At 45.4% G+C, this 259120-nt stretch overlaps 1 protein-coding gene and 3 long non-coding RNA genes across 7 annotated transcripts in view; 2 read left to right on the forward strand and 2 right to left on the reverse strand.

Moving 5' to 3' along the window:
- The window catches only part of LOC141055063 (uncharacterized), a 24754-nt gene extending 19870 nt beyond the window's left edge, over positions 1-4884 (forward strand). Inside the window, exons 2-3 of the long non-coding RNA XR_012221468.1 lie at positions 1114-1179; positions 3376-4884. This is a non-coding gene — a long non-coding RNA (uncharacterized lncRNA). The remainder of the gene's footprint in view (positions 1-1113; positions 1180-3375) is intronic.
- Positions 4885-39635: 34751 nt separating this feature from the next.
- LOC141055014 (uncharacterized) lies at positions 39636-47882 on the reverse strand. The gene is made up of 3 exons (XR_012221459.1): positions 47738-47882; positions 41444-41525; positions 39636-41372 (listed from the first exon to the last, which is right to left on the reverse strand). It is a non-coding gene; the product is annotated as an uncharacterized lncRNA (long non-coding RNA).
- A 24570-nt stretch (positions 47883-72452) lies between these two features.
- AK2 (adenylate kinase 2) lies at positions 72453-111426 on the reverse strand. 4 transcript variants are annotated; one of them, XM_073552017.1, is made up of 7 exons: positions 111226-111425; positions 102978-103103; positions 102749-102859; positions 96165-96259; positions 96003-96075; positions 73444-73639; positions 72453-73071 (listed from the first exon to the last, which is right to left on the reverse strand). In XM_073552017.1, exons 1-7 carry the CDS (start codon positions 111316-111318, stop codon positions 73064-73066), a joined length of 702 nt encoding a protein of 233 aa, XP_073408118.1. In that variant the 5' UTR covers positions 111319-111425; the 3' UTR covers positions 72453-73063. The 4 variants fall into 4 exon arrangements, with proteins under 4 accessions (XP_073408118.1, XP_073408117.1, XP_073408120.1 ...); XM_073552016.1 differs by lacking the exon at positions 72453-73071 and having other exon boundaries at positions 73242-73639; positions 111226-111426; XM_073552019.1 differs by lacking the exons at positions 72453-73071; positions 111226-111425 and adding an exon at positions 110790-110922 and having other exon boundaries at positions 73242-73639.
- On the forward strand, positions 111379-242354 carry LOC141055066 (uncharacterized). The gene is made up of 2 exons (XR_012221469.1): positions 111379-111558; positions 242026-242354. It is a non-coding gene; the product is annotated as an uncharacterized lncRNA (long non-coding RNA).
- Positions 242355-259120: the final 16766 nt, after the last annotated feature.

Raw genomic sequence — 259120 nt, forward strand, 5'->3', positions numbered from 1 at the left:
AATGCGGCACAGAAATTTTGCCAAAACCTTGAAGTGAATTGCACCCCTCGATCTGAAATGACCTCATCCAGTACTCCATGCAAGCGAAACACATTCTGAATCACCAAATCTGATGTCTGTTTTGCAGTGGGTAAGCCAACACAGGGAATAAGATAGGTTAACAAAGGCAACCCATCTACCACCGCTAGAATGGTCTTCTTCCCTTGAGAGGTTGGTAACTCCACAATGAAGTCCATAGAAATGGATCCCCACGGGTGGGACGGGGTTGCAATAGACCCGTTGGCGAGGAGCATGGTGTCTTGCATCTTGCACAGACTTCACATGAAGTGACATAGTTTAAAATGTCCTTTCTGTAAGTGGGCCACCAAAAGAAACGAGAAAGAAATTTTTGTGTTTTTAGAACTCCTCTATGCCCAGCTATCTTAGAATCGTGAATAAGTTGCAATACTCTCAATCTGACTGTTTCGGGTATATACAAGCGTTGTCCCTGTATCCACACACCATTCTTAAAGACAAGACTTACGTCCCTTGGAGGTTGTGCCAACAAAGAATCCCAATGGTATGCTTCCTTGATGTCCTTAAGTAGGTCTTGATTATGAATCCCTCCCAGGAATCTAGAGTCAGGAAGAATAGTCTTAGAAGGAGTAAGTGGACGGGTCTCTGTTGAATGAATCCTAGAGAGTGCATCAGCCTTTCCATTGCGCGATCCTGGCCTATAAGAAATTACAAAATTAAATTGGTTTAGGAAAAGATTCCAACGAGCCTGGCGAGGAGTCAGGCACTTATCCGACCTGATAAATTCAGACAGACAGTCTCCTCCATAACAACCCGGTCAGGAAGTATCAGCAAACGGATTAGGAACCATGATTACATCCCTATAAGAGATACAAGACTCGGTTCCATGAGAATGGCCGTGACACGAACAAGGTAATTAATTTGAGCCAATATGTGCTTTCGGACCTCGATTGTTCATTACTTTATAAGGGTCTATCTTTTTCTCCAGCTTCTGGTCCTAACGTTTTTTCGATAGTGAAAGATCTACACGTTTTTGCACGCTCCCTTTTATTTAAACGATTTTTCTTTAATAATGATGTATATAACTCTTCCCTACAGAAGATGAACAGACAACGTTAAGAATTTTGGAAGAATTATCTGAGGAGCATACCACAGTTGAAGGAGGTAAGATACCTCCTTCCATTAGGCCGCAATCTCGACGGTTTCCTCCATTATCTAATTGTGGTCCTATTGATCTATTCGTTAAGGTTGTGTCTAATGAATTATCAGCTATTCCACGGTTTATCCGTGATGATAATTTGAATAAGGAAGAACGAGCAAGACTGAAATATCTGCGTGATCTTCCTGATGTGGTGATCAAACCGGCGGACAAGGGGGGTAACATAGTCATATGGCCGAAAACGATGTATGAAAAAGAGGCGTTTCGCCAGTTATTGAACAATACCTGTTATAAAAAACTTACGTTTAACCCCTTGTCCGCCTATGATACCCAACTCAGGGGGATCATATCTAGGGCTATTGAAGCAGAAACTATCACCAGGGAGCTGGGGTCCTCCTTGGTTGTTAATGAGCCGACAATATCAACTCTTTACTTGCTCCCAAAAATTCATAAGGATACACAATGTCCACCAGGAAGGCCGATAGTTTCAGGTCGGGGTAATTATTTGGAACATGTGGGCCGCTGGATTGATTCAATATTACAACCTTTGGTGGAAGAATTACCATCTTTCCTTAAAGATACCAATCAGTTATTGCAGAGAGTGGATGGTCTTTCTCTAGTTAAGGATGCGATACTAGTGACGGCTGATGTCGAGTCACTGTATACTAGTATACGGCATACTGATGGTTTGAGAGCTGTTGAATTTTTTCTAAACACCTCCAGGTTGTCTATTGGTCTGAAACGATTTATATTGGAGATATTGGAATTTGCGCTTACGCATAATTTTTTTTGTGTTCAAGGGGTCCTTTTTCCTACAGACCCAGGGGACAGCCATGGGAGCGGCCTATGCGCCCTCTTATGCCAATCTGTTCCTGGGTCTGTGGAAAAGGGACCTCTTCCAGTCAGATCCACACGCATCTATGGACCGCGTCCTTTTATGGATGCGGTACATAGATGACGTGTTCTTGATCTGGCAGGGCTCCAGTGGTTTGCTGGGACAATTTTTTCAGCAGTTAAATGATAACACACTTAATATCAGGCTGACCTTTGTCCACAATAAGAATAAAATTGAATTTTTGGACGTCATGTTGAGGAGGGATGGCCAAGATATGATTCAGACCAATATCTTTAGGAAACCAACTTCCACGAACTCGTTGTTGCATGCCACCTCTTCTCATCCCAAACATATGATTAGATCAGTACCGATAGAACAATTTTTACGCTTAAGGCGCATTTGTTCGACAGATCTTGATTATGAACAACAGGCCGATGACTTGAAACAGCGTTTTAGAGAAAGGGGCTATAGTCATAGATCAATTAAAAAAGCGTACAATCGTGCAAAACATAGTATGCGTAATCCTTTATTGTATAAGACCGGGGACCCTCCACCCAAACTGGATCAATTAAGATTTGTAACAACCTTCCATTCCCATTCAGATAGGGTTAGGAAGATATTGGAAAAGTCCTGGCCTATTTTGTTGGTAGATCCAATAATGGCCAAAATATTACCAAGTAAGCCTAGAATTGCGTATCGAAGAGCAAAGAACTTACGGGGACACTTAATTAAGAGCCACTATGAGACTAATCCACCGTTGACATTCCTGAGTGGTGGTAATCCACGACAGGGGTGCTTTTCTTGTGGACAATGTGTGGCCTGTATCAACATCGATCGAAGTGATACGTTTACGGATTCATCAGGCATCAAAGTATTTAAAATCAAAAAGAGGATTACTTGCTTATCAAAATGTGTGATATACTACGCCACCTGTCCGTGCTCCCTGATCTATGTGGGATTGACCACACGTCAGTTGAAGGTTAGGGTCAGGGAGCACGTGCTGGATATACAAGCTGCGGCAAGTGAAAATGACATTTCTGTACTTAAAACCATACCAAAGCACTTTAAGTTATATCACCAATGCGATAGCAAGACATTTAGAGTTAAAGGGATCGACATTTTGGATTCTGGCATCCGGGGAGGCAGAGTATCACAACGCTTGGCCCAATATGAGGCAAGATGGATATGGACCTTAAATACGGTCCATCCTAATGGGTTAAACGAATGTTTAAATTTTGCATCATTTCTGTGATCACCCGCCGGCTGTATTGCGTAGTCCATTTGGTCATCCACGTTTGCGTGGTTGTTTTTAATCGGCTGTTTTTATATTCTTTTTTATTTTTTTGCTATGTATTTTATATTTTAGGCCATGTGTATATTATACTGAAGTACAGCATTGAGCCATACTTGGTGAACATCTTTATCTGAACCACGAGATCTATATATCTGCAGAATGAAGTTATAATATATTGTATACCATTATACCAGGATCGCACATCATGAAGCCATATCCGGAGAACATCTTCATTTGGAATCATGAGAGCCATATACCTGCATGATACAGTCATAATTTATTGCATATTATATATTTTTTGATAATTGTGAAACTTAAAGTCCCATATGAATCAATGGGCCCCTAGATGTTACTTATAGGGTAAATTATTCAGAGACCTATAGTGATATATATGTAGCATGGTATTATTTTTCTATGTAAGGTAAATAGGTACGGTATTATCACCATGTCATTTATATGTTTGCTGCAATGCTATATACATGGTGTATCTAATACCTTTAATTGAATATATAATAATGTTTCCTTAGGTTTTATATTTCTAACTTAATGTGCAATAATGTTGTCTTTATGCTCCATGCGATTAATAAGGATTATATGTTACGATCATTATATCCTATATTGTTCATCTTAAGAGTATTGTGCGGCCGTTTGAGAAGCTTTCTTGACCAAGCACGCATACGTGTCATGGTCTGGGGCTGTGACGCGGTTTCTGGCGTCTCTAGTCGGTGTGTTGCCGTGGTATCTATGACGCCGTGGCGCACGCTGATTGACGCCGGCGCCGCTTCGCATCCCTGGTCGTCATGACTACGAATGCGTCATTTCCGGTCTGCGCTCTCTCATTTCCCGTTCACGGCCTTCTTAAACTTCCTGGCTCTGTTGTAGTTCACGCCCCCTGACGAAGGACGAGCATCTGAGACGCACGTCGGGGCAGACGTGCAGACCCCCCTGTGACTCCTCTATTACCGCCCTTTTGGTAAGATTTACCGCCATGATTTTTATCATTGTGCCTTAAGGCCAGACAGGGTTCTCCATATTGAAACAGTGGCCATATGATGAGGGACTCCTTGGGACTTTTCTATTCAATGTCCTCTTTTTGGTGAGATGTTACCGCCATGATGTTTTGTCATTTTATTACTCCTCTGGGCCAGATAGGGTTTCCCATATAGAAACAGCGGTTATAATGAGGCAAGATTTAGACCGGCAATGGCCAGATTTAATAGTGTAGCCATTTTGGTGAGGTACGGTGACGGTGACACCTCCTGTGTATTATTAGAATTGTCCTTTGATGGTAATTGCTAGATATATAATATAAGGCCGTACAATGTTCTAAATGTAGTGCCCTATGTGTATTTATTCATTCACACATATTTATTGGTGATGTATATCTGTGTGATTTACTATCAGGGTTGGTTTATTAATAGAGTGATATACAAGATTCGTCATATAAGAAATTGATATGGTGATAATACTGTGCATTTATTAATTTAGGAGACATTGGTGTCTACTTGGATTATATCATTTGAGTTTTTCAGGGAGGTCTGCTATGTTTCCCATGTTGCGTGGGTTGTTCCATAATGTATTACTGAGCACTGTCTTTGTCTAGTTCTGTATACCTGTCCTAATAAAGATATATATATTTTTTTACATCAGATCTGTAGTCGCACACTAGTGGTTTTTCCACCCCTATTTCATCTGTTCTCTGAGACAGTATAGCTCCGATGGCACAGTCTGAAGCATCCACCTCTATTATGAAGGCAAGTTCGGGGTTGGGATGCACTAGGATAGGTGCGGTGGTAAATTTATCCTTTAGACGGGAAAATGCTTCTTGGGCTTGAGGGGTCCAGGAGAACCTAGACTCCTTCCGGGTAAGTTGTGTGATAGGTGACACTACCTCAGAGAAATTTCTAATAAATAGTCTATAGAAATTGGCAAACCTGATGAAGCGCTGCACCTCCTTGACATAGGAACTGGCCAATTTTTGATGGCTTGGGTCTTGCTTCCATCCATACTAATTCCTTGTGTATGTCATGCCCGCCATGTCTATTATGTCGCATGACTCCTGGAGCAGTGTGCACATGCACTGAATTCTCATGCCCGTTATGTCTCGAGCTGCAAGATGCCTGGAGCAGTGTGCACATGCGCCTTACCTCATGGCTGCACGCCGTTGCTAGGTAACCATCCGTCTCTGCTCTGATTCTGCAATCCTCTGTATTCCTGGAACCCCTGATCATGTGACCTTTCCTATGTTCTAGCACTGTCTGATTCTGCAATCCTCTATGTATTTCTGGAAACCCTGATCATGTGACCTTCTCTATGGTTCAGCCCAGTCTGATCTAGCAATGCTCTCTATGATCCTGGAGGATCTGAACCGGAAGGCTTTCCCTGATCCTCACCCGGAAGTGCAGGTGCTATGGTGCTATATCAGACCGCCCCTTCCTATGGTCGGGGGCCTGAGTATTGTGTTGCTTCCCTGCATGGCTGCTTGGTCTGCTCGGTCACTCCCTGTATTCTGTGTCCCTGCACTCTGCTCTGTGCTTGTACTCTGTCTCTTGTCTCGTGCCATGTCCTGTGTTGTCTCTCATGCCATGTTTGTCCTTTCCTTGCTTTGCCTTGTGGTACTTCCGCTGTTCTCTGCCTTAGCCTGTTTTGCTATGTCTCGCCTTAGCTATTCTTTGACTTGTAGTCCTTCCTCTGTTCTCTACCTTGCCTGTTTCGCCATGTCTGGCCTTTGCTATTCTGAGCCTTGTAGTACTTCCGCTGTTCTCTGCCTTAGCCTGTTTTGCTATGTCTTGCCTAAGTTCTTCCTTGCTCTTACCTATGGTGCTCTGTAGTGCCTCCTGGCACACGCACCATTCCTCCTCTCTTACCTTTTGTGCTCTCTTGCACATTTCTACGCTAGTCTCAAGGTTCTCCCTTGACCCGGCTCTGGGCTTCGGCCTACGCTCCAGTGCTAGCTCTGTTCTCGCTCTGACCTGGCTCTGTGTTTCTGCCTACGTTCCGCTCATTGTTCCGTACCCTGCCTAGCTTTGCCTTGTTTCTTGCTTTGCCTTGCCTTGTTTCTTCATGTGCCCTTTGCATGTGCCTGGCCTTCCTAGCCTCCTGCTTGTGCCTCAGCCGTGCCCGCCCTAGCCGTGCCCGCCTGTTTGTGCCTCAGCCGTGCTCATCGGTCAGTGGCAGCTGTGTCGCCTGCAATGCCCTGGAGTCTTGCCCGCCTGTTTGTGCTGCAGCCCGTCCAGCTAGCCAGTGCCCCAGCCGTGCTCTCTGTGCTTCCTTGCACCTACGATGTCTCTGCACTGTGCTCTCCGTGCATCTCTTAGCACGCGCAGGCCCTCGCCTGCCCCGTGGCATACCTCCCCGTGCTTCTGTAAAAGTACGCGCAGGTCTAGCCATGTACCCTGTTGTGCCCTCTCGCATGCACAGGTCCTACACTGAACTCTGTCCCTGGCGTGCCCTCTGCACGCGCAGGACTCTGCTTTTAACCCTGACCCTGGCGTGCCCTCTGCATGCGCAGGACTCTGCCTTGAACCCTGAGCCTGGCGTGCCCCTCTGCACGCACAGGACTCTGCCTTGAACCCTGACCCTGGCGTGCCCCTCTGCACGCACAGGACTCTGCCTTGAACCCTGACCCTGGCGTGCCCCTCTGCACGCACAGGACTCTGCCTTGAACTATGACCCTGGCGTGCCCTCTGCACGCGCAGGACTCTGCCTTGTCCCTTGTGCCTTGGCGTGTCTCTATACACGCATCCAGTCTTGTATGTTGAACTTTGAACCCTGGCGCGTCCCCTACACACGCACCGTGTTTCACACTGTGAACCTGGCGTGTCCCCTACACACGCACCTTGCCCTTTGCCCTGGACCCTGGTGTGCCTCTAGCATGCACCCTGCCTGGAATCTTGCCTTGGACCTCGGTGTATTCCCTAACACGCACCATGCCTGGAGATCCGTCGTGCCTCCTTGCTTGTACCCTGGTTTGCCTGCTGGATTCCCGGAGCCTGCCATCCCTGCCAGAGATCGTAAGCATGAAGTCTACAGCCTGATCCCTGCAGCTGTCCGGAGTCCGATGTCATCGTGTCCTTGCCGGTAACCAGGCTTGCCTTCTAGCACGTACTATTCCATGGACCATGGCGTGCCATGCATGCACCTTGCCGTGTTTGCTTGTTATCATGTTTTGCACTGAATGTTATCCTGAATTTGTCTTAATGAAGATACCTTGAACTTATGTCTTGTCCTGTCTTGTTTCCTGCACGTCCTTGTCGTCTGACACTCGTACCTAGTGTCTGTGAGCCGGCCGTCTGGTGCCAGCAGTCGTGGTGGCTCACCCCCTTGGTCTTGTCCCTGACACTCCCTGTATAGGGGGTGGTTCCTCACAAAGTCAGCTCGCCCTAGGTCGGTGGGTGCCACGACTCAGAGGGTCCACTCTAAAGAAAGTCGACTCAGCGTAAGCTGACCTCGTCACAGTTTAGACATTACGTACCCCAGAAATTGAATTTCGGTCTTATGGAATTCACACTTTTCAAGTTTGATGTAAAGATGGTTCTGTCTTAGGCATTCTAGAACCATTCTCACATATCCATGATGTTCCTCTCTGGAGTTAGAAAAAATTAAAATATCATCCAGATAAATCACCACGAATGTATCTAGGAGATCCCTGAAGATGTCATTCACCAAGTGTTGGAAAGTGGCTGGGGCGTTACACAGTCCAGAAGGCATGACTAGATATTCAAAGTGTCCGTAGCGTGACCTGAATGCAGTCTTCCAATCATCTCCAGGTCTAATACGGACAACGTTATAGGCCCCACCGAGATCCAGTTTAGAGAAAATTTTGGCATGCCGCACTCTCTCCAATAACTCCGGCATCAAAGGCAATGGATAACGGTTTCTAACAGTAACCTTATTGAGCTCCCTATAGTCTATGCAGGGTTTCAGCGATCCATCCTTCTTCTTTACAAAGAAGATGGGTGCACCTGCAGGAGATGAAGAGTGGCGTATGAAGCCCTTGGCTAGATTTTTGTCTATATAGTCCTTCAAGGCCTTTAGCTCAGGCCCCGCCAGGGGGTAGATCATACCAAAAGGTATCTCTGCTCCAGGCAATAATTCAATTGGAAAATCATATGGACGGTGAGGGGGAAGCTGGTCAGCATTCTTCTTGTCACACACATCCGCTTAGTCCTGGTGTACAGCTGTAAAAAACAAATCTGAACTGAGAAAAGTAAGTTAATGTGTATGCACAATGTAAGTGCATATTAACACATGACCATTAACCAGAGAAAACAAAAAGCAAAAAACACAAATATCCTGAACTAAAAGTAAAAAATACTGTAAATAATGCATAAAGGTAATAATAATAATAAGGGTATTTAGTAAACATAATTTTGATCAAAATAATGTACAAGCCATCCCGCCACGTCACGGCAACCCTTGTGGGACAGTCCCTACTCTAGTATTTAAAACCTTTTCACTTGCCAAGTGGCGTGAATGTGAATAAGGGTCGAGCGGCTGAACCACTAGTAACAGCTTAGGCCAGACTGGATGGCTTTCCCAGCTCAGAAAGAGGGCGGTCACACCCATATATGCACTGAATGCACAATGAAATGAATAAAAAACAAATCTGAACTGAGAAAAGTAAGTTAATGTGTATGCACAATGTAAGTGCATATTAACACATGACCATTAACCAGAGAAAACAAAAAGCAAAAAACACAAATATCCTGAACTAAAAGTAAAAAATATACTGCAAATAATGCATAAAGGTAATAATAATAATAAGGGTATTTAGTAAACATAATTTTGATCAAAATAATGTACAAGCCATCCCGCCACGTCACGGCAACCCTTGTGGGACAGTCCCTACTTTATTCATTTCATTGTGCATTCAGTGCATATATGGGTGTGACCGCCCTCTTTCTGAGCTGGGAAAGCCATCCAGTCTGGCCTAAGCTGTTATTAGTGGTTCAGCCGCTCGACCCTTATTCACATTCACGCCACTTGGCAAGTGAAAAGGTTTTAAATACTAGAGTAGGGACTGTCCCACAAGGGTTGCCGTGACGTGGCGGGATGGCTTGTACATTATTTTGATCAAAATTATGTTTACTAAATACCCTTATTATTATTATTACCTTTATGCATTATTTGCAGTATATTTTTTACTTTTAGTTCAAGATATTTGTGTTTTTTGCTTTTTGTTTTCTCTGGTTAATGGTCATGTGTTAATATGCACTTACATTGTGCATACACATTAACTTACTTTTCTCAGTTCAGATTTGTTTTTTATTCATTTCATTGTGCATTCAGTGCATATATGGGTGTGACCGCCCTCTTTCTGAGCTGGGAAAGCCATCCAGTCTGGCCTAAGCTGTTACTAGTGGTTCAGCCGCTCGACCCTTATTCACATTCACGCCACTTGGCAAGTGAAAAGGTTTTAAATACTAGAGTAGGGACTGTCCCACAAGGGTTGCCGTGACGTGGCGGGATGGCTTGTACATTATTTTGATCAAAATTATGTTTACTAAATACCCTTATTATTATTATTACCTTTATGCATTATTTGCAGTATATTTTTTACTTTTAGTTCAGGATATTTGTGTTTTTTGCTTTTTGTTTTCTCTGGTTAATGGTCATGTGTTAATATGCACTTACATTGTGCATACACATTAACTTACTTTTCTCAGTTCAGATTTGTTTTTTATTCATTTCATTGTGCATTCAGTGCATATATGGGTGTGACCGCCTTCTTTCTGAGCTGGGAAAGCCATCCAGTCTGGCCTAAGCTGTTACTAGTGGTTCAGCCGCTCGACCCTTATTCACATTCACGCCACTTGGCAAGTGAAAAGGTTTTAAATACTAGAGTAGGGACTGTCTCACAAGGGTTGCCGTGACGTGGCGGGATGGCTTGTACATTATTTTGATCAAAATTATGTTTACTAAATACCCTTATTATTATTATTACCTTTATGCATTATTTGCAGTATATTTTTTACTTTTAGTTCAGGATATTTGTGTTTTTTGCTTTTTGTTTTCTCTGGTTAATGGTCATGTGTTAATATGCACTTACATTGTGCATACACATTAACTTACTTTTCTCAGTTCAGATTTGTTTTTTATTCATTTCATTGTGCATTCAGTGCATATATGTGTGTGACCGCCCTCTTTCTGAGCTGGGAAAGCCATCCAGTCTGGCCTAAGCTGTTACTAGTGGTTCAGCCGCTCGACCCTTATTCACATTCACGCCACTTGGCAAGTGAAAAGGTTATAAATACTAGAGTAGGGACTGTCCCATAAGGGTTGCCGTGACGTGGCGGGATGGCTTGTACATTATTTTGATCAAAATTATGTTTACTAAATACCCTTATTATTATTATTACCTTTATGCATTATTTGCAGTATATTTTTTACTTTTAGTTCAGGATATTTGTGTTTTTTGCTTTTTGTTTTCTCTGGTGTACAGCTGGTAGTTCCAGGACTGACATGGTTCCTTTAGGAACAGAGCAAACTTCTGGACTCATCTGTTTCTCCGGAAAGTGTAGTTCCTTGGTCTCCCAGTTAATTGTAGGGTTCTGAGCCTGCAACCATGGCAGCCCTAGAATAATGGGAAAGTGGGGAGAAGAGATAAGCATAAAAGACGGTTTCTCCTGATGATCTTTACCCATAAGGACCTTCAAAGGCTCCGTTTCCTGATCCACTGGTCCAGAGGTCAGCAGGGAGCCATCCACAGTCTCCATCTGTACTGGAGTAGCCTTCTTCACTGAACGTATCCCATGTTTCAAAGCAAAGGAAATATCCATAAAATTGCCACTCGCCCCTGAGTCGATCATAGCAGAGCTAGACACCCAGACAGAGTCAACCCAGAGTTTAAATGGAAAGGAAGCAATGAGAATTGTTCTTCTTACAGCTCAGCTGGGACACTGCTGAGGAAACTTGAAAAATTGCTGCGTTTACACAGTCATCGGCCTCAGAACTAACAGAGTTTAAGTCCGAGAAATCAATAGCTATGGCTGCAGATCTCTCTGGAGCCTGAGGCTCAGACATGACAGACCTCCTTTCGCAACACTCACAGTGAATGACTGCTGCAGTCGTCTTACGAGAATGGCTGGGGCAGTTTATAATGAAGTGCCCTGACTTACCGCAGTAGAAACATAGATTTTCCTTTAGGCGATGTTCCTTGCGTGCATCACTAACCCGTCTCTGTACTAAGTCCACCTGCATGGGTTCAGGTTCTGGTTCCCTTGTGATTCTACTCAAAGTTTCCTTAGCTGGGGAGGAAGGTAGGAAAAAGTTAGTGCAATTACTTTCGAACCATCTCTCCTGTCTGCGTTCAGTTAGACAAGCATCGATACGGATGCAGTAGTTAATAAATTCACCTATCGCAGTGGGAGGGTCTGCTCGAGCAAGTTCATCTTTAATCAGAGGAGACAACCCCTTCCGAAAAATAGATTTTTTTAGCGGAACTGTCCCAGGTGGTATCAAGAGCCCATCTTCTGAAATCCAAGGCATATTCGGCTACTGAGCGCTTACCTTGGCACAAAGCTAACGTGGCTGCTTCAGCTGTTGCACCTCGGTTGGGGTCATCAAACACCTGCCCCATGGCTTCGGTTGGGGTCATCAAACACCTGCCCCATGGCTGAAATGAAAGCATCCAGATGATTCAAACATTCATCCTCAGTCTCAATCAGGGGGATTTGCCCAAATCAGAGCCTTGTTGGTAAGCAGCATGATTATAGTAAGTAGTTTGGACCGTTAAGTGGGAAATTGTGAAACGTGCAAAGAAAAATAGGTTGCCTTGGTTAATAAATCCCCTGAATTTTTCACGTTCACAGCCAAAACGAAAAGGGGGTAATATATGTTCGGGGGCTATCTATTCCTTTGGGGTTCTACTCCAGGGCAGTTTAGCTTTCCCATTTCTCTCTTTAGGCTTAGTTAATTCTGTGGCTGTGTTGAGGCGTCTAGGACATCGTAGGTACGTCCCACAGCTAATTCTAGTTGTGTTGTCAGTTTAGGGGTCTGCAATCCGCTAAGCTACCAACCTCTCTGGTTATCTGGTTGCCTTTTCTATTCCCCTGTTATCCTCCTCGGTTACCTAATGATAACACTCTCCTGTGTGACACAGTCTGCTGAGCCATGTATATAATCCTATCCTGTTAGATACTGCCTGCTGAGCCGTGTATCTAATCCTCTCCTGTGTGATACTGTCTGCTGAGCCATGTATCTAATCCTATCCTGTGTGATACTGTGTGCTGAGCCATGTATCTAATCCTATCCTGTGTGATACTGGCTGCTGATCTGTGTATCTAATCCTATCCTGTGTGATACTGTCTGCTGAGCCGTGTATCTAATTCTCTCCTGTGTGATACAGTATGCTGAGCCGTGTATCCAATCCTATCCTGTGTGATACTGTCTGCTAACCTGTGTATCTAATCCTATCCTGTGTGATACTGACTGCTGAGCTGTGTATCTAATCCTCCCCTGACCAAGTCACGTGCTTCCATTTAACCAATAGCAGCTTGTAAAAGTGGCGCATGCGCCGAGGAGACGGCAGGTCCTGCATACATCCTGGCGTCACCTCCTCAACGCACATCACCAACGGGGCGGGGTGTGAATCCCGGACCATGGGCGAGTGCGAGTTGCAGACGCCGTTCAGATGCGGGGGAATCGGCGTCTAACTCTCCCACATGCGCACCGCTGCTGTAACAGACACACAGTCTGTGTGTCACTAAGGGGAGGAAAAGGGGCGGCGTACAATTCAGGTAGTCCAACATATATAACATGTCATTTTAATCCCTGCATAGAATCAGACAGTAAAAGCAATAGCTATCTGACGCTGGGCGAAACGCACGTCGGGGGTCCTCTACAGATCCACATTAGGTGTCCCATCTGGCCTTTACTGGTAAGCGCTGTCCTGGTATATTGTTTTTTGATCCCACATGGGTAGCATGTAACTTTTTCTGAGCGGCTCACTGCTGAGACTGTCTTTCACTTACTATCAGTATGGCTCATCGTAGTGATGGGGATTTTTCTGTATGGTTTTCATCCTGGGCACAGTGTTGACGTTTTTATAAAGGCTATTCTGGCCCCCAATTTTGAGAGATTGTACACACGCTCTGTTTGTTTCAGGGCAACTAGCATACTAATATATATATATATATATATATATATATATATATATATATATATATATATATTTATTTATTGTACGGGGTTCATATACGCCTGAATATTCATTATATCATGTATACTGTGACCAACCTTCATTTTTCCTTCCCCCCCCCCCCTTTGTGTATCTTATATTGTGTCAATTTTTCTACGGAATCTTTTCACCATTTATATATGCTGTAATACGTATGATAATAAATTTTTGCTATTTCATATGCTCCTTTGTCCTCCTACTTTTCATTCGTTCATGGAGCTTGAGCTTTTCTTTTTTCTAAATAATTCTTCTGTGCCACTGTGCACTTTGTGCCTCTGATAATATCATGCTACCTGGTATTGTTCTCAGAAATAGAATGATGTCTGTACAGGTTAGAGCGAACTTAGGCTTTTACGCCTGCAGGAGATCTTGAGGTAAAAACCTCCTCCACGTGGGTTCTGCTCTCCCTGAAGGCATCCCTCAGACTAAAGAACATTCTAGACTTGCATGGAAAAACAGCTCCTCCATTTGACCATGTGACTAGGAGCTGGCCAATAGAAGACCGAATTCACATCTCAGATGCTTACAAAACAATAATTAAGTTATTGTACACTTTCACCATTAGATGGCAACAGAACACAGCAAACAAGAAATGCATTGCATCTAAAATGAAGGTGACTAGAAATGGAGAATTACAGCTCACAAATAATGTAAAGGGCCAGTTAGAGAGTGAGCAGTAGTGTACAGAAACTACTCACAATTCAGTATTTCTTAAAGGGACAGACACACTCTGGACTGGGTCACTACATACTTCCCCTCTGAAGATAAGCCGTCCTCGGCGACTGTGCGAGTGGTGGACTACTAAAGAAAGAAATATACAGGTAATGTAAAGCAACACCAAGGCAAGCATGCTCAGATATATGGGAGAACAATATGCAATAAACATCTGCAAAACAAGAAGGTGGAAGTGCCAGTGTGAAATAGAGTCTCTTTCCGCAATATACTATCGTCCATATGAAAGGCTCTGGAAAGGCAATTTAGTGGCAACCACCAGTCCATAATAAGTCCACGGCTGCATAGAAAATAATGCAAACAATAAGCAAAGTGCATGGTATTATCTAGGTGCAGAGGTGTAAACATTACTAAACTGACTAGCTAACTAAATGTACATATGAAACAGGATATTATTTTTTTTTAGCCTCTGTAGCGGACTGAAAGTGTTCCCTTTGTGCTTCGCTCTGAACGCCTCAACCTTTCATCTTCCTCTTGAGCAAGAATGAAAGTCTGCTGGTTCAGGAGGGATTGGCAAAGGAGCAACAACTGGAGCAGGAATCGAGACGGGGACATATTGATAACACGTGAGGATAAATTGATAGTGGAAAGGAGACTCTTCCACCATTGGTTGTCTGGGTGGTGGCTCCGAGGTAGGATTTGTGGAGGAGGTGAGGACATCACCAGTGGATTCTCTTTTGTACATAACTTCATGTGGTTTCTGTTCAGCGTCTATGGGGCCATTCCGGTTTCTTCACTTCATATACATCGGACTCCGGATATATGATAGCTGTAATTGTGTAGGGCTCTGTTTCCCAGAGTGAATAGAGTTTCCCTGTATGGTGGCACTTCTTTAGGCAGACTTTGTCTCCAAGGTGAAGTGGGGAAGCATTAGCTCTTTGATTGTAGCTCTCTTCCTGTTGACGGTGAGCTTCGTCCATGCGGTGATCAACGATCTGCTGGGCTTCATGTATTCTTCGCTGATGCTCTGAGACCCATTCAGTTTTAGGCAGGGGATTGATCACATCAGGAACCTGGATTCACAAAGCACGATCTTTTGGGAGTTGACCTTGTCTTCCAAACATCAAGTAATATGGCGAGTAGCCGGTAGAACAATGGACAGTATTGTAGGTTTCCACTAACTCATCAAGTAGTTGAGGCCATTCAGCTTGTTTGGTAACAGATGCTGTTCGAAGTATATTGATAAAGGTCTGGTTGACTTTCTCACAAAGGCCATTCCCTTGTGGATGATAGGCAGTGGTTTTTAGCTTCTTGCATCCATGGAATTGGCAGAGTTCTTGAAATAGTTGGGACTCAAAGGCAGGTCCACGGTCTGTGAGGACTGCTTCAGGGCAACAGTAATGTCTCACATATTCGTGGTAGGTGATAGCTGTAGTCCAAGCTGTAAGGTCTTTCACCGGTATAACAGCAACCCACTTAGTATAGTGGTCCACCATGGTAAGCGCATACGTGTAGCCCGAACGAGTTGGAGCTAGCTTCACGTGATCAAAAGCAACTAGTTCGTTCGTTTTCTGAGAATGGATTGGATGAAGAGGAGCTCTGGCATCTTTCTTACCAGCTTTAGTGAGATTGCAAGCTGAACATATGCTACACCAATTCTCCATATCTGAACGCATCCCAATCCAATAGAAGCGTTGGCATATGGTAGCTTCAGTTTTGTGTACGCCGAAGTGCCCAGACTGGTCATGGTAGGCATCGAGAACAATTCTGGCATCTTGCAGTGGGATTAGAATCTGATGTAATCTTTCACCTGAAACAGGGTCCAGGGAATTGCGCAAGATCAAGCACTTTTGAATGAAGTCTTTTGCGCTGTCTCCACAGACGATTAAGCTCAACATCAGGAGATGGTCTGCGTCGTCGGGCAGGTATTCTCCCAGTAGTCAAGTATTCATACATCTCTCCTAAAACACGAGAATCCTTTTGAAGGGTTTGCCATCTCAATATATCTTGGGACAAATCCAGTTTCGGTTGAGAGACTGCATCAGTTTGTGTAGCAGCAGTGGCGTTCTGTGTAGCAAATCTTTGATAGAAAGGAGGCATCTCGACATCTTCCCATAGATCTTCCTCAGGAGGATCTTCTCCTATGGGCAAACGAGATAACACATCTGCATTGATGTTGATCTTGCCACTGCGATACTTAATGTCAAAGCAGAAACTCGCCAATATTGAAGCCCATCTCTGCTCCAGAGCACCTAGCCGTACAGTATTAAGGTGAGCGAGAGGCTTATTTTCTGTGTAAACAGTGAAGGGGGTAGCCGCGAGGTAATCTTTGAACCTCTCGGTGACAGCTCACACAAGAGCTAGCAGCTCTAACTTGAATGAGCTGTAATTGTTATCATTCCTCTCAGCACCTCTCAAGCTTCGGCTGGCATAGGCAATGACTCTCTTTGCCATTCTGGACTTGTGATAATACCGTCCCGAGGCCTTGATAGCTGGCATCTGTGTAGAGATGGAAAGGGTGGCAGTAGTCTAGATACACCAGAATTGGAAGGGAAGTTAGTAAGCTTTTCAGCATCTGAAAGGCAGTTTCTTGTCGTTCAGACCAATCAATTGGAAATCTTCTGTCGTAGTGTTCTCTAGGGCTACCTCGTAGCAGTTCTGTAAGGGATTCTGCTATCTGCGCAAAATGAGGGATGAATCCGCGGTAGTAGCCTGCAAACCCTAGGAAACTCTTGACTTCTTTTACAGTTCTTGGAGTATCCCAGTCATTCACAGCTGATGTTTTGTCAGGATCAGGCTGGATACCTTCGGCACTTACAACATGACCCAGGTATTTGACCTTCGGCTTGAGCAGATGGCACTTTGATGGTTTTAGTTTCAGGCCATGTTCAATGAGTACCTGGAATACTTCTGCAAGATGGCATAAGTGTTCTTCATAAGTACGGGAATACACAATAACATCATCGAGATATAACAGAACACTTTGGAAGCTGAGGTGACCGAGACATCTCTCCATGAGTCGCTGAAATGTAGCAGGGGGAGTGCATAACCCAAATGGCATACCGTCGAACTCGTAGAGTCCCATCGGGGTGGTGAAGGTTGTCTTCTCTCTATCTTCAGGAGCCATGGGTACCTGCCAATAGCCACTGGTCAAGTCAAGAGTGGAGAAATATGCAGCTGAGCCAAGAACCGTGATGGATTCTTCAATCCGTGGAAGAAGACAGGCGTCTTTGTGCGTAACGCTGTTCAGCTTTCTGTAGTCAACACAAAACCTGATGCTACCATCCTTTTTCTTCACCAGGACGATTGGTGCAGCCCATGGGCTTTGACTTTCTCGAATGACTTTAGAATCTTTCATCTCCTTTAACAGCATCTTTACTTCCTGATAGTTAGCAGGAGGAACTGGACGGTGTCTTTCCTTGATAGGAGGATGATCACCTGTTTGGATTCTGTGTTGTATCAGGGATGTCCTGCCAAAGTCAAGTGGGTGCTTGCTGAAAGCTTGGCTGTGTCGTTTAGCAACTTTGGTGACACCCTGGATGTGTTCAATGGGATTGTTTAGTATCCCTGACATTAAGTTCCTTCGACCAGAAGGTAGTGGGTGTGTTAGAGCCTTTGGGAGCGGCTTTCATCGACTTTTAATGAGCGAGTGTCTTGTCATCTAGGATGTCTTCAGGATCAAAGCTGTACAGTTGAGCAACTGAATTAAACTTGTATAACTCGATGGGTGCATCACTCAGGTTGATTAACCGTACTGGTACTCTACCGTTTGAGATAGTGATGATACTTCTGGCAGCTTTTATCAGGGGCTGTCCTTCAATTGGGATGGAGTTGAGAAGTGCTTTATAGTCTTCGTTGTTAATTCCTGGTCGGGCTCTGCACCAGACTACAGTCTCACTGTTGGCCGACAAGGCAACTGGTCGTGTGTCGGTGATACGCACACGGCAGATCTCACCTTTACAGTTGGCAAACTTCTGTTGGGCACAGAGCACTTTGATGATCCGTTGAACAGCTTTCCTGTAAGGGGGAGAAACAGAAGGGAGAGAAGCATGCAAGGCAGCTGTCACGTCGGCGGCGGTAGCCGCCGCCGTTCCAGCAACAGCGGGGCCCGCCGCCGCCTTTACTTACCTGCGCTCGCCGCGCCGCTCTGTGCCCGCCTCCTCTTCCTTCTCCTCCGTCCAGCGTGTGCCGGCTTCCTGCGGGCGCCTTAGGCCGCGGGCGCGCGCTCTGCAGATCCTTTAACCCTGCAGCGCCGCCCAGCGGTCTGAGCGCCCAATCAGCCCACTTCTGCAGGGTATATCAGGCGTCTCCAACATGGTGGAGACGCCCGATTATCGTGTGGACTTCCGTGCGGTATCCTGGCCTGGGTGTTTAGGGGTTTCTCCCTTCTCACTCCTTACATGCCTCCGCTCCGTCCTGTACTCTGTGCCTCTGCCCAGTCCTGTACTCCGTGCCTCTGCTCCGTCCTGTACTCCGTGCCTCTGCTCCGTCCTGTACTCCGTGCCTCTGCTCCGTCCTGTACTCCGTGCCTCTGCTCCGTCCTGTACTCCGTGCCTCTGCTCAGTCCTGTACTCCGTGCCTCTGCCCAGTCCTGTACTCCGTGCCTCTGCCCAGTCCTGTACTCCGTGCCTCTGCCCAGTCCTGTACTCCGTGCCTCTGCCCAGTCCTGTACTCCAGTGCCCAGTCCGATACTCCAGTTCTCAGTCCGGCACCCTCCACTCAGTCCTTCGAGCCGCCCCTCTTGGTTCTAGCAGTCGCGGTATCTGTCTTCTGAGGGTCTGCCCCTAACGGCCCCTGTATAGGGGTCGGCACCACCTGGCGCGCTCACCCCTGGGAGCTCCAGTGCCGCGATCCAGAGGGTCCACTCTCGGACGTAACCTATCTTATCTCAGCATACGTCACAGCATAATCAGGCCATGGACCCTGCTAGCGCCTCAGCGGCCACCCAAAAAGAATTGCTCTTTTTGCGTGAAAATCAGACTAGAATAATGTCTTTTATGAAGTCCATGGACACCCGCCTTTCCGCCTTACAAACCAACGACCCGGGGAACGCCCCGTTGCTAGCAGGACTCCAGCAGGAGCTCGTGCAGCAGCGTGACGCCCAATCCCACATTCTTAGCTACATGGCGTCCGTGGACGACCGACTCCAATCGCTACAGTCCTCTGCTGCCGCTTCTGTCCTACCTCGGGATCCCCTAGCCCATCCTCCACCACCATGCTTGGGGAAACCTCCCAGGTTTAGCGGTGACCCCAAGTTGTGTCGGAGGTTTTTGAACCAGTGCCGTTTGCACTTCGAGCTCCTGCCTCAGCAATACCCCTCGGATCGGGCCAAGGTAGCTTTCATTGTGTCCCATTTAGAGGGAGAGGCCTTAGCCTGGGTAAATCCCCTCTGGGAGAGAGATGACCCGGTGGTATCTAGCATCCACAACTTCCTGGATACTTTCCGCAGGGTATTTGATGAGCCTGGCCGTGTGGCCTCCACCACGGAGGCTCTTTTCAATCTTCGCCAAGGCTCCCTCACCGTCGGTCAATATGCTATCCGCTTCCGGACCCTGGCCTCTGAACTGGGGTGGAATAACGAGGCTTTGGTTGGGGCCTTTTGGAGGGGACTCTCGGGTAAAATAAAGGATGAGCTGGCTGGCCGGGACACCCCTACCATTCTGGAGGATCTCATATCCCTAGCTACCCGTATTGATTTACAGTTCCAGGAACGCTCCCGGGAGTCAGTTAGGGAGAAGAGATCTTTTCGGTTATACCAGGCGCCCATTCCCCGCTCTCCAGCGTCTTCCAGTAATTCCACTCCTGAGCCCATGCAAGTAGACCGTGTGAGGTTGTCAGAGCAGGAACGCAGGGAGAGAAGGACACAGGGCCTTTGCCTTTATTGTGGCGGGGCTAACCATTTTGTGCGCACGTGCCCAGTGCGGCCTGGGAAACGCCTCCGCCTAGGCCAGGTAAGAGAGGCCTCCCTAGGTGACACCGATTCCTCTCTACCCCTTACTATTTCGGCTTTAATTGTTTCAGGTCGGGAGCGCAGATCTGTGGAGGCGTATGTGGACTCGGGTGCGGCTGGTAACTTCATCCGGCTCAAGGAAGTGGACCAGCTGCGAATTCCAGTTGTGACGTTAGAGAGTCCGCGCTCCATCGCTTCCGTGGATGGCAAACCGCTATCTGAACCTATCACCATGGTCACTCTTGAGGTGGAGATACAAGTTGGAGCTCTTCACCGAGAAAAAATCGCCTTTTATGTTTTGCCCAGTTTGTCTCATGCCGTGCTCCTAGGCTTACCCTGGCTTCGTCTACACGAGCCCGTTCTAGACTGGCATTCCGGGGAGATCCTCCGTTGGGGACACTTCTGCCATAAACGCTGTCTGTTGCCGGTATCTCGCCCCAGTCCGCAGCAAGCTCCTATCGACCTTCCTGGGCTCCCTACGGCTTACCACTCGTTTGCAGACGTCTTCAGTAAGAAGGAGGCTGAGATTCTACCGCCGCATCGTGCCTATGACTGCCCTATTGAGCTGTTGCCAGGAGCAATCCCTCCCAGGGGAAGAATTTATCCCCTGTCGCCGGCAGAAACCGCGGCCATGTCTGAATATGTCCAGGAGAACTTGGCTCGGGGTTTTATTCGGAAGTCATCTTCTCCTGCTGGAGCAGGATTCTTTTTCGTCCGGAAGAAAGACGGATCCCTTCGGCCATGTATTGACTACCGAGGCATGAACAGTATCACGGTCAAGAATAGGTATCCCCTGCCGCTGATCCCAGAACTCTTTGACCGCTTGAGAGGGGCCCGGATCTTCACCAAATTGGATCTGCGGGGAGCCTATAACTTGATCCGAATCCACTCCGGGGATGAATGGAAGACGGCCTTCAATACTCGGGACGGCCATTACGAGTATTTGGTTATGCCCTTTGGTCTCTGCAATGCCCCTTCGGTTTTTCAGGAGTTCGTTAATGAGATCTTCCGAGACCAACTCTACTCTTCTGTCGTGGTATACTTAGATGACATACTCATCTTTTCCCCCGACTTATCCACTCACAGAAAAAGTGTTCGGCTGGTTCTGCAACGTCTACGGGAGAACAGACTCTACGCCAAACTAGAAAAGTGTCTGTTCGAGCAGTCCTCGTTGCCTTTCCTAGGGTATATCATCACGGACTCCGGAATAATGATGGATCCCGAAAAATTGGCTGCCGTGCTCAAGTGGCCACGTCCGGTTGGAGTAAAAGCGATCCAGCGGTTCCTGGGTTTTGCGAACTATTACAGACAGTTCGTTCCCTTCTTCTCCTCGGTAACCAAGCCCATCTCTGTCCTGACCAGGAAGGGGACCAAACCAAATGCCTGGACTCCAGAGGCTGAAGAGGCCTTTCTTGCTTTGAAGCAGTCCTTTGCTACCGCCCCGGTTCTACATCGACCGTTGGTCAATAGGCCCTTCATCCTAGAAGTGGATGCCTCTTCTACTGGTGCGGGAGCGGTGCTTTCTCAGCGGACCACTTCTGGTCAAGTGGTACCATGTGGATTCTTCTCTAGGTCGTTCTCTCCCGCAGAATGCAATTATGCCATTGGGGACCGGGAATTACTGGCCATTAAGATGGCCCTGGAGGAGTGGCGGTATCTTTTGGAAGGGGTGGTCCATCCATTCATAATCTTCACTGACCACAAGAACTTGGCATATCTTCAGTCCGCGCAAAGGCTCAACTCCAGGCAAGCCAGGTGGTCGCTATATTTCTCCCGGTTTGACTTCAAACTCCATTTTCGACCGGGGGACAGAAACATCAAGGCAGATGCTCTGTCCAGGTCCCTACAATCACCTGAGGTTGAGGAGGGGTCATCTCACATCATTGAGCCTGCCAAAATTGTCACCGTGGCGCCCGTGACGCTTTCTCCCATCCCGCCAGGCAAGAAACTCGTTCCACAGAATAAGAGATCTGAGGTCCTGGATTGGAGGCATTCTTCCAAGGTTGCGGGTCACGTCGGGGTCAAGAAAACCCTCAGCCTTCTTTCGCGCTACTACTGGTGGCCATCCCTTCGCCAAGATGTGACTGATTTTATATCCTCCTGTACGGCTTGTGCTCTGAACAAGGTACCTAGAAGTCTGCCGTCCGGTCTGCTCCACCCTTTGCCTCCTCCTGAAGCCCCTTGGCGACAAATTGGTATGGATTTCATCACCGATCTTCCACGTTCTTCCGGATGTACTACCATCTTAGTAGTGGTCGATCGGTTCTCCAAAATGGCCCATTTCATCCCTCTGCCCGGATTACCCACGGCATCTGAGCTGGCCAAGGTCTTCATACACCAGATCTTTAGGCTTCACGGACTCCCTCAACGAATTGTCTCTGATCGCGGAGTCCAATTTACCTCCCGTTTCTGGAGGGCACTCAGCAAGCTCATGGGTATATCTCTAGACTTCTCCTCTGCTTATCACCCTCAGTCCAATGGACAAGTTGAGCGAATCAACCAGGTATTAACAGCCTACCTGCGTCACTTCTCGAACGCCCATCAAGACAACTGGGTGTCTCTTCTGCCGTGGGCAGAGTTTGCCCACAACAACCACCCCAGTGAGTCCACCACCAAAACGCCGTTCTTCGTGGTTTCCGGCCAGAACCCTGGTGTTCCACTACCTCTCCCTACGCCTTCTGGTGTTCCTGCAGCAGATGCCCTCGCCACCGAATTTTCTCAAGTCTGGAAGGAGACCAGAGAAGCTCTTGAAAGATCCAGTATCCGGATTAAAAGACATGCAGATAAGAGGCGCAGGGACCTTCCACCTTACCAACCTGGCGACAAAGTTTGGCTGTCAACTAAGTATATCCGTTTGAAGTTGCCTTCTTACAAACTGGGTCCTCGGTACATCGGCCCGTTCCAGGTCTTGGGACGCATTAATAACGTGGCTTATAAATTGAAGTTGCCGGCTTCGCTTCGGGTCCCTAACGCCTTCCATGTCTCGCTCCTTAAACCTGTTGTGCTGAATCGGTACTGCTCAGCTCCTCCTTCTTCTCCTCAGCCAGTAGGGGCTGATGATGTCTTTGAGGTGAAAGAGATTCTTGCCGTGAAAAAAGTTCGGGGGCGTACCCTCTACCTTGTTGATTGGAAGGGTTTTGGTCCCGAGGAGAGGTCCTGGGAGCCTAAAGAGAATATTAATGCTCCTCGTCTTTTAAAGAGGTTTTTGTCTAACCTCAAGAAGGGGAGACGTAAAGGGGGGGGTACTGTCACGTCGGCGGCAGTAGCCGCAGCCGTTCCAGCAACAGCGGGGCCCGCCGCCGCCTTTACTTACCTGCGCTCGCCGCGCCGCTCTGTGCCCGCCTCCTCTTCCTTCTCCTCCGTCCAGCGTGTGCCGGCTTCCTGCGGGCGCCTTAGGCCGCGGGCGCGCGCTCTGCAGATCCTTTAACCCTGCAGCGCCGCCCAGCGGTCTGAGCGCCCAATCAGCCCACTTCTGCAGGGTATATCAGGCGTCTCCAACATGGTGGAGACGCCTGATTATCGTGTGGACTTCCGTGCGGTATCCTGGCCTGGGTGTTTAGGGGTTTCTCCCTTCTCACTCCTTACATGCCTCTGCTCCGTCCTGTACTCCGTGCCTCTGCCCAGTCCTGTACTCCGTGCCTCTGCCCAGTCCTGTACTCCGTGCCTCTGCCCAGTCCTGTACTCCGTGCCTCTGCCCAGTCCTGTACTCCGTGCCTCTGCCCAGTCCTGTACTCCGTGCCTCTGCCCAGTCCTGTACTCCAGTGCCCAGTCCGATACTCCAGTTCTCAGTCCAGCACCCTCCACTCAGTCCTTCGAGCCGCCCCTCTTGGTTCTAGCAGTCGCGGTATCTGTCTTCTGAGGGTCTGCCCCTAACGGCCCCTGTATAGGGGTCGGCACCACCTGGCGCTCTCACCCCTGGGAGCTCCAGTGCCGCGATCCAGAGGGTCCACTCTCGGACGTAACCTATCTTATCTCAGCATACTTCACAGCAGCGAGCAATTCAGGAAACACATGCCGCATAACATTCATGCCTACCACTACTTCTGTTGTATCTCCTTTAGCCATAGTAACAATTACACCTTGACCTGGTAACTTACGATCCCCAATTTGGATGATGGGTTCCCAGTAGCCTAGCTGGGGAACAGATTGACCATTACTTGCAATCACACTTAACCTCGCTTTGCCCACTGGATTCAGAATATCATAGTCCCAATTCTTCTCAAAAGTTTGGCGGTCAATGGTGGTAACTTGTGAACCAGTGTCTAGCAAAGCTTCCAAAGGTACACCATCAATCCATATGGTTATATACTGGCATTTGGAGACAAACCTGGAGACTCATTGTGACTGTCCCTCTGGGCCTTTGGATTCACCTCCCGAGGGGTGGCCCTCAGCCTCAGGGGTTACCAGTTTAACTTATAGCATTGATACATATAGAGCTCAGTACAATAAGTACAGTAGACACAATCTCCAGATGGAAGCCCTCCAGCACCTGGGCGACTAGAACGTGGTTTTGGGGACACTGCCTGACTTATGGATGAGTCGCGTGGTGCAGGGGATTGGCTTTTTAGTTCCTTTAAGGCTTGACATAGAGTCAAGGACTTGGACAAGTGCATCTGTGGTAATAGGAGTATGACCGAGAGTAGGGGCTGGCACGTACTGTGTGGCCTGCATAAATGGAGCAGGTGAAGGTGGAGATACAGTGGATATTCCGGCAGCCAGGTCTAGAGAACAAGGAGCAGAAGCATAACTGGGACAAGGTGAGTCATTACCCACTACCCGCAAGGCTAGAGCTTTAAAGTCTAAGAAAGTCATGCTGGTGTTTTGTGCTGCTAGCATGCGGAGTTGACTTTGTATGAGTCTGGAATCCACACCTTCTATGAATCTGTCAGTGATTATATTTTCTGTAGCAGCAGGATCTAGTTTGTCTATTTGCTGTAAAGCCCTGTATGCAGACTGAAGGGCTAATGTGCAGTCCCGGAGGGTCTCACCTGGTTCCTGACGTCAGCTGTAAAATTTTAGATGAACCTCGGTAGGCTACTGGCGCTCAAATTCTTTTCTCAGGCGCGTGAGGATCTGTTCTACGCTGGTCTTTTCAGTAGATGACCAGGAACGGACTTCTTCAGCTGCTGGACCTTCAAGCTGACCCAGGAGAAGCTGTACCCGCTGATGGGGAGAAAGTGAGAAGAGTTCAAGAGTGTACAATAGTTTTTCTTTGAACCCAGCAAGTGTATGGGGATCTCCTCTGTAGCTTGGGAGACTAGAGGTTCTTATGAAGAATGGCATGCCAGTGGCCATGACAGGGGCTGGAAACGGGTTTTCGGCATTAGCCTGTGAAACTGGAACACTAGCTGATGACGATGATGGTGTAGCGTTAGTGGACCCTGCCTGGTCATTATGAAGAGGGTCAGACATTTTGGTGATAACAGTACTGTCTCTTTAAGAATAAGGACGACACTGTAACTTAAAGAAATGCACAATTATACAGCAACACAGTTTGTGAAATGGAAGGCTCCCCCTCTTGAATATAGCACTGCTGGAAACAAGAATTTGCACTTATCTGTATAACTTGAGAGGCAGGAGAGGAGAGAAGCTGTTGCAGAAGTCGGTCACAGTGTGTGCAAAACAGGCAGGCATCTAAGTGATATTACAATTAATATTAGCCTGATGAAGGGACCTTCTGAGCCCTGAAAGCTTTCAAATATAATTTCTCTGGTTAGCAATATTAGCCTGATGAAGGGGCTTTCTGAACCCAGAAAGCTTGCAAATATAATCTCTATGGTTAGCCAATAAAGGTATCACTCCTTTAATACTTTTCTCATTTTTTGGGACATAAGTAATTACATCGACTCCTACTGAAAGAAACTATGATGTGGGTAATTAGGAATTGCTTGCTGTGAAGTTGGCTTTTGAAGAGTGGTGGCATCTTTTGGAGGGAGCCATTCAGACAGTCACCGTGGTGACAGATCACAAAAATCTAGCTTATACTGAATCTGCCAAGTGGATGACAGCTAGACAGGTCCAATAGTCTTTATTTTTTTCATGATTTAATTTTTCTATTACTTTCAGACCATGGTCTAAGAACGTGAGGGTGGATGCCCTGTCTCATAGTCTTGATTCTGTGTCTCCTCCAGAACATCCTTCCTTCATTCTTCCTCAGTGTATTGTTGTGGTCATGGTTTCCTCGGAGCTGGAAACTGAAATCCGTACTGCTCAGTCCTTGGCTACTCCCAATAACCCTGAATGCAAGATGTTTGTCCCTGGGTATCTTCTGCAAGAATTCCATGATTCTGTGTTGAGTGATCATCCTGGGGTCACTGCCACCCAGAAGGCAGGTGCCAGACTCTTTTGGTGGTCCGCTATGCATAAGGATATTAGAGATTTTGTGTCTGCTTGTGAAACGTGTGCACGCGCAAAAGTTCAGCATTGCCGGCCAGCAGGGGGATTGGCTCCTTTGCCAATTTTGGAATGACCATGGACTCATTTGTCCATGGATTTCATTTTAGACAGAAAAAGAAATTCGGCATTCCAAAATACAGAAAAAATAGTTTTGTTTTATTCACAGCTTAATAATCCACACGGAGTACATTCTATTTGTTCCGTTTTAGTCACTATCATGGACCTTCTTCAGACAATGGCAAAACCTGTTAATATTCCAAAAACATGACACGACACTGTAAGTTCAGAATAGCGTGTAGCAACGTAGGCAAGCTGCTCATGTGGAGCTGTGAGGAGAGCAGGAGGAGGAACAAAGTGCTGACAGAGATATGCTGTATTGCTATGGTGCAGTGCATGTTTTTGGAATATTAACAGGTTTTGCCATTGTCTGAAGAAGGTCCATGATAGTGACCAAAACGTAACAAATAGAATGTACACCGTGTGGATTATTAAGCTGCGAATAAAACTAAACTATTTTTTCTGCATTTGGGAGTGCCGGATTTCTTTTTCTGTATTGAATTGGGACTGGTATCCTTTTCTGCGCACCCCACATCTGAATTCTCGGAGTAACATGTCTTTTTTGTCATATTGGATTTCATTTTAGGCTGTTGACTGGGTGAATGACTGCTATTTGGGTGGTAGTCGATCGCTTCAGCAAACAAGCTCACTTCGTCCCATTATCTGGGTTACCCAATGCTGAAACTCTCTCCAAACTGTTTATTAGTCATGTGGTACATTTGCATGGGATTCCTCTAAATATTATATCGGATAGGGGTGTACAATTTTTCTCTAGATTTTGTATGGCTTTCTGCAAAAGATTGGGGATTGATTTGTCCTTCTCCTCTGCTTATCACCCTGAAACTAATGGTCAGACAGAGAGGACAAATTAGTCTTTGGAGCAAATCTTAAGATGTTTTGCCACTGATCAGCAGGAAAATTGGTCATCATTTCTTCCTCTGACTGAGTTTGCCTTCAACTGTTGGGTTAATCAGTCCATGCGGACCTCGCCGTTTTTCGGTAATTATGGGTTTTATCCTCATTTTGGTTAGTTCTCCAGGATAAGTTCTGGGTGTCCTGGGGTGGATGTCACCATTCAAGAGCTGGGGGATGTCTGGAGGTGGGTTAAAAATAACATTGGGGTGGCTCAGCATCAGCAGAAGGCCGATAGGAGGCACTCATCAGGGGTCGCCTTCAAAGTGAGAGATAAGTTCCAAGACTATTAGATTGAAGTTGCCCTTGCTGAAGTTGGATCCTAGATTCATAGGTTCGTATGAAATTCTGGAAGTGGTCAATCCAGTTGCTTTCCGGTTAAAGATCCCTCAGTCTTTCTGTATTCCTAATGTGTTCCACAAGTCGTTGTTGAAGGAATTTATTCCCTCTGTTCCGTCTTCCTTGCCCCTGCCTCCTCCAGTGTCTATTGAGGGAAGCTTGGAATATGAGGTAAAAAGGATCATTGATTCCCGAATGGTCTGAAATTCCCTTCAATATCTGGTACATTGGAAGGGGTATGGACCTGAGGAAAGGACCTGGGTTCCAGCTCATTCTGTAAGGGCTGATTCGTTGGTCCAGACCTTTCATCAGAGATTCCCTGGGAATCACAATCTCCACTCTGTTTCTGTCTGATATATTACTTTGTGTAGATGTAGGGGGTGCACTGACCTATGGACCTGTCTGATAAAGAGGAAAATGTAAAAAGATGATCTATACAATGCTTTATTCTGACTTGTATGTATATGTGGGGGATGACAGCTAGAATTAGCGAAAGATAGTGTAGTACCGGGTTTTGGCCACAAGATGGGGACATAGAATAGTGAGAAACGGACTCAATAGCAAGCCTTAGACTAGGGAAACTGCATAGTCATGGTGGGCAGAGTTATGGGACTGGGAAGGGGATTTCCAGAAGGAGGAGATATAAAGAAGGAGAGTCCCAGGGGCAGGGCAGACACCCAGGAGGAGGAAAGAAGCAAGAAGAGCTCAGGTGAGGACAGAGAAAGAAAGAGCTCAGGAAAGATAGACGAGAGAGAGAGACGGTCATTCAGAGGGGGGTGGTGACCCTGAGAGGACAGCTGCAGGACAGGATGGCAGTGACTAACGGAGGCCTGGGGTACCGGACGACTGGACACCAAAGAGTGAGTAAGTGTTACAGCCGTTAGACTCAGCCAGGGGGAAGCGTTGTGGCCATGGGCGTTACGGCAGCCACGGTGAAGGAACCCGGAGGGGATTTGCCAATAGGAACAGCAGGAGGTGACGGGTACCCGGACCTAGGGGCAGAAGCTGTCATGTATGCCGTGGATGCCAGGAGGACACCCAATAAAGTTTGGACTTGGTTGAACAAGCTCCTGTGTCTGTCTTCAGTCCGTCTCGTGGTCGAAAGGGTCCACCCCCCACTCGTCATACGTACTACAAAGCGGCATAGTCGGCAGGATCATCACCGCCCAATACACCAACGTCGGTGGTGAGACAGCGCCAAAGACTTAAAGGACCTGAGCTGAACGGGATGAAGATTTGCTAGAGTGGATTACAATCTGTGACTGTGATTGGGATTGCCGGATTTGACTACAAAAAAAAAAAAAAAAGAGGAATCCAGAAAGAGACTTTGTGTTAGGAGTGGCGGAAGACACTAAATAATAAATAAAGTGCCTTTGCCACCCGGGGTCCACCGTGCAGTGGATGGAAAACCCGCTGCTAGAGAGGCAGAGCACAAGGCAGTAATGTGCATAAAGGTTAGACGGCACCCAGTGCACAAAAGCAAGCTCTGTTATACTCATAGAGCTGCAGGCAAATAAGCTCAAATTAAACGCTGAGTCTGTTCAGAGTCACAGACACACAGCAATACAGTCGCAGTATTCGCGGTCACAGGAGTAGCCTTAAACAGCAGGACTACTCCGTCTAGACCTACCATCAAATAAGGTGCGAAGCGTCGCAACCGCGGACGCAGAGAAAGCTGCAACTGCAGCGCGGCAAGAACTGAGCCGCTGGCAAGACGCTGCAATAGCGCTGGCGCAATGCAGACGCTAAGCTGCTGAGCAAGATGGAGCATATGCGCGCTGGCGCTATCGCTGCTACTGGCTGAACCCAAACACTCACACAATCGTATTATCAGAGGGAAGGGGTTTCTTAATAAGTCAGTCACCAGTCCAAGCGTCCATCACCATACTTACAGCAGCCAGTATGAAATGCATGCTTTTTATACCAAACAGGACCTTCCAGAAGTCTCCAAGGCTCCAGGAGGAGCCAATAGGATTAGACACAGGACCTGAGCATGTGACTCCCGAACTCCAATGGGAGCTCGTCCCATGAGCATGCTCAGTGGAGGGAACAGAGGACTTAGCCTCTGGAAAGAGTTGCCGCAAGGCACTCTCCTCTGCAATCTCCTCTACCGCAGATGAAACACAGGAGACTGCAGCATGTAAGGGTCTAGATTTCATCATAGGGAAGGAAGAAATCAGACTCCTAACACTTTGCGCACCACCAGAGATGGCGACTGTCGGGAAGGAGGAGGTTGGCGCTAAATTGGATTACCAGGGACAGCTAAGCTGAGCCCGCCCCTGGGGGGAGAGGTGCACATTGAGTGACAATCACCCCACTGGGAAAGCTGGGTGCTGCTGCAGGAAAGCTGGGCACCCTCCCATGTTAAAAGACTACAGCGAGAGCTGGGAGTCGTTACAAAAGCAGCAAGCTCTCACCCGTCCTGAAGACCTGCCACAGATGGAGTCCTCGACATCTGAGCCTGAAGCCTTGGAGCTGGATCACCTAGCGGAGGTGCGCCCACACTCTCCACCGTTCACGCCGGAGTCGGAGACAGCGCGGGAAGTGGGACTGCTCTTCAGCCATTGGAGCAGCCGTCGCTGACGTGTCCTGTGGAGCCATCGGGTTTGGAGGCCGGTCCTGCCGGATGGCAGGATGAAGAACAGCAGCGGACACCAGGCGACGGGACCAGAAGCAGCAGAGGAACGCCGGGGCCCTTCCCACGGGTGACGGTTGGCGACATCAAGCCCACCCAGCGGGAGGAGGCCGGCGGCATCGTGGAAACTCCTGTCGCTCGGGTGCCCGAGTCCCCAGAGGAGCAGTGGAGTAGCTGGAAGGAAGCCGCGGCGCCAGAGGTGAGCGTCTCCCCGCCCTGGCCGGCAGCACCGCCGGCAGCCCCCGCTTCCCTGCCTCATCCGGACGCTAGGCCCAAAATCCCCGATAGTGATTTCCAGTCTCCCCGCCTGGCCTCCCGTATGCAGCATTACCGTAAGGAGCTGAGGGCTGGACGGAGCGGGGCCGCGACATCAGAGGGGGTGAGTGCATCCTTACACCGGCTGGTAACGGACCACATAGCCTCAACGCTGTCCCACTGCAGGGACACGAGGCCCAAGCTCTGCATCACCGGGCTCCCGCTCGGCGTCCCCTGAAACCGCCATGCCCTCCGGAGAAGATGTCGGTCCCCATGCAGAGGCAGCTGAGGACGCCTCTGCCCTTTTCTTCCCCTCGGTTTGAGGGCTCTATGGTCCTAAGGTCAGGTCCTAGGTGGAAAAGTACCTGGAACGGAAGAAAAGGGAAGGCGGTGGGTGACCTGGTAGGCCAGGGCCCCGGTCATCCAGCCCCTAGAGTGGAACGCAATTCTGGAAAGTGAGAACAGTGGGGGAGATCACCAGTTACGGCCTGTTCCACACTTCAGTTTTTTTAAATCAGTCAAAATCCGCCAAAAAGTAAAAATGGCGGATCCGCTAAAAATGTGTAAAAACGGATGCCAGCTGAAGGTACGGATCGTTTTTTTTACGGATCCGTTATACGGATTTTTGTACGGATCCGTCAAAAAACGGATCCCTTCCATCCGTTTTTCACATCCGTTGGATCCGTTTTTCCACACCTCCAAAATGGGATGCTCCCAAATATGATTGGCTCTTGGAGAATGCTCCCAAATGTGATTGGATACTGGAAACTAGGGAAAACTATTTCTATGGTGTAGCAATTCAATTTCTTTGAAAGGTTTTAGAGCTAGTGGCAGCGATGGAAGGAGTTAGTGCGAGTATGGAAGGAGTTATTGCGAGTATTGAAAGCTTCTGTGTGGAATTTGATCTTCACTGCAATCAGTTGGCAATTATTGCTCTCCAGAGGGAGAACAGAAGACTGTGACTCCTGCGTCTGAGGAGACGGCGCCAGTGGATCATCCCATTAATGCGCAGAGGTTTACCCGTGGCGGTTTTTCCACACTATACCTGGAATTGAAGGATAATCCTGAAAAGTTCTTCAACTATGTGCGCATGAGGCAGGAATTGTTCGAGATATTGGTGGAGCATGTTGGAGAACAAATCCGGAGAAGGGACAAACAAATGCGGTTTTCTATATCACCGGCGGAGCGTTTGATGGTGACCCTTCGGTAAGTTATCTACTTTTTAAAATCTTTCAGATTCTGCAAGCTTTTATTGTTATGTTATGGCTTGTAGTTTGTATTAGGCCGGTTTCACACTAGCGCATTTTCAGCGCGCGCACGGCCGGGGGTAGCTCCGCCCCCGATCCGGCTCTCTGCCCGGCGTGCCCGCCCCTTCCTTGTAGCGCCGCCTCCTAGCGGACAGCGGCGCCTGCGATCGGCGCACCCTATCTTTAGCATAGGGTGCGCCGATCGTGCGCAGGCTGTGCGCTAGTTGCGCTTTGACCTGCGCTGCGCACTTTTGACGGTGCGCCGTGCGCGCCAAAATCCGAAAAGTTTGATTTTGGCGCGCACGGCGCACCGTCAAAAGTGCGCAGCGCAGGTCAAAGCGCAACTAGCGCACGGCCTGCGCACGATCGGCGCACCCTATGCTAAAGATAGGGTGCGCCGATCGCAGGCGCCGCTGTCCGCTAGGAGGCGGCGCTACAAGGAAGGGGCGGGCACGCCGGGCAGAGAGCCGGCTCGGGGGCGGAGCTACCCCCGGCCGTGCGCGCGCTGAAAATGCGCTAGTGTGAAACCGGCCTGAATTTTACTTTTTTCCCTTTTTTTAACAGATTCCTGGCAACTGGAGAATCATTCACCTCCCTCCATTTCCAGTTCCGGATTGGGATTTCAACTATTTCTGGAATTATCCAACAGACCTGCCGGGCATTGTGGGATTGTCTACAGGAGGAATACATCCCACAGCCAACACAGGAGAGGTGGCTGGAGATTGCCGACAAGTTTCAACAAATCTGCCAGTTTCCAAATTGCATTGGTGCCGTGGATGGCAAGCATATTCGGATTGTGAAGCCCATTGGATCTGGTTCACAGTTTTACAACTATAAGAAATACTTTTCTATTGTCCTTATGGCCATTTCGGACGCAAACTGCAAATTCATTGCCGTGGACATTGGTGCATACGGTCGTTCAAAGGACTCTCAGGTCTTCAAGATGTCCACCATGGGCCGTCGTTTGTATGGAGACAACTTTGAGTTCCCACCTCCAAGACCACTCCCTGGAACAACAGGCCCACCAATGCCTTTTGTGTGCGTTGGTGACGACGCTTTTCAACTTTCTAAACACCTACTCAAGCCATATGGTAGTCGTGGACTGACACACCGGAAAAAAATATATAACTATCGATTGACCAGAGCGCGCAGAGTGGTGGAGTGCGCGTTTGGAATTTTAACTGCCAAATGGAGAGTCCTGTTAACGGCCATTAAAATGAAAACAGAGACTGTGGATGAGGTGGTGAAGGCCTGTGTCATCTTGCACAACTTTGTCCTTTCAAAGGAACCTGTTTCCATATAAGAAAATCTGTCTGAAACCACCTTGTGGGATTATCAGCAGCAAACTTTTCGGAGTATGGGGTCAGTGGCAAGAATGAGGGACACCTTTGCAGACTATTTTCTGACACCAGAGGGACAACTGGACTGGCAAGATGACATGGTATTTTTTTTTTTTTTTTTAATATACCAATTGTGGGTTCTAAGTGTTGTGTTACCAAGTGTGTTTTTTTTTTTTTTTTTTAACTTTTACACTTTGAAATGTTACCAAGTGTTGGGTATAGCATTGTGTTACCAAGTGTTGGTTTTTTTTCAAATTTTACACTGTGAAATGATACCAAGTGTTGGGTTTTACCAAGCATTGTGTTACCACGTGTTTTGTTTTACCAAATGTTGTTTTTTTTTTACCTTGTACACCACCGGTGTACTGTGAAATGTTACCAAGTGTTGTGTTGTGTTTTGTTTACCTTTTACACCACCGGTTTACTTTGAACCTTTCCCAAGAAATGAACAAAAAAGAAACTACACAATAAAGTTCTTTGGAAAAAAAAAACATTGTTTATTAGTGATTTTTTCCAAATTTTTTTTTTGAAAGTTTTTTTTGGTATATATTTACCTTTTTTTGGTAAAATTTTGTATAACATTTTTGTTTTCTTGGGAAAAATTTTGTAAAACTTTTTTTTGGTATATATATATATATATATATATATATATATATATATATATATATTTTTTTTTAGAAAACAGCAAAATTAATAACATTACATTACATATGATGATACTGTTGGGTGGAGATAGTATCGGAGGGGTTAACAGGGTTGACCACATCGAGGGGGGTGGAGGACTGGGAAGGGAGTTGGTGAGGATCAGAAGTGGAAGGGGGGTTGAAAACGTGGTTGGGACGGGAGTGGATGGACAGACGAGGTTTGTGGGTACATTGAAGGTGTATGTGGGGGTGGGTATGGTGAGGGCATTGGGGTATAATGAAATGGGGAAGGAAGGTACTGGGAAGAATGGAATGGGGAACTAGGGAAAGGAGAGGGAGTGGTAGGAGGAGGGATGGTTGTATGATGGATGTTGGGGAAAGGATGGACAGAGGGAGGATGGACAGAGGGAGGATGGACAGAGGGAGGTTGGGATGCTTCGGACAATACTTCCACTAGAGCATTGTGACAGGCTTGCATCACACGCATCTGTTGGTGAGTACTTAAACCTTCCATTTGCCGGACAACAGATTGAAAAAAAATATGTCTCGGCGTCTGGTTTGATTCTAAATTCATCTGTTCCATGTATCTTCTGAGTTCCATGATACGTTGATTGATCATGGTCAACCCAGAAGATAACCGTTGTCCATAAGTCTGGAAACCATGCTGGACAGATGAGTTTAGACTCAAACAGTCAGACAAGGTCATCCTTTCCTGACTCCTCAGACGCTGCCGGCCAGAACCAAAACTTGGTCAAGATGTTGCGGCAGTGTCTGAGGGGTGAGGAACAGGGTACAAGTCGTCACCAGCAGCTTCATGTGATGAAGTCTGCCCTGCTTCTCCAGTGCTGGTGGAGGGGATAGAGGGACGAGACAAGAGGGAAGGTAGAGAGGGGTCGGATACCTTGATGTGGTCACCGGGGGCGGTCTCACAAGGGATCACTCCAGAGGGAGGTAACTCTGATGCAGGCTCCCGAGTGCTGCAGATGGTGCTAAAAAAGAGAAAAAAAAAATATATTAAAGATATTGATATTTAATTTAACTGTGCTGAAAAAAAAAATTGGTTAAACGTAAACATTTGTACTACAGAAATGGTTTGTGGAATATTTACCTTCTGGACACCATAGTCGACCGGAGGAACGCCAGGGCTCTGAAGTTTTTATACTGGGTTCCCCGGCGTCCTCCCGATCCACTCAGGGCCTGCATCTCCTTGTTGAAGTCCCTCTTGAAGCGATCCCTGAGCGACCGCCACCGTGTGATAACCCTGTCACCTGTGAAGAAAAAAAAAAAAAAAGTGTTTTAGTATTCAACACTTCACATGCTGGAATATAAGTTACTGAAATTGTAATACTTAAGCACTAAATCCCTGGCCCTCGCATTGAGCTCCTCCCAGTTGTCTACAACCTCTGAACACACCTCCTCCCAGAGACGTCGGGTGGTCGGTCGGTCGGCATGGAAACGGTTTCCCATGTTCCACAGCGGCTCCCGTGTTTCAACCTCATGGATGAGTTTGTCCGTGTCTATTAGGAAATCCTCCTCAACTGGTCTCCGGGGAGCACGCTGTGAAACCTGTGAAGAAAAAAAATACCAAAAAAAAAAAAATTACATTCAATTCAAACACATGATTTTCATTACTCAATTATCCAAATAGGGTTACTTACCGTTTGCCGACCACCAGAGGCATCACCTCGACGACCCTGGGATGTTCTGGGAGTCGCTCTAGTGCGGGCACCAGATTGGGAAGACTGTAAAAAGAAAAAAAAATAATTTTGGTTTGGATGGATGCGTAGTTATAGTGTGTGCGCTGTGATGAATGTTTGTGTTGGGTGTAGCATTATGTATGTGTGTATATGCTAAACTTACACTCTGCGCGCCTCCTCCTTGTGTCTCTCCACCCTGCATGTCTCTTCCTGGAAGCTCCTCTGAATCAGCTTCCTGTCAAAACATAATACATGGATATAGGGTTTAAACCAAAATAAATAAGAGTTAAAAAAAAAAAAAAATTATTTACCTCAGCTCACTGATGATGTGAGGGGGAGCTTTCAGGAGAAGACATCACTGCGGTCTGGATTCCGGGTCTGCTGCGGTCCTTCCTGAAGTAACATAGTTATTAAGGTTGAAGGGAGACTTTAAGTCCATCTAGTTCAACCCATATCCTATCCTAACTTGCCCTAACATGTTAATCCAGAGGAAGGCAAAAAAAACCCATGTGGCAAACAGTAAGCTTCACACTGGGGAAAAAAATTCCTTCCCGACTCCACATACGGCAATCAGACTAGCTCCCTGGATCAACGCAATATTAAGGAAACTAGGGTATATACCCTATGATATTATACTTTTCAAGAAAGACATCCAGTCCCTTCTTAAATTTTAGTAGGGAATCACTCATTACAACATCATATGGCAGAGAGTTCCATAGTCTCACTGCTCTTACAGTAAAGAATCCGCGTCTGTGAGTATGCTTAAACCTTCTTTCCTCCAGACGTAGAGGATGCCCCCTTGTCCCCGTCACAGGTCTAAGAGTAAAAAGATCATTAGAAAGGTCTTGGTATTGTCCCCGCATATATTTATACATTGTAATAAGATCACACCTAAGCCTTCGATTCTCCAAACTAAATAACCCCAAGTGTAATAACCTGTCTTGGTATTGCAGACCCCCTAGTTCCCTAATAACCTTGGTCACTCTTCTCTGCACCCGCTCCAGTTCAGCTGTCTTTCTTATACACCGGAGACCAGAACTGTACACAGTATTCTAAGTGTGGTCGCACTAGTGACTTATATAGAGGTAAAATTATGTTCTCCTCATGAACATCTATGCGTCTTTTAATGCATCCCATTATTTTATTTGCCTTTGCAGCAGCTGCCTGACACTGGCCGCTAAATGTGAGTTTGTCGTCCACCCATACACCCAGGTCTTTTTCAGTGACTGTTTTGCCTAGTGTTTTACAATTAAGCACATAATTATACATCTTGTTCTTTCTACCCAAGTGCATGACCTTACATTTATCCCCATTAAAGCTAATTTGCCATTAATCAGCCCAAGCTTCTAGTTTACATAAATCCTCCTGTAATATAAAATTGTCCTCCTCTGTATTGACTACCCTGCAGAGTTTAGTGTCATCTGCAAATATTGAAATACTACTCTCTATGCCCCCTACAAGGTCATTAATAAATATGTTAAAAAGAAGCAGGCCCAAAACTGACCCCTGTGGTACCCCACTGCTAACCGTGACCCAGTCCGAGTCTGCTCCATTAATAACCACCCTTTGTTTCCTATCCCTGAGCCAGCTCTTAACCCACCTACACATATTTTCCCCTATCTCCATTGTTCTCATTTTATGTATCAACCTTTTGTGTGGCACCGTATCAAAAGCTTTTGAAAAGTCCATGTACACCATGTCCACTGCATTCCCTTGGTCCAGTCCGGAGCTTACCTCTTCATAAAAGCTTATCAGATTAGTCTGACAGGAACGGTCCCTTGTAAACCCATGTTGATATTGGGTCATAAGGTTATTCTTCTCCAGATACTCCAGTATAGTATCTCTTAGAAAACCCTCCAGGATTTTACCCACAGTTGAGGTTAAACTTACTGGCCTATAATTTCCAAGCTCAGTTTTTGTCCCCTTTTTGAATATTGGCACCACATTTGCTATACGCCAGTCCTGTGGTACAGACCCTGCTATTATGGAATCTTTAAAGATTAAAAATAATGGTCTATCTATGACTCTGCTTAATTCCTGCAGTACTCGGGGGTGTATCCCATCCGGGCCCGGGGATTTGTCAATTTTAGTGATTTTTAGACGCCGCCATACTTCCTGCTGGGTTAAGCAGGTGACATTTAACGGAGAATTTTTATCCCTGATCATGTTATCCGTCATGGGATTTTCTTGTGTAAATACTGTTGAAAAAAAGTCATTTAGCATATTGGCTTTTTCCTCATCCACCATTTCACCCAGACTATTTTTAAGGGGACCAACACTATCATTTTTTAGCTTCTTACTATTTATGTAGTTAAAGAATATTTTGGGATTATTTTTACTTTCTCTGGCAATGAGTCTCTCTGTCTCAATCTTTGCTGTCTTGATTTGCTTTTTACAGAATTTATTTAATCTTCTGTATTTAGTTAATGCCTCATCACTACCTACTTGCTTTAATTCTCTAAATGCTTTATTTTTATCTCTTATTGCGCCCCTTACAGCTCTATTTAGCCATAGTGGTTTCCTCCTATTTCTAGCATGTTTATTCACATATGGTATATATTGTGCACAGGTCCTATTCAGGATACTAATAAACGTCTCCCATTTTCTTTGTGTATTTTTATGTCTCAGGATATCGTCCCAGTTAATTGCACCAAGATCATCTCTCATCCGTTGGAAATTTGCCTTCCTGAAGTGTCCTTGTAACCCCTCTACTACACATCTTATTAAAGGATACATGAAAACTTATTAATTTGTGATCACTATTACCCAAGTGACCCTCAACCCTTACATTTGATATGCAGTCTGGCCTGTTGGTTAACATTAGGTCTAGCAGTGCCCCCCCTCTTGGTGGGTCCTGAACCAGTTGTGAAAGGTAATTGTCTCTCATAGTAGTCAAAAACCTATTACCTTTGCTGGAACTGCAGGTTTCGGTTCCCCAAAGTATTTCAGGGTAGTTGAAGTCCCCCATAATAATGACTTCTCCTTGAGTCGCAGCTTCATCTATTTGCTTGATGAGGATATTCTCTGTTGCTTCCATTATTTTTGGAGACTTATAGCAAACCCCTATCAGTAATTTATTATTTTTCCCCCCTCCCCTTATCTCTACCCACAGGGACTCTACATTTTCATTAGATTCATATATATTATCACGAACAGGGGCGTATCTAGGGGGGGGGCAACCGGGGCAGTTGCCCCGGGTGCAGCCGGCAGGGGGCGGGGCGCAGTCCGGGCCGCCTAATGCAGCGGTCCACAGTGTCCTCCCTGGCGGCTGTGTTCTGCCGCCCCCCTGGCCTGAGAGTCAGCTGTCAAGCTGACAGCTGGCGCAGAGAAGGTGCGCGTGCCGGCTCCCAGGGAACAATTGTACTGGCATCTGTATAGACGCCAGTACAATTGCAGCTCTGACCGCCGGGCCAGAGCGACGTCAGCAGCGTGACATGTCACGTGATCACGCTGCTGACATCACTCCCCGGCGCCCAGAGTGAACGCTCAGCGCTGGTGGTAAGTGTGCTCCAATGTGGAGCTGAAGAAACCACCGAAGATGGGGGGGTGTTAATGTGTGGCGATGGGGTTAATGCGTGGAGATGAGGTTAATGTGGGGATGGGGTTAATGGATGGGGGTTAATGAGTGGGGGGTTAAAGAGTGGGGATGGGGGTTACTGTGTGGGGGGTAAAGAGTGGGGATGGGGGTTAATGTGTGGGGGGTTAATGAGTGGGGATGGGGGTTAATGTGTGGGGGGTTAATGAGTGGGGATGGGGGTTATTGAGTGGGGATGGAATTAATTTGTGGAGGGTTAATGAGTGGGGATGGAATTAATGTCTGGGGGTTAATGAGTGGGGATGGGGGTTAATGTGTGGGGGGTTAATGAGTGGGGATGGGGGTTATTGAGTGGGGGATGGAATTAATTTGTGGAGGGTTAATGAGTGGGGACGGAATTAATGTCTGGGGGGTTAATGAGTGGGGATGGGGGTTATTGTTTGGGGGGGTTAATGAGTAGGGATGGGGGTTATTTAATGTGTGGGGGATTTGGAGTGGGGATGGGGTTAATGTGTGGGGGATTTGGAGTGGGGGGTACATAATGTGTGGGGGGGATTTGGGAGTGGGGATGGGGGTTATTTAATGTGTGGGGGATTTGGAGTGGGGATGGGGTTAAAGTGTGGGGGATTTGGAGTGGGGGGTACATAATGTGTGGGGGGATTTGGGAGTGGGGATGGGGGGTTATTTAATGTGTGTGAGGGATTTGGAGTGGGGATGGGGGGATTTAATGTGTGTGTGGAGATTTGAGGACACAGAGTATGTATGAGGAAACAGTATGGGGGTTGGGTGCAGACAGTATGGGGAGCGAACGGGTTAATGTATGTGGACACAGTATAGGGAGTCAGGGGTATGTGTGAGCAGACAGTATAGAGAGTGAGGGGGTAAATATATGATGAGACAGTATGGTGAACAGAGGGATGTTAGGAGGGAGGGGAATAGTGTGAGGCCACAGTATATTGCAGATATTTGTATTTAGGGGCATTATAATGACACTTCTATCTTTAAGGGCATCGTGTGGAGATTTGCTGCAGAAGACCGGAGAATATGGAAGTCTGCAGAGACAAGATGTGGGTGAGAAAACTCATCATGGGGTTTGGACAAGAAGAAGAAAAGGAGAACGACTCCAGAGATGACGTCATCTATAAGGTACTTGGATGTAAATGTTATTTGTGCTACTGACTTATTCTCATGTTTTTATTTGTTAGTAACATTAAAGGGGTTGTCCAGGTTTGTACGGAGTCTGCAGTCATTCTATGTGACTGCAGATGTCTGAATTCTCACAGTGCGCACTGAACGCTGTTAGGATTCTCTCATGCTGGTAATTTACATACATGCGGTCACATGCTGACTAGACATGTGTGGCCTCACTCAATGAAAATGATCGGAGCAAGGCCGGGCACGTCTAGTCGGAGTGTGGCCAGAAGTAAATAAATCACATGCTTGTGCTGACATGACTGTACATCGGCAAGGGAGAATCCTAAAAGTGTGCAGTGCATTTGTTGTGAGAATTCAGAAGCTGCAATGTCAGGATTCAGCTCTGCAGGTTCCAGTAGTCATCACACGGACACTTCACTCATATGCGATTTTCATACTTGACAACGAGCTTCTCTTCCTGCTTACAGTTTTTTACTGAACATTGAGAGCATTAGGGAGAGCAGCTCGTGGGTACATGGCTAAGAGTGCAAATCGCATATGTACTTGGGGGGGGAGGTCGCCGAACCAAATTCTTCCCCGGGTGCCAGGAAGCCTAGATACGCCTCTGATCACGAAGGATGGGTTTTAAGGATGATTTTACATATAACCACACGCCTCCCCCTCGCTTATTTGTTCGGTCATTTCTGAACAGACTATAGCCCTGTAAATTAACCGCCCAGTCGTGGCTCTCATCCAGCCATGTCTCAGATATCCCCACCATGTCATAATTATATTCCAACAACATTAACTCCAATTCCTCCATTTTGTTGGCAAGGCTTCTGGCATTAGTATACATGCACTTTATGTATCTCTCTGTACCTCTATTCTTTCTTAAATTATAAGTGATCTGCGAGCATAAAGACACTTGTTAAGCTACTATACAAAGGATAACAAAAGCTTTCAGGCCTTTATACTTACTGGGAAAACTGAAGTTGTTCCTATGCGGATCTGATGCGGCCTGTAGGGTCTCCTGCGGTGTGTGGCTGCTGCGACTCTGCAGTACTTTCTGAACCGATCTGCAAGTATAAGGACACTTGTTAAGCTACTATACAAAGGATATCACAAGCTTTCAGGCCTTTATACTTACTGGGAAAACTGAAGTTGTTCCTATGCGGATCTGATGCGGCCTGTAGGGTCTCCTGCGGTGTGTGGCTGCTGCTGCGTGCTTCCTGAAATTATATGAAAGTGAAAAAAAAATGTAAATAACATAAAAAAAGAAATCTTTATTGGTATGTAATGTGTGTAATTCCCTGAAACTAAGTATACGCACAGTTTTAAGTGTTTGCATGTGTAAATTCCCTTACAATCTCTCACTGAGAGTGTAACCACAGTGATTGCAGGTGTGTAATTCCTGTGTATACCCACACTGTGTGTTGCATGTGTTTGAATTCCCTGAAAAAGTGTAACCGAGTGTAACCACAGTGATTGAAGGTGTGTAATTGCTATGTATACCCACACTTTGTGTTTGCATGTGTTTGAAATCCCTGAAAAACTCTCACAGAGAGTGTAACCACAGTGATTGCAGGTGTGTAATTGCTATGCATACCCACACTTTGTGTTTGCATGTGTTTGAATTCCCTGAAAAAATCTCAGAGAACAGTGATTGAAGATATGTAATCCCACACTTTGTGTTTGCATGTGTTGGAATTCCCTGAAAAAGTGTAACCGAGTGTAACCACAGTGATTGAAGGTGTGTAATTGCTATGTATACCCACACTTTGTGTTTGCATGTGTTTGAATTCCCTGAAAAAATCTCAGAGAACAGTGATTGAAGATATGTAATCCCACACTTTGTGTTTGCATGTGTTGGAATTCCCTGAAAAAGTGTAACCGAGTGTAACCACAGTGATTGAAGGTGTGTAATTGCTGTGTATACCCACTTTGTGTTTGCATTCCCTGAAAAACTCTCACCGAGAGTGTAACCACAGTGATTGAAGGTGTGTAATTTCTGTGTATACCCACACTTTGTGTTTGCATGTTTTTGAATTCCCTGAAAAACTCTCCGAGAGTTTAACCAGTGATTTAAGGTGTGTAATTGCTGTGTATACCCAGAATTTTTTGTTTGCATGTTGCAATCTCTCACTTGAGAGTATAACCACACTTTTATACCAAAAATTAATGTACCTTTATGGTAACTTAATTTTACCTTGTTTTAAAATGATACTACGGAGATTTTTTCAAAACAGTTTTTTTTTTTTTTTTTACTTTATAATTTTTTTTTTCCCACAAATAGGAGCTACTCCGCTCTTTATTTTAAATACCACAATAAATGAAAAATAAAAAAAAACGGGGGTCTTCTGGGCAGGTGCTGGCTGGCTGATGGCTCTGGCTCCGTGTTTTCACTGTGGCTGGTGCCAGATGTCTGGGCCAAATGATTAATTAGCCCACCTTATATAGTATTGGGACTGTCTGGAAAAGTATCTTTTTTTCTGAGCATGCTCAGTGCGAATTAGCGGATTCTGCCGGCGGATTCCGCAAAATAGCGGATCCCGGCGGATCCGTCGCCCATAGGCGCCCATTCTACCGCATGGCGGATGACGGCGGATCCGCCGTCGTCCGCCATTTTGACAGCAAAAAAGTTGCAAGCTCCGTCCCCCTCAGACAGAATCCGCCAGGAATTTGGCAGATCCGCCGAATAGCGGACGCAACGGACGACCATCCGCCAAAATCCGCCACTAATGTATCCCAATGGGAAAAAATGGTGGTTCCGCCACAAGAAAAGCGGATCCGCCATTTTCAAATTTTGGCGGATTTTGACTGATGGCAAAAACTGAAGTGTGAAACAGGCCTAAGGAGTTCGGGTGATCCTACCCCAATGAACGATAATTGCGCCGGCGAGTAGTCGTCAGCTACTCGGAGTTTAACTACTCCCGGCTCTGCCCAGCACCCCGTGTCGAGCTAGAGGGCTCCAGGCGCTGCTTAGGCAACCGGCCACACGGGCAAAAGAAAGTGGGAATAGAAAAACGAAGGATACGGGATTGTCAGGGACGACAATGGTCACAGGAAGAGGTATGTAGGGGGTGGACTGACCTATGGACTTGTCTGATAAAGAGGGAAATGTAAAAAGATGATGTATACAATGCTTTATTCTGACTTGAATGTATATGTGGGGGACGACAGCTAGAATTAGTGAAAGATGGTGTAGTACCGGGTTTTGGTCACAAGACGGGGACATAGAGTAGTGAGAAATGGACTCAATAGCGAGACAGAGATGGTCATTCGGAGAGGGGGAGGTGGTCCTGAGAGGACAGCTGCAGGAAAGGACGGCAGTGACTACCGGAGGCCTGGGGTACCGGACGGCTGGACATCGAAGAGTGAGTCAGGCTGCGTTCACACTTTGTGTTTTTTTTTCCGCTTTTTCGAGGTGATTTTCCACTGCAAAAACACAGCATGCTCATTCTTTTTGCGGAATTGCGGCGATTCCGCACCCATAGGAATGCATTGATCCGCTTACTTTCTTCATGTGGCTATGCCCACCATGCGCAAAGTAAGCAGATCATGTACGGATGGTACCCACGGTCTGGAGGAGAGGAGAGGCCCTGGGTACCATAATCCTGTAAAAAATAGTGATATACTCACCCTCCGGCAGCCCTGGAGTCCTTCCAGACTCTCACCACGCTCCCGGCATCTTCCGGTCCCAGTAATGCTTTGCGCGAATGACCACGATGGCGTCGCGCTCTCGCGAGCGTGACGTCATCTCAGGTCCTTTGCGCAAAACATTACTGGGACCGGGAGCGCTGCAGAGCAGATCGGGGGCCATCGGAAGTTGAGAATAACAATATTTATTTTTTTATTATTTTAACATCCTACCTATCACATTCCAAGCGATGCTAATCGCTTGGAATGCGCAAGCATTCCGCAAGCTAAAAACACTTGCAAAACACTTGTTTTCCGCGGGAAAAGTCATGCGAATTCGCATGCGTTTTACCCGCGGCGGGAGTGCGTAAGTGTTGCGGAAATTTCTGCAACATTTCTGCAACGTGGGTACATAGCCTAAGTGTTACAGCGGGCAGACTCAGCCAGGGGGAAGCACTGTGGCCGTGGGCCTTACGGAAGTCACGGTGAAGGAACCCGGAGAGGCTTTGCCAATAGGAACAGCAGGAGGTGACGGGTACTCGGACCTAGGGGCAGAAGCTGTCGTGTATGCCGTGGATGTCAGGAGGATACCCAATAAAGTTTGGACCTGGTTGAACAAGCTCCTGTGTCTGTCAGTCCGTTTCGCGGTCGAAAGGGTCCACCCCCCAGTCGGCACATGTACTACATACAGGTTGTGCTGCATCAGCTGTGTTCACTTTCCTTGATTAATCTTCTGCTTAAGAATGCTAGCTCCTTCACTCTGTGTCAATCGTACACTTGATGTTGTCTGTTTAACATTCAGGCTCGGACTGGCCCATAGGGGAACAGGGGAATCCCCTGGTGGGCCCCTGTGCAAATCAGGGCCCCCAACCTTACTGTATGGGCAGTACTTGTAATAATTCACTTGATTCACTCTGTTAAAAAAAAGCAGCATCTCATCATTCATTAACCAAACTACCCAGTTTATTATTATATAGAGATATAGGTAAATTTGGTAACCAGGGTCGTGTAATATCTTTATACAGGTGAAAAGTGGGCCCCCAAAGTCAGTTACTGGTGGGCCCTTGGCATCCCTGTCCGACACTGGTAACATTGATCCCTCTGCGCTCTGTGCCTGACCCTGCTTAACTTGATTCTCTTCCTGGACTCAGACCCGTTGCTTGCGACCTGACTTCTCTTGTGCCTGCTCCCTGTAAACTGTTTTGTCTCTCTGGCTTTCCTGACCTCAGCTCGTGTGTTGGATTTTGTCTCTGACTTGCCTTTGTTGTACTGCACCATTTCCTGGACCTGACCTTGGATTGTTTGACCTCCTTTTACTTTCAGTAAGGCTAGTTTCACACTAATGTAGTGTTTTTTTTAGCTCTGCACTTCATGCGCAATAGAAACGCATGCAAAAACCGCATCATGCATTTTGCATGCATTTGCTTATTTTAGGAGCATGCGTTTTAACCAGTTTCTAGCCATGGTAACTCTTAAAACGCATGCGATTTTAACGCAAGCGTGCGCATATCCATGCGCACGCCTGTGTTCCCATAGACTGTAATGTGATTTTTTTTGTGCATTCTGTGCGCAAGCATGCACATGCGTTTTTTTTTTTTTTTTACACAGGTCGGACGGACCAAAAATGCAACAAGTTGCGTCCGGCGCGTCTAGGCACACACTACAAAAAACCGCATGCACACGAAAACGCATACAAACGCATGCAAACGCTAGACCATGCGCCCCATGTTAAAGATAGTGGCGCAGGACGCATGCGCATGGACGCGCACGATGCGCTGCCCTAAACAACGCTAGTAATATATATTTTTTTATGTGTCATTCTAGTATTTTCTTCTACACTTCTGGGACTATTATTTATTACTCGCATCGCAGTACTGGGTTGCATGGATATAATTTTGACAAATATCTTGTAAAATGGAATCAATTTAATACATCAAAAACCATAGCGTGAACATTGCTCTTGTATGCTGTTGCGCAAAAAAAAGCATGCTTTTTTTCCTATTCTTAACATGGGTGCGCATACACATGCGTTTGTATGCGCATGCGTTTTTTTTGTAGTGTGCGCGCGGGTGCACAAAATGCACTCTGTTGCATTTTTTGAGCGTCCGACTTGCCCCAAAAAAACGCATGCGCATGCAATGCTTTTTTTTTTTCACCCAACCACCCATTATAGTCTGATGCGTTTTTTATCTGTGTTTGCACTGCGCACGGTGCGCAGCGCAAAAAACGCAAGTGTGAAAGTAGCCTTATAGCTTAAATGTGGTATGAATACTGCTCTCCTATGATTCTCTCAGTGCAAATAAATAGTGAAGGATATCATAGCATGAACAGAGCACTACAGGTGGAGGTTCTCCTTCTCCATAGAAATCTCAAGTCTAAACAACCAGATGGGAATATTGTAGTGTGAATACAGCACTACAGGGAGTGATCCTTCCTTCTCTAAAGGGTTAATGGTGCAACGTGATCTTAAATCGATGGTGTTGAACTATAAGCATGTGAAAATTTTGCAAGTGCTGATTTGGAAGTATGTGTAAATCCTATATGTGTTAACCCTTTCTTTTTTTCTCTTTTCTGTGAAATCTAGTAGAAAACCTTTTTGAGATCTTGCTAACTTTGATGTATATAATTGGGATAAATATCCTGTGAGAGGAAAGTAATCTAATACATCTGGAAAATGAGCCATCACACCAACAAAGACAAATTAAATTTAGAAAGAAAAATTATGTTATTTTTTATGTTATGTGAAAAAATCTGTATTGTTCATGGAATAGGGGGGGAAGCCAGCACAGCCCCAAGCTTTATTTAATTGTGCACCTGTGTCTGGGCCACATCGCCCTTCATCTATGTTTGCTGGTTGGGCAATGTGTGGAGGTCAATCCTGATATGTCTGTGTTCAGACCTGGTTGGCCTTCATCTGGCTTCATGGGAGCGATCCAGCAATGTTCAGGTACAGATTGCACTTAATGTGGTCATGCTCTTAGGAGGCCGTAATGGCACAGTATTTATTATAAATGTAGAGTAGGACCCCCCACATGAGATTGCCTTGGCGCGGCGGGGTGGCTCAATTGAATTGATCAATTTTTTTGCCAAATATCTCATTTTTGAATACAGCTGGATATTATGTGCATATGCACTTCAATTTATGCGTTCTAATCTTAAGCAGTGCTGGCTTCCCCCCCTATTTTCTTGTTGTTGGTTTGTGGCTCACCACCACTGCTGCCGTGCACGCTTGGCTATGTCCGCTATAAATTTTTCTGTGTTCATTATGATGGATCTAGGCTGCTGTGCACACACATGGCAGCCCCGCCCTGCCCCAAGCTTTATTTAATTGTGCACCTGTGTCTGGGCCAACATCGCCCTTCATCTATGTTTGCTGGTTGGGCAATGTGTGGAGGTCAATCCTGATATGTCTGTGTTCAGACCTGGTTGGCCTTCATCTGCACTTGCCAAATATCTCATTTTTGAATACAGCTGGATATTATGTGCATATGCACTTCAATTTATGCGTTCTAACCTTAAGCAGTGCTGGCTTCCCCCCCTATTTTCTTATTGTTCATGGAATGTCCAGTATTTAATACTGATTCATTGCGTTGTAAAATATAGAGGCAATGTATATTATTATCATAATGTCTCTGTGTATAATGTTATTCTGTAACACAGAAAGTATCCGATTTACCGTATTTTTTGGATTATAAAACGCTCCGGATTATAAGACGCACCACAAATTTTGAGGAGAAAAATAGTAAAGAAACTTTTTTTAATAACATGGTGGTGCTTCTTATAATCCATGCGTCTCATTGCTTACCGGGGGGTGGTGGCTGCGGTGAAGCGGGGTCCCAGGGTCGCTGTTGGAGGAGGCAAGAGTGGAGTGTTGCTGCAGGCTGGGATGAGATGTTCTGATGTGCGGCAGGTGTCCGGTGCCACTACTGCGCTGTGTCCCGGTGGCTGTGCTGCGCTGTGTCCCGGTGGTGGAGCTGCGGAGGGCTCTTCCAACATTTTGTAAAAGGCCAGAGCCCCCACAGTTCCATGGTTTCCTGTGCGGTGGTCTCCAGGAAAATGGCCACCAGGGGGCGGGGCATGCGCAGATGGAGATCCCGAGATCTTGGTGCCAAGATCTCCATCTGCACATGCGCCGCCCCCGGCAGCCATTTTCCCACAGTCCAACGCATAGGAAACCATGGAACTGAGGGGGCTCTGGCCTTTCACAAAATGATGGCAGAGCCCCTGCAGCACCAGAGACACCCGCCGCAGCAGCGGAGATCCACAGCGGCGCGCCACACATCTGAACATCCTCTCATCCCATCCTGTGGCATGCAGCAACGCTCCACTCTTGCCTCCTCCAGCAGCGACCCTGGGACCCTACTCCACCGCGGCCAGTAAGGTATATCAGCATTATAAGATGCGCCCCCATTTTCCCCCAAAATTTTTTTGGGGAAAAAAGTGTGTCTTATAATCCGAACAATGCGGTAATTATATTCGGCCCTGCACTTCTATCTCGCTTAACTGTGAGCTACGTTACAGTCATCACCTTCAGGGTGATGACTGCGGTGCAGTTTAGATAACCACTTGTGTGGAGGAGACCAGGGGACAGACGCTGGGGCCTGGATCCTCAAGGCAGTGGCCTCAGATAAAGTCTCTGCAAACCAGAGGCAGAGGTGAGGAGAAAGGGAATCCCCCAGCAGGAGCTTCCCAGAGTAGCTGCATTGTAAACACTGCAATCTCAGGGGAGGCTCTGTCTGTGACTGGTGGGCAGAAGCTCAGAAGCTAGCTGTGAGTCCTGAAGATACTTTGGTGCCTCCTGAGCTGAGGGGACTTTACCCTTCCCTGAGAGGACATCATAAAAACTTTGAAAGAAGCCAGTTACATTGCAAATGCTTTGGAGAACATTATCTTGGAGATCTGCTGCAGGGAACTTGTTACTGTCTCCAGCTTAGAACCCACCCTATGTGTTGATATGGCCTCTCCAATGACTCTCAATTTTTCAAACTGTCTGCCATGGGGCGTAAACTGTATGGAAACACCTTCCAGTTCCCATCCCCTAGACCGCTGCCGCAAACATCTGGTCCACCTATGCCTTTTGTCTGTGTAGGGGATGAAGCATTCTAGCTGTCAGAACACCTTTTGAAACCCTACTGTAGCAGAGGATTAACAAGAACAAAACGCATTTTTAATTACCGGCTAACAAGAGCAAGAATGGTGGAATGCTCCTTTGGTATTCTGACAGCCAAATGGCGTGTCCTATTGACTGCGATCAACCTCAAGACAGAAACTGTGGACGAGGTGATCAAAGCTTGCGTGGTACTCCACAATTTTGTTATGTGCAAGGAACCCATTTCCATTGAGGACACCTCTGAAGAAACTACCTTGCAAGATTACCAGAACATTACCAATAGAAGTTCTGTGACGGTGTCACGAATGAGGGACAATTTTGCAGAATACTTTGTCACCTCAAGGCAGAATAGACTGGCAGGATGACAGAGTTTGATAAATTTCTGCCATTAACGAAAGTTGTGTACCTTCTGTACCAACAGTATATACCTTTTCCAAACAAAGTTGGCTATCTTGTCTTCTATCTTGTCGTGGTTTAACTATTTTTACCTTGACCACAGTTGTGTACCTGGTTGTGTTTTAGGCAAAGTCTTTCACTTTTTACCAAAAGTTGTGTACATTGTTAGGAAATCCCCAACAAGATACACAACTATTGGTAAAAGGTGAAATACTTTGTCTAAAACACAACCAGGAACACAACTGTGGCCAAAAGGTAACATTTATTTACCTTTTACCCACAGTTATGTACCTGGTTTTGTATACCTTTTTACCTTTTGTATACCCTGTACTTAACCTTTTTTTATACCATAGTTTGCCGCAGAAATAAAAGACAGACAACCAGTGTAAACCAATACTTTAACTTTTATTGAAAACATTTTTTTTTTAATAAACTGTTAATTGTTAAAAAATTTTCTCTTTTTTATTTGAATACACACATTTATAAATTAGTGTAGTGTGGGGTGGAAATACTGCTGGAGGGGCTGTGGGACACTTTGACACTGGGAGTGTGGAGAGAGGACTGGGATCGTGGTGGGGAAGGAACAGTTAGAGGTGAAGGGGTGGAAAAAGCAAGAGAATGGGTGGCAGAACAGGTGGTGGAGTGGAGGGTTGGGCAGGGAATGGAGTAGCAGATGATGTGGTTGCGAAGTGGTAGGGGGAAGGAGTTTGGTACGGGGAATGAGTTTGGTATGGGGCAGGTTGCTGGAAGTGGGGAGGTTGCTGGTACTGGGGAGTTTGCTGGTACTGAGGAGGTGGCTGGTATTGAATAGGAGGGGGAGGAGGGACAATGGCTGGAGGGGGTGCAGGTGGAGGAACTACTGTGGTGGGAGGTGGAGGTTGGGAGGTAACCTGCTGTAGAGCACCATGGCACGAATGCATTACATGCATCTGCTGGGTAGGAGATAGTGTTGCCATGCGCTAAACAACAGACCTGAAAAAGGTGTGGTTTGGAGAAGATCTTGCTTCTGAATGCATTGTTTGCAGAAGTGTCTTCAACTCCAGAATGCCGGAGTTGAGCTGCTGAAAGCCTGCGGAGATTTGCTCTGACAAGACTTTGAGGCAGTTCTGGAAAGATGCATTCAGATGCAAGAACTCTGGGGCATAGCTCTTTTCCTGACCCCTCTGCCGCTGCCGCCCAGTACCCACAGGTGTACTAGAGGTGGCAGGGGCAGAAGGGTGGGGTAAAGGGAAAGCGATCTCCTCACCAGCAGCTTCATGTAATGTAGGCGGCCACGATGCTCATGCGCTGGTGGATGGGACAGATGGGTCGAATGTGAGGGAAGGTTGGGAAGGTGCAGATGTGCAGGGGTGCTCGAAGTGTCCCTCGGTGCCGTTCTCCTCAGGGATCGCCTCAGAAGGGTCCAACCGTGCAGGCTCCCGAGTGCTGGTCACCGTGCTGTGGAACAAAGAGAAAAAAAACACAATATACTGACATGCCATTGGCCCTGGCTGAAAAAAAAAATTAGACATATAAACATTACTTTTGGACATGGGGTGCGTAATATTTACCTTCTGGTGACCATTGTTGCCCGGAGGAACGACAGGGCTCGTGCGTACTTGTACTTGCTCCTGCGTCCTCCAGATCCACTTGGGGCCCGCATCTCTTTATTGAACTCCTTCTTGAAACGATCCCTCACAGACCGCCACCGCTTCACAATTCTCTTCCCTGAAACGAGAAAGCACAAAGTGGTTAGTATACAACATCAGTGTTTCACAAACTCCAGTCCTCGTGGTTCCCAACGGGTCATGTTTTCAGGATTCCCATAGTGTTGCTCAAAAGGAAATCCTGAAAACTTGAACCGTGGGTACCATGAGGACTGGAGTTCGGGAAACACTGCTTGACATCAAGCAACGGGAACTGTATATACTTACGCTCTTGAATCTGGGCCCGAGCTTCAAGGTCCTCCCAGCGGCCCACAAGGAGCGAACAGATTTCCTCCCAGAGCCGTCGGGTCACAATTAGATCAGCAAGCCGGCGGTCAGCCATATTTCAAAGCGGCTCCCTTTCTCTAACAAGATCGATGAGGTGGTCCACATCAATCCCTCCATCCTCACCGTCAGAGTCGGGAACACGCTGTGAAGGCTGTTAAAGAAAAAGAGAAAATAAAATAATCAGCCACCACACTTAAAGAAATGAAATAAAAAGTTCAAAAAAAAACAAAGCAAAAATATTATACTTACATGCTGGTGACCGCTGCGTCGCTGTCGCCGACGACCCTGGGAGGCACTGTGAGGACCTCTTTGCCGAGCACCAGATTGGGAAGACTAGAAAAGAAAAGCAAAAAAATTATGTGGTTGGATGTAGGCATATGTGTTTGCTGTGTGATATCTGTGCTACATTGTTTTCTATGTGTTGTGTGTAGTGTGATGTTGTGTTTCGGCGTTTGATGCAGGAAACTTACCAATTGCGAGCCCACTCCAGGTATCTGTCCACCCCTTCCTTCTTCTTCTGGGAGCTCCTCTTCAGCTTGTGATTCCTGTTTTGAAATAAAAGCCAATGAACAGACATATATTCCAGAGATGATGGATTTTTGAAATAAAAACTTACCGTCAAACGCTGACGATGTGAGGGAGGGCTCCCAGAAGAAGATGTGGTGTCCTCCTGCTGGCCAGTCTCCACTCCTGATGCTGCTGCTGTTGCTGCTGGTGCTGCTGTTGCTGCTGCCGGTGCTGCTGCATCTATACGGCGTCTTCTGCTGTTGAATAAAGAGAAACAAAGGGCCACTGAATATATTGATATTCCATGGCCCTATTTTTGAGGAATGGGGGATTTGATAATTACCGTATGTCATCTGCTGGTGGACTCCCCTCTGCATGGTCTCCATGGTCCCTTCGCTCCATTTGGGGTGGTGGTGCAGTAGTCTCCTGCCTTCTCCTGCGGCTGTCACCTCTCTTGGGTGGCATGTTGGCTGTGGCTGAGGGTCCCACTGTCATGGTTTTATATATGTTTGCTGTGGGCAGGGCTACTGAGCATGCTCAGACCAAAAAAAACGGATCCGGCACATTGCGGCGCTCATAGACTTTCATTGTGTGAAAAAGCCGGAAGCGCCGGATCCGGGGTGTCCGGCTTTTTCGCCGGAGACAAAAAACGTTACAGTTGCCGTTTTTTCCAGACGCCGGATTGCGTCACATTGCCAGATCCGGCCAAAACCGGACGAAACGCATGACCATCCAGCGCTAATGTAAGTCAATGGGGAAAAACCGGATCCGACATTGCATTTCGCCGGATCCAGTTTTCGTAAAAATAGCCGGATCGCTCCTGACGGCGAAAAACTGATGTGTGAAAGAGGACTAACAAAATATCTTCCCTAAAACATAGCTAGAGAAGCTAAAGAGTCACAGACTCAATATCAGGCCTAAATACTGTATCCTACTGCCATCTAGTGGTTCCTTTAATATAACTATAGTTATCTGTACAGATAGTCTCTGCATTGTAATTGAATGAGTCTTTGAGCAAGAGGCACTCTAGCTCAGTCTGAGTTATCTCTTACTTTGATCGGGGCTGAACCTTATTATAGACACCAGGCATTTCCATTCCCCTACTGGATCTATACATCCTCCCTGAAGCTTGACAATTTAGGGCAAGAGAGGGCGAACTATTTCAGTAAATATCAAGGCTCTGGCAGACACTACACAAAAACAAATTGTTCAATTACGGAGCCTGAGTACACACCCACATCATGGTGGAGTGAGACCCTAAGGCTACTTTCACACTTCAGGTTTTCGGCGTCAGGCGCGATCCGGCGTCGTGCCGGAACGCCGGATCCGGCAAATGTTTAGTAAAACCGGATGTGACGGATCCGGTTTTCTGCCGGATCCGTCTTTTTCTTGACAGACAAAACCGGATCCGTCTCATCCGGTTCATCCGTTTTTCGACGGATTACGCCGGATCCGGTTTTTAAAATTGACCCTTGTGGCCTTCCGAACGGGATTGGCTACTGGAAAACTATATATAGCATGTTCCTACAGCCCTTCTTTGACAGGTTGTAGAGGAGAAAGTGCAGGTTGGAGAGAAGAGCAAGTTACTGGCGAAGATGGATGTTGTCATTGGAAATATTTTGAAGAATTTGGCGGATTTTATAGCGGAGGCGAATCGTTTGAGGGTGATTGTTCTGGAGAAGGAGAGAGCGAGACAGCAGCGCATCAGGCATCGTAGACGACGTTTGTGGATCCACCCCATCACAGCCAAGAGAATGACGCGTGGGGTCTATTCTACACTCTGCATGGACCTTCGACGAAACCCGGATAAATTTTTAGGATATGTTAGGATGAAAATGGAGAATTTTGATTACTTGGTGGAGCGCATTGCACACCTCATAAGAAAAGCGGACACCTATTGCCGCTTCTCTGTTTCACCCACAGAGCGTCTGATGGTGACTTTAAGGTAAGCCACATTTATTGGATGTGATCGCATCAGAGCACACTTTCACTGCAATCTTGTTGGTGGTAGTTTGTATCTCCAAGTGTTATAGCTGAGTTTTGGTATGTAATGCTGTGATTTAAAACTAATTGATTGTTTTTTAATTCCCCACAGATTTCTTGCAACTGGAGAATCCCTTTCGTCACTGCATTTCCAGTACAGACTCGGGATTTCCACCATATCTGGAATAGTGAAGTACACATGCCGTGCACTGTGGGACTCCTTAGCTGAAGAGTTTTTACCAGAGCCCACAACAGAGAGGTGGATTGAAATTGCTGACAAGTTTCAACAGATATGTCAGTTTCCCAACTGCTTGGGCGCTGTGGACGGGAAACATATCCGCATTGTAAAGCCAGCTGGATCGGGATCGGAATATTTCAATTACAAGAAATATTTTTCAATTGTCCTCATGGCCATCGCTGACGCGGAATACAAATTTATTGCGGTTGATATTGGGGCCTATGGCCGCTCCAATGACTCTCAAGTTTTCAAACTGTCTGCCATGGGGCGTAAACTGTATGGAAACACCTTCCAGTTCCCACCACCTAGACCGCTGCCGCAAACATCTGGTCCACCTATGCCATTTGTCTGTGTAGGGGATGAAGCCTTCCAGCTGTCAGAACACCTTTTGAAACCGTACTCTAGCAGAGGATTGACAAGACCAAAACGCATTTTTAATTACCGCCTCACAAGAGCAAGAAGAATGGTTGAATGTACCTTTGGTATTCTGACAGCCAAATGGCGGGTCCTATTGACTGCGATCAACCTCAAGACAGAAACTGTGGACGAGGTGATCAAAGCGTGCGTGGTACTCCACAATTTTGTTATCTGCAAGGAACCCATTTCCATTGAGGACACCTCTGAAGAAACCACCTTGCAAGATTACCATGACATTACCACTAGAAGTTCTGTGACGGTTTCAGTAATGAGGGACAATTTTGCACTATACTTTGTCACCTCAAGGCAGAGTACACTGGCAGGATGACAGAGTGTGAAAGATTTGTGCCCAACCAAACTTGTGTACCTTCTGTACCAACAGTATATACCTTTGCCAACCAAAGTTGGCTATTTTGTCATGGTCTCTATTTTTAGCTTTAGGCCACAGGTGTGTACCTGGTTGTGTTTTATGCAAAGTATTTCAACTTTTAACAAAAGTTGTGTACATTGTTATGAAATCACCAACAATAAACACAACTTTTTAGGTGAAATACTTTGCTTCAAACACAACCAGGAACACAACTGTGGCAAAAAGCTAAAATTTACCCACAGTTATATACCTAGTTTTGAATACCATTTCACCTTTTAAATACCCTGTATTTAACCTTTTTCGCCGCAGAAAGAAATGACAGACAACCAGTGTAAAATAATTTAACTTTTATTGAAAAAAGTTTTTTTTAGTAAACTTTTTTAAAATTTTAATAAACTTGTTTAATAAAGCTTTGAAACCATAAAACTGGTCATTTTTATTTAAATACACACATTATAAATCTGTGTAGTGTGTGGTGGAAATACTGCTGTAGGGGCTGCGGGACACTTCGACACTGGGAGTGTGGAGAGAGGACTGGGATCGTGGTGGGGAAGGAACAGTTAGAGGTGAAGGTGTGGAAAAAACTACAGAATGGGTGGACATGTGGGAAGCAGAAGAGGTGGTGGGTGGTGGAGTGGAGGGTTGGGCAGGGACTGTAGGAGCAGATGATGTTGATGGCAAGTTGTATGGGGAAGGAGTTTGGTACGGGGCAGGTTGCTGGAAGTGGGGAGATGTCTGGTACGGGGCAGGTTGCTGGAAGTGGGGAGATGTCTGGTACGGGGCAGGTTGCTGGAAGTGGGGAGATGTCTGGTACGGGGCAGGTTGCTGGAAATGGGGAGATGTCTGGTACTGGGGAGTTTGCAGGTACTGGGGAGTTTGCAGGTACTGGGGAGGTTGCTGGTACTGGGGAGGTTGCTGGTACTGGGGAGGTTGCTGGTGCTGGGGAGGTTGCTGATGCTGGTGAGGTGGATGGTATGTAATAGGAGGGGGAGGATGGAAAGTGGCTGGAGGGGGTGTAGATGTAATAGGAGGGGGAGGATGGAAAGTGGCTGGAGGGGGTGTAGATGTAATAGGAGGGGGAGGATGGAAAGTGGCTGGAGGGGGTGCAGGTGGAGGAACTACTGTGGTGGGAGGAGGAGGTTGGGAGGTAACTTGCTGGAGAGCAGCGTGGCATGAATGCATTACATGCATCTGCTGGGCAGGAGAGAGCGTTTCCATGCGCTCCACAACAGACCTGAAAAAGGTGTGGTTTGGCGAAGATCTTGCTTCTGAATGCATGGTTTGCAGAAGTGTCTTCACCTCCAGAATGCTGGAGTTGATCTGCTGATAGCCTGCGGAGATTTGCTCTGACAAGACTTTTAGACAGTTCTGGAAAGATGCATTCAGATGCAAGAACTCTGGCGCATAAGTCTTTTCCTGACCCCTCTGCCGCTGCCGCCCAGTACCCGCAGGTGTACTAGAGGTGGCAGGGGCAGAAGGGTGGGGTAAAGGGAAAGCAATCTCCTCACCAGCAGCTTCATGTAATGTAGGCGGCCACGATGCTCCTGTGCTGGTGGATGGGACAGATGGGTCGAATGTGTGGGAAGGTGCAGATGTACTGGGGCGGTCAAAGTGTCCCTCGGTGCCGGTCTCCTCAGGGATCGCCTCAGAAGGGTCCAATCGTGCAGGCTCCCCAGTGCTGCTCACCGTGCTGTGGAATAAAGAGAAAAAAAAACAATTAAAATAGTGACATGGTATGGCCCTGGCTGAAAAAAAAAGTTACATCTAAACATTTTTTTGTCACATGTGGTGTGTAATATTTACCTTCTGGTGAGCATTGTCTCCCGGAGGAACGACAGGGCTCGTGCGTACTTGTACTTGCTTCTGCGTCCTCCAGATCCACTCGGGGCCCGCATCTCTTTATTGAACTCCTTCTTGAAACGATCCCTCACAGACCGCCACCGCTTCACAATTCTCTCCCCTGAAACGAGAAAGGACAAAGTGGTTAGTATACAACATCAGTGTTTCCCAAACTCCAGTCCTCATGGTCCCCAGGGGTCATGTTTTCAGGATTTCCAAAGTAAATAGAAATCCTGAACACATGATCCGTGGGGACCACGAGGACTGGAGTTCTGGAAACACTGGTTTAAATCAAGCAACCGGTACTGTATATACTTACGCTCTTTAATCTGGGCCCGAGCTTCGAGGTCCTCCCAGCGGTCCACAAGGAGCGAACAGATTTCCTCCCAGAGTCGTCGGGTAACGATCAGGTCAGCGTGGCGTCGGTCAGCCATATTCCAGAGCGGCTCCCTTTCTCTGACGAGATCGATGAGGCGGTCCACATCAATCCCTCCATCCTCACCGTCAGAGTCGGGAGCACGCTGTGAAGGCTGTTAAAGAAAAAGACAAAAATAACATAATTAGCCTCCACAAAAGAAATGAAATAAAAAGTGCAAAAAAAACAAAGCAAAAATATTTATACTTACACGCTGGTGACCGCCGCGTTGATGTCGCCGACGACCCTGGGAGGCACTGCGAGGACCTCTTGGCCGAGCACCAGATTGGGAAGACTAGAGAAGAAAACAAAAAATGTTATGTCTTTGGATGTAGGCACTTGTTTGCTGTGTGTGGTCTGCAGAACATTGTTTTCTATGTGTTGTGTGTAGTGTGATGTTGTGTTTCTTCGTTTGATGCAAAAAACTTACCAATTGTGAGCCCACTCCAAGTGTCTGTCCACCCCTTCCTTCTTCTTCTGGGAGCTCCTCTTCATCTTGTGATTCCTGTTTTGAAATAAAAGGCAATGAATACACATATATTACAGAGATGATGGATTTTGGAAATAAAAACTTACCGTCAAACGCTGACGATGCGAGGGAGGGCTCCCAGAAGATGTGCTGTCTTCCTCATGGCCAGACTCCATGGGCGGCTGTTGAATAAAGAGAAACAAAGGGCCAATGAATATCTTGATATTCCATAGCCCTAGTTTGGAGGAATGGGGGATTTGATAATTACCGTCTCTCATCTGCTGCTGGACTCCCCTCCCGTTGTTCAGCATGCTGCTCCATTTGGGGTGGTGCTGATGGTGCTGCTTCTGCAGATGTCTGCTGCCTTCTCCTGCTCCTGGTTCTTGGCTTGGGTGGCATGTTGGGTGTGGCTGAGGGTCCCATTGTCTTGCTTTTATATATGTCCTGTGGGCAGAGCTACTGAGCATGCTCAGACCAAAGAAACCGGATCCGGCTGTCGCCGGATCCGGCGCATTGCGGCGCTCATAGGCTTTTTCGACGGATACAAAAAACGTTACAGTCACCGTTTTTTCCAGACGCCGGATCGCGTCACATTGCCGGATCCGGCGAAAATCGGATGAAACGCATGGCCATCCGGCTCGATCCGACTCTAATGCAAGTCAATGGGGGGGAAACCAGATCCGGCATTGCATTTCGACGGATCCGGTTTTAGTCAAAAGCGCCGGATCGCGCCTGAAGCAGAAAACCTGATGTGTGAAAGAGGCCTAAGACTCCGGACATCTGTCATGGATTTTATCCTTTGCTTGTGGGTATGCCCGGAAAACGCCGAGACCAAGGCATAAAATCGTGATTAGTAACCACACGCTCTGAAGGATCACAGAGCAATACAATTGTAAGTTTTTTGTTAAATAATACTTTAGACGTTGCTAACCCCTCTTTGCCTAAAATGACACCAAAACCTAACTTACGGTAACTGTTGGCTCAAAGCGAATCACAAAACGATCCCAAGATACCCCTCATACAGCTCAGAGTGTCACTCCCATAGCTCTCAACCGTCCCGATTCTTGCAGGACAGTCCCGTTTTTGACCCTCCCCACCCGCGTCCCACCCGAGACTCTATTTTTTCCGCACTGAGCTGCCACACACCCCCATGCACCGACCCCATCCTCGCCGTCCCAGAGAGACCCACCGCAGCCTGCAATGATGTCCTAGGCTGTTCTGTGGCTGTGCGCACAGGACCTGTGATGAGGTCACAGGAGGGGAGAAGTCAGGGGTCACATGATCAGGGGCCTCCGTGTCTGCACTCTGCTGTGCTGGTTGTCATGGTGCTGGATGAGTTGAAGTTTCTGTGTGGGGTCAGGAGGGGTTTAAAGGGTGGATGTAGCAGAGCCGTGTGTACGAGGTGTACGGAGTGGAGCCCTGTGTGTACGAGGTGTATGGAGCAGAGCCATGTGTGTACAAGGTGTACGGAGCGGAGCCGTGCGTGCACGAGGTGTAGGGAGCGAAGCCGCGTGTGTACGAGGTAAATATAGATGACAGCACAAAAAGCTGGAAAGCCATAACACCATATTTCAAAAAATCAAAGGGGTGAACACATCAGCTCATTATAAGGACAGTGCAGGACACACTGCAAATATATATCTAACCCAAAAGAACAAGCAATGAAACAAAGTCCAAAGTCATATGGTAAAATTACCAAATCTTTATTAACAAACCAGGTAAAGAACAATGTGGCTGAAAAGTGACATATGAACAAGCAATAGCGTAATGGTGCACAATGTCTAGAAATGTATACTAAAACAGGTAGAAACCTATTCCAGATCGTTAGAATGGTTAGAATTACATACAGTCACAGAGTTATAGCATAAATTAAGTGACCAGCATTTATAATAAGTATAGGAGAAAGTCCCCAGCCGGCCAGAAAAAGAGTAATGGTATATACCTTATAAAAAACCCCTGAGGAAGGAACTCTTTTCCGAAACGCGAGTCGGGGTCAGTGGTGTTGGTGCACAGTGCCCCCCTATCCTGGTATGTGTTTAACCTGGCTTATCTCGTTCACATGGTTTTTATAAGGTATATACCATTACTCTTTTTCTGGCCGGCTGGGGACTTTCACCTATACTTATTATAAATGCTGGTCACTTAATTTATGCTATAACTCTGTGACTGTAGTTCTAACCATTCTAACGATCTGGAATAGGTTTCTACCTGTTTTAGTATACATTTCTAGGCATTGTGCACCATTACGCTATTGCTTGTTCATATGTCACTTTTTAGCCACATTGTTCTTTACCTGGTTTGTTAATAAAGATTTGGTAATTTTACCATATGACTTTGGACTTTGTTTCATTGCTTGTTCTTTTGGGTTACCTGTGTACGAGGTGTACGGAGCGGAGCCGCGTGTGTACGAGGTGTACGGAGCGGAGCCGCGCGTGTACGAGGTGTACGGAGCGAAGCTGTGTGTGTACTTGGTGTATGGAGCGGAGCCGCGTGTGTACTTGGTGTATGGAGCGGAGCCGCGTGTGTATGAGGTGTACGGAGCGGAGCCGCGTGTGTACGAGGTGTACGGAGCGAAGCTGTGTGTGTACTTGGTGTATGGAGTGGAGCCACGTGTGTATGGGGTATGCGGAGCGGAGCCGTGTGTGTATGGGGTGAATGGAGCGGAGCCAAGTGTGTATGAGGCATACAAAGCGGGCTTTTCCCGCAGACACAGGAGTACAGGGCGGAGCCCTGAGGAGCACTTTAAAACTCACACATGACGTTCCACCGGAAGTGATGTGCTGGAAGCTGACCGGAAATGAGGTAATTTTATGAGGAGATTGTGACGGAGCCATGGAGGCACTTCAGGGAATGCTTCAGATCCATCACCATGTCCTCCTCGGACAGCGGGATCGCCTTGGAATCGGGGATGCTGGCCATGTGAGCGAATCATATGTCCTGCATCGGGAGGCTCAGGTGGGCACTACAATGGGAGCCGTGCTGCTATAGTATCTTTCTTTCTCTCTGTTTCTTTCTCTGTTCTTTCCTTCTCTCTGTTTTTCTTTCTGTTTCTTTCTTTCTCTGTTCTTTCTCTCTCTGTTCTTTCTTTCGCTCTCTAATCTTTTTTTCTTTCTCTCTCTGTACTTTCTTTCTTTTTCTTTCCCCTCCTTCATTCTTTCTTTCTCTCTGTTCTTTCTCTTTACTTCTTTCTTTCTCTCTCTCTGTTCTTTCTCTGTCTTTCTGTGTTCTTTCTTTCCCCTCTTTCTTTCTCTCTCTCTCTATTCTTTTTCTTTCCCCTTTCATTCTCTCTGTTCTTTCTTTTTTTTCTCTTTCTCTCTGTTCTTTCTTTCCCTTCTTTCTCTCAATCGCTGTTCTTTCTTTCCCCTCTTTCTTTCGCTCTGTTCTTTCTTTTTTTTCTTTCTTTCCCTCTCTCTATTCTTTCTTTCCCTTCTTTCTTTTTTCTTTCTTTCTCTCTGTCCTTTCTTATCCCTCTTTCTTTCTATCATTCTGTTCTTGCTTTCCCCTCCTTTCTTTCTTTTTTTCTTTCTTTCTCTCTCTATTCTTTCTTTCCCCTTTCTTTCTCTCTGTTCTTTTTCTTTTTTCTCTTTCTTTCTCTCTGTTTTCTTTCTCTCTATCACTCTGTTCTTCCCCTTCTTTCTCTCCCTGTTCTCTCTTTCGCTCTCCCTCTGTTCTTTTTTCTGTCCCCTCTTCTTTCTTTCCCCTCTTTCTTTCTCTCTCTATTCTTTCTTTCCCCTTTCTTTCTCTCTCTGTTCTTTCTTTCTTTTTTCTCTTTCTTTCTCTCTATCGCTCTGTTCTTTCTTTCCCCTTTCTCTCTCTGTTCTCTCTTTTGCTCTCCCTCTGTTCTTTTTTTCTGTCCCCTCTTTCTTTCTGTTCTGTTCTTTCTCTCTCTCTTCTTTCTATCTGTTCTCTCTCTCTGTTCTTTCTTTCCCCTCTTTCTTTCTCTCTCCTTTTTTTCTGTCTCCTCTTTCTCTCTCTGTTCTTTCTATCCCCTCTTTCTTTCTCTCTGGTCTTTCTTTCTCTCTCTCTGTTCTTTCTTTCCCTCTTTCTTTCTCTTTGTTCTTTCTCTCTCTAATCTTTTTATTCATTCTCTCTCTGTTGTTTCTTTCCCTCTCTGTTCTTTCTTTCCCCCCTTTCTATTTCTTTCCCCTCTTTCTTTCTGTTCTTTCTCTTTCTTTACTACTTTCTTTCTCTCTCTTCTCTTTCCCCTCTTTCTTTCCCCTCTTTCCTTCACTCTCCCTCTGTTTTTTTTCTGACCCCTCTTTCTTTCTTTATCTGTTCTTTCTCTCTGTTTTTTTTCTTTCCCCTCTTTCTCTCTGCTTTCTTTTTCTCTTTGTTCTTTTTTTCTGTCCCAGCTTTCTTTCTGTGTTTTTTTCTTTCTTTGTTTTCTTTCTCTCTCTATCTGCTCTTTCTTTTGCTCTCTGTTCTTTCTTTCCCCTCTTTTTCTCTCTGTTCTTTATTCTTTCTCTCTCTGTTCTTCCTCTCTCTGTTCTTCCTTTTTTTTTTAATTTCTTTCTTTTTTCCCTTTCTTTCTCTCTGTTCTCTTTCTTTCCCCTCTTTCTCTCTGCTTTCTTTTTCTCTTTGTTCTTTTTTTCTGTCCCATCTTTCTTTCTCTCTGTGTTCTCTCTTTCCCCTCTTTTTCTCTCTGTTCTTTCTTTCTTTCTCTGTTTTTTCTTTCTCTCTCTGTTCTTTCTTTCGCCTATTTCTTTCTCTCTCTATTCTTTCTTTCTTTCGTTCTTTCCCCTTTCTTTCTTTTTTCTCTTTCTTTTTCTCTGTTCTTTCTTTCTTTTCTCTTTCTTTATCTCTTTCCCCTTTCTTTTTTTCTTTCGCTCTACCTCTGTTCTTTTTTTATCCCCTTTCTTTCTTTCTCTCTCTCTCTTCTTTCTTTCCCCTCTTTCTTTCTCTCTGTTCTTTTTTGTCTCCTCTTTCTTTCTCTCTTCTTTCTTTCTCTTTCTTTCTTTCTCTCTGTTCTTTCTATTCCCTCTTTCTTTCTCTCTCTAATCTTTCTTTTTATTCATTCTCTCTGTTGTTTCTTTCTCTCTCTGGGCTTTCTTTCCCCTCTTTCTTTATATTTCTTTCCCCTCTTTCGTTCTGCTCTTTCTTTCTCTTTGTTTTTTTTCTGTCCCATCTTTCTTTCTCTCTGTGTTCTTTCTTTCTCTTTCTGTTCTTTCTTTTGCTCTGTGTTCTTTATCCCCTCTCTCTTTCTCTCTCTGTTCTTTCTTTTTTCCCCCTCTTTCTTTCTCTCTGTTCTTTATTCTTTCTCTCTCTGTCCTTTCTTCTCTATCTGTTCTTCCTTTCTTTTTTCTATTTCTTTCTCTTTTTTTCCCTTTCTTTCTCTGTTCTTTCTTTCTCTCTTTTTTTTCTGTCCCATCTTTCTTTCTCTCTGTGTTCTTTCCCCTCTTTCTTTCTCTCTGTTCTTTCTTTCTTTCCCCTTTCTTTCTCTGTTTTTTTCTTTCACTTTGTTCTCTCTTTCCCCTATTTCTTTCTCTCTCTGTTCTTCTTTCTTTCTCTGTCCTTTCTTCTCTCTCTGTTCTTTCTTTTTTTCTCTTTCTTTCTCTCACTCTCTGTTTTTTCTTTCCCCTCTTTCTTTCTGTTCTTTTTCTCTTTCTTTCTCTATTCTTTCTTTCCCATTTCTTTCTCTCTGTTCTTTCTTTCTTTCCCCTCTTTCTTTCTTTCTTTCGCTCTACCTCTGTTCTTTTTTTCTGTCCCCTCTTTCTTTCTCTCTGTTCTTTCTTTCCCCTCTTTCTTTCTCTCTGTTCTTTCTTTCCCCTCTTTCTTTCTCTCTGTCTGTTCTTTCTTTCTCTCTGTTCTTTCTATCTGTTCTCTCTTTTCCCTCTTTCCTTCTCTCTGTTCTCTCTTTCCTTCTCTCTGTTCTTTTTGCTGTCCCCTTTCTTTCTCTCAGTTTGTTCTTTCTTTCCCCTCTTTCTTTCTCTCTGTTTTTTCTTTCCCTATCTCTGTTCTTTATTTCCCCTCTCTTTCTTTTTTTCCCCTTTCTTTCTATTCTCTCTTCTTTCTTTCGCTCTCCCTGTTCTTTTTTTCTGTCCCATGGGTGCGGTTGGGCATGGACACTGGTGTGACTAGTTGTGAAATGGGTGTGGTCGGGGCGTGGCCTAAAATTTGCCACTGTGTGTGCCACAGCCTTTGTCCCTCTTTCCATTCTTCAAAAGTTGGGAGGTATGGTCACTCCTATCAAAAACACTACCATTCACAAGTATCTAGATGCTTCTAAACTACCTATTGAAATGGAGGACACAGACCTGTCACATTCTACATCAGCACACAGTGCAAATTCTCCATCCAAAAGGCTCTCTCAGACCTTCAAATATTACAGGAATTAATACAGGCCTTACCAACAAAGCAGGATATGGACTCTCTGGCTCAGAGGATTGAAGCCTCACATCAACAGGCTATTGATTCTATATGAGAGGACATTAACCAGCTGTCATACAGGATCTCAACGACTGAGGAAACCTCAAAAGACCTTTTCAACCGAATCCACATGGTAGAGAGCAAACACGAGATTCTTGACTCCCAGATACAAAATCTGACCCTTCTCCTTGACGATCAAAAAACAGAGGGTGGAGTAACAATATACGTATTAAGGGGATACCGGAGAATACAGGTCAGGAAGACCTTAAGACGCTAATCACTACCCTTTTCAATGTGGTCACCAAAAGGCCTCTAGATGCATCATAGACGATAGATAGAGTGCACAGAGTTACTAGAATGGACCTGATAGACCCTACCAACCCAAGGGAAGTACTGTACAGACTTCACTTTTTCACAGGTCCAGAACCAAAAAGACTGCATCCTCTGGTCCTGGGGGGAAGCCTGAGTGGGGCAGACCTTCCCCTGCTGTCTGGGGGAAGCCTGAGTGAGACAGAGCTTCCTGCTGTCCCAGGAGGGCGGGGAGAGCTGGAAAAAGTCATGCAGCGTTGGAGGCATAAGAGGAAAAAGCGCGCAAAGCACAGCAGTCTGGCGCCGGCACAGAGCAGTGCAGAGAGCAACACGTGGAGCGGTGCGCTCTGCTTCCCCCACCTGAGAGGACTTACTTGGCGATGGGCCGTATAGAAGGAGCCCCCGATGTCTGCGGAAAGAGCCATGCAGAGCAGAGCTGTGTCAGAGAGAGCCATGCAGATCAGAGCAGTGTCAGCAGAGAGAGCCGTGCGAAGCAGAGCAGAGCCGTGCACCCAGATCAGAGCCGAGCCGGGTGTCGCAGCAGTCATATAGAGGAGTGCTCCAGTCGGGAGTACCAGCGCCAAGCAGACCAGCGTTGCCCGCCAACAGTGGGGACCAGGGAGAGCAGGACGTGCGGTGTGTGTCCAGTGACAGCCAGAGTACCAGGTGCCATACACGACGTGACTGAGTACCGCACATGCGCTGCCCAAGAGAGACCACATATAGGACTGACACTCGCACCCTGACATGGACACACAATAGTTGTCTTGACCTTTTGTGACCTTACTACGTCAATTAAGACAGTTTAGGAGCCACGTTGGGCTCATACAGGTCTGTGGCCCGTACCTTTAATAGCTACATCAGTATATGGACAAGTGGCAGTGGAAGGTACCGGAGACCGACCACTGCTGGCGGAAGACGGACCATCAACTACAGTATCATCCAGGAGGAGGCGCTGCGTGCCCCGATGCCAACGCTATTGAGTGCGCAGCCGGAGCTGCAGTGCTAGGACTTCCATGATACTCTTGCTACCTATTTGTCGCTATTTGTTGGTTTTGTGGCTGACCACCACTGTAGCCGTGCGCGCTGGGTCATGTACGCTATTCTTTCTGTTTTCTTAGTGATTGATCTAGGCTGCTGTTCACATTAACAGCGGCCCTGCCCTGCCCTAGGCTTTATTTGATTACGCACTTGTATCTGGGCCTGGATCGTCCTTTATCTGTGGTGCTGGTCAGGCAGTGTGGAGGTTGGACCTGAAATGTCTGCATGGACCTGGCTAACCTTTATCTGCGCTTGTCCTCTGGTGCCATAGGAACGATTTTGAAATGCTTGAGGTACAGTGTGCATGTAATGAGCTCTTGTTTTTATACATTTAGGAGGCCGCAATGGCACAGCGAACATAAAAAACGTAGAGTAGGACTCCCCATACGAGACTGCCTTGACGTGGCGGGGTAGCTCAAACAATTGATCAATTTTTTGCTAAATGTCTCATTTTTGAATACAGATAGAAACCAATGTGTGTTTTCACACTTTATGTATTACGTTCTGACCACAAGCAGCGCTGGCTTCTCCCCCTCTTTTTTCTTTGGACCATCAACTACAGTATCATCCAGGAGGAGGCGCTGCGTGCCCCGATGCCAACGCTATTGAGTGCGCAGCCGGAGCTGCAGTGCTAGGACTTCCATGATACTCTTGCTACCTATTTGTCGTGATTTGAACCATTGCATTGTACTGTGCCTTTGTACTGTTTAACTCTTTACCTCTCTGCTTGGAGTATTTCCCCTGTAAATAAACCTGTTAACCTTTGCTCTACCTTCTGCGCATTGCTGCATCCCACGTTCCTGCAGTTTCTACACTTGGTCGGCCAACCCCATAACTATGGAAGGTGCAGAGGTCAAACTCTTCCCGGATGTCTCTGGCCATACCCTCTACATGAGAGTCTCCTACAGCCTCTACTTTCAAAGTTACGAGAAATTGGAGTCACCTACAGATGGGGACACCTCATTCATCTCATTGTGAAAAAGGAAAGAACAACCTTTTTTCTCAAGACATGTAGATCAGCCCATGCGCTTCAACTTTTTGGGTCAGGATCTGATTCCCATCTCCAACTGGCCTGTAAGAGACAGATACCCTCCTTTGCAGCAATGTCCCCGTCCAAGACGTCGTGACTGTTCTTCACAAGATCCAACTTGACTAAGTTTAGTATTCTCCCTCGCTTATAATACCAGATGATTTGCCTGACACCAAAAACGCTACCCTACAATTATAGCGTTTCACCAAATTGGTTATTCTCTTATGTCCTTTGTTTCCCTTGCAATAGCCAGAATATATCAAAGGACAGTTTGGTTGGAGTCCGAGGCTTTAACTGAAAACATATGGGCAGATATGTGTGGACACATGGATCTTCAAGTCCGGCGTGTTTGGTCGAAGTTACAAAAAGTTCGGGTAACAGAACAGTACCCAACCTTGAACCCGGACCCCATTCACTTGAATGGGGGGCCAGAACATCCAATGTTTGCAACGCTATCATGTGCATGACAGCGCCGCAAACACCACTTCTGATCGGCGGTGAAATCATCACTGCCGGTCAGAGAGCCGCCGTTCCCACGCTGTCTTTTGAGCGCTGATGGGACTACAGCTCCCATCATCTGACACCTGCTGCCACTAGACTTAGCCGTCACAACATTGAAGGACATGCAATATACCAAATCACATAGCGCAAGCGCGCAACCATTTCTGAATATATGGCTATATAGTCCCAAGTATAGGGCATCAGAAAGGCTGTATTAGGTAATCATGACCAAATGCGCGAAAGCAGAGGCAAAAATTGCCGCAGACGTAATATATATTATATTTGGCCCACAATGTAAGAGCGGTGAGCCCACCTCAAAGCCATGAACAGCTGACATGTGCCCGCAATAGGCGCGAGCGGAATCGCCATCCGCCCGCCCGCGCCTATTAGCTAATTAAATCCCGCTGTCAAAGCTGACAGTGGGCATTTACATTTCCGGCCTCCGGGCCGGAAATGAGCTCATCGCCGACCCCCGTCACATGATCGGGGGTCGGCGTCATGTTGCCTGGACAACCACAGGTCTCTATGAGACCTCTATGGTTGTTCCAGACAGATGGCTTTGAGCGCCGCCCGATGGATGGCGCTCAAAGCACAGCAGTAAATCTGCTACATATGGACGATCTGCTCATCACCCATATGTAGCAGAGCCGATCGGGTTGTGCATGCTTCTAGCCTCCTGTGGAGGCTATTGAAGCATGCTAAAAGTTAAAAAAAAAAAAAAAAAAAAAAAAAAGTTTAAAAATAAAAAAAATAAAAAATAAACCTAAAAGTTCAAATCACCCCCCTTTCGCCCCAATCAAAACAATAAAAAAAAAATCCCACATACACATATTAAGTATCGCCGCATTCAGAATCGCCCGATCAATAAAAGAAAAGCATTAACCCGATCGCTAAACGGCGTAGCGGGAAAATTAAAAACTCCAGAATTACGTTTTTTTGGGTCGTCGCGACATTGAACTAAAATGCAATAACGGGCGATCAAAAGACCGCATCTGCACAAAAGTGGTATCATTAAAAATGTCAGCCCGGCACGCAAAAAATAAGCCCTCACCCGACCCCAGATCACGAAAAATGGAGACGCTACGGGTCTCAGAAAATTGCGCAATTTTTTTTTTTTAGCAAACTTTGGAATTTTTTTTCACCACTTAGATAAAAGAGAACCTAGACATGTTTGGTGTCTATGAACTCATAATGACCTGGAGAATCATAATGGCAGGTCAGTTTTACCGTTTAGTGAACCTGGCGAAAAAGCCAAACTAAAAACAAGTGTGGGATTGCACTTTTTTTGCAATTTCACACTTGGAATTTTTTTCGGGTTTTCGAGTACACAACATGGTAAAACCAATGGTGTCGTTTAAAAGTAAAACTCGTCCCGCAAAAAATAAGCCCTCACATGGCCACATTGACGGAAAAATAAAATAGTTATGGCTCTGGAAAGGGGAGCGAAAAAAGCTCCGGGAGTGAAGGGGTTAAATAGCTCTTTGGTCGTGGAGAGGTTGGAGTATGATTGAGAGTGTGTGGAGAGGTGTCTTTTATACAGGTAACAAGCTCAAACTGGTGCAATTAATACAGGTAATGATTGCAGAGTAGGATGGCTTTTAACCCCTTCCCAACCAGTGACACAGCGTGTCATGAAAGTTAGTGCCAATCTGACCAATGACACATATGCCGTGTCATGACTTGAAAGCCCCCTGCGGGTCGGGTGACAGGGGTCAATGAAAGGTCACCTGACCCGCAGGTACAGGGGCTTTGTACTTTGACCCCCCCTGGGGCTGCGATCGCTCTGATAAACGTGAAACAGCCAAACAGAGCGATAGTAATATTTCATCAATGAAATTTGATGAAATATTACAATCCAGCCATGGCCGATGCTGCAGCTGGAGACACCGATCCGCCCCCCCCCCACACGGCTAACAGGGACGATCTGCCCCCCGCCACCGTCTGACGGCAGCAATCTGCCGCTCCCCCCACCTTCCGATCACCGTCCCCCCCCCCCCCCCGGTACCTCCTGACTCCCTGCGTCGCTCCCAGTGTCCCTCCTCCCTCCTGCATGGGCGCCGTCATCTTCCAAAATGGCGGGCAGATTCCAGATTCCATCCATTCATTTTGATCTCTCTGATAAACTCTCACAGTGATCAAAATAAAAAAAAAATAGTAAATCACTGCCCCCCTTATCACCCCCATAGGTAGGCACAAATAATAAAAGAAAATATTTTTATTTTTCCATTAGGGTTAGAATTAGGGTTGGAATTAGGGTTAGAATTAGGGTTGAGATTAGGGTTAGGGGTGTGTTGGGGTTAGGGTTGGGATTAGGGTCAGGCTTGTGGTTATGGTTGGGATTAGGGTTGTGTTGGAGTTAGGGTTATGGTTAGGGATGTGTTGGGGTTAGGGTTGTGGTAAGGGGTGTGTTGGGGTTAGGGATGGAGTTAGAATTGAGGGGTTTCCACTGTTTAGGCACATCAGGGGGTCTCCAAACGCGACATGGTGCCACCATTGATTCCAGCCAATTTTGCGTTCAAAAAGTCAAATGGTGCTCCCTCCCTTCCAAGCCCATACGTGTGCCCAAACAGTGGTTTACCCCAACATATGGGGTATCAGCGTGCTCAGGAATAATTGCACAACTTTGAGGGTCTAATTTCTCCTTTTACCCTTGGGAAAATAAAAAATTGGGGGCTTAAAAATTATTCTTGTGGAAAAAAAATTATTTTTACGTCTCTGCGTTATGAACTTCTGTGAAGCACTTGGGGGTTCAAAGTGCTCACCACACATCTAGATAAGTTCCTTGGGGGGGTCTAGTTCCAAAATGGGGTCACTTGTGGGGGGGGGGGTTTCCACAGTTTAGTCACATCAGGAGCACTGCAAACGTAACATGATGCCCACAGACCATTCCATCAAGTCGGCATTTCAAAACGTCACTACTTCCCTTCCAAGCCCCGACGTGTGCCCAAACAGTATTCCCCTCCACATATGGGGTACCAGCGTACTCAGGACAAACTGGACAACAACCTTTGAGGTCCAATTTATCCTGTTACCCTTGTGAGAGAAAAAATTGCAGGCTAAAAATCATTTTTTTGAGGAAAAAAAATGGATTTTTTATTTTCACGGCTCTGCGTTATAAACTTCTGTGAAGCACTTGGGGGTTCAAAGTGCTCATCATACATCTAGATAAGTTCCTTGAGGGGTCTAGTTTCCAAAATGGGGTCATTTGTGGGGGAGCTCCAAAGTTTAGGCACACAGGGGCTCTCCAAACACGACATGGTGTCCGCTAACGATTGGAGCTAATTTTCCTTTCAAAAAGTCAAATTGCGCTCCTTCCCTTCTGAGCCCTGCCTTGCGCCCAAACAGTGGTTTCCCCCCACATATGGGGTACCAGCATACTCAGGACAAACTGGACAACAACTTTTGGGGTCCAATTTCTCCTGATACCCTTGGGAAAATAAAAAATCATTTTTGAGGAAAAAAAAATGATTTTTTATTTTCACGGCTCTGTTTATAAACTTCTGTGAAGCACTTAGAGGTACTCACTACACATCTAGATAAGCTCCTTGGGGGGGGTCTAGTTTCCAAAATGGGGTCACTTGGGGGGGGGGGGGGGTGGGGGGGGTTCTCCTGTTTAGGCACATCAGGGTCTCTGCAAATGCAACATGATGCCCACAGAACATTACATCAGTCTGCATTTCAAAATGGCGCTCCTTCCCTTCAGAGCTCTCCCATGCGTCCAAACAGTGGTTCCCCCCCACATATGGGGTATCGGTGTACTTAGGACAAATTGCGCAACAACTTTTGTGGTCCAATTTCTTCTGTTAGCCTTGTGAAAATAAAAAAATAGCAGGCTAAAATATTTTTGAGGAAAAACAATGATTTTTTATTTTTACTGCTCTGCGTTATAAACTTCTGTGAAGCACTTGGGGGGGGATTCAAAGTGCTCACTACACATCTATAAAAGTTCCTTAAAGGGTCTAGTTTCCAAATTGGTGTCACTTGTTGGGGGGTTTTCACTGTTTAGGCTCGCCAAACGCGACATGGTGTCCGCTAATGATTGGAGCTCATTTTCCTTTAAAAAAGTCAAATGGCTCTCCTTCCCTTCCAGGCCCTGCCGTGCGCCCAAAAAGTGGTTTATGACCACATATGAGGTATCGGTGTACTCAAGAGAAATTGCCCAACAAATTTTAGGATCCAATTTATCCTGTTGCCCATGTGAAAATGAAAAAAACTGGGGCTAAAACAAAATTTTTGTGAAAAAAAAAAAAAGCGCTTTTTTTTTTTTTTTTAAGGATCAATTTGTGAAGCACCTTGGGGTTCAAAGTGCTCACTATGCATCTAGATAAGCTCCTTGGGGGGGGGGGTGTCTAGTTTCCAAAATGGGGTCACTTGTGGGGGAGCTCCAATGTTTAGGCACACAGGGGCTCTCCAAACGCGACTTGGCAGCCGCTAAATATTCCAGCATATTTTCCATTCAAAAAGTCAAATGGCGCTCCTTCCCTTCTGAGCCCTGCCGTGCACCCAAACTGTGGTTTATGACCACATATGAGGTATTGGTGTACTCAGGAGAAATTGCCTAACAAATTTTAGGAACTATTTTATCCTGTTGCCCATGTGAAAATGAAAAAAATTGATGCTAAAAGAAAATTTTTGTTGGAAAAATTAACATGTCCATTTTTTCCTTCCACATTGCTCAAGTTCCTGTGAAGCACCTGAAGGGTTAATCTTCTTGAATGTAGTTTTGAATAGCTTGAGGGGTGCAGTTTTTAGAATGGTGTCACTTTTGTGTATTTTCTGCCATATAGGCCCCTCAAAGTGACTGCAAATGTGAGGTGGTCCCTAAAAAAAAAAAAAAAATGGTTTTGCTGTAAAAATGAGAAATCACTGGTCAACTTTTAACCCTTATAACTTCCTAACAAAAAAAAAAAAAAAAAATTTGTCTCCAAAATTGTGCTGATGTAAAGTAGACATGTGGGAAATGTTATTTGGTAACTATTTTGTGTCACATAACTCTCTGGTTTAACAGAATAAAAACTCAAAATTTGTCAAATTTCTGATTTTTTCACAAATAAACGCTAAAACTATCGACCTAAATTTACCACTAACATGAAGCCCAATATGTAACGAAAAAACAATCTCAGAATCGCTAGGATCCGTTGAAGCGTTCCAGAGTTATTACCTCATAAAGGGACACTGGTCAGGGATTGCAGAAACCGGCCTGATCATTAAGGTCAAAATAGGCCTGGGTAAGGAAGGGTTTAAAAAAAAAAAAAAAGCTAACAGGTCTGTGAGAGCCAGAATTCTTGCTCGTTGGTAGGTGATCAAATACTTGTTTCTTGTAATAAAATGCAATTTAATTATTTAAAAATCATTAAGTGTAATTCCGTTATTTTTAGATTCTCTCTCACAGTTGAAGTGTACCTATAATAAAAAAAAAAAAAAAATATATATATAGACCTCTCCATTCTTTGAAGGTGGCACAGCTTGCAACATCAGCAGTGTATCAAATACCCATTTTTCCCACAGATATATCTATACCTACACTTAAAAAAAAATAAATGAATCATAGACAAGTTGACTCCTATACATCCTTTATTGCTATGTTCTTAATTTAAGGCACTGTGTGAAGAGAGGAGTAGAATTATAGCACTGTCTAGTTAGAGAGCAGAAATTTTAGAAAATGGGGGTCGTTCTTGACACAGCGATGGTCCTTTTCAATTTGTTCGTTAAATAGAGAGATTGCTTGTGCAGCTCCGATTGCAATCGGCAGTTTTGATCTATTTTTTGCCAGGCTCAATTAGATTTAAGCGGAAACCAACCCCCCGAAAATGAGTCAAAATTTTGTTTGAAAATAAATTTGTTCAGCATAATTTCTCGACAGCCCCAAATTGTTGCTTTATTTTAAATACCTAATGAGTAAAAAAAAAAAAAAAAAAGTAAATACTGCTTATGCGCAACCACCTCTTCAGTGAGGTTTGATATCTAGCTTCAGCAGTATTAGAAGCTTTATTGACATGATGAATGCAGTAGTCTTTTTTTTTTTTCTAAAATGGATGAGCACCACATAGGGGCAAACAGCAGCAGAGGAATTAGCGAGTGTACTCAGTCCTCAGTTTATAATGCAGTGCCCTACTCTTGTGCACGAAATTTGGGGCCTGTAGACACACTCCGGGGATGGCTGGGGATCAATGCACTGAAATGAATGAAGACAAACAAAAATGAATGGTGATATAAACCAAATTAAAGAAAAATAAGACACCACAGAAGGACAGCCAAACACGGAAAAAGAACAGCAAACATAAGCCAGAATTATACAGAAAGATGAGAACACATGAAATATTTGTGCTCAATAACATCTAAAAATTATTATTTTATAGGAGATTTTATTTAGAAAAGATAGTAAAAGATTACGGACGATGCAGACATAAGCAATGACAGCAGCTCAAGTTCATTCATAATTAATGGTTTCTTTATCAGACTGATTAACAGCATATAAATTATTTGTACTATTACATAAACGCCAGCTATTTCCATAAATATCACAGAAATATAACAAGGTCTTTACTGCGTGCTTTGGAGAAAGCTGCCAGGATGCTTGCAAACACAACGTCTGGAGACTGGGAAGCATCCACCGCTGTGTGGATTCCATGTTTCTGATAGTAGTCCACCAATGGTGAGGTCATGGTGTGATAGGCCTCCAGCCGAGATTTCAGAGTGGCCTCATTGTCATCAGAGCGTCTTATAAGTGGTTCACCAGTCACCTGGGTAGGGGAATGCACATTCAAAAGGTAAGATCTTGACAAATGGGTATTTTAGAATTAATCTAATGCAAAACTAAAAGAACAAACAATAGTGATTGTCAAATTTTTACATTTATAGCCTTATACCAGCTGTAAGTATGGCTTTCACAAGGCTTGTTTCTTCAGTGCTTTTACATCTTGTAGTCAGATCCATCATTAAAGAAGTACAATTAAGCTTGTTCACATGTGGCTTCTTTTTGCCGCTCCCCCCCCACAGTGGGGGAGGGGGAGTTGGGAAGCAGAGTTTTATTATGGCAGCAAAATAATGATTTCTAAAATATTCACAAGCTGTTTTTTATTTTAAAGTTACAGCATACCAATTCTTTCAACTTCTGTGCTGCGATTTTTTTTATTTTGTTTTTTTACTAAAAAAAGTATGAAAAATTTAACCCCTTTATGACTGAGCCTCATTTTTTTAAATTTGACATGTATTACTTTGCGATAATTAGAACGCTTCAACTGACTGAGAATGTTTTTAGTGACATATTGTACTTTGTAAAATTTGTTTGATATGACTTGCGTTTATTTGTGAAAATATTATTTTAGCAAAAACTTCACAATTTTCAAACTTTTAATTTTCCATGCCCTTAAGCCAGAGAGTTGTCATACAAAAAAATAGTTAAGAATTAACACTTACCGCATGTCTACTTTACGTCAGCACTAGTGTTGAGCATTCCACTTGCTGTATCGGAATTCCGATACCGACATCCGATATTTTTTCAATATCGGGCATCGGAATCGGAAGTTCAAAGTTGATTGACAGCCGAAATGACGTCATCATGATGCGCGGTGTGTGCGCATCATGATGCGCCGTCATTTCGGGCCTTCCGGGGGTCTCTGCCGGCCTGCCGGGGGGCTGTGTGGACTGCCCGGGGTCTGTACCGGCCTGCCGGGGGGCTGTGCTGATGTCCGGGGGTCTGTGGAAGCATCGTCCGATGGGACTACAAGTCCCATCTGGCGATGCCTGCTACCATGACAGTGATTGACACATTAGCCAATGATGGGACAGTAGTAGTCCCATCATCCGTCTAATGTGTTAAACTACATACATACCACATATATACTACATGCATGCTACATACCACATGCATGCTACATACCACATACATGCTACATACATACCACATACATGCATGCCACATGCATGCTACATACATACATGCTACATACATGCATGCCACATGCATGCTACATACATACATGCTACATACATACATGCCACATGCATGATACATACATGCCACATGCATGCCACATGCATGCTACATACATACATGCCACATACATGCCACATGCATGCTACATACATACATGCCACATACATGCCACATGCATGCTACATACATACATGCCACATACATGCCACATGCATGCTACATACATACATGCCACATACATGCCACATGCATGCTACATACATACATGCCACATACATGCCACATGCATGCTACATACATACATGCCACATACATGCCACATGCATGCTACATACATACATGCCACATACATACATGCCACATGCATGCTACATACATACATGCCACATACATACATGCCACATACATGCCACATGCATGCTACATACATACATGCCACATACATGCCACATGCATGCTACATACATACATGCCACATACATGCCACATGCATGCTACATACATACATGCCACATACATGCCACATGCATGCTACATACATACATGCCACATACATGCCACATGCATGCTACATACATACATGCCACATACATGCCACATGCATGCTACATACATACATGCCACATACATGCCACATGCATGCTACATACATACATGCCACATACATGCCACATGCATGCTACATACATACATGCCACATACATGCCACATGCATGCTACATACATGCCACATACATGCCACATGCATGCTACATACATACATGCCACATACATGCCACATGCATGCTACATACATACATGCCACATGCATGCTACATACATACATGCCACATACATGCCACATGCATGCTACATACATACATGCTACATACATACATGCCACATACATGCTACATGCATGCTACATACATACATGCCACATACATGCTACATGCATGCTACATACATACATGCCACATACATGCTACATACATGCTACATACATACATGCCACATACATGCTACATACATGCATGCTACATACATACATGCCACATACATGCTACATACATGCATGCTACATACATACATGCCACATACATGCTACATACATGCATGCCACATACATGCCACATGCATGCTACATACATACATGCCACATACATGCCACATGCATGCTACATACATACATGCCACATACATGCCACATGCATGCTACATACATACATGCCACATACATGCCACATGCATGCTACATACATACATGCCACATACATGCCACATGCATGCTACATACATACATGCCACATACATGCCACATGCATGCTACATACATACATGCCACATACATACATGCCACATACATGCCACATGCATGCTACATACATACATGCCACATACATGCCACATGCATGCTACATACATACATGCCACATACATGCCACATGCATGCTACATACATACATGCCACATACATGCCACATGCATGCTACATACATACATGCCACATACATGCCACATGCATGCTACATACATACATGCCACATACATGCCACATGCATGCTACATACATACATGCCACATACATGCCACATGCATGCTACATACATACATGCCACATACATGCCACATGCATGCTACATACATACATGCCACATACATGCCACATGCATGCTACATACATACATGCCACATACATGCCACATGCATGCTACATACATACATGCCACATACATGCCACATGCATGCTACATACATACATGCCACATACATGCCACATGCATGCTACATACATGCCACATACATGCTACATGCATGCTACATACATACATGCCACATACATGCTACATGCATGCTACATACATACATGCCACATACATGCTACATGCATGCTACATACATACATGCCACATACATGCTACATACATGCATGCTACATACATACATGCCACATGCATGCTACATACATACATGCCACATACATGCCACATGCATGCTACATACATACATGCCACATACATGCCACATGCATGCTACATACATACATGCCACATACATGCCACATGCATGCTACATACATACATGCCACATACATGCCACATGCATGCTACATACATACATGCCACATACATGCCACATGCATGCTACATACATACATGCCACATACATGCCACATGCATGCTACATACATACATGCCACATACATGCCACATGCATGCTACATACATACATGCCACATACATGCCACATGCATGCTACATACATACATGCCACATACATGCCACATGCATGCTACATACATACATGCCACATACATGCCACATGCATGCTACATACATACATGCCACATACATGCCACATGCATGCTACATACATACATGCCACATACATGCCACATGCATGCTACATACATACATGCCACATACATGCCACATGCATGCTACATACATACATGCCACATACATGCCACATGCATGCTACATACATACATGCCACATACATGCCACATGCATGCTACATACATACATGCCACATACATGCCACATGCATGCTACATACATACATGCCACATACATGCCACATGCATGCTACATACATACATGCCACATACATGCCACATGCATGCTACATACATACATGCCACATACATGCCACATGCATGCTACATACATACATGCCACATACATGCCACATGCATGCTACATACATACATGCCACATACATGCCACATGCATGCTACATACATACATGCCACATACATGCCACATGCATGCTACATACATACATGCCACATACATGCCACATGCATGCTACATACATACATGCCACATACATGCCACATGCATGCTACATACATACATGCCACATACATGCCACATGCATGCTACATACATACATGCCACATACATGCCACATGCATGCTACATACATACATGCCACATACATGCCACATGCATGCTACATACATACATGCCACATACATGCCACATGCATGCTACATACATACATGCCACATACATGCCACATGCATGCTACATACATACATGCCACATACATGCTACATACATACATGCCACATACATGCTACATACATACATGCCACATACATGCCACATGCATGCATGCCACATACATGCCACATGCATGCTACATACATACATGCCACATACATGCCACATGCATGCTACATACATACATGCCACATACATGCCACATGCATGCTACATACATACATGCCACATGCATGCCACATGCATGCTACATACATACATGCCACATGCATGCCACATGCATGCTACATACATACATGCCACATGCATGCCACATGCATGCTACATACATACATGCCACATGCATGCCACATGCATGCTACATACATACATGCCACATGCATGCCACATGCATGCTACATACATACATGCCACATGCATGCCACATGCATGCTACATACATACATGCCACATGCATGCCACATGCATGCTACATACATACATGCCACATGCATGCCACATGCATGCTACATACATACATGCCACATGCATGCCACATGCATGCTACATACATACATGCCACATGCATGCCACATGCATGCTACATACATACATGCCACATGCATGCCACATGCATGCTACATACATACATGCCACATGCATGCCACATGCATGCTACATACATACATGCCACATGCATGCCACATGCATGCTACATACATACATGCCACATGCATGCCACATGCATGCTACATACATACATGCCACATGCATGCCACATGCATGCTACATACATACATGCCACATGCATGCCACATGCATGCTACATACATACATGCCACATGCATGCCACATGCATGCTACATACATACATGCCACATGCATGCCACATGCATGCTACATACATACATGCCACATGCATGCCACATGCATGCTACATACATACATGCCACATGCATGCCACATGCATGCTACATACATACATGCCACATGCATGCCACATGCATGCTACATACATACATGCCACATGCATGCCACATGCATGCTACATACATACATGCCACATGCATGCCACATGCATGCTACATACATACATGCCACATGCATGCCACATGCATGCTACATACATACATGCCACATGCATGCCACATGCATGCTACATACATACATGCCACATGCATGCCACATGCATGCTACATACATACATGCCACATGCATGCTACATACATGCATGCCACATGCATGCTACATACATACATGCCACATGCATGCCACATGCATGCCACATACATACATGCCACATGCATGCCACATGCATGCCACATGCATGCCACATGCATGCCACATGCATGCCACATGCATGCCACATGCATGCCACATGCATGCCACATACATACATGCCACATGCATGCCACATGCATGCCACATACATACATGCCACATGCATGCCACATGCATGCCACATACATACATGCCACATGCATGCCACATGCATGCCACATGCATGCCACATACATACATGCCACATGCATGCCACATGCATGCCACATACATACATGCCACATGCATGCCACATGCATGCCACATACATACATGCCACATGCATGCCACATGCATGCCACATACATACATGCCACATGCATGCCACATGCATGCCACATACATACATGCCACATGCATGCCACATGCATGCCACATACATACATGCCACATGCATGCCACATGCATGCCACATACATACATGCCACATGCATGCCACATGCATGCCACATACATACATGCCACATGCATGCCACATGCATGCCACATACATACATGCCACATGCATGCCACATACATACATGCCACATGCATGCCACATGCATGCCACATACATACATGCCACATGCATGCCACATGCATGCCACATACATACATGCCACATGCATGCTACATACATACATGCCACATGCATGCCACATGCATGCTACATACATACATGCCACATGCATGCCACATGCATGCTACATACATACATGCCACATGCATGCCACATGCATGCTACATACATACATGCCACATGCATGCCACATGCATGCTACATACATACATGCCACATGCATGCCACATGCATGCTACATACATACATGCCACATGCATGCCACATGCATGCTACATACATACATGCCACATGCATGCCACATGCATGCTACATACATACATGCCACATGCATGCCACATGCATGCTACATACATACATGCCACATGCATGCCACATGCATGCTACATACATACATGCCACATGCATGCTACATACATACATGCCACATGCATGCCACATGCATGCTACATACATACATGCCACATGCATGCCACATGCATGCTACATACATACATGCCACATGCATGCCACATACATACATGCCACATGCATGCCACATACATACATGCCACATGCATGCTACATACATACATGCCACATGCATGCCACATACATACATGCCACATGCATGCTACATACATACATGCCACATACATGCCACATGCATGCTACATACATACATGCCACATACATGCCACATGCATGCTACATACATACATGCCACATACATGCCACATGCATGCTACATACATACATGCCACATACATGCCACATGCATGCTACATACATACATGCCACATACATGCCACATGCATGCTACATACATACATGCCACATACATGCCACATGCATGCTACATACATACATGCCACATACATGCCACATGCATGCTACATACATACATGCCACATACATGCCACATGCATGCTACATACATACATGCCACATACATGCCACATGCATGCTACATACATACATGCCACATACATGCCACATGCATGCTACATACATACATGCCACATACATGCCACATGCATGCTACATACATACATGCCACATACATGCCACATGCATGCTACATACATACATGCCACATACATGCCACATGCATGCTACATACATACATGCCACATACATGCCACATGCATGCTACATACATACATGCCACATACATGCCACATGCATGCTACATACATACATGCCACATGCATGCCACATGCATGCTACATACATACATGCCACATGCATGCCACATGCATGCTACATACATACATGCCACATGCATGCCACATGCATGCTACATACATACATGCCACATGCATGCCACATGCATGCTACATACATACATGCCACATGCATGCCACATGCATGCTACATACATACATGCCACATGCATGCCACATACATACATGCCACATGCATGCCACATGCATGCCACATACATACATGCCACATGCATGCCACATGCATGCCACATACATACATGCCACATGCATGCCACATGCATGCCACATACATACATGCCACATGCATGCCACATGCATGCTACATACATACATGCCACATACATGCCACATGCATGCTACATACATACATGCCACATACATGCCACATGCATGCTACATACATACATGCCACATACATGCCACATGCATGCTACATACATACATGCCACATGCATGCCACATGCATGCTACATACATACATGCCACATGCATGCTACATACATACATGCCACATACATACATGCCACATGCATGCTACATACATACATGCCACATGCATGCTACATACATACATGCCACATGCATGCCACATGCATGCTACATACATACATGCCACATGCATGCCACATACATACATGCCACATGCATGCTACATACATACATGCCACATGCATGCCACATACATACCACATGCATGCCACATACATACATGCCACATGCATGCCACATACATACATGCCACATGCATGCCACATACATACATGCCACATGCATGCCACATGCATGCCACATACATACATGCCACATGCATGCCACATGCATGCCACATACATACATGCCACATGCATGCCACATGCATGCCACATACATACATGCCACATGCATGCCACATGCATGCCACATACATACATGCCACATGCATGCCACATGCATGCCACATACATACATGCCACATGCATGCCACATGCATGCCACATACATACATGCCACATGCATGCCACATGCATGCCACATACATACATGCCACATGCATGCCACATGCATGCCACATACATACATGCCACATGCATGCCACATGCATGCCACATACATACATGCCACATGCATGCCACATGCATGCCACATACATACATGCCACATGCATGCCACATGCATGCCACATACATACATGCCACATGCATGCCACATACATACATGCCACATGCATGCCACATGCATGCTACATACATACATGCCACATGCATGCCACATGCATGCTACATACATACATGCCACATGCATGCCACATGCATGCTACATACATACATGCCACATGCATGCCACATGCATGCTACATACATGCCACATGCATGCCACATGCATGCTACATACATACATGCCACATGCATGCCACATGCATGCTACATACATACATGCCACATGCATGCCACATGCATGCTACATACATACATGCCACATGCATGCCACATGCATGCTACATACATACATGCCACATGCATGCCACATGCATGCTACATACATACATGCCACATGCATGCCACATGCATGCTACATACATACATGCCACATGCATGCTACATACATACATGCCACATACATACATGCCACATGCATGCTACATACATACATGCCACATGCATGCTACATACATACATGCCACATGCATGCTACATACATACATGCCACATGCATGCCACATGCATGCTACATACATACATGCCACATGCATGCCACATGCATGCTACATACATACATGCCACATGCATGCCACATGCATGCTACATACATACATGCCACATGCATGCCACATGCATGCTACATACATACATGCCACATGCATGCCACATGCATGCTACATACATACATGCCACATGCATGCTACATACATGCCACATGCATGCCACATGCATGCTACATACATACATGCCACATGCATGCCACATACATACATGCCACATGCATGCCACATACATACATGCCACATGCATGCCACATACATACATGCCACATGCATGCCACATACATACATGCCACATGCATGCCACATGCATGCTACATACATACATGCCACATGCATGCTACATACATACATGCCACATACATACTACATACATACATGCCACATGCATGCCACATACATACATGCCACATGCATGCCACATACATACATGCCACATACATGCCACATGCATGCCACATACATACATGCCACATGCATGCTACATACATGCATGCCACATACATACATGCCACATACATGCATGCCACATACATACATGCCACATGCATGCTACATACATGCATGCCACATACATACATGCCACATGCATGCTACATACATGCATGCCACATACATACATGCCACATGCATGCTACATACATACATGCTACATACATACATGCCACATACATACATGCCACATACATACATGCCACATGCATGCTACATACATGCCACATGCATGCCACATGCATGCCACATACATACATGCCACATGCATGCCACATGCATGCCACATACATACATGCCACATGCATGCCACATACATACATGCCACATGCATGCCACATGCATGCCACATACATACATGCCACATGCATGCCACATGCATGCCACATACATACATGCCACATGCATGCCACATGCATGCCACATACATACATACCACATGCATGCTACATACATACATACCACATGCATGCTACATACATACCACATACCACATGCATGCTACATACATACCACATACCACATGCATGCTACATACATACCACATGCATGCTACATACATACATACCACATGCATGCTACATACATACATACCACATGCATGCTACATACATACATACCACATGCATGCTACATACATACATACCACATGCATGCTACATACATACATACCACATGCATGCTACATACATACATACCACATGCATGCTACATACATACATACCACATGCATGCTACATACATACATACCACATGCATGCTACATACATACATACCACATGCATGCTACATACATACATACCACATGCATGCTACATACATACATACCACATGCATGCTACATACATACATACCACATGCATGCTACATACATACATACCACATGCATGCTACATACATACATACCACATGCATGCTACATACATACATACCACATGCATGCTACATACATACATACCACATGCATGCTACATACATACATACCACATGCATGCTACATACATACATACCACATGCATGCTACATACATACATACCACATGCATGCTACATACATACATACCACATGCATGCTACATACATACATACCACATGCATGCTACATACATACATACCACATGCATGCTACATACATACATACCACATGCATGCTACATACATACATACCACATGCATGCTACATACATACATACCACATGCATGCTACATACATACATACCACATGCATGCTACATACATACCACATGCATGCTACATACATACCACATGCATGCTACATACATACTACATACATACATACCACATGCATGCTACATACATACATACCACATGCATGCTACATACATACATACCACATGCATGCTACATACATACATACCACATGCATGCTACATACATACTACATACATACATACCACATGCATGCTACATACATACTACATACATACATACCACATGCATGCTACATACATACATACTACATACATACATACCACATGCATGCTACATACATACATACCACATGCATGCTACATACATACATACCACATGCATGCTACATACACTCACTGGCCACTTTATTAGGTACACCTGTCCAACTGTGTGTTAAGACTTAATTTCTAATCAGCCAATCACATGGCGGCAACTCAGTGCATTTAGGCATGTAGACATGGTCAAGACAATCTCCTGCAGTTCAAACCGAGCATCAGTATGGGGAAGAAAGGTGATTTGAGTGCCTTTGAACGTGGCATGATTGTTGGTGCCAGAAGGGCTGGTCTGAGTATTTCAGAAACTGCTGATCTACTGGGATTTTCACGCACAACCATCTCTAGGGTTTACAGAGAATGGTCCGAAAAAGAAAAAAAATCCAGTGAGCGGCAGTTCTGTGGCCGGAAATGCCTTGTTGATGCCAGAGGTCAGAGGAGAATGGGCAGACTGGTTCGAGCTGATAGAAAGGCAACAGTGACTCAAATTGCCACCCGTTACAACCAAGGTAGGCAGAAGAGCATCTCTGAACGCACAGTGCGTCGAACTTTGAGGCAGATGGGCTACAGCAGCAGAAGACCACACCGGGTACCACTCCTCTCAGCTAAGAACAGGAAACTGAGGCTACAATTTGCACAAGCTCATCGAAATTGGACAGTAGAAGATTGGAAAAACGTTGCCTGGTCTGATGAGTCTCGATTTCTGCTGCGACATTCGGATGGTAGGGTCAGAATTTGGCGTAAACAACATGAAAGCATGGATCCATCCTGCCTTGTATCAACGGTTCAGGCTGGTGGTGGTGGTGTCATGGTGTGGGGAATTTTTTCTTGGCACTCTTTGGGCCCCTTGGTACCAATTGAGCATCGTTGCAACGCCACAGCCTACCTGAGTATTGTTGCTGACCATGTCCATCCCTTTATGACCACAATGTACCCAACATCTGATGGCTACTTTCAGCAGGATAATGCGCCATGTCATAAAGCTCGAATCATCTCAGATTGGTTTCTTGAACATGACAATGAGTTCACTGTACTCAAATGGCCTCCTCAGTCACCAGATCTCAATCCAATAGAGCATCTTTGGGATGTGGTGGAACGGGAGATTCGCATCAGGGATGTGCAGCCGACAAATCTGCGCCAACTGTGTGATGCCATCATGTCAATATGGTCCAAAATCTCTGAGGAATGCTTCCAGCACCTTGTTGAATCTCTGCCATGAAGAATTGAGGCAGTTCTGAAGGCAAAAGGGGGTCCAACCCGTTACTAGCATGGTGTACCTAATAAAGTGGCCAGTGAGTGTACATACATACATGCATGCTACATACATACATGCATGCTACATACATACATGCATGCTACATACATACATGCATGCTACATACATACATACATGCTACATACATACCACATGCATGCTACATACCACATGCATGCTACATACCACATGCATGCTACATACCACATGCATGCTACATACCACATGCATGCTACATACCACATGCATGCTACATACCACATGCATGCTACATACCACATGCATGCTACATACCACATGCATGCTACATACATACCACATGCATGCTACATACATACCACATGCATGCTACATACATACCACATGCATGCTACATACATACCACATGCATGCTACATACATACCACATGCATGCTACATACTACATACATACATACCACATGCATGCTACATACATACATACCACATGCATGCTACATACATCATACATACACATACCACATATACTACATGCATGCTACATACATACCACATATATACTACATGCATGCTACATACATACCACATATATACTACATGCATGCTACATACATACCACATATATACTACATGCATGCTACATACATACCACATATATACTACATACATACTACATACATAGACATACAGTACATATAACATAGAGTAACATACTTACCAATACTTGTCACATTGTTCCCCGAAGCCATTGTCGTCTACGGAATAAATATTAACATAAACCACAAAAATTCCCACACAGCTTTTACCATAAAGTGAGACTAGGGACTTTTTTTTTTTTTTTAAGTGGTGGAGGAATACAGTGCGGAAGGATACCTACCTTCCGTCATTGGATTCCTGCAGCCCGTAGAGAGCGGCAGCATCAGCTGATGCTGCAGTTCTCTACCCAAGATCGTCGTGGGACACACTCGTGGACTGCTTCGGATCATGGGTGAGTATTTTTGTGGTTTGTTATGTTAATATTTATTCCGTAGACGACAATGGCTTCGGGGAACAATGTGACAAGTATTGGTAAGTATGTTACTCTATGTTATATGTACTGTATGTCTATGTATGTATTGTATGAATGTATTGTATGTAGCATGCATGCAGCATGTATGTATGTAGCATGCATGTAGCATGCATGCATGTAGCATGCATGCAGCATGCACGTAGCATGCAGGCAGCATGCACGCAGCATGCAGGCAGCATGCACGCAGCATGCAGGCAGCATGCACGCAGCATGCACGCAGCATGCACGCAGCATGCACGCAGCATGCACGCAGTATGCACGTAGCATGCACGCAGTATGCACGTAGCATGCACGCAGTATGTACGTAGCATGCACGCAGTATGTACAGTCATGGCCAAAAGTATTGACACCCCTGCAATTCTGTCAGATAATACTCAGTTTCTTCCTGAAAATGATTGCAAACACAAATTCTTTGGTATTATTATCTTCATTTAATTTGTCTTAAATGAAAAAACACAAAAAGAATTGTCCTAAAGCCAAATTGGATATAATTCCACACCAAACATAACAAAGAGGGTGGACAAAAGTATTGGCACTGTTCGAAAAATCATGTGATGCTTCTCTAATTTGTGTAATTAACAGAACCTGTAACTTACCTGTGGCACCTAACAGGTGTTGGCAATAACTAAATCACACTTGCAGCCAGTTGACATGGATTAAAGTTGACTCAACCTCTGTCCTGTGTCCTTGTGTGTACCACATTGAGCATGGAGAAAAGAAAGAAGACCAAAGAACTGTCTGAGGACTTGAGAAACCAAATTGTGAGGAAGCATGAGCAATCTCAAGGCTACAAGTCCATCTCCAAAGACCTGAATGTTCCTGTGTCTACCGTGCACAGTGTCATCAAGAAGTTTAAAGCCCATGGCACTGTGGCTAACCTCTCTAGATGTGGCCGGAAAAGAAAAATTGACAAGAGATTTCAATGCAAGATTGTGCGGATGTTGGATAAAGAACCTCCACTAACATCCAAACAAGTTCAAGTTGCCCTGCAGTCCGAGGGTACAACAGTGTCAACCCGTACTATCCGTCGGCATCTGAATGAAAAGGGACTGTATGGTAGGAGACCCAGGAAGACTCCACTTCTTACCCCAAGACATAAAAAAGCCAGGCTGGAGTTTGCCAAAACTTACCTGAAAAAGCCTAAAACATTTTGGAAGAATGTTCTCTGGTCAGATGAGACAAAAGTAGAGCTTTTAGGGCAAAAGCATCAACATAGAGTTTACAGGAGAAAAAAGAGGCATTCAAAGAAAAGTACACGGTCCCTACAGTCAAACATGGCGGAGGTTCCCTGATGTTTTGGGGTTGCTTTGCTGCCTCTGGCACTGGACTGCTTGACCGTGTGCTTGGCATTATGAAGTCAGAAGACTACCAACAAATTTTGCAGCATAATATAGGGCCCAGTGTGAGAAAGCTGGGTCTACCTCAGAGGTCATGGGTCTTCCAGCAGGACAATAACCCAAAACACACTTCAAAAAGCACTAGAAAATGGTTTGAGAGAAAGCACTGGAGACTTCTAAGGTGGCCAGCAATGAGTCCAGACCTGAATCCCATAGAACACCTGTGGAGAGATCTAAAAATGGCAGTTTGGAGAAGGCACCCTTCAAATATCAGGGACCTGGAGTAGTTTGCCAAAGAAGAATGGTCTAAAATTCCAGCAGAGCATTGTAAGAAACTCATTGATGGTTACCGGAAGCAGTTGGTCGCAGTTATTTTGGCTAAAGGTTGTGCAACCAAGTATTAGGCTGAGGGTGCCAATACTTTTGTCCGGCCCATTTTTGGAGTTTTGTGTGAAATGATCAATGTTTTGCTTTTTGCTTCATTCTCTTTTGTGTTTTTTCATTTAAGACAAATTAAATGAAGATAATAATACCAAAGAATTTGTGTTTGCAATCATTTTCAGGAAGAAACTGAGTATTATCTGACAGAATTGCAGGGGTGTCAATACTTTTGGCCATGACTGTATGTAGCATGCATGTAGCAAGCAGTATGTATGTAGCATGCATGTAGTATGTATGTAGCATGCAGTATGTAGCATGCAGCATGCATGTAGCATTCAATGTCAGCAAGCAGTTAATCCTGAATGCCATCTATGTGTTTTCAACTCTGCAAGCTTATATCTGGTAACCAGCTTTTCCAATCTCTGCTCTGAATCCACTCGTGTCTCCATTCAATGTCAGCAAGCAGTTAATCCTGAATGCTATCTATGTGTTTTCAACTCTGCAAGCTTATATCTGGTAACCAGCTTTTCCAATCTCTGCTCTGAATCCACTCCTTTGTCTCCATTCAATGTCAGCAAGCAGTTAATCCTGAATGCTATCTATGTGTTTTCAACTCTGCAAGCTTCTATCTGGTAACCAGCTTTTCCAATCTCTGCTCTGAATCCACTCCTGTGTCTCCATTCAATGTCAGCAAGCAGTTAATCCTGAATGCTATGTGTTTTCAACTCTGCAAGCTTATATCTGGTAACCAGCTTTTCCAATCTCTGCTCTGAATCCACTCCTGTGTCTCCATTCAATGTCAGCAAGCAGTTAATCCTGAATGCTATGCGTTTTCAACTCTGCAAGCTTATATCTGGTAACCAGCTTTTCCAATCTCTGCTCTGAATCCACTCCTGTGTCTCCATTCAATGTCAGCAAGCAGTTAATCCTGAATGCTATGTGTTTTCAACTCTGCAAGCTTATAATCTGGTATATAGTTTTTTCAACTTACTCTGCTTGTACCCTTATGTTGTGAGGTCAAGAAACTTTTCAAAGTGCTTTATGATCCATGTAGTGCTGGACATGTGTTTATTTGACCACAACATTTTATTGGGTCCTGGTGTCTCAATTTAGTGTGATTGATTAACGAGCAGAGAGAGCCACAAAAAAAAAACAAAAAAAAAACAAAAAAAAAAAAAAAAAACTTAGCCTTAACCTCCTATATATTCAGACCTAGCTAGGGGGAGCATTTATGCACATGTAATCTAAGTACATGTATCAAAGTACTTCTGGCAGTTATAACATGGCAGTTAGACAGGGCAGGAGACAGGTAAGACATTTATATACATCTATTCTCTGTACATTTGGAGTACAACAAATATATACCATATGCATTTGTGTAATTTTTATCCTGGCCGCTGCATTCACACACATCCACCGCCCTGGCATTAACTCTCTACACTCCATCCATATCGGCCCCTCGCTTCTTTCCTCTCCTATGTATAGCACTCATGCTCTTTTCACATTGTTAAATTGCACAGATCCAGCCAGTCCCACCATTCAACACCAGAGACGCTCTCACAAATCACTTAACCATCTGCTCACTCTTTCTATCCTCCTTCTCCTAGTTGCAGGAGACATTGCTCCCAACCCTGGTCCCCCATGTTATAGAAAGTCAAACCCCCCCACTGCTACACTCAGAAACCCCTCTAATCTTATTAATATTCCCTGCATGCCATCTGTCTCTCTTAATTGTGCACTTTGGAATTCTCGCTCAGTGTGTAACAAACTCTCCTTCATTCATGACTTCTTCCTTTCTAATTCTCTTAACCTCCTGGCTCTTACTGAAACCTGGATGCAGCAGTCAGATACTACCGCTGCTGCTGCTCTTTCATACGGGGGGCTACACTTCTCTCATACCCCAAGATCAGACAATAGAGCTGGTGGAGGCGTTGGTCTGCTCCTATCACCAAAATGTACCTTTCAGGTTATCCCTCAAGTACCCTCACTTGTCTTCCCTTCTTTTGAGGTCCATGCCGTCAGACTCTACACCCCCTTCTCCATGCGAGTGGCGGTGGTGTATCGTCCTCCCGGCCCCTCCCATCAGTTCCTGGATCATTTTGCCACTTGGCTTCCACATTTTCTCTCCTGTGACATCCCTACCCTCATCATGGGAGATTTCAACATCCCCATTGCTCTTCCCCTCTCCCCATCTGCTACTCACCTTTTATCTCTAACCTCCTCATTTGGCCTTTCGCAGCTTACTAATTCTCCAACGCATGAAGACGGAAACTCCCTCGACTTGGTCTTCTCTCGGCTTTGTGCAGTGGATGATTTTGCAAACTCCCCTCTCCCGCTCTCTGACCACAATCTTCTTTCATTCTCTATAAAGAACTGCCAGGCTGCTCAGGTCACCCCCACTGTCCAGACTTATAGAAACATACAGGCCATTAACACCCAGAAACTTCTGAAGAACTTGCAGTCTTCATTGGCCCCTATCGCCTCCCTCTCATGTCCTGATTCTGCATTGAAGCATTACAATGAAACTTCAAACTGCCCTGGATGAATTTGCACCCCCTATAAATAGAACACCACAACGCAGACGGCGACAACCCTGGCACACGTTGCAAACACGTTTCCTGCAGCGGTGCTCCAGGTGCGCCGAACGTCTGTGGAGAAAATCCAATCTACACGAAGATTTCATCCATTTTAAGTTTATGCTTAGAACATACAACACTGCCCTTCACCTCTCCAAACAAACCTATTTCAACACCCTCATCATCTCACTGTCCAATAACCCGAAACGTCTCTTTGACACTTTTCATTCTCTACTCAATCCAAGAGTACAGGCCCCAACCACGGAGCTCCGAGCTGACGATCTGGCCAATTACTTCAAAGAAAAAATTGACCAGATCCGACAGGAAATTATCTCCCAATCCCCTCATACCATGCACTGTCCTCCCTCCCCCACTGCATCTAACTCACTCTCTGATTTTGAACCAGTCACAGAAGAAGAAGTAAGCAGGCTCCTTGCATCTTCTCGCCCAACTACTTGCACCAGTGACCCATTTCCGTCACATCTCCTCCAGTCCCTTTCCCCTGCTGTCACCCCTCACCTAACTAAAATATTTAACCTCTCTCTCTCTCTCTTCTGGTATTTTTCCCTCCTCATTTAAGCATGCCATCATACATCCACTACTTAAAAAACCATCCCTCGACCAAAACTGTGCCGCTAACTATAGACCTGTCTCTAATCTTCCCTTCATCTCTAAACTCCTGGAACGCCTGGTCCACTCCCGTCTTATCCGCTATCTCTCAGAAAACTCTGTTCTCGACCCTCTCCAATCCGGTTTCCGCCCTTTACACTCCACTGAAACTGCCCTCACTAAAGTCTCTAATGATCTGCTAACAGCTAAATAAAATGGTCATTACTCCATGCTAATTCTCTTGGATCTCTCTGCAGCATTCGACACTGTGGATCATCAGCTCCTCCTCACTATGCTCCATTCCATTGGCCTCAAGGACACCGTTCTCTCCTGGTTCTCCTCCTATCTCTCCGACCGCTCCTTTACTGTTTCTTTTGCCGGTTCCTCCTCCTCTCACCTTCCCCTTACTGTTGGGGTTCCTCCAGGATCGGTTCTAGGCCCCCTCCTCTTCTCCTTGTACACTGCCCCTATTGGTCAAACAATCAGTAGATTTGGTTTCGAGTACCATCTCTATGCTGATGACACCCAATTATACGCTTCTTCTCCTGACATCACGCCAGCCTTTCTAGAAAACACTGGCGATTGTCTAAACGCTGTGTCTAATATCATGTCCTCACTATATCGGAAACTGAACCTGTCAAAGACTGAACTCCTTGTGTTTCCTCCCACTACTAATGTACCTACACCCGACATTGCCATTTCCGTGTTTGGTTCCACTATTACTCCCAAGCAACATGCCCGCTGTCTTGGGGTCATACTTGATTCCGAGCTTTCCTTTGCCCCCCACATTCGATCACTGGCTCGCTCTTGTCATCTGCACCTCAAAAACATTTCTAGAATTCAACTTTTTCTTACTTTTGACTCTGCAAAAACTCTTATTGTTTCTCTTATTCATTCTCGTCTCGACTATTGTAACTCTCTTCTAATCGGTCTCCCTCTTACAAAACTCTCCCCTCTCCAATCTGTCTTGAATGCTGCAGCCAGGATCATATTCCTCACCAATCGTTACACCGATGCCTCTACCTTGTGCCAGTCATTACACTGGCTACCCATCCACTCCAGAATTCAGTATAAACTTATTACCCTCACCCACAAAGCCCTCCATGGCTCAGCACCACCCTACATCTCCTCCCTTGTTTCAGTATACCACCCTACCCGCGCCCTCCGTTCTGCTGATGACCTGAGGTTAGTATCCTCAATAGTCAGAACCTCCCACTCCCGTCTCCAAGACTTTACACGTGCCGCGCCAATTCTTTGGAATGCACTTCCCAGGTCAATACGATTAGTCCCCAATCCCCACAATTTTAAGCGTGTCCTGAAAACGCATTTATTCAGACTGGCCTATCGCCTCAACACATTAACCTAACCTATCCCTGTGTGGCAGAGCCAAAAGTTTTACCATAACCAGGTTCCCAGCATCATGTTCCCACATGCTTTATGCATGCATTAGCCCTCTGTGTCTGTACTGTTACACACTTAACATTATGGCTGGTCCATACAATCAGGGCAACTGTTACCACCCACCTTTCGTGCCTACCTCTTTCCTCATAGACTGTAAGCTTGCGAGCAGGGCCCTCACTCCTCTTGGTATTTGTTATAATCTACTGTATGTGATTATTGTTATGCTGTAATGTCTATTGTCTGTACAAATCCCCTCTGAAATGTAAAGTGCTGCGGAATATGTCGGCGCTATAAAAATAAAATTTATTATTATGCATGTAGCATGCATGTAGTATATATGTACTATGTATGTAGCATGCATGTAGTATTTTTTTTTTTTTTTTTACATTTAACACATTAGCCGGATGATGGAACTACTACTGTCCCATCATTGGCTAATGTGTCAATCACTGTCATGGTAGCAGGCATCGCCGATGGGACTTGTAGTCCCATCGGACGATGCCTGCACAGACCCCCGGACATCAGCACAGCCCCCCGGCAGGCCGGCACAGCCCCCCGGCAGGCCGGTACAGACCCCGGGCAGTCCGCACAGCCCACCGGCAGGCCGGCACAGACCCCCGGCAGGCCCGTACAGACCCCCGAGAGGCTGTACAAGGGCAGGGGTTTTTCCCAATTCCGATACCGGAAGTCTCAGACTTGAATGGGACTTCCGGCATCGGCGATACCGATACTTTTTTTAAAGATCGGCCGATCCATTCCGATCCGATATTTTGAAGTATCGGACGGTATCGCTCAACTCTAGTCAGCACAAGTTTAGAATAATATTTTTTTTGTTAGGAAGTTAAGGGTTAAATGTTTATCAGCAATGTCTTACTTTTCCAACAAAATTTACAAAATTTTTTTTTTTCTTTAGGGACCACATCATATTTGAAGTGACTTTAAGGGCCCTATATGACAGACAGGAAATACCCAAAAGGGACTCCATTCTAAATACTGCACTCCTCAAAACCGCTAGGCATGGCAACCTGAACTAGCGGCATGATCATATAAAACCCTGAAAACGCCCCCGACGAGTGGTGACGAAACACGTCGGGAGAAGGGAGACAAGTGAACCGAGTCCACTAGTTAGGGCCCTCTGATATCGGGTGAGACCGTTCCTTGCCTCAATTTTGTGGCATTGTTTGCATGATGTGATATAATGGATCTGTCTAATGGACAGTACTGATGCATTCAATAGTTATGTGATAAATGCTATGAGTTAATGCTGTCCTATGATCCTATTTCTTTGCCATATGCTGCATTAAGACAAAGTGTGACCAGGGTTGTGATTTTATACAGGAACCACTACATACACAACCCAATCACTTGGTCTATATAATTTTGCAATCTTTAGTATGGTTGTTGATCCATTTGATGCCAATCATTGCATAAGATTCTGCAAGGCATCTATGCTTCTTACAATGCCAATGAAGGATAATGATTGAGCATCACAACAGAAAATAGATATACAGTGGCTTTGTACCTTTTTGCATTTGTGGACTATACACACCATAATACATTAAGTTGTCTGGTAGAAGTATACGCACACAAACTGTCAATTTGACTGCAATATTTTGTCAGCATCTAATCATGGTTTCCAGGATGGAATATCATAAGAATCCTTAGGCAACTATTTTTGAGTGGTGTGTAGTACCACTGCATTTTTGTATTCTTTTGTCTTTGCACGTGCACTGTGTCATTTATCGTTATCAGAATAAAGTACATTAGTTTTAATTCATACTACAATATGCTAGCTCCTGGGGCTTTTTGGAGGCTTGTGTTTTTGCAGAACATGATGACGTTTTCAGCTATACCATTTTTATTTTCATTCCTCTTTTTGATTGCGTTTTAGTCCACTTTTTTTTTATAGATTGAGTTGTTCCAGACGCGGCAATACCAAATGTGTACTTTTGTTTAGTTTTTTTTTTTTTTACATAAAAATGTATAATTCACTGGTGTAATATTTTAAAAAAAAAAAAAAAAGTATTTACAGTTTTTGGTTTTTTTTTTTAAACTTCTTTAACTTAGTCTCTCTATGGGACTTTCACTTTTTTCACTTTGACTGCAAGTATAATGCATTGCAATGCATTATACCTGTACAGAAGCTTCTTAGACCGTGCTCTGGTCTGGTTTCCGTAGCTTGATGACCATGACGACCCCAGAACACCATGCCAACGATCGGGCCCCTGTGATGATGTCACAGGGAGGCACCAATCTGAAGGGAGAGGGAGCTTCAGCCCTCTCAATGCCTCCAAAATGTTGCAGTCTCACACCAGGAGCAACAGCGGAGACTCGCTGGTAGACCTGGGGAAGAGTACAGTTTTTTTTTTTTTTTGTAAACAAACTGCAGTCGAATATTTTCTGAAATGGAACAATCCCTTTAACAGAAGTGAACGGGGGTTAACAGCAGCAATCGGAGCTACCGTTGCAGGCAACAGATGGGCTATGAGCTTGCTTCATATACAGGCACTGGAAATGCACCGTACAGCAGATGTTGGGTAAGGGTCAATTTAATAGCAAGTGATGGAACATCAGTAGTAAGATGCTTATACCATTTTAAAAGGGTTAAAAGATCAACCTGAACGTGAAATTTTCCTCATCTCCTTCTGGTGTGCAGCTGGATTTTTAGATATTGTCTTATTACATATAGCTGCTTTTTCAGGCTTGGGAAAGGATAATTGTTCTTCAATGGGATTACTGACAGGAAAGGTCTGCCTCCATCACTACAGGAATGCGCACTATAACAACTCACATCATCTTTCATGTCCTCTATAGGAGGATTGAATTCCTCATGGTACGAGCGTCCACTTGATGGGTGGATCAACCTGCATAATCAGAAATGAAATATGTTCACCTATGTGTAAGGCTTCTTTCTAAGGTAGTAATGCATGATAAAAGGAGAAAATGCCATTACCTCCCACAGATTCTGCGCACGAGCAGAGAGTCATCCACACTAAACTCAATGACAGAATCCAGTTTTTCTTGTCGTTTTTCCAGAAGACCATCAAGCTGTGTTAATACAAAAATGGAAAAAAATATCTAAAGTGTTTAGGAGAAAATATAGAAGAATCTTTGTGTATCCCATGTACAAGTCACATTCTGGTCATTTTAGACTACACAGGAGAGCAGGGCTGCATAACCATTTTTGGTCCAAGGGCCACATTGTCATACTGAAGAAATCGAGGGCCGCCCTAAAAATTAAAGGGGTATGATATAAAAGTCTATAGCATAAATGTCAGGTACAAATTCTACTTTCAGGACTAACCATTAACCCCTTCATGACTGGAGCTTTTTTTGGTTTTGCGCTTTTCGCTCCCCTTCTTTCCAGAGCCATAACTTTATTTTTCAGTCAATAAGGCCATGTGAGGTCTTATTTTTTGCAGGACGAGTTGTACTTTTGAATACCATTGGTTTTACCTTGTCATGTAACAGAAAATGTGAAAAAATTCCAAGTGTGGTGAAAATGCAAAAAAAAGTGCAATCCCACACTGGTTTTGTGTGTTTTTTTTTTGCTAGGTTCACTAAATGCTAAAACTGACCTGCCATTATGATTCTCCAGGTAATAAATAATAATCTTTATTTAGCGCTAACATATTCTGCAGCGCTTTACAGTTTGCACATATTTTCATCACTGTCCCCAATGGGGCTCACAATCTAAATTCCCTATCAGTATGTCTTTGGAGAGTGGGAGGAAACCCACACAAACACGGGGAGAACATACAAACTCCTTGCAGATGTTGTCCTTGGTGGGATTCGAACCCAGGACTCCAGCGCTGCAGTGCTAACCACTGAGCCACCGTGCTGCCCTCATTACGAGTTCATATATAAAGAAGATTTTGGCACTCATCTTTTGCAATAGATGAAGAAATTTATTTGCAGCCAAAGTACACATACCACAGTGTTACATGAACCTATTAAATAAAAGACAACAGGTCATACTCTCTGTTGAGACCCTTTGGCGATAGGGTCGTGAGGTTTTTTTTTTGCTTTATGTTATTTGTAGTGTTGTTTATTAATTTTGCAATTATATGATATCCCGGCTTTGCAGTGTACTGATGAAGGCCAATTGTCCTAGCCGAAACGTTTACTTGCTTACCTGTGAAGTCTGCAAATAAATTTCTTCATCTATTGCAAAAGTTGAGTGCCAAAATCTTCTTTATATTGTCCTGGTGTGGGAACCTATTTTGTGCACTGACACAGCGGTGCCACAATATATTTAAAATTACGAGTTCATAGACACCAAACATGTCTAGGTTATTTTTAATCTAAGTGGTGGGGGAAAAAAAAAAAAAAAAGGGTCATTTTCCGATACCTGTACAGTGTCCGTTCTTCATGGTCTCGGGTTGGATGAGGAATTTTTAGGCACCGAGCAGTCGTTTTTAGTGATACCATTTTTGTGCACATACGATCTTTTGATTGCCCGTTATTGCATTTTAATGTAGTGTCGCTCCAACCAAAAAAATCCTGATTCTGGAGTTTTGTTTTTTTTTTCCTCGCTACCCTGTTTAGCGACCATGTTAATCTTTTTTTCTTTCTCCATTGATAGATCGGGCGATTCTCAACGTGATGATTCCAATATATCCATGCTTGATTTTGTTTTTATTATTTTATTTTGAATGGGGCGAAAGGGGGGTAATTTGAACTTTTTTTTTTTTTTTTTTTTACACTTTTGGCATGCTTCAATAGAAGCTGCCACAACTTGATCAGCTCTGCTACACAGAAACGATGCTCAGGTCGCCTCTATGTAGCTGAATTGCAGACTTGTTATGAGCACCGACCACAGGGTGGCGCTCAGTGCAATCTGGCATCAACAACCACAGAGGTCTCCAGGAGTTCTCTGTCATGCCAACGAACCGATGACCCCCGATCACGTGACTGGGGTCAGCGGTGCGCGTATTTCCGGCCCGATGGCCGGAAGTGCTTGTTAAATGCCACTGTCAGAGTTTCAGCGGCATTTAACTAGTTAATAGCCGCGGGTGGACCGCTACTATTGTGAGCACATGTTCAAAACCACCGGAGCCCACCTCAAAGCGGGGGAGACTGACAACGGACGTACTATCCAGTCCGATGTCAATAAGGGGTTAAAGTGCAAATTTTTGGAGGTATGTTCACACAGTTTTTTTGAGGATTTAGATAGTTTCTGCTCCTAAACCCACATACAAAACACTTTGAATAAGTTTCTTACTGATTATATAGAGGAATAACTCCGTTAAAGCACAAAGTGCTGTTTTTCCTCATGTTATTTACATGTACAACTATTTACTTGTTGCAGGATCTAAGCTCATTTTTGGTTTTCTTGGGTTTTGTCTGAAATGGCCACAGTATGAATGTGCCCCTACTGTGTTTGATGTAATCTCTTGTATTTTTTTTTTAATATCAGGGGGTGTTGCCCCCCCCTTTCTGAGTTAAGTATTTCATTTGCGTGTCTTCCCATGGATGGGTGTCCTTGTTTACATTGACATCATTTGACACGTTAAGGTTTTACTAGAGAAAGGTTAGGCCAGTCCTGATGGGTACACCTTGTTGTGGTGGAATGGCTTTTATGCTTTTTTTGATCAAAATAGAGACTCCTGCAGCTATTCATTTTTGTGTTTTTTCTTGGGTTTTGTCTGTGAAATGACCATGGTATGAATGCAGTCTTACACTTTGCACGTATACCAACTTATAGTCCAAGCACAGTTTTTTTGGCTTTGTTGTTTACATGTACAATGTAAATTTACAGTAAAACTAATAGCAAGCTTAGTGTATTACAAGCATTTTTTGTGGATTTACAGTAAAATCTGCTTCTAATTCCTTGTAAAGAAAAAAAAAAAAAAAAAAGGGAACTATGGTAAATAGGCCCTAAAGAGAAGAGGTGATGCATGCACATGGCTTTCTACAATGGATATTGCTTTTTGCTTATTGCCTAATGTTTCAAAACTCCCAAAAACTACAGTGGTGCGAGTCACAGATCCGTGTCCGATTCACATACTCACACTGCAATGTGAGTAACAGCCAGCCTGAGAAGAGGGGCGTAGCCACATTCCCTGTTCTCTACAGAGAAACTGCTATTATCATGAGACTGGTTGATAGTAACAGCATGGAAATGCACACTGCTGTAAAGTTCCAGACTGGAGGGGTGAGCAATAAGGAGCAGCTGCTTTCACACCAGCCCCCTGATCAGGTCCAGCTCCAGGTTTTCCTGGGCCCCAAGCACAAGCCTCAGTGGGGCCCTTGATCATGATTCATGATGCACAGATATGGCAAAGAAATATAATTATAGTACAATGCTAAAGATTTCACTGACTACTTACAGTGCATGAGTGATATCTGTTGTAAATTCTACAATAGGTCAAAGAGGCAAATCTTCGCAAAGCAGAGTGCCTGCATTGGGCGGATTCAAAATTCTTCAGTCACACAATGTGACAGCGGACTATTCATTTTAGACTGGACAGTATAGTGCTCCATACAGTATTACAGGCCCCACATAGTGCTCCATAAAGTATTACGGGCTCCATACCTAAAAAAAAAAAAAAGAAAACACTCGTCTCTCCCCATTCTCCTGTCTTCTCAGCATCTTTTGATCCTCTGCACAGAAGGCGCGCTGTAGTGACGTCAGCGTGCCCTCTGCGCTGAGATGTCAAAGAGCTCAAACGCAGAGAGGAATTGTTGGGAGAGGGAGCATCAGCAGAGGGCTCGTTCTTCCATTATTATTTTCCACTGCACCGACTCACAGGCCCTTTAGTGTGCTAGTGTTCTCCATCCCACCCTCCCCCATTTGTACGGGGCCCACTGCATGGCTATTAGCAGGGAGCAAAACACACCTCACCGCGGACTGCAGACAGGGAGATATTATCCTGGGGCTGGTGTTCCCGCACCTGCTCACCCCTCGGTCTGGGACATAACCGCATTTAGTTGTACAGTGCTGTAATCAGCTAGTCTCCTGATAATAGCTGTTTCTCTGCATACAACAGAGGCTGTGGCCACACCCACTTTTCTCAGCCTGGCTGTTACTCACAGGGAAGCTGAACACTGGTGTGTAACGTAACATCCCAGACGGGAGAGCGAAGGGGGGGGGGGGGGGGCAGTGAGGAGCAGCTCCGGTCATACAGAATTACAAGTGTTCTAAAGATAATAGAAGTGCACTGGGCATCTTATCTTTATAGTTTGAGGGCAGGGCCAGTAGAAAAATGTTTTATCTTCCCAGAGTACCCCTTTAATTTACCGCAATGTATTAATATAAGTGATAGATACAGAAGAGACAAACACTACTGCCTATGGATTTAGCACAAAGTTGTAAAATGTGAATGCAGCCATTCCCAGTATTCATTCCCTGTCCTAACAATTATTCTCTTCTATTGACAGAAGAGCACTGTACGACAGGCATTTGTTGTTTATTCTCCCCTCTAATCTATTTTGATAATTTCAAATTGAAGATCTCCAGTGCCAATCAACCCCCACTATCCTAGCTTTTATAGCCAACAAGTGCCATATAAAAAAAAAAAAAAAAAATAAAGAGGAAGAGGAAATACAAATACAGGGCTTACCAAATTCACATCTGAATTTTTAGGGTAGGAGTAGAATGAGACGTCACCTTTATCGCTAATCGTTAGAGATGAGCCAATCGATTCGAAGGACCCTGGTCCACAGACCACGTTATTAGTTCCATGTTTGGCAGACAACATAACTGCAAGCCTCCTCTAATCTGCAGACATTCTCCTGATTAGCAAGTCCAGCGTCACATCACGTATGCGTTACGGCCCAACAAAGACATCAAGTCAGAAGAGATGCCAGAAATACTGGGAGGTAGGAGGAGGTTTGCAGGGCTCACGTCCGGCAGCCGCGGAACTACTGACAAGGCTCACTGGACCAGGGTCCTGAAAGGAAAAAGAAAAAAAAAAAAAAAAAACCCACCATACTTTACTAATCTCTACTATGAATATAAAGGGTGTAGTTAAAAGCAGTCTGCCAGTGTCACAATAGGAATATAAAAAGAGCCAGCTGAACTAAATATGGGAACATGCAAGTCTCTAAAATGCCTGAGAAATTAGTGAAATTACCTGACCATTAACCCCTTCATGACCGGAGTTTGTTTTTCTCGTTTTTTGCTCCTGTTCTTCCAAAAGCCATAATTTTTTTTATTTTTCGGTCAATATGGCCATATGAGGGCTTGTTTTTTGCGGGAAGAGTTGTACTTTTGAACGACACCATTGGTTTTAACATATCGTGTACATGAAAACGGGAAAAAAAATTCAAAGTGCTGTGAAGTTGCAAAAAAAGTGCAATCCCACACTTTTTTTTCACCATGTTCACTAAATGCTAAAACTGACCTTCTATTATGATTCTCCAGGTCATTACGAGTTCATAGACACCAAACATGTTTAGGTTCTTTATTTAAGTGGTGAAAAAAAAAAAAAAAAAATATATAAAATGTGCCATTTTCCGATACCCGTACCGTCTCCATTTTTCGTGATCTGGGGGTCGGGTGAGGGCTTATTTTTTGCGTGCCGAGAGGACGTTTTTATTGATACCAATTTGGTGCAGATACAATCTTTTGATCGACCGTTATTGCATTTTAATAGAATGTCGCAGCAACTAAAAAACATAATTCTGGTGTTTTGACTTTCTCGTTACGCCATTTAGTGATCAAGTTAATCTTTTTTTTATTGATAGGGCGATTCTGAATACGGCGATGCCAAATATGTGTAGGTTTGATTTTTTTTTTTTTTTTAAACATTTATTGATTTTGTAATGAAGTTGCATATTACAAGTTATAAACGTTGCATTGAATTGTTACAAAGAAAATATTTAAACATGCTTATCACCTTAGCCTGAACAGAAGCAAAAATAAACTCAACAAATATAAAATTATCAAACCCTCTTAAGTCCACATTTTCATAAATTACATTGACTGAATTCAGACACCTTAATTCTAGCTCCACCTTATCCTCCATATTTATTTTATTTTGAATGGGGCAATTTGAACTGTTTAAAACTTTTTTTTTTTTTTTTTTTTTACTTTTGGCATGCTTCAATAGTCATGGGAAACTAGAAGCTGCCATAACCCGATCGGCTCTGCTACATACAGGCAATGATCAGATCACCTGCATGTAGCAGAATTGCTGACCTGCTATGAGTGCCGACCACCGGGTGGCGCTCATAGCAGTCCAGGAGACCTTTGGTTATCATGCCAACCTGTGACCCACGATCACGTGACAGGGGTCACGGATAGGTGGATTTCCAGCCCGATGGCCGGAAGCGCTAGTTAAATGCCGATGTCAAGCGTTTGACAGTGGCATTTAACAGGTTAATAGCCGTGGGTGGATCACGATTCCACCCACGGCTGTTCCAGGCACAAGTCAGCTGCTCAAAACAGCCGATATGTGCCACAAAAGATGTGGGCTCAGCACCGGAGCCCACATGAAAGGGAGGGAGTCCGACATTGGTGTAAATGTACACCCGATGTCGGAAAGGGGTTAAAGAGAAAATACAAATTATATTTAAATACAAAGAAATTACCATCTCTGCTTGCTTGACAGTGCGAGGAAATCCATCGAGTAGGAATCCCTTTTTACAAGGTGGTGTATCAAGATTCTTTTCAATCAGCTCTACGACCATTTCATCACTAACCTAAAAACAGAAGGAAAAAAAAAAAAAAAAAAATCATTCATGATTCCCCCGCAATACATTGATCACTCCATATATTGCAGGTATATACTGTACATATTGCTAATCTCTACATACTTACCAGTTTCCCAGCATCCATTGTGGCCTTCAGACGTTTACCCAACTCCGAACCAGACGCAACCATGGCTCTCAACATATCACCTGTGGCAAGGTGACATACACAGTACTTTTCAGCCAGTTTGGGAGCCTGGGAAAATAAAAACCATTCTCATAGGAAACACATTACTATAAACGAGGGTAGAGTGGACCAGGCTATATATCTGCGGCAATAAGATGCAACACAAATTTAGCAAGAATGCAAGGAGTAGTAACAGATGTCAAAAGCTGGATATTAAGAATACAAAGAGGGTGGATTATCAATAAAGTAGGTTTTACCAAAACTCATTTTCACACTGTAATGGAAATTGCCATGCAGGACAAGTTTTTAAAAATCCACAACATATCAATTCTTTCTTGGGAAGTGCATTAGCAGATTTTACCGAATTTAATGATTATAATTGAATTCTCTGATTTCAATAGATAAAATTTGCATACTATACGTGCAAATTTTCCAAACTATTTTCCATGACTTTGCAGCTGTGGAATTTGTAGCAGAAATTTGGCCCCACAGTATATGTGTGTATAATCTTATGGCACATTCACACATTTTTTTCGAACTAACAAGTCCAATACAGTTTTCAAGAAAAAGCCACGCCAGAAATTAATGTAGTTTTGACAAGGTTTTCAGATTTGCTGTGGTTTGAAGATTACTTTTGCATCAAGTAGGTGGGAAGGTGTACATAATGACTGGCCCCGAAATAATGCACCGAACGCCTGTACTTGGTTTGCACAGTCATTCTGGGATGACAGAGTCCCTTTAACTGAGCAACTACAGTCACCTGCCATTCTTATTTAGGGGTAGTTGTCAATCATATAAACAGATATTACTGATGTCCAATACAAATGTAACATAGCAAATGTGTATGCACCCATTATGCAGTTAATAGTACACTATACTTGTTATATATTGTTTACCATAAGTACGGTACCTATGGGCAGTGCACGCCACCGCATGTCTTTACAGGAAACCTGCATGTGTACTGCCAACACCAAAGGCAAAAATGTAGCCACCCTAAACGCATACAAGGCATCACTTCTAAAATGAGCTTTTTGTAATCCAATTACGGATTTAGAAAAATAGTATTTTGCTTGCACAGCATGTTCTTGAAGAAACTGTTGTACATGGGGTCACTTACTGTACAGCAGCTGTTTGTGTTTATGCATGTGCCACCATACTGAGGACTGTCACTCACAGTGGAAATCACCCAAAAATGTCTGCACTGCCTTCTAGAAATGTCTCTAGCATTAATGATAATGTATACTGCGTACAATAGCATGATCAGCAGTATGTGCAATAACCCGAGAAGGCGAATGATGGTTCAGATTTAATGTCATGTCCTCTAAAAGGTCAAACATTTGACTAGAGACCAGACTCAAGCACGGCTTACTTGCATCTTTGCCCTGACAAACTTTACACATCATATCTCAAGAGTCAAAACCTAAGTAAAGCAAAGGTAACGAGGAAAGGTGACTATAGCGGCCAAGCAGATAGCAGCTCTCATTCTGAGGCATGCTGGAAAATGAAAGGTGTAGAGACTGATTGGCCATCCCTTTGCTCTACTTTTCATAAGTCTCCAGACATGTCTTATCTTCTATTGCTTTCTGGTAGGCACCTTTCACTTACTATACAGACCCCATTTATGATAATTTTCCGTTGGGTCAAGTCAGTCTGTTCATAGGAGATCCAGGAAAGCTCCACTGCCTTCTGGTAACCCCCAGGTTCCTGGTCCCTTCAATGTAAAGGCCCCATTACACATAACGATGTCCCAGCGATCCCACATGGATGGGATCGCTGGTTCATTGTTAGGCTGATCGCTGGTGAGCTAACAATGGTTCATCATTAGACAGCCCCTCCAGCGATCAGGACCAAGGACCAGCGAGCAAGCTGGTATCCAACGTAAACATCGGGTTTCTAAGAGCCGCGCTGCTCTTAGAAACCCGATGTTTACGTTGGATACCAGCGTGTAGCGTCTGTGATCGCTGGCTTCCGCTGCTATGCGAAGCGATGCGCGCTGGCCAGCGGGAGACCAGCGATGAAAAAACGGCCCAGGACGATCCAGCACGATCAGTGATACCCTTTGGGCGATCACTGCTGGATGTCACACACAGTGATATTGCTGGAGAGATTGCTGATGTGTCACAAAATCAGCGATCTCGCCGTGTGTAACGGGGCCTATACTGACATCGGAGCAGATATCATCACTACAAGTACACGACTGACATAAGAGGCAGAATCAAGGGCTAAAAGGTTCTGGGGGCATCAGAGGCTGAGCCACTGATGAAGCTTATGCTAGCCTTACAACTTTAAATTGGGGAAAAAGATTGGACCACAGCCAAGCTTGGGGGTATGCTGCCACAGAAGCACTGGGATAAGAAACTGCCAACCTGGTGTGCCCAAAGAGGACGTGTCACTTGCCATAAATAAGAAATTTCATAATCTGGTGTAAATGTTGCATTTCTCCTGAATCTGACATTTGTTTTTGTTCCTGTACCTCCATTTCTGAGATATGGCCCCTCGTCCTCTTCTCAGTGTGTAAATCAAGCCTTGTTAGCCAAGCCAGTATGGCCTTCAACTCTTCTCTACAGAAGTCTTCAATTATTTGGCTAAAAAGACTAGATTATAGCAAGAATGGAGAGGTGCAGGAACAGAAAAAAAAATGTAACGGTGTCATTCAGGAGAGTACCGGCATTTACATCAGGTTTAAAAACACAACATTTATGACAAATGACAGGTTTTCTTTAAAGGGAACCTGTCACCAGGTTTTGCCGATATGCAATACGGCCACCGCCTTTCAGGGCAGATATACAGCATTCTATAGATAAGCCCCCAACCCGACCTGTAAGAGCAGAAAAATAACTTATTATACTCGCCTATGGGCCGGTACGGTGTAAGGGGTGTCGCAGGTCTTGGTCCGGCACCTCCCATCTTCTTTCTTCATGTGTGCCCCTGTCGAGGGGAGAGCAAATTACTGCAGTGTGCAGGCGTTGGGTCTCTCTGACCTTTCCCAGCACCTGCACATTGCAGTACTTCGCTCTGCAGTCAACAGGGCAGAGAAGTATGCCTGCGCAGGAGCGCGGTGCCAAGGAGACTCTGTAGATGTAGGGACGTGTCATCCACACGGAGCAAGGAGGACGACGGCATCACAAGATGATGGAAGATGCCGGACCAAGACCAGCGACACCCCTTGGACCGGACCGCCCCACAGGTGAGTAAAGAAAAAAAAATATTTTTCTTCTTTCAGGTCGGGTTGTCGGCTTATCTACAGTATTATAGAATGCTGTATATCAACCCTGAAAGTTGAGGGCCGTATCTCATATCGGCCAAACATGGTGACAGGTTCCCTTTAAAGTGTTATACTAAGTAGCAGTCATCACTGAACCTCTGCTAGGTGATAAAAATTAAATTAGTAGGTGCCAGTTGCTGGGACTCCTACTGATATCACCAAGACAGGGGCGTGGGGAGGACCCAGCAAGGCCACAGCTAGAAAATGTTTAAAGGGGATATCCGCGACAACAAAAATAAAAAAAGGGGGGGGGGCATGTAGTTAACAGAGGCAACTACCTGCCTGTTGTACCTGCCACTGGTCATTGACCGATCCTGCCAGTGATTCAACTACTCCCTGTCAGAGTAGCAGCTTATCTTCCCGTTAACAGAGCAGGACTACTGACATCATGCTGACTGACAGCAGACTTCCCTCAACAGGACACCTAGTAGTCCCACCCTGCCAACAGGAAGAGAAACTGCTGCTCTGTTGATAGGGAGCAGCTGAATCTCTGGCAGGAGCGGTCAATGACTGGCACTGGGTACAACAGGCAGGTAGTTGCCTCCGTTAGCAACTACATGCCTTTTTTTTGTTTTTAAGTCCTGGATTTCCTCTTTAAATGGAGTGGTGATGTGTGCTACTGTTCCATTCAAGCTCCGCTATTTACGGCATGTACATACGTTGACTTCTAGACACCAGTGTACCCACATTGTTTTTAAAGTAGAAGACGCAATCAGTGATTTTCCAGAAGCATCTTTGACAGGTTTTTTTTTATTTTTATTTTTTTTTATTTCAGAGACATGAATTGTCAGGTCACTTAGTTGCTTCATGGCTTTTGAGGTCTGAAACGATTAATAGATATTACAGAAGACTGAACATGTGAACAGCAAGTTGTTTTGACACTGCAGTGCATGTGGTCATTATTTTTGCACCTTTTCAGACAGGTGCCAGGCAGAAGGCACTTGAAAAAGATGTTTGCATATACCCTTAAAAGGATATCTGTCACCCTTGTAAGATTTTGCATTAATAATATGGGCATACAGGTTGTATACAGGTGAAATTAGTAATATCGGTAGCCTGGATGTGACCTTGTTAAGTAAAAATGATCTTTTATATCTTCAATCTTCCAGGCTATGGGGATAGGGTCCAGTCACACCAAACGATGCACCAGCGATCCCGACAATGATATGACCTGGTCAGGATCGCTGGTGCATCGCTACATGATCGCTGGTGAGGTGCCAAACAGGCAGACACACCAGCTATCAGGACCAGCGAGGACACTGGTATCCAAGGTAAATATCGGGTAACTAAGCACGTGCGTCGCTTAGTTACCCGCAGTGTACCTTGGATACCAGTGTGCTTGCGCTGAGAGCTGGTATCCAAGGTAAATATCGGGTAACTAAGTGCACGTGGCATTTAGTTACCCGCTGTTTACCTTGGACACCAGGTCCCAGCGCAAGCACACTGGTATCCAAAGTACACAGCGGGTAACTAAGCGCCGCGCGCTTAGTTACCCGATATTTACCTTGGATACCAGCTCCCAGCATGTGCTTACAGCGCTGGGCGCTCGCTGATCGTTGGTCTCCAGCTGCCACACGCGATGCGTGCTGGCCAGCAGCAGACAGACGATCAAAAAAATGGCCCAGGACATTCCTGCACGATCAGCGATACCCGGCGGGGGGGGGGGGGGGGGGAGGTTGGGTGTGTGGTGGGAGGTCGCTGATGCGTGCCACACACACAGCGATGTCGCTGGCAAGATCGCTGATGCGTCACAAAATCAGCGATCTCGCTATGTGTGAAGGGCCCCACAGTCTGCCCAGAAGATAAGACTGCCTCAGGTCTTCATTACACTAGATTTGTCCTCCCCTTCTCTTCAGACGTCCCTTTGACGTCATGTGGGACGCCAGAAAGCCCATACCTGCGCATTATGCCAGCCCTCTTCCCCCTTTCCTTCAAAGAGCACTGGCTTCAATATTGATGTCCACAGGCCCCAGAGAATCACTGTAACTTTCAGTCCTAATAAGCTCTGGTGCACAGTAAGAAGAATTCCCCACAGTGCAGAAGAGATGGCAGGCAGAATACATGGGATTTCCGACAACGCACATGATGTCAAAGAGACGTCTGAAGAGAAGGGGGAGGAGAAAGCCTGTATAATGAAGACTGAAGGAAGTCTTATCTTCAGACTACACCCCATAGCCTGGAAGACTGAAGCTATAAAAGATGATTTTTACTGAACAAGGCAACATCAAGGAGGTATATGGGCATGACCAATTTCAGCTTTATACAACCTGTATGCCAAAAAGGCAGAAAAATTCCGTTTAAAGCGAATCTGGCAGTAGCTTCACCACTCCTAAGCTGTTGAATAAAATGATGTAAGCTATCAGATTACAGATAAAGTTTGAGAAATCCACATTTTTCTTATATGTAAATGAGCTGTTAAGATCTATAGGCTGGACACGGAACTGAACGAGAATATGTTTCCTAATTTTAAATTAAAGTGAAGGTTAAGCACATGAACCATGTAATGACTGACACCTAGGTCTGATCTCACTGCAGAGCTGTGTGTGATTGAGAGCAAGCACAGTACAACAGAGCTACTAGTACAGTAAAAATGAAATTTGTCTCCTTAAAAAAACCATAAGCATTTGCAGTCCTCAGTGCTTATCTTCCATATAATTGGCAGCTAGTGCAGGGGAAAGGGCAGCGCTCACAGCTCTGTGAGAAAACAACTGCAGATGTGCTTGTTGTGACTGTAATGAGACAAGGTTCATCTCTGCTGTACTGTGTGGGATACAGTCAGGGACAGCTCTGCAACAGAGTTGCCAACACTATGAGAGGACAAGTGCTGCCACAAATGTGAACTTTGTCACATTACAAACTTCTGCTGTCCTTGGTAAGTTCTGATCTTACTTCAGAGCGAAGTGTCATTATAAAAGCAGAGCAGCCATTACATATCACACTGGCAAGTGCTGTAGACAGATTTTCGGGGAGATCTATGTCCCACCCATAGTCCTGAACAGCTCATGGATTTCTCTGGAATAAGACATAGGCATCTTTCTCATAGATAGTGCTCCTGTGTATGGGAGTGTCAGCTGAAGCATCATTTGACTCACAGCAATCTAGTGTGTATTGCCTAGTTTAAAGGGGGCTGGTCACGTAAAAAAACGCCATTAAAGGGGCTGTCCACTACTAGCACAACCCCGTCTCCATCTAAATATTTGGTCCCGATAAAGAGATATATATATATATATATATATATAATTATACTCACCTCCCATGCCAACACTGACAGTCCTGGGTCTCTCATGCGGTTGCACTGTCTCTGTCTTCAGACAAATTGAACCTGAAGAAGTCCGGGCTGCAGCTGATCTGACTTAATGTTCAATTTGACAGTGGGCGTGGACAGTGACGCCAGTGCTGATTGTGCTCCGCTTACCACGTGTCATACAACCGCACAAGAGCCCCGGGAACGCGAGAGCCAACACCGTTGGAACGGCGTCGGCACAGGAGAATAGTATAGGCCTAATTATTTTATCGGGTCAAACATTTACATCGAGAAGGGGTTGGGGGCATGGCCTGGGCTCTGAGCATGTAAGCAGCAAGAGCTCTAAGCTCCCACAGTCACATTCTAAAGCTACAAAATAAGCGTGCATAGGGTTAACTAAAATTACCTTGCTGGACCCTATTTTATTTATGAACTTTGGGTGCCCATTTTGAGACAAAAAGCAGGACTCTGGTCCAAAGAGGACCGAAGAAATAAGCTTTTACAAGTCTGGATGGCTGCAGTGCAGCAGAAGCTGAGGGACATCACCCCACATCATCTGCCCTCCTGTGAAGAGACCGGAGTACCAGAGTGGGCTGTACTGAAGCCAGGATTGATCTGGAGGATCATTATTGGTACTGAGGACTTTATTTGGACCCCCCAGTAAGGTACAACATAAATCCAGCTGTCTGCACGGCTTTCTGTCTGTGGTGTGTGGAGGATAACAGTGTGGCTGTGGCAGAGGGATACAGACTCCTGCATGTTCATCCCTGCTGATTACACCTGAGTGCTGCTGTAACATCGAGAAGGGGTTATCCGTGCAGTGGACAACCCCTAAAACCTGCAGGTATGGCATTAATCTGCAGGTTAATAGCAATCTGAGCCTTAGGCCGCCACTGCCAGGGGGAAATTAACTTTATTCCCCCTGGTAGCTTTCCAGTCACAGCCCTAAGTGCACCGACTGACAGCAGCTCAGCATTAGGGCCGGCTGACAGTGTCGGGGGCACGGTTACAGACGCCGCTCTCTATACACTGAGCAGTGACTAAACCTGCGAAGAATAGATAGAACCCCGCTGACGGGAGGGGATTAAGGGCCGGCACCGGGCAGGCTCAGAATGCTATTAACCTGTGGATTAACCCCATAACTGCAGGTTAATAGCGAGATTTCACAACCGATTCCCTTGAAGGCACAGTGTATTTACACCCACAGGAGCTGTGCGGAGGTTTCTAGACGCCTGTAGTAACATACCCCATCATAGAGGCGGCCACCTCACTGGCTGACACAACCTGCAGTCCCTTCACAGGCAGTGACACAATGGCCACCTAATTAGCAGCCACGTCAGGACACGGTATCTGGGCTGTGGAGTTGTTACGCAGGCTGTTCCCTCTCAGTATGAGAAGCACGCTGCGGCCACCAACTCTAGTGCGAGGAGAACGCTACAAGCCTCCTAATTATTGGGGGAGACACCCGCAGTGTAAGGCGTCACCGCAGGGGGGCGCCCTCCCAGAAGTAGCGCTTCATTGACTACAGTACACGAGTGACACGCGTGGCTTCCTGCCAGCCAATCACAAATGCACACGTCACACACGCAGGCTCTAGTAGTGTCCAGCAGATTAGGTGTGAGGGGTTACTGAGGTAGAGGACAGGGCGGTAAAATGTCCATGCGGCTCCACTGGCTCCTTACCTGCGTGCCCTTACCCGCTCCCGGCGGCCCCAGTAAGATGGCTCTGATCCCGTCCATTACTGAGCTCCGTTCTGTGCTTTCCCTGGGAGCCATATCATGCAACAGAGCCGATAATCCTCTAGCTTACAACTGATACTAAAGTGCAGCACGCCCACTCGCACCTGATTGGTTGCGCCGTGTAGGCGTTCCCTGTACTGATGCGTCTATAGGCTAATGTCGTTGTCCATCATGGGCCATATTTAGCCAATAAGACGGCAATTGGAGGATATTGATGATATCCAGGTGATGGGTTGTCCTGAGAAGGCGGGAAGCGGAAGGTCATGAAGAGTCCTGGTAGGTGCAGAACACGTGGCCAGCAGGGGGCGTAGCCGGTGACTGCACACAGGTCTATTGGCTTTTCCCAATCCTTATTAGTCCGGGCTGGTGATCTCTGTGTGCGGTGTCATCGTGGGAGCGGGGTTAGAGACTGGGGGCCATCCAGTCACCTGACACATGTAGAACCTACGGTCCAGGACTGCAGGACATGTTATCAAAGCCCATATTCTCCATGCTGCTTTGACGAGTCTGAAATTGGTTTCTTATTCATCAGTTTCTTATTCGGCAATTTATTCTTTTCTTTTTTTTTTTTTTTTTTTCCAGATAACAAAAAATGAGAAACACAATAATAAAAACAATGCAGCGAGGTGCCCTGATGTGAATACACTTAAAATCAGCGTCAAAAATTATAAAACTGGCACAAAAAATGGGCATCAAAGTGGGCACCAAAGGGCGTTAATGAAAGGGTTAAACGACTGAGCCACTGAAATCACACTGCAGTATAGAACAAGGAGCCCCACATCAAAACCAGGTCCCTCCAGCCTGGCCCAAATGGTTTATGGGCACCAGAACTGGCATCAAAGTGGGCAAACAGCCAATTTTCACAGATTTGAATAAGTAACTTGTTTTTAAGGAGTTAAATGACTTTGGGCCACTGATGTCACACTATGAATACACAGATAGTGATGCCCCGCATCAAACCCAGGTCCCTCCATCCTAGCCCAAATGGGTTCTGGGCATCAGAATTGGCATCAAAGTGGGCAAACAGCCAATTTTCACAGATTTGAATAAGTAACTGATGTTTTTAAGGGGTTAAATGACTTTGGGCCACTGATGTGACACTATGAATAAACAGATAGTGATGCCCCGCATCAAACCCAGGTCCCTCCAGCCTAGCCCAAATGGGTTCTGGGCATCAGAATTGGCATCAAAGTGGGCAAAAAGCCAATTTTCACAGATTTGAATAAGTAACTGATGTTTTTAAGGGGTTAAATAACTTTGGGCCACTGATGTCACACTAAGAATACACAGATAGTGATTCCCTGTATCAAACCCAGGTTCCTCCAGCCTGGCCCAAATGGTTTATGGGCACCAGAACTGGTATCAAAGTGGGTACACAGTCGAATTTCACAGGATTGAATAAGTAACTGATGTTTTTAAGGGGTTAAATGACTTTGGGCCACTGATGTCATACTAGGAATACACAAAGTCATTTAACCCCTTAAAAACATCAGATACTTATTCAAACCTGTGGAATTCGACTGTGTAACCACTTTGATGCCAGTTCTGGTGCTCATAACCCATTTGGGCCAGGCTGGAGGAACCTGGGTTTGATGCGGGGCATCACTATGTGTATTCCTAGTGTGACATCAGTGGCCCAGATAGCAATGCCCTGCATCAAACCCAGGTTCCTCCAGCCTGCCCCAAATGAGTTATGGGCATCAGAATTGGCATCAAACTGGGCAAACAGCCAATTTTCACAGATTTGAATAAGTAACTTCCCTGAGGAAGTTGTAGACGTAACGCGCGTCGGGGTTTAAGGAACACGGTTCGGACATTGCACATGTAAGTTTTCTATGTGTCTTCCCATTGCAGTTTTTATTATTATAACAGCGCTCTTTTCAGCCATGTGCACTTTTGCATGTATCTATATGAATGATATAGTGCTGTCATGGTATGCTAAATGGAATTCATGCATGAATATTTCAGAGGTGTTTTTTTAGTATAGCTAATTATTTTCACCTGTGGGTAATTTTTTGATGAACTGTCTGTCATTACGGTATCCTTGTTGTAATAGCGCTTTCATGATTATATGCTATTTTTGCATGCATTAAGACAATTCATGTAGTGCTTTTTTGATATGTTTAGGGATAGTCATGCATGAGTAGATTATAGATTTTTTTTCATTATTATTATTTATCACACTGGTGGGATTTTTTTCCGCTAATCAGTATAATTAATTCCTCATGATGTGTACCTTGGTTACCAGCTCCCTGCACCAGCACGCTGGTATCTAAGGTACACAGCGGGTTTCTAAGCACCGCACGGCGCTTAGAAACCCGACGTTTACTTTGGTTACCCGCTCCAGCTCACTGATCGCTGGCCTCCCGCCTGCCACACACAGCGATGCGTGCTGGCCAGCGGGAGACCAACAATCAAAAAAATGTCCAGGGCTTTCCAGAACGATCAACAATAACCGGCGGGGGGGGGGCGGTCGCTGATACCCGTCACACAAAGCTAGATCGCTGGTGAGATCGCTGTTGCGTCACAAAACTTGTGACTCAGCAACGATCTCGCTAGCGATCTCACTGTGTGACGGGGGCTTTAGTATACAGTGTCCTCTCTTATTATGTATAATGCTGTCTCTTATTACATAGCATCTACTCTAATTATGTATAGCAATATCCTATTTTACATAGCATCCCCTCCTGTTATGTATGGTGCTGTCCCTTAATACCAAGTCATCTTTTGTTTTATATAGTGCTATCCCTTATTACATAGTGTCCTCTCTTGTTATGTATAACGCATCCCTTATTATATAGCATCATCTCTTGCTATGTATAGAAATGTTTCATATTATATAGCATCCTCTCTTGATATGTATAGCCTGTCATGTATGACATAGTGTCCTCTCTTGTTATGTATAATGCTGTTCTATATTACACAGCATCCTCTCTTGCTATATATAGAGCCATTCCTTATTACATAGCATCCTCTCATTATGTATAGTTCCATCCCATTTCATGCATGGATAGCCCATCACACAGGCTCTCCATGCATGTGTTGTGACTGTGACACAGCCGCGACACATGCAGCTGTGGCGGCAATCAGCTGTTCAGCCGGCGCGCTCCACGTATCCAGATCCCTCTGCAGCTTATTTGGCAAGCGCTATAGGTTGCTGAATAAGAGGGAACCTGAACATATTCGCTCATCTCTACTAGTGACCATCCATATAAGGTCACCTTGTCTTGGTTGGACAATTTTTACACTTTTTGATTAAAAAAGTAAACTAAATACTTCACGTTTTTTACGTGTATAGCGATAGTGAAGTTCTGGTATTCATTTTTTTCAGTGTGCACAGTGTGTCTACTGTATATATGACCTCTCCAAAACGTCATGTTACATGTCACATGATACATGTTGTGTTGGGGGGACCAGGGACTTTAAATTGCATGGGGTTCTGGCTATCATTAATCTGCCCCTGGATCAAAAAAATCCCAAATTCAGAACCAAGGCATTCAACAGGATAAACAAAGGTAAATCACCAGCACAGTCAATGTATATTAACACCCATATTGGGAATCCATAGCTCTCAGAAGGAAAAGCAAATAAATGAAGAAATATAATCCATGTATGTTAACCGAAGAACAAATTGGTAATGAGATTAGCGAACCTGAACTTAAAAGTTGGGGGTTCGTACTGGACAGTCAGTGTTTGGTGCTAAATGACAAACACGGACTTCTCCCAGAAATCCATTGCAATGTTCAGAGTTCCAACGGACGTACAGAGAGAGAGAGCGAGAGGATCTTATAGATCAAAAGTTTGGTTTCCCATTGCTTTCAATGGGGTTCAGGTTCTTGTTCAGTTACAGTTCTGGTACCTGAACCTAACTTTGAAATAAAGCTCAGGTTGGGTACCAGAACCCGAACTTCCACGGTCCGCTCATCCCTAGTAATGACTCAAATGGAATACCCCTTTATAATAAAAAAAATAGTGAGAAATGGAGTGAAGAAAAGTTCCAACAGTCACTTTGATTATAAGACAAAAGTCTATGTGTCACCTAACCAGATCCTTATTTATTGGCTACAAATCTTGATCTTGAGCCATGATCCTGCAATTTGCATTCTGTTGTAGCAGGATGATTAGTAAAAAGATTGATAATAGCCTGGAAGGACTAAAACGGTAATTGTGTTTCAGGATATCAGGTCTTTGGAAGTTTATAGAAACTTTAGTTTCTATCTAAATCTTAATGTGTTCTTATTTCCAAGTTTTGACCCAATTTTAGATATTTGCTCCATTTCAGATGTGGTAAAGAAGAAATCATAGCTTTAGTTACAAAAGAACTACAACATTTCACATAAACTGTAAATATTCCTCCAGGTGCTTCCTTCAAAGCCCATTCATAACTTTATCCAGAAATGATGTTACATTTCTATTTTCTAACGGGGATATGGCTCAGGTTTTGCATTATTTATTTACCGTATATACTCGTGTATAAGCCGACCCCTCCTAATTTTGCCACAAAAAACTGGGAAAACTTATTGACTCGCGTATAAGCCTAGGGTGGAAAATGCAGCAGCTACTGGTAAATTTAAAAAATAAAATTAGATACCAATAAAAGTAAAATTAATTGAGACATCAGTAGGTTAAATGTTTTTGAATATCCATATTGAATCAGGAGCCCCATATAATGCTCCATACAGTTCATGATGGGCCCCATAAGATGTGCCATACAAAATACACCCCATATAATGCTGCACAAAGGTTAATAATGCCCCCATAAGATGCTCCTTAGAATAATATACCTCATATAATGCTCCATAAAGGTTATGGCCCCATAAGATGCTCCATAGAATATGCCCCATAAGATGCTCCATAGATTATTCCCCCATAAGATGCTTCATAAGATGCTCCATAGATTATGCCGCATAAAATGCTGCATAGATTATGCCCCATAGACTATGCCCCAGATGCTGCCCCATAGAATATGCCCCCATTTGCTGCTCCGTAGAATATGCCCCCATATGCTGCCCCATAGACTACGCCCCCATATGCTGCCCCATAGAATACGCCCCATATGCTGCCCCATAGAATATGCCCCATATGATGCTCCATAGAATATGCCCCATATGCTGCCCCATAGAATATGCCCCCATAAGATGCTCCATATATTATGCCCCCATATGCTGCAAACAAAATGCCATATCTCTTTTGCTCAGGACCCAGCAACTGAGATATTCACCTGTCCGGGGTCCATCGCTGCTCACCGTTGTCTGCAGCTTCCTGTGTCAGTGACTGTTTAGCCAGCAGAGGGCGCAGCGCGCACTAACCACGTCACCGCGCCCCCTGCTGCCTAAATGTCACTGACACAGGACGCAGCAGACAGCGGTGAGCAGCGATGGACCCCGGACAGGTGAATATTGGATATACTTACCCCCTCCTGGCGCGATTTCTTCAGCCCTGCTTCTCCAACTCCCATGGTCTCCCGCAGCTCTTCCTTCCTTCAGCGGTCACGTGCCACCGCTCATTAAATTCATGTAAAGTATGTCAGCTCTTTCAACGTTTTTGCAATTTTTTTTCACCCATACAAATGAAAGGGAAAAAATGCAAGTAAAAAAGCATAAAAAATACACACAAAAGCACATAAAAGCATGCGTGTTTTATAGAGTATTTCTTGCCAACACTGATTTCTGTAGCAAAAAAATCTGCAAATACTAAACTTGTGCACATACACTATAGACTCGCTCTAAGGGCTCTCTCACACTGGCGTATAATATGGAGGCGTGCAATGTGAAAAAACATCGCTTTGCACTCTGACCAATGTCATTAAATGAATCAGTGTCCATCTGCAAGTTTTTCCTCAGCTTGGATGGAACTGAGAAAATAAATCGCAGCACTCTGTGATTGACTGCAAATATCAGATTACACTCGCCAATGCAAATCAATGGGTGCGAGAAAAAAAACGCATGGCAAGCTAACCATGCCTTGTGCCGAATGATTTTTACCCACACATCTCAAAAGGAAACTTGACATTTCATCAGCCAAGTACAGAAAATTCACAGCCCAAACTGTCAGAACAGAGATCTATAGATATATATGTTATGAATGAGTCGCCGAAGGAGGAAAAAACAAAAATACAAGCTAAGTCCAGAAAACCGGAGAGGTTGGTAGCTATCGGATTGCAGACCCCTGATCCTATCCACAACAACTAACAGTAGTCGTGGGGGGTTCCTACGATGACCTAGACCCCTCGATCACAGCCGGAGAACTAAATAGGCCTAAAGAAAGAAAGGGGAAATCTAAACTGCCCCAGAGCAGACCCCAAAGCAATAGGCAGCCCCCAACATATAATGACGGTGAAGCAAGATGAAAACACTAACACAGATAGATAGGTTGAGCAAACGATGGGGCCCAAGCTAACAGAAAAGGACAGGATAGAAAAGCTGCTGTCTGCAATCCGTAAAAACCCTACCAAAAAATGTCCCAACCGTCTGATAGGAAAAACAGGCCCTGAAGTCGCTAGGACTTCAAAATGACTATATCAGCACTCAGGTGAATTATGAAGACAGAGCAAAGAGAAAAACTGATCAGAGACAAAAAGGGAACTCAGCACACCCCCGACCGGGGATGGCTGAACTCCAAAAAACAAGGAAAACAAAACAAAACTAATAAGTTCAATAGCAGAGCAAAAACTTATCTTTGGGAAGCAGGAGTCAGACTGGTCTCCAAGAATCCAGCAGAGAAATCACCAGCGACTCAGAAGGGCGTCGGCTGCCTTATATCCAGTCAGAATTTCCTGTTACCCAGTCATCATCTACCAGATCAGGTGTTTGGTAATCAGCCTCACTACCTTCCTTCACCAGAAGAGGGAGTTCATCAGACATCGACGGTGAAGGGGAAAATGAACTCACAACATATATAGATATAGATAGGACAGATAGATGTAATGTTGCAACTTAATGTCACAAGATTGCGGGCAGGGTCCTCTCTCCTCCCGGATCAGTCGTCACTTGTATTATTTAAGATTACTGTACTTGTTTTTATTATGTATACCCCTCTTCACATTTAAAGCGCCATGGAATAAATGGTGCTATAATAAATAATAATAATAGTAATACACACAGAAAAGACCTTTATTTGTAAAAAATCACTCCGCCAATTTTCCTCTTTTGCCCATTTATAGAAAAATCTACACCAGTCCACCGCAATCCAAAAAATGAAGGTCTCATGACAATCCCCGTTTTCTTCATCTAGTGTATGGAGCCCTATTCAAAGAACAAAGCTCCAAATACTGGAGCAGCAGCCAATGCCGATTCTCACACTGCACTCCACGAGAACCCGACTGCGGTGATGTTAGTAAGGCTACCGCGGTCCACAGCTGCTATTTCACACAAAGGGCACTGCAAAAGCTGGAATAATAAGCGGCAATGTCAAAAACAGCAGAAATAGGTTCTTCTAAGCAGCTGCCTAGCACTCTGAAAATGTAAATAGTGGAGGCCCACAAAGCAGGAGAAGGCTATAAGAAGATATCAAAGTGTTTTCAGGTTGCCCTTTCCTCAATTTGAAATGTAATTAAGAAATGGCTGTTAACAGGAACAGCGGAGATCAAGATAAGAACTGGAAGACTAAGCAAAATTTCAGTCACAGCTGCTCAAAGGATTGCTAGATAGGCAAATCAGAACCCCCACTTGACTGCAAAAGACCTTCAGAAAGATTTATCAGATTCTGGAGTTGTGGTACATTGTTCTACTGTTCAGTGACACCTGCAAAAATATGGTCTTTGTGGAAGAGTCATAACAAGAAATCCTCTCCTGCGTCCTCACCATAAAATTCAGCATCAGAAATATGCAAAAGATCATCTAAACAAGCCTGATGCATTTTGGAAACAAGTCCTGTGGATCGATGAAGTTAAAATAAATCTAATTGGCCACAATGATCAAAAGGTATGTGTGGAGGAAAAAAGGCACAGAATTTCTGGAAGAGAACACCTTGCCAACCATTTACCATGGGGGTGGATCAATCATGGCTTGGGGTTGCGTTGCACCCAATGGCATGGGTTGAGGGAAGAATGGATTCAATGACAATTCAACACATCCTTGATACAAACATAACACCATCTGTAAAAAACCTAAAGTTGAAAAGAAAATGGCTTGTACAAATAAATAATGATCCTAAACACTCGTCAAAATCCACAATAGACGACCTCAAAAGGAGCAAGCTAAAGGTTTTACAATGGCCTTCACTGTCCCCTGAACTGAACATCATTGAAAATCTTTGGCTGGACCTCAAAATGGAAGTGCATGCAAGAAGACACACAAATATCTCAGAACTGGAAGAATTTTCCAAGGAAGAATGGATGAAAATCCCTCAAACAGGAATTGAAACACTCTTGGCTGTCTACAAAAATCGTTTAGAAGCTGTGATACTTTCAAAAGGGGGTGCTACTAGGTAACTTTTGCTTTGGCCCATTTCCCTTTCTGTATTCTTTAACGAAAACATTACCTTTTTTCCCCTAAAATACAAAGGAAATATGTCATCTTTAACTTTAGGCCTTTTAGAGATCATGTCATCTTCAACTTTCTTAACTGTTCACAATAACTAATTTTTGATGAGGGGTGCACAAACTTTTACATGCCACTGTATCTATTATATTTATCTATCTATCTAACTCTGTATACACAATTGCTTTATTAGTTGGAAATTTAGCTTTGTATTACATAGAGAATTACAGTGTGTAAAAGATGATTTTAAAAATGCATTGCATACGGATGTCAGACGGATGCTAGTTGAGAAAAATCATATTCCAATCGCATGACACTTGTCCCACTTTTCTGGATCAACATTGGACATTTTTTTTATAATCTAGTGTGGCTCCTGCCTTAGGAGAAGAGGACCGCTTACCACTCCTGGCAGGTTGGTTGTAGTAAAGTCTTGCATTCCTTAAAAAATAACAATACTCTGCATTGTGCATACATTGTGTACAAATAAAAAAAAATTGTCAGGATGCGTGATACCTATGGTATTAGTAGATAATGGCATAAATGAAGTCCTATGGGCCTCAGGGCAAAAATTTGGACCTACCACCCTCCTTCTCCCACTAACACACACTCGCATGTTACTCAATTGTAAGGGCCCAAGTATGACTGATAGAGTCTGTGTTAGCACCCATAAAAAATAATATAAATTCAATCTATAAATGTGAACGAAAAACACGACAATAAGATAATTTTCTATGTAATACAGTCATTTAGTTACTAAGAAACAAATAGTATCAACATACAATTGTAAGGAGGTGGCGGGAACCCTCGTGTGACTTCTCTCTCCTGGACACTGTTCACACGGTTATATGTGGCACCTCATTACTAATGTGTGATTTCTTACTGTTATTGTCATGTACTGTAATGTAATGTATTGTGCTTTTAGCTTAGGGATATATTAGGATATAGTATAGGGGATTAGAGTACAAGGGGGCACCATGGAGATAGAATAGATGTAAGAGTTAGTAAGGTTTAGGCAGCATAGGGGTTAAGTAGATGGGAGGGGCACATAGCATAGAGCAGTAAGATATAGGAAAGGCATTTCCTGATTAGAGGTAGCCCGGGCGACCTGCCCAAGGGCAGGGAGCATGCAGTAGACAGTGGCAAGCCATGGGGATAAGACTGCAGATGGCAGTAAGGGGCCCAAGGCTGGAGAATAGTGTAAATGGGCACCAGCTCAATGGAATCATCCCCAGGAAGAATTTGTGATCTAAGATTGGGGTAGAAGCAGGTGAGATGGCGTTCCCGGAAACTTTCCTTCATGGAACTGGACGAGGGTCTGACAGGAAGCTGGTGACATGGAAAGTACACATGGGACACGGATTGTCCAGAGAGGCTGTCTGGATGGCAGGAAAAAGGAAGGCACGGACAGGACACAAATTGTCCAAGAAGATGGCAGGGATTGTCGGGGAAAAAAGACAGAAGGATTACAGTGAGAATGCAGTCAGATGTGTGCTCGTGTTATTAGTAAAGTTAAACTATGGCTCTGCAGTGTTTAATGGTACCTGGAATCCTGAAGATGGAGTGACAGAGACCGAAGGGACTCCAGCAACTGAAGTGAGTCTCTGCTGCATGCATCACACACACAGCAGAAAGGCCTTGTTGTTTTATCTGTGAGGCGTCAGGGTGTGGGAGCAGTAAAGCCAGTGCCACGACTACCACCCTGGCCGCCTTACACTATTACTGAACAAAACCCACTTTACCAAGGCCAATATTACCACGTACAAAAGCAAATAATGCTGCCCTACCATGAACACATCTTGCTACCACATAGTGTCTGAATATGACCACTATCCTGTTACTGAGCAAAACCCAATAAACCAACTTACCAAGACTAATATACCAATAATTAGCTATTGAACCCGTTCTATGCCCGGGTGGCGAGCCTTTATATTGGTATATGGCAGTGATGGCGAACCTATGGTACGCGTGCCAGAGAGTGCACGCGGCCTCGCCTCACTGATCCGGAGCTGCAGCTTCCTGCCTCTCAGGCTCACACATTAAGCGGCGCGGCTGTGGAGCTGAATGATGACGTCATCCATCCGCGGCCGCGCCTCTCGATGTGTGAGAGGAAGTGAGAGGCAGGAAGCTGCTGGCGCGCAGAGAGGTGAGTGTGGCTGGCGCCCGCTGTTGTGTGTGTGTGTGTGTATGTACGCTGTTGTGTGTGTGTGACCGCTGTTGTGTGTCTCCTGTGGTGTGTGTCCGCTGTGGTGTGTGTGTGTGGCCGCTGTGGTGTGTGTGTGTGGCCGCTGTGGTGTGTGTGTGTGGCCGCTGTGGTGTGTGTGTGGCCGCTGTGGTGTGTGTGTGGCCGCTGTGGTGTGTGTGTGGCTGCTGTGGTGTGTGTGTTTGTCAATGATGGGGAGAGGGCCAATGAAGGGAGTGATGGGGAGATGGTCAGTGATGGGAGTGATGGGGAGCGGGCCCATTGATGGGGAGCGGGCCCATTGATGGGGAGCGGGCCCATTGATGGGGAGATGACCAATGATGGCGGTGATAGAGAGGAGGAAATGATAGAGGTGGCGGCATGGGCAATTTCTACATGAAGGGGATCATGATGGGGCATATTTGTGCATGAAGGGGATCATGATGGGGCAATTTCTACATGAAGAGGATCAAGATGGGGTATATTTGTACATGAAGGGGATCATGATGGGGCATATTTCTGCATGAAGGGGATTATGATGGGGCATATTTCTGCATGAAGGGGATAATGATGGGACATTTCTGCATGAAGGGGATCATGATGGGGCATATTTCTACATGAAAGGGATCATGATGGGGCATATTTCTGCATGAAGGGGATTATGATGGGGCATATTTCTGCATGAAGGGGATAATGATGGGACATTTCTGCATGAAGGGGATCATGATGGGGCATATTTCTACATGAAAGGGATCATGATGGGGCATATTTCTGCATGAAGGGGATCATGATGGGGCATTTGGCACTTCGTCATAAATAATTGGGTTTTAGGTTGCAGTTTGGGCACTCGGTCTCAGAAAGGTTTGCCATCACTGCTCTAGGGGATGTTAAGCTGCGATAATCTGACCACTTGTACTGTTAAATGCTGGCTTTCAGAGGAGTATCACAATAACAGGCAAGGGGGTCTTCATTAGACTCCCGGTTTTCATAGCAACCCATCGGTACCCCACAATCATGTTAAAGGAACGCCGATGGCTGCATGGAATGATGCGCCCCTCTGGCGTGTGTTAAATGCTGGTGTCAGACATTGTCTGTTAGAGACAGATGATGGCTGAATAACACAGCTGTTATCTGCGGGGAAAGATGCAGGCTCGGTATGTGAGGCCACATCAAAATCAGGGACCCAACATATGTCAGTAAGGTGTTAAAATATTGGCTTTTCTCTAGTATTCTGGAGTAAAAATTTGCAAACCTTGTAGCATTCCATATTATTGTTAAGATTTAAAAAATTTACAGTTTCAGGATAGGGCAGAAGCTGGGACAGTTACCTAGCCTCTGCACTCTGATGATGGGTCATTTGAGTAGCCCACCATACAGTGGGGATTCTCAAATGGAGCGTTATCAAAATAGAAATAGGTAATAAAAAATAAATAAAACAAATAGATTCGATAAGGAAGGGAAGGGACTTATTAAATAAACGATGTTAGTTTTTTTCTATTATATTATTAAAATAGACATTTACAATAATCAATATTAATTTCAGACCACCCCTGTAAGTGGAGCTAAGCAGGAAGTAGTTATAGGCCCAAATACAAATAATTCCACATTTATTAAAAGTGCTAATGAAGCCCAAAACCAGCCTAAGTAAATTATCCCCTCAATATCTACATCTATGTTAACCCTTTCACGACACGCGCCATACATGGACGGTGCATGTTGGGTCTCCCCCTTTGAATGTGGGCTCCAGTGCTAAGACCACATCTTTTCCGACACATGTCAGCTGATTTCATCAGCTAACATATGCCCCTAACAGCTACGGGTGGAATCGCGATCCACCCATGGCTGTTAACATGTTAAATGCCGCTGTCAATTTCTTGACAGTGGCATTTAACATGCTTGCATCTGAAGTGCATCACAAACCCCGCCCATTGGCACCCATGTCACATGACCATGGATCGCTAATGGGTTGACATGACAACTAGTGGTCTTTGTCATAGCCGGATAGCTATGAGCACCGCCCAGTAGTCGGCGCTCATAGCAAGTGAGTAGTTCTAGTACACAGAGCAGGGCTCAAGCCCTGCTGTGTGCAACACAGCCGATTGGATGATCGCAGCTTCTAGTTTAACATGGACAAAGAGCAATGAATAAAAAATTCACGCCCCCCCGAAGAAGCAAGTAGCAAAACGCGCGTTGGGGTCCCGCAGCCCACACTACAGAGAGGTTGGTTATGGCAACATGTCTATTAATTAACTCTTGCATATAATTGTACTAGCGTTATGCCTCTTCCCCACATGATTCCTTTATGCACTATTGCACTTCATAGGAATACTAAGAGGGAACTGTGCCTTGCACTATTGCACTAATTTTTACATATGATTGATTTGGCATTCTTGAGCGGAAACTGTGCCCTATACTATTGCATCTTTTGAGAACTGGATATGAACTGTATAGGATCTTTTGAGAAGGAACTGTGTCTCGCACTATTGCACTTTATAAGTACTCAGTAGGAATAATGAAAATGAAGTGTTTCCTTTTTTGGACAAAATCTATGGCTTTTTTGTATATCTATTAGATTATAATTATTTATTACCTCTGTTCACATATAGGATAATCTTACTATGCACTATTGCACTTTATATGAACACTGAGAAAATACATTGTGGTGAAAGATAGATATACAGTATATAAATTCTTTCTGTACCTTCTCCCCTCCTCTTGCGTGGTGGGTTGAAAAATTTGCTTTGATTAATACCTATCCCCTTTTTTTTATGTCATATCCTTATATGAATTCATATATGGCCAAAAAAAATTTCCTTCCCTTATCTGTGTGTGGTAACTGGGTGTTGCTGTTTCCCTTATAGCTCTATTTTATTTGATTGGTCTATTATTAATTTTGTTTTTTATCAGTTTGGATAACAATAAAATTATACATTTTATTCATTGCTCTTTGTCCATTTTTTCTTTAGGTTGCATATATTGTCCTAATGGATGAGCTTTATATTGGTGGCCTTGTTTGGTATTAGTTTAACATGGAGACTATTGAACCTAGTAAAAAGTAAACAAAAAGGTTTTTAAAATTATTTAAAAAAATTAAAAAAAAATCTAAAGAGTTTAAAACATCCCCATTCGCCCCATTCAAAATAAAACAACTAAAAACAAAAATATAAATGCTTGGTATCGCCGCATTCACAATTGCCCGATCTAGCAAAATATAAAAAGAATTAATCTGATCGATAAACGGCGTAAGAAGAAAAAAAATGTCAATTACTTTTTTGGGATGCCGCAGCATTGCATTAAAATGCAATAACTAGAGATGAGCGACTTTGCCTTTTTTAGGGTCGAGTCGGGTTTCACTTTCTCAAAAGTCGAGTCGAACGAAATCGGCCGACTATCGGGAAAACTCGGAGGTCCGACTGAAACACGAAACCCAATGCAAGTCAATAGGGAAGCAAAGTCGGCAGGGAGTGGAGGACAGTAAACACACCTACAGTGCCCAGTTCAATGCCAACGACATCAATTCTTATTACTTAAGCTTGTCAACCTTAATTTACTTTATGATAATAGTTACGCATTGAAAACTGGGGGTTATTTGGCTAAAGTTGTGGGGGGGTAGGGCTAGCTCCAGGTTTTCGTGTGCCCCGGGCAAAAGAGTGTCAGTGGGCCCCTTTAACACATACCACAATTCATGATGCTCCAATACGGCAGAGAAATATTGGTATAGTGCAATGACAAATACTTCACTTCTTACATGACATGACTGATATCTATTTTAAATTCTACAATAGCTCAAAAACCGGACAGTATATTCCTCCATACAGCATTATGGCCACCACATAGTGCGCCATACAGAATAATGAGCCCCATATATTGCTCCTTACAGAAGAATTGGTCCCATATAATGTTCCATACAGTATATGATGGTCCCCATATAATGTGCCATACAGTATAGGACGGTCCCCATAGAGTAGAATGAGCCCCACATATTGATCCATACAATATAATGAGTCGCATATAAAGCTCCATACAGTATATGATGGACCCCATATATTGCTCCATACAGAATGGGCTCCATATAATGCTTCATACAGAATAGGCCCCATATGTGCTTCATATAATGCTCCATACCCTATATGATGCTCCATAAAGAACCCCATATGATGCTCCAGTATATGATGGGCCCCATGGATGATGCTCCATTGTATGATGGACCTATATAATGCTCCATATATAATGGGCCCCATATGATGCTGCAGTATATAATGGGCCCCATGGATGATGCTCCAGTGTATGATGGGCCTATACACTGTGTGCAGAACTAAGGCAAATAAGTATTTTGAACACATCATCCTTTTTATACATGTCCTACTCCAAGCTGTATAGGCTTGAAAGCCAACTGCCAATTACGTAAATCTGGTGATTTGCATCTCTGTAATGAGGAGGGGTGTGGTCTAATGACATCAACATCCTATATAAGGTATGCTTAATAGAGTTGAGCAACTTTTGGTTTTTAGGGTCGAGTTTCGTTTCGTGAAACCCGACTTTTCCAAAAGTCGGGTCGAGCAAGATCGGCCGATTATAGGGAAAAGTCGGGGTCGTCACGAAACCCAATGTAAGTCAATGGGGAATAAAAGTCGGCAGTGAGAGGAGGACAGGAAACACACCTACAGTGCCCATTTGAATGCCAAAAGCATCAATTCTTCTTACTTAAGCTTGTCAACCTTAATTGACTTCATAATACAAGTTACGCACTGAAAAATGGGGGTTATTTGGCTAAAGTTGTGGGGGGGTAGGGCTGGCTCCAGGTTTTCATGTGCCCTGGGTGAAAGAGCGCCCCTTTAACACATACCACAACTCATCATGCTCCGATACGGCAGAGAAATAGCGGTATGGTACAATGAAAAATCCTTCACTTTTTACATCTCATGACGAGGCCCATCTATTTCTCCATACAGAATCATTGGTCCCATATAATGTTTGAAACAGTATATGATGAGCTCCACATAATGCTACAGTATATGTTGGTCCCCATGGATGAAGCTCCACTGTCTTATGGGCCCAAATAATGCTCCAAACATAATGGGCCCCATTTCTAATGCTCTAGTGTATAATGGGCCCTGTAAATGCTGCTCCAGTGTCTGATGTCCACCTTTGGAATGTTCCAGTGTATGGTGGGCCCCATCTATCATTCTCCAGAGTATAGTGCTCCCCAAAAATTGCTGTCCCAACATTGAAAACAATCAAATAAGTCTCCTCGCTAGGGAATCCCTGTACTAGTCTGGACTCCTCGTCGTCCCCATCTTCCATCTCACTGCACAGTATTTCAACCTTGCAAGTGCTGTGATCCTGAGCAAGCAGGGGGGGCCCACTCGTTGGCGACGGCACTGGCACAGGGCCCCTGATAGTACGATGGTGTGTCTGATGGCGGGTGGGCCGAACCTGCACTTTCATCTGCAGCTTGCTCTTTGTCACCGTGTAAGATGGAACTGTATATGGGAAGGGTAACCTGAGTTTCATCAGGGTCAGATTCAGGCTGTGTAGCGTGCGAGGGGAATGTAGTGGTCTGAGTCAATGTACCAGCAGATTCATCGAGCAGTGGCTGGGCATCAGTGCACTTGTGTCGCCCCCAGGAGTACGGTCGCCACAGTGGCATTACCTTCCTCCTAGGGAGTGTGATGTCATGCTTGGGAGCAACGAAGGATCTCTCTAGCAGGTTAACTGATTGGGCGGCGTGATTCCCACGAGTCATGACCCTCCAAACAGCGTTCATGAAGGCAAAGTGTTTGTTTTACGTGGGCAGTATGGTTGCAAAGCTGAACCTTAAAGGAATGTCCAGAAGGGCACCACCAGGAGTGGAGCCTACGGTTAAATTCGACTCCACCTGGGAAACCTCAATCATGTCAGCTACAGAAAAGATGCACACATTGCAAGCTTGATTCCGTTAACGAACGAGACTCCGTCATGCCCCTCGGTCCGAGTCCGGCTTACTAGAGGGACACGTGAGGCTCTGGCACATGAGATTGGCCAATAACTGGTGTGTCATGCCCTTACATGTCCGTGGCTGCATGTGCGCTACACTGAAAAGGCCAGCGTTTGTCGCTTACAGGTGCAGATAACCCGCTGAACAACGTTAGTGATGGGGATCACTGATTACAATTATTACCCGCGAACGATGATTTCCCAGTAAGTGCAGGTCAACCGCAGTTCCGGAATTAGGCCTAACCGTCATTCCTGAAAAAATGAAAAACTTACGTGTGCAAACCACAGGTGCTGTAGCTTGCTGAACAGCTCGCCAGCCGTTTTCACGCCCAGTATGGATTACACGTGATTGCACAAAGGTGAGAAAGGGTACCGTATCCCCGGATAACATGTATGGATAGCGTACACATTCAAAATATATGTCAATACATCAGGAGGCAGGCTCAGACGGTGTTAGGCCCAGTATGGTTTGCACGTGATTGCACAAAGGTGAGAAAGGGTACCGTGTCCCCGGATAACATGTATGGATAGCGTACACATTCAAAATATATGTCTATACATCAGGAGGCAGGCTCAGACGGTGTTAGGCCCAGTATGGATTGCACGTGATTGCACAAAGGTGAGAAAGGGTACCGTATCCCCGGATAACATGTATGGATAGCGTACACATTCAAAATATATGTCTATACATCAGGAGGCAGGCTCAGACGGTGTCAGGCACAGTATGGATTTGACGGCCCAGACTACACAGCGGAGAAGCAGGGAGAGGTAAAGATTGCAAATGCTGGGGCCCTGCCCAAGCAAGGGGGGCCCACTTGTGTGCGTCGGAACTGGCACTGGGCCCCTCATAGTACGGCGGTGTGTCTGACGGCGGGTGTGCACCACCACCGTCAGAGACACTTGATTGCACTATGAGGGACCCTGTGCCAGTGCCCGCGCCCAAGAGTCGGCCTACCCACCTGTCCAGGGCAACGGCACTCGCACGGTGTCGTGCGCTAGGTGGTGACCCCGGCCATGGGGGGGGGAGGCAGCACAGGGAGTTTTAGAAAGTGGCATATGTTGATGTTGGACATTCAGCTGATGCAAAAGGTGAAATAGGTGAAGTCCCAGGAAGAGGTGGACCAAAGCAAGCCATTTTTCTGTCACCCTATGTGTCATCAGGGGAAGGTGGGACAAAATCCTTGGAAACCCATGCATGGTTCATTTTAATGAAGGTTAGATCATCCACATTTTGGGTTGACAGACGGGTCCTTTTTTCTGTCAGGATTGATCCAGCTGCACTGAAGACTCTTTCCGATAGCACACTTGCAGCTGGGCAAGCGAGCTCCTGTAAGGCATATTGTGCCAATTCAGGCCTGGTGTCCAGTTTAGCGGCCCAATAGTCAAAGGGGAATGACCTGTGTGGGAGAACATCGATATGGGAGGAAAAGTAGTTTGTAACCATAGTTGACAACAGCTGTCTCCTGTCACTTTCCATCGATGCAGTATTACCAGTTGTGTGAACGGTACTTGAAAAATCAGTCCACAACATTGTCATGAAACCCCTGTCTTCAACGCCACTTCTGCTGTGTGCACCATGAACACCTCTGCCAAGCTGCCCCCGGCCCGTACGGCTCGTGTGAGAACCATCACCGCTGCTGTGTGCTGGGAATGCCTCAAGCATCCGATTTACCAGAGTTGCTTGTTTATAAGCCAATATTAGGTTAAGGTTCTCCTGTGGCATGATGTTTTGTAATTTGCCTTTATAGCGTGGATCCAGGATGCTGGCCAACCAGTAGTCGTCATCGTTCATCATTTTGGCAATGCGGGGGTCCCTTTTTAGGATCTGCAAGGCATAATCTGACATGTGGGCCAATGTTCCCGGTGTCAATGATGCACTGCGAGTGCTGGTTGGAGGAGCACTTTCTGGCAAATCCACATCCCTCCAGTCACGCACAAACCCTGTACCAGACCTTGCCACGCCAACATTTTCACTTGCCCCACGAGATGCATCCTCCTCCCCTAAGTAATCATCCCCATCATCCTCCTCCTCCTCTTCTTCCTCCACCTCGTCCAGGAGAGGTCCCTGAGCAGACAATGGCTGAATGTCATCAAGGATTCCCTCCTCCTCTTCCTCCTCATCAACATTGGCTGCAGACGCCTGCTCCTTAAGGTGCGTCAAAGTTTGCATGAGCAGACGCATAAGTGGGATGCTCATGCTTAGGATGGCGTCGTCTGCGCTTACCAGCCGTGTGCATTCCTCAAAACACTGAAGGACTTTACAGAGGTCTTTCAACTTCGACCACTGCACTCCTGTCAACTCCATGTCTGCTCTCAAAGTGCCTGGCCGTGTATCCTCCCACAAATGCATTATGGCCTGCCTCTGCTCGCACAGCCGCTCCACCATGTGCAGGGTGGAGTTCCACCTTGTTGCAATGTCGATAATGAGGCGGTGGTTGGGAAGGTGGAGCAATCGCTGCAGCTTCTGCATACGAACGGAGTGTACAGGCGACCGGCGGATGTGCGCGCACAGTCTTCGCACCTTCTGGAGCAGGGCTGTTAACTCCAGATAATTTTTGAGGAAGCACTGCACCACCAGGTTCAAGGTGTGAGCCAAGCAAGGTATGTGGCTGAGTTTTGAAAGGGCTATGCTGCCACAAAATTACGGCCGTTATCACTAACTACCTTGCCTGCCTCAAGATGTACACTGCCCAGCCATGACTCAGTTTGTCGCTTCAAGTACTCGGCCAGCACCTCGGCGGTGTGTCTGTCGCCCAAACACATCATCTGCAACATAGCCTGCTGACGCTTTCCACTAGCTCCTCGATAGGGGGACACCTCGTGTGCAACAGTGGCAGCTGCAGATGGAGTGCTCGTACGACTGCACTCTGTGGACGAGCTTTCGCTTCTGGAGGAGGAGGAGGAGGAGGGTCGAACGCCTACAGCCAACTGTTTCCTATACCGTGGGCTAGGCAGCACTGTCCCACCACCGCTGTCCCCTGTGGACCCTGCATCCACCACATTAACCCAGTGCGCAGTGATGGACACGTAACGGCCCTGGCCATGCCGACTGGACCATGCATCAGTTGTGAGGTGCACCTTTCCACTCACTGACTGCTTGAGTGCATGGACAATGCGGTCTTTTACATGATGGTGGAGGGCTGGGATGGCTTTGCGAGAGAAGAAGTGGCGACTGGGTAGGTCAAAGCGTGGTACTGCATAGGCCATGAGTTCGTGGAAAGCTGCGCTTTCCACCAACCGATAGGGCATCATCTCTAACGAGATTAGTTTGGCAATGTGGGCGTTCAAACCCAGTGTACGCGGATGAGAGACTGAGTACTTTCTTGACCTACTCATAGTGTCTGGGAGGGTGAGCTGGACTTGAGAGCTGCATATGGTGGAAGTAGCGGTGGACAGGGCGGACTGAGAGAGGGTTGATGATGGTGATGGAGTTGGTGTTCTTTCTGATGGCCTAGATTCAGTATTTCGTTGATATAACAGTGGGATTCCCTGACTGCTGTGGCCTTGCAACGACACCTCAACATTTGCTGCTGTGCTAACCGGTGGGCTTACAGTGGGGGAAACAATGTAGCGTTGCTGACTACCTTCTTTGTGATCAGTTGCACATGTGGCACTTGAGGTTTGGTGTTGTGTCCACGCTTGCAAGTGCATGCTGGTTAAATGTCTAAGCATGCAACTGGTATTCAAATTTTTCAGATTTTTCCCTCGGCTAAAGGTCTTTGCGCACTTCTTACAGATAACCTTGGCCTGATCATGAGGATTTTGTTCAAAAAAGTGCCACACTGCACTCTTCCTACTTTGGCAGACATTTTGCGGCCTAGCACGCTGTGATCTTTTGACCCTCTGGACAAGCTGTCCAGCAACTCTTTTGATTTTTGGAACCTGTCTTTGGAGTGCTCCGGGCCTGCCAGATAACAGCTGTTGCGATGTCGATGTCTGCTGTGGATGCTCCTCATCTGAGCTATTGGAAGCAGCACCCTCTTCCCCCAATGGATGCCAATCTGGGTCAACAACTGGGTCATCCATCACCTCCTCTTCAATGTCATGTGCACCTTCCTCTGTGTCACCGTGTATGGTGGTATAGTGTGCGGGAAGGGGCACCTGAGTCTCATCAGGGTCAGAATCTGGCTCTGTACACTGCGAGGACAATGTAGTGCTCTGAGTGAATGTACCAGCAGAATCATCCATCAGCGGCTGTGCATCAGTGCACTCCATGTCAGATTCATCTTGGCCTGGGTAATTCACCATTTCACTTGATAATCCAGGCATGGTATGTGAAAACAGCTCCATGGAGTAATCAGTAGTATGGCCTGCGTCATCCTTCAATCTTGGTTGGGGTGAAGGACACAAGGAAAGGTGTGGTTCATGAACATGAGCCTCCAATGACGACTCAGTGCTTTTACTTTTTACAACTTCAGAAGAGGAGGCGATAGAGCTGGAGGCTGAGTCAGCAATGTAAGACAAAACTTTTTCCTGATGCTCTGGCTTTAAAAGCGGTTTGCCAACTCCTAGAAAACTAAGCCTTCGAAGCCTTATGGAGCCAGACGATGACGCAGGCTCAACACCTCCTGCATTCGGTCCTATTTTGCTCTTGCCACTACCATCAGATCCACCACCAACACCATCATTACCAGCTGCCAACCCCCGCCCAATTCCACGGCCTCTTCCACCAGCCTTCCTCATTTTTTGTAGAAATGTAGACAAAATCCAACAAGCTATATAGTAATGTAAAACAAGGTACAAGGTGTCTATAGGACAGGGGAGATTTTGAATTTCTGCACACACTTGTGGACACTGGACACTTATGGATTGTGTGAGGCCCACTGAATATCACAGCGCTATGTCACAGGCTCGATGGCACAGGTGTGAAAAAAGTGACTACAGGATAAGGGAGATTTTGAATTTCTGCACACACTATTGGACACTGGACACTTTTGGATTGTGTGAGGCCCACTGAATATCAGAGCGCTATGTCACAGGCTCGATGGCACAGGTGTGAAAAAAGTGACTACAGGATAAGGTATATTTTGAATTTCTGCACACACTAGTGGACACTGGACACTTTTGGATTGTGTGAGGCCCACTGAATATCAGAGCACTATGTCACAGGCTCGATAGCACAGGTGTGAAAAAAGTGACTACAGGATAAGGGAGATTTTGAATTTCTGCACACACTAGTGGACACTGGACACTTTTGGATTGTGTGAGGCCCACTGAATATCAGAGCACTATGTCACAGGCTCGATAGCACAGGTGTGAAAAAAGTGACTACAGGATCACAGAGATTTTGAATTTCTGCACACACTTGTGGACACTGGACACTTTTGGATTGTGTGAGGCCCACTGAATATCAGAGCGCTATGTCACAGGCTCGATGGCACAGGTGTGAAAAAAGTGACTACAGGATAAGGTATATTTTGAATTTCTGCACACACTAGTGGACACTGGACACTTTTGGATTGTGTGAGGCCCACTGAATATCAGAGCACTATGTCACAGGCTCGATAGCACAGGTGTGAAAAAAGTGACTACAGGATAAGGGAGATTTTGAATTTCTGCACACACTAGTGGACACTGGACACTTTTGGATTGTGTGAGGCCCACTGAATATCAGAGCACTATGTCACAGGCTCGATAGCACAGGTGTGAAAAAAGTGACTACAGGATCACAGAGATTTTGAATTTCTGCACACACTTGTGGACACTGGACACTTTTGGATTGTGTGAGGCCCACTGAATATCAGAGCGCTATGTCACAGGCTCGATGGCACAGGTGTGAAAAAAGTGACTACAGGATAAGGGAGATTTTGAATTTCTGCACACACTAGTGGACACTGGACACTTTTGGATTGTGTGAGGCCCACTGAATATCAGAGCGCTATGTCACAGGCAGAAATTGGCTAGTGTATCACAAACTACAAGGTGTATGTAGAATTGGGCAGAATAGGAATCTCCCTAGAGTGTAGGTCTGTAAGAACGGAACAAGTCCTCCACTTATCCTTCCACAGTGACACACAGATAGCTTCACTGTGGCCGTGATAACAGCCGTTACACGGTACTGAGAGGAGCGTGCACGTACACGGCTGTCCGGTGTACGTAAAATTGTCAAGCTCCGTGTTTTTTAAGTATACGGACTGACACGATGTCTCTCTATAGTTTTGAATGTGATCAAACAGCAAATATATTTAACTGTTTGAAAGCTAGACAAAACTAGTAGGTGCAGGTCTGTAAGAACGGAACATGTCCTCGACTTATTCTCACAGAGTGACACACAGATAGCTTCACTGTGGCTGTGATAACAGCCGTTACACGGTACTGTGTGAGGAGCGTACACCGCTGTATGGTGTGAAAAAATGCACGCTCAGTACCTCAGCAGGACAAAAAAAGAAATTGGGATTGCTTTTAAAAAAGCAGTTTGCAGAGCAGTGGGTAAACAGCAATGCAGCTGTCAGGAAGCCTTAGAAGGCAGCCTAACAACCAACACCGCTGATCCACCACAATATAGCCTCCCCTTGCACTGCACACACAGTGACTGGTGTGTTGTACAGGCAAAATCGCTAGCAGCAGAAGCAGTTTTTTTTTCTTCTTCCCTGCCTAACGCTCTCCCTACAGAATCAGCAGCAACAACCTCTCCCTATGCTAAGATCGGCAGAAGTAAGATGCCGGTCGGCGTGCATGCCCTTTTATAACCCCTGTGATGCCCACCAAAGCAAGCCAATCACTTGCATGCCCTTCTGAAAGATGGTGGTGACCCCTGCCTATGTCATCACGTTGCCCACAGTGTCCGTGGATCCTGATTGGCTGAAAAAGAGCGCAAAACAAACTTTTGAAACGCGACTTTGGCGCGTAAGTCGCCGACCTCGTGGCCGACCTCATCCTAGGATCGGGTTTCGTTTCATGAAACCCGACTTTGCCAAAAGTCGGCGACTTTTGAAATTTTTCGACCCGTTTCGCTCAACTCTAATGCTTAATTACTAGGTAACTTCCTTTCCTTTGGCAAAATGGGTCACAAGAGAGATTTGACGGACTCTGAAAAGTCAAAAATTGTGAGATGTCTTGCAGAGGGATGCAGCAGTCTTGAAATTGCCAAACTTTGGAAGCGTGATCACTGAACAATCAAGCGTTTCACGGCAAATAGCCAACAGGGTCGCAAGAAGCGTGTTGATAAAAAAAAAGGCTCAAAATAACTGCACATGAATTGAGGAAAATCAAGCGTGAAGCTGCCAAGATGCCATTTGACACCAGTTTTGCCATATTTCAGAGCTGCAACGTTACTGGAGCAATAAAAAAGCACAAGGTGTGCCATAATCAGGGACATGGGAAAGGTAAGGAAGGCTGGAAAACGACCACCTTTGAACAATGTGATAAAACACTCCGGGATCGCCTTTGCTGGGGTCAAAGGTCACGTGCATTCAGCATAAAACTCAGGCGCAGAGCTGGGATTCGTGTATAACTGACCCTGGGTCAGGTTTATTAACGGTGAAAGCAATGCAAAAGGAAATAAAACATAAAACAAATCCTTGCCTGTCCGGCACTAACTAAACAATGGACAACCTAACTACCAACTGGCGGGCTTCTCCCGTCCAGCCAAACCACAGTTGCAGTGGGCACTGCTTCCACTCACGTGTGTCTCTCACACAGACAGGCTCTCTGTGTTCCCAGGCTGAGACACTCACACAACCACCTTGCATCCTTTTATATCCACCTCCCATTATCCATTAGTAAGCAGGTGCGATACTGACCAGACTAGGCCACATAGGAAAGGAATCTGGGCGAGATATACCTGCCCTCATCCACTATTCCCACATGATTCTCACATATCCCCCCCTTCTGCTCAGACCACTCCGGTCGAGCAATGACACCTGCCAAACAGTGCACTCGGGACAGGGCATCTGCATTTCCCATCTGTACCCCTTTTCGGTGCTCCACCGTAAAAGTGTAGGCCTGCAGGGCAAGGAACCACCGGGTCACCCGGCTATTCCGTTCCTTGTTCAAGTGCATCCACTTGAGAGGGGCATGGTCAGTGATCAGCCTTAACTTTCGGCCCACCAGGTAATATTTGAGGGCCTCTAGAGCCCACTTAATGGCGAGGCACTCTTTTTCTACGACTGCATACCTTTGCTCGTGTTTATTCAGCTTCCTGCTGAGATAGAGGACGGGGTGTTCCACTCCGTCCCTCACTTGTGAGAGTACAGCCCCGATACCGGTATCAGAGGCATCCGTTTGTACCACAAACTCACTGCAGAAGTCCAGAGTCACCAGTACGGGCTGAGAGCAAAGTGCCCGTTTTAGGCTATGGAAGGCTTCTTCAGCCGCTAAGCTCCATTTAATCATGACGGAGTCTTTCCCTTTTGTAAGATCCGTCAGGGGGGTAGCGATGGCTGCAAAATTGGGTATGAACCTGCGATAATAACCGGCGATCCCCAGGAAGGCTTGCACCTGCTTCTTGTTGACAGGTTGTGGCCAGTCCTGAACCGCCTGAATCTTATCAACCTGGGGTTTAACAACACCCCTCCCAATTACATACCCCAAATACCGGGCTTCTTCTAGCCCGATGTGACATTTCTTGGGGTTCGCGGTTAGACCTGCCTCCCACAGGTCGTCAATCACAGCTTGTACTTTCTGGAGATGAGTCTCCCAGTCCAAGCTGTAAATGACAATGTCATCCAAATAGGCCGAAGCATACCGCCAATGTGGCCTCAAGACTCGATCCATCAGTCTCTGGAAGGTCGCCGGTGCCCCGTGCAGTCCAAACGGCATATACACATACTGAAATAAACCTTCCGGCGTAGCAAATGCCGTCTTTTCTCTGGCAGCCTCCACCAGAGGGATCTGCCAATACCCCTTTGTTAGAGAGTCTCTGCAACCCGTACCTCCGGTACGGTATGCGAGCAGACAGGACGGGCCAGCTCCGCTGACAAGGCAGACCGATCCTTCCAGGGCTTTATCAGATTTACATGATAAATCTGTTCAGGTTTCCGTTTACCTGCCTGGTATACTTTATAGTTTAATTCACCAACTCTTTCCTTGATCTCAAAGGGGCCCTGCCACTTTGCCAGGAACTTACTGTCCACCGTGGGGACCAGGATCAACACCCTATCTCCGGGTGCAAACGTACGGATCTTGGCGCCCCTATCATAGATTCTTTTTTGGGCTCCTTGAGCCTGTATCATGTGTTCTTTGACGATAGGCATAACAGCCGCAATACGGTCCTGCATTTGTGTGACGTGATCTATCACTGTTTTAAATGGAGTGACCTGACCCTCCCAGGTTTCTTTTGCAACGTCTAACAGTCCGCGAAGACGTCGGGCGTACAATAACTCGAAAGGCGAGAATCCCGTGGAAGACTGGGGTACTTCCCTGATAGCAAAAAGCAAATACGGAAGTAAATAGTCCCAGTTCTTCCCATCCTTGTCTATCACCTTTCTCAGCATCTGCTTCAGCGTTTTATTGAACCGTTCAACCAACCCGTCTGTTTGAGGGTGATACACGGATGTGCGTAACGGTTCGATTTGTAACAATCGGCAGAGCTCCTTCATTATCCTGGACATAAAGGGGGTCCCCTGGTCGGTGAGTATCTGTTTTGGTATACCGACCCGACTAAGCACATGCACCAGCTCCTTGGCAATCGTCTTGGTGGCCGTGTTACGCAAAGGGATGGCCTCCGGGTAACGAGTGGCATAATCCAAGATGACCAGGATATGTTGGTGTCCACGTGCAGACCGTGGAAGGGGCCCAACTAAATCCATCCCAATCCTCTCAAACGGGACTTCAATAATAGGTAGGGGTACCAAAGGGCTACAGAACTGGGGCTTAGGTGCAGAGGCTTGGCAGTCAGGACAAGACTCGCAATATACACGAATATCATGATGCATGCCTGGCCAAACAAAACAGTGTAATATCCTTTCGGTGGTTTTCTGGACTCCCAGGTGACCTCCCATCACATGTCCGTGGGCCAGGTCCAGCACCTGCCGCCGATAGGGTTTTGGCACGACTAATAGTTGCACCGTATCTTCCCCCTTTTTCTCTATCTGATAGAGTAAATCATTCTCCAGAAGCATGTAAGGATATGCCAGCCTAGAGCCAGGTTCTACGGGTACCCCATTTATCACTTTTACATTTGTCCTAGCCTGAGAAAGGGTAGGATCCTTTATTTGCTCGCTTTGGAAGTCATCTTTCTGAACTTCCAAATCCGGCAAACGGGGAGGTGGACGGCTGTCAGCCTCCTCCTCTTTCCCGGTCTCCTCATTATCACCCGCCATGACTGAAAACGGGAACTGCAGGTCATTTCCCGCAGACTCTTCCCCCGAGTCTTCCGGGGAGACCTCTTCCAGGGGTTCGGGACCCACACGCTCCCTGGGAGAAGAATCATGTACACTATTACCCGAGGGCATCAACTGATTCTCCCACAATTGCCAGAAGTGGGGAAAATCCCGGCCCAGGATAACATCATGCAATAACGCCGGGACGAGTCCCACTTTATGTTGCACAGACCCATAGGAAGTAGTAATGCATATGACCGTGGTGAGGTACGAACAGGTGTCTCCATGCACACACGTTACAGAAAATTTGTCTGATGGTCCAGTCGGGGCTGACACCAGACGGGCCTTCACCAGAGTCACCACACTTCCCGAGTCTAACAATGCCACCACATTTTTGCCATCAACAGTTAAATCACACAAGTGTTTTTCCACATCCTTTTGACCGGCATTCACACTCACTACCCGTGCAACCATAGACATGCGGTTTTTAGAGTCTGTGACGTCGCACTGCATGGGTTCAGTAGTGACCGGACAGTTCGCAGCAATATGTCCCATCTCTTGGCAGCGGAAACACCTAACGGGCCCCTTGCTTAGACCATAGTTCGTTACTCTCGGCCTCGCAGTGCGGGCAGTCCCGTTTTCCTCCCCCCACTGTCTTAGGGATTTTTCCATCTCCCCTACTCTCTGGAACAGTCTTACCGGTTCCCCGTGGAGATGATGAAGAACGAGGTGGGGTAGCGTCGTCTCGGAGTCCTTCCGCCACGGAGTAACGTTCAACCAGATCCACCAGTTGATCTGCCGTCGTAGGATTTCCATGGCTTACCCACTTCCTCAGGGCTGGCGGTAGAGCTCTCAGGTACTTGTCCATGACGACTCTCTGAATTATCTCTGGCGCTGTCAACACCTCAGGTTGTAGCCACTTCTTCGTCGCGTGGATCAGGTCGAACATCTGGGACCACGGTGGTTTATCCGGCTGATAAGTCCATTGATGCACTCTCTGTGCACGGACAGCGGTCGTCACTCCCAGCCGGGCCAAGATCTCGGCTTTCAATTTGTCAAAGTCCTGCGCGGCTTCAGGCTCTAAGTCATAATAAGCCTTTTGGGCCTCACCGGAAAGAAACGGGGCAATCAGGCCGGCCCATCGTGCCTTCGGCCATTTTTCTCTCACCGCTGTCCGTTCAAACGTGGTCAGGTATGCCTCGACGTCATCTTCGGTCGTCATTTTCTGCCAGTACCGACTCACGTGAATCACTCTCGACTTCCAGGTGAAGCTCAGGTAAGCTTGCCAAGTGCTGCGCCACCTGCTGGAGAAGCGAACGATCCGTAACTGTCATGTCCACCAACTCCTTCAGCTGGGCCATCATCACCCGATTAGCTTCTTGCTGGACGGCGGTGGACTGTACCAGCGCTTTCACCACGTCCTCCATGCTCATGCTTGCAACGTGATGCCCGCGTTCTCCACCACAATGTGATAAAACACTCCGGGATCGCCTTTGCTGGGGTCAAAGGTCACGTGCATTCAGCATAAAACTCAGGCGCAGAGCTGGGATTCGTGTATACCTGACCCTGGGTCAGGTTTATTAACGGTGAAAGCAATGCAAAAGGAAATAAAACATAAAACAAATCCTTGCCTGTCCGGCACTAACTAAACAATGGACAACCTAACTACCAACTGGCGGGCTTCTCCCGTCCAGCCAAACCACAGTTGCAGTGGGCACTGCTTCCACTCACGTGTGTCTCTCACACAGACAGGCTCTCTGTGTTCCCAGGCTGAGACACTCACACAACCACCTTGCATCCTTTTATATCCACCTCCCATTATCCATTAGTAAGCAGGTGCGATACTGACCAGACTAGGCCACATAGGAAAGGAATCTGGGCGAGATATACCTGCCCTCATCCACTATTCCCACATGATTCTCACAACAAGAAACATAAGATAAAACGTCAAGACTGGGCCAAGAAATATGTTAAGACAGATTTTTGTAAGTTTTTATGGACTGATGAAATGAGAGTGACTCTTGATGGCCAGAGAGGCCAGAGAGCTCCACTCTGACTCAGACGCCAGCAAGGTGGAGGTGGGGTACTGGTATGGGCTGGTATAATCAAAGATGAACTTGTGGGACCTTTTCGGGTTGAGGATGGAGTGAAGCTCAACTCCCAGACCTAGTGCCAGTTTCTGGAAGACACCTTCTTCAAGCAGTGGTACAGGAAGAAGTCGGTATCGTTCAAGAAAGACATGATTTTCATGCAGGACAATGCTCCATCACATGCATCCAAATACTCCACAGCTTGGCTGCCCAGTAAAGGTCTAAAAGAAGAAAAAATAATGACATGGCCCCCTTGTTCACCTGATCTGAACCCCATAGAGAACCTGTGGTCCCTCATAAAATGTGAGATCTACAGGGAGTGAAAACATTACACCTCTCGGAACAGTGTCAGAGAGGCTGTGGTGGCTGCTGCATGCAATGTTGTTCGTAAACAGATCAAGTAACTGACAGAATCTATGGATGGAAGGCTTTTGAGTGTCATTGTAAAGAAAGGTGGCTATGTTGGCACCTTTTTTGGGGGGGTGTTGAATGTCAGAAATGTTTATTTTTAAATTTTGTGTTGTTATATTGGTTTACCTGGTGAAAATAAACAAGTGAGATGGGTATATATTTGGTTTTTATTAAGTTGCCTAATAATTCTGCACAGTAATAGTTACCTGCACAAACAGATATCCTACTAAGATAGCCAAATCTAAAAAAAAAAAAACCACTCCAACTTCCAAAAATATTAAGCTTTGATATTTATGAGTCTTTTCGGTTGATTGAGAACATAGTTGTTCTTCAATAATAAAAAGGACCCTCTCAAATACAACTTGCCTAATAATAATTATACAAACAGTGTATAATGCTTCATATATAATGGGCCCCATTTATAATGCTCGAGTGTATAATGGGCCCCATGGATGATGCTCCAGTGTATGATGGGCCCCATTTATAATGCTCCAGTGTATGATGGGCCCATATAATGCTCCATATGTAATGGGCCCCATATGATGCTCCAGTGTATAATGGGCCCCATATATAATTCTCCAGTTTATAATGCTCCACATATATTGCTCCAAACATTAAAAAAATGAAATACCTCTCCTCGCTGGTCACTGCTCTAGACTCCTCAGTGTCGCCATCTCCCAGCTCTCTGCACTTGGACTGTTCAGGCAGAGGGCGTACAGACGTGATGTCATTGTGCTCTCTGACCTGAATGTCACTGTCAGGAAACGCGGAAGAGGTCACAGTGGTGGAGCAGGGAGAGTTAAGTATTGCAAGTGCTGGTGCTCTGAGCAAGCAGGGGGGGGCCCACTCGTGGGTGACAGCAATGGCACAGGGCCCCTCAGTACGACGGTGTCTGTAACGGCGAGTGGGCCCCCCACTGTCAGAGACACCAGCGTACTGTGAGGGGCCCTGTGCCAGTGCCATCGTCCACGAGTGGGCCCCCCCACCTGCTCGGCACCGCCACTTGCCTGGGTGTGCCAGGTGCTGACGCTGGCCCTGGGGGGGGACAGCCCAGTTAGGGAGGTGGAAAAACTAGCATATGTTGAGGTGTAGGCTGGACGTTCAGCAGCTGCAAATGGAGGAATTGGAGAAGTCGGAGGAAGAGGAGGACAAAGCGAGCCATTTTGCTGACAACCTATGTGTCATCAGGGGAAGGTGGGACAAAATCCTTTGAAACCCATGCATGGTTCATTTTAATGAAGGTGAGATCTTCAACAGTTTGGGTCGACAGCCGGGTCCTTCTTTCTGTCAGGATTGATCCAGCAGCACTGAAGACTCTTTCTGATAGCACACTACCAGCAAGGCAAGTGAGCTCCTGTAAGGCATATTGTGTCAATTCAGGCCAGGTGTCCAGTTTACAGGCCCAGTAGTCAAAGGGGAATGAACTGTGAGGGAGAACATCGATAGGGGAGGAGAGTTAATTTTGAACCATAGTTGACAACTGCTGTCTCCTGTCTGTTGCAATGTCGATTCAGCATTATCAGTCGTGTGAGCAGTCCTCGAGAAATCAGTCCACAACATGGTCATGAAACCCCTGTCTCCCATGCCAGTTCAGCTGTGTGCACCACGAACACCTCTTCCATTTGGCCCAGTACGGCTCGTGGTAAACCTGCACTGCTGCTGTGTGCTGGGAATGCCTCTAACAAATGGTTTACCAGAGTTACTTGTTTGTTTGCCAACATTAGCTCTAGGTTCTCCTGAGGCATAATGTTCTGTAATTTGCCTTTATAGCGTGGATCGAAGATATGGCCAGCCAGTAGTCATCATCCTTCATAATTTTGACAATGTGGGGGTCCCTTTTTAGGATCCGCAAGAGATAATCACACATGTGGGCCAATGTTCCAGGTGTCAATGATGCAATGACAGTGGTGGGTGGAGGAGCACTTTCTGCCAAATCCACATCCCTCCAGTCACGCAGAAACCCTGTACCTGACCTTGGCAAGCCAACATTTTCTCTTGCCCCCCCGAGAAGCATCCTCCTCCCCAAAATAATCATCCCCCTCATCCTCCTCCTCTTCTTCCTCTGTTATGATTGAGTCACCGTAGGATGCAAAAACAGAAATGCTAGCTAAGTCCAGAAAACCAGAGAGGTTGGCAGCTATCGGATTGCAGACCCCTGATCCTATCCACAACAACTAACAGTAGCCGTGGGGGGTTCCTACGATGCCCTAGACCCCTCGGTCACAACCGGAGAATTAAATAGGCCTAAAGAAAGAAAGGGGAAATCTAAACTGCCCCAGAGCAGACCCCAAAGCAATAGGCAGCCCCCAACATATAATGACGGTGAAGCAAGATGAAAACACTAACACAGACAGAAAGATAGACTGAGCAAAGACAGGGCCCAAGCTAACTAGATAGGAAAGGACAGGAAGGCTGCTGTCTGCAATCCGTGAAAAACCCTATGAAAATAAGAGCCAACAGACTGACCGTGAAAAAGGCCCTGAAGACGCTAGGCTTCAAAAAAGCTATGTCAGTACTCAGGAATATTCTGAAGACAGAGCAACCGGCAAAAGGAGATTCAGCTCACCCCAGCAGGGAATGGCAGAATCCAGAAAAGCAAGGTAAACAAAAACAAAACACAAATGCTAACAGGCAAAGCAGAAAACTTAGGTTCAGAGGAGCAGGAATCAGACTGGTGTCCTAGAAGTCCACAGAGAAATCACCCGCAGGGCAGAAGGGCGTCGGCAGCCTTATATCCAGTCCGTGACTCCACTCAGCCAGTCATCCTCATTAGGCTCAGGTGCCTGATAATCAGGCTCATTACCTTCCTTTACCAGAATAGGGAGTTCACCAGACCTCAGTGACGAAGGGGAAAATGAACTCACAACATTCCTCCACCTCGTCCAGGACAGTTCCCTGAGCAGACAATGGCTGACTGTCATCAAGGCTTCCCTCCTCCTCCTCATCTTCCTCCTCTGCAGACGCCTGATCCTTAATGTGCGTCAAAGTTTGCATGAGCAGACGCATAAGTGGGATGCTCATGCGTATGATGGCATTGTCTGTGCTTACCAGCCGTGTGCATTCCTCAAAACAGTGAAGGACTTTACAGAGGTCTTTCAGCTTTGACCACTGCACACCCGACAACTCCGTGTCTGCCCTCAAACTGCCTGCCCGTGTATCCTCCCACAAATGCATTACAGCCTGCCGCTGCTCGCACAGCGTCTCAACCATGTGCTTGGTGGACTTCTACCTTGTTGCAACGTCTATGATTAGGCGGTGCTTGGGGAGGTGGAGCGATCACTGCAGCCTCTGCATACGACTGGAGTCTATGGGCGAGCGACGGATGTGCGAGCACAGTCTTCGCACCTTATAGAGCAGGGCTGTTTTTCTTCCGGATAATTATTTAGTAAGCACCGCACCACCAGGTTCAAGGTGTGAGCCAGGCAAGGTATGTGTCTGAGTTTTGCAAGGGCTATGGCCGACACAAAATTACAGCCGTTATCACTGACTACCTTGCCTGGCTCAAGCTGTAGATTGCCCAGCCATGACTCAGTTTCTCGCTGCAAGTACTGGGACAGTACCTCCGCGGTGTGTCTGTTGTCGCCCAAAGACATCATCTTTAAAACAGCCTGCTGATGCTTATCACTAGCTGTTCGATAGTGGGACACCTTGTGTGCAACACTGGCAGCTGCGGATGGAGTGTTTGTGCGACTGCGCTCTGTCGACGAGCTTTCGCTTCTGGAGGAGGAGGAGGGTCAAATGCCTACAGCCAACTGTTTCCTATACCGTGGGCTAGGCAGCACTGTTCCACTGCCGCTGTCCCCTGTGGAGCCTGCATCCACCACGCACGTACCATCGCTAGCCGCACCGCGTCATACTCACCGGGCCTGGCGCGTTCCTGTCCGCTCTCCTTCTCCTGCACCCGCTCCTGCCTCTGCTTCCTGTCATTGGCTGAGAAAAGGCGACTGCAAGCATTATGGGAAACGCGACTTTGGCGCTCGGGTCGACGACCGCATGGCCGACTTCACGCTATGGTCGGGTTTCGCTTGGCAAAACCCGACTTTGGTGAAAGTCGGCGATTTTTCAATCTGACCGACCTGTTTCGCTCAACTCTAGCAATAACAGGTGATCAAAACATCGTATCTACACCAAAAGGGTATCAGTAAAAACGTCAGCTCGGCACACAAAAAAATAAGCCCTCATCCAGGCACCAGATCCCAAAAAATGGAAATGCTACCGGTCTTTAAAAAAATGACACTTTAACCCCTTAACCCCCAAGGGTGGTTTGCACGTTAATGACCAGGCCATTTTTTACAATGCTGACCACTGTCCCTTTATGAGGTCATAACTCTGGAACGCTTCAACGGATCTAGGCGACTCTGAGACTGTTTTCTCATAACATATTGTACTTCATGTTAGTGGTAAAATTTCATTGATATAACTTGCGTTTAATTGTGAAAAAAATGGAAATATGGAAAAAATATTGAAAATTTTGCAATTTTCAAAATTTGAATTTTTATGCCCTTAAAATAGAGAAATATGTGACAGACACAAAATATTTACTAAATAACATTTCCCACATGTCTACTTTACATCAGCACAATTTTGGAAACAAAATTTTTTTTATTAGGAAGTTATAAGGGTTAAAAGTTGACCAGCGATTTCTCATTTTTACGACAAAATTTACAAAACCACTTTTTTTTAGGGACCACCTCACATTCAAAGTCACTTTGAGGGGTCTATATGGCAGAAAATACCCAAAAGTGACACCATTCTAAAAACTGCACCCCTCAAGCTACTCAAAACTACATTCAAGAAGATTATTAACCCTTCAGGTGTTTCACAGGAGCAGAAACAACGTGGAAGGAAAAAATGAACATTTCACTTTTTAGTCACAAAAATGATCTTTTAGCAACAATTTTATTTTCCCAAGGGTAACAGATTGTTGTCCAATTTGTCCTGAGTACGCTGATACCCCGTATGTGGGGAGGAACCACTGTTTCGGCGCATGGCAGGGCTCAAAAGGGAAGGAGCGCCATTTGACTTTTTCAACCTAAAATTGGCTGAAATTGAAATTGGATGCCATGTTCCGTTTGGAGAGCCAATGATATGCCTAAACAGTGGAAACCCCCCACAAGTGAACCCATTTCGGAAACTAGGCCCCCTAAGGAACTGATCTAGATGTGTGGTAAGCACTTTGAACCCCCAAGGGCTTCACAGAAGTTTATAACGCCCGGGCCTAAAAATAAAAAATATTTTTTCCACAAACATGATCGTTTAGTCCCCAATTTGTTATTTTCCCAAGGGTATCAGGAGAAATTGGACCCCAAAAGTTGTCGTCCAATTTGTCCTGAGTGCGCTGATACCCCAAATGTTGGGGAGAAACACTGTTTGGGCACAAGGCAGGGCTCAAAAGGGAAGTAATGACGTTTTGGAATGCAGACTTTGATGGAATGGTCTGCGGGCGTCATGTTCCATTTGCAGAGCCCCTGATGTACCTAAACAGTGGAAACCCCCCACAAGTGACCCCATTTTGTAAACTAGATCCCCTAAGGAACTTATCTAGATGTGTGGTGAACACTTTGAGCCCCCAAGTGTTTCGCTAAAGCTTATAATGCCCGGGCGTGAAAATATAAAATCCTATTTTGTTTCCACATAAATGATCTTTTAGTCCCCAATTTTTAATTTTCCCAAGGGTAAGAGGAGAAATTGGACCCCAAAAGACATTGTCCAATTTGTTCTGAGTACGCTGGTACCCCAGATGTGGGAAAAAACTGTTTAGGCACACGTCGGAAAGGGAAGTAGGGACGTTTTGAAATGCAGACTTTGATGGTCTGCTGGCGTCATATTCCGTTTGCAGAGCCCCTGATGTGCCTAAATCGAAAAAAAACCCACATGTGACATCATTTTGGTTACTAACCCCCCAAAGAACAAATCTAGATGTTCCCCCAACTAAACTAATGTAAACTAGTAGTGCATGGAGGTGTGGTACAATTTGAAGCAATCCTTCATACACAGGCCAGGTTTTTCGGGGCAGGTGTCGCACTGGTAAATGGTGTCCTTGCGTATTCCCCTTTTGTAACACACTCAGCACCTTTTTTGCGGCTTACCTTTTCTACCAGTTGGCGGGACCACCCCCGGAAAATGCCGACCTGGTACGATAGGAGCACCTTCAGTTCCGGAAGTACTGGGACCCGCTCCTTCCTGAGCGCCAAACATCAGGGCCTTAACCACTACCTCCTGGAAATGAAGATGCGACGTATCGCTGTCGCGCGCACATTGTGACAGCAGGAATGCGTTGAGCATTCCCATTTGTACGATGTGCACGGCCAGCTTTTTGTACCACGCCCTGGCCTTTCTGAGAGCATTGTACGGTTGGAGGTATTGATCGGAGAGATCAACGCCCCCCCATGTTTTTGTTGTACCCCACTACACAGGTCAGTTTGCTGACGTGTGTAGAGGTACCCCGTACAGTGCAGAGGGTGCTGCCATCACCGTGTATGGTGGTCAAGAGAAAGACATCCCTCTTGTCCTTGTACTTGACCACCAGCAGGTGGTCGCTACATTGGGCTCTGCTCTCTCCTTTTCTCAGCATCTGCCCAAGTAGCATCTTCGGAAGGCCTCTCTGATTTTTGCGGACAGTACCGCAGGCTGTGATACCTCGCGCAGAGAGGGATTTGTAGAGTGGGATGCTGGTATAAAAGTTATCAGTGTAGAGGTGATTAACCTTTATCCAGCAGTGGGTGAACCAAATCCCACACAATTTTCCCACTCACTCCCAGGACAGGAGGACACTCAGGGGGTTCAATCCTGGTGCCCTTTCCTTCGTAGACTCTAAACCTGTGAATGTACCCTGAGGTACTCTCACAAAGTTTGTAGAGTTTGATTCCGTACCTGGCCCTCTTACTGGGCAGGTATTGACGGAATCCGAGCCTTCCCTTGAAATGGACCAAGGACTCATCCACGCTGATCTCCCTTTGGGGCACGTACACTTCAGCAAACTTTTTGTTCAAGTGTTCGATGACCAGCCGAACTTTGAACAGACGGTCAAAGTTGGGGTCATCTCGTGCGGGACAATGTGCATTATCGGTATAATGCAGAAACTTGTGGATGGCCTCAAAACGCGTCCGGACCATGACCATTCGGAAGACTGGAGTGTTGTATAAAATATCAACACTCCAATATTGCCGAATTTCCGGCTTCTTCAGTATCCCCATGTGGAAGACCAGGACCCAAAACTGCATCATTTCAACTGCGTCCACAGGAGACCAGTTGGAATATGATGAACGCGGGTTTTGCATCAAAAATTGACGAGTGTACAAATTAGTTTGCTCCACCATGAGGTTAACAAAATCCTCAGAGAAAAAGACTTTGAAAAAGTCTATTTCTGTGAGGCCGGTGGTGTCAAACTTGATTCCTGATTCTGCCACAAAATCAGGAATCAGTGGCTCGTAATTTTCGGGGGACGAAGTCCATACAGGGTCTACTGAATCAGCTTCAGGCATGGTGGGCGTTGCCTCATCTTCCATCCTCGAGCGTCTGCGTGGCGGTTCCGCAGGACCCGAGGAGGAAGATGAGGAGGGGGAAGAGGATGAAGAATCCGAAAAATAAAGAAAAGTCGGATCCTCGTCCTCGCTATCAGTGTCGGAGGCAAGGTAAGAATATGCCTCCTCCATTGAATAGCGCTGTTGGGACGAACGCGATGGGCGGAACATTTTTTGTGAAAGTGGTGCTTGGGTGTACTTTATTTATAACTATGTGTGGGAGGGGCTAGTGATTGGTGAACACTATTCTGTAAAGAAAAAGCTATAAGAAAAAAGGAAATGGGGAGAAAAATACCTGTGAAAAGAAAAGTCTAAAACAGCAGGCCCTAGCTCTGATAAGTGAACGGCGTCACTTACCAAAGTTCAGTGGCGGCTGCTGGGTGTGCGTACAGGTGTGGTGCAAGGGGGGGTGAAAAAAAGGAAATCAGGCACAAGCTCTGATAAGTGAACTATGTTACTTATCACAGTTTGGCGGCTGAGGGATGCGAATAAGGAGTTGGCGCAAAGGGGGCTGCTAAATGTGCGCACAGAGGTGGCACAAAGGGGGATTGAGGGGGGTAAAAAGAGGGGGAAGGGGGGATGAAGAGAGATCAGACAGGGATTAGCACTTACGCTTGTAGTCAGGTGGCGCAAAGGGGGGTGAAAAAAAAGGAAATCAGCAGGCCCAAGCTATGATAAGTGAACTATGCCACTTATCAAAGTTTGGCGGCTATGGGATGCGCAAAGGGGGCTTAGGAAAAAAAAGCAAGCACGAGTGTTAATTGGTGAACTGCATCACCAATCAACGCTCGGCGGGTGCTAAATGTGCGCACGGAGGTGGCGCAAACGGGGAGATGAAGCTAGATTGGGGGGTGAAGCTAGATTGGGCAGGGATCGGGGATCAGGCAATACTTACAGTTGTAGGGTTTTTCTTTCTTCAGCAGGTATTGTGATGCTACAAGCTGCTGTGGCACCACAATACCCAGCACACCAGGAGATCCAGACGTATGACTGCTCTCTAGGGAATCCTCAGCTAGTGTGAGGACTCCCTGCAGTGCTGTCATACAGTTCACAGGCAGGTCAGGGACAGGTCATAGAGCGATCACATCGCTGCTGTGACCTGTCATTGGTGGGATCGAAAGATAACATCGATCCACCAATCCCTGCCTCTGCCTGGTGACCATGGCAACCGCCTAGGATCGGAGCTCACAGCTCCAATTGCAAGGCAGGTCATGGCCAGGTCATCAACAGGGCACAGAGCGGTCACAGATTGAAAGCAGCTGTGCCCTGTGGTTGGCGCGATCGCCGATCTTAACGATCGCGCCAATCAGCTCCTGCAGGCCCTGCTGGGCCTGTATCAGGTGTCGGCCTAGGATCGGTGCTAATACAGCACCGATCCGGACCGATACTGGCAGGGCAGATTGATGCGATAGGCGATAGCGCCAATCCGGGGGGGTTTTGCAGGTGCCTGGCGTTGCCAGGCACCAGGTCCAGGATTGAGTGCATCGGTACTCGATCCTAGCCTAGCACATCATTGTTTCAGCCGCTCCGATTGGCTGAAACAATGAGAAGTGCTGTGATTGGCTTTTTCGATTTCAACAGCCAATCACAGCGCTTGGGAGGAATGGAGGGCGGTGACAGACCCCAGGATGCCGAGGTCATCTCCCTTAAGGTAAGATGGCGTCGGAATTTTAATGCGATCACCGCAACTTAAGTCGCGATGTCGCATTAAATGCCATGACGTACGATCCTGTCCTTGGGAATTAAGTCCCAGGGCACATGGATGGGATAGTACATCACATGGCAGAAAGGGGTTAACAACAAATTTAGATTTTTCTTTTTTTTGATCACTTAAATAAAAACAAACCTATACATGTTTGGTATCTATGAACTTGTAATGACCTGTAGAATAATAATGGCTGGTCATTTTTAGTATTTGGTGAACATGGTAAAAAAAAAAAAAAAAAAAAAAACAATTCTGGAATTGTACTGTTTTTGCAATTTCACAGTCCTTGGAATTTTTTTTCCCATTTTCAAGTGCGTTATATGGTAAAATCAATGGTGTCATTCAAAAGTACAACTCGTCCCACAAAAACCAAGCCATCAGGCGGTCATATTGATAGAAAAATAATGGCTCTGGGAAGAAGATGAGCAAAAAACAGAAACGTAAAAACGGAAAATGGCCTGGGGGTGAAGGGGTTAATATAGAGTATAACAGAATTTACAGCTCTGGTTAAATTGCTTTGGAGTAGAGACGAACAGGTTGAAACCGGTTTAGACTCGCCAGCTGTTCTACTGTGACATCACTAAGCGCTGATGACATCATGACTGGGTTCTAAACAGGCACCAACATTCCGACAGTCTCATTTTCTGTGCATACAGAAGGCGTTCACAAGCAACTTTGTTTGTTCACACAAAACTTCATTTTATTTTCTTCATTTTGTTTGACTTTTATTTTTCTTCATTTTATTTAATTTGTTTATTCACATTTTATTTGTTGTTTTTTTATTTTTCCTCCATTCATAGAGTTGAAAGGCCTACAACTACTCCCAATACTGATAGTATTGTGGACAACATCTGGCCTGATAATATCGCACATACTTAGTTACCTAGGGCTTTATACTCGCGCCAGGTAAGAGGAATAGAATGTTCTGAGATATTTAGGAACGTAGATGTGATATGGTTGTAAAAGAGAATAATGTAACATTCACAATAAGCCGGATTTCTTACCAGTAATGCTCTTTTAATGAGTCCACGACAGCACCCACTGGAGGTATCGGATCCGCCCCATTTGGAAAAGGAAACCCTACAGAAAGATAAAAGGGGCGGTCCACCTTTCCTCCTCATTTTTGCATTTCAGAGTACCAGGAGGACCGCCAAGGGTTAGACAATGTCATTTCTAAACTTTACTTATTCATCTTTAACAGATATACTTTATTATCGATATCTTTTAGCAGGGAGGGAAGTGAGCTGGTGCTGTCGTGGACTCATTAAAAGAGCATTACCGGGTAAGTAATCCGGCTTTTTACCCTTCGCCACGACAGCACCCACTGGAGAGATTCCAGAGACCATTACCTGGGTGGGACCACCGTGCCAAGGATAGTCCTGCCAAAGCTTAGGTCAGAAGTTGATGAAAGGTCAAGTCTATAGTGGTTATAGAAGGTAGACGGGGATGACCAAATTGCTGCCTTACATATGGTTTCAATTGGAACGTCTCCCCTCTCGGCCCAGGAGGTTGCCATTGCTCTAGTGGAATGTGCTCTGATGCTCTCCGGAGGATCTTCATTTTTCGCGAAGTAGGCTAAGCGAATGGCATCCCTGATCCATCGGGAAATGGTGCTCTTCGTGACTCCGTACCCTTTTTTACAGCCCTGAAAAGATATTAACAGAGCCCTACATTGCCTCCAGCTCCTGGACCTCTCAATATATTTTAGGACAGTTCTTCTAACATCCAAGGTGTGGAATTTCCGCTCCTCTGGAGTGGAGGGATCCCCAAAGAAGGTCGGGAGAAGTATCTCTTGAGATCTATGGAATTTTGTTGATACCTTAGGCAGGTATGAGGGGTCTGGTTTTAATATCAACCTATCTTGGTATATCTGAAAAAAGGGTGGGTCTATGGATAGGAGTTATCCGTTCGCACGCTGTAATAAATCGTGATATCCACTTATTCCCTGCTATATTATGGCCGTACAGTGCCCCTAATGCGGACACCTGGACTTTAAGTGTGTTTACTGCCAGGCCCAAGTCCTTCCCTCTCTGTAGGAATTCTAAGATAGGAACTATCGGGACTTCTGTGGTATGAGGCGCTGTATGAAACTGCAGGAATTTTTTCCATATCCTTGTATAAATCTGGGTAGTGGACTGCTTCCTGCTCTGTAGGAGCGTAGCAATTAGTGTTTCAGAAAAGCCCCTTGATCTTAGTAGCTGCCTTTCAAATTCCACGCCGTCAAGTGTAAGCTGTCCACTTAGGGGTGGAAAAAAGGGCCTTGGGAGACTAGGTTGGGAATCGAAGGGAGAACCCAAGGATCTGTCACCGACATAATTCACAGCCATGAGAACCACGGTCTCTTGGGCCAGAATGGTGCTATCAAAATCACTCTCGCCTTGTCCTCTCTGATCTTCCGAATGACCTGCGGCAGGAGAATTATTGGAGGGAAGGCAAATGCCAGGTTGAACTTCCATGAGGCCTAGAGGGCATCCAGTATGTCTGGGTGATCTGACAGAGACAGGGAAGCAAACACTTTTATCTGTCTGTTCTCTTTCGTGGCAAAGAGGTCCACCTGAGGTTGCCCCCATAGAGCTACTATGTCCTTGAAGACTCGGCGATTGAGGCACCACTCCCCTTGCCGAAGTGTGTGTCAGCTTAAGAAGTCTGCCTCTTGGTTGTTCTCTCCCCCGATATGAAGAGCTGAGAGGGACAACAAATAACTTTCGGCTAAGTTTAAGATTCTTGCCGTAGAAGACAGTCTCTGATCGAGTACCTCCCTGTCTGTTTATGTAGGCCACTGTAGTGGTGTTGTCCGCCAAGATCCTGACATGTTTCTGTTGGAGCTGTGGAAGAAAATGGTGTAGAGCATAACATACCGCCGTCAGCTCTTTTAAATTAGACGAGTATCCCCATTCATCTCTATTCCACCTTCCTTGACAAAAGCTATTCCCCATATGGGCTCCCCAGCCGTGGGGGCTAGCATCGGTGGTTAGGCTACAAGATGGTACTATAACCCATGGGACTCCTGAGGATAGATGGTTATCATCTAGCCACCATTCTAGAGAAGTCAAGACCTCCTGTGATAAGGTTATCTTGCTCTCGAGATGACCACCATGTCGCCTATCCTCTTGGAGGATCTGATGCTGAAGTGTGCGGATATGATAATGGGCCCACTGGACTACCGGGGCACAAGAATTGAGCGACCCCAATAGCGACATTGCCCTCTCAGAGACATGCGCGGTCTACTTATGGCTGCTTCCACTTTCTCTTTTGTAAGTGCAATCTTTACATGAGGGAGTAGACATCTCTGGGTTGTGGAGTCTAACTGGAACCCTAAGAACATCTGAAGTGAATGCGGAACGAGTCTGGACATTGATGATCCAGCCTAGATCCTGCAAAGATGAGATCGCGTCAGCCACACGTCTGGTACACTGGGTGACCGAGTTCCCGATAATTAGGAAGTCATCTAGGTAAGGCACGATTAAAGTGTCTCTTTGACGAAGATAGGCCATCACCTCTGCCATCACCTTGGTGAAGATTCTTGGTGCTGTAGAGAGGCCGAAAGGCATGGCCGTTTACTGAAAATGACGGATCTTGCCTTCGAATACCACCGCGACCCTTAGGTACCTTTGGTATCTATCATGAATAGGAAGATGATAGTAAGCATCAAGCATCAAGTCAATCCCCGCCATTACACAGTTTGGAAAGAGAAGCTTTATGGTGGATCTGATTGATTTCATCTTAAACTTATATTTTTTTATAAACGTATTAAGCTTCCTTAAGTTTATAATTGTCCTAAACGTACCATCTGGTTTGGAAATTAAAAATAAAGGAGAGTAGAATCCTCTACCTTCCTGTCCCTCTGGGACTTCTAATAAAACCGCCATGGATAGTAGGCTCCGAATTTCCTCTTTGAGGGCCTTTTGTTGAATTATAGAGTTATGATAAAGAAATCATAAGGGATTTGAAGGAATTCTATTTTCATTCCCTCTTTAATTATACATAGAATCCATGGGCTCGAAGTTATTTGTTCCCATTTTGAATAAAAAAATTTTAATCTACCCCCTACTGGTGGGTCTAATTTTTTAATATTTATTTTCCTTCCGGAATGTTGAACCCCTAAACATGCTACCCTTTTGCTTTTCCTCCTTCGTGGGCCATCTATTTGATCTATCCGCTTGTCTCCTTCTTCCAAACGGTCGCCTTTTAAAGGTTCTCCTGTAGAAAGGGATAGAAGAATCAGGGAAGGCCTTCTTCCTTTCTTTTGCTTTGGCGAGTATGTCATCTAGGGCTTTCCCAAAGAGAAACTCACCCTCGCACGGGGTTGCGCAAATCTTAGATTTTGATTGCGTGTCCCCCTTCCAGCTCTTCATCCACAGTGCCCGCCTGGCATTGTTTACAAGAGCCGCCGATCTCGCTGCCAGCCGCAGAGTGTCTGCCGATGCATCGGCCATGAAGGCTGCTGCCCCTCTGATTAAATGAATAGCGGCCCGTAGTTTTTCTCTCGACACTTTCTGCTCGATTTGTTGATCCAATTGGTCCAACCATACGAGCATGGATCTGGCGGTGCATGTGCTAGCTACTGCTGGCTTAAAAATTCCCTTGGTAGACTCCCAAGACCTTTCTAATGACGACTCCGCCTTACGGTCTAGCGGGTCTGCCAACAAGCCTGCGTCCTCTACTGGAATAGTAGACTGTTTCGAGGTAGAGGCTACAATGGCATCGACCTTTGGCACTTTGGTCCATTTTAGTAGCTCATCATCGCTAAATGGATATTTTCTCTTTGAGGCCGATGGGAGAAAACTTCTTTGATCGTGTTTTTCCCACTCTCTCTTTATCAGGGCCTAAACTGCCGGTATTACTGGAAACGCTCTCCTTTTCTTTTCCGCCAACCCCGCAAACATTATTTCTTGTGCGGTTTGGGCACCCCTTGCTTCCTCACACCCCATAGTGTTCCTCACGGATTTGACCAGGTTATCCACACTATCCAGGGGAAAACATGACCGTCCCTTCATGTCTGATGATGACGAGGATGTGAGTGAGGAATCGGAGATTAACCCCTGTTCTTCCTGACTCTGAACTGAGGGTCACCTGTTTTTTGCTCCTAGCCTCTGAGGGAGTACTGGCACGGGTGATAGCTTGTATTTCCTCCCTAATTATGGCTCGAATGTCCTTCGATGACACTGCCGACCCTTGCTTAGTCTCTCTGGTGCACTGTTTACAGAGCTTTTTGGGGTATGAGTCAGGGAGAGGTTCAGCGCATAGAGCGCATTCTTTATGCTTTGATTTTTCTTTTTTCTTCGCCTGGAGAGGGGAGACATGGCGAAAGGAGGGGGGGGAGGAGGGTCAGCTTAGTAGGCAGAGTATATACGTTGCACACTCACCCAGTGAAGCTTTTATTACCGTATCAGATGGCCAAGATCCCGTCCTAGGCCTTGACTCTCCCACCTCGCTCCTGTGGCCGGTATCTGTCCTAGCGGTGCGGTCCCTGGAGGAGCTGCCCCCCGCAGAGTCTCCTGCTGGAGCGTGCACTTCTGTTGGGGATGACATGGTCCCTGCCGCTCAGCTGCGGCGCTTGTTCTCCTCCTCCCCGCACATGCGCCGTCGCGCTCCTTAGCCATCCTGCCCCGGAAGTTCACTCATTACTTCTGGGGCTCAGGAGCCTCTGCGCCGGCCGGCTACCGCGCCACCCCTCCTGTATGCAGCCCAAGCTTCTCCCCACGCCGCCACCACCTCTCTTTTTTTTTTTTTTTTTCTTTGCGCCACTGGTGCACTTACCGTTCCAATTCACCAAACAATTTTGCCCCCATCTACATACTGGGGGGAAAAAGTGTGTGCGCGTCAAGCCCCGCCCCTCATTGTGATGTCATAATACCCCTATTTGCATACTGGGGAAGCAGTGTGTGCGTATCAAGCCCTGCCCCTCATTATGATGTTACAATGGTTGCCATGGCGACGCTGATGTCATCATAGGTTGCAAGCCCCGCCGCTCATTATGATGTCATAATGGTTGACTATGGAATGGAGGATGTGTGATGGGTATATGGGCACTGGACTATGGGATGGAGGATATGTATGATGGGTATATGGGCACGGGACTATGGCATGGCGGATATGTATATGGGCACGGGACTATGGGATGGTGGATATGTATGACGGGTATATGGGCACGGGACTATGGGATGGAGGATGTGTGATGGGTATATGGGCACTGGACTATGGGATGGAAGATATGCATGACGGGTTTATGGGCACAGGACTATGGGATGGAGGATATGTATGATGGGTATATGGGCACGGGACTATGGGATGGAGGATATGTATGATGGGTATATGGGCAAGGGACTATGGGATGGAGGATATGTGTGATGGGTATATGGGCACTCGACTATGGGATGGCAGATATCTATATGGGCACGGGACTATGGCATGGAGGATATGTATGATGGGTATATGCGCACGGGACTATGGGATGGAGGATATGTATGATAGGTATATGGGCACGGGACTATGGGATGGAGGATATGCATGACGGGTATATGGGCACTGGACTATGGGATGGAGGATGTATGACGGGTATATGGGCACGGGACTATGGGATGGAGGATATGTATGATGGGTATATGGGCATGGGACTATGAGATGAATGATGTGTGATGGGTATATGGGCACTGGACTATGGGATGGAGGATATGCATGACGGGTATATGGGCACTGGACTAAGGGATGGAGGATATGTATGACGGGTATATGGGCACGGGACTATGGGATGGAGGATATGCATGATGGGTATATGGGCACTGGCTATGGGATGGAGGATGTATGACGGGTATATGGGCACGGGACTATGGGATGGAGGATATGTATGATGGGTATATGGGCATGGGACTATGAGATGAAGGATGTGTGATGGGTATATGGGCATGGGACTATGGGATGGAGGATATGCATGACGGGTATATGGGCACTGGACTATGGGATGGAGGACATGTATGACGGGCATATGGGCACGGGACTATGGGATGGAGGATATGTATGACGGGTATATGGGCACTGGACTATGGGATTGTGGATATGTATGATGGGTATATGGGCACGGGACTATGGGATGGAGGATAATTATAATTTGCTATTTAACCACAACACCTGGTACCAGAGGGCACTCCTGGCCATCGGGCTCACCGCCTGCCTCGGACTGATCATCACCGTCCTAACTCTGGTTAGTAAATAATAAAAACAACTTAGAAAAAAAAGTTAATGTAAAGAATCAGATTTGTTAGGTACAATCTTTGCCCTGGATTGGTTTACTTCCTCAGGACCATTCAATTCAAACTTCCTGATTTAGATATTTTAGTATTCCAGTGACCTTTAAAACTTGACTGGTTGCCATGGTATATATAGGGGTGCAGAGTTTTAACCCCTTCCCAAAGTGAGATGTACATGAATACTCTGCAGTGCGTATGTGTGTGTATGTGTTTCAGAGCTGAATAAGTGTGTAGCAGAGCTGAGTGTGTGCGTCAACCAATGATTTAGTGTATGGCAGAGTTGAGAATACAGTGAGAATATAGCAGAGATGTGTGTTTGATACTGTACACTGATGTATACTGTTAGGGCATTATGCTTTGTGGGGGACATCATATTCCGTGATGTGAGTTCTGGGGGGCATCATACAGTGTGATGGGATTTGTAGAAAGCATCATATTGAGTGCCGGTTTTTGTGAGGGCATTTTACTGTGAGAATGGGGAGTCATGTGGGGGCAACATAGAGTGTGATTGCCACTATGGTGGTATTATATTATGTGTGGTATCTTGCTGTGTAGGGAGCCCTCTTGAAACCATAAAAATGGTACAATACTGTATTGGAACCCAAATGGACCTCACTAGGGGTCATTTTTCTCTATGGTTACATATAAAGGACTTAGCAAAGTTATGGTACTGGTTTAGTGTAAAATAACAAAAATCTTGTTTTTAGACGTTGGTGTATGTGGTTTAAGCCCCTAAATGCTTCCAGAATTGTGGGTTTCTGATGGGTAGCAATGGAAGCCATAGATTGCTGCCATTTCTGTCCTGTGAAGCGCTCAGGTTTATGTTTGATTTTCTTTTAATCTAATATACTGTATGTGTTTGTTTTGCAGATAAAATCACTTCTGATACTTACCATGCTGGCAGAGGCCCTAATATGTATGTTTGGAGCCATTTACATCTTGTTCCAAGCTATTTTTTTGTTAAGTACATCTTCCAGCTCCAGATATGTTAATGGCGTCAGACTGGCTCTGGCAGTAACATTCAACATTCCGTTACTGTCATGTATTGTTTTCATATGATGCACCTGCACAATTGTATTCTTAGTCAATAGCCACATATCTCCCATGTCCTTCATCAGTGGGTTAAAAGCATACCCTATTGCAGGGGTGGGCAATTAATTATCCCAAGGGGCCACATGAGAGACCATGAATTTTGTGGAGGTCCAAACCAATGGCCCGTGCCCATATACCCATCATACATATCCTCCATCCCATAGTCCCATGCCCATATACCCATGATACATATTCTTCATCCCATAGTCCCATGCCCATATACCCATCATACATATTCTCCATCCCATAGTCCCATGCCCATATACCCATCATAATTATTCGCCATCCCATAGTCGAGTGCCGATATACCCCTCACACATCCTTCATCTCATAGTCCCATGCCCATATACCCATCATACCTATCCTCCATCCCATAGTCCCGTGCCCATATACCCATCATACATATTCGCCATCCCATAGGCCCGTGCCCATATACCCATCATGCATATTCTCCATCCCATAGTCCCATGCCCATATACCCATCATACATATTCGCCATCCCATAGTCGAGTGCCCATATACCCATCACACATCCTTCATCTCATAGTCCCATGCCCATATACCCATCATACATATCCTACATCCCATAGTCCCGTGCCCATATACCCATCATACATATCCTACATCCCATAGTCCCGGGCCCATATACCCATCATACATATCCACCATCTCATAGTCCCGTGCCCATATACCCATCATACATATCCGCCATCCCATAGGCCCGTGCCCATATACCCATCATGCATATCCTCCATCCCATAGTCGAGTGCCCATATACCCATCACACATCCTCCAACCCATAGTCCCATGCCCATACACTCATCATACATATTCGCCATCCCATAGTCGAGTGCCCATATACCCATCATACATATCCTCCATCCCATAGTCCAGTGCCCATATACCCATCATACATATTCTCCATCCCATAGTCCCATGCCCATATACCCATCATACATATTCTCCATCCCATAGTCCCATGCCCATATACCCATCATACATATTCGCCATCCCATAGTCGAGTGCCCATATACCCATCACACATCCTTCATCTCATAGTCCCATGCCCATATACCCATCATACATATCCTCCATCCCATAGTCCTGTGCTCATATACCCATCATACATATTCGCCATCTCATAGTCCCGTGCCCATATACCCGTCATACATATCCTCCATCCCATAGTCCAATGCCCATATACCCATCACACATCCTCCATCCCATAGTCCCGTGCCCATATACATATCTGCCATCCCATAGTCCCGTGCCCATATACCCGTCAAACATATCCTCCATCCCATAGTCAAGTGCCCATATACCCATCACACATCCTCCATCCCATATACCTGTCATACATATCCTCCATCCCATAGTCCAGTGCCCATATACCCATCACACATCATCCATCCCATAGTCAACCATTATGACATCATAATGAGCGGCGGCGGGGCTTGCGACCTATGATGACATCAGCATCGCCATGGCAACCGTTGTGACATCTTAATGAGGGGCAGGGCTTGATATGCACACACTGCTTCCCCAGTATGCAAATAGGGGCATTATGACATCACAATGAGGGGCGGGGCTTGACGCGCACACACTTTTTCCCCCAGTATGTAGATAGGGGCAAAATTGTTTGGTGAATTGGAACGCGCGGGGTTAAAATTTCGTCTCACAACATAGCTTAGGACGCTCTTGGGGTCCAGACGTGTGACTGTGCCAAATTTTGTGGCTGTAGCTGCGACGGTGCGGATGCCTATCCCGGACAAACACACATACATACACATACATACACACACTTGAGCTTTATATATTAGATATACAGTGTGAGCTCCACAAAGCCTCTGTATATACAGTGTGAGCCTCACATAGCCTCTGTATATACAGTTGAGCCACACATAGCCTCCGTCTGTACAATATGAGCCCCACATAGCCTCTATATATACAGTGTGAGCCACCCCACATAGCCTCCCATACAAGCAAGAGTTCTCCCTATATAGAATGTGAGCCGCCTATATACATACAAACATACTATAGACAAGAAAGAAAAACACCTACTCACCTCGCTCCTGTTCCCCCGGGCACTTTGCCTCTGCTCCTGTCTCTGGTGCACTGACTCTCAGCGGCGCACAGCTGACATAATGAAACGACATCATAGCATCAGGTGTCTCACAAGCTGATTGGTGGAAAAAGAGGCCGGCAGCCATACTGAGATAGTGGTGATGAAGAAGGCAGGCGGACAGGGAAGCGCACTGTGCAGCCCGTGGGCCACTGTTTCAGTCTTTCAGCTGTATTGGTCTGTGGGCCGCCCTAGAACAGGTGAAGTGCTGGATGGATCCTGCTGTCCGCAGTTTACCCAGGTTTGCCCTATTGGAGAAATGTATCCCTCTTGCTACACCAGGTTTTTTTATATTTACAAAAAAATGCACATTATACAATATTTTGAATTTTGATATCTAACCCCTTGTGGCACATTTCATGAAAGTGTGTGGGACACATTGTGCGGGAGCAAAGGTAGCTGGCGGGATCTGGACAATCCCAGAGTCTCTACAGTTGGTGACAATCATCTGCCAGCTGCATTTCCACAGACCTCCATCTTTGGGCATTAGACATATGTATAATTGCCCTGAATTTACCAGAACTGTCACAATTTTTAGGATACAAAATTAGGCTGTGTTATGCTACTATGGGTGTGGCTTACATGGGAGGACCCACAAATTTGTGCCCATTCCTGAGCAGGGTTTGGGGGCGTGCTACTGAAACATCTATTTCAGATCAACAGTAGTGTTGGTAAGTATACCTATGCCAAGTTCATGTGTGATCAGACACTAGTGTTCCTCTGAGTAGCATTAGTATTGGGTAGGTTTAGTTTAGCCATTAAATAAAGCTCCATAGGTATAGGATGACATTACTTTTCCTTTATAGACCCACATTCAGTTTGTCATCTCTGTGATGCTCCTATTCCCAGTATGCAATAACCTCAGATGCTTGATGGTAAGTTTATTTTATTCCTATATAATCCATGTATGTCTTGTACAAAAAGTTTTGTATCTAATTTGTGTGACACTGTTTAGTAACTGCCCACCGCCAATAGGAGGAGGTCTCTGCATGCAGATTTTTACAGCGCCCCATATATGCAGTTAGCTCTCGTTGGTGGTGGCTGCAGGTTGCTACTATTATTGAAATTTATGAAGTTAATAAAACAGATCTTACCAATATAGCTATAATAAAAAAAAATAAAATTAATTCCGCTAAAACCATTTTAAAGTGTCTATAGACATTTGTTCTATCTTCCAACCAATAACAAGAATAGCTATGAAGTCTCGTATATAACTGTGTCTACTTTTTTTTTAAATTTTAGATCTTTGATGAAGTTTTAAAATATCTATGGTGCATCAGTTTTGAATGTTTTGCTCTTTATGTGTTAACATTCTATCAAGATTTTCAGGTTAGTTCTTAAAAGCTATGTTAATATAGATAATGTATAGTCACCATTAAAAAGGCCTTATGGAATTATTTCCATTACAGCAAAAAAGTTATTCTTATATCCAATTCACTACATTTACCAACATCCATATGGTTAAAATCAAACCATGTCATTATATATAATCTCTCTGGGGACTGTCATTGTGCCTTCCACATAAAATAGAATTTGAGATTTTCTTCCTCTTGTCTTTTTTTGCCTGGGTTTCCCATATTTAATGGGATGCATCTTTTTCCTACATTACTAAGAGAATCTATATACATAATTGCCTTAAATTGTCCATCATCCACTTCCGTCTGGATGTCCTCGAATCCCACAATCCACTGTGCCGCACCGGAAGTACACCGACCGCCATTTTGGAACACCCGAGTGATGGCGCTCGGATCCAGGACACAGCTGCGATCCCGACCGCCGCTGGGATCTCAGCTGCCGCTCGGATCAGGACGCGGCTGCGATCCCGACGGCCGTTGGAATCACTGCCGCCGCTGGGATCCCGGCCACTGCGCATGCGTGAACTCAGTTGCTCTGTTTATTTATGAACTGCGTCACAGCATGTCATTGCTATGATGCGCCTGCCAGCAGACTCTGCATTGGTGTACATGAAAAAAAAAAAAGGACTCTGAATCGGTGTACATGAAAAAAAGGTTACATGTTACAGCCTGTCACTGGACCTAAAACATACACATTACAGTGTGTCTCTGGACCTAAAGTAATACACATTACAGCGTGTCGCTGGACCTACAAAAGACACGTTACAGCGTGTCACTGGACCACTGGACCTAAAATAATACACGCTGTACATAAAAAAAAGGTTAAAGCGTCTCAGCGCACCTACAGTGTGTCGCTGTACTGAAAAAATACACGTCACAGCATGACACTGGACATAAAAAATATATGTTGAAGTGTGTCGCTGGACCTAAAATATGACAGGAGAGAGCACAGACACGATAACTCAGCATATGGTGGAAAGAGAAAGTGGATAGGTGGGTGAGCGTTTGGGGACGACAGAGTCTCAGTGCGGCAAAGCCTGCCCCCATCGGGACATCACCACCCTCCCGATACGATAGCATAGGGCCTCCAACTAGTTATGTAATAAGATCACATACCAGTTATCGAAAATTGCATTGTTCTGTAATAAGAGGCTTGTAAAGTTGTGTACGGAGGAAATATATCCTGTAAAGCAGTGGTCCCCAACCTTTCTGACCTTAAGAGCCACATTCAGCTCTGAGATAGGGTTGCAAGCCACATCCAGCTCCTGTCCCGCTCATAGTAGTCACACTCAGAACTCCCTTTACTGGTATAATGACAGCCAAAGCTTTTCCACAGAAATCACACCAAGGCATTATACTGAGATCCAGTGGTTCCTACCCTACCCCATTCAGATCTGCTCTTCTATGGGAAGCTACTCACAAAAGTCACCATGTAGAGACCTTCTCTTCACAGCTGTTTTCTAGACCTGATGATAATGCTCTAAGCTGGCAGACAGCCGTGAGCCACACATCACTGGCCCAGGAGTCACAGGTTGGAGACCCCTTCTGTAAAGGGTTGTTCGCATGGCAAAGGTTTGCCTTCAGAAGGGCACCATTTCCCTACCTCATGGTTTACGGCTTGCCGGTGAGCAGTGCGCTCCTAAATATTATGGCCATGTGCACACGTTGAGTATTTGGTGAGTTTTTTACCTAAGTATTTGTAAGTCAAAATTAGGAGTGGAACAGTCAGAGGAAAAATATAATAGAAACACGTCACCACTTCTGCATTTATCACCCACTCCAGTTTTAGGCTTACAAATATTGAGAAAATACCATATCTACCACCAATAAAGGGCAGAAAGAGAGGCATGTAATAAAATTTCAACAATGTTTATTACATAACAATTTTCACAATATTCATATTCAACAAGGAAAGTACACATAAAATAGCGCCATGGGTACATGTGAAGAAACACATAGAGGATAAAAATATATAGGACTAGTACCAACACTTTCTCAATGAGATTGGAAAAATTGAGCAAAAAACTCTATAGTTATTAAATTGGCACCACAAAAAATCCGATGTGGTCTTATTATTCACTGGCCACTTATATAGTTTTCTTGGTTACATTTAGTACTCATTGCAGCGATCTCGGCGCTGGGCTGTAGCGCATGCGTGGGTTATGACAACCTCATGACTTTCTGCCCCGCTCTCTATGGCAACGTACAGTGTTTACACTGGCGTTCCCGGCGCGGTGAGCAAGAAGTCTCTTGTGTGGAGGAAGTCAGTGGACCGGCGCATGCGCAATGTGAAGCCCATGACGCTGATATTGTGATCAGCTGTAGGGTGGTGTATTTAAAGCCGAGCACTGCAGAGAACACACATGCCCCTCATGGAGGAAGCCTATGTGGCGAAACGGCGCTGTCAGGGGTGGCTGTGGGCGCTTATCTAAGAAGCACTGTACATATAAGTGAAGGATTCTCTTTACATTTTGGTGGCTGGCAAGTGTATTGCAGTAATGGAAATTTTCCTCACCTTTCTGGACTTGTTTTATGTGCCTTTATTGTATCGCAGCAATTAAATACAGATGATTTGGAACATTGCTCTTGGTATTAGAATCCACATTGCTGTGGATACAATTAATTCTCATTATGTAGAGATTGGATCAATTGGAATATTCTAGGTCTAGTGTTGATTCACAGTAACCAGAATTTTATATTTTTTTGATAATATGCATCGGATTTTTGAGTGGTGCCAATTTAATAACTATAGAGTTTTTTGCTCAATTGTTCCATTCTCATTAAGAAAGTGTTGGTACTAGTCCTATATATTTTTATCCTCTGTGTTTCTTCACATGTACCCATGGCGCTATTTTATGTGTACTTTCCTTGTTGAATATGAATATTGTGAAAATTGTTATGTAATAAACATAGTTGAATTTTTAGTCCATGCCTCTTTTTCTGCCCTTTATTGGTGGTAGATATGGTATTTTCATAATTGTTATTGAGGTGGTGTGAAAATTTAGAACATTTGTTTGACATTACAAAAAAAATGACTAAATTCTCAACATGTGCCCGTAACCTAATAGTATAGATTGCTCTCCCATGCTGCTAGCACAGGCTGCTTTGTCTCTGCAGCAAGGGAGAAGCGCATGGAGACTGAGGCTAGCCGGATACAGAGACACAACCCGCTTCAGAGCAGCACTTGCAGTCACATAGATTTCCTTAGTATTACACAGGTGGTTGAATTATCACCCTGGCAAAACTAGAGAAATCCTAAAAACATGAGCATAGAGTCTGCTAGCAGTGTACACTCCTTACCTACGTAATCGGTCACTCTGAGACTGCAGGGTGTCCTATAAAACAGGCAACAAGCTGTGCAGCATACAAGTAAATCTCTCCATCCTTGAGAATGGAGAGGATTTTTAATAGTAGGTAAATTGTAAATGCATCTGTTTTTACAAGGTCTATAATTTTAGCTATTTAAAAAGTTGAGACATTCCCTTTAAGTGTTCCTTCTTTGATCAACTCCGTGGCTTAAAAACGCAAAACTAATCTTGTGCATTTATTTTCTTTTTAGAAATTACAATTAACCATCACACAAGTAAAACTCACCATCGAATTCAGGGAGGGCATCCCGGAAAGCATCATATAACTTACAAACCAAAAAAGAGATCTGTATATAGTTTTCCTTAGCCATTCCCTTTCCAACTCCCACCCCCACCTTTTCCACTCCCTTTCCAACCCATACTTTATCTCTCCCACCCATAACATTATATAGTTAGGATTATCCACTACCCTTTTCCCACTATTACCTCATATAAAAAAAATAAATAAACATATAAAATAATTCATTTAATAATCATGGCGATCTGTGATCCTAAACACCTTAAGTCACAAATGTTGAAAGACTCCTCCAGTGTGTACATCTGATGAAGACTGATTACCATCTCAAAATATGCAGAATACTGGCTAATGAAGACCTGGATGAAAAAAAACAACAAAAATGAATTTATTTAAAAAATCATTTGGTTGGTCATAATCCCTCTGGACACAGCTTTAAACAGGCTTCTCTGTTAACATCTGATAAGTACTGAGAAACCATCTCAGCTATATGAAGGGGCAAGAATGATTTGTATATAGACAAGGCTGAAGTTGGCTTCTTATTCGTCCAGTTTCTTATTCGGGGCTGAAGTTTGTTTAAGGCTGGGGTCACGCTAACCGACGCAAAATACGGTCCGTAGTTTACAGGCTGTGATGGTGTGATATGTTATGTGGATGTCATTTTTTGTATATTCCTATTTTTAACAATTCCAGTTATTTTCATAGTGTTTTTCTTATTACATTGTAAGTCTACAGCCTCACTGTATCTGTCTCTTGATGACCCCCTGTAGTGCATTAATCCCTAAGGCCCTTTGTTCTCCTCTGGGGGGCCTGGAAACCGCCTCAACTTGTTTGACTTTCCCTGGACAAGGAAGGGGGACGGGGGAGAACAGGAGCCGGGCAAGTCAGTTCCGGAGTGGACAGGATCGTGTTCAGACAGCACTTCAGAGAGAGAAGGACCCATTTTATCCTCTGGTGCTAGAGGTTTGGAATCTCGTTTCCCTGGACATTTTATCCTGTTACTGGACTGCATTCTTATTCTGGACTATCTTATCCTTTGTGTGGTGGACTGAATATGGACCTTTTCGTATTTTTGCCTGAATAAAGGTCTTGGAATTGTTCACTCTTCGCTTGCTCTGTTGATTGTGTGATACCAGAGAAGGACCCCGTGACAACTGGTGGCAGCGGTGGGATCAACAGAGCGTAACCCAATGGAGAACCACCCACAGAGTACATAAATTGGACTGTATGCAGTTTACAGGAGAAAGCCAGAGACCTGGGCCTGAACTACCATGGACTGACTAAAGAGGCCTTAATCGATCTACTGGTGGGCGCTAGCCCGGCCACCTCCTCCCAGATGTCTGAAGGACGAGCACTGGAGACAGGGATCCCCTTCCAGAAAAGCCAGTGGTTGGTGTGGTACGAAGAAGAGATGGCGGTTCTGGGCCCCGGCGTCTCTCAGGAGTACAAGGAGGAGTCTGCCCGCCGGGCACAGCGGAGACAGGAAGCAATGGAGCTTGAAAAAGGGAGTAACGCAATGTGGAGTGTAACGCCAAGAATCCGGGAGCCTGTACGGATCACCCGGAGAGAGTTTAAGCCATTTGATGAGGCTTCCGGAGATGTGGAGGGGTTCTTCAAGGACTTTGAGCAGCAGTGTGCTGTGATGGAGGTGCCCCACTCTAGCTGGATGCGTTTGTTAGTGGGGCTCCTGAACGGAAGCATGGCGGAGGCTTACCGAACCATTGATGCACTGCGGAATCGGGATTATAACATTGTAAAGCGGACTATCCTGGATTACCATGCTATCACCCCAGACTTGTATAGGGCCAAGTTCCGAGACCTCCCATGCACCACGGGGGGATCGTTTAGGATGTATGCAAATAAGATGTCCAAGGCATGTCAGAGATGGCTGGAAGCAGAAAACGCCTTTACTGTGGAAGATGTTATACAGGCGTTCCTTATAGAACGGTTTGTTGCCAAGTGCCCTGCAGAGGTACGGGAATGGGTCCGGGAGCGCACGCCGTGTACCGTGGATAGAGCTGCAGCCCTGGCCAATGAAGCCCTTACTATCTGGCCGCAATGGAGGAGGTTTCTGGACAATGAACCACGGCCTGCTCCCGCGCTCCGTCCCCCTCCAATTATATCTGCCCTTCCACCTAGTCGCAAGCCGATGACAATCACGCCTCACAATCCTAGGCCCCAACAGTTCCGACCACGACCTGGGGGTATCACAGATAGGAGGTGTTATGGGTGTGGGCAACCTGGACATTTGCAGTCTGGCTGTCCCTCCAGGATTCGGAGGGAGCCCCACGCAGCCCCACCTCATCAGTGCATCTTTTACACTCCACCACACCTGAGGAACAGCTACCACCACCCCCACCAGAGTGGACCACCGACCACGGCACCATAGATACCCCTCCTGGAGTGTACGGACTCCGGCCTCTGTCCTTTAGCTACTCAGAGCAACGGCAACGCCACCTGCAGGATGTCTTTATTGATGGATACAAAGTGTCAGGATTTAGAGACACGGGGGCATTCTTGACTATCGCTGACCCCCGTGTGGTTCGACCCGAGGCAATTTACCAGAGTACGGGAATTCCCGTTGTCCTGGCGGGGGGTGCCCGCAAATATATACAGCGAGCTTCTGTGCGTTTGGATTATGGTTGTGGAGAAAAACTGTGTTGGATTGGAGTTATGGGAGGACTTCCTGCAGATATCCTCCTTGGGAACGACATTGGGGAGTTACAGTGCCAATTTGTGGGAGCAGTCACCCGACTACAGGCCCTTCAAGTACTATGTCATCCGGACCCCAGCGGGGAGCAACCACCAAGAACCGCATCAGAGTCGCACCTTGGCCAAGCCCCTAACCGACCTGACCCGCAAGAACATGCCTAGGAATGTGACGTGGACGACGGCATGCGAGGATGCCTTTTCAGCATTAAACACTGCCCTCGTCACTGCTCCTGTCTCGGCTGCCCCAGATTATAAACGCAGGTTCCTCGTGCAGACAGATGCATCCACCTTTGGGATTGGGGCAGTACTTAGCCAAGTGAACGCCGCCGGAGAAGAACATCCTGTTGCTTTTGCCAGTAGGAAACTACTGGATCGGGAAGTTGCCTATGCCACTATTGAAAAGGAGTGCCTTGCCATCGTATGGGCGCTAAAAAAATTGCAGTCATACTTGTATGGCAGAGACTTTACGATTGTTACAGACCACAACCCCCTCACATGGCTGAATCGCGTATCATGGGACAATGGAATATTGCTGCGGTGGAGCTTGTCCTTACAACCCTATAGTTTCTCCATCCAATACAAGCGGGGAAGCCAACACCAGAACGCCGATGGACTGTCTCGACAAGAAGAACCATAGGCTCCCCAGGCCGACCTACCCCTGCCACTGTACAAGGAATTATAAATAACTGAGCAATGTGGACTAAAGTGAGCAGGCCAGAGGTCTGTGTTGACCTCATGGCGTGCTCACTTATTATGGGGGGGGAGAGGTTGTGATGGTGTGATATGTTATGTGGATGTCATTTTTTGTATATTCCTATTTTTAACAATTCCAGTTATTTTCATAGTGTTTTTCTTATTACATTGTATGTCTACAGCCTCACTGTATCTGTCTCTTGATGACCCCCTGTAGTGCATTAATCCCTAAGGCCCTTTGTTCTCCTCTAGGGGGCCTGGAAACCGCCTCAACTTGTTTGACTTTCCCTGGACAAGGAAGGGGGTCGGGGGAAAACAGGAGCTGGGCAAGTCAGTTCCGGAGTGGACAGGATCGTGTTCAGACAGCACTTCAGAGAGAGAAGGACCCATTTTATCCTCTGGTGCTAGAGTTTTGGAATCTTGTTTCCCTGGACATTTTATCCTGTTACTGGACTGCATTCTTATTCTGGACTATCTTTTCCTTTGTGTGGTGGACTGAATATGGACCTTTTCGTATTTTTGCCTGAATAAAGGTCTTGGAATTGTTCACTCTTCGCTTGCTCTGTTGATTATGTGATACCAGAGAAGGACCCCGTGACACAGGCGTAATACGGATGAATGACCCCTAAATAGTGATCCGTACGTCATCCGTAAGCAAGGTGTGGTTGCATATTTTGCGCATGTCTGCATCCGTATGTAATCCGTATGGCGAGATTTTCTCGCCGCCTTGCAAAATGGACATATAATGGAGCCCTATGACGGGGTTTCCAACAGGAACGAAATAATAGATATAGACACATAAAATGCATATATATATATATATATATATATATATATATATATGTGTACATACATGTCATTGTGACAAACATATATATATATATATATATATATATATATATATATATATATATATATATACAGTGGGGCAAAAAAGTATTTAGTCAGTCGGCAATAGTGCAAGTTCCACCACTTAAAAAGGTGAGAGGCGTCTGTAATTTACATCATAGGTAGACCTCAACTATGGGAGACAAACTGAGAAAAAAAAATCCAGAAAATCACATTGTCTGTTTTTTTTTCATTTTATTTGCATATTATGGTGGAAAATAAGTATTTGGTCAGAAACAAGCAATCAAGATTTCTGGCTCTCACAGACCTGTAACTTCTTCTTTAAGAGTCTCCTCTTTCCTCCACTCATTACCTGTAGTAATGGCACCTGTTTAAACTTGTTATCAGTATAAAAAGACACCTGTGCACACCCTCAAACAGTCTGACTCCAAACTCCACTATGGTGAAGACCAAAGAGCTGTCAAAGGACACCAGAAACAAAATTGTAGCCCTGCACCAGGCTGGGAAGACTGAATCTGCAATAGCCAACCAGCTTGGAGTGAAGAAATCAACTGTGGGAGCAATAATTAGAAAATGGAAGACATACAAGACCACTGATAATCTCCCTCGATCTGGTGCTCCACGCAAAATCCCACCCCGTGGGGTCAGAATGATCACAAGAACGGTGAGCAAAAATCCCAGAACCACGCGGGGGGACCTAGTGAATGAACTGCAAAGAGCTGGGACCAATGTAACAAGGCCTACCATAAGTAACACACTACGCCACCATGGACTCAGATCCTGCAGTGCCAGACGTGTCCCACTGCTTAAGCCTGTACATGTCCGGGCCCGTCTGAAGTTTGCTAGAGAGCATTTGGATGATCCAGAGGCGTTTTGGGAGAATGTCCTATGGTCTGATGAAACCAAACTGGAACTGTTTGGTAGAAACACAACTTGTCGTGTTTGGAGGAAAAAGAATACTGAGTTGCATCCATCAAACACCATACCTACTGTAAAGCATGGTGGTGGAAACATCATGCTTTGGGGCTGTTTCTCTGCAAAGGGGCCAGGACGACTGATCCGGGTACATGAAAGAATGAATGGGGCCATGTATCATGAGATTTTGAGTGCAAACCTCCTTCCATCAGCAAGGGCATTGAATATGAAACGTGGCTGGGTCTTTCAACATGACAATGATCCAAAGCACACCGCCAGGGCAACGAAGGAGTGGCTTCGTAAGAAGCATTTCAAGGTCCTGGAGTGGCCTAGCCAGTCTCCAGATCTCAACCCTATAGAAAACCTTTGGAGGGAGTTGAAAGTCCGTGTTGCCAAGCGAAAAGCCAAAAACATCACTGCTCTAGAGGAGATCTGCATGGAGGAATGGGCCAACATACCAACAACAGTGTGTGGCAACCTTGTGAAGACTTACAGAAAACGTTTGACCTCTGTCATTGCCAACAAGGGATATATCACAAAGTATTGAGATGAAATTTTGTTTCTGACCAAATACTTATTTTCCACCATAATATGCAAATAAAATGAAAAAAAACCAGACAATGTGATTTTCTGGATTTTTTTTTTCTCAGTTTGTCTCCCATAGTTGAGGTCTATCTATGATGTAAATTAAAGACGCCTCTCATCTTTTTAAGTGGTGGAACTTGCACTATTGCTGACTGACTAAATACTTTTTTGCCCCACTGTATATATATATTTGTCACAATGACATGTGTGTGTATATATATATATATATATATATATATATATATATATATATGCATTCTATGTGTATATATCTATTCTTTCGTTTCTTTATTAAACCTGTCAGTGTGAGTTTACTGTATAGCGCACTGAATTCCCGGCTTTTCTAAAAGACACCGGGTGCGTATTTCTCGCAAGTCACATGTGTGGTCCGTGTGTAATGCGTATTTTTAGCACACCAATAGACTTTCATTGGCGTACTACGGGCGTAGTACGCTGACAATCGCAGCATGCTGCGATTGGCACGGACCGTAGAATACAGACGAGAAACATACGGCTGTTGGGAGCTGCCCCATAGAGAATAATTTGTCTGTGTGTGATACGTGCTTTTAACGCCTCTCACTCGTCCGTATTCCTCGCCAGTGTGACCCCGGCCTAAGAAACCAACTTCAGCCTCGTGCTGCTTTGTGGGTTTTCTACACCATGCCTATGGCACTTTTGAGTGACAATTTATTTTCCATACAATGTGCTGATAAACTGGGAAGAAAGTCATCTAAAGTGAAATTGGGAAAGAAACCTCACTTCACCTTGTTGTTTTTTTTATTTTACACCATTCATCCTGCAGTGAAAATGACCTTGTAACCCCTTAACGACCAGAGGTGTTTTTCATTTTGCATTTCCATTTTTCGCTCCCCTTCTTACCAGAGCCTAACCTTTTTATTTTCCATTAATATGGCCATGTGAGGGCTTGTTTTTTGCGGGGCGAGTTGTACTTTTGAACGACACGACTGGTTTTAAGATATCGTGTACTTGGAAAACTGGAAGAAAAAACAAGTGCTATGAAATTGCAAAAAAAGTGCAGTCCCACAGTTGTTTTTTTTTACCATGTTCACTAAATGCTAAAATGCTAAATCTGACGTGTCATTATGATTCTCCAGGTCATTACGAGTTCATATTTCATAAACTGACCTTCACATCCAAGCATAGTGTGAACAGGTGCTTAACCTAGAGTCACCAACTCATATACATTCAAGCAAAAAAGGAAGCACACTGTAGCGCCATAACATGCAAATATGAAAAATGAATTGCATTACTGCATTAGAAATATGAAAAATTGAGAAAGTGTAGCGCATAAAATGGCCAAGTTATTACGAGTTCATAGACACCAAACATATCTAGGTTATCTTTTATCTAATTGGTGAAAAAAAAAATTCCCAAGTTTACACCGTTTTCTGAGACCCGTATCGTCTCCATTTTTCGTGATCTTGGGCTGGGTGACGGCTTACTTTTTGCGTGCCGAGCTGATGTTTTTATTGATACCATTTTGGTGCAGATGCGATCTTTTGATTGCCCGTTATTGCATTTTTATGCAATGCTGCAGCAGCCAAAAAAAAGTAATTCTGGCGTTTTGACTTTTTTTCTTGTTACGCCGTTTAACGATTGGGTTATTTTTTTTATATTGAGCAGGTGATAACGCAGCAATAACAAATATTTTGAATGGAGCAAAAGGGGGGTGATTTGAACTTTTAGGCCGGAGTCACACTGGCGAGGAATACGGGTGCGTGAGAGGCGCAAAAAGCACGCATTAGACACGGACCAATGATTCTCTATGGGGTCACTCGCACCAGGCGTATATTTCTCCTCCGTATCCTCCGCTCCGTGCCACTCGCAGCATGCTGCGATTGTCAGCGTACTACGCCCGTAGCACGCCAATGCAAGTCAATGGGTGCGCAAAAAATACGGATTACACACTGAACACACGTGTGACCTGCGAGCAATACGCAGGTCTTTTGGCTGGTGAACAGGAAATGGGCCAATCCATCATCAGGAAGCGTAGACATGCAAATGAGCTCAAAAAGCGCTCCAGACATCCAGGAAGTACGCCTCCACAGAGTACAGCAGCAGCATGGCGTCCACTTACATAAATGTGGAGATGCTAATTGTGCTGGTGCAGGAGAGTCCAGAAATATGGGACCCACGCGACGCAAACTATGCGAACCGCACAAGAAAGGAGGCGTCATGGAGGCGCATCTGTCGCCAGATGTACCATGACTTCGGTGACAGACCACGTGAGGAGCAGCAGAAAATTCGTAAGTGCAACCATAAAAATATAATTAACGTTAGCGCGCGCTATAAAGTGACTCTACAATCAGCCCCCCCCCCCTTCCTGGGCATGTAATTTTAGCCTCATGAGGCCGTTACATTAGGATGTGACACGTGGCTTCACACAGCCATAATTAGGGGTTAGGCCACAAGCTCCTCATCCTCCTAGCCACAAAAATTAGTTTCAGGGGAGCTAATGAGACCCTGGGTATCGGCCCAATTACATATTTCACCATGGGTAGAACGCACACCCCATAAGGCCCCATGCCTAGACTACTGTTTGAAAATGTGACCTCTCCAATATGTGATTTTGACAATCTTTCCTGTCACATTGCAGTGGAAGATGTGATGAAACGGTGGAGAAGCATCCGGGACCAATACCGCCGGGAACGCCAGCAGCGGTCCAGGAGTGGGGATGCTGGCCATGTCAAGCGGAAATATATATATTATGACCGGCTGAACTTCCTCGCCCCAATTCTGGCTCTGAGACCGTAAGTACATACCTCACACCACATGACACAAAAACATTACACAAATACTTTACAGGGACAAAAATATTGATGTATTTTTGCCTCTGTTCTATTTCATAACAGAACTCAATCCAACCTTACGGATCGAGGAACGGCCTCAGAGGCAGAGCCTGTTATTGATCCTGTAGGGGATGAGGTGGCTGGCCCATCTTCTCCCCCTACAAGAAGGATGTCTGAAGAGGAGGCATCACAAGAGCACACAATGGCTGCCCGACACAACACACCACCAGGACGGTCTGCAGCTGCAACCTCACCCATCCTGGAAGAGATGGGCAACTTGAGCAGCAGCCCAACTGCCCAGATCAGGCCCTCCCCACAGGCTGCTCTAGCAACACGGCGAATAAGAAGAAGGCGCCAGGTCGCCATTCAAGAGAGCAGGACCAATGTGGACACTGGGGTGCTGACTTACTTGTCCAGAGTCACTACAGATGATGGTGAGGAGGCCTATGCACGTAGCCTCACCCTTTATCTCCGTGCCCTTACCCGTGAGGTCAGGCTCCGTATTAGGGGGTGTATTCAGATCCTGCTTGATGCAAGCACCCCCCCAATACCCCATATGAGGTGTTTGAATTTCTGGAGAGGTGGCAGCTCTCACCAAGAAATTTAATGCGCATGAGACCATCCACACAGATGCTTGCTCAAGCAGGGTCTGAACAGCCCCTAATACGTGGGCCAACACCTCAACCCCTTCCTCCCCCTACCCATCCTTCTATTCCGCAGCCCCAAATGTCTTCATCAAGCCAACCCCACCAATATGGCCACTTGTACCCACCCAGTGTTGGAGGCTGGTCCCAACCTGGTTGGGGACGATCTGGCTATCTTGGTGGGTATGAGCCACGGGCCTACCATAGCCAACAAGAAGCCCCTCACCATCATCATTATTACTCTGGGCAGTATCACCAACAGGCCCAGGAGGCTGGACAACAACAGCATCATGGGCAACAGTATGGACCCACACAGGGCGATGTTGGCCACAATGTCCAGCAGCACCCACAGGCTGTTCCTCCCCGTTCCCCTTCCCCTACATATGAGGATTTATGAATCCAAACTTTGGAGATGTCCAGTGACATGTAACTGGTGCTTCTAATCTAGAGAAAAAAACAGGTGTTCTCCTTCCCCAACATTTTGAACATAATTTAACACTCACATTTGTAAACAATGTTTTCCAAACATATGAAACAATCCATCATGACAGGCAACGCTACCTCACGCCTTTCACACAGATATTACATGTGTGTATAAAAGAGAATATTTAAATGCGCTATACTGTTACCTGAAAGGATGAAAATACACTAGTCACTTGCTAACGCATAGGAAAGGTGTGCTTGCCTTTAGTTAAGTAGTCAACTTTGTTGTTAGCAATCTCTAGTAAAACAATTTGAGGCGACCAGCATTCAGAATATCACGCTCTCTCTATGTCTTAACAAGTGAGTTTTGTATTTTCATCCTTTCCAGTATAGCATGCTTAAATATTGTCTTTTCTACAGACAGGTAATATCTGTGTGAAAGATGTGAGGTAGCCTTGCCTGTCATGGTGGAATCTTTCTATGTTTGGAAAACATTATGAGGAAATGTGAGTGCTATCTTATTGACTTTATTTTGGTGATGGAGCTCACCCTTTGTTGCCTAATCCAGGTTAATGTAGGCATGCAGCAATGTTGTTATTGCATAATGTTTGTTGCAGTTTTTTTCTGTTATGTTAATGTTACATCAAGTTAACGAAGGCCCAAAGGGTCATTTTGGCCATTGCCAAATTTGTGTTATGGCAAAATTATGTTTGCCTTTAATCAAAACCCAAAAAACAAAAAGGCAAAACTAAAAATTTGTCTACTCTAGTTAACGTCTCTGTGTGATTTCTCACTATCCCTCACAACATACTAACAGACACCAACCAATGCAAAGAAACACTCATAGAATCATAAAAAGGCTTGAGTAATATATATTTAGACACACTTTGAACCCAAAAAAATTAGAACATAGACACAGCATTCTCTTGCCAAGAAGTAGCCCCCTCAGGTGAGATAAAGTAATTAGTGAATATATCACGCACTTTGAGGCCAGAGAGCGGTCTACGTTGAGGGATGATAGGTGGTCTCACCCCGCGCACATTGTCCGGCCTACGCACAACACCATCAGAGGAGGAGCAATCATGTATCCTGGTGAAGTTATGCAGAACAACACAGGCTTTCACAACTTCATTCACATTTTGCTCACTCAACTGAATGGCAGACTGGAGTACCCGCCATTTGGCACAAAGAATCCCAAAGGAACACTCCACCAGTCGCCTAGCACGTGATAGGCGCAAGTTAAAAATTCTGCGCCTGTGGTCAAGGTTGCGCCGGGGATATGGCCTCATGACATTACGTGATAACTGAAAGGCCTCATCTGCCACAAGGACATAAGGGACTGATTGTTCGGGGGAGCCTGGTAGCTGGCGTGGTGGTGGTAGATCCAACTGGTTGGTGCGTAGCCGCCGACCCATTATGGAAGTATTGAAGACTCTAGAGTCTCCCGTCCTTCCATAGGCCCCAATGTCCACAATTATAAACTTGTATTGAGGGTCTACCAGAGCCAACAATACAACAGAAAAGTATTGCTTATAATTGAAGAATTGGGACCCTGAGTTCGGCGGCTTACGCACCCTAATATGTTTGCCATCCAGGGCCCCAATACAATTTGGAAACTGGCAGTCCTCCTCAAAGTCCCTTGAAATCCTTAACCAGTCTTCCATCCTGGGCTCGGGTAGGACCACCTGATGGAGTCTTGTCCAGATTTGTGCACATGTAGACCTCACTATGCCTGAAATGGTGGACTTTCCCATGAGAAACTCATGGTGGAGGGCGGCATAAGACAGGCCAGTGGACAGGAAGCTGTAGAACAACAGAAATAGTCCAGGTTAGAATGGCTAAAGTAAAAAAAAATCATTTACATGCCGACCAAACTTGGTAGGAAATGAGAGAGAACAACACAAACATATTTGGTGGCACAATGACTAAGTGATATGCAGTACATATTAGATGTAACATTGTGCTGTGTCAGGTGAAACATATTTTGAGTAAGATGAGGGTATTAAACATTGTCCAAGAAGGCCAAAAAACATAAATTAACACACACATTATGAACATAGAGAATGTGGTTGTGGAGTACATACCGTATTGTGAGTAGAAGTCGCTCCTCTGCAAATATGGCTTGGCGCATCCTAGTGTCCTGAAATGTGATCCCAGGGCGCACTGTCTCCAAGAGGCGATCAAATGTGGAAATGCTCATTCGACAGTACTGGTAAAATTTTTCCGGATGCTCCTGCAGAGACGAATAGAGGCGGTGAAAATGCCCTCTTGTGAGTCGTTGCCTCAAAAGTGGATGTACCCACATGCGTCTCCTCCTCCGCGGATCCACTATCACAGGATATGGTTGGCCAAAGCGCCGTGACAAAAGCCAGGTAAAGAGAACCTGCTCGGTTGTATTGAATGTCAGACCCTCTGACATGCTGCACAAAGAACACCAACACACCTCGTGAAAGCAAGGTGAGAAATGTACAGAATGTAGGCAGCCACCTGTTTCTGAGTGTCTAAATAGGGTGCAGGCTAATGATTTAAATTGTTTGCAGGCCTCAAAACCGTTAAATGTCCATTTTGCAAGGCTGCGAGAAAATCTCGCCATACGGATTGCATACGGATTGCATACGGAGACACACATGCGCAAAATACGCGACCTCACCTTGCTTACGGATGACCTACGGACCACTATTTAGTGGTCATTGATCCGTATTACTCATGTAAAATACGGAGCGTATTTTGCGCAGGTTAGTGTGACTCCAGCCTCAGGGTATGTTTACACGTTCAGTATTGGCAGTGCTTTGAACTCAGCACATGCCTGCTCCACCCAAACAGCTGCCCCCTTTTGTACGCGCGGTGATTCCACATGTGCTAATTGAACACATGCAGCAACGCATGCAGAATCCCCGCATCCTATACATAGGATGGTGCTATTTATCTTGCGGAGACTGTGCGTCTCCGCAAGATAAATAGACATGCGGGGGTCTATAAAGATGCGCCGCACGTGTGTATATGCAGGTCTGCCACCTGCGTCTTTGAACACATAGTGGAGATGGGATTTCATAAAATCCCATCCACTATGCTGTAACATCTGGATGCTGTGGAATGGATTCTGCGGGTGTACACAGCATCCAATCTGCAGCAAATACTGAACGTGGAAGCACGTTGCAGATTTCCTTTTGTAAAAATCTGCGTGGATTATTCCTCTCTTGGCAGAAAACGCAGATGAAAATCCGAGCAGATTTTCATGTAGATTTGTAAGCTAAATAACGATATATTATTTAACAAAAAAAAAAAAAAGAATTGTGATGTAATTTCCTTGTCCAACCTCTTCTTTTACATACTCCATTGAAGACCATAATATCATTACATACCATGTTCAAATATAATGTTTACACACACAAAACAAATATAAGTGAATATAGATAGATAGATAGATAGATATTGTGGTGTAATGACCACTGTGTCCACTAGGGGGTGCTGTGTGGATGTCCCAAGAGAACGGATGAGTGGCAGAATCCTGAAGGATAGTTATGTATCTCGAAGTGGGTGGCTTTGAGATGGAGACTGGTGTATGTGTGATCAGCAATATCATTGTTGAGGTGTTGTTTCTATGTCTAAGGCTATGTGCACACGTACCGGAACTCTCGCGGAAATTGCCGCGAGAATTCCGGAATTCCATTCCGCGGGAAAATCGCATTTTAAATTCCCGCGATTTTCCTGCAGAAAAACTAGCATTTTGCAAGCGTATTTAGCTTGCAAAATGCTAGCGTTTTCCAAACGATCTGTAGCATCGCTTGGAGAACTGATTGACAGGTTGGTCACACTCGTCAAACATAGTGTTTGACAAGTGTGACCAACTTTTTACTACTGAGGCCGCCTATGCAGCATCAGTAGTAAAAGATAAAATGTAAAAAAAAAATAAAAAATGGTGTTATTCTTACCTTCCGACGTCCCGCGCAGCCATTCCCAGTAATCCTTTGCGAAAATGCCCGCGATGACATCCGTTCTCGCGGGATCGCGATGTCTCGCGGTAATTCTCGATGACGTCGTGCGAATGACCGCGAGACTTCGCGAACCCGCGAGAACGGATGTCATCGCGGGCATTTTCGCAAAGGCTTACTGGGAACGAGAGCGTGGAGAGAAGCGGGAAGGCTGCGCGGGATGCCGGAAGGTAAGAATAACAATATTTTTTATTTTAAATTCTATTTTTTACAGGGATATGGTACCCAAAGCCCGGAGGACAGTCTCCTCTCCTCCGGACCGTGGGTACCATCCGCAAATGTTCTGCTTACTTTCCGCATGGTGTGCACAGCCACATGCGGGAAGTAAGCGGAACAATGCATTCCTATGGGTGCGGGATCGCCGCGATTCCGCAAAATTAATGAGCATGCTGCGTTTTTTACCGCGAAGCGATTCCGCCACGGTAAAAACCGCAGCATTAGCACAGCATTGCGGAATCCCATAGGAATGCATGGGATGCTAATTTTTCGCGTTTTCGCGGCAAAATCGCGCGGTTAAAACCGCCGTGGAACGCAAAAAAAAGCCACGTGTGAATTCAGCCTAAGGGAGAAGTCTTCAAGTAACTAGAGAGATGGGCGGGTTCTGGTTACCTACAAATCCACCCAGGGGTGTGTCTGAAAACGCCTATTGGAAAAGGCTTTGTAACTGTGTGAAGGACCTGTGATGAGGTCATAGTCATGTGACCCGGTGGGCGTGGCTATAGACCATATAATGTGGCAAGGGTAGGTCACAGGTGGTTAATGCTGGGACCTGATTGGTCCAGTTTGGAAGGTCCCGTGAGGAGAAGGATCTCCTCACTGACAGCCTGTGGAGTGGCTGTGTGAGCAATGGCGATGTGTGCCTAAGAGCTCCCTGGAGGGAACTAACATATGCGATGGTGAGGCCGCATGGGGAACTCTGAGGGGTGAGATAATGATGAGGCTGAATAGCCTATATAATGGACACAATGCTGATATGAACTTTGTGGTGCTTCCTTGGGTTTATGCTGAATAATAAACTGCACGGACTGTTATAGTTATGGAAATCCTGGTTCTGGATCTGATTGTGTGGCTGCCAAGCGAGTGTCCCCCAACCTTGAATGACAGTGCTACCTCATAATATATATACAGTATATAGATAGATATATAATACCAAGCCTGAGGTTTATTAATGAACATAATAAACTGGCACATAAAGATTTAAATAAAGACACACACGAAATATGCATGAAACGCAATATGTTTAATTTTTAAAAAATTTATGAAAAAAAAAATTGCGTGGGCTCCCGCGTAGTTTTCATAACCAGCAGAGGGAAAGCTGACGACTGGGGGCAGATGTTTGTAGTCTGGGATGGGGGTAATACCCATGGATTTTCCCTGGCTATTAATATCAGTTCACAGCTGTATACTTAGCCTATACTGACTATTAAAATAGGAGAGCCCCCCCCCCCCCAAAAAAAATGATGTGGGGTCCCCCTATAATTAATAACCAGCAAAGGCTATGCAGTCACCTGCGGGCTGATATTAATAGCCTAGGAAGAGCCATAAGTATTGCCCCCCGCCCCTGGCTAAAATCATCAGCTCTCAGCCGCCCCAGAAATTGTGCATATTATAGATGCACCAATTCTGGCACTTAGCCTTGCTCATCCCACTTGGCCTGTATCGGTGGCTAGTGGGGTAATAGTTGGGGGGTTGATGTCAACTTTGTGACATCAAGCACTGAGGTTAGTAATGGAGAGGTGTCAATAAGACGCTCCTATTACTAACTTCATAGTCAGATTGTAAATAAAACAGACACCCAGTAAAAAATCCTATAATTGAAATAAAGACACAGACTCCTTTAATATTCTTAATTAAACCATACTTATGACCTTGCCTAATTCCCTGATGCCCTCGATCTCAATCAATCAATCAATCAATCAATCAAATTTATTATCGCCAAGTACATATTACATATATACAAGGAATTCTTTGTGGCAAAGAGGCAACATAATATATAACAACAGATACAACAAGTAACATCTAACAAGACAGATACAGTATATAGTCTACACATGACGATTTAATTGTTGAACAGAGAGTGGATAGAAGCTGTTCATATGGCGGTTGGTGCTGCATTTGGGGACTCTGAAGCGACGTCCTGAAGGGAGTAGTTGGAATGAGGAGTGTCCCGGGTGAGAGGGATCGGATGAAATTTTCAATGCGTGGGATCGAATACTCTTATCATAAAGATCCTGGATTTTAGGCAGGGGGGAGCCTATAATTCTCTCTGCTGTTCTGAAAGTCCTTTGTAAGCGGAGTTTGTCATGCGCAGTGGCTCCCCCATACCAGACTATCAGAGAGGAACAAATCACAGATCTGATGACAGCATTAAAGAATAAGATCAGCAGATTCTTAGACAAACCATATCTTTTCAGCTGACGCAGGAAGAACATCCTCTGTTGTGCTTTTCTTATAACAGCATCCACGTTTTTCCCCCATTTAAGATCATGAGAGATGATAACACCAAGGAATTTGGTCTCTGTGACCCTAAGAACCACTTCGTCATGGATGTAGATTGGAAGTATCTCATGTTGATCTTTCCTAAAATCCACAACCATCTCAGCAGTTTTTTTAGTGTTGAGTACAAGATTATTGGCTTTACACCAGTCACATATTCTTTCCACCTCACTCCGATACAAGTCTTCAGCATTTCCCCTGATGAGACCAATCAGTGTCATATCATCGGCAAATTTCAAGATTTTTACTGAGTCTGCTGAAGAGATGCAATCATTCGTATAGAGAGAAAACAGTAACGGGGACAAAACACACCCCTGAGGTGCCCCGATGTTTGTGACCAAGGTGTCCGAAGTGAATGGTCCAACTTTTACACTCTGTATCCTGGCTGTCAGGAAGTTATAAATCCACAAGCATAAGTTGAGAGGGACTCCAAGAGCTACCATTTTCTTATGAAGTAAATTCGGATCAATGGTATTGAACGCTGAACTAAAGTCCATGAAAAGAATCCGGACATATGAGTGCCGTTCATCTGTATGATCCAAAATGTACTTCAGTGCCAGATTGACAGTGTCGTTTGCCGAACGATTCTCCTTATAGGCAAACTGAAGCGGGTCCCATAGCTTCTGCGTGAATTTTATCAGGTGGGACATCATAATTCTTTCGAAGACTTTCATAGCTACAGATGTGAGTGCTACTGGTCTATAGTCGTTCAACTCAGAGGATCCCACTTTCTTGGGGACAGGGATAATTGTGGAATTTTTCCAACACTGAGGTACAACGCACTCTTTCAGTGACACATTGTATATATTTGTCAGTATAGGGGCAAGCTGGGTAGCACATACTTTCAGACACATTGGAGATACACCATCAGGGCCAGGTGCCTTTTTGACCTTAAGTCCCTTCAGGATGCGTATCACCTCTGCCTCGGAGATCACTACTTGGGTGTTGCACAATGAATGATCTTTATATGAACAGACTGAGGAGCTTAGAGATGAATAGCCACTGTGTGTAGAGCTTGCCTCAAATCTGCAGTAGAATTCATTTAACTCTGCTGCCAGACTTCTGCTGGGGTTCACTATAGTGGGGTGGCTTTTATAATTGGTGACCTCTCTTAATCCTCTCCATGCAGATCTAGTATCTTTTGATGAGAACCTTTCCTCCAGAATCTTTGCATACTCGTGTTTGGCTAACTTGATCTCTTTAGATAGCGAGTTCCTAAGTTTCTTGAATTCAGTAATATCGCCTGCTTTATAAGCCTCCTCTTTTCTCTTACGGATCAACCTGACTTTATTTGTAAACCACGGCTTGTTGTTTCCCCGAAAGTGGACAGATTTGGATGGAATAAACGTGTCTTCACAAAAACGGATATATGAGGACACTGCATCAACCCATTCATCCAGACCCGAGCATGTTTCCTGGAATACCTCCCAGTCCGTGCATTCAAAGCATGCTTGCAGTTGCAATTTTGCCTCCTCAGACCATGTCTTCTTTGTATAAACTGTAGGTTTGGATGTTTTCAACCTTTGCCTGTAGGCTGGAATTAAATGAATTAGACAATGATCTGAAAAGCCCACTGCTGCTCTCCTCACTGCCCTGCAGGCCCCTTTTAAGACAGTATAGCAGTGATCAAGCGTATTGTTCTCTCTCGTGAAGCAGTTTATATGTTGAGTAAATTTGGGGAGATCCAGGTTGAGTTTTCCTTTGTTAAAGTCCCCCATTACGATCACAAATGCTTCTGGAGATCCTTTCTCCCATTCTGATATTTTGCAAGCTAATTCACCAATAGCAGCTTTAACAGATGCTTGAGGGGGAATATATACTGCAACCAGAACCATAGATGAAAACTCTCTTGGAGCATAAAATGGTCTACAATTGAGTGCAAGTTACTCTAGATCTGGAGAGCAACCTTTTCCCAGTATGTTAACATCACAGCACCAGCTAGTGTTGATGTAGAGACATACCCCACCCCCCCTTTGTTTACCTGAAGCTACACAATCACGGTCAGCTCTGTAGATAACAAAACCAGGTAGATCCAGACTACAATCAGGGATGGTGTCATTCAACCAGGTCTCAGTAAAACAAAGAGCAGCTGAATTGGCCATATCAGATCTCATGTTACAAAGTAAGTTCAGTTCCTCCATTTTGTTAGATAAGGAACGGACATTAGCCAAGTGGAGTGAAGGAAGAGCTGTTCTGAACCCTCTCCTCCGAAGGCGTGCCAGGACTCCTCCTCTCCTACCTCTCTTGCAGTACACCTCCACAGGTTTCACAGAAGTAATGGATTTTATGTACTCAATTGTTGAATTAGCAATCATGCTCCAAGAAGGGGAGTCCATGAGAAATTGCGGATGATTCCAGAATAATAAATAATAATAATAAATAATAAATCTCCTGCAACAAAAATAAATTAATAAACCAACACAAATACTTCCTGTCCGACGTAGTCCATTTAATAACGAGTGTCCCTGTTAGGCGTCAGATTCCTGACACTGCACTGCACTGCACCGCTCCGGGTGCTGCTCAGCAATCACGGCGAGCCAGGCGTGCTGCTCAGACTCGCTCTGACAGTCTGGATGTTGCTGCCACCTCTGGTGCAGCAATGGTATCGCAACCTGCTCTGCAGGGAACCGCTCCAGAGGCTAAGTCCTCATGCCGTGCTACTGGGCATGCCCGCAAGGTGACCTCTCACTGGAGAGCAGGGGTCACATGTTCAGGTCCTGTGTCGGATCTGATTGGTCCTTTCCAGGGTACTGGAAGGTCCCGGAAGCGCATGGCTATAAAAAGCCCGTATGGCGGCTCGGCCATGCGCTAGTGTAGCATATTATGCTGTGTGCGTATGGTGATGGATGCATGGACTGGTGACTGACTTATTAAGAAACCCCTTCTCTTTGATAATATGAATGGTGACAGAGTGTTGGGTTAGTCAGCTCCAGATTGTGGCAAGCCACACGCCACTGTGCTTACCGCACCTACACTAGTGTCCGTCGGGGTCCGGTTCTTCGGCACCGACGCTTAGCGGCTACAGTTACCGCCGTGCAACGGTAGCAGCAGCCATTGGTGTTCGCGGCTGCGACGCCACACGCCAGCAGCCTGTGAGGTTAACAGGTCCGGCGTCTTCGCCTTATTTGTTATAGGGCGTCTCCCATACACACCCGCAGACACACAGATACGTACAGACACCCGCAGACAGACCCACACATATTCTCCGCTCACACAGTCTCCGCCGACACACTCTTCCTTCTGCCTTTCTGCAGCGTTTTTCGCACGCACATCCACAGCAAATCCGCAAACCTTTTTACACCTGCGGATTTGACTGACTCAATGGAAGTCAATGGGTGCAGAAACGCTGCTGATCCGGAAAAAAAATTGACATGCTGTGGAAAATAAACCGCAAATCTGCGTGGATTTTTCCACAACATGGGCACACATCAATTCTGGATTCCCATTCATTAACATTGGTTGGGCACTACATTGCAGATTTGGTGTAAATGCGAGCGTCAAAAATACTGCGGATCCGCAACGTGTGCACATAGCCTCAGAAGCAAATCCTGCTTGCTGCACTCAGATGCAAATCCTGTCTGCTGCACTCTGACACAAACTCTGTCTGCTGCAATCAGATACGAACTTGGTCAGCTGCACTCTGATACAAGGTCTGCCTGCTGCTCCATCCAGTCTGTCCTTCTGGGTCCAGCTGCTGTGCGACTGTTGGTCTGTCCTGGAGTGGCACCTGGCGTTCATCAGGAGCCAAGTCTAATCTCACCATCAGAGGTTCTAGTGAACAGTCTGGTGTTCGCTTAGTTACACCCCCTCAGGCTCTCTGCGGTCCGTGGCACAGTGGTTCCACAAACCACATTCATGACAGTTTGCTCATGCCATGGATACCGCTGGACCCCGGATCCTGCCCATTCGGATGTATCAGGAGCTTTCCCAACAGAAAGACACATAGGAAGAGCTGTCCATACAGTTGCAGTCTTTAACCACTTAGTTGGAGGCTTTAAACATCTCTCCTGAGTTCCAGCATGTTGAAGCAGCTGTGTCCTCTTCAGAGGCTTCACAGACAGTTTGCTTAGTTCGAGATCCAGGTCCCTGACTCGCAGCTCCACCACGTTTTGATGGCAATCTGAAGCTCTGCCGCGGGTTCATCAATCAGTGCCAGCTACATTTTGAACTTCTTCCGCACCACTTCCCGTTGGACCAAGCAAAAGTAGTGTTCCTTATGTCGTACCTTGGAGGCGAGGCCCTGGCATGGTTGAACTTATTATGGGAGATAGAGGATCTGATCATCTCCAATTTGCCTGCATTCTTAGAAGCTTTTTGCAATGTGTTCGATGAATCCGGGCGAACCACCTCCGCAGCTTCCGCTCTTCTCCATTTACGTCAGTCCAATTCTTCTGTCGGGCAATATGCAGTACGCTTTTGCACCCTGGCGTCCAAACTCAGATGGAATAATGAAGCTTTGGTGGTGACATTCTGGGAGGGGCTTTCGGAGATATTAAGGATGAGCTAGCCGCTCGAGACCTACCAACTACCCTCGACTACCTGATTTCCCTCGCCATCCGTATATAGCTTCACTTCCGTGAGCGTGCTAGTGAGATGGCACGTGAAAGAGAACCGCGGCGCCTGTCTCCTTTTCAAGGACCGCCTGTTCCTTTGCTCTCCCTTGTCAAGGACTCATCAGAACCCATGCAGATTGACCACCTTGCCCTTGCTAGACAGCGACTGAGATCGTCATGCTAAAGGCCAGTGCCTGTATTGTGGAGTTATGGGTCACTCCATTCGCGTCAGCCTGGTGAGACCGGAGAAGCTCCAGTATCTAGGGGCGGTAGGAGAGGTCTCTCCACACAGAACATCTCCATACCTCTGACTCTTACTGTAGCCATGACATCCAGTGAATCCCAGTTTGTTGAGTTGGCATATTTGGATTCCGGGGCAGATGGAAATTTTATCCTCCAGGCGGTAGTGAATCGGTTCAAAATCCCAGTTCATCCGCTCAAGAACCCCTGAGCAATAACTGTCGATGGGAGAACTCTTCAGGAGACGGTTCGTCTGGCTACTGATCCGCTAAAGGTCCATATCGGGATGCTTCATACTGAGAAGATTGCCTCCTATGTTCTTTCCGGTATGTCTCATGCTTTTTTTCTTGGGCCTACCATGGCTATGGCAGCATGAAAGAGTGTTGGACTGGAGAGGTGCTCCGCTGGGGACACTCCTGTCATGAGAAGTGTCTGTCTCCAGTTCATCCAGTTAAAGCCCTGTCTAGGCCGGCATCACTGCCTGGTTTGCCTTCTGCATATTGGGCCTTTGCCGATGTTTTTGACTAGAAGGAAGCAGAGACTTTGCCGCCCTACAGGCCATATGACTGCTGTCATGATCCATGCTGGATCAGGACATATAAAAAGCACAGGTAACCCTTTTTTTTTTTTTTTTTTTTTTCCCCCTAAAAGCTGTGCTTAAGGTGGGTTTTTGCCCCCGGTGGCCATTTGGATTATTGCACTGTGGTGTCGTTTGTTCTAAGTTTGCCCCCGTGGTGGTGAGCGTCATTGCACTCTAGTTTCTTTAGTTAAGTGCACATGATTATAATGCAGGTGTGATTGCTGGCTCTGCTATAAAAGAGTCACAGGTGTTGCAATCAGTGTTGGTGATAGTGTTCATTTCAACCATCCTTGGTGGAAAAGGAGCTGGAGAGCGTTCCTTGCAGCACTGTCTTAACCTGGTGTGAAAGGAGTCATAGGGGATTTCCTTGTAGCTCTGACAGAGCTTGGTGGCAGTGACTCAGGAGAGCTGCATGCTGGTGGTGGACTCTGTTGCCAGGAGCAAGTGCAACAGAGTAAAGCTAAGTGGTGTTTCCCTTTTTGTGTTTTTCCTTAGTGTGTATTAGTACAGCGGTGGGGCCAGTGCCTGCGCCACCCAGCTCCCTAGCAAGGGATAGGTGTAGGGTGTGCTAGGGCGACAGGTTCCTGATCGGCGCCCGGTGCGGAACCGGCATAGGGAACGTTAGGGACACTGACTCAGGGGAGTGCCGGAGGTCTCCACGTCCCCTTTCCCTATCGCAGGGCCCACCGTTGTAACGGTTTCCCTTCCCTTTGACTTGTTGTTTTAGTTAACGGCCTGCGAGACGTGTCACACAGGACAGTATCACGTGCCGCGTCCTGTTGTTCTAGTTACCAGCCTGCTGGTCGCGTCACACAGGACGGGTCCACGTGACAACTGCCCTATCGACTTGGTTCACGTATCTACACCCCCTAGAGGTCAAATTTACCCTCTGTCCCCAGCTAAGACTCAAGCTATGTTGGACTACTTTCAGGAGAATTTGGCCAGGGGGTTCATTCAGAAATCCTCCTCTCCTGTTGGGGCCAGGTTTTTCTTCATTAAGAAGGATGGATCACAATAGACGTAACAACATACGTATCCGCGGTCTACCAGAGTCTATTGGCCCTGCCTGTCATGGTTTGAACAGAGTTCTTGCCCTGCACTCACAGGGTTAAGTGTTTGTGGCCTCTTTCTGGATCTGGGAGGGGTATTTATACTCACTCTTTACCAGGGTTCTCTGTCAGCTATACTGTTGTTCTGGTGTGTCTGACCCCTGGTGTGCATGTATTCTGCATTGCTTGTTTGCTTCCCGTGTATGACCCGGTCTGTTCCCTCACTCTGTATTACGTCTCTCGTTTTGTTACTATTTTCTTTTCTGGTTCTGACCTCCTGGCTTGGTTATCGTTGCTCCGTTACAGTTTGTCCCTATTGTACCGTCTATTGCCCCTTCTGGTTTTCTGATCTATTGCTACGTCCTGACTATCCATTCTGTCTAACCCTTTGGTACTGTATTGCTATCTTGTGCTTTGACCCCGGCTTCATCTGATTTCTGTCTGTCTATGCCCCTTGGTAACATTGTCCTGTAGTTACCTTTCTAGGAGTTTCCCTGCAGCTCCTAGCTCTGTGGAGTTTAGGCCACGCCCCCAGCAGTCACGTGCTTCAGGTCCTGATACTCTGAAGCATGCATAGTCACCGCTGCTGCCCTGCTCCACAGGTATCTTTGAGCACTGTTTTTGTACTCAGGACACACGCACTGGCTCAGTGAGCAAGTGCAGTGCGGGGTTCCTGACACCGCCAAATTAGATTGCACAGCTCAGAGGATCTTCCTGGACATACTTGACGACAAAGATGGTGAATCTATTGAGTTTGACAGGATCCACATCTCACTTGGTCCTAAATCTACCTCAGACACGCGTCCTAGAGACGTAATCTGTAGAGTTCACTACTACAGAATCAAGGAGGCCATAATGACAACTTCCAGGAAAAAGGGTTCCATCAGATACGAAGATCAACAAATCCTAATTTTGTCAGACCTGTCAAGGCGCACACTGCAACTTCGGAGAGCCTTGAAGCCGTTCTTAGCAGAACTCAAGGAAAGAGACATCCCATATAGATGGGGCTATCCATTTCAATTAATGGCCTTCAAAGGAGGCAAGCTTCCTTTCGACGGATTGGTGACCTGACAAATTTTTTGAGTGGCTTTGAACTCCCCATGATAGATCTCCCGGAGTGGCCTGTGGGTCCAACACTTCCAGGGGCACCACCCAGATGGCTAAAGGTTCAGCAGTCCAAAAAGAGAAGCAGCAGAGCAGATTCCTCTAACCGAACTTGAGGACTTCTCCCGGTATTGTGATGCCCTGGGTTGCGACAAGCCTGAATACAATTGGAGTGTTCCCCAAGTAGAACACCATCTGGATAAGAATATATATGCACTCTCGTGGATATATATACAAGTGTTTTACTTTGATCTGTCATATCTGTTTGAATGTTTTTGATATATGCAGATGTTCAGCAATAACTGAATGTTTTGTCTAGATTTGTTAGGCTGGGGAGGGAGTCTTGGGTCTTATCTGGGCTTCCTCTCTCGTGGTGGGGTATCTGGGTAGTGCTCTACCAGAACCAGCATCAATGATGCATAAAAATTGGAGTGTTTCAATGTGACTCTTCAGGTATTCCTTACTTTTCCCTCTTCTTTTTTTTTTTTTTATCCCGTAGTCTCTCCACTCTAAATCTTTCGCTTCTTACCTCTTGCTCCCTTTCCAACCCCTTACTTTACCCAATCTTTATATAGGTGTCATAGCCGCTTCCTCGAGCGGATATCTAATAATTGGAGACGTACGATTCCCATCAGATTATGGATAAAATTAAGTTTTGCTCCTTTAATGTTAAGGGGCTGAATATACCCGAGAAAAGGACAGGTCCTGACCACAAATAATAGGCAAAAGGTCTTGGTTCTAATGCTTCAGGTGACCCACTTTAAAACTGGTGCTATACCACAATGCGTTTCAAAATCAAAATATTACCCCAAATGGTACCATAGTTCTTCCTTTTTTTTTTTTTTTTTTTTATTCGTTTATTAAACATCAGGGTACAAAGAATGCACAACATACACATTAGCTTATGATAACAGGCACCATCCAAAGCACACGTAGTAAAATATAATACAAAAGTTGCACACTCTTATAGATGGACAAGGTAATATGTACATGGTACCATAGTTCTAACCCATATTCTAAGTCCAAAGGAGTCTCAATGGCCTTTCATAAAACTTTCATGCCTGAGGTTCTAGACTCTGTAATAGACCCCGAAGGCAGATATATCTTTTTGTTAATATCATGCGCAACCCGTAAACTGGTTGTAGCTAACGTATATTTCCCTAACCGAGGACAGCGGAAATTTGAAGCAGAATGCAAGAGACGCCTTGAGGATTTCGCTGGCCCCTCTCCTGTGATATTAGGGGGGGACTTTAACATCCCCATGAACCCTGCGGTGGACGTTTCCTCAGGTAGGACATCATACCACTTATCCTCTGTTAATCAAATTAAGAAACAGATGTGCAGCATGAGATTGGACATTTGGAGAGTCCTCCACCCTGATACTAGAGACTATAGTTACTTCTCACAAACTCACAACATTTACAGTAGAATAGATTATTTTCTTTTATATCACACAACTTGCTAGATCTGCCAGTGGAGGCGGATGTGGGGTCGATACTATGGTCAGATCATGCCCCAATATTTTTTTTCCATCAAATTATATTCAAATGCAAATCGGGGTTCTCATGGCACCTGAATGAGAATTTACTTCAAGACGCCTTGTGCAAATCAGAGGTGGAACGATCCATAACCAATTTTAGAACTGATCATGGTGAAGATCCCACATCTCCTCCTATCAAATGGGAAGCTTTAAAAAGTGTTGTGAGGGGGATATTTATCTCACATGGTGCTCGTCTGAAAAAAGAGAGAATCGCAGAGTTATCCAGTCTATCAGATCAAATATACAAACTAGAAAATAAACATAAATGTTATCTAGACCCCGCTACATTTGCACATCTCTCTATCACCAGACAAAAAATGTTGGCTTTACTGGACCAGAAATCACGATGCTTTAGGGAACGGCTCAGGAACCGTTTCTATCAACTTGGAAATAAAAGCGGTAAGTTACTGGCCAGAGCTGTACACCCACGTGACTTAAACACTTATATACCCTTTATCAAGACAAGGGGGAGGAAGGTACACAGTACCGGGGATATTCTTGTGGGCTTCAGTGACTATTATAAAACTTTATATAATATAGCTGGTCACTATAGGGATCTACCAGTACAGTCACTTCGCAATAAAATTAATATGTACTTACAACAAAATAGTATTCCTTCCATACCGGAGGACAAACTGACAGACCTAGGAAAAGATTTCACATTAGAGGAGGTGTCTGAATCAATTAAAGAAATAAAGCAGGGAAAGAGTCCTGGCCCGGATGGGTATACAGCTGTTTTTTATAAGTCAGTCTCTGACTCGTTGAGCCCAATGCTCCTCGCAATGTGTAATTCTATCTCCTCGGGAGGATCCTTTCCTTCCCAGGCTTTGACCGCTCACATCACGGTCTTGCCTAAGCCAGGCAAAGATCCTTCTTACTGTAACAATTACCGGCCAATATCCTTAATAAATCTAGATATTAAAATTTACGCAAAAATGATCGCAAAAAGATTGGGACCCCTTCTTCCGAACATGATAAATCAAGATCAGGTGGGCTTTGTTCCAGGGCGAGAGGCAAGAGACAATATTATCTGGACTATATCATTGATAGAGAGGGAGGGGGACCCCATGTGTGTCCTGTCGATTGATGCTGAGAAAGCCTTCGACAGGGTACACTGGGATTTCATGTTTCAAGCCCTACAAGGAATTGGCTTGAAAGGAATAATGCTCCAGAGGATCTTAGCTTTGTATACATGTCCTAGCGCATGAGTTAAAGTGAATGGTGCTCTCTGATGCATTCCCCATTAGGAACGGTACGAGGCAGGGATGTCCACTCTCCCCCCTTCTCTCTCTCTCTCTATATATATATATATATATATATATATATATATATATATATATATACTGTATGTATGTGTGTATATATATATATATATATATATATATATGTACGAGGCAGGGATGTCCACTCTCCCCCCTTCTCTCTCTCTCTCTCTCTCTTATATATATATATATATATATATATATATATATATATACACTCACTGGCCACTTTATTAGGTACACCATGCTAGTAACGGGTTGGACCCCCTTTTGCCTTCAGAACTGCCTCAATTCTTCGTGGCAGAGATTCAACAAGGTGCTGGAAGCATTCCTCAGAGATTTTGGACCATATTGACATGATGGCATCACACAGTTGGCGCAGATTTGTCGGCTGCACATCCCTGATGCGAATCTCCCGTTCCACCACATCCCAAAGATGCTCTATTGGATTGAGATCTGGTGACTGAGGAGGCCATTTGAGTACAGTGAACTCATTGTCATGTTCAAGAAACCAATCTGAGATGATTCGAGCTTTATGACATGGCGCATTATCCTGCTGAAAGTAGCCATCAGATGCCTGTTCTTAGCTGAGAGGAGTGGTACCCAGTGTGGTCTTCTGCTGCTGTAGCCCATCTGCCTCAAAGTTCGACGCACTGTGCGTTCAGAGATGCTCTTCTGCCTACCTTGGTTGTAACGGGTGGTAATTTGAGTCACTGTTGCCTTTCTATCAGCTCGAACCAGTCTGCCCATTCTCCTCTGACCTCTGGCATCAACAAGGCATTTCCGGCCACAGAACTGCCGCTCACTGGATTTTTTTTCTTTTTCGGACCATTCTCTGTAAACCCTAGAGATGGTTGTGCGTGAAAATCCCAGTAGATCAGCAGTTTCTGAAATACTCAGACCAGCCCTTCTGGCACCAACAATCATGCCACGTTCAAAGGCACTCAAATCACCTTTCTTCCCCATACTGATGCTCGGTTTGAACTGCAGGAGATTGTCTTGACCATGTCTACATGCCTAAATGCACTGAGTTGCCGCCATGTGATTGGCTGATTAGAAATTAAGTCTTAACACACAGTTGGACAGGTGTACCTAATAAAGTGGCCAGTGAGTGTATATATATATAGATTAACAATGGAGTACCTTGCCACCGCAATACGTAATAACCCCTCAGTCAAAGGAGCTAAATTGAGGTCAGAAGAACACAAATTGGCACTTTTCGCTGATGATTTTCTCTTGTATGTCACCTCCCCCCACAATAAGCTTACCAAACATTATTTCAGAGCCACATAAATTTGGCCTATTAAGTAATTTTAAAATTAACTCACATAAATCTGAGATTCTGAATATATCATTACAACCCTCCGTGGTGGAAAAGTTGCGCACCTCCTTCCCCTTTAAATGGCGTTCTGACTCCATCACCTATTTGGGAATCAAAATAACACCTAAAGTGTCCAGGCTATATGATACCAATTTCAAGCCTGCCTTACATAAATCAGAATCGGACCTAGAAAAATGGCACAAACTCCCGTTATCATGGTTTGGTAGAGCCAATGTAATTAAAATGGACTTATTGCCACGCCTTCTTTATTATTTCCAAATGATCCCCATATATCTACCTGCCTCCTTCTTTTTTTTTTTTTTTTTTTTTTTTTCCCCCCCGCCTTAAAGTGATTTCCCAGTTTGTGTGGTCCCATACACGGGCTCGAATATCATACCGCCTATTAAGTCGTCCTAAAGGGTGGAGTTGGCCTACCGGACTTTCTAACCTATAGCCGTGCATCATTGGGAACTTGGATTTTAGATTTATATCATAGCCGGGATAGTAAGAAATGGGTCAATTTGGAAAGTGATCTTAATGGTAGTGACCCTCAAATTATACTGTGGTCCATGGGGGTGGGGGGAAGGGGGGAGCAACCTTGTCATTCCTGACCAGGAGCATGATCTTATTTACTAAACAGAGGCACAGGGCTCTTCAGACCTCAATATCTCCTGGGCCAGTGACTCCTATTTATGATAACCCTAATTTCCCTGCCGGTTTTAATAGGAAATTTTATCTAGATAAGTGTAGGAGTTCATGTCCTATTGTTTATGATTTCATGGATCGATCTGATATGAGGTCATTAGATGAGATATTTCAGGGCGGAGTACCACCCACAGGTACCTGGTTCTTTTATGAACAACTAAGAAGTTTTATAACTGCTATATCCAAACAAAATGGTATCAGGAGACCTTTACCTCCCTTCGAGGAGCTTTGTGTCACGTGGGAGCCTCCGGCCCACACGGCTTCTTTGCTGTACCATCTTTTCCAAAAAAGTCAGACTCCAACACATGACTTCCCATTATTTTTCTCAAAATGGGAGCATGTGGCTGAATCCGAGAACGAGCGAGTTTTGTCTTGGGGCCACTCGTCCAAGTTGTCTGGTCACTCGGAACAAAGGACGACTCCATAGTTGATTTCTCGCCACTACTGATGGCCGTCCATGAGGAGAGAGATCTATGCTTATGGGGCTGCCTATCCGATTTGTGCCCGCAATAAAGTCCCCAGACGACTTCCTGCTGGTTCTTTCCTGCCATTACCCGTACCATCTGGTCCATGGCAGCACATAGCTATGAACGTCATTACGAGTTTTCGAGTATCCGAGGGTTGCACCGTCATCTGGGTAGTCGTGGATCGCTTCTACAAAATGGCGCACTTTACCCCATTGTCTGCTCTTCCGTCCGCTCCTGAACTGGCTGACAGCTTCATCAAACATATTTTCCGCCTGCTGCACGGATTTCCTCGTCACATTGTGTCCAATCGAGGTTCGCAGTTCACTTCCAGATTCTGGCGAGCTCTCTGTAAACATCTGGATATCGTCTTGGATTTCTTATCGGCCTATCACCCCCAGTGCAATGGGCAATTGGAGCGTGTCAACCAGGTCCTGAGAAATTACCTTCAACACTTCATCAATGCCCACGATAATGATTGGGTGAAATTGTTTCCCTGGGATGAGTTCTCATATAAAAAGCACATATGAAAGGTTGACTCACCAAAACCCTGACTAATGCACTAGCAGGATGGGGCAACACAGGTGCAAACCACTGATGAGCGCAGCCAGTAACCCAAAAGGGTCTGGCTGCCTAGTGGAAAAAATGCACACAAATAGGGCTTGCATAGGACATCAGTCACACAGATAAGTGTGGTGCAAAGTGTCTGAACAGCCTATTAATGATGCCCATAGTATTAGCAGGCAGGCTGCTCAACTATCTATATATATATATATATATATATATATATATATATATATATGTAATATATTCACACAGAAATAACCAAGCCAACATGAAGAGGTCTAGTTGCATCCTGCAAAAATGATAAAAAGTGCAAAAAGATATAGGCTATTAGTTACTATTTTGGCCAAAGCAGATAAGCTCATAACCCAACGTCAAGGGTCCCCAAATTTTGTGAGTCCCTAACACTAAATCTGAACAGCTGCATACTGCTAGTGCATTAGTCAGGGTTTTGGTGAGTCAACCTTTCAAATGTGTTTTTTTTTTTTTTTTTTTTTAATTTTTGGGAATTTTTTCCTTATGTGCGGAGTTCTCATATAACAATCACATTGGTGAAGCCTCGTGAGAAACTCCGTCCTACATTGTATTCGGTCGGCAACACGAGGTTCCCCTCCCGGTGACTATTCCACATAATGTCCCTGTGGCAGATGTCCTTTCCAAGGATTATGTAAAGTTGTGGAAGGACACCAAAGCCACTTTAGAAGCATTCTCTGCCCATATGAAGAGACATTCAGACAAAAGGCATCTGGATCCTCCGTGCTTCTGTCCTGGTGACAAGGTATGGCTTTTGTCCAGGTACATCCGACTGAAGGTTCCTTCTTACAAGTTGGGTCCTCATTTCATCGGGCCTTTTGAGATGTTGAAGCGGATCAATGAGGTTTCCTATAAATTGAAGCTGCCTACTTCTCTGTGAATTCTAAATTCCTTCCATGTATCTCTACTGAAGCCTGTCAACCTGAGTCCCTTCTTCAAGGATCCCAGTACCACGCCCATGCCAACAACCTTGGATGATGTTTTTGAAGTGGAGAACATCTTGGCCATGAAGTATCTGAGAGGCAAGACCTTTCACAGTTCCACCCCTCAGGGTGTCTGGGATGCAGTTACTGACAGCTTGGCCATCCAATCTGGTACAAGGGTGTGCTGAAGCTGTCAGTACTGTTATTGACAGCATGGCCATCCAGTCTGATTCAGGGGCGTTCTGAGACTTGGAGATGTCTGGAGGAAGGTTCAAAATATATTGGGACTGCCCAGATTCACCAAAAACGAAAGGCCTATAGAAGACGGTCAGTGGGTCCTGCTTTTCAGATTGGGGATAAGGTTTGGTTGACGTTTAGGAACATTAACTTTAAAGTTCCGTCGGCAAAGTTGGGTCCAAAGTTTATTGCTCCATATGACATCCTACACATGGTCATTCCTGTGGCATTTAGGTCAAAGCTTCCTCCATCCCTAACGTATTCCATAAATCCCTGTTAAAGGAGTATGTCCCTTCTGCATTGTCTCCCTCATACCCGCCTCCTCCAATTTCAGTAAACGGTGGCCTGGAATATGAGGTTCAGAGTATTGTGGATTCTCAGAGGGTCCGTAATTCCCTCCAATACCTCATCCACTGGAGGGGATATGGACCAGAGGAGAGATCCTGTGTCCCTGCTGGAGATGTGAAGGCCAATCGGTTAGTCAGGGCCTTCCATCTAAAATTTCCTGGGAAGCCTGGGGGTCCGGTGGCCCCCCCCTAGATGAGGGGGTACTGTCACAGTTCCACCCCTCAGGGTGTATGGAATGCAGTTACTGACAGATCGACCATCCAATCCAGTACAGGGGCATGCTGAAGCTGTCAGTACTGTGATTGATAGCATGGCCATCCAGTCTGCTTCAGGGACGTGCTGAGCTGTCGATGTGTTTATTGACTGGCTCAGCTAGCCAATCTGTGACTGTGGGGCATCGGCTGTCTCATGTATTCATTATTCCAATTAATGGCCATGCATCTTAAATGAGCCGAGTTTCCCAGAGCACTGCCAGACGTACATTCATCTTGTGAGGTTTGTGCTTTGTGCTCTCCAGTGCCTTGAGTTCTATATGCTTGATCTTTCGCCTGACTTTGGACTTTGTTCTGACAATCCGCCTGTTTAACCCCTTCAGCACTGATCCATTATCCTCACCGTACTCTGACCTCAGAACGTTACCTGACCACGCTTTTGTCTCTTCCTTCTGTTTAGGACGTACCCTCCTGGCTTCTGACCTTGGACTCCTTGACCACTCTGACTCACAGCTTGGCCGTGAGAAGTGACTAGCATCACAAGACCTTCTTCCTCGTTGACTGGAAGGGATTTGGTCCCGAAGAGAGATCCTGGGACAGTCTTAACATGCAGGACACACTTCTGGGGCATAGACCACGCTGGAAAATACTGGCGCATGCACAGTAGCGAATATATGCTTCGCCCACAGTTGGGCAAAGCATATTGCGCAGGCGCCGGAGGCTTTACAATGCGCAAGCGCAGAAACCAATGTTATCTGTGATATTCACAGATGAAGATTACGTGCAGCAAGTCGAGGAGGGGGGGGGGAGGCGACTAAGCCATGCCCATTGGACTGAACCGTGGTGTATGGGGATCACAAAGTATAGCAAAAATTCACTGATTGGGGCTGATGAGTGTTATAGTTTGTGGGCTGGTGGGATTTGTGTGGCAGGGCTGCATTTTTGTCCCAGTCCAGGAGTCTGGCCCTGTGGCAAGCCTATTATTGCCATTAATGATCCTTGTTCTGGATACTTCTGTGTTCTTGTATGTGCGTGTGATGGCGCTGACATGCTTGTGTTTGGACACCTTTTTTTTTTTTTTTTTTCTATTTATCTAAATCAAAATGTCCACTATTGTACTCAGTTTTACAATATAGATATAAACATTTACTTTGTGTGCGGCGGGGGGGGGCGTCATTTTGCTGTTCGCCTCAGGCAGCAGAGAGACTAGGTTCACCCCTGCCTAAGGGGGTGGACACATGACATACAGTGAACTCTGGACAGGGCATCTGCATTCCCCTGTAGTCTGCCTGCCTGATGTTCTACTTAAAATTTAAAATTTTGCAGGGACAGGAACCACCTGGTGACTCAGGCATTCCTCTCCTTAGCTTGACTCATCCACGTAAGAGGGGAATGATCTGTCACCAACCGAAATGTTCTCCCCAGCAAATAGTAGCGCAATGACTCCAGTGCCCACTTGATGGCCAGGCACTCTGTCCACAACACTGTACCTGGTTTCAGCTGGGGTAAGCTTTCAGCTTGGGAAACTAACAGGATGCTCTTCCCCGTTAACCTCCTGAGACAGCACGTGCCCGAGCCCTATCTCAGAGGCATCCGTCTGCACAACGAACTCTTTTTTTGAAATTTGGAGTGATCAGGACTGGTGTACCACACAGTACCCCTTTTAACTTTGTAAAGGCCTCCTCTAACTGATCATTCCAGTGGACCATCACAGATTTCCTCCTTTGTAAGCCGTCTGTTAAAGGCGCAGACAGGGTTGCAAAGTTGGGAATGAACCGCCTGTAATATCCCACGGGGCCAGTTCTGAATTGCCTCCACTTTGTTTACTTGAGGCTTGAGAACTCCTCTCCCAATGACGTAACCGAAGTACCGAGCTTCCTCCAACCCTATGGAACACTTCTTTGGGTTGGCAGTTAGCCCTGCTTGTCGCAGAGAGTCTATCACTGCCTGTACTTTTGCTAAGTGACTTTTCCAGTCGGTGCTGTACACAATAATATCGTCTAGATAGGCTGAGGCATAGCGGCAATGGGGACGGAGAACAATATCCATTAATCGCTGGAACGTTGCTGGTGCGCCATGCAACCCAAAGGGTAACACCTTATACTGGAACAGCCCCTCGGGTGTTACAAAAGCCGTTTTTGCCTTTGCTGCCTCTGTTAGGGGTACCTGCCAATAACCTTTTGTGAGGTCCAGAGTTGTAAAATACAGTGCCTCCCAAATCCCTCTATCGGCTCGTCAACCCGAGGCATAGGGTAGGCGTCAAACTTTGAAATATCATTAAGTTTTCTAAAATCATTACAGAATCTTAGACCCATCAGGCTTGGGTATTAGGACTATTGGGCTAACCCACTCACTTTGGGACTAACTGTAGCATAGTTTTTACGTCTTCCGAGATGGCTTGTCACTGGGCCTCAGGCACCCGATACGGCTTTAGTCGGACTTTGGCCTGTGGCTCCATGACAATGTCATGTTGGATTAGGGAGGTACGTCCGGGGAGCTCCGAAAAAACATCTGTATTTCGGCTAATGAACTCCCGAACCTGTCTAGGAGACAAGGTGTCTGCAATTTTTGACTGCGGGTTGGGCTTCTCCTGCCTTGCCCCGAGGTGATTGAGCCTTCTCCATCTGAAACGCAGGCAGCAGACTATCCCCACCAAGGTTTTCTCTATCTTTCCGTGGTTTAAGCAAATTAACATGGTAAACCTGTTCTGGCTTTGTCCGTCCTGGCTGGTATACCTTGTAGTCTACTGGCCCCACCTTTTCCATGATCTTGTAGGGTCCCTGCCACCTTGCAAGAAATTTGCTATCTACGGTAGGCAAACGTACCAACACCTGATCCCCAGGGCTAAAGGTTCTTACCCGAGCCCTCTGGTTATAGACCCGACTGTGACTGTTGTGCTTCCTCCATATGTTCCCAGACTAAGGGTAGGACTGTCTCCATTCTTTCTTGCATTTTTTGCAACATGTTCTATCACACTTTTGTGGCAGGTAGGTTGGTTCTCCCAGGCCTCTTTGGCTATATCGAGTAAGTCCCGTCTGCTGTACAATAGTTCAAAGGGGGAGAACCCCGTAGATGCCTGAGGCACCTCCCGCACAGCAAACAACAAATATGGCAATAAGAGATCACGGTCCTTCCCATCTTTGGAAACTGCCTTTTTTAACATGTTCTTCAGCGTCTTATTGAATCTTTCTACCAGACCATCTGTTTGGGGATTATAGACCGATGTGCGCAACTGTTTAACGTAATTTTTTACATAAAGTGGGTTCCCTGGTCTGTTAAAATTTCTTGAGGAATTCCCTCCAGCAAAAACATACCCATGAGTTCCTTTGCTATAAGCTTAGCTGATTTGTGGCGCAGAGGAATGGCCTCAGGATATCGGGTAGCATAATCTAGAACTACCAAGATTTGTTGGTGTCCCCTTGCCAACTTATTGAGGCCCGACCAGATCCATTGCCACTCTCTCAAAGGGTACCTCTATGATTGGTAAAGGCACCAAGGGACTCCGAAAATGAGGCTGGGGACTGGTTACCTGGCACTCTGGACAGCAATTACAGTACCATTTAACTTCTTCATGGACCCCTAGCCAGTAGAACCGCTGCAGAATTCGGTCTAGGGTTTTCTTTTGGCCCAAATGCCCCCCAAGTACATGCGCATGAGCGAAGTCCATTACCAGCCTACGATATGCCTGAGGTAACAGTAACTGTTCTACCATTTCCCCACATATTTTCTCCACTCAGTACAACAAATCTTGGTTCAGCTCAAAGCGTGGCAACACTGTAGCTGCCCCAGGTCGTTGGGGTTCCCCATTAACAAACAGTACATTTTCTCAGGCCCGGTCAAAGTAGGGTCTCGGCGTTGCGCCTTACCAAAATTGTCACCTGCTACATTCAAGTCTGACAACGCGGGTCCCGGCGGCAAGTCTTCCACCTCTCCAGCCAATACGTCTATGGGAGAATTCTTCCCCTCCTCCACCGTAGGGTAGGTTACCCCTACCGCCAGCACTTCTTCCTCCGGGCCACCAGGTTCATGCCCTACTTCTGGAGAATGTAACCTGGTTGCCTCTGGTGTCGGCAGTTGCTCCGTGGGTGGGACAACAGATGGCCACAGCACAGAAAATAAAGGAAAGTCTCTTCCAATTATCACTTCATAATGCAGATTAGTCACAACCCCAACCTCGTGGCACTGCCTTCCCGCTGGCGTGTTTATGACCACTAGTGTGGTGGGATAGTCTTTTATGTCCCCATGTATACACAACACCCCTATTTTCCGACCCGTATACTCGCTGGTTTGTATCCAGCTGGCTCGTATTAGGGTTACAAGACTCCCTGAGTCCAATAGGGCCACAGCCGGGGTGCCTTCCACTTCAACTCGACACAAATGTTCCATATTGGGACCTTTCGGGGTGCCCATTGCACACATCGGTTCGGCATAGTGAGACTGGCGGTACCCAAAGTTTGTGCCCCGACCTGGCTGAGCCCATGGACAATCAGCTCTCATATGACCTGGTTCCTGGTGTCACGGTCACGTGTGTCTGGACGCAGCGAGTACCGCAAGGCGATCCCATGACACCCGTGACCCTGGATACACCGCCTCCTGTAGGGCAAATTTAAATAATAAAACGTGCAGCTGGATACACCGCCTCCAACTGGTGAATTTAGGTAATACACGTTATATATACAGTAGTCTGGAAACCCCGCCTCCAGTAAGGGAATTTAAAATAATAAAGGGGAAATCTGGGTAACGAAAACAAAGGTGGGCCCTGCGATAGGGAATAGGGACGTGGAGACCTCCTGAACTCCCCTGAGCCAGAGTCCCTGCACTCCTAATGTTCCCTATGCCGGTTCCGCACCGGGCGACGCACGCGTACCTCAAACCCTGACTCGCCCTGCACCTAAACACTCACTTGGGAATTGGTGGGTGCGGAAACTAATCCCACCACTGCACTAAACACACATGAGGAAAGATGACAAAACAGGGGAAGCACCACTTAGCTTTGCTCTGTTGTGTACACTCCTAGCAATAGAGCTCACCATCTGCGTGCATCTTCTCCTCCACTCGGATCCATCACCATAACCGGATCCATCACCATAGTGCAGCCTTGGAGCAAAGTCCACCACCAGTTGCAGCTGCCCAGTAAACAGAGTCCCAAGGATGAGTCCAGCTTCTGCCAAAAAGTCTAGCATGCTCGAGTCCAACTTCTCTGCCAAGAAGTCAAGCATGCTTGAGTCCAGCTTTCAGCAACCAAGTCCAGCATGCTGAGTGCAACTCTCACCATAGTCACCACTCCACCAAGCCATGCAAGCACTTCCTGCTGACACCATAAACTGCGACTCCACCACGCCATGCCAGCCCTTCTTGCAGACTCCAACGATGAACTCCACCAATCCATGCCAGCACTCCTTGCAGACTCCATAGCTGACTCAACCCCTCTGGCTGGGCTGCACAGGACTCATGTTCAGATCCCTCCTTCACCCAGGCTTAATTGAAAATGACTCACAATCAATCTCACCAACCATGATTGCACACACCTAACACTCCTTTATAGAGCGTCACACCTGCTTTATAATTAACGTGCACTTTAAAACTAAAGTGTGATACCACTAACCACCACCGGGGCAACTTAGAACAAACGACACCAAGTGCAATAATTCTAATGGCCACCGGGGGCAATCAACCCACTTTGGCACCAAGCCAAAGGAAAAAAAAGTTCACTTTGTCCATTTAAACTGTCAGATCCACTTCGGATCATGACACCTGGCACCGCCAGCAGATTATGGGGCTCCTTACTTCCCCAGATAAGTCCTGTTCGGCCTTCCTGGGCTCCGCTCGCCGAACCAGGGGTGGAGACTTGGGGAACCTTCCTGTTACCTTCTGGGGAGTCCCTCCCTGTAGCTCTTTGTTAGCCCCATAACTTTCTATGAGGTCTATCATCTGCATGGCATTAGTAGGGGATGCCTGTCCGACCCATGTCTGGAGGGAGGGGGGCAAAGCCCTCCAATACTTATCAGTCACTATGCGGTCCAGCATGGCCGTGGGGGACAACACCTCAGGCTGCAACCACTTTCGTAACAGGTGCATCAGATCATAATACTGGGACCGGGCCGGCTTGGATGGGGTAAACTCCCACTGGTGTACCCGCTGGGCCCGAACTAACACATTTACCCCAAGATGTACCCTTGATGACTGTGTAGTCCGCTCTTTGCTCTGTGGGTTGGTCCTGATACGCTTTCAAAGATCCTGGGGCCAGAAACTGAGCGATGATTTCTGCCCACTGGTCCCGGGGTAGCTTCTCTCTCTCTCTCAGCGACTCCTTCGAACATCTCCAGGTACGCCTCCACATCATCCGACTTCTCCATTTTGGGAACTGCTGTACGAACCGCTTTCCGGACATCATGGAGTCCCTGGTTAGATCATTTTGTCTGCGCTGTCGTGATATGCTGTATCAACAGCTGATTGGTTTCCTGCTGCTGCATAGCCTGCTGTCGCATGGCCTCTATGAGCATTTTTACTGTGGCTTTCATTTCTGGAAAGTTCCTCGCCTGGATCTGTGTCACTCGTTTCACCCAGGACATAGGCTGGGGTACAAATCAAAAATAAGAAAAACAGCCTGGCCTCACAATTGTAGGGGTTCGCTCTGGTAGGTAATGGCAGGGCTGCAAATAATACAAAATCTCAATGGCAAGAATCATAGTAAAGGTAGTAGTCGGGACAATGCCACCATCACCACCTAGCATTAGCTGCTGGAAAGCTCCATCAACCATATGAACACACAGAAAGAAGCAGTCTATATCCATATTGTAAAATCACCTCACTATTTTATTGGATAAATAATATCACACATTTAACACAAAAAGATAGTGCAGAATAAAAATCCGAGAGACCAAGGTGCAACACTAGTGCAGTATTCCAGACAATGGGGTATTTAATTATGTATATTACCAGTGCTACAATATATACAGGGCCCCACAAAACGAAAATAGGCGGAGGTGTGATAAACCCACAGTGAGGTGTGCACATAACCTAGTGATCCCTCCCCTATCTGTTAGCAAGTTGTAACCCCAATCACTGTATCTTACCCATGGGTGTCAGGAAGATCTGCACGCTGTGCCCCGACGCGCGTTTCACGAGGGCTTCTTCCGGGGGCCGTTGCGATGTTCACTGTCTCACTGTCCACCTTATATACCGCCACTCCATGTGTCCCATATACCGCTAATTGCGGCTCATGTTTCTGGAAAAGAAACCGGATGTGACGTCGCGGCCGGCACCGATGACTGAGCGCGCCTCAGGAAGTCCTGCTGCTGTAATTGTAATATACAGAAACTTGGCACACACTTGTGAATTCTGATGCAGAAAGGTGATTTTTAATAAAGTACAGCACATACATACAGACGTTTCGGTCTATGACCTTCATCAATGTACAAAGGCTGTACTGCTCAGGACAATTGGGCATGAATAGAAAAGATCCGATGGGTGAGGAGGCACAGGAAGCCGTCTCTCGTGAAAAAGCAGTGGCAGCAAGACGCGGTATCCGCCGCGAATCAATGGACATAGACCGAAACGTCTGTATGTATGTTCTGTACTTTATTAAAAATCACCTTTCTGAACATACATACAGACGTTTCGGTCTATGTCCATTGATTCGCGGCGGATACCGCGTCTTGCTGCCACTGCTTTTTCACGAGAGACGGCTTCCTGTGCCTCCTCACCCATCGGATCTTTTCTATTCATGCCCAATTGTCCTGAGCAGTACAGCCTTTGTACATTGATGAAGGTCATAGACCGAAACGTCTGTATGTATGTATGTACTGTACTTTATTAAAAATCACCTTTCTGCATCAGAATTCACAAGTGTGTGCCAAGTTTCTGTATATTACAAGTCACGGATTGGGATCCTACTTGTGCACCACAAAATACTATAGGGTTGTGTCAACGGTCCTATCTTCTGCTGCTGTAATTGACACGTCCAGCTCATCATTAGGCGCCGTCGGGACTCACAATCCGGTTGCATCCAGGAGCATGCAGACAAGCTGCTAGCATAGTGCCGCACATCTCACCACTGGATCACACCAGCCACCATCAAAACAAGGGATATAACTCCACTCACAATCCATTTTTATATTCAAATTTTCAAAATCTTTTTTAAAAACTTTAAATCAAGAAAGAGTATACCTATAGTTCTCTTCTCCACAGAGCCTATTGTGATAAGTATCATACATAATAAATTCATCTACCAAAGTGCAACAATATATATAAAATTATACAAAAAGTGACAAGTGCCAATTATTATGTAAAAGGTAATACTACTACAAAGATGTATAAGTAACCTGGCCACAAGCCAAGTTATATCAAAAGTGATACCTAATTAAAAAATATATATAAAAATAAAATAGAGTGACAAAAAAGACCACGAGTCATATAATATCACGGCATAAATGCTGATTACATGTATCAAAAAAGGGTGTCAATTCCACAGTGTTTCACACAATTCACCTTAACAAGAGAAATATATATATCTTCCTACATAATAAGAATTTAAAAAATAAAATCCTACGATGATTTGATAATATGTATAAAGTCTTCATCCTGCAAATGGGGCAGCATGATAAACACCATAAATGGTCCCATAAATAAGATATGAGTAATTTGACGCGTATGAAGTCTTCATCCCACACATGGAGCAGCATGATGGTCTTTAAAGGGAGGACATCATAACTCCATAAATAAGACATACTAGAAGAAAAAGAAGAAACAGAAAACATGAATAACACATAATACAAAAATTATTTATAAAAAAGGGGAAAAACTAATCTGCTCATTTAAGGCTATGTGCACACGGAGTTTTTTGGCTCTGCGGATTTTGTAGTGAAAACCGCAGATAAATCCGCAGGACTAAAGTCCTGAGGTTTTGCCCTGCGGTTTTACACCTCATAATGGATAAGGTGTGAAACTGCAGCGTTCGGGATTTTATTTTTTATATTCTAATTATGCAGGAAGATATATATTTCTCTTGTTAAGGTGAATTGTGTGAAACACTGTGGAATTGACACGCTTTTTTTGATACATGTAATCAGCGTTTATGCGGTGATATGACTCGTGGTCTTTTGTTTTGTCACTTTTTTTTATTTTTTAATTGGGTATCATTTTGATATAACTTGGCATGTGGCCAGGTTACTTAATACTACTACATAGATATATACCATTTACATAATAATTGGCATTTGTCACTTTTTGTATAATTTTATATACATTTTTATATATATTGTTGCACTTTGGTAGATGAATTTATTATGTATGATACTTATCACAATATGCTCTGTGGAGAAAAGAACTATAGGTATACTCTTTCTTGATTTAAAGTTTTTAAAAAAGATTTTGAAAATTTGAATATAAAAATGGATTGGGAGTGGAGTTATATCCCTTGTTTTGATGGCTGTTGGTGTGATCCCTTGGTGAGATGTGCGGCACTATGCTAGCTGCTTGTGCGCATGCTCCCGGATGCAACCGGATTGTGAGTCCCTGCGGCGCACAATGATGAGCTGGACGTGTCAATTACATCAGCAGGACTTCCTGCGGCGCACTTAGTCATCGGCGCCGGCCGCGATGTCACATCCGGTTTCTTTTCTGGAAACATGCGCCGCAATTAGCGGTATATGGGACACATGGAGTGGCGGTATATAAAGTGGACAGTGAACATCGCAACGGCCCTCGGAAGAAGCCCTCGCGAAACGCGCGTCGAGGCACAGCGTGCAGATCTTCCTGACAGCCATGGGTAAGATACAGTGATTGGGGTTACAACTTGCTAACAGATAGGGGAGGGATCACTAGGTTATGTGCGCACCTCACTGTGGGTTTATCACACCTCCGCCTATTTTTGTTTTGTGGGGCCCTGTATATATTGTAGCACTGGTAATATACATAATTAAATACCCCATTGTCTGGAATGCTGCACTAGTTTTGCACCTTGGTCTCTCGGATTTTTACTCTGCACTATCTTTTTGTCTTAAATGTGATATTATTTATCCACTAAAACAGTGAGATGATTTTACAATATGGATATAGACTCCTTTCTTTCTGTGTGTTCAAATGGCAGGGCTGCAGTAACGAGGCAACACACAGGCTTAAAGTCCAATTTCAGTGGTTTAATGTCACGTTGCAAACAGCAGATTAACTGGAAGTAAGGAAAAACATACTCCAGCTTGGAGAACCACTGGTCCCAGACTCACCCCTTGCACGGGAAGGGCTTAACTAACCGGCTGCCAGGTTCGCGGCATCCACCAGGTGCCATTCCCAGGGTTGTTGAGTCTTGCTGCTATAGTCCTGCAGCACGGGGATCCTGTATACAAGTTCAGGCTAAGTCCAGCCAAGTTCCTGTAACTTCCAGACACACTCACATTGTGCCAAACACCAACCTCCATTACATAGCCCATAACCCCTACTACAAGTGAGGTAAACATCACAGGGGCTGATCACGTGACCATGACATCATCGCAGGTCCTGTCTTGTATCTCCCATCCGGTAAAACACCCTTTACTGTACCACAATATATATGTATAAATATTAGATTGATAGAAATGATCTGCTGCATACAGTATAATCACAGAGTAGCAGGTTAGACTAGAATACATAGAATAGATGTATGTGTGTGTATATATTGTAAGGTAGCGCTGTCATTCAAGGTTGGGGACACTCGCTTGGCAGCCAAATAATCACGTCCGGCACGAGTTTTCCATAAAACAATAACAATCCATGTGGTTTATTCAGGCATCATAAACCCACAGCAGCAACATAAAGTTCATATAATCAGCATCGCGTTCATGACAGAGCTTCCCTCTGTTAAGCCTGTGGTCACACAGGTTATGCAATGTTCAGTACTCAGGCTCTTCAGCCTCACAGATATCTCACCCTATCAGGGTTACCTTCTCATAGCTGCTTCAGCTCACTGCAGACGTTCATTCCCTCCAGGGAACTCTCACACATCTCCATTACTCACAGCATTCACGTGCTGTCAGGCAGGAAATCCCTTCTTCCAGCGGAACCTTCCACAACGGACCAACCGGGTCCAAGCATTCACTCATGTGACCTACCCTGGCCACCTTATATGGTCCTTAGCCACGCCCACCGGGTCACATGGCTATGACTTCATCACAGGTCCTACAAGCATTCATACATTCTTTACTATGGCGTTCTAGCCACACCCCTGGGTGGATTTGTAGGTAGCTCTCCCTAACCCATTGGCACGAAACCTCAGCAGTATCACTGCTGATCAACACATACACAAGTCTTCATCTCAAGGCTACCCACCTTGAGATACATTACGATTATTCAGCATCCTACTCCTATCAGGACACTGGAAATGCTTATACGCCTGTCCTGGGACACCCACACAGTGCCCCCTAGAGGACACAGTGGTCACTGCACCACTAATATATACATTTTCCCACGCTCCAGAGTTCAGCACGGGTCAGGCTGTGAGGGAGTGCAGACTCGGTGACGTCAGCGCTAGTCACTGAGGCTGTGCTGGCAACATCTCATTCACTAGTGGTTTTTCAGCCTGGACGGTCGCATCTTAGCACCGTCCAGGTTGAAAAATGTATATCCCCGAGATATGGATTACAGCGTGGGACACAACGACGGACAGGAATGGTATATTGTTGCTTTTTTATTTTATATTTATTACAGGAGATTGAGGGCTTTGCATGGATTAGGCGTGTTTGTAAATATGGTTTAATTAAGAATAATAAAGGAGTCTGTCTTTATTTCAAATAAAGGATTTTTTACTGTGTGTCTGTGTTTTCTTTCCAATTTGACTATGGGGTTAGTAAAAAGGGCATCTTATTGACACCTCTCCATTACTAACCATGGGGCTTGATGTCACCTGAAAGGTGACATCAACCCCCCAACTATTACCCCATATGCCACTGCTACAGGGCAGTGGGAAGAGCAGGGCTATTGTCATGATCCAGTCCAGAGTTTGTTTTCTGCTGTCTTCTCTTGGGACTGGTCATGCGGGGGTTAATCCCCTCTGCCTTGTTCTGGAGCTGGCTGGGCTATTTCAGTCCTCTGCAGCCTGCGGGCCAGCATCAGCTATACTGCAAGCTTCAAACCTATTGCCTCTGACCTGTATTCCTTTAGTGTTCCTTCTGCCCCTGATTACCTGGACTTGTGTATGACTCGGCTTGATCTCTGGACTCTGCTTCTGGTTTTTCCGTTTCTGATACCACGCTTCCCAACTGACCCTCTGGCTTGTACCCTGACTCCGTCTTATATCTTAGGTTTCTGATACCACGTTCCCGGTAGGTCCTGACTTCTTGTTCATCCCTGACTACGCACTTGCTGTCTCCCTTGATACTTCTGCTCCTGACAGTTGCTGACTTCGGCTTTTCTGATCACTTTCGTTACCTGTGACACCTGTGCTGCTGCTGTGTTACTACACTGTGTGTGCAACCTCTCTTCCCTCACCGCACCCCCTGGTGGAGGTTGCGCTGTACTGCAATGAAGCAGCACGTTACATTATAACTGTGTGGGGAGGAGGACTCCCAGACATTGAATGGGCAGGTATCCAGGGGACCGCCATCAGGGTTCCTGAGGGAACGCTACTGGGAGGACAGTAAAAGAAAAGACTTGACTGAACTTGTCAGGGAAACAGGGGGCGGGGCAAGCTTAAAGAGAGCAGGGGGCACACTGAAGTGGCAGTTGACAGAGAGCCGGACAACGGACAGGGAGCAGTGTGAGACAGAGAGGACCAAGGGAGCGGATGGTGTGTTGTGGAGAGACCGACAGGGGCCTGTGAAAGGAAAGCTGCGGACTCACCGACAAGTGACATGTGAGAGCCTTTCATCGGCGGCCGCTCCCCTCATTCGGTCACATACAGCCGCCCCCGCTGTTTCCCGCCCTGTTGTGACAAGGCCATGACCTCCACTGACGGCTGCGACGACAGACCATTCCTTTACAGCGGTCAGGACACTGCCCCCCTGCCTTCTCCCACAGCTGCGGCCCTGTCCTCACCGGCCCCAGGGGGCGCCACCTCGCTACAGGCGGCAGTAGAGGCCCCCGTCTGGTTTGCTAAGGGGCCCCAAACAGAGGTTGGTGAACGGTTATATTTAGAGACTGCGTCATAAGTCCGCTGTGGGAAGAGAGCCGCATGGAGATTCCTGTTGCGCCCCACCGGCACCGTTTCTTCAGGGCCTGTTGTGCCCCACCGGCACCGTTTCTTCAGGGCCTGTTGTGCCCCACCGGCACCGTTTCTTCAGGGCCTGTTGCGCCCCACCGGCATCGTCTCTTCAGGGTCTGTTGCGCCCCACCGGCATCGTCTCTTCAGGGTCTGTTGCGCCCCACCGGCATCGTCTCTTCAGGGTCTGTTGCGCCCCACCGTCAGTTGATGTTGTTGTGCACTCTCCCGAACCTCAGGTTAAGCTTCCTGATACCTGGGGAAGAGACTCAGCGGGTAGGGATTATTATCTCCTTACTTAGGGAGGGTCCCCAATCTTGGGCTTTCTCGCTGCCCCCTTCTGCCCCTGAACAGATGTTGGTAGATAGTTTCTTTGAGGCCCTAGGACTTATCTATGATGAACCGGACCATGTCAGGGTGGCAGAGGACACTATTATTGGTCTGGTTCAGGGAAAGCACTCAGCTCAGTGGTACAGCTCCGAGTTCCATCGATAGTCCCCTGAAGTGTCCTGGGGTGACTCCGCGCTGAGAGGTCTGTTCAGGTGTGGACTGGCGGATAATCTGAAGGACGCTGTGGCTCTCCTTCCACCTCCCAGCTCACTGGAGGAAGCTATGACTCAGGCTATCCACATGGATCGGAGCCTGCGTGATAGAGGTATTGCACAGCGAGAGGTTCCATTGCTCTCTGCTGGTCCAGTTGTTTTGCCGCTGTCTAAACCTATGGAGGTGGGAGTTGCCAACCTCAAGGAGAAGGAGAGGAGACGGTGGTGTGAAGGAAAATTGTGTGTGTTTTTTGTGGAGTTCCCGAACATTGGAAAAAAGACTGCTTCTCCTGTCCACCGACCAATAGGCGGCTCAGTCTGGATGATTGTCGTGGAGGTCACCCAGACTCTCAGGTACCTTTTTCTCCATTTTCAAAAATTTTGTTGCAAGTGGAACTTTGTTGTGAGAGTGACTCCACGTCCACTTCTGCTTTCGTGGATTGCGGGTCGTCCATGAACATTATTAACTCTCACTTGGTGTCCAGGTGTAAAGGCCCCATTTCACATAACGATGTCCCAGCGATCCCACCAACGATCCGACATGGATGGGATCACTGGGACATCGTTAGGCTGATTGCTGGTGAGCTGTCACATAGACAGCCCCTCCAGCGATCGGGACCAGCGAGCAAACTGGTTTCCAATGTATACAGCGTGCACTGGTATCTAGGGTAAACAGCGGGTATCCAAGAGCCGCGCGGCTCTTAGTTACCCGATGTTTACGTTGGAAACCAGCGTCACTGATCGCTGGTCTCTCACTGCCACACGCAGCGATGCGTGCTGGCCAGCGGGCGACCAATGATCAAAAAATGGCCCAGGACAATCCTGCATGAGAGGGGCCAGTCGCTGATCCCTGTCACACACAGCGATATCGCTGGAGAAATCACTGATGCGTCACAGAATGGGCGATCTCGCTAGTGATCTCGCTGTGTGTGACGGGGCCCTAAGTTAGGGACAGTCAGGCTGCAGACTCCTATCCATGTTGTTTCCATTGACAAAACACCACTGGCTAAGAATGGCATCAAATTTGTTTCAGATGAGTTTATCCTTAAAGTGAGTTCCTTGCACCAGGAGCGTATTTCATGCTTCGCTATGGACAATCTGCCTGCAGGACTGGTGTTGGGGTTCCCCTGGTTGCAATTACATAATCCTGTGATTAATTGGGACTCGCGGGACATTGTTAAATGGGGTCCCAATTGTTCTAAGAAATGTCTTGTTTCTGTATCGGTGTCATCCGTCAGTCTGGAGGGTATTCCGGAGTACCTGAAGGACTTTGAGGATATGTTCTCCGAAAAGGAGGCTGAGGTTCTGCCACCACCCCGTCCATTCGATTGTGCTGTTTATCTTACTCCCTGTGCCAAATTGCCCAAAGCCCGTCTGTACAATCTCTCCGCCCCTGAGCGGGCTGCTATGAAGGAGTATATCTCTGATAGCCTCCGTAAGGTCCACATTCGACCATCTGTCTCTCCTGTGGCAGTGGGGTTCTTTTTTGTGAAGAAAAAGGATGGTGGTTTACGCCGAGAACTTAAAAAAATCACTATAAGAAACACTTATCCCCTTCCACTTATACCTGATTTGTACAATCAAATGTCAGGGGCCAAGTGGTTCTCTAAGATGGACCTCAGAGGGGCATACAATCTCATTCGTATGCAGGAGGGGGATGAGTGGAAAACTGCATTTCTCACCTCTGAGGGTCTGTTTGAGAATTTGGTTATGCCCTTTGGCCTGACTAACGCGCCAGCAGCATTTCAAAATTTCATGAATCCTGTTTTCTCAGAATTTATCGGGCGTTTCATGGTAATTTATTTGGATGACATTATATATTCTTCTGACTAGCAGAGTCACATGGGCCACCTCCGTGCGGTTCTTCAAAGGCTTAGGGAGAACTCACTATTTGCAAAACCAGAGAAGTGTTCATTCTTTGCTCAGGAATTGTCCTTCCTAGGGGTCATTTTGTCTGCTGAGGGGTTTCGTATGGGCCCTAGGAAGGTACAGGCTATTGTGGATTGGATGCATCCCAGAGATCTCAAAGGTTTTCAGCGTTTTCTGGGTTTCGCCAATTATTATAGAAAATTCTTTAAAGGGTTTTCTCAGATTGTCAAACCCCTCACGGATTTAACTCGTAAGGGGGGCTGATCTTAAAGACTGGTCAGCTCCAGATGTGGTGGCATTTTTTTTCTTTAAAAAACTTTCATGACTACCCCTGTACTGGTTCAACCTGATTTGTCTAAACCATTAAACCATTTATCGTAGAGGTGGACACCTCGGAGGTGGGAGTGGGGGCTGTGTTGTCCCAGGGGCCCACCACATTGACTAACTTAAGGCCCTGTGCCTTCTTTTCGAGAGAATTTTCCTCTGCTGAGAGGAATTGTGATATGGGTAACCGGGAGTTATTGGCTATTAAATTGGCGTTTGAAGAATGGAAGCATTTTTTGGAGGGGGCTGTCCATCGTATCACTGTCATTACGGATCACAAGAACCTGTCTTACATTGAGTCCGCCAAACGCCTGACTCCGAGACAGGCAAGGTGGTCACTTTTTTTTTTCCCGATTTCAGTTTTCTATTACTTTCAGACCAGGGTCCAAAAATGTGAAGGCTGATGCTATATCTCGTAGCCTGGATCCAGTTTCACCTTCTGAATCGCCTTCCTCCATTCTTCAGCGCGGAGTGGTGATGGCTATGATGTCCTCGGCATTGGAACTAGAGATTCGTGAGGCCCTATCTCTTGCTCCTTCGCCAACACCTGATAATAAGCTCTTTGTGCCCATTCAGTATCAGTTAAGGGTACTTCGTGAGTTCCATGACTATGCTCTGAGTGGGCATCCTGGAATCTCAGCCATGCGTAAAGCCATTACTAGGTGGTTTTTGGTGGCCTTCGTTGGTTTCTGACATCACTGGGTTTGTGTCCTCCTGTGAAACGTGTGCTCGCTCTAAATCCTCTCATAACCGGCCGACCGGGGAATTGGTGCCACTGCCAATTCCAGATAGACCGTTGACTCATCTGTCCATGGATTTTATCACCGATCTTCCTCCCTCTAATGGCAAAACTGTGATCTGGGTAGTTGTTGATTGGTTCAGCAAACAGGTGCATTTTGTACCTTTTGGCAGGCCTCCCTAATGCTGAGACTCTATCTAAACTGTTCATTAAGCATGTGGTCCGATTGCATGGTGTGCCTGTCAGTGTGGTGTCTGATATAGGGGTGCAATTTGTGGCAAAATTCTGGAGGGCTTTTTGTAAAAGGCTTGGGTATCAGTCTGACCTTTTCATCGGCCTACCATCCCGAGACCAACAGTCAGACTGAAAGGACTAATCTGTCTATGGAGCAGATATTGTGGTGTCTTGCTACTTCCAGACAGGACAATTGGTGCTCTGCGGTACCCATGGCAGAGTTTGCGTTAAATAATTGTGGTAATCAGTCCACTGGTACTTCCCCGTTCTTCTGCAACTATGGGTTTCACTCTCACTTTAGTGAGTTTTCTCAAGTGGATTCGGGGTGTCCAGGGGCTGATTCGGCCTTTTTGCAGTTGGGGGAGATCTGGAGGGAGGTTCAGATGAAACATTGGGGAGCCTCAGGGCAAGTATACATTTTTTGCGGATAAAGGACGTTCTGTGGGACCAACCTACCAGGTGGGGGATAAGGTATGGTTATCCACCAAGAATATTAGATTGAGGATTCTTTCTGCTAAGTTGGGTCCCAAGTTTATTGGCCCTTATGAAATTTTAGAGGTGGTTAATCCTGTGGCCTTTCGCCTGCGCTTGACTCAGTCGTTGCGAATCCCCAATGTATTCCATAAGGCGCTTCTGAAGCCATCATTGCTTTCCTCTGGTGAGTCTCCCTCGCTCACACTGCCTGTTGTGGTAGATGGCCAGACCGAGTATGAGGTGGAATAGGTGGTGGATTCTTGTATGCTCCGCCGTTCGCGTCAGTACTTGGTCCATTGGAAAGGTTAAGGTCCTGAGGACCGGTCGGGGGTGCCGGCGCGTTCGGTCCATGTGGATCGGTTGGTTCAGGCCTTTCACGCTCATTGTCCAGGGAAGCCTGGTGGTCCTGTGGTCCCCGTTGAGTGAGGGGTACTGACATGATCCAGTCCAGAGTTTGTTTTCTGCTGTCTTCTCTTGGGACTAGTCATGCGGGGATTAATCCCCTCTGCCTCGTTCTGGAGCTGGCTGGGCTATTTCAGTCCTCTGCAGCCTGCGGGCCAGCATCAGCTATACTGCAAGCTTCCAAGCTAGTGCCTCTGACCTGTATTCCTTTAGTGTTCCTTCTGCCCCTGATTACCTGGACTTGTGTATGACTCTGCTTGATCTCTGGACTCTGCTTCTGGGTTTTCCATTTCTGATACCACGCTTCCTGACTGGCATTTTGACCCTCCGGCTTGTACCCTGACTCCGTTTTACATTTCTGATACCACGTTCCCGATAGGTCCTGACTTCTTGCTCATCCCTGACTACGCATTTGCTGTCTCCCTTGGTACTTCTGCTCCTGATAGTTGCTGACATCAGCTTTTCTGACGACTCTTCCGTTACCTGTGACACTTGTGCTTCTGCTCTGTGTTACCACGCGCAGGGCCGGCGTTAGGGGCAGGCAGACCAGGCAACTGCCTAGGGCCCCCACTCCTCCAGGGGCCCCCAGCCAGCGGCACATCACACAGCCGCTATGGGGCCTCTGTGAGGCAGGGGGGCCTGCCTGCCGCCGCATTGAAGGAGGCAGTGATGGAGGAGAGAGCGTCACCTGACGCAGCGGGGGCGCGACGACGTCATCGCGCTCTCACTGTGTGCCAGACAGAGCAGGAGTAGACAGGAGCAGCCAGCAGCGCAGGCACGAGGAGAAGGTGAGGAGTGGTTTTTTTTGTTTTTTTTTAATCAGTGTGAGTACTGGACTGTGGGGCCACTCTGGGGGGACTATATACCATGCTCAGCTGTATCATACTATGCTGGGCTGTATTACACCATTCTGGGGGGGCTATATACCATGCTGGGCTGTATCATATCATGCTGGGGGGCTACAGTTGTGGCCAAAAGTATTGACACCCCTGCAATTATGTCAGATAATACTCAGTTTCTTCCTGAAAATGATTGCAAACACAAATTCTTTGGTATTATCTTCATTTAATTTGTCTTAAATGAAAAAACACAAAAAGAATTGTCCTAAAGCCAAATTGGATATAATTCCACACCAAACATAAAAAAAGAGGGTGGACAAAAGTATTGGCACTGTTCGAAAAATCATGTGATGCTTCTCTAATTTGAGTAATTAACAGCACCTGTAACTTACCTGTGGCACCTAACAGGTGTTGGCAATAACTAAATCACACTTGCAGCCAGTTGACATGGATTAAAGTTGACTCAACCTCTGTCCTGTGTCCTTGTGTGTACCATATTGAGCATGGAGAAAAGAAAGAAGACCAAAGAACTGTCTGAGGACTTGAGAAACCAAATTGTGAGGAAGCATGAGCAATCTCAAGGCTACAAGTCCATCTCCAAAGACCTGAATGTTCCTGTGTCTACCGTGCGCAGTGTCATCAAGAAGTTTAAAGCCCATGGCACTGTAGCTAACCTCCCTAGATGTGGACGGAAAAGAAAAATTGACGAGATTTCAACGCAAGATTGTGCGGATGTTGGATAAAGAACCTCGACTAACATCCAAACAAGTTCAAGCTGCCCTGCAGTCCGAGGGTACAACAGTGTCAACCCGTACTATCCGTCGGCGTCTGAATGAAATGAGACTGTAAGGTAGGAGACCCAGGAAGACCCCACTTCTTACCCCGAGACGTAAAAAAGCCAGGCTGGAGTTTGCCAAAACCTACCTGAAAAAGCCTAAAACGTTTTGGAAGAATGTTCTCTGGTCAGATGAGACAAAAGTAGAGCTTTTTGGGCAAAGGCATCAACATAGAGTTTACAGGAGAAAAAAAGAGGCATTCAAGGAAAAGAACACGGTCCCTACAGTCAAACGTGGCAGAGGTTCCCTGATGTTTTGGGGTTGCTTTGCTGCCTCTGGCACTGGACTGCTTGACCGAGTGCATGGCATTATGAAGTCAGAAGACTACCAACAAATTTTGCAGCATAATGTAGGGCCCAGTGTGAGAAAGCTGGGTCTCCCTCAGAGGTCATGGGTCTTCCGTCCGGACAATGACCCAAAACACACTTCAAAAAGCACTAGAAAATGGTTTGAGAGAAAGCACTGGAGACTTCTAAGGTGGCCAGCAATGAGTCCAGACCTGAATCCCATAGAACACCTGTGGAGAGATCTAAACATGGCAGTTTGGAGAAGGCACCCTTCAAATATCAGGGACCTGGAGCAGTTTGCCAAAGAAGAATGGTCTAAAATTCCAGCAGAGCATTGTAAGAAACTCATTGATGGTTACCGGAAGCGGTTGGTCGCAGTTATTTTGGCTAAAGGTTGTGCAACCAAGTATTAGGCTGAGGGTGCCAATACTTTTGTCTGGACCATTTTTGGAGTTTTGGGTGAAATGATCAATGTTTTGCCTTTTGCTTCCTTCTCTTTTGTGTTTTTTCATTTAAGACAAATTAAATGAAGATAATAATACCAAATAATTTGTGTTTGCAATCATTTTCAGGAAGAAACTGAGTATTATCTGACAGAATTGCAGGGGTGTCAATACTTTTGGCCACAACTGTATATACCATGCTGGGCCATATTATACCATGCTGGGCTGTATTACACTATTCTGGGTGGGCTATATACCATGCTTGGCTGTATTACACCATTCTGGGGGGCTATATACCATGCTGGGCCGTTATTCTACCATGCTGGGCTGTATTTCACCATTCTAGGGGGCTATATACCATGCTTGGCTGTATTACACCATTCTGGGGGGCTATATACCATGCTGGGCCATATTATACCATGCTGGGCCGTATTACACTATTCTGGGGGGGCTATATACCATGCTGGGCCGTATTATACCATGCTGGGCTGTATTACACCATTCTGGGGGCTATATACCATGCATGGCTGTATCATCCATGCTGGGGGGCTATATACCATGCTGGGCTGTTTCACACCATTCTGGGGGGGCTATATACCATGCTGGGCTGTATTATACCTTGCTGGGCTGTATTATACCATTCTGGGGGGACTATATACCATGCTGGGCTGTATTATACCATGATGGGCTGTATTATACCATTCTGGGGGGACTATATACCATGCTGGGCTGTATCATATCATGCTGGGGGGGCTATATATCATGCTGGGCCGTATTATACCATGCTGGGCTGTATTACACCATTCTGGGGGGGCTATATACCATGCTGGGCTGTATTATACCATGCTGGGCTGTATTATACTATTCTGGGGGGGCTATATACCATGTTGGGTTGTATTATACCATGCTGGGCTGTATTATACCATTCTGGGGGGCTATATACCATGCTGGGCTGTATTATACCATGGTGGGCTGTATACCATGCTGGGCTGTACTATACAGCCCAGCATGGTATACAGCCTGTATACCTTGCTGGGCTGTATTATACCATGGTGGGTTGTATACCATGTGGTGCTGGGCTATATACTATATGGCTGTGTTATATACCATGGGGGGTACATTTTACACTATATTCTATAGGGGGAGGCTGTGTTATATAATATGGGGGGCTACATTATATTCTATGGGGGGCTACATTATACTATATAAGGGGCTGCATTATATCCTATGAGGGGGTTGCCATATATTCTATGGAGGGGCTGCATTATACTATATGGGTGTGGGGCTGCATTATATTCTATGGGGGGGTTACATTATATTCTGTGGAGTGGCTGCATTATACTCTGGGGTAGCTGCAATATACTATAAGAGGTGGGCTGCATTATATTCTATGGGTGTTACATTATATTGTATGGCGGGGCTGCATTATACTCTGTGGGGTGGCTGCATTATGCTCTATGGAGTGGCTGCATAATATTATATGTGGGCTGCGTTATACTGTATCGAGGACTATGGGGAATACATTATATGAAGAAATATGGGGTGCATTATGCTATGGGAAGTGAATTGTACTACATGGGTGACTATGGCGGTGCATTATACTATATGGAAAACTATGAGGAGTGTATTTTACTATATGGAGGACTGAGCAGTGTATTTTAATATATGGAGGGCTATGAGGAGTTTATTATACTATATGGAGGACTATGGGGCAGATTATATTATATGGAGGACTATGGGGTGTAAACTGTAGATGTGCTGCTGATAACATGATACTGTATGGTGATCTGTTAGGGTGTGTGCACATGTTGCGGATTAGTCTGCGGCTTTTTCTGCAGAGAATCCATATCTCTTGGCAGAAACCGCAGGGTAAACCACATGCATTTTTCCTGCGGATTCCTAGCATGTGTATAGTTCATTTGATGCAGGTTCTAGTACGGTTTGGCAGTGCGGATGAGAGATTGATTTGTATGTCCCGGAACGTACACTGCAGCTGCGGTTCCGCAAAAAAGAAGTAACATGCTGCGGAAAATAAACCGCAGCAAATCTGCGCTGAATTTTCCGCAGCATGTGCACGGCGAATTTGGTTTTCCATAGGTTTACATGGTACTGTAAACTGCATGGAAACTGCTGCGGATCCGCAGGACCAAATCCGCTGCGGATGCGCAGCAAAAACCGCGTGTGCACATACCCTTAGTGATCCATTAGTGATCGTTCTGTTCCCATCATTCTGTCTCAGACAGTGGAAAGAGGCCGGGAAACAAGTGTTGAACGACTTCTTCAATTTTGTCGATCACACTCATTTAGCGGCCTGAACTCAGCGCATGTAAATACAATCGAAATGCTTCTGTGATGTGCAATATGTTAGCATTTGGGGCCCCATTTTAAACTTTTAACTAGGGCCCCACTTTGCCTAAAACCGGCCCTGACCACGCGGTGTGTGCAACCACTCTTCCCTCACCAACACCCCCTGGAGGAGGTTGTGCTGTACTGTACTGCAGCAGCACGTTACAGCAATGTGCCAGAATTGGCTCATCTTAGAGATGCGCCTTTTCTGGGGCGGCTGAGAGCTGATGGTTTTTAGCCGGGGGGCCAGGATCCATGGCCCCTTTCTAGGCTATTAACCTCAGCCCTCAGCTGTCTGCATTGCCATTGCTGGCTTTTTTTTCCGCAAAAGATTCTTTTATTCATTAAATACATGTTCAGAATTTTGCACACAAAATATACTAATTATATTTGTCACTGACATGTATATATTTACCAATTCTACAGAGTGGGCGATTTATATAGATACACCTAAATAAAATGAGAATGGTTGGTGACCCAGATCGGCGCAGAATGGACAAAACAAAAATTGGAATAGGACCCTCAGTTTACAAAGAACATTATGTTCAGTGATGAGGCAAACTTTTTTTTTAGGTGGGCCATTTATATGGATACACCTAAATGATAATAATCTTTATTTTTACATAGCGCTAACATATTCCGCAGTGCTTTACAGTTTGCACACATTATCATCACTGTCCCCGATGGGGCTCACAATCTAAATTCCATATCGGTATGTCTTTGGAATGTGGGAGGAAACCAGAGTACCCGGAGGAAAACCACGCAGACACTGGGAGAACATACAAAATCCTTGCAGATGTTGTCCTTGGTGGGAATTGAACCCAGCGCTACAAGGCTGCAGTGCTATACACTGAGCCACCGTGCTGCCCTATATAAACTGGGAATGGTGACCGTTTTCTTGCGTATGGTTTCTTGAATTGAAATCTGCTGTAATGACCCGGGTACTGTGTTCACTAGACATCAACACAATTTCTATCCCCTCCTCACGTGTTAACCTCTGCGACATGTCAATGGCTGTAAACAAAGAGAGACTTGTAAATAACTCATGAAAGAATAAAGTTACGTTAAAAACAATCACACCATTGTTTTTCTTGTGAAATTCTCAATAAGTTTGTTGTGTCACATGACCCTCTTCCCATTGGACAACCTAAAGTTGGATCCAAAATGGCCGACTTCAAAATGGCTGCCATGGTCACCACTAGTGTTGAGCATTCCGATACCGCAAGTATCGGGTATCGGCCGATACTTGCTGTATCGGAATTCCGATACCGACTTCCGATATTTTTTCAATATCGGAATTCGGCATCGGAATCGGAAGTTCAGTTGATTGACGGCCTGACGTCATCATGATGCGCGGTGTGTGCGCATCATGATGCGCCGTCATTTCGGGCCTTCCGGGGGTCTCTGCCGGCCTGCCGGGGGGCTGTGCCGGCCTGCCGGGGGGCTGTGTGGACTGCCCGGGGTCTGTACCGGCCTGCCGGGGGGCTGTGCCGGCCTGCCGGTGGTCTGTGCACCTTGTGGGGGTCTGTACCGGCCTGCCGGGGGGCTGTGCCGGCCTGCCGGGGGGCTGTGCTGATGTCCGGGGGTCTGTGCAAGCATCGTCCGATGGGACTACAAGTCCCATCGGGCGATGCCTGCTACCATGACAGTGATTGACACATTAGCCAATGATGGGACAGTAGTAGTCCCATCATCCGGCTAATGTGTTAAATGTTAAAAAAAAAAAAAAATACTACATGCATGCTACATACATGCTACATACATACTACATACATACTACATACATGCTACATGCATGCTACATACATACTACATGCTACATACATGCTACATACATGCTACATGCATGCTACATACATACTACATGCTACATATATACTACATACATGCTACATGCATGCTACATACATACTACATGCTACATACATACTACATACATGCTACATACATACTGCATGCTACATACATACTACATACATACTACATACATACTACATGCATGCTACATACATACTACATATATACTACATGCATGCTACATACATACTACATGCTACATACATACTACATATATACTACATACATACTACATACATACTACATACATACTGCATGCTACATACATACTACATACATACTACATACATACTACATGCATGCTACATACAAACTACATGCATGCTACATACATACTACATGCATGCTACATACATACTACATGCTACATACATACCACATACATACTACATACATACTACATATATACTACATGCATGCTACATACATACTACATGCCACATACATACCACATACATACTACATACATACTACATACATACTACATGCTACATACATACTACATATATACTACATGCATGCTACATACATACTACATGCTACATACATACCACATACATACTACATACATACTACATGCTACATACATACTACATATATACTACATGCATGCTACATACATACTACATGCTACATACATACCACATACATACTACATACATACTACATACATACTACATGCTACATACATACTACATATATACTACATGCATGCTACATACATACTACATGCTACATACATACCACATACATACTACATACATGCTACATATATACTACATGCATGCTACATACATACTACATATATACTACATGCATGCTACATACATGCTACATACATACTACATACATACTACATGCTACATACATACCACATATATACTACATACATACAATACATTCATACAATACATACATAGACATACAGTACATATAACATAGAGTAACATACTTACCAATACTTGTCACATTGTTCCCCGAAGCCATTGTCTTTTCCGGGATAAATATTAACATAACAAACCACAAAAATACTCACCCACGATCCGAAGCAGTCCACGAGTGTGTCCCACGACGATCTTGGGTAGAGAACTGCAGCATCAGATGATGCTGCCGTTCTCTACGGGCTGCAGGAATCCAATGACGGAAGGTAGGTATCCTTCCGCACTGTATTCCTCCGCCACTTAAAAAAAAAAAAGTCCCTAGTCTCACTTTATGCCATTGCTGCGTGGGAATTTCCCACACAGCAATGGCATAAAGTGAGACTAGGGACTTTTTTTTTTTTAAGTGGCGGAGGAATACAGTGCGGAAGGATACCTACCTTCCGTCATTGGATTCCTGCAGCCCGTAGAGAACGGCAGCAACAGCTGATGCTGCAGTTCTCTACCCAAGATCGTCGTGGGACACACTCGTGGACTGCTTCGGATCGTGGGTGAGTATTTTTGTGGTTTGTTATGTTAATATTTATCCCGGAAAAGACAATGGCTTCGGGGAACAATGTGACAAGTATTGGTAAGTATGTTACTCTATGTTATATGTACTGTATGTCTATGTATGTATTGTATGAATGTATTGTATGTATGTAGTATATATGTGGTATGTATGTAGCATGTAGTATGTATGTAGTATGTATGTAGCATGTAGTATGTAGCATGCATGTAGTATATATGTTGTATGCATGTAGTATGTATGTAGCATGCATGTAGTATATATGTAGTATGTATGTAGCATGTAGTATGTATGTAGCATGCATGTAGTATGTATGTAGCATGCATGTAGTATGTATATGGTATGTATGTAGCATGTAGTATGTATGTAGCATGCATGTAGTATATATGTGTTATGTATGTGGTATGTATGTAGCATGCATGTAGTATGTATGTAGTATGTATGTAGCATGTAGTATGTAGCATGCATGTAGTATATATGTAGTATGTATGTAGCATGTAGTATGTATGTAGCATGCATGTAGTATATATGTAGTATGTATGTAGCATGCATGTAGTATGTATGTAGCATGCATGTAGTATGTATATGGTATGTATGTAGCATGTAGTATGTATGTAGCATGCATGTAGTATATATGTGTTATGTATGTGGTATGTATGTAGCATGCATGTAGTATGTATGTAGTATGTATGTAGTATATATGTAGTATGTATGTAGCATGTAGTATGTATGTAGCATGCATGTAGCATGCAGTATGTATGTAGCATGCATGTAGTATATATGTAGTATGTATGTAGCATGTAGTATGTAGCATGCATGTAGTATATATGTAGTATGTAGCATGTAGTATGTATGTAGCATGCATGTAGTATATATGTGTTATGTATGTAGCATGTAGCATGCATGTAGCATGCATGTAGTATATATGTAGTATATATGTGGTATGTATGTAGCATGCAGTATGTATGTAGCATGCATGTAGTATATATGTAGTATGTATGTTGCATGTAGTATTTATGTAGTATGAATGTAGCATGTATGTAGTATGTAGTATGAATGTAGCATGTATGTAGTATGCATGTTGTATGTATGTAGCATGTAATTTTTTTTTTTTTTTTTTTTACATTTAACACATTAGCCGGATGATGGGACTACTACTGTCCCATCATTGGCTAATGTGTCAATCACTGTCATGGTAGCAGGCATCGCCCGATGGGACTTGTAGTCCCATCGGACGATGCCTGCACAGACCCCCGGAGCCTGCACAGACCACCGGCAGGCCGGCACAGCCCCCCGGCAGGCCGGCACAGCCCCCCGGAGCCTGCACAGCCCCCCGGCAGGCCGGCACAGCCCCCCGGCAGGCCGGCACAGCCCCCCGGCAGGCCGGCACAGCCCCCCGGAGCCTGCACAGACCACCGGCAGGCCGGCACAGACCACCGGAGCCTGCACAGACCCCCTGGCAGGCCGGCACAGCCCCCCGAAAGGCCCGTACAGACCCCAGAGAGGCTGTACAAGGGCAGGAAAGGGTTTTTCTTATTCCGATACCGGAAGTCCCATAGACTTGAATGGGACTTCCGGTATCGGAATCGGCGATACCGATACTTTATTTAAAGATCGGCCGATACCATCCGATACGATACTTTGAAGTATCGGACGGTATCGCTCAACTCTAGTCACCACCCATCTTAAAAAGTTTTCCCCCTCCCATATACTAATTTGTCACAAACAAGAACTTGATATCACCAGCCATTCCCATTTTATTTAGGTGTATCCATATACATGGACTACCCTGTATATGGATTTACTGTTTAAGGGCTAGCGGAACGCACCAGATTATAAAATAAGAGTAGGTGCGTTCGCAGCCCAGGGTCCACCATGCAGAGGTGGTAAACTGCTGCTAGATAATGGCGGACGCTCAATATGGTGGTATAATGGCGGAACACACGGGGGTTAAACGTCACCCGGTGTGCACAGGGTGAACTCTGTTGCTTCACAGAGCCGCCGAACCGCTAAACACAAATACCGAGCCTGTTCAAGCTCACAGAGCTCGGGGAGATGAACGCTCAGTATATGGTCACAGGACTCGGGCCCAAGGACACAGGACCAGCGTCCCTCTAGACCTAATGAGCGTGCGGCGTCGCAACCGCGAACGCCGCTAACTGAGGCTGACTGCAGCGGAGCAACAATGACTGCCGCAGTAAGATAGTATAGGTAGGTGACACCATCGGACGCTAGTGCGGTGGACTGATGTGCACTGTGGCCTATAGCGTAGCCACCGACTGGCACTGACTCTAATACGGATACCTTAACCACATGCGTAATATCCATGGGAGGGGAATCTTAAGTCATTCACCAGGTACATGCATCCGTCATCATCCACACATATAGCAACTAGAGTCTATACTAGCGCATGGCCGAGCAGCCATGCGAGTATTTTATAGCCGAGACCTTCCGGAACCTTCCAGATCCCCCTGATGGACCAATCAGAACTGGAGAAGGACCTGAGCATGTGACTCCTGATCCCCAATGAAGAATCATCCCATGAGCATGCTCAGTGGCGTGATGGAAGGACTTGGCTTCTAGAGTCTTTTGCTGCTGGCCATGGTGCATTGTCATACCTGAACCAGAGGTGGCATCAGCAACCGATCCCACGCTGCTGGTCTGGACAGAGCGCCGGGACCGACGAGACTACTGAGCGGGCTCCACTGCGGCTGAAAGAGAATGGGAGACCGCCGAGTGCAAGGCTCTGGATTCCTGCTGTGCAGTGGCAGGAACCCGACGCCTAACATTACCCCCCCTCATAGGGCCCCCTCCTCTCTGAGCCTCGCTACGCTCAAATGCCGCGATATGGAGCGGAGCGTGGATGTTTTCCACTGGCTCCCATAACCGAGCCTCTGGGCCATGACCCTTCCATTCCACCAAATAAAACTTTTTACCATGCACCACCCTGCGTCCCACAATGGCATTGACCTCAAACTCGTCCGAAGACAGGTCTGATGTCCCGACAGATGACTCGGAGAACCGGGACATGTGAACAGGTTTAAGGAGGGACACGTGGAAGGCGTCAGAGATAGCCAAGTGTGGAGGAAGAGCCAAACGATAGATCACAGAGCTGATCCGCTCGAGGACTTTGAAGGGACCAATGTAGCGAGGAGCAAACCTAGTGGACTCGACTCGCAGCCTGATGTTGCGGGCAGAGAGCCACACTAAGTCACCAGGGGAGAAGACTGGAGCAGGACGCCGAGGTGTGTCCGCAGAGGACCTTATTCTCTCCTTAGAGGCCCGAGTGGCATCCTGGGTGCGATCCCAAATATCACGTGTGTTGTGAATTCGCTTTCTGGCCTACCTCTGGTTACTACTGAGGGTAGTGGAGCTGGTCAAATTGACAGAGGGGTTGCGAGTACTCTTTCTGGGCTCCCTCTGGTGGTTACTGGAGGTAATGGAGCTGATCTGATTAACAGAGGCTTGCCACCTGATAATGAGGACGACGATTGGAGATCTGGTGTTTCAGACTGGTATTTAAGACAGCCGACTCCCTCTATCCCTGCTGGTGATTTTCTTCCTGCCTCCTGAGGTCTTAGTTTCCAGCTCAGTCCCTGCATGTTCAGCTAAGTGTTCATTTGCTATTCTGTTTACATTTGATCTGGTTTTGTCTATTTCAGTTTTGTGTGGGTCAGCCACCTCTGACTGGGGCTGTGCTGAATCACCATCCATATGTTTCTGCTTGTGCCAGTTTGTTTTTGTCCCTTATTAGATTGGCCTCTTTTTGCTCTGCTTTCAGACTATACCAGAGTGCTGATATAATGGGCAAAGTCATGCGACTTCAGTATTTTTTGCATCAGACGTGTTGGACTTTTTTGCAGGGTTTTTTGCGTGATTGCAGACAGTGTCTTTCCTTTCCTGTCCTGTCTAGTCAGTGTGGGCCCCATCGTTTGCTCAGTCTATTTTCCTACCTGCGTTTGCGTTTTCATCTTGTCTCACCGACAATATATGTTTGAGGGCTATCTATTCCTTTGGGGTCTGCTCTGGGGCAGTTTAGATTTCCCCTTTCTTGCTTTAGGCTTAGTTAGCTCTCCGGCTGTGCCGAGGCGTCTAGGATCATCGTAGTCACGGCTACTGCTAGTTGTGTGGATATGATCAGGGGTCTGCAATCTGCTTAGTTACCAACTTCTCTGGTTTTCTGTGGCTTAGCTTGGGCTTGCTCTCCTCCTCGGTGACCCAATCATAACACACGTGCCTCCACCGCCCAGTCTGCCACCCTAGAGTCGGTGGATGACACGGGCATGGGCACAGGGACACGAGGATGTTGGCCGTAGTTAAGGAGGAATGGCGTCTGGCCGGTGGAATCGGCCACCGTGTTATTCAAGGCGAACTCTGCCCACGGCAACAAAGATGCCCAGTCATGCTGCCTGGCCAAGACAAAATGTCAGAGATATGTGACCAGGGTCTGGATGGCCCTCTCTACCAACCCGTTCGTCTCGGGATGATAGGCCGAGGAGAGATTCAGTTCAATACTGAGCAAGTGACAGAGCTCTCTCCAGAAACTGGGGACCCAGGTCACTGACAATCTTGACAATCTTGTCAGGCATGCCATGTAAGCGGAAAACATGTTTGATGAACAGCACTGCTAAACCCCGTGCGGAAGGTAGCCGAGAGAGAGGCACCAAGTGCACCATTTTAGAAAAATGGTCGGTGACGACCCAAATAACTGTGCTGCCACTGTACAGTCATGGCCAAAAGTTTTGAGAATGACACAAATATAAATTTTTACAAAGTCGGGGCGTGGCCTGGATCTCACACAGGGAGGACGTGTTTTATGGCAGCTCCCGCTTCCAGCCACAAAATTGCCTTATTTGGCCCGGATAAAAGCGGCAAAAAGGATTTTTAGAGTGCCCCGGGCTTGGAGAAGGTGAGGGGCGGTGGGGAGAAGAGAGGGGCTGCTGCTCTCCTCCGTGGCACCGGAGCGCTGAGCGGCCTCGTGGAGGGTGCTGCGGCGCTGGAGGGAGACGGGCGCCATCTTTATATCCCCCTGAGCACAAGACCTAGAGATCCGGACCGCAGGAGGCCCTTGGTAGAGGCGTGAGACCGCGGAACAGGGAGCGGTCTCGCCCGTTGGAGCACAAGGCGGTGAGAGGGAGCCCCCGGTGAGCTGTCTGTGGGGCCTGCGGGGATTGCTGTCGCTGCATGCGGTGGAGGAGGGTGCTGGCTCTGGGCCTGAGTTGTTTTTGGAACGGGGGATATCGCCCTCCCCACATAGAAGTGCTGCTGTCTGCTGATTTATGAGACCCTGGTGAGGAGGACATTGTGTCTTTTCTGAAACGCAGCGGTGGGGAGTTGGCGCTACCCTGTCTCTACCGGCTCCAGCAGATCCCCACGGATGTTTCCATTTATTAACCCCTCACCCTCCAAGTTACATGGGGTTATTTTCATATAGAAAAATGCTCTACTAGACTTTTCTTGACGCACGGGTGGTAAATTTAAGGCACGCTTCAATTGAGCAAAATGGTCAAAACTAACAAAGAGCGTGCAAAACCGCTGGCTGCAGAGACGTATCGAAGCAAACAGGGTGAAATGGATAAATTTTTGAAAAACAAATCTGCTACGTCTAAGCCTAATGCTAAAAGGCTCCCTGCAGAGGTTGTGGAGGAGGAGCATGCCGAGGACTCAGACTCCAGTGACGATGCTTCTGGCAGCGATGTCACTCAATCAGACTCTGGGAAACTTTCTAGATCGTTTTTTAAAAAATTATTAGCACAGGCTATGAAACCATTAGTTAATGAAATATCTGGTATGAGAGCGGACTTGCTACACATTGGTAATAGAGTGGAGTCTTTGGAGTCCTCTCAGTCTTCTATCATCAGCCACTCCAATGCCATGAGAGAGCATCTAGATTACCACAGAGTACAGCTTAACAACTCTTTTCTGGCCCTTGAGGATCAGGAAAATCGGAGTCGCAGAAAGAACATACGGATAAAAGGCTTGCCTGAAAGTGTTTCCACAGAAATATTAGAAAAAGCTACTAAAGAGATCTTTGCCCTCTTAATCCCACAAGAAACATGTGATCGAATTGTAATAGAAAGGGTGCATAGATCACTTAGACCAAAGCCGAAACCAACGGAACCTCCGAAGGATGTGATTTGCGGCCTATTGAGCTATTTGGATACCAATGCTATTTTGTCTGCTTCAAGAGACATTAAAAATCTTTCTTATGAGGGATCTGCTATTCATCTTTACCAGGACGTTGCGCCGTCGACCCTTGCAAAAAGAAGAGTCCTAAGGCCCCTCCTGGAGGTGTTACGCTCGCGTAAAATCTTATATAAATGGCTGTTTCCGTTTGGTATATCTATACAAGGAGATGGTAGGCAAATAATGATTCGGACACCTGAAGATTTACCCAAAATATGGGACGCTTTTGGCATTGCCCCTATGGATATTCCTTCCTGGCTACCTCTAGACATGGATCATCGCACACCTCCCCCTGTCCATGCTTTTACTGGAGGACAGGGGGACTGGGTCTTAGGAAAGAGACGTTTGACTCCTAAAAGAGGGAAATCTGGAACGGAAAAAGAGATACCCCCTTGAGCTTTCTTGTGCTTCTCCCGGTTGTATTTGTTTTTTCCATACTGGAGCCGGACCCCTCGGCCCGTTCGGACATGCTCTATCTTATTTTAGCTTGCTAAGTTTGACATTTACTCAGGTGTTGATATCATTCAATTGCCGTATAAGTTAACATGTGCCACTCGTGTGTCAGAAATGTTTTTTCCTGTTCTGTTATGGGAGGTATGTTTGACCCCGTGCCTCTGCTACAGACAGGTAGTTGGTTCTTGTTATATTTCTCATGTTTTATCTTAATAATTTTTAGTTTTTTTGTTATTTTTCTCATCTCTTTGTTTTTTTTTAATTTCGGTGGTTTGATGACGGAGGAATCCTTTTTATTACTTCCTTTAACAAACTATGGGTGATAAGGTGAACTTAGCCATTATGACTGTGGCCTCGTATAATGTAAAGGGCTTACGCTCCCCGAATAAGAGAAGCCAAGTAATGAATCTTTTGCATTCAAAGAAGTCTAGTATAGTTTTCATGCAGGAGACACATTTTAAAAAAGGGAGAGTCCCAGATATGTCTAGATCTCGCTACCCGACCTGGTATCACAGTGCGGGCGGTTCAGCGTCAAGTGGAGTGAGTATTGCTATAAAGAAAAATGTTCCCTTTATTTTGAGCGATTGTTTATCGGATTCAGAAGGCAGGTACATTATAGTTAAGGGCTTTTTGGCCAACACTAAGATTACCCTGTGTAACTTATATGCCCCAAATAGGAGCCAGATAGGTTGGCTGTGTAAAACATTGAATGTTCTAGAACTTTTTACTGAGGGTCTGTTGTTGGTGGGAGGGGATTTTAATGTATCTTTGAACCCAGCCCTAGATACTTCGACGGGCAGGTCGGCTCTTTCTCAGAGGGCGCTGAGACGATTACACCTTTCATTACAAAAATTGCATCTGATAGACCCTTGTAGAACGCTTTTTCCTTCGGGCAGAGATTACACTTTTTATTCCCACCCGAATAATAGCTATCACAGAATTGATTACCTACTGATACAAACAGCTAATCTCCAATTAGTTAGAAAAGCTAATATAGATATCATTTCTCTCTCAGACCACGCTCCCATTTTTCTTGACATAGAGATAAAAACTCTACCACGGCCGGCTGGGTCGAGGTCACAGAATGAGACTCTTTTGGACTCGGATTCCCACATTGAAAAACTGACAAGCACTCTTGACTTCTTTTTTCAAAATAATTTGCACTCAGGCCCGCCCTTGCCTATGGTATGGGAATCTCATAAAGCTGTAATGAGAGGGGAATTTATAGCCCTAGGCTCCTATTTGAAAAAAGAGCGAACAAAAAAGGTTGTGTCTATTCTACATCAAATTAGTTCCTTTGAGAGACTACATAAGAGATCTCAGGTAAATAAAACATTGTCGGAACTGACAGATCTGAGAACCTCATTAAAAAACCTTTTAAACATTCAATCAGCAAAAATTTATATGAGAAGTAGGCAGAAGTTTTATCTCCATGGCAATAAAAGTAGTAAGCTTATGACATCCCTACTTAAGAAACAAAAGGAAAAGACGTTTATTAGACAACTTAGAGCTTTAGATGGCTCTTCAATTCTCGGGACTGCAGATATTGCCAGGGAGTTTAAAACCTTTTATGAAAATTTATACAACTTAAATACACCTGATAGCATGCAGGAGCCAGTCACAGCCTTGGCAAAAATAAAAGAATTCTTGACCTCGCTACATCTCCCTAAAATAACTCTTGAAGGTCAGTCCTTGTTGACTGCCCCAGTTACCCCTACGGAGATCTTAGACACTCTTTCTACTATTCCGAACGGAAAGGCACCGGGCCCAGATGGTCTTCCCATTATCTATTATAAAAAGTTTATAAAACCACTGTTACCTCACCTAGTGTCTTTGTTTAATTCCTATTTAGCAGGCCAGCTCCCCCCCTAGACAATCCTTGGAGGCATACATCACAGTCCTCCCTAAGGAGGGTAAAGACCCCAACCTGTGCACTAGCTACAGACCAATATCACTGCTTAATGCAGATATTAAGATGTGGGCTAAAATATTAGCGGGCAGATTAAGCAATTTCTTACCTAAGCTAATTCATGCAGACCAAGTAGGCTTTGTAAGAGGCAGGGAAGGGAAGGATAATTCTACTAAAGTCATTCAGTCTATAATGTTTGCTAAGACTCGGGGTATGCCCTTGATGCTCTTGTCGACGGATGCTGAGAAGGCTTTCGATAGAGTGAGCTGGAGGTTTATGGAACAAGTAATGATTAAGTTTGGCTTCCCTCCTCAATATATAACAGCAGTCCTCTCGCTTTATTCTCAACCGACGGCCAAGGTCAGAGTCAACGGCACCCTGTCAGATAGTTTTGGGATTAACAACGGGACTAGACAGGGTTGTCCCTTGTCTCCTTCTTTGTTCATTTTAGTTATAGAAACTTTGATACAAAGCATCAGACAAGACCAACGTATAGAGGTACTTGACGGTGGGTCGGAGGTCACTTAAAACTCTAGCTTTCGCAGACGATTTGCTTTTCCTTATCTCCAATCCATCCCAAGCCTTCCCAATTATTCTTCAGGCCTTTCATCATTTTGGTCTCCTTTCTAATTTCAAAATTAATTTGTCAAAATCTGAAGTGCTAAGCGTTGGTCTCCCTCACTCTCAGACCTCCACCATTCGTACGCAGATTCCATTCTCTTGGGCCACTAATTCTATTAGATATTTAGGAATAATGATAACTAGAGACCCCACCAACCTATTCCACGAAAATTACACTCCTTTAATTCAAAAGGTCAAAAGCCTGATGCAGAAGTATAGCTTACCCACTTTATCCTGGATGGGTCGTATTAATGTGTTTAAGGAATATATAATGCCTATTATACTATATACCATGAACATGGTTCCGATTCGGATTCCCCTGACATTTTTTGGAACATTAAAATCCCTTATTGGAAAATTTATTTGGAAAGCTAAAAGGGCTAGGCTACCATATAAGTTTCTTTCTCGCCCTATCTCTTTTGGAGGATTGGGGGTCCCAGACCTTCTTTTATACTATAAGGCTATTCATCTCAGTAGATGGTTAAAGGTGGTGTCCTGTGCTGAAAGGGAGGAGGGGGATTGTGTTGACTGGGCTTTATTGGGCCCGAGGGGTTTGCCGTATCTCTGGACTAAGGCTAAACCGCCGGCCTCTCTTAGGTTGGATGACGTAACTACAACTACGTTGCATATTAAAAGATTGGTAATGGGAGAGTTCCCGGAAGATACTTTCCCCTCCACATTGACACCGATTGGCTCAATTCCCTATTTGTTAGAGTTAGACTTTCAAGATCCATACAATTTATGGTCCAACCTCCCTAGAGAAACGTTAAATAGTTTTTATGGTAATAGCACCTTGCGGGAGGGGTCTTGGCCACAGGGGGCGTCGACCCAACCAACAAATTTTCTCCAGAAACAACGCATCAAACGCATACTTTTACAGTTTGGACGGAGATTCCCGTCTAAATCTAATTGGTCCTGGTTAGATATTATGATTAAACTTCCGTCCCCACGGCTGAAAATTATATCTCGCATTTACTCACATCTCATCTCTCCGAATGTACATTCTAAACCCTCGTTTATACACTCGTGGGAAATGGAACTTAATACCACGTTTACAGAGGATCAAATATCTAAAATGCTGTCAAATGCTCGGGGTTTTTCCAGATGTGTACTTTTGCAGGAGAATTCTTATAAAATCTTAACTAGGTGGCATTTAACTCCAGCTAAGTTATTCCAGTTAGGCCTCGTGGATAATGATGATTGTTGGCGATGCCTCAATCCTAGAGGACATCATACGCATATATTCTGGGAATGTCCTAGATTGCGAGTTTTTTGGGAGGGAGTTGAACTAGTTCTCAAGAAATTAGGATTAATAAAGGTTGATCTTAGAGCCACGGAAGCTCTCCTTTCATGCCCGTCAAAAGATTTTTTAACAAAAAAACATGGGCTTCTTCCACTGATGTTGAGTGCGGCGAGACAGTTGATAGCTGCCCATTGGAAGGATGTAGCTCCTCCCACGTTGGGAGAATGGTATGCGAAAATAAATCAGATCTATCGTTTAGAGGAGCTGTCTAGCTGGGAAATTTATAATCATAGAGCTTTCGTGTCGACTTGGGCCCCTTGGAATAGGTATTTAGAAGACAACCCTCTTTAAGAACATTTTAGAGTTTTTTAAGTTCAACTGAATTAGGTGGCTTCTGCTTTGGGGCTCCTAGCCTCACTACCCCATACTAGATAGCCCAAATGTAATGTATGGAGATGCGTTATTTTCTGAAGTGCACCCATTCAATGATTGTGCTCATGTTGTCAAACACATGTTGTTAATGTTAATGTTGTTGATATTGTATATGAATATGTACCCTTTTCCCCTTCCCTTTCTTTTTTCCTTTTCTCCCCTACCTATTTTTTCCTCATTTTCTCCTCCCTTCTCGCCCTAAACCAGACACTATTTAATATGTCGCCAACTGTACCTGAGAATTGGTGTTGTGTTTAATGGTGATATTCAAAAATTTTAAAACAAAGAATTTACAAAAAAATTTTTTTACAAAGTCTACTGCTTCATTTTTTCTAATGGCAATTTGCATATACTCCAGAATGTTATAAAGAGTGATCAGCTTAACAGCAATTACTTGCAAAGTCAATATTTGCCTAGAAAATTAACTTTATCCCCCAAAACACATTTCAACATCATTGCAGCCCTGCCTTAAAAGGACCAGCTAACATCGTTTCAGTGATTGCTCCATTAACACAGGTGTGGGTGTTGATGAGGACAGGGCTGGAGATCAATCCGTCATGATTAAGTAAGAATGACACCACTGGACACTTTAAAAGGAGGCTGGTGCTTGGCATCATTGTTTCTCTTCTGTTAACCATGGTTATCTCTAAAGAAACACGTGCAGTCATCATTGCACTGCACAAAAATGGCCTAACAGGGAAGAGTATCGCAGCTAGAAAGATTTCACCTCAGTCAACAATCTATCGCATCATCAAGAACTTCAAGGAGAGAGGTTCCCTTGTTGCCAAAAAGGCTCCAGGGCGCCCAAGAAAGACCAGCAAGCGCCAGGACCGTCTCTTAAAAGTGTTTCAGCTGTGGGATCGGGCTACCAGCAGTGCAGAGCTTGCTCAGGAATGGCAGCAGGCAGGTGTGAGTGCATCTGCACTCTTCGAGCAAGGCCTGGTCTCAAGGAGGGCAGCAAAGAAGCCACTTCTCTCCAGAAAAAGCATCATGGACAGACTGATATTCTGCAAGAGGTACAGGGAGTGGACTGCTGAGGACTGGGGTAAAGTCATTTTCTCTGATGAATCCCCTTTTCGATTGTTTGGGACATCTGGAAAATGGCTTATTCGGAGAAGACCAGGTGAGCGCTACCACCAGTCTTGTCTCATGCCAACTGTCAAGCATCCTGAAACCATTCATGTGTGGGGTGGCTTCTCAGCCAAGGGAATGGGCTCTTTCTCAGTCTTGCCTAAAAACACAGCCATGAATAAAGAATGGTACCAGAATGTCCTCCAAGAGCAACTTCTCCCAACCGTCCAAGAGCAGTTTAACGATCAACAATGCCTTTTTCAACATGATGGAGCACCTTGCCATAAAGCAAAGGTGATAACTAAATGGCTCAGGGAACAAAACATAGAGATTTTGGGACCATGTCCTGGAAACTCCCCAGATCTTAATCCCATTGAGAACTTGTGGTCAATCATCAAGAGACAGGTGGACAAACAAAAACCTTCAAATTCAGACAAAATAAAAGCATTGATTTTGCAAGAATGGACTACTATCAGTCAGGATTTGATCCAGAAGTTGATTGAGAGCATGCCAGGGAGAATTGCTGAGGTCCTGAAGAAGAAGGGTCAACACTGCAAATATTGACTTGCTGCATTAACTCATTCTAACTGTCAATATAATCTTTTGTTACTCATAATATGATTGCAATTATATTTCTGTATGTGATAAAAACATCTGACAAACACACATAAAAACCAGAGGGCAGCAGATCATGTGAAAATATAATATTTGTGTCGTTCTCAAAACTTTTGGCCATGACTGTACTTGGGTAGACCCACCACAAAGTCCATGCCAACCATCTCCCAGAGCCTGTCCGCCACTGGTAAGGGGTAGAGTAACCCAGCAGGTCATTGCCAGGAAGACTTATTCTTGGCGCAGGAGACACACGCCTGTATGTAGTCTTTGACGTCACGAGCCATATGCGGCCACCAGTACGTCCTGGACAGAAGCTCAACTGTCCGCTTGGTACCAGAGTGTCCACCCACCCTGGACGCATGAGCCCAAGAGAGGACCTCCAGACGCAAACGGGCAGGGACAAAAGTCTTGCCCGGGGGTACAGACTCAAGGGCGACCGAAGCCACTGTCCTCAGACTATCCGATGGTACGATTAACCGAGGCTCCTCCTCCTCCACTGATACCACCGAGCGAGAGAGCGCATCGGCTCAGACAGTCTTCTCACTGGAAAGGAAATGTAGCGTGAAGTGGAACCGAAAGAAGAAGAGAGACCATCGAGCTTGGCGAGAATTTAACTGCTGAGCGGTTTGGAGATGGACCAAATTTTTGTGGTCAGTGTAAACTTGGAAGGGATAGCGAGCCCCCTCCAGGAGGTGTCTCCATTCAGAAAAGGCCAATTTCATGGCTAGCAACTCCCTGTCCCCAATGGAATAGTTCCTCTCCATCGGTGAGAAGGTCTTGGAAAAGAAAAAGCAAGGATGCTTCCGACCTTGAGCATCCTTTTGGAACAGGACTGCTCCAGCACCGACGGACGAGGCATCCACCTCTAAAATAAATGGCTTATCCACATTGGGGCAATGTAAACTGAGAGCACTAGCGAAGTGAGACTTGATGGAGAGGAAGGCCTTAGATACCTCCTCAGACCACAATTTAGGATTTGCTCCCTTCTTGGTGAGGGCAACCAAGGGAGCTACCAAAGTCGAGAAGTGCAGGATGAATTGGCGGTAATAGTTAATAAATTCCATAAAGCGCTGCACCGCTTTAAGGGAGTGAGACTCCTGCCACTCCATTACCGCCTGCAGTTTAGCAGGATCCATGGCCAACCCTTGAGCCGAGATGATATAGCCCAGGAAAGGCAATGACTCCTGCTCAAACATGCACTTCTCTAACTTGGCATATAGGGCGTTTGCCCGTAGGAGATCGAAGACTTTGCAAACCTCTCTCTGGTGGGACTCCAAATCTGGAGAAAAGATGAGAATATCATCCAGATAGACCACCACCGAAGAGGAAAGCATATCTCGAAAGATATCGTTTACAAAGTCTTGAAAGACGGCCGGGGCATTACATAGGCCAAAGGGCATGACCAGATACTCATAATGGCCATCCCTGGTATTAAAAGCCATCTTCCACTCGTCTCCCTCACGTATGCATATCAGGTTGTAGGCTCCCCGCAGATCGAGTTTGATAAATACTCTTGCTCCCCGCATCCTATCGAACAGCTCCGATATCAGGGGCAGAGGGTACTTATTCTTAACGGGTGATGGCGTTAAGACCCCTGTAATCGATGCAAGGCCGCAATTCACCGCTCTTCTTCTGCACAAAGAAGAATCCCGCCCCTGCTGGTGACATCGACTTCCTAATAAATCCCTTGGCCAGATTCTCCTTGATGTATTGTGACATGGACTCCATCTCCGGGAGAGACAGGGGATATACATGACACCGGGGAGTCTCTGTACCAGGCAAGAGATCTATAGGACAGTCGTAGGGGCGGTGCGGCAGGAGAGTCTCTACCGCTCTCTTGGAGAACACATCAGCGTACTGCTGATAGTGTTTAGGGAGCGAAGAGAGATCTGCAGGAACTACAGTGGCGGCAACCTGAACGCAGTTGCTGAGACATCTACCCTCACAGGACTTACTCCAACTAAGAATTTTCCCCGAGGACCACTCAATATGGGGAGAATGGCAATGCAACCAGGGAACTCCCAGGAGAAACTGATCGATACCCTCAGGCATAATAAGGAGGGACACTGTCTCTTGATGGGATGGAGACAGAGAGTCTTAATGGAGCAGTCTGATGGGTAATCTGCTAGAGTAATGTCGAGCCATTCACCACTCTGATGGTGACCGACTGTGGTAGCATAACCAAGGGGATTGCGTGCTGGAGAGCGAAGGCTGAGGACATAAAATTACCCTCCGCTCCAGAATCTACACAAACCTCCACCGCCAGAGTGGAGGAGCTGAACTCCAGCACCCCCTTGAAGGTTAGCTTGGAGGAAAATGGTGTGGTGTCTGGTAGCCCTCCTGTTGTTGCCACTAGATGCGGGCATTTCTCTGAGCGCTGTGGGCACCTATTGGCTAAGTGACCAGACTGTTGGCAGTGAGCGCCAGCCATGGAGGTTCGAGCTGGGCGGAACTTAGAGCCCATGTGAGGCACCTCTATAACCACCAACGACTCGGACACTCGATCGGATGGCTCCAGAGGTTTAGAGAAAGTTGGAGCCAACCTAAACCTCTGTGTGGACTGGGAGTGCTCCAACCCTTGCTCTAAGAAGCGGAGATTTATACGGGTGGAGATGGTAATGAGCTCCTCCGAGTGTCGGGAACCTCCCGAGTGGCCAGAGCGTCCTTAACGTGGTCAGCTAACCCCTCCAAAAGATTGGCGTTAGGGTCTTATCTGACCATTCCAACTCGGAAGCCAGTGTCCGAAAACGAATGGCATATTGGTTGACCAGGGATGAACCCTGTGTCAGAGCCAACAGCTGGAGCGCGGTATCGTGTGTGACCCGTGGTCCCAGAAAGACCTGCCTCAGGGAACCTAGGAACTGAGAAGCTCTCTGAACCGCGGGGTCACCACGCTCCCACAGTGGGGTGGCCCACTCCAGAGCCCTGCCAGTCAGAAGGGAAACGATGAATCCGACCTTAACCCACTCAAATCGTTCGGCCAGCAGCTCTAGCTGAATAGCACACTGGCTCACGAATCCCCTACAGGAGGCACTGTTGCCCGAGAACTTCTCGGGCTGCGGGAGGTGGGATAACATCGGTGCAGGGATGAAAGTTGCAACACTGGAGACAGCCTCTGCGGCTGCCTGAGCAGCGGCCGCAGTAACTTTCACAGCTGAGGTTGAACGCTCGAGAGCCGCCAACCTGCCCCCCAGCTGCCGAATGTGCTGCAGTAGCTGCTGTTTATACGCCATTACAATTCAGACCCTGGCGTTAGTATAATGTTAGGGCTGGCGGAACGCACCAGATTATAAAATAATAGTAGGTGCGTTCGCAGCCCAGGATCCACCGTGCAAAGGTGGTACACTGCTGCTAGATAATGGCGGACGCTCAATATGGCGGTATAATGGCGGAACACACGTAGGTTAAACGTCACCCGGTGTGTTGCTTCACAGAGCCGCCGAACTGCTAAACACAAATACAGAGCCTGTTCAAGCTCACAGAGCTCGGGGAGATGAACACTCAGTATATGGTCACACGACTCGGGCCCAAGGACACAGGACCAGCGTTCCTCTAGACCTACTGAGCGTGCGGCGTCGCAACCGCAAACGCCGCTAACTGAGGCTGACTGCAGCGGAGCGACAGTGACTGCCGCGGTACGATAGTGCCCTATAGTAGGTGACACCATCAGACGCTAGTGCTGTGGACTGATGTGCACTGTGGCCTATAGCTTAGCCACCGTCTGGTGCTGACTCTAATACTGATACCCTAACCACATGCATAATATCCAAGGGAGGGGAATCTTAAGTCATTCACCAGGTACATGCATCCGTCATCAGCCACACATATAGCAACTAGAGTCTATACTAGCGCATGGCCGAACGGCCATGCGAGTCTTTTATAGCCGAGACCTTCCGGTTTCTTCCATATCCCCCTGATGGACCAATCAGAACTGGAGAAGGACCTGAGCATGTGACTCCCGATCCCAAATGGGGAATCGTCCCATGAGCATGCTCATTGGAGCGACAGAAGGACTTAGATTCTAGAGTCTTTTGCTGCTGGCCATGGTGCATTGTCATACCTGAACCAGAGGTGGCAGCAGCAACCGATCCCACGCTGCTGGTCTGGGCAGAGCGCTGGGATCGACGAGACTACTGAGCAAGCTCCACTGCGGCCGAAGGAGAATGGGAGACCGCCGAACCCGAAGCCTAACATACTGTATGTAATCCATCCTCCTTTCCTGTCAGCTCCTGCAGTGATTTTACAGAAGCCGGCAAATGAATTACCGGCTACTCTTCTATCTATCTCTCTCTGCAATATAAATACATATTCTGTGTGTATATACAGTGCCTTGCGAAAGTGTTAGGCCCCCTGGAACTTCTCAACCTTTTCCCACATATCATGCTTCAAACATAAAGATACCAAATGTAAATTTTTGGTGAAGAATCAACAACAAGTGGGACACAATTGTGAAGATAAATGAAAGTTATTGGTTATTTTATATTTTTTTGGAAATACAAAAACTGAAAAGTGGGGCGTGCAATATTATTCGGCCCCTTTACTTTCAGTGCAGCAAACTCACTCCAGAAGTTCATTGTGGATATCTGAATGATCAAATGTTGTCCTAAATGAATAAGGATGATTAATACAATCCACCTGTGTGTAATCAAGTCTCTGTATAAATGCACCTCCTCTGTGATAGTCTCAGGGTTCTGTTTGAAGCACAGAGAGCATCATGAAGACCAAGGAACACAACATGCAGGTCCGTGATACTGTTGTGGAGAAGTTTAATGCCGGATTTGGATACAAAATGATTTCCAAAACTTGAAACATCCCAAGGAGCACTGTGCAAGCGATCATATTGAAATGGAAGGAGTATCATACCACTGCAACTCTACCAAGACCCGGCTGTCCCTCTAAACTTTCATCTCAAACAAGGAGAAGACTGATCAGAGATGCATCCAAGAGGCCCATGATAATGCTGGATGAACTGCAGAGACAGTGGGACAGTCTGTCCATAGTACAACAATCTGTCGTACCCTGCACAAATCTGGCCTTTATGGAAGATTGGCAAGAAGAAAGCCATTTCACAAAGATATCCATAAAAAATGTTGTTTAAAGTTTGCAACAAGCCACCTGGGAGACACACCAAACATGTGGAAGAAGGTGCTCTGGTCAGATGAAACCAAAATCAAACTTTTTGGTAACAATGCCAAACGATATGTTTGGCGTAAAGGCAACACAGCTCATCACCCTGAACATGCCATCCCCACTGTCAAACATGGTGGTGGCAGCATTATGGTTTGGGCCTGCTTTTCTTCAGCAGGGACAGGGAAGATGGCTAAAATTGATGGGAAGATGGATGGAGCCAAATACAGGACCATTCTTGAAGAAAACCTGTTGGAGTCTGCAATAGACCTGAGACTGGGACGGAGATTTGTCTTCCAACAAGACAATGATCCCAAACATAAAGCAAAATTTACAATGGAATGGTTCACAAATAAACGTATACAGGTGTTAGAATGGCCAAGTCAAAGCCCAGACCTGAATCCAATCGAGAATCTGTGGAAAGAGCTGAAAATTGCTGTTCACAAACGATCTCCATCCAACCTTACTGAGCTCCAGCTGTTTGCCAAGGAAGAATGGGCAAGAATTTCAGTCTCTCAATGTACAAAACTGATAGAGACATACCCCAAGCGACTTGCAGCTGTAATCGCACTAAAAGGTGGTGCATCAAAGTATTAAGTTAAAGGGGCCGAATAATATTGCACGCCCCACTTTTCAGTTTTTCTATTTCCACAAAAATTTAAAATAACCAATAAATTTCATTCAACTTCACAATTGTGTCCCTCTTGTTGTTGATTCTTCACCAAAAATTTACATTTGGTATCTTTATGTTTGAAGCATGATATGTGGGAAAAGGTTGAAAAGTTCCAGGGGGCCGAATAATTTTGCAAGGCACTGTGTGTGTGTGTGTTTGTATGTATGTATGTGTATATATATATATATATATATATATATATATATATATTATACTATCGTTCAAAAGTTTGGGGTCACCCAGACAATTTTGTGTTTTCCATGAAAATTCATATTTTTATTAATCAGATGAGTTGCCACATTGACATGGTTCGAAAAAAAGGTTTTTTATTTGAAATAATAATTTTATCCTTCAAACTTTGCTTTCGTCAAAGAATTTCTCTTTGCAGCAATTACAGCATTGCAGACCTTTGGCATTCTAGCAGTTAATTTGCTGAGGTAATCTGGAGAAATTTCACCCCATGCTTCCAGTATCCCCTCCCACAAGTTGGTTTGGCTTGATGGGCACTTTTTGCGTACCATACGGTCAAGCTGCTCCCACAAGAGCTCAATGGGGTTGAGATCTGGTGACTGCGCTGGCCACTCCATTACAGATAGAACACCAGCTGCCTGTTTCTTCCCTAAATAGTTCTTGCATAATTTGGAGGTGTGCTTTGGGTCATTGTCCTGTTGTAGGATGAAATTGGCTCCAATCAAGCGCTGTCCACAGGGTATGGCATGGTGTTGCAAAATGGAGTGATAGCCTTCCTTATTCAAAATCCCTTTTACCTTGTACAAATCTCCCACTTTACCAGCACCAAAACAACCCCAGACCATCACATTACCTCCACCATGTGCATAAGGAGGAAAAAGAGCTACTAGGTGAATATAGTAAAAATATTGATATTACTTTATTGAACAATTTATCAAAAAAATACATAATGAAATAAACATAAATTTAAACATCACAAGACTGCAGCAAGATAATCCAGGTGCGTCACAATGGAATTGCGGTGCCTTTACATGCATAAATTGCAAGGGAGAAAGTTTATGGATTAAACGTGCGCTGCTTGACAGATCACTCCTTCCAGATTATATCAATTGTACTTTTATTTCCCAACGCGTTTCGAAGTTTACACTTCTTCCTCAGGGGATGACATGTACAGACAGGCAAGACTATCACCGGTTTTATACATAGACAATTCAAAAATTGGCGCCAAAGGTCACATGTTACAGAGAAAAAAATGTCAAAGTTCGTCAGCATATAAATGTAAAAAATGGAAAAAGATATATTATTTAAAAGACAATTAATTCATTTTATTCTTTTCAGACAATTTAAAAAGGAAAAAACATGAATTCCAAGAAAAAAGAAAAAAGAAAAAAATCGAAAAAGGATCTGTATCGAACCGAAACAAAAGAGAAGGAGGTAGAGCAGGAGACCAGAGCTCAAACCACCACACTAAATGAGAAGGATGCAAGGAAAAAAGAGGGGAAAAAAAGGGGAAAGAACAAAAAAGAAGAACGAAAGCTTCCTTATGTGGAAACACAATAAAGAACTTTTAATAAAACTTTTTAAAAAAACTTTTTAAAATATATGCTCATGATAAAATATAAAACTTTATAAGCGTGTTGAATAAAAATGCATGAAATTTGATATAAGATATGTCATCAATGATTGGGAATGAAATAAAATATATAAGCATGTGAGAGAATATATATAAGTGCATATATGAAACATATAAAAATATAGAAAAAAATGCAGGTAGTATATATTAAAAATGCTTGAAAAATGTGCATAATATAAGGGTGAGACAAAAAAGCGCTCCCCAGGAGCCTGATCAGAGGGCTAAAAACGATCAGTGGCTCTCAAAGAAAGAAAGGTTGTCTCGAGGGAAAAAAGAACATCAAGACACAAAGGGACGCTGGATCGCAACCGAAGAGCAAAGAAGAGTACGGTGGAACCACACGTGTCCACATCGTGGGGCAAGAATAAAATCAAGGAGGTGTAGGGAAATCCGTATATCAGCACACAAATTAAAATTTTTTAGAGAAATGGGCACTACAACAATTAAAATACATGAGGAACAAAGGTATATAAAACAAAACATATAGCGACCAAAATTAATAAATCGCATTAGTAACAGAACAATAGAGGTTGATAATTAATAAAAACTCATCTTATTAAAAAGGATACAGGTCCACAAAAATTATTTTAAACGAAAAATGCGACCTAAATATGTTTTCACAGAAAAACTTCCGTTATTTCGTTAAGACCATTTGGTCTTAGGGTGTTTAACCTGTAAATCCAGAAGACTTCCTTCCTATTTAATAACCCTATCCTATCAGGGGTATTGACCGGTATGTGTTCAATAGGGCTGATTTTCAGACCATTTGGATTTCTATTATGTTCTATCGTACAGTGTCTAGAGAGACCATGTTGCAAAAAACCTCTTTTAATATTGTATCTGTGCGAATTAATTCTCAGATGTAACGGTTGAACCGTCCTGCCCATGTATTGTTTTCCGCATTCACATTCTATCAGATAGACCACGAAATCGGTGGTACAGTTTAAAAATTCCTTAATAGGAAAGCATTCATAGGTGCTAGTGGATTTAAAACATATATATCCTTATGTGAAATACACATACAACATAAGCAATTCTTCTTGCCACATTTATAAATGCCCTTAAGAGGGGCTTTAGCTATAGTCGTACTTTTATTATTAGCATTTATATTTTTAAGACGGCTTGGGGCTACCACACTTTTGATAGTAGGAGCCCTTCTAAACGTAACACCAGGGCTGCCAGGGAGAAATTTCTGCAGAATGGGGTCATTTAATAAAATATGCCAGTTGTTGCTCAGAATCTTTCTGATTTTAATATGTTCAGCACAAAATTGCGTGATGAAATTAGTCGTAAACTTTTTGCTTTCGGGTTTTGTTGTTCTAGTTCCATTAATTAGACACTCTTGAGATAAATTAGTGCATTTATTGAAAGCATTCTTAAGTAGATTATCAGGATATTTTTTCTCAATAAACCTGTTTTTTAATATTTCTGCTTGATCCTTAAAAACCTCCGTATCAGTGCAATTTTTTCTAATCCTTCTAAATTGGTTTTCAGGGATGTTCCTCAGCCATTTCCCAAAATGACCACTGCTGAAGGGTATATAGCTGTTTATATCCACATTTTTAAAGAATGTTTTAGTTAAAATTCTGTTATCCTCAATATAAATAGCTATGTCTAAAAAATTAATAACATTTTTGTCATATGTTGTTGAAAAAGATAGACCCCAAATATTATTATTAATATCTGCAATAAAATTATCAATATTATTTCCAGAGTTATCCCATATACAGAACAGGTCATCTATATACCTTTTATATAAAATACAGTTGTTGTGCCAACTTGAATTAAAAATATAAAATTCCTCAAAGACCCCCATGAATATATTAGCGTAGGTTGGTGCGACTTTCGAGCCCATCGCGGTCCTGAGTCGCTGATGGTATAGGATTCCATCAAAAGTAAAATAATTATTAGTCAAAATAAAATTCATGCCTTTTCAATAAAAATTTTTTTTGCTCCTTACTCAATCTATTATCTTTTAATAAAATCTTATTGAAGCAGGCAAGACCCAAGTTATGTGGAATATTTGAATATAAAGAGGATACATTCATGGTTACAAGTATATAATGCGGTTTCCATTCAATCTGTTGTAAAAATTGAATTAATTGGGTGGAATCTTTGATGAAACTCTTTAATAAAGGGACATGTGGGACCATTATTCTGTCAATGAAATGTGATAAATTACTGGTCAAAGAATCAATGCCTGAAATAATCGGTCTCCCAGGCGGACTTACAAGACTTTTGTGAATTTTTGGCAAATGATAAAAGAAAGGGGTCCGTGGATTCATAATATTAAGAAATTTCAATTCATTCTTATCAAAAATATTATTGTTTTTACCCTCCAGAATTAAATTATCATAGATCACTTTGGCCTTAGCCAGGGTATCAAACGGAATTTTTTTGTAGTATTTTTCATCTGATAGTATTTTAAGAGCTTCATCACAATAATCTTTTCTATTCTGAATTACTATCCCACCACCTTTATCTGCTGAACGTATCACAATATCGGTATTGGATTTTAGTGATTTCAAGGCTATTTTTTCGTCCTTTGTTAAATTATATTTGTAACCACACGAATTTTTAGTTGTAAAAATCTCTTTAAAATTTTTTTGAACTACATAACTGAAAACATTTAGATGATGACCTCTGTCTTCAACCGGATAGAATTTAGATTTAATTGGTACATCCAAATGAAATTCAGATGTACTGGTATCTTCACTAGATTTCTGTATACAATTATTTATATTGTTGTATATAGTTTTATTCCTCTCTTTTAGTAAAAAGTGCCTTTTTAATGTTAGCTTCCTAATGAATGTCTGAAGATCCAAAAAAAGATCAAAATCGTTCGGTTTATGAGTGGGACAGAAAGTTAGTCCCTTGGAGAGGACTTTGAATTCATCACTGGTAAGCACATATGAAGATAAATTAAAAATATTATTTCCAGCAGTGGAGTATTTGTTTTTATTTTTATTCATATTATCTTTATTTTCCCTTTCTTTTTTTCTGCCCCCTCTGCATCCTCTATAATGCCTTTTCTTTTTCCAGTTCTCGGTGAAAAAAAGTTTTTTATCTGTGATTTTTTTAGTGCTTGCGGTAAAAAAGGAACAGTGGCTGTGTTGTCAGTACTGGAATTGTCGATTAAAATCATATTGCTACTGGGTATATTTGGAGTATTATCCTCGAGAACAGAATCACCTTTGGACATACTCAGACAATTATCCTCATATATAGAAAGGTCAAGAAGTGAATTCGGTATACAATCAGGAAATTCTATGAGTGCAGGTGAAAGGATTTCAACCGGGGTAGGTGTAATGATTTTGTCCTGATCCACACTTGGATTTACAGTATCAATTAAATTTTTCTTGATATTATCATCATTGAGGTGCTTCATTTGTTCTTTAATACTTTCCAAATGTTTCATGGCTTCAATTAATGGTGCAGTAACTTTAGTGCTCTTAATAACTGGAGGTTTAGAAAAAATATTATTAGTTTCAATTGTCGACCCTTTAAACTTTGATAAAGGTATTGTATTCAAAGTTTTTACTGGAGATGCAGAGTTTAGACTAGGGATGACCTTAACACTGACATTCGTTTTTTCTGGTTCTACCCCTATAACTGTTTTAACCGTTTTATAAGTATCAGAAATGATAGTACCATTATTATTTGCACCAGAGCTTTTGTCATTGTTATCATACTTTTTTGTATAGTCTTCTCTATCCCTTTGTAGCTTTTTAGATTTTTTTAAAATAGTTTCATGCTCCACTTGCATGACATGCGTTATAATATTAGAATTAATCTTTTTGTATTCCGGATGTTTTTGAAACGGAATAAGCTGCTTTGATAAATTTGTTACCTTAATTGCTGCTAGTTCTGCTAAATTAGACCTTTTCTTATATAATAACAGAATCATTTTATGCATACAATTTTTCAAATTGTTATCCCAATCCTGGGTAAAAATCAAGTCATTCATAAAAGGGGAATCAAAAACCAACCTCAGTCCACGTGGACAAATGTTCTCTTCTAGATAAATCGATAAAAAACGAGCGTCCAAACTATAGTGGAGTTCCTCCTTGATAGCTTCTTTAACCCCTTCACCCCCAAGGGTGGTTTGCACGTTCATGACGGGCCAATTTTTACAATTCTGACCACTGTACCTTTATGAGGTCATAACTCTGGAACGCTTCCATGGATCCCGGTGATTCTGACATTGTTTTCTCGTGACATATTGTACTTCATGTTAGTGGTAAAATTTCATTCAAATAACTTGCATTTATTTGTGAGAAAAACAGAAATTTGGCGAAAATTTTGAAAATTTCGCAATTTTCCAACTTTGAATTTTTTTGCCCTTAAATCACAGAGATACGGCACACAATAAACTTGATAACTAACATTTCCCACATGTTTACTTTACATCAGCACAATTTTGGAACCAAAATTTTTTTTTGTTAGGAAGTTATAAGGGTTAAAAGTTGACCAGCGATTTCTCATTTTTACAACACCATTTTATTTTTAGGACCACATCACATTTGAAGCCACTTTGAGGGGTCTATATGATAGAAAATACCCAAAAGTGACACCATTCTAAAAACTGCACCCCTTAAGGTGCTCAAAACCACATTCAAGAAGTTTATTAACCCTTTAGGTGCGTCACAGGAATTTTTTTGAATATTTTAAAAAAATGAACATCTAACTTTTTTTCATAAAAAAAATACTTCAGGTTCAATTTTTTTTATTTTACCAAGGGTAACAGGAGAAATTGAACTGCAAAAGTTATTGTGCAATTTGTCCTGAGTACGCAGATACCTGATATGTGGGGGGGAAAGACTGTTTCGGCGCATGGCAGAGCTCAGAATGGAAGGAGCGCCGTTTGACTTTTTCAATGCAATATTGGCTGGAATTCAGATTGGACGCCATGTCACGTTTGGAGAGTCCCTGATGTACCTAAACAGTGGAAACCCCCTACAAGTGACCCCATTTTGGAAACTAGACCCCCCAAGGAACTTATCTAGATCCAAGGAACTTATCTAGATATGTGGTGAGAACTTTGAACCCACAAGGGCTTTACAGAAGTTTATAACGTACAGCGGTACAATTAAAAAATCATATTTTTTCCACAAAAATGATCTTTTTACCCCAATTTTTATTTTCCCAAGGGTAACAGGACCCTAAAAGTTATTGTGCAATTTGTCCTGAGTACGCTGATACCCCACATGTGGGGGTAAACCACTATTTGGGCGCATGGCAGAGCTCGGAAGGGAAGCAGCGCCATTTGACGTTTTTGGCTGGAATTGAGATCGGACACCATGTCGCGTTTGGAAAACCCCTGATGTACCAAAACAGTGGAAACTCCCCACAAATGACACCATTTTGGAAACTAGACCCCCTAAGGAACTTATCTAGATGTGTGGTGAGAACTTTGAACCCCCATGGGCTTCACAGAAGTTTATAACATAAAGCCATACAATTAAAAAATCATATTTTTTCCACAAAAATGATCTTTTCACCCTCAATTCTTATTTTTCCAAGGGTAACAGGACCCTAAAAGTTATTGTGCAATTTGTCCTGAGTACGCTGATACCCCACATGTGGGGGTAAACCACTATTTGGGCGCATGGCAGAGCTCGGAAGGGAAGCAGCGCCATTTGACGTTTTTGGCTGGAATTGAGATCGGGCACCATGTCGCGTTTGGAAAACTCCTGATGTACCAAAACAGTGGAACCCCCCCACAAATGACACCATTTTGGAAACTAGACCCCCTAAGGAACTTATCTAGATGTGTGGTGAGAACTTTGAACCCCCATGGGCTTCACAGAAGTTTATAACATAAAGCCATACAATTAATAAATCATATTTTTTCCACAAAAATGATCTTTTCACCCTCAATTCTTATTTTTCCAAGGGTAACAGGACCCTAAAAGTTATTGTGCAATTTGTCCTGAGTACGCTGATACCCCACATGTGGGGGTAAACCACTATTTGGGGGCATGGCAGAGCTCGGAAGGGAAGCAGCGCCATTTGACGTTTTTGGCTGGAATTGAGATCGGACACCATGTCGCGTTTGGAAAACTCCTGATGTACCAAAACAGTGGAACCCCCCCACAAATGACACCATTTTGGAAACTAGACCCCCTAAGGAACTTATCTAGATGTGTGGTGAGCACTTTGACCCCCCCAGTGCTTCACAGAAGTTTACAACGCCCGGGCGTGAAAATAAAAAATTCTTATTTTTTCCACAAACATGATCTTTTAGTCACCATTTGTATATTTTCCCAAGGGTACCAGGAGAAATTGGACCCCAAAAGTTGTTGTCCAATTTGTCCTGAGTATGCTGATACCCCATATGTGGGAGAAAACTACTGTATGGGCACACGTCGGGGCTCGGAAGGGAAGTAGTGACGTTTTGGAATGCAGACTTTGATGGAATGGTCTGCGGGTGTCATGTTGCCTTTGGAGAGCCCCTAATGTACCAAAACAGTGGAAACCCCCCACAAATGACACCATTTTGTAAACTAGACCCCCCAAGGAACTTATCTAGATGTGTGGTGAGCACTTTGAACCCCCCCAATGCTTCACAGAAGTTTACAACGCCCGGGCGTGAAAATAAAAAATTCGTATTTTTTCCACAAACATGATCTTTTAGTCACCATTTTTTTATTTTCCCAAGGGTACCAGGAGAAATTGGACCCCAAAAGCTGTTGTCCAATTTGTCCTGAGTATGCTGATACCCCATATGTGGGAGAAAACTACTGTATGGGCACACGTCGGGGCTCGGAAGGGAAGTAGTGACGTTTTGGAATGCAGACTTTGATGGAATGGTCTGCGGGTGTCATGTTGCCTTTGGAGAGCCCCTAATGTACCTAAACAGTGGAAACCCCCACAAGTGACCCCATTTTGGAAACGAGACCCCCTAAGGAACTTATCTAGATGTGTGGTGAGCGCTTTGAACCCCCAAGGGCTTCACAGAAGTTTATAATACCCGGGCATGAAAATAAAAAAATCGTATTTTTTTCCACAAACATGATCAATTAGTCCCCAATTTTTTCATTTTCCCAAGGGTAACAGGAGAAATTGGACCCCCAAAAGTTGTTGTCCAATTTGTCCTGAGTACGCTGACACCCCATATGTGGGAGAAAACTACTGTATGGACACACGTCGGGGCTCGGAAGGGAAGCAGTGACGTTTTGGAATGCAGACTTTGATGGAATGGTCTGCGGGTGTCATGTGCGTTTGGAGAGCCCCTGATGTACCTAAACTATTGAAACTCCCCAAAAGTGACCCCATTTTGGACACTAGATCCCCCCACGGAACTTATCTAGATGTGTGGTGAGCACTTTGAACCCCCAAGTGCTTCACAGAAGTTTATAACACTCGGACGTGAAAATAAAAAAATCATTTTTTTCCACAAAAATGATATTTTTGCCCCCAATTTTTTATTTTCCTAAGGGTAACAGGAGAAATTGGACCCCAAAAATTGTTTTGCAATTTGTCCTGAGTAGGCTGATACCCTACATGTGGGGGTAAAACACTGTTTGGGCGCATAGCAGAGCTTGGAAGGGAAGGAGCACCATTTGACTTTTTCAACTCAGAATTGGCTGGAATTGAGATCAGACGCCATGTTGCATTTGGAGAGCCCCTGATGTGCCCAAACAGTGGAAACCCCCAATTCTAACTCCAACCGGAACCCCAACACGCACCTAGCCCTAACCCTAACCCTAACCCTAGCCCTAGCCCTAGCCCTAACCCTAACCCTACCCTAACCCTAACCCTAGCCCTAACCCTACCCCAACACACCCCTAGCCCTAACCCTAACCCTAATGGAAAAATGGAAATAAATACATTTTTTTTATTTTATTATTTTTCCCTAACTAAGGGGGTGATAACGGGGGGTTTGATTTACTATTTATGGCGGTTTTTATGTTTGGCGGCTGTCGCACGCTAAAAGACGCTTTTTATTGTAAAAATAGTTTTTGCATCACCACATATTGAGAGCTATAATTTTTCCATATTTTGACCCACCGAGTCATGTGAGGTCTTATTTTTTGCGGGACGAGTTGACGTTTTTATTGGTACCATTTTCGGGCACGTGGAATTTTTTGATCACTTTTTATTCCGATTTTTGGGACGCAGAATGAACAAAAACCAGCGTTTCATGAATTTTTTTTTGGGGGGGTGCGTTTACACCGTTCCGCGTGCGGTAAAATTGATAAAGAGGTTTTATTCTTCACGTCAGTACGGTTACAGCGATACCTCATTTAGGTCGTTTTTTTATGTTTTTGTTGGTTTTATGCAATGAAAACTATTTTATATAAAAAATAATTATTTTTGCATCGCTTTATTCAGCGAGCTATAACTTTTTTATTTTTTCGCTGATGATGCTGTGTGGTGGCTCGTTTTTTGCGGGACAAGATGACGTTTTCAGCGGTACCATGGATATTTATATGCGTCTTTTTGATCGCGCGTTATTACACTTTTTGTTTGGCAGTATGATAATAAATCATTATTTTTTGCTTCGTTTTTTATTTTTATTTTTTAAGGGGTTCGCTAAAGGGGTTAACTAATGGGACAGTTTTATAGGGCGGGTCGTTACGGACGCGGCAATACCTAATATGTGTACTTTTATTGTTTGTTTTTTTTTATTATTTCCAAAAAATGGATTTATTGGGGGAATATTTTTTTTTTTTCTAATATATTTGGCGATTTTTTTTTAATTATTTTTACACTTTTTTTTATTTTTTTTTTTACTTTATTAAATAGTCCCAGGTGGGACATCACTGTCCTGTGACAGATCGCTGATCTGTCACATCACAGATCACTGTGACAGATCAGCGATCTGACACAGGCACTGCAGAAGGCTTCCTCATGCCTGCGCTTTGCAGGCACTGAGGAAGCCAGCTTCCTCAGGCCCCCGAAGGCCCCCGTCGCCATCTTGGATTCGGGGGCCTGGAGGAAAGGAGCCCCCCGCAGCAGCGCTGCACGTTGCGCTGCCGTGGGGGGCTCAGGGAAGCACGGAGGGAGCCCCCTCCCTGCCGATGCTTCCCTTTAACCCCCGGTACACCGCGATCGTGTTTGATCGCGGTGTGCAAGGGGTTAACGTGTCGGGGGCAGTCCGTGACCGCCCCTGACACATTGTGCCGGGTGTCAGCTGTGATAATCAGCTGACACCCGACCGCGATCAGCGGCGCTCACCACGTGGGCGCCGCTGATCGCGGTAGACGTACTATCCCGTCCACGGTCATACGGGCCCGGGTACCGTGGACGGGATAGTATGTCGGATGTCAGAAAGGGGTTAAAGCTGTAAAAAGTCTTTCGGAGTGTCTTAGTTTCATCCTCATTGAAATGATTAGTTGTTTCTTCCTCACATGTGGAGAATCCGATGTTTCCAATGGTCTGTAGGATCAGACGCTCCCTTGAAGATAGTCTATTCTGAAAGTATTCCATCCTTGTACAGAGTAACGGACCCTCTGCTGCTCCAAAATCCCAGACACCGACAGTGTTTTCCAGGCACCGTCAGAGAATTAGAATGGTCAGACAGCTGAAAGGAAAAAAGCGCAATAGGGTCTTACCCGAGTAGGGATTGATGTGAAATCAAATCATTATACTCACCTTATGTAGGAGAGTTGCAGACATATAGGAACGAAAGGTCAGGCTGCTGCACATCCAAAGGGCCACTCCGTGACCACGAATCATCAGATTGCAAGGGAGAAAGTTTATGGATTAAACGTGCGCTGCTTGACAGATCACTCCTTCCAGATTATATCAATTGTACTTTTATTTCCCAACACGTTTCGAAGTTTACACTTCTTCCTCATCCCCTGAGGAAGAAGTGTAAACTTCGAAACGCGTTGGAAAATAAAAGTACAATTGATATAATCTGGAAGGAGTGATCTGTCAAGCAGCGCACGTTTAATCCATAAACTTTCTGTCATGATCCAGTGTTGGATCTGGCGGTATTAAATGCATTAAGTGAACTTTTTTTCCTTTGGTTCCAAAGTGTGTCGTGATAGCCCCCGGTGGCCATTAGAATTATCACACGTGGTGTCGTTCATTCTAAGTTGCCCGGTGGTGGGGAATGGTATCGCACCTTAGGTTTAGGTTAATGTTCACTTAATTATGGATCAGGTGTGACACCCTATAAAGGTGTGCTCAGGGTGTTCACTCACGGCCTGTGATATTGTGAGTTTGTGTTCACTCTGAGCTGGAGAGCCTGGAGGAAGGATGGAGCTGGTGATGAGTCCTGCGCAGCTTAGCCAGGGGGGACGTGTTTCAGCTATGGTGTCTGGACGAAGGGCTGGCATGGCGTGGTGGAGTCGCAGTGATGGTGTCAGCGGGAAGTGTCTGCATGGGCTGGTGGAGTGGCGACTATGGAGAGTGGCACTCACCATGTGGGACTTGGCTGCTGAACTGGACTCAAGCATGCTCGACTTCGTGTCAGAAGCTGAACTCGTCCTTGGGACTCTGGTTCTAAGCAGCTGCAACTGGTGGTGGACTCTGCTCCAAGGCTGCACTAAGGTGAAGGATCCTGTTATGGTGATGGATCCGGGTGGAGGAGAAGACGCACGCAGGTGGTGGGCTCTGTTGCTAGGAGCGCACGCAACAGAGCAAAGCTAAGTGGTGTTTCCCTAATGAGGGGTGGTCTTGAGGGTCCAGAGGCCCCTCATTAAGGAGGGGGTACTGTCATGATTCAGTGTTGGATCTGGCGGTATTAAATGCATTAAGTGAACTTTTTTTCCTTTGGTTCCAAAGTGTGTCGTGATAGCCCCCGGTGGCCATTAGAATTATCACACGTGGTGTCGTTCATTCTAAGTTGCCCGGTGGTGGGGAATGGTATCGCACCTTAGGTTTAGGTTAATGTTCACTTAATTATGGATCAGGTGTGACACCCTATAAAGGTGTGCTCAGGGTGTTCACTCACGGCCTGTGATATTGTGAGTTTGTGTTCACTTTTGGTTGGAGAGCCTGGAGGAAGGATGGAGCTGGTGAGGAGTCCTGCGCAGCTTAGCCAGGGGGGACGTGTTTCAGCTATGGTGTCTGGACGAAGGGCTGGCATGGCGTGGTGGAGTCGCAGTGATGGTGTCAGCGGGAAGTGTCTGCATGGGCTGGTGGAGTGGCGACTATGGAGAGTGGCACTCACCATGTGGGACTTGGCTGCTGAACTGGACTCAAGCATGCTCGACTTCGTGTCAGAAGCTGAACTCATCCTTGGGACTCTGGTTCTAAGCAGCTGCAACTGGTGGTGGACTCTGCTCCAAGGCTGCACTAAGGTGATGGATCCTGTTATGGTGATGGATCCGGGTGGAGGAGAAGACGCACGCAGGTGGTGGGCTCTGTTGCTGGGAGCGCATGCAGCAGAGCAAAGCTAAGTGGTGTTTCCCCTGTATTGTCTCTTTCCTCATGTGTGTTATTAGTGCAGTGGTGGGATTAGTCTCCGCACCGACCCATTCCCTAGTGAGGGTTTAGGGTAAGGGTGAGCAAGGGCGTTAAGGTACGCGTGCGGCGACAGGTGCGGAGCCTGTTTAGGGAATGTAAGGAGTGCAGGGACACTGGCTCAGGGGAGCTTAGGAGGTCTCCACGTCCCCCATTCCCTATCGCAAGGCCCACCATTGTTAAAGTTTCCCAGGTTCCCCTTTATTATTTAAATGCGCCTTACTGGAGGCGGGGTTTCCAGAATTATTGTATAACGTGTAGTACCTAAATTCGCCAGGTGGAGGCGGCGTATCCACCTGCACGTTTTATTATTTAAATGCGCCCCACTGGAGGCGGTGTATCCAGGGTCACGTGTGTTATGGGTCCGCCTTGCAGTATCATCTGCGTCCTGACACACGTGACCATGACACTTTCTCCCTTGCAATCTGATGATTCGTGGTCACGGAGTGGCCCTTTGGATGTGCAGCAGCCTGACCTTTCGTTCCTATATGTCTGCAACTCTCCTACATAAGGTGAGTATAATGATTTGATTTCACATCAATCCCTACTCGGGTAAGACCCTATTGCGCTTTTTTCCTTTCAGCTGTCTTTACATGCATAAATAACATATGAGTATAAGATTAATGGAAAGTGCAAGTGCTTAACGATTTTATGCATATAGGAGGGCTCCAGGTGATGGTCCAAAATAACAATAGGTAATAGTTGTGGGGGTCAATGTCACCTTTGTATTGTCAGATGATATCAAGCCCAGAGGTTAGTAATGGAGAGGCATCTATGAGACGCCCCCATTACTAACCCCATAGTCATATTGTATTAAAACACACACAGAATAAAGTACTTGAATTGAAAGAATGACACAGACAAATGACAAATCTTAATTAAACATACTTACTGCATCGCCCATTCCAGTGACACCATTGTCCTCTGCAAGAGAATTAAAATAAGAAATAACTCTGCTACATCTAGATGGCAGGATGCATGGTTGCATGATGCGACCATACAGCCTGCCATCCAGCAGAGAAACTGAGCACAGTCTGCTAAAGCTGCTCAGTGTCTTGCTGTGAACTCAAATGACCTGACTGATGTCACTGCAAGTGTGAGAAAATTCTCACGCTTGCGGTGCCATCAGAAACGTCCTGGGAGTTTGCAGCCAGTGAACTCACTTCATCTAACTGACGTCAGCACAAGCACCGTTAGAAATTTACCCACTGACGTCAGTTAGGTGAAGTGAGTTCATTAGCTGTGAACTCCCAAGACCTTTCTGACGGCACATGCTGGTGGTGACGTCAGTCAGGTAATAGGAGTTCACTGCAAGACACTAAGCAGCGGAAGCAGACGATGCTCAGTATCTCTGCTGGATGACAGGATGTATGGTTGCATCATGCAACAATGCATCCTGCCATCTAATCGTAGGCGAGCTAGACCCATCATGGGACAAATGGATTATTATCTTCTCGGCGGACAGGTGAGGAATATTGTTGTTAGTTATTTTAATTCTCTTGCAGGGGACAATACAGGTGTATTGTTCGAGACCAGAAACAGTCTAGTCGTGTTCTGGCAGTGCATGTGTTGGGAGGATTCCCAAGTCTGCAACCACAAAGAGTGTCTGCAGACTTGTAGTTTAAGACCAGGCAACCCCTTTATAAGGCTGGGGAAGAGCTTCTATGCACCAAAAGCACTTCAGTCTCATTTGCATATCCATTCAAAAGCTGATTTCTCAGTAGCAGAAGAACTAACTGGCCAGGTAAAGATGTAGCTGGATTTGTGCTTGAAAGAGATACATGCACATATACAGTCAGTAAAGTATAGAGGTGAAATCCTGCTGACAGATTCCCCTTAACAAGAAACTTCAAAGCTTCTTGCATTAGAAATCATTTTAATTTTATAAATTGATAATCAGTTTTGTCAGCAATGGCTAATATTTTTGTTTGTCCGTAATCATTATTTGCTACTGTAAATGCGGCAATAATCATTACAAGCAGGTTGTAACTATGTATAGTAATGTGTATAAGCACATGGCTAGAATTCTGGTTTCATAAAAATTAGCTATTGATTTTTTTATAGGAGTAATCTAGCAAGAACTTGATGGAGAATTGTATTTCCTGACTTTTCAGCAAGTATTTCACAACATCTGTTACTTCCGCTGTTGTGACGGATACCTAATATTGTTGTTTTTTTTCTGTGTGTTGCACAGTAAATGTCATCATCACTGGTTCAGAAACCTAGCAAGCTTAAACCGGAGCAGAGCAGAACATTAAATGTACAACCCCTTTCCTCCACAGGAAGAGCCTGGAGCTGGGAACTTTACCCAATGCTGTCATCATCCTGTGAGGCTTACTTATCCTTATCTGTGCAATGAGGACACAATACACCCAGTACAAAGGGAAGACCCTGCTGTGACCTAGTAAATGGCAGCTCTCCACAATAATGTACTTGACTTCAGAAAACTAGAATTGTCATTCGGAAAGTAAATGTATCCTGCGTCATGTGAGGCTGACCATTTTTCTTTACTTCACCTAACTCAGGATGAGATCTCGGGTCACAGTTTGTTTCTGGTAATGATGATTTGGTGCAGCATGATGGCTCGGTGGTTAGCATTGTTGCTTTGCAGCGCTGGGTTCCTGGTTTCAAAACCCACCAAGGACAACATCTTCAAGCAGTTTGTATGTTCTCCCATGTTTGGGTGGGTGTTCTCTAGTTTCCTCCCACACTATAAAGACATACTGATAGGGAATTAGATTGTGAGCCCCAATTGGGACAGTGATGATGTGTGTAATGTCCTGCAAAATATGATGGCGCTATATAAATAAACATAATATTAATAATAAATTCCAATATATGTACCTGCCATTCATTTGAGTAGGACAAAACTGCAATGACAATGTGAACTGCAAAGCCCATGGAACAAAATGGCAAGTTTTTTTGAAAATTTCGCAAAACTTCTCAATTGGATTACCCCACCTCAAAACAGTTTTCTACGATCACTGTAAACGATGTCCTACAATAAAAATGGCATCTGATAGTTTTAATTTTGCCTTTCCTGTTATCACCGTGGCCTGTGTGTTAATTTACTTTGAACACTTGCTGCTTTTCTCGATTCTGGTCGTCTAAGGCTATGTCCACACGATCAGGAAATAGCAGCATTTTGGATGCAGCGTAGTTTTGCTGCATCCAAAATGCTGCTATCTAATCACACAGATAAATACCCATGTGTTTATTGAATCATGTGGATTTACCGCATGTAATAAATGGCTATGCTGTGGAGACTTTGCTGCAGATAATTGACGCGCTGTGTCTCGTAAACCTGCACGATGTGTGAGTTTATGCAGTGTTAAACATAAGCACAATGGGCATGTGGATTTATGGAAAGCCCATCCACTGTGCTTGTAATGTACTGTAGAACGCAGTGTTTTGCATGCAGCGCAGGTGACCATAACGCTATTCCTGATCACGGGCACATAGCCGTAGTCCTCCAAAACCCGCATTATTCTGCCTCTTCCTGATGACTGCAAATGCCAAGCGTTCTAATTATCAGCTTCTTAGATAATTGTATAACTTGTACTCACACCACCAGGCGTCCGCAGATAGTTTAACTCCACTGGCAATGCAACTGTAGAAAGACCAGGAGAAACTATGTTGTTTTCTTCCAAAATCTTGTATTAGTTTACAATGAACAGTAGGTAAAAAGGAATAATCTGTACAGGGGAGTACACATGCGTCTTGAGTAAGGGCTGCTGTAGGCTAAACTGAAGAAGAAGGGAGGAGCAACCTAATACAGAGCTCAACTACGGGAGGGACATAGGAAAAATCTTCACAAAGTCTAATTCTACCTAGCAACAACAGGGAATTTTGCTGATTGATGGAAAAAACTCAACACAGAGAATATACATTACAGGTTGTTCCCATTCGTGGGACACAACACTCCCTGTCTGAAATAGTCAGTCCTTATGCGATATAAGGAGTCGACTCTGTCCCTCGACATCATGAAACCTGCAATGAGAGGAAAGAAGAAAACAATGCAACATAATGCAGAAATCAAGTCCATACTTGCAGTAAACGTAGTCCTTGAATAAAAAATGAAAAAATAGAAAAATAAGTCCGATTTAAAAAACCCATCTTCGGATTGGGGAAGCTGCAACATTCAACTCTTCTACCAACCCAACAGTAGAAGTTCTAATTCACAAGGGGAAGTTTAATGTTCAGTTGGACACTGATAGTCCTGTGTCCTAGCACGGCAGTAGCATGCAAAGGTATGCTCCCCGCCATGGCAGAGTCCAGCAACAAAAGTACGTTCATGTGACTCCTGTTTGAAGGAGCCAGCAAACTGAATCACTTGGAGAGGTTCCTGCAGCTGTAGTCTTCGTAGATGCGTCGTAAGAAACGTAGACTTGTCTCTTGATGACGGTTGAAAGAATTTTTAAAGGACTACAGTGCAGGACTTGGAGTTGCTGTAAGGCCTTTAAGGACTTTTTCCCCGTCTCCCACCTTTGCTGTCTCTGAGATGGTAACATAGTGTTCCTGTTGATGCCCTGAGTAGCGAGTTGTCTCAGTGGTTTTCCCTGTTTTCTGAGCCATCTGCCGGGACATCTGACCTGTCGTCAGACGAGTTTGAGGTCAATGCCATTGTGGGATGCAAGATGATGCGGGGCAAAAAATTTTATTTGGTGGATTTGGAAGGGTCATGGTCCAGAGGTTCGGACCTGGGAGCCGGTGGAGAACATCCACGCTCCTCTTCTCATTGCGGAATTTGAGCGGAGCGAGGCTCAGAGAGGAGGGGGCTCTACGAGGGGGGGGTAATGTTAGGCGTCGGGTTCCTGTCGCTGCACAGTGGGAATCCCGAGCCTTACTTCCGGCAGTCTCCCATTCTTCTCCAGCCACAGAGGAAGTAGCTCAGCATACTCGTTGGTCCCGGCGCTCTGCCCAGACCAGCTCCGTGGGTTTGCTTGCTGCTGCCACCTCTGGCTCAGCTATGGCAATACATGCTGCTCAGCAGCAAGGTTCTTCAGGGAGTAAGTCCCCATGTCGGGCCACTGAGCATGCCCGTGGAGTGATCTCCCGTTGGAGATCGAAGGTCACGTGCTCAGGTCCTGCTCCTGTTCGGATTGGCCCATCCGAGAAGCCAGGAAGGTCCCGGATGCTCGCGACTATAAAAGGGTCGCCATGCGAGTTTGAGGTCAATGCCATTGTGGGATGCAAGATGATGCGGGGCAAAAAATTTTATTTGGTGGATTTGGAAGGGTCATGGTCCAGAGGTTCGGACCTGGGAGCCGGTGGAGAACATCCACGCTCCTCTTCTCATTGCGGAATTTGAGCGGAGCGAGGCTCAGAGAGGAGGGGGCTCTAGGAGGGGGGGGTAATGTTAGGCATCGGGTTCCTGTC

Source organism: Dendrobates tinctorius, unplaced genomic scaffold, assembly GCF_039654945.1.
Source record: "Dendrobates tinctorius isolate UK_male_01 unplaced genomic scaffold, ASM3965494v1 ptg000183l, whole genome shotgun sequence".
In the NCBI taxonomy this organism is placed as follows: Eukaryota; Metazoa; Chordata; class Amphibia; order Anura; family Dendrobatidae; genus Dendrobates; species Dendrobates tinctorius.

Bases quoted from the DNA above. Each gene is read 5' to 3' on its own strand.
- AK2 (XM_073552016.1), bottom strand. From the start codon at position 111,318: ATGGCTCCCAGGGAAAGCACAGAACGGAGCTCAGTAATGGACGGGATC. The intron at 96,260-102,748 runs GTAATTTCTTTG...GTATTAACACAG, and splicing joins CTGTCAAGCAAGCAGAGATG to CTTGATGGTCTTCTGGAAAA. The intron at 73,640-96,002 runs GTGAGTTGTTAT...TCCCCTACCCAG, and splicing joins TAGAGGACATGAAAGATGAT to GTGACTGGTGAACCACTTAT.